The sequence below is a fragment of the Cuculus canorus genome, chromosome Z (assembly GCF_017976375.1).
Source record: "Cuculus canorus isolate bCucCan1 chromosome Z, bCucCan1.pri, whole genome shotgun sequence".
Classification (NCBI taxonomy): Eukaryota; Metazoa; Chordata; class Aves; order Cuculiformes; family Cuculidae; genus Cuculus; species Cuculus canorus.
The window spans coordinates 64296212-64540004 of NC_071441.1; the positions used below are offsets into that span (position 1 = coordinate 64296212).

Here is a 243793-nt window from a genome sequence, read left to right on the forward strand (position 1 = left end):
TTTAGCCCTTCCTGGCCACTGTGCCCTTCCGACCTCTGGCCCTCACTCTGACCTCATGGTACTGCTCCGAGGAGATACCCAGACCTCAGGAGGACACCGTCCTGGGCAGACTGCTCTCAGGGAACCTCATGGAGCCACCACATTGGATCAGATGGCCTTCACAGGTTCCTTCCCACCTCAGGCCTTCACCAGACGAGGAGGTCATGATCCAGATGCTGCAGGCCGTCCTCCGACTATACACACAAGAGCTGATCCATGGCCTCATCAACATCATTGTGTGCCAGTGCAGCAAGGAGGTCTGGAGGCTGTTGCAGTCTGATGCTGCTGGGGAGGAAGAGGACAGCCCTGAGGTCAGCTCCAACTCTAGAGAAGGAACTCCTAGCTCCAGCCTGGCCTCCTCCAGCAGCCCTGCAGGCTCCAGCATTGAGGAACAGCCCGGCATGTCGGAGGCCACCTTCCATGGGGGCCCAAGCTGTCCCCCATCCATGCCTGTCCCTGCAGAGCAGGACCAATCCCAGGAGCAGCCAGGGGAGATGGCAGCAACAGGTGACTCTTCCCAGGGCTGCTGCCACCACCCCTCCATTCCTGGTTGAGACGGGGGCCCTTTGCCCTGGCACACCCCAAAGAGGAGGGCTCCCAGCACCCAGGACTCTCCCTGCCAGAGAAAGCAGTGCTAGCAGGACTCCAGCTGACATTAACTAAAGATAAAGGAAATAAATTGCTATTTCCCTGACCCAGTCTCTGAGTGCTGCTTTCCTCCCCTTCTCCCAGTGCCTCTTCCTGTCTCCCATGTCCCATGATCAACGAAGGGTCACCAAAGCTCCAGGGCCAAACAACTACCTCCTTGCTGCAGTGCTCCAGCAACATCGAGGGAAATAATTACAGTCTGTAGAACAAAAGCTACTTTGCTACTCCTTCTGTCAGTCTGTACTATAAGCCTGTCAATCACAACCCCCAGGTCAGCTCATCTCGGTGGAGGCCAGGCTCCCATTCCCCAGCAGCTCACAGGGCGGCTGTGGGCAGGCAGAGACTGTCCCCACCTGAGGAGAGGGCTCTGCGGCCAGCATCCGTAGGCAGCCTCCTGTTTGAGGTCTGGGCAGAACTTTTCCAAAGATACCAGCACCTCCTCAATCCCATGCTGCCCCAACTATGCCAGGAGTGGGTGGCAATGTATGGGGCCCAGTGGTGGATGGCAAGGAATGTAGAAAGTACCATCCTGCATGACCTCTCTGTCCAGACAAGGAGGTCATAGTCTAGACACTGCAGGTCATCCTCCAGCCACACACAGAAGAGCTGATCGATGGCCTTATCAACAGCATTGTGTGCCAGTGCAGCGAGGCAGCCTGGAGGCTGAGAATTCTAAAAAGAGAGCAGGAAGAAGGGGAAAGGTACAGCAAATTAGGGGTAGGAAAAGGAGGTGATACCATGACCACTGTGCATGTCAGTGCTTGTAATACATACAGATCTTGCAGGTGTGCCTAACGTCAATGAATAAACAGCAGAACAGTCTGAAAACAACCAACTAACCCACTAAACCAAAGGCAAAACCCAGCTCATAATCCTGTAGGTGAGCTGGTGCTGCTGAGTTGTTTGTGATTGATTTCAGTCAGCAAAGACAACAGATGTGAGTCTGCATGTGCACAGGAAATCTCACATGAGTCAGAGCAGGCCATTTTGCTCAAAGACAATTTTCAGTGTTAACCTGCATTTTAGTGTGCTTCTAGGAGCAGAAGAGAAAAAACACTATAATGCTTAAATTGTTGCACATCAGCCCTGAAATGAACTCTTCCATGACAGTAAATGTGAGCCGAACTGTGTCTGTTACAAATCGGTGAGATTCCTTTGGAGTGAGGGTTGAATAAACATGACAGAACTAAGACCGAAAAATGCCACATGCTTTAAAAAGCTGCTTCAACAGTGTTGCATATTTACACAAGAAAGGTAGGCATAACTTCATTCTCCTCTTCCTGACTCATTAACCTCTGGTTACAAAGTGTAAGTATTTTGCATGAATACATTCCTAAAGAGGTGCAGGCCCAAGAATATTTGAACTCACAGGTAGGATAAGGTATGTTGGAGACCTTATTACTCTCTACAACTACCTAAAAGGAGGTTGTGGAGAGGAGGGAGCTGGCCTCTTCTCCCAAGTGACAGGGGACAGGAAAAGAGGGAATGGCCTGAAGCTCCGCCAGGGGAGGTTCAGGTTGGATATCAGAAAAAAATTCTCACAGAAAGAGTCATTGGGCACTGGAACAGGCTGCCCAGGGAGGTGGTCGAGTCGCCTTCCCTGGAGGTGTTTAAGGAACGGGTGGATGAAGTGCTTAGGGACATGGTTTAGGGAGTGTTAGGAATGGTTGGACTCGATGATCCAGTGGGTCCTTTCCAACCTGGTGATTCTGTGATGTCTTCTCCTCCTGACACAACTTTCATTTCCCACAGCACAGTAAAAAAAACACAGTAGTAAATGAGCACAAAATCATGCATAAATATGTGCAGCTAAATACTGAGCTGTAACGTTTTAGAGAGAAAGTTACAACATCTACCATGGGTCTAGTTCGACTCACATTAATGACAACCGACACGAACTGGACCAACAAGTGTTTCTGACAAAAATTATTCAATACATCACTTTAATGTTACTTGACTCTCTTGTTAACATGGATCCTGCACCAGAAGGATCCAGTAATTTCAAACATAAAAATCGGAGTCTTACGGCTTTAAAGAAATTAATCTCCTATTTAAGCGCAGAAGACCACTGACCCCTTTTCACCAGTAGTAAAATGGAAAGTAGCAAAATGTATGCAGGTTCCTTTCCCATTTTCAGGTAAAAATGTTGGTTTTTTCCAAAACTATATATTTCATCTTTCCTTCTTTGAATGCTCCTAAATCACTCCTGCCATTCCTATCTGAAGGGCAGCTCTCTTCTTTCCCCCACCTTATAATTGAGATAACATTGCTGAGGGAAGCAAAACAGGCTCTTTCCCTCCTTAGAGTAATAGGGTGGGCTGTAGTAGCCATGCATTCTTGTGTCTGCTTGCAGCCACACAAGCTTAACAGCTGTAAGCGCTTCCTTTTGGCTTACCTGGGGATTGACTTAATGTTAATTTGGCACCGGCTTTAATATGGTGCTCACTAGCACTTCAGTAATTTGCTACTTCCATCCTGTTCACATGTTGCATGCCCCTGCAATGCAAAGGCAAGAGCATAGACAATGGAGCTTAAGAGAACAATGCATATTTTTTGGTGGCGTTTTCACATGAAAGGGGTTTAAACAAATTACTATGAACATTATAGTTGACAGTGATGTTTCTACTATTAGAATTTATAATTAATCGTGTGAGTATTGAATACGGCCCTAGTAAGGGCAAGAGTAATGCAAAGTAGTTGATGTGAAAGTAACACTGTTATTACTATTATTACCTGACACTAGTGTAAGAAAAACTGAAAAGATGTGAAGAAGCAGCTTGGAGTTCTGCTTGGAAAGTAAAATTTAGTATTTCATGCCCTATTGCCATTTGCACTAGAGGTCCCCCCTCAGGAGTAAAGGAGGAGTCAGACAGCATTTCAGTGATGCGCAACTGTGGGAGATCCAAGCAAAGTGAGCTATCAATTCTGCTGATAAGGGGGTACCCGTCCAAAGCACCCTAGAGAGGAGGAAAGGTGTTAAGCCGCATTGAGAGCCACAAACACTTTGATTTTGCTCTAATAAGTACAGCTGTCACAGAATTTAAGAATTAATGGAGAAACTCCCCTCTTCAAAACTAAACAATAGCTATAAAGAGGAAGACTTAGTCCTGTCCCCTTGAGAAAGGAAAGAATTAACAGCAGCATTAATTCCAACCTTGTGGTAAATAAGCACATGTTTTCTTCTACTAAATTTTGGATGTAAGCAACACGGAAATGCAAACATACATTACACTTTCAAAGCTGTTTGGTTTTATGTTTTCCTTACCCCTGTGGTACCACTAACCCCAGCAAGTTGTTAGGTTGATTTGCATGAACCGAAACCAGATCAACGCTGAAACTAATATTAAACAGTCTATTCAGACAACCACACACCAGTATTCTTCCCCCATCAGAACTGCAATTTAAGGAGAAAAACTCACTAACCTCCTACAGAATACAAAGGACAAGAACTATGTATGCTTAATTGTTATATTTCCCCCTCCATAAATTATGAAAATATCTTTCCAAAAGAAAACCAAAATAGTCTGTTGTACAACAATGTTCAACTTAAAAATACATAAAAATCTGTGGCGGACCATAAGATAGTATTAATACAGTAGGAGTTTTATTTACATCATCAATATAGGATATCAAACTTTTTATGTGTACTCTTCAGTCTCTTCTTTCAGAAGGGCCAAGCTTTCAAACAGCTATTTTTCCGAAGGTATTAATTTTCATAAAACCTTCAAATGCTGACAATTTATCATTTGAACACTCAGGAAACAGACTGTACAATTGCAAAGTAAATTGAGTAAAACATAAAAATAACTTAAGAGTGACACTTTATTTAGAGTCTCTTTCAAACTAGTTTCAGTCATTATTTATTATCCCCTTTTTATCAATATAGATTATTTTGTGGCTCAGGAGAGGCAGAGAGTAGCTTCTAAGTTAGTATTCAGCTGAGGTCTGACCTTGCAAAGTTAAGAGGATGCTGAAGAAATCTGTCTTGACGCTGATGCAAAATGTTTAGAGTTGGCCACCTAACCCACCTAAGTAGCTAAAGCAGCACTTTTGCGCAGACCACATCCTTTTCAGCAAAGACCTTTATAGCATATTAATTTACTCAGACAGCTCAGTGGTTGATATTGTGTTGTACTCAGTCACTATCATACTCCTCTATTTTTAATTCATCTTCCTCCATGACTGCTTGAGCTGCAACAGGCTGAGGCTGACTGCAAGGCAGTTCACTCCCACTGCACTGGCTAGAAGACAGTGGGAATCCATCCAATTCATTCTCATTCGTTCTGGTTTTCTCCATAGCATGCACATCACCATGGTCCTCCTCAGAGTTAAGAAATAAGTCTGGTATCCCAGGATCTTTGTCAGTAAGTGTTTCAAGCTTTAACCTGTAAAATTATCATTGCAACAGTAAGTTACCATAAAAACTCACCTCCCGCTCTCTCACACCAAAGCTGCAATAGAAAAGACTACCTGTGCACCACACCGGTCACTCCACTGGTGCTTAAAGGCTTTTGTATTTTCATAGAATCATAGAATGGTTTCGGCTGGAAGGGACCTTAAAGATCATCCAGTTCCAACCCCCTGCCATAGGCATGGACACCTCCCACTGAATCAGGTTGCTCAAAGCCTCATCCAAACTGGCCTTGAACAGGGATCAGACAGCCACAGCTTCCCTGGGCAACCTGTGGCAGTGTCTCACCACCCTCACAGGAAAATATTTCTTCCTAATATTTAACCTAAATCTCCCCTCTTTCAGCTTAAAGCCATTCCCCCTCACCCTATCTCTGCACTCCCTCCTGAAGATCCCCTCCACAGCTTTCGTGTAAGCCCCCTTTAAGTAGTGGAGGCTGCTATATGGTCTCCCCAGAGCCTTCCCTTCTCCAGGCTGAACAAGCCCAACTCTTTTTCTGGCAGTTAATTCCAGCTATACACACTCTGTTCTTACATTACTACCTTCAGTACTGCGTTTTCAGAACTCTGCACACATCTTCCCAGTACAGACGCTTGTGCCCAGAACCCAACACTGTGCAGCTTCCATGACAGCCTTCAGAAGACACTGGAGCTCCTCTGGGGGAATGGACTGCTCCACACAGCCTCAAATCCCCAATACCCATTGCTGCCTGGAGATTCTTCCTTATCACGACAGTGTGTTTGCTCAGCTTTCTTCAAGTACCTGAACTGCTAACAGTTCACTGACAACAACCCATAGGACATAAGACCCTTTCCAAGCAATAATCAAGATCTTTAGGACAGGAAGCAATTTAACTTTAAACAGGAAAATTGGAAAGAAAAAAAAAATAGAGGGAGTGGGAGTAGAAAATCTTATGCTGTAATTTCTTTTACCATTTGGACTTATCAATCTTTCTAGTATCTCTATACCACTATGTTACAGTGTTCCTCAATTATTTTTTCCAGCTTTATATGGGAATAATAAAGCCTTACAGCTACTGACAAAAGCTCATTCTGACACGAATTCCAGCTGATCAAATACCATACACTCTTCTCAATGTACTACAGTACCATTCCATTAATAAATGTAACTGCAAATAAATAAAATACCCTTTGTTCAGCTGCACATCAATTATTTTAAGTACTGCTTCATAACACCAAATAAATTATTTTCAAATAGGATTCCTGAAGGAAGCAAAAACTTACTAAAACAGCTGTTTCTCTGTACTTCCTCTCCAAAATAGTGAACTTATGAAAAAGGATTACTGTGTTTCCAAAGGAAAGTTAGTCCTCAGGTAAAATTAAATGACATACACACACAACTTATTCATGCATATACAAAATATTTAAAGGTATGCTGCAGACAAAATTAATGGCATTAATTTGTAAAGTTGCAAACATTTTGACTTAGATGAGGGAAATTGCAGACAAATACGTCTATTACAGACACCTTCCTTTCCTCCCGACCAGCAAACAAAGCGGCTTTCAACACAACTGCTGGGCAATGGAGTGGTTCTTGAGTTATAAAGTCTTTAACTCACGGGCCAATACTTTATATTAAACTCAGGACAGCAATACCACACTGATAAATATACAGTGTTTTGTCATATGCCCTAACAAGCTCTATCCCTGGTTAAGAGATGAAAAAGTCTCATTCCAGCTGTGATCTTAATCCTTTATTAGAAAAGATCCTAAGACCATCACAATTAAGCCTCTTTTTTTGTTTCAGAGAAATCAAAGTTACAGAAATTTAACTGGAGCTCCAATAGTATAAGCAATGCCTACGATTCAGAAGGCTCACTAGAGTCACAATACAATACCTCTTCCCGTGTCACAGACAGTGTAGTGCTCCTGCATAAGTAGAACACTACAGGCTTGAATGTGAAATAAAAAAGTATCTTTTGCACTGTTTAACACCTAAAACAGAGAAACTGCAGATGCTATAGTTTGATTTTTAAAGAATGCATTCTAAATAAAGGTTTACTCAAGCAGTCCAGTGGGCAAAAATCCCACAAAATAAAACCCAGCGCTACTATCTAATTTCAATTAAGAGTATTTTGTAGTTCCAGAGATACACAACTGCTTCCAAAGAAAAAATTCCCCATATATTTTCTTCTATACCCCCAAAATACTTTCTTCATTACACCTCTAACACGTTCTATCAAAATTCCAGATTAATGTTTTCTGTAATGATAAACAAATGGCGAAGTACACTATACTCTTTGCATCTGTTCAGTTTTAGTCTCACAAATGTTTTCGATTGTAATAAAATATTTTATTCAGATAATGCACTGGAGAACTATAGATATGTCTAGGACAGAATTAATATTTGATACAAAAGAAAGCTAAACTAGGATCAAAAGAAAGACTATAGTTAAAGTGTTGCTACTAACATTGTAATCATACACAGATTTGAGCTGGAAAGCTTTAACAGGCAAATTATAACACTATCACGCTGCAAGTGAGGGAAAATGTCATCTCACAGATGAACACTAGAGATGTTTCTTTATGAAATGGTTCTTTTCCTCAATATATTAAACAAAGAAACTTTCTTTAAGAAAACACAGAAGTCAAGTTTACCTCCCAAAATGTCTTTTCAGTGGTAGCCTTCCAACGTCTTGGATAAAAGCAATCTGAGCTGAGAACAAAGAATCACCAATATCACATTGGGTAGATCACAATGAACACATAATTAAACATACTGGAAAATACGTAATTCATAAGTTTGGCCAAGTATTCCTGTATATATTTGCAATACTTCGTAGGTAAACAAAAGCAGTGCACCATTGTACGTACATTTTTTTTTCCAAACTGTTTACCAGATTACATACTTACAGACTGCCTACACCTAACCCCCCTCGACATTCATCACCTGTGTATTTATGATGTAATTACTCAATAGCCCACAAAATTAGTTCATCCTGACATCAATGTCTTATTCAAGACATGAAGCCTTTTATTAGAAGTAAATAGCACAGCATAAGCAACCTAGCTATCCATCAGTAATTTTTGGATTATGCACCAAAGTGGACTACCTCAGGTTACACATTCTTCCTCATACACTGCGACCTTGGATTTTGTTTACTTTATCTGGGAAAGCCTTTTTAAAGCCTTTTAAGTCAGTTGCTGTTACTGGAAAAGAATCACTAAGCAATGAAGATCTATGGCCTACTACGTTTCTAGAAGTCTTATCACCAAGTCCTCTAGTAGATTTTAAAGAAGTCCTAGGACTCAGAGAACAACCTAATTAGTAAAATTTGATAAACAATTATTGAAAACAGGGAAAGGTGTATGAGACTAACTGAGAAGGCAACATGATGAAATTCAAATGTACATAGATTTTTTTTTATTGCATGTAAAAAGGAAAAAATTATTTCTAATACTTCAACATGAGGAACCTATCTTACACATTTATAAAGCATCACATACGCCTCACTTCTGCCAAGAGAAACACTTATGTAACTGAAAGAATTAAAATAAGTTTTTAAAATGTTCTTGATGATGTTTTCTAACTTTACAGGGCAGCTTTAAGCTTGGCTATGTTACTAGAAACATTTTTTGGATTAACAGGCATATGCATTTACTGCAATCATTTTTCCTACTGAGGCAAAAGCACAGACAATATTGACATTTTGGGTTGCAAAATTTTTCAGTATGCTTAGTTACAAAAGCGGAGTCTAAGATGAAGAGTTACATCCGTCGTACCTTGGTTTCTCATTGGATTTGCTAACATAGCAAGATAAGGCAATAGCTCTGTCTGAAGACACTCGGGTGGTAAACAGAAGCTCGAAAAGAGAAATTTTGCAGCAAGGCAGTTTTCTTGATACTGTAAGAGTTGGAGGGGAAAGAAGCACAAATAAAAAATCTGGGAAATCATGATTCATGTAGATATTCCTGATCGTAAAAGATAAGACTTTATTCTTGCCCACTGAATGACTACACACAACTGAAATACAAGACTAGAAAAAAATTAATCATGTATATCATAAAAATGGTAAATTCCTTCATTTTTGCCTTTTAGTGGCATTAAAGTCCCCACAAAATATCCATCCCTTGATTATAGAATTTTCCACCCAACCAGCTCATTATTTTTTGCCAGATCCAGCAAAAGTAGTATTAGTTCAAATGCAAGAAAAAATATCAGGAGCTTTTGTGTCTCATGAACAAGCTCTTTCTGATAAACACATAAAACGTAACAGTAGAAATTCCATAAAACTTGCAGAACAGTATAATGTGATTTAAACTACACAAAAAGTAAACTTACTTTTAGGAATACTTTATAGAATTTCAACACTAATTGCACCTGCATTGACTTAGGATGGAGATTGCCAACTGTATGCCAACTTGGACACAGGAATAAGACTTTGTCAGAGGCTTCCAATTTATTTTTCCATTAAAGGAATCATACAAGAGGTAATTCTTCAAGGAAGTGCTATTTAGCTTATATCAAACTAGAATATTTGACAAGTTTAGCATTGTGAGCAAGTCTCACATATACTATTCAACTGTCATACAATACCAAAAAAATTTCTCGAAAAACCCAAACCAAAACAAAATAATCAAGCATTTACCTTTTTATTGATAAAGAACCACTGGGGTTTATGTAAAGGCCGGAATCCCATCCCTCCTTGGTGGTGGGCAAAGCCTCTGGATGTATTTGAATGTATCACCCCTCGGGTAGCCACAGATGCACTGTATTTTTCCATCACAAGACGTGTCTGAGAGAAATAATTTACTATATGAACTCCTGGTCTCTGTACTGTGTGTCTCACTTGAACTAAAACGCACTCTGTAATTGCAGTGATACAACACGCACAAAGTGGGTTTGGATTACTGTGAGACTTTTACTCAAAGCAGGTCAATGGAAAAGCTGGATCAACTACTTCAGGGAAAAGGCATACAGACTCCAATATATTTTTAGCATAAACGTGTTCTTCTTAAAAATACTTCATAGAATATTGTACAAACATCATAACCCACTATAACAAAACACTGACAGAGGCTGGACAAAAAGCTAGACTGGTACCTCTTCTATAGTTGATGTACTTTAGCATTAACAATTCACTGTTACCTATACAGTAAGTTTGAAGTGATACTGCTTCATTCTTATTGAATTGAAAGAAAAAATGCTTTCTGCCATTTATAAACACTTAGAGAAAAATTTAGAAGCTCAATGTCATAATATGTATGTAGAAAAGCATGACACTTACACTCCAGTTACTACATAAGACATCAGCGGTGCTCAAATATTCACTGGCTCTCACAACATCATCTATATCAGAAAAAAAGTCTACGTAGTTCTGGTGAAGGTATAAATTAAACATGCTTCCAGACATATGCGATTTTTCCACAATATCCTAAGGAAAAAACAGTTCCAGTTTTAGAGAGTGTTTACGGAAAAGCATCCCATAAAAGTTATGATATATTCGGATGGTTACGAAGCTGGCACACATGATCTACAAAGTGATGCTTGTATCTGTTTGCTCCCAGGGAAGGCTAATGGCAGGGATGGAGGGACAGAAGCCATTGCTGTCTTCAGCTCTTTTAATGGACGGTGACAGAAAAGTGAACTCTGATACATCCTGGCAATGCATAGTGAAAGGATGAGAGATGACAACCACAACACGCAGCATGTCCACCTTCCACTACAAGTCCATCAGTGGGATAAGAGAATCTCTGCCCCCGGAGACAGTCACAACTCCACAGATCAAGAGCCTAGGAATCTCATCTACCTTTAAAGTTATCCTCCAGATGTCTCTTGCACATTAATTATTCTGTGACTCACACAGATTGAGTACACTTACATTAAGATCAGTGATAAAACCAGTGTGCTCAAGAATTTGCATCAATCATTTAGGTTTGTTTTGATAATTTTTTTTTCAAACCAAAGTGGAATCAAGTAGTTATTGCAGATGTACCTCAGGCTGAATAAGCAAGGTGTCTCGACGATATGCTGATAAGTGAGCAGGCAGCGGAGGAAATTCTGATTCTGACACTGGTTCTCCTACAAAGGATTTTACAGTCTTTAGCCTTTTAGTATCAGAAATGTTGTTACATTTCTGCACATAATCAGAAAAGCCAGAAGAAAGACACACATTTCAGATTAAATATGCAAAATTAAAATAAAAACTAGATAGGAGCAAGAACAGTGAAGTGTAACTGCATGAGTAGTAGTTTTCACATATACTGAGCATAATTTCTTAGCAACTGTCAGCTACTAGATTACGTTATTTTCAGTTCCCAGGAAGCTCTTGGTGCAGGCATAAGTACTTAATTATGCAGTCAATATTATGTAGTTAAGTACACAGAATTCTTTCCATTACATTTCATAAAACAAAATTGATCTAATTATTTTCATATTCCCTCATCTCACCATTTCTCCTCAGATGATTTTGGAAATGATATTGTGACTCACTCCTGAAATGCATACAGATGATGGCATGGTGGATCTTGATTTAGGTGAATGCAGATAGTACAAGTTTAGTAAGTATCAAATGCATATGAATTATAGGTCTTAAATGTTAAAAAAAACAGTACTGTAACCACACACAGGGACCAGATAGATTCCATAAGTTTAGAGAAACCGAGTGTATAAAAACTATAACTTTCAGTAGAAGCAAAGCAGGAAGTATTTTGGAGAGGTGGAAGGCAGACAGGGTATGACAGATAAGCAGAAGAGGTTTTCAGGTCAGAAAGGAGAGAGTACATGTCTGCTAAAGGCAAGCAAACAGCTGAGGTAAGCAGTAGGGAGGACAAGACAGCCAGAAGGAACCAAATCCATACACAGAGAAATAAGGGAGACAGTAGCTATGAGGCTGCAGGGCTGTTCCTTAACTATTAGGAATACTGATGAGTACAGAATATAGTTATACGATGATGTGTAATTCTGCACAAAAGCAAAATTTGCTTTTGTACAAAGCAACAAATGTTCTAGCGGTCTATCTAGCTCCACATGCCCTATAGCACATACACCTAATACAACCAGAGTTACATAATTTTATTTCATACACGTAGAATGTCTTAATGAAAGGTTTATTTACCTAGCAGATACAGACAGCTGCAATCTCAGTTACCACAACTTTAATAACTGTTTTTATGCTGTTATTGATGACCAAACATGCAGATCAGAGGTCACATAAGCCTTTAGCAAACCTAGCTAATTAGCAGCTGACACGCTTTGCCCGCTGAAAGGAAGAGTAAATCAAAGTTTTCTTACTTTTGCAGTAAATTATTTTTCCCAGAGCATGGAAAAGAAAGATAGAAGCATCTTTGCCACCGATAGCTTGCATCTCCTGGTCTTCTGAACTATCAGTTTTATTTTTCTTCCTTACTGTAGATACTGCTGCTGCTCCACATTTTAGTGCGGAGCTACTTTTCTTCCTTGACCAAAACTCCTTCTCCAATTGGCAGTCTAACAATAAAACCAAAAATACAATCAAGATAAAGTACATGAACGTAAAAATTTCAGTTACATTGCTACTAATAATGTTTCAAACAAAAAACATATAAACATAGGCACTAAGAGAAAATCCATTTACTAGGAAGAAAACCCGGTCACCTAAACTAGCATGCTTCATTCCACTTCTATTCCTTAAGCTATAGCGCCAAGTCCTTTTTTGTATAATAAATGTCTGTATGTAATAAAAGTTAGCATTCTTGCTTATTCATTCTAGTTCTGATGCATTCCCGACTTGCTCTACTTAAAAATTTCTTTATAAAGTACGCAAATATATGTAAACTGTATTTCAATTACATTCTGCTCACTTATCAATTCATCTTCTATTTGCATTATCTGTATAACACCCTCACCTAAACGTAAGGCAAAGAAAACCTCTCGTTTAGGCGCTCGTTACAACAGCGTACTAATTTCCTCAATGTTTTGAGCTCCAAGGAATAAAACACTTCTCCAACTCTAACTTAAAACTTGAAAATTTTTACACAGTATTTGATTTAGGGACAGGTGAATGCTCTTCACTGAGATAAGAGGAATACTTTTAAATATTTAATCTTTCTTTTCTCCCACAATTACCATGGATCCATTTAATCTATTAATACTATTACAAAGTGAACATATCACTTATGCTTACACATATACACAAGCGATAAGAGAAATTATATCTATGCAAAAACTAATACTGCATACTCAGGAGATCAACAAGGAGGTGAGGTGTCTCCAACATTTACAAAGTATCACTGGCTGCCAATAATTTACCCAACTGAAATGCTTCTGAAAATTTCTATTCAACTTGAAGGCAGCTTTTCTCAGTCTGTTAGAGAAAGCAAGAGAGATGAATGTTCAGTGTGCTATGACAGGAGTACATGACTCAGATGTCACATCCGGAAGCTGTCAAGCCACATGCCTTCATTTTGTCCAAAGTTCTCGTTGTAACACTCACGTTTTTACATTTCTAAGGCAACTTATTAAAAACTACACAAACCAGTCATTTTAAGACCACGTGGATTTTCTACAGTATGTAGAAGCTACTTGGTACCCAGCAGTGTGCTGCTGCAAACTTTTCTCAGGTATCATCAACCTACTATTAATCAATTTAATGGCATTATCATCAAAAAGGTTTTAATGAGAGGAATTTTATATTTTTTCTGATTAACACAGAACAATACCAACTCAGTATACTAGAATACAACCTCAAGAATTTAGCTTCCACATTTGCAAGTTAAACCTAGAAACTTTACTCTCTCCTTCATGTAATTTAACAAACGTAACTTAATTTTAATATACTTTAAAATCCAAACTACAACATTCCTTCTTACAACAAGAACTTGAAAATACATTCAATCCTGCATTACGTGAGCATATTTTTTGTTTGCAAGGTGGATGAGAAAGAAAATTAGTAAAAATGACAAGATGATTGCTAGCTTTATGACATACAATAGAAGAAATCTGTTGAATTCACGTCCTTATTGACAGGTTAACTGTAACCGCTAGCGTCATCTAATGGTTCTTAGAGAGAATTACAGATGCCAGAATACTGCTTTCAAAATCACAGATTATATAAATCACGCACATTGGTTTCTTAACAATTAGTAAGCTCCAATGTTTATAAAAGACATGACAGTAAGTTTCCTACTTTCCTTCGATGTTGGAACATTTAAAACAATCCCAAACTAAGCCTGATCTGAGCACTGCCCAACCAAGTACTTTGAAGACTACTAAAGCACTGAATGCTTATGTTATTCTGCAACACACTCAATAACTTCACAGCAGGTCATGCCACCTCACAGCTCCCCAATTTAACAACAGCTCATAGGAACCCCAAAGCAAAACCAATCATGACAAAAATGTTGTATACAAAGTCAACAGGCTATTTCAGAAATAATTTAAGGGTAGAGGTAAGTGCATGTGGAAGTATAAAGAACTCAGCAATGAAAATATCCCTTTCAAATTAAGATTGTATCACAACCCTTTGATTGGAAAACACACACTAACAGCAAAGACATCACGAAAGTAAGGGATTTCATTAAACTGCATCAACACATACACTGCAGATGTTACTCAATTTTAAAGACTACAAAGAACAGCCATCATATGGAAAAATTTCTGCTAAAAAACCTCTAAACATCTCCCCTAGCTAAGCTGCAACAGTGAACAGAATACTTTTACAGCAGAATTGGTCAAAATGTCATTCACTCAACAAAACCATAGCAATTTACCTTTCATAGAAGAAAACTGAAGACTGTTTATTGCACTTCTTATATCCCCTGAACAACCTCTGCAAAGTAACTCCAAAGAAGTTCTATCAAGAGCATAATTCTTTTCTCTGTTCTACAAGGCAAAACAACAGTCAAAGTAATAAGCGAAAGTAGGAAAAGGAGCATTTTAATATTATTGTGGCTGTAGGGACACACCACAAGCACCCACCATGCAGCCAAACTACAAAACACTGCTAACTTTAAAACATTTAATCCATTTAAGCACATTGCCACATTTTATATAGCAATATTAAAGGCAACAATGCACATAATTCTTTGCATGGTGCCACTCAATATTAGACTTTGTTGCAATCAAAACAATTCAGGAACAATACCAGATTTAAGTCTGTGACCTCTTCTGGCCTTCCTAGACACAATGAAAAGTACTTCTATATATATAGTTTCTGTAAGAGGCAGAAGAATTTTCAGAAGTAACTGCAAAGACTTGGAAAAAGGATAAGTGGAATTAATCTTAAAAAAAAAAAAAATATATGTTTCCAGTTTGTTCCTTCTTTTCCGTTGTGGGAAGGGATTGGTGGTTTTTTGAGGGTCATGGAGGTCTGCTATCAAAGATCAAAAAAATACAGTAACAAACATAAAACACATTCCAGATATAAAAGTCTGGTCCCAGCACGGCACAGAAGTTATGGGTTTTGGAAACTTACCATATTAGCTTCTGTTGTAGCTATGCGATTAAGAACTTTCATCATATTTGTTGGTGCAATAGGCTTGAAACTGTTGAATTTCATTTAAAAAAAAAAAAAATTAGTTTCTGTCTTCTCATGTACTTCAATAAAGTTTAAATGAGACAAAAGATCTTACCTAATATTGGATATACACAACTCCTGTATAATTTCCACTGGGAACAGTAACCTCTGGTTGCCATCTCCACTGAAGTTATCCGAGATTATAAATATAAGGGGGCATCTACTTGTACGAACAAATCTCCTAAATCGAAGCAAGTAAGACAAGAATCAAGCTCCAGTTTACTGCAAGTGGCTAAAGCTAATAATTAGAACTTATTTTCCACTGACCTGAGAATTTCATGTAGACTGCCAGGGTCCCGATAGAATAGGTTAGGTATGTCCTATTCAAAAGTAATGAACTGCTGTCATTACACTCAGATGTAAATATTTTCTTCTACACACTGACTTTTAAGGCATCACTAACAGACTAGTTAGCTTGCTTTCAGCTAAATGTAAATGTCAATGTAAATGAGAAGAGAGTAAAATACACTGTTTGAAATATGAGAGGACCTACACATGCAAGTGATGTCACAGAAATCTATGCTTCCCAAATTCCACAGTGCATCACATTACCCAGTTAAAATTTCTCTGTATATTTTTTCTTGGAAGTTGACCATCATGACTTACAAATTCCTCTGTTAGAAAAAAATAAAAGCTGACAATGAAAATGCTATGGAAATGTGCTCCTGAATAAGCAAAAATAGTCTTCTCCTATACCTCCTGTTACAGCTTACAAACCCTTAGAGTTCATATCTCTGCCCTAAATACACATGCCCTAACACAAGGAAATGCTAAATTTCAAATGCCTTCTTAATTCTCACATATTTTCTATGCTTTCTTAAGTAAAAAGGTTACTGAATTCCCCCCAAGCTCCCCACCACCTGTTTATACACACACATATTTCTAGAAACCTCATCATACAGAAACAAGTGTATGACCTTCCAATATTGTTCTGATCTATGTTTTGATATCCTATTACTTATTTCTCTAAACAAGCTAGTCTTCCATTTCTGCCTGACTAGTAGCCTATATAGTTTAAGGAAAGGTAGAACTTGATTCCAACCTGTTGCAGAGACTCAAAAAAAATAACTAACTCATCTGCAGTAAAGCAGACTAACTTTGGCAACACCAATCCATGAGCTCAAGCTAGATAGTATGTCAATATTATAATAAAAGGTATTGTTTTCAAAACAAGATTTCACAAGTTTTCACTTACTTCAATAAGAATAAGCTTTTTTATCATTTTCTGAGGGATCCCCAAGCATCTGAAGTTTGTTATACTTATTTGCTCTTAACAGAAAATCTTGAAAGAGAGCTGCTTGGGCCTGACTCGGAAACGTATGAAAACTCGGGTCTGAAAAGAAAACTAATTAAAAATATGTATTCTATATTATACCAAGCAGAATACAAATATCCGCAAGAACTAATACCCACCACTCACACTATTTTTCTGACAGTAGCCATGGAACACTAACAGTCAAGCCCTTTGCCAAACACATCAAAAATACAAGCGAATTCTTCAAGGGTAGAATTCAGTTGAGGAGCAAGACAGAGTTACCCATTTTTATCTAACCTGCTCAAATTACATCCAGGCTATTACACTAGTACTCTATACTGATTTGAATTGCAAATTGTTTTGGAGTAAACACTGTGAAAAAAACCTGAACCCCATTTCAGAAAAAAACAAAAGGAAGATTCTCATTAAACAAAAAGTATATGACTTACGTACATGTGGATCTGACTTCATATGTGACAGACACAAAAGAATAAAAAAACACAAACACCCCGAAAGCAGCTGGGAGAAAAAAAAAAATAGGAGGAAAAAAAAATAGGAGAAAAAAATCAAAATACTTACCATGGTCAAACATATTTCTTATATCTTCTTTTGTAAAGTCTAAAGATATTGGATTGGTCCATTCTTGCACCTGAACGCCAAGATCTTTTGCTAATATTTGTATAGTTGCAGTCTTTCCACAACCAGGAGGACCAGTCAGCAGTAAAAACAGAGCCACCCTTTCATGAAAGCGAGAAAAAAATCCCAAACATGATAAATAATACTGAAAGCTGGCTGAAGATTAATATTGGCTTAATTTCTTCTATAGATTCTCTGGTAATGGTTCTCCTTTCCCTAATAAAAATTAGGTTAAATATTTTGTGTTATTAACTTAGCTGCTGAGTATTCAGATAGAAAGAGGTAGACTATAACCAAAAGCCTTGTTCTCAGTTCGTAATATATCTGTTCAGTTAAGTGCACTAATAGCATGACACACACTGAACTGGAGAACCAGGTAAAGAAAACTCTAGGCAAGGCTGCTAAGTGATGCAGAATGCCTCTTTTCAATCAAGACGTTAAACACATCCTATTACACCAAGTCAGTACAACTGGAACTTTGCTAAGGTACTTAAAATTAATCTGCAGGAGCTAAAATGCAGTTACAAGTGCACACCAAAGTATGAACTGACTGGATACTAAAAAATAGTATTTCTAAGCCAAGTCCGAAATGACTTCTTAGCAGCATAAGCTCTAAACTAATATACAAGCTCTAACCTATGTTCCTAATGGATTTCTTATAATGCAAAAGATATATAATCACTACCTGTAAATTAATGTTTTTTCTCTGAAGTAGAAATAAACTGAATCCAGCTCACTGTACAGTTTCATATGTCTAGCTGCTAATTTTAGCAAGATTACCTGCTTTGGTTGCCTCTGAAATATATGCGTTTTCAACCAGGTTTCAACTTCTTGAATTTTCTTCTTTTGCACAGCAAGGTCATTCTAAAACAAGATTAAAATGTATGAGTGCACATATACAGCTCTTGGATTCTAAGACTCTAATGATGACATTCAAGAACAGAACATATGCTAAACCATTAAAAGTCATGTAGGTATCTAATCCTGCTACATATGTTTATGCTATGTAGGTGTAAGCGCAATGGTTAAAGACAATTATTTCAGTCTCCTTCCTCAAACAGACGGTTTTCCATTGCTCACAGTTGGGAAATAATTATTTATTATTCCTAAAGTAACAACACTACAATCTTGCCTGTTCGTGTCAGCATGCTTTAGAGGTGTTGCTGGTACTTTTTAGGCTCTACCAACTCTAATATACAGAAATTAAAAAAAAAATATTTATGTAGATCTCATGCAGCTTACTTGCTTTCTCGCCTTGTAACTCGATTCCTCTACAAAGATGAGTGACTAAATATTTGAATATAAAATACAAGTATTACATATACTTGCATCAACAAGCTAGAAGACAGTTAACACACATGCTAATACCTTTAGAGTACAGAGCAAAAAAATTACTCCAGACCAGAACCAGTGAAGACAGCTTTACTACAGATATGAATCCTTCCTCCCTGCAGTTCTAAGGTACCACAGTACCTCCACCCACAAAGTCACATCTGGGATGCATCAAGCAAGAGACAGCATAAAGTGCCATTCGTCAGGTACCCTGAACATGCTAACAGACTAGCTGTCCAGTAGCAGGCAGTATCATCTCTGTTGTCTTTCTCACCATGAGTGCACTAACTCAATTCTCTCTCCTTTCTTTAGCCATCGATTTTCCTAGTACTCCGAGTTGTCAGATCTGGCTGAAACTCAGTAACAAGTTCAAAAGTTTGGCAGTGGATAGACATGAAACAACGTCTCATCAGTAGCTCCATCTCCGCAGGAAGCCTGGGGAAAAAATGTGACTCCTACACATAGCTAGCTCATTAAAACCTTAACTACAACTAGTAAATAAATTGAACTAGTATGTCACTGCCCTAAGAAAATAGGATGTACTTAGAACCTGATGAACGCAGATTAGGAATAGAAGCATATGTTAGACTACAACATTACTATAATGTTACTACATTAGCACTTAGAATAACTCTCGCACCTGAGTTTCAGGTTTGTATCTGTCTATCCATGGCTCATTCTGAGACTGGCTCCAGGTTTGTCTGGACTTGCTACAAGGCGGATCTAATGAAGTTGACTTGGCTTTTTTTTCTGGGCAAACCTTTGGGTTTGTTACTTTCTGGCACAGAAGACAGGTTGTTCTGATGCTGCTGCCGGTTTCTTCCACAGTTGCCTTTGAGAGACCTCACAGGAAGAGAACTAGAAGAAATATCTGTGTTTCCCAAGAAGTCATCAAATGAACACGCTGACCAATCTGTTTCCTGGTAAAACAGAAATTTTTTGCTATTAACATGGCACTCTCCTCCCCTTGTCTGGAAAATTGGAGATTATCAAGCATATACAAGGATATCTTATAAAGAACTTCATTGGCAATGAAAGGCATACTGCTACTTAGCAACAAACATGGGTACTAACATGTTTTGAACATGTCCATTACAGGTTCTTCAGCATTAAAAAAACTACGTTACATATTGTGATAGGATGTTTTGCAGTAAATTGGCAAATCAGAAAAAGTTGAAAATTCCACAAACACACATTCAAACTAAGGAATTAAAACAAGAGATAAGAATGAAGAAAGCATAAGCTTATTTATATCACTTTAACAGTGACATCACATTCATGTTGTCTTTGTACAGGTTTCAGTGTGTGGCTTTTTTTTCTTTTCTTGACATTTACAATGCAGCCACTTGTGTTTAAAATTAGAAACAGAATGACAGAGAAAAATTACTCAAGCAGCACAATAAAATCAAGTAGTATTCCCTGCTTGCTGCGTGAGGAAGCTTGAACAGGTCTAGAACCAGACTGTCACCAGAAATCTGACAGTGATAAGGAATAAAAACGCTGACAGTGGCAGTATTTAAAATTGGATTTCATAAATACTGCACTTGAGCAGGCATATAAAATCACACCCCAGAGCCACTTCTCAGCCTACCTATGGTCCCAAAATAATATCCCAGTGGTCATATGCTCTCCACTGCTAACAGTTGCAGGATAAGCATTTAGCACAGAAACTGTGGCAGGCTACACACTGGGGAACAGTTCTATGAAAACAGGAGTAATGGAATAGACATGTCACCTCCACAAAGGTCTATGACTACTGTTTACACATAAATTGATGCAAAAGAGCCTGACTGGACAAAAGATTATCTGAGATAAGAGGCATCAGCAATTCAGAAGGAGAATTTGTCTCTGCATGGCTGGCTTTTAACGCTTTTCTGACAAAAACTATTTTTAGCTGAATTTGCATATTTACCAGCAGGCAGGACACTACTGTGTGAGGGGCTTTCCTTTCTACACATGGCACTGTTAAGCAAGAAAACAAACATCAGGGGAAAAAAATAGTTGAACAGGAGCTGCCAACAGAGACAGACCACGGAGGAACTAACAGGTTTAAAGATCAAAGCCGCTGAGCTCTTCCCAGACGCTGCAGAAAGCTTCCTTGGGGCAGATGTACTCTCATCCCCAGTGAAGTACCTCAGGACAGACAGCTGCCCCCTCTTCCAGCCAGACCCCAGGTGCAGGCTACTCCCCTCCATCCAGCAAGACCCCAGGGGGTGGCAGGCTGCTAGGCTGCTCCCCTCCTTCCAGCGAGAGCCGGGGGGGGGGGGGGGGGGGGGGGGGGGGGGGGCAGGCTGCTCTCTTCCTTCCAGTGAGACCCCAGGGGGGTGTGCAGGCTACTCCTCTCCTTCCAGCGAGGCCCCAAAGAGTTGCAGACTGCTCCCCTCTTTCCAGCAAGACCCCAAAAGCAGGTTGCTCCTCTCCTTCCAGTGAGACCCCAGTGGGGTGCAAGCTGCTCCTCTCCTCCCAGTGAGACACCAGGGGGTGCAGGCTGCTCTTCTCCTCCCAGTGAGACACCAGAGGGATGCAGGCTTCTCCACTCCTTCCAGCGAGACCCCAGGGAGCAGGTGCCCCCATTCAAGGGAGACCCTAGGCGGGTGCAGACTGCTTCCTTCCTTCCATGGAGACCCCAGGGGCCGTGTAGGCTGTTCCCCTCTTCTCAGGGAGATCCCAGGGGGATGCAGGCTGCCCCCCTCCTTCCAGCGAGACCCCAGGAGCAGTGAAGGCTGTTCCCCTCTCACCAGCGACACCCTAGGACCAGGCTGCTTCCCTCCTCCCAGCGAAACCTCACGGGGATGCAGGCTACTCCCCTCCTTCCAGCCAGACCCTGGGGCCAGACTGCTCCTCTCCCCCGGGAGCCCCTCGGGGCAGAACGCCTCCAGTTCCAAGGAAACCCCTGGCCCTACCTGCGCTCCCGGGGCGCTCCTGGCCATCCCAGTCCCGGCCGGAGCCCATGCAGGGCGGGGCCGGGCCGGGCCGAGCCCCTCTCGCCGCGCCGCTCGCAGCAGCTCCCTCTCCCCCAGGGTGGTGCCGTCGCGCCGCTCTGCGACGTCATCGGTGTGCGTCGGATCGTGGCGTCATCGGAGTGCGCCGCGCACATGCGTCTTGCGCGCCGGGCGACGGCGATGAGGAGGCCGAACGTGCTGCTCACCGGTGCGGGGGGGGGGGCGGGGCGCTGTCGGTGTCCGTCCGTCCGTCCGTCCGTCCGTCCGTCCGTCCGTCCGTGTGTGTGTGTGTGTAGGACTGTGTGTCTGTAGGACTGTGTGTCTGTGACTGTGTGTCTCTGTTTGTGTCATCTGTTTGTGTTTCTGTCTGTCTGTGTCTGAGTGTCTGGGGCGGGGGGGGAGGTCTGCAGGTCTGTCTGTGTGTCTGCCTGTGTGCCTGGGAGGAAGGGTGTCGTTCTGTCTGCTTGTCTGTGTCTCTACGTGTCTGTGTCTCTGCCTGCCTCTGTGTCTGTGTGTCTGTGTGCCTGGGAGGAGGAGTGTGAGTCTGTGTGTCCGTGTCAGGCTCTGTGTGTGTGTCTGTGTGTTTCTGTTTGTCTTTGTGAGTCTGTCTGAGGGGGTGTTGGTCTGTGTGTGTTTCTGTGTGTGTCTGTGCATGTGTGAGTCTGTGTGTGTCACTGTACCTGTGCATCTGTGTCTATGGATCTGTGTATCTGTGGGTGTGTATGTGTCTCTGTTTCTGCATGTGTCTGTGTGGATGTTTGTGGATGTGTGTGTTTGTGTGTCCCTTTCTGTCTGGACATGTGTGTCTGTGTCTATGTGTCTCTGTCTGTCTGCCTGTGTCTGTCTGTGTGTATGTGCACACATGCGTGTGTGCGTGCATGTGTGCCAGGGCGCTGTGGAGCAGAGCCAGGGCTGCTCCACACTGACACTGGAGACTCCTCCCTGTTTCTTAGGGCTTTTAAATGCAGCACGTTTGTCCCAGTTAGACTAGAACTGCTGCACAAAGTGAGCGTTTTCTTCACAGTTTGGCTTTTTTAAATCTCTAGACATTACTTCAGTTTGTTTTTCCTTCTCACACAGCTTTTTGGCCTCTTTTTCTGGCAAAAAAAAAAAGCAGACTGATTGCATTTTGATTCCTGAGTTGAAGAGGACTCATGTGCTGTTCTCTTGGCGTGTTACATGGGTTTTTGTCTTCAGGTACTCCAGGTGTTGGAAAAACCACACTCGGAAAAGAACTTGCATCAAGAGCTGGATGACCTATATTAATGTGGGTGACATGGCCAAAGAAGGTAGGCTGTGTTCACAAAGGAATTCACCATCTTTGCTTTGTTTAACTATGTGCTTGTTGTGCAAGTACAACATATTAAGAGAAAATGCAATTAAGTGGCCTTAATGGGCTTATCTTTGGTGGTGTGAGTTAAAAAAGCATTCCTGTAACAGCAGCATATGCTGGATGAAGTAATACATAACATAAGTATGATTTTATACGGATTTGTAAACAAAGTGTTCTTTTGCTCTGCACGCTATGATTTTGTTTGCATGCTCCTCAGATAAATATAACAGTATGAATAATCTTAACTGCTGGTACTTCACAAACGTCACAGATTATTTTTGCTGCAGGAGAACTGTATGAAGGTTTTGATGAGGAATACGATTGTCCAGTTTTGGATGAGGACAGGGTAGGTCCAACTTCAAAACCCAGTGTTTTTGTGGCTTGACTCTGTCCAATTTCAAATAAACTTGCCTGTTTATGTTTCTTTTTTAGGTTATTGATGAACTAGAAGATAAAATGAGTGAGGGTGGAGTTATTGTCGATTATCACGGCTGCGATTTTTTCCCTGAACGGTGGTTTCATATAGTGTTCGTACTCCGTACAGAAAATTCATTTCTATATGACAGACTGGAAAGCAGGTGCGTCAGTGGAGTGAATAAGGAGTAAAGTATGGCTCTATGACTCCATCAGAGACTTTTCTAGAGTGTAAATTACCAATTCCCTATAAAATACTTTGTCATTCTGTGCATAAATAAGGTGTTGCTTGGTTTTGTTCTTGTTTTCTAGGGGCTACAAAGGGAAAAAGCTGCAAGACAACATTCAGTGTGAGATCTTTCAAACGCTTTACGAGGAAGCTCTGTCGTCGTACAGGGAGGAAATTGTACACCAGCTACCCAGCAACACACCAGAAGACCTAGAGAGAAACTTGGATCAGATTATGCAATGGATTGAGCAATGGATGAAGGACAACAACTGACATTTGGTGGGCAAAATAACTGCTGGATAACTTCCTGGCAGCGTTTAATAAATGATTACATGGAACTTTGGGAATCACAACGTGAGAGGACATCAGTTGTGTCTGCACTGGTGTGGAATATTAAGCAATAACTTTTCTTTCTCCTTTTTCCCTCATATTCTCCATCACCCATCCCAGTCATGGAACATGTATCACTGTACGTTTATCAGAAAGTGTATCATTTGGCAGGATAACAAACCTGCCATGATCCAAAACACGGTTACTCTTAAAACACTGTCAGCCGTCTGTTCTAATGGCTTGTGAAGCCGGGATCCCCAGAGAATGTGGCTATGAAAAGTGGAAATAATCATTCTTCTCTAAAACAGTGGCTTGTAAAGCCTTGCAAAAGAAAATAAACTTTTTATAGGCCTGAATTCATATCGTAAAACTATTTGCCTGAAAATTGCAGTGGTAAAGGGTATTGGAGTTACATATTTAAGATTCTTTTCATAAAATCATAGACTGGTTTGGGGCAGAAGGGGCCTTAAAGATCATGGAATCATAGAATAGTTTGAGTTGGAAGGGGCCTTAAAGCCCATCCAGTTCCAACCCCCCTGCCATGGGCAGGGACACCTCCCACTAGATCAGGCTGCCCAAGTCCCCATCCAGCCTGGCCTTGAACACTTCTAGGAATGAGGCAGTCACAGCTTTCCTGGGCAACCTGTGCCAGTATCTCACCACTCTCATCATGAAGAAATTCTTCTTTATGTCTAGTCTAAATTTACCCCTCTCCAGTTTATACCCATTTCCCCTTGTACTATTACCACAACCCTTTGTGAACAGTCTGTCCCCAGTTTTCTTGTAGCCCCTTTCAGTACTGGAACTGGATGATCTTTAAGGTCCCTTCCAACCCAAAGTATTCTATGACCCTATGATCTTCAATAAAAAAGCCAGTCATGTCCTGGGCTGCATCCAAAATAGTTGGGACCAGCAGCGCAAGAGTGGTGATTCTGCCCCTCTACTTCACTCTCATGAAACTAGAATATTGTGTCCAGTTCTGGAATCCTCACGAAGGAGATGGAGCTGTTGGAATGGGTCCAGAGGAGGGCTACAAAGATGATCAGAGAGCTGGAGCACCTCCTATACGAGAACAGGCTGAGAGAGTTGGGGCTGTTCAGCCTGGAGAAGAGAAGGCTCCAGGGAGACCTTATAGTGAAAGCTCCAAGTAGATCTTATAGAGACCTTCCAGTACCTGAAGGGGCTACAAGAAAGCTGGGGAGGGGCTGTTCACAAAGGCATGTAATGATAGGACCAGGGTTAACGGGTATAAACTGGAGAGTAGCAGATTTAGACATAAGGAGCGATTTCTTCATGATAAGTGGCGAGGCACTGGCACAGTTGCCCATGAAAGTTGTGGCTGCCCCATCCCTGGAGGTGTTCAAGGCCAGGTTGGATGGACCTTGGGCAACCTGATCTAGTGGGATGTCCCTGTCCATGGCAGGGGTTTGGAACTGGATGAGCTTTAAAGTCCTTTCCAATCCAGACAATTCTATGATTTTATGATTGTCTTTATTCTGAAATTGGATTAGGCTTTTGGGGAGGCTTACAGAAGAATACTGTGTCAGCAGTGTGACCCCTGTGTAAACTGAAATTGTGACAAAAGGCGTTTCACTGCAGAGTCCGGACAAGATGCAGAAACTCATGCATGCATGTATTGCCTTCAACAGCGGCTTTTGGGGTTGTTCTTGCTTAAACCGTGTGGACAGGACCTCTAGCTCGGAGCTGTCTGGAGCACAGCGACTCCTGGGAACCCGTCGGGTGGCAGCGTCTGACGACGAAACCTGCTCCTGCGGGTTTAGGGGCAGGAGGGTGGGGACACGGGGACACCCGGAGCTGCCCCGCGAGAGGCACCGGAGCTGTGGGGCTGTGCTCCGCCTCTGCCACCGCCTCTGCCACCGGCTGCGGGGCCACTCTCTGCCTCCGCCACCGCCTCTGCCACCGCAGTGGGGGTCCGGCCACTGGCAGACCCCGCTGCAGCCGCAGGTTTGCCCGCTCCCATGTTTCACCGTGCGACAGGAGCAAAGCTGTTGGCAGCCTGAACCCCTGTTGGAAGCATCCGCGCACGGGCCGCTACAGGGTTTTCACTTTAATATTGTTTTGCTGCTTTGATTGGGGAGCTTTTCTGTTTTTCTGTTGGGTTTGGTTTGTTTTTTGGTTTTTTTTTTTTTGCGAGAGGAGCTGCTTACGTTGCCAGCGCGTGAAGTGCCCTCGTATAAAGGCGGAGAAGATGGAGGAAGTAGAAGAGGATGACATGACGTGTGGAGACTTGGGAAACGGGCTTGGGAGAAGACCTGGAGCTGTTTATGAAGGGGAAAAATTACACGGCTATTCATTGAGATCTAGGAAGGGATCTGATAACGTTTGCAGTTCTCTCTTGTCAGCAAAGAGAATGGAAGAAAGTGATGCCGCAGCTCTTCCTGGATCAAAACGCAACAGCTTTTACAATGGATCATCCAAAAGGCCTTTTATGAATTCCACGCCACAAAACAGCTGTGGTAAGAGTACTTTGGAAGTTAATTATTGACCATGAGAAAAATCTATGTTGCAAAACTGAGCACTTCAGCTACTTCACAAGGTATCATCAAGTTTTAATTCGAAGTGGTTTCCAAAATGCTTGGAGAGATTGTCTCCAAAGCTTATGGCTAAATATTCAAAATTCTGTTTGCTGTGTTGTTTAAATTTATGAATTGGCATACTTTTGATATCAAGAGTCGCTTTTAGAATCTGCACATCTGTATTCTCCCCGTGTTAGCATTTTTTTTTTTCATGAAGACAACACTGCTGTGCATGGAATCAAATGCAGGCAATGTTGTTCATTACCCTTTAGCTGCTTTCCCTTGCATTTTTATCAATTTTTAATATTTTAACTGAGGTATTTTTGATTATTTCTCTCCCCACCGTCCCCTTCACACACCACAGTAAGCTAAGCCATGTAATGTTTTTCAGGATAGAATTATAGAATAGTTCGGGTTGGAAGGGATCTTAAAGCTCATCTAGTTTCAACCCCCCTGCCAGAGGCAGGGACACCTCCCACTAGATCCGGCTGCCCCAAGGCCTCATCCGACCTGGCCTGGAACACCTCCAGGGATGGGGCAGCCACCACTGCTTCTGGGCAACCTGTGCCAGGGCCTCACCACTCTTATCATGAAGAAATTCTTCCTTATGTCTAGTCTAAATCTAAATCTACCCTTCTCCAGTTTATACCCATTGTTCCGAGTCCTATTTGGTTGGACTTGATGATCCAGTAGGTCCTTTCCAACGTAGTGATTCGATGATTCTATCACCACAAGCCTTTGTAAACAGTCCTTCCCCAGCTTTCCTGTAGGCCCCTTTCAGGTAATGGAAGCTCACTATAGGATCTGCTCAGAGCCGTTTTTTCCTCCAGGCTGAACAAGCCCAACTCTCTTAGCCTGCCCTCGGACACGAGGTGCTCCAGCCCTCTGATCTTCCCTGTAGCCTCTTCTGGACCCGTTCCAACAGCTCCATCTCCTTATGTTGAGGATTCCAGAACTGGATGCAATAGTCCAGATGAGGTCTCAAAATGAAGTGTCTTCAGTGCAAAGATATTAGGAGAGCAGCATAATTCCTATGGGTTTCACTGTCCTGTTGATATCTCTGATGCTCCTCTTAGATCTAAGTCTTTCATACAGCAACATTCATGAAAGCATAACTGAAGTCCACATGACCTTGACCTTGATTAAGTAGGAGGCTGCATCTCAACATATCTCTGTGATGCCCGTTTAAGGAAAACAGTACCAGTAGTCATGCTTGTTTAGGGGAATATTGGATCTTGTGGGAGACTCCACTACTGTACTTCATCTTTGTCTCTTGAAAACTGACCCTATTTCTAAATAGTGCTTACTACTGCTGTATTGAATTTGGTTGTGAAAAGTTACAATCTGAAAGTAATCTAAAAAAATGGAATTTTTTTTTAATCAAGGTGGTAGTTTTCTTGTGGGTTTTTTAAGAAAATTCTAAAATAATTGTCCTTATTTTAAGTCTCTTTACAAATGACCTTTTTCCCATTTCAATACTTTAACTGTGAAAGAGTGTTTTTAATATTAGTTTTTACATATTTCTTGGAAATATTTATTAGCTGCAGAAGGAAAAAAAAAGACATAAATATGAAAATTCACCTCTGCGTGTTAAACTGTTTTCAGGGTGAAGCACATTCTCGTGTTTTCTTTTTTTAAATATCCTTGTATCTCGTTGTTTAGAATCTTCTATCAATCCTACAGAATCTAATACTGAAGTGTCAAATGAGGAACTAAAGCAACAACTTCAGGAGGCTCTAGAGGTTAGTAATGGTGCCAAGCATGTTGCTCTTGAAATCTGCACTTCCTTTTAACATAGCAAGTAAAGCACAACCTTACCTTTAGTTGGAGATCTTGGCACCTCCAGGGTCCTGGATGGATTCATGTTCCTGAAATGAGAGCAGTAGTTGGAAACCTCATTAAATTTTATGCCAGGAAATCGGAATGTGAGGTGCAGTTTATAGTCCGGATTTTTTTTTTTCTTTCTGAGTTTGGGGGGGGGGGGTTTGGGAAGAAGTATTTTTGAAGAAGTAGAAAATATTACAAGGACTGTACCCTCACAAATTTTCTGTGTTTATCAAGCTTTGGGCCTGAAAATATGCAGTGTAAACAGTCTTTGGGTTTTTAGTCTGCATTTCTGTTGAAAACTTGTAAAGTCCTACATTTTAATTTTACCTTGGTGTAATGTGGTGATGTGTTTGCATCAGTCCAGACAGAACAGGGTAAAAATACACTTCATCTGCATTGTGTTCTTTAACCTCAGGACAGCCTATGCTGGGTCATTTTCAGGCTGTCATAATGTGAAGAACCTTCAGTGCACAGCAAGTTAAAATGTCAAGGAACCTTAGTCATTTTCAGTTAGACAATAAATTATCAGTTAGACTGGCAGATTGCCACTGCTCCCAGATACAATTACAGTCGCGATCACTGAAGTAATAGAACTGGAACAACTATGCAAAAGGTTTTTGTATGAGGAGTGAACAATTGAATTGATCTACCAAGGGGTAAAGGAAAGAGAATTATAAAAAGCAGTAAATGTTCTTTTAATATCTGGAAATTGATAAATTGCTTTCTTCTGAAGGGGCAAATGTTGCATAAAGATGTGATTGGCATGTACCTGGAGCAGGAATCAGTTTTTTTCTTTCGTTCTGAACAGGCAGTGGGTTTGAACTAACAGTCCAACAGGATATCTGTACTACAGAGTGTGGATGTTTTGTGTAATATATACCACATTATATTGATGCAGCATTTATATTTTAGTACAGATTTGTAGTATTTACTATACTTCTTATTTGCTGGGATGTATATTCTGTTTTGCTTACTTATTTTAGAACTCCAGACCTGTGTTGGTATATACAACTTCTTTAGCAAGGAAGAACTGCAGTATTTAATGGTTTATTTTCCTAACACACTGGAAGAAAACAGAAAGAACAGTAATTCTAAGTATTCTCCTTTAAGGATTTTGTGCTAGAATGCGCGGTTAACATTTCTTCATCACAAGCAAACTATTAGTCAGAAAGGAGTCATCATATAGGGTAGAAACAGGAGAAGATTGTTTTTTGAAGAGGGCAGATTGATGTTGCTACAGTCCAGTTTACACAGGATTACCTTAGGCTTTTACTCAGTGTACCCATTTTGTTTTGCTTCAGGAAGTCGAAGTTTTGAAAGTTGAGCTTGAAGCATCTCAAAGACAGCTCGAAGGAAAAGATGAAGCCCTAAGAATTCTGCAGAGCATGGTAGGAGTTGCTGAGAAATCATTTAGGTACTTAGTGGTAAAGGAAGGAAAACAGAAGAAATCTTCCTACCACTCCTCATCAAAACCGCCCAACCCTTAAGTTCTTCGCAGGGCTATAATTTAAAGCATTCAGTCTGCAAGTGCCCACAGACTTGCTTCTACAATTGACTATTTTTCTGCATTGAACTATTGCAGTTATTTAAGAAGATTTTACTTATGTTGCAAATTCTCATAATTTTGGTTTGAGGATCCTTGAGGATTTATCTATTTAACTTAAAAGAATAAGGCCTTCTTTCCAGATAGATTTTGCTAGTGTTTGAAATTCTGCTGCAAAGCACAGATATTTTTAGTTGACTACTCCACCTGTTGACTTAGAGGACAGTATGCATTGAATGTTAGGTTAGTCTTTTGTTCACAGTCTGGAATATTGTTAATTGCTATCATAATGAATTATGTTGAAATCAGTTCCTGTGTTTTAGCCTACTTGCATAACCCATTTATAGTTCCGCACTTTCTACCCTCAGACGTTCACGCTCACAACTAGTATAAAGCATAAATATGTTGTAGCCAAGTTTTTTTAACTGCTGATTTTGTGAACTATACCTAAAGAAGAAATTATTCTCATTTTAAATGGTGCTACATTTTTCAATACAAAAGAGTATGGCTTTGAAACGTAAGTTGTTATGCAACATGGCTATTTAGTAACTTGAAATTAGAACCCACTGGGACTTACACGCAATTTGCTAGTGTTTGTAATTCTGCACGGTCCTGTTTAATTAAGAATGTGAGCTTCTCTTGATGTAAAACTGAAATTTCCACTAAAGCCAAATTAAGTAAACTTAGTGTCAGTATTTGACAGAGTTGTGCTTCTTTTTGCAGGCCATATTTAACAAAGCCACCAGTCATACAAAAGCAATGCTTGAAAAAAGTGAGGAAGAAAAGAGAACTTTGGAAAAGGTAAGGGTGCATATTTCCTTCACAACTGTGCAAAACCGTGTAACTCCATTGCTATTAATAAGGGGTTATCAGACAGCTTATTTAGATCAGTACAAATCTCCCAGTATTTCCAGTTTTTTTCCTTAAAAGTACTCTTGCTTCTTTTTAGTGGAAAGGGAAAATGTTACTATATTGGTCTTTTGATCTACATGTTTTCCTGCTATTGTGTGTACAAATAATACCTGGAAGGAACTAGAGCTCTTCTTGTACTTTCAGTTGGTCTTGTGAGTTTCACAGTCAGTCGTAGTGACTTCCAGTATTTCTTAGTTATTAAGCTGGAACTTCCCAACGAGTCTTAAGAAATGGGTGCCAAATTCTCATAGAGTAGATGGGAGGAAGGTGGCATAGAGCTACCTTGTTAAACTGAGTTTTATGCTTTCTCTTCCTGTGTGAACTCTCCACGGAACAGTAAGGGGACACGGATGTGTGACAACATGGGTTTGTTTTTGTTGTAAGCCACTACAAGCATGAGTTCATGCAGCATGGTCTGGAATTCATAGATCAGTGATGCTGAAACTTTTTGGTGTCTGACATTCTTAAACAAGTATCATAGACTGTCGTTATTGTCAGTCACCTAGACCTCCGCCAGTGCCAAACTCAGCACCAGCAGCTCCTCTTCTTCTTTTCAGCGGGATGCTTGTAATGAACTGCTGCAGGTTTGTTTTATTTCCACAGGAAATAAATATTTTACAATGGGAAATTGAATTTGATCAGGATAGATTTAAAAACATAGAAGACACATGGACAGAAAAATATGACAGGTATTTGACTTACACTGTGTATCCTTGTGCGTTTTTTTTTATTTGCATTGAATGTTAGATGTCATCTTTCTTGTGTTCCAAGTTTGCTTCATTGGGTTTTCTGGGGGTTTTGTGTTTTCCTAATTTCCTTCCAGATATACTTAATTTTCAGGCCTGTCACATTTGTATTTTTCAATTTAAACTACTAGAATTATTAATCTCTATTCTTTTAGCCTGTATACAGGGTGGCTTTGCTAGGCTGTGTTTTCACCTTAATGCTGTTACGTTATTATGTTAGCCAGCTGGGAGCCAGACTGTCTTTATTTGCTCTAAATGTAAATGAGACATGGAAAATAGTGCTATGTGCATGCATGTGGAACCATCATTTTCTGGTTAATCATTGCTTTATTTTCTTCCATTGTAGGTATGAGTGTACATAAGAACTACAATAGAATGCTTCTTAGAGAGGCTGATCAACTGGTTTCTTTGTTTAAATAAGAGTTACTCTGGCTGGACAGCAGTGTGGTAGCAAGCAGAAGATGCCAGAGGCACTAAATTTAATAATGCATTAACAGACCTTTGAAAATGTGACCAGCAGGCTCACTTATTTAGATATAGAAATAGTATCTCTGAAGTCTACCCATCATGATTTACAATTACTTCAGCAGAGATCTTATTAAAATTCTCAAATAAAGAATTAGCAAAATGTCCTACAAACTATTCACCTGTAAGGAGAGTTTTATTAAGATACCATATCTTGGTTTTAAGGGATACTTCTTGAAAAACACCTTGGCTTTCCTGACTTGAGGGATTTGGAAGAGTAGCCAGGTAGCTTGGGCAGCAGCGAATTAACTGTTGAAAGCCAAAGACGTAGCTTCAGAAAATTGCAAGCAAGGAGCTCAGTCCCCTTTGCAAAAAGGTTGTCTGATATATGCAAAAAGGTTGTCTTCTCATCAGCAACATAAGAATGTGTATTTCCCTTTGTGATTCAAGTGAAATCAATCAGGTTACTGTTCAGTTTTAAACAAAACTGTGAATTTACAGGTGTGCTGCATTTACTGACAGCTGAAGAGATGCACCAAAAAAATAGCATTGCTTTACCATTAGGACTTTAGATTACCACTTTTTTTTATTCAAGAGGGAAATACTTAAAGGAAAAATGCAGGAAGTACAAATGCAATATTGTGTGTTTTTGGGTTGCAGCGCTTGAACATACAGCTATTCTTGAGAACAGTATCAAGAATACAGGAAGTTTCCTTTCTATAATTAAACCAGAGCCATATGTTGTCAAATGTCCAGTAACAACTTTGTTCTTTCAAGGAAGTAAGAGATTTCTAGCAAGCGTTCCAGAACTTCATAATTACAAATTACAAATTTCTAATGGCAATGTGGTACTTAAATCTCACTTCTTATTAAACTCTGAAGTTGTTGGCACCATCTGCTTAGATGTGCAGTTTTTTTTAAATTTTCTTTATTAACCTTCCCTTAAACATACCCTGGACGCATTAGCAGGTTTGTGTGAGGGTGTAGCTTCATGAATAAGTTGAGCCTATTTTGAACAGCGCATGCCTATCTGGGTTGCAAAGAAACTTTTATATGAGTGCAGAGATTCTTGGGTTTTCTCCCTGTGGAGCCACGTGCAGCCTGGATACCAGGAGTGACTCCATAGAAGCCAGCATGGCGTAGCCTGCTTTCTTAGCTTTGGTTCTGTGCCAGTCAGACCAAGCCTACACACAGAACTTTATTTAGAGAGTTAATTAGGAGTGGGTTTAGGTTGCTTATTAGCCCCTGGCTAGCAGATTTGGACTGAAAAATATGCTGCGTATTATTGGTACAGATACGACCATGGAAAAATTTTGCAGTATTTCTCATTAAAAAAATTACAAGTGAGAAAAACTGCATGTATAATGTTGCATGGATAATGTCTTGACAAACCAAATACTCAACTCCTTTCAGTTTTGATTATTTTCTTCAGTCTTGCCACTAATCCTAATTTTAATTCACTGATATATTAGATACAATGTTTTAACAGGCGCTTTTTCCATTGGAATGCCTGTATAATTTTTTTTTAAAATAATACAGCCTTTTTGCAAACTCCTGCAGGATATATTGCGAAAATGCAGCTCTTAAGGAAGCATTGAAACTGAGAACAGAAGAAGTTAAAACTCTAAAAGCTGAAAATGCAAGTAAGCTACCAACACCTATCTCTCTTCACATACCATTTCTCAGGAATAATTCAGGATTTAGCAATGAAGGAAGGCTTTCTGTTGGGATAAATCTCCTGCTACTGGCTGCTGAAATTAGTGGATAAGCAGAAACCCTCTTTAAGCAGAGAAGTTGTGTTTATTTTTCCTCTCATGTTGTCACTTGGACTGAAAATACCCCCATGAAATGATAGAAGTCAGGTATTTCTAGCTTGAAGAGTAGATTGGGTGTGATAGAATTATACCTACCTTACCTCACTGTGTGGTGACACCCTAGGTGTGGAGCGAGACAACTGGTTCTCGCTCCCAGTCATGTCCTGGCAGGAGGCAACAGCAGTCAGAGAACCCACTGAGTGCTCCTGCTACAATGACAATCTGCATCAGAGATGTTTACTTTTAACACACTTACTTAAAGATTCCCGTAGCACAAACTTCAAGGTATTCAGTGTGTTTGCTTTATAGTGAAGGTTTCTGAACTGAGTTTTACAGGCATCTAGCTGGATCAGTTGGCTCAAGCCCCTTTCCCTTATTTTTTGTTTCAGAAAAAGTTTTACAGTAGCTGGCATACATCATTAATTTCCCAATATTGTGTGATTGTCAAAGAACAGCAGCCTCAGTCTTAAGTGTACAAAGAGATGAGCCCCTACTACTGAGGGAGAGTAATAGATGAGATGGTATCTCTGTAAGTGGGTCATTACCTGTAGGAAAACATAAAAGGAAAGACAACTCGGATCTGAGTTTCTAGATCTATATAATCTCACCACATTCCCAAGCTGATGCTTAAATTACAGATCTGCTTAATTTGACTGTAGAAATTTGACCCAGAAATTAAGAAATCAGAGCAGCAGACTTTTTAATCACTTTCCTTGTTCTATTTCATAGTCCTGAATCAGCAGAGCTTGGAAGTTCTTGCAATGCTAGATGTGAAACAGCGGAAGGTTCTTCAGGAGAACATGTCACTGAATAAAAGTGACATTACAGATTTTACAGGTCTTGAGGTAAGTATGGCTAACATGTTTTTCAAAATGTCTGGTTCAAAGCTATGTTTATATTAAAAATATAGAAATAAATTTTGCTTGCTGATTATTTGACTGTTGCTTTGAAACCGTTTTTAAGCTAATGACAATATATCCTTGCATGCCTGTTAATCAGTTTCCCAATTGGTGGTGTGTGGTGATTCCTGTATCATAGAGTCAGAAGGAGCATAAGGCTATCTTTCACAAGCCAGTGTGCTTATTTTTTTCTTCCTAATATCTTATTTATTAACTGCTATGCCTACTGCTTTACTCTATTGAGTGAACAAAATCTCTCATGAGGTCTGCAGGGAGTAGCATACACAGGCTGGCAACTTCTGCCTTTAGGTTATCCTGCAGAAAAATACATTCCATGCATATGGTTGTGAGTCAAAAGAAATCATGGCCTAAATGTCCTGTAGCTTGCTTCCCTTGACCCTTACACTACTATGGAATTTCAGGGTGGTGGTTTTTGCTAGTCATCTGGCATCTCTTGGATTACATTTGTGTACACAGCTAGATATTTAACTGGTGGTTTATTTTGGATTTTAAGCTGGCAATTCTTGGAGCCTGCACCTGCAATACTTCAGGGGGCAACCCTGTCCCTGTGCTAAAATGGCAGCTGTAACTCGAAAGCAAACTGCTGTCAACTCAAGCAGGAGGTAAGACCGCTTGGCTTTGATACAAACAAGCAGAGGGATGCTTGTGCTCACAACCAAATAAAGCCAGAAACACTCTACTGCAGCTTCCACACGCTAATGGGTCTTAAAAACAGAATGCGTCTCAGAAGCAATGCAAAGTTTGTTTGCAATCCTTGTAATGCCCTAACTTTTCCTGGTATAAAATTGTAATTATGATATCAATCAGATTTACTAGTTAAAAAAAATTAAGTCTCTCTCTCACATTCTTTTTCCGTTCCACCTATATTTTTTAATCCAAAAAAAAAGGAATTATACCACTGTAGGAGTATACACTCTGAAAATGTATACACAGTGAAAGTATGGACTACCACTGACAGGAAGAACTCCCTTCTCCCTTCCTTCCTCACAGTGCATTCTACCCTCTCCCTTGATGGACATCAGCACTCATAAGCCTGCTCACCCAGCTGGGCCAGGAAGCTGATTGTTTGCTGAAATGATATATTTATATCACACTTAAATCAATAACGTGATTTTCAAGTGTTTTGTTTTGTTTTAATTTAATTTAATGAAATGCTATAGTTTTAGATTTTTTTCTCCCAATTTGTATTTCACTCTGCAAATGTGGGACTTTCCTTTTCCCACTGCAGAAGTTCCAGATGACTTACTGGTTTTTGAAAATAAGTACTGTCATGTCCTTTTTGTACAAAAGTTCTTATCCCTGACATAGATACCATTCTTTTGCTGCTTTTGCTCCTGGCCCCACTGGCATGGGATATTAATGCCCTCCTCAGGCTCTCCTGCATGTGCAGAGATAGGCAGGAATTGCTGGCAGCTTGGGCTGTGTAGATGAGCGGTGGCATGTGCATGCAAAGAAGAGGATGGGCAAAGGCCTTCAATACACATATCAAACGTATTTCCTAACCTGGTAAGGTGGCACTTAGTTTGGTTTCTACTAATTCCTTGATTGTATTTATTCAAAAGTAGTCTGTGTTAGTGGCTTCAGTCTGTCTCAGCATACATTTGAAATCTGCTGTTGCTTCCAAATTTCTTGATGTGCTTTAAATTTTCTCTGAATTAAAACCAGATTGAAAATCTGAAGAAGAGTAAAGATGAAGCTTATATAATGGCAGATGCCTTCAGAATTGCATTCGAGCAGCAGCTAATGCAGAGGAAGGACCAAGCCCTGAGGCTTACAGAAGTGATAAAGATTAAGAAGGAAACAAAATTTATGAACTGGAGGACGTTTCAAAGACGATGGTAACTGGGCATGCTATGTATCTGTAATAGTTGACTAGAAAAGAAGTAGCTGATGTGTGGCACAAGGTGGCTTTCTTACTGTATTTAATGTATGGTTGTGGTTTAACTGCTAACTGTGGTTTTTGACGAGTGAGAAAAAGGAACAAAGTTATGTCAAACCGTAAATACATGAACTAGTGTGTCCTGTAGTTGAAGAATTCTAATGGAAGTTTTAATGCATGTTGAGTGTATATGTATACGTGCAATATATAAATACTACTGTAGGACATTGGAGCTTACCAGTCTAGCTTTTTAATGTAAGCTTTTTTGATTACACAATAATGAAATGTATTATATGAGTAAAAACATGCTAGAATAAATAAGCTGTGGTCCAAGATGACAATAACGTTGTGGCATATTAAAGATGTTTATGTGAAAACACCACAAGAAAGCTAACATTTTTACAAGTTTAGACTGGCCATTTTAGATGCTCTCAACAGTTTAATAATATGATGGATTTTTTCCAAATGAAATTTACCCTAAGAGTTAGGAAGGAGGATAAATGCAAGAAAATATATATTGAGCTTTCACTGACAGACTTTTCTTTTGAAAACTTTAACAGTTTTTTATTTTATATGTATAGCTACTCAGTATGTATTATTATTATGCTTAATATATTACAATTGGAGTTACAAAGCTCCCTCTATAAGAATAATTCTTATTATTCCTTTCTTCTTTAAGGAAAGAGACGAAGTATTTAAGTGCCTATGTCAGGCTGCTGTATTATGCACATACAATGGAAGAAGCTGTAGATTGCATTGCCATTTTAGAGGGAGACCATTCAGAACCCAATCTTACGCATGCCTATTTTATCCAAAGTAGTTTCTATCTTCGCAAGCAATTCCACAGTTTATGTACTTCAGTTTTCCTTAGGGCGTGTCAAGGTTCAAGGGAACAAGAACAATCTGGGACGAAAACTGTCAGGCCTGCTCTCATCAGATGGGGACTGCAGGAAAGTAGAAGAGCTAGACAGTCCTCATGAAATCCTGAAGCTGCTAATAGATTTGGTTAGTATTTTGTTAAAATACACATCGTGAGTCCTTATGGGAGCAAGAAACTGTTGCAGTACCTGAAGGGGCTACAAGAAGGCTGGGGAGGGACTGTTCACAAAGGCTTGTGGTGATAGGACCAGGGCAATGGCTATAAACTGGAGGGGGGCAGATCTAGGCTAGACATAAGGAGGAAATTTCTTCACCAAGAGAATGGTGAGGCACTGGAACAGGTTGCCCTGGGGAAGTTGTGGCTCTACCCCATCCCTCAAGGTGTTTGAGGCCAGGCTGGATGGGGCCTTGGGCAGCCTAATTTAGTGGGAGGTATCCCTGCGCCATGGCAGGGGTGGGATTGGATGGTCTTTAAGGTCCCTTCCAACCCAAACTATTCTATGATTTGATGATTCTATGATTCTATGATACTTATATATACTGCCTTGTTCTTAGCTTGTAGTCTACTTTATGTTCATTTTCTTCTAAATAAATAACCAGGTAAATGACAAAGAGGAGGCTCTGGCTCATCAGAGGAAGGTAGTTACATGCTGGCTCGTGCAATGGAGAGGGAAGAGGATGTTTTGGAACAGGACAGAGGAAACAGTTGTGATGACGAGCTGTCAGTACGCAGCCCAGGGGTCACCGCACCCTGCAGGCACCTGCTGCCAAAGTCTGTGCTCTCAGAACAGCGTGACTTCAGTTCCCAGTGCAGAAATATCAGATCTGGGAAAAACTGCTTCAGAGGTCACGCTCCTGGCCATCAGAGACCGCACATTGTGAAGAAAAAACAACCCATGTACAAAAGCAGAGGGCATGGTGACAATCTCTGTATAGCTGTCACTGAACACCATTTGTTTTTTAAAGAAAATATCTTTTGAAAACACCTGAAAATGTCCTGTGATTATGTCACTGGGGGCCAAACGCAGAGACTGCTTCAGCTGCACTTGAGTCACCAAACAACCCTGTGCAGTGCTACAGAGGGAAGAGTGACTAGAAAGCTGCCCAGAGGAGAAGGACCTGGGGTGTTGATTAACAATGACGGAATACGAGACAGCAGTGTGCCCAGGTAGCCAAGAGGGCCAATGGCATCTTGGCTTGTGTCAGAAACGGTGTGGCCAGCAGGGCCAGGGAGGTGATTCTGCCCTTGGGACTCAGCACTGGGGAGACCACACCTCAAATACTATGCTCCATTTCTGGGCCCCTCACTCCAAGAAGGATGTTGAGGCTCTGGAGCATGTCCAGAACAGAGCAATGAAGCTGGGGAAAGCTGGGAAAGGGGCTGGAAAGAAGGTGGCTGAGGGAACTGGGGCTGTTTAGCCTGGAGGAAGCTGAGGGGAGACCTTATTGCTCTCTACAACTACCTGAAAGGAGGTTGTGGAGAGGAGGGAGCTGGCCTCTTCGCCCAAGTGACAGGGGACAGGACAAGGGGGAACGGCCTCCAGCTCGCCAGGGGAGGTTCAGGCCAGGTATCAGGAAAAAATTTCACGTAAATTTTCACAGTGTCATGGGGCACTGGCAGAGGCTGCCCAGGGAGGGGAGGAGTGGAGTCACCATCCCTGGAGGGATTTAAAGGATGGGTAGCCGAGATGCTCAGCGACATGGTTTAGTGGCAGGTGGGAATGGTTGGACTCGATCCAAAAAGTCTTTTCCAACCTGAGTGATTCTATGATTCCATGAAATGTGCTGAAATAGCAATCCTCGCTGTGGCAGAACAGCGCCATTGCTTGCTCGAGCTGTAATTTCCACAAAGCAGGCTCAGCCTGCCCAAACCTGCCCTTCCCCCGTCCCCACGTGCTCTAGTGAGGGAACTGGAGGCGGGAGGGTGGCGAGCAGGCAGCACCGACCTCTGACCTCGGGGGTCCGGGGAACACCACGACCCCGTCCGCCGCCACCAGCGCCCGGGTCCCGTGGGCAGCTCCGCCCCCTTCATGGGCGCAGGCGCAGAGAGGGGTGGGCGGGTCTTCGCGTGCTCCCTGTGCGGGGACGCTGCTTCTGCGGCACGCGCGGGGCGGGGGTGGGCCAGTCCTCGCGTGCGCCGGATGCAGGAAGGGGAGCTACCTCTGCGCAGGCGCGAGGCGGGATAGGCGGAGCTTCGCAGGCCCGGAAAGGGGCTTTGCGCAGGCGCGGAGCGGGGTAGGCGGGGCCTCTCTTGCGCTAGCGTTGCCATGCTAATTCTGCGCATGGGCGGTGCGGTGCGTACGTCGGTGTTCATGCGGCCGTGGCCGGTGTGAGGCGCCGCCCCCCAGGTAAGGGGGGGCGCTCTGCCGGTCCTGGCCGCCGCCTGTAGGTGAGGGTGCGGGCGAGGGGCCGCCGGCAGCAGCAGCAGTGGGGACGAGCAGGCGCGGCCCGGCGGGCGTCAGGAGTGACCTGCGGCGGGGGAAGTGGGAAGGGGGGTTGTGCAGGGCTACTCGTGGGGGAGCGGGGGGGTGCGCTTGCTCGGGAGGGCAGCGCTGAACGCGGAGTTGTGGTGCCCGGGCCTATTGCGTGGGTCGTCCCGTAGTGGGTGCCGGGCTGTGCGGGAAGCAGGGACTGCGCGGCGGAGTGGGGGTGTGCAGGGGGGCAGCGCTGAACGAGGAATCGTGGTGCCCGGGATGTTGCGAGGCTGCCCGATTGTGGGGAGCTGCTCTGTGGCGGAGGAGTTGCAGGGGGCTGTGGGGCTACTCTCCCCATGCCACCCTGTCGTGTCGCGGTGGCGGAAAGTGTCTCGAACCGAGCTCTGAAGTTTATTCCCGGCCTGAGCGAGGGCTTGAGTGCTTCAGCAGCCGTGAGGCTGTCGTTCGCCGGATGAACTTTGTGCAGGAGAGATTTCACGGTCTCAGTAGCATCAGCGAATGTGCTCTTTGGAGAGGGAAGATGGAAATGAAACATAACCAAAACGCTTGTGGCTTTTTAGCGCTCGGTTTGCCACTGGCAGGGTGCATCAGCTCGCTGGGCAGTACTGTTGACAGCAGTTCATGCCGTGCATCGCGTATTAGACTGCTTAGGTGGATCAATCACCTGGTGAGATACGGAGATACTAGGGGTGGTTTTGCTTACTTGTGTTCATTTATGTTGGTAATAGGGTACAAAGTGTTATGGAACTACTTACTCCACACACTTAGAGGCATTCCATGGTTAAGATATGCCTCTGGATAAGGCGGGGAATCATTCTCTATCTGTATTTAAGTTACGAGCCTTGATGGCATAGAACTGTCATTAGTACATTCTGGAGAAACACCCAGTAAAAGGTCTGGTTGCCTCTGGTGCTAGATGCTGTTGCATATCATGCAGTGTGTGCTGAGGTCCTCTTATATGGATATCTGATGATTAATAACACAAATCACAGAAGTTGAAAATATTGAGCCCAACCCTGGGTTCCATGAAGGAAGATCTTTCAGGCCTAATGTAATAAGTTCCTACTTCTCGTGACTCATTTGCTAATGCCAAGTACTAAATGCTGATACAACTGAATGATGGTGACACTGTGGGCAGTATGTGAGAGATGCGTTTGTTCAGTTGAGCAAGTGGATTCTTCAGCTGTGGGCCTGGCTGCTGGTGTACTGCTGATGTGTTGGAGCATTGCTGAAAATTGGTAATGTGACAGTTTTTTCTGTGTGGTAGTGAATAAAACTATTTTTGTTCAGAAGAGCAGAAACAAATTTTTGTGGATCCACAGAAGGAAAATCTTCAGGGTGATGCCAGGGTAGAGTTCTCTGATGGTGTTGGTGATAATATAGTGCTGCTGATAGGGTTTTTGTCCTTCTGAAGAAATGTGTTAATAAACTAATAGAATGTCACTCATTAAGCAGGGCAGTTTTAGGTTTTTGTGGTGCTGTGTAAGCTTTTCTTATGTGCCTGAAAACTTGTGTAACTTTATCTCCAGCCCTGATTCAGCTAGTGAATTTGCAGTTGCAGCAGCTACTGCAGTTTTGGGTTTGGATAGTACATTGTCTTGCTCAGCAAGAATAATTTTAGTTTTTATTTGACAACATTTAAGGTTTTTTCATAAAGCATTTGATCAGTTGTAATGAACTTCCCTATTAAGATGATTGCTGATGAACTCCATGTGTGGTTGTTATATTTTTTGACTGATGCCTTAAGCCTGTGGGTAGGTGTGGGGACATTGCGGGGTGGGGGGGGGGCGAGGTGGAGGGGGAGAAACTGTAAAAGCAACTTGCAAAATTTGCAAAAGCAATTGCATCTGTAGCCACTGTGGGCTTAGCTCTTGATGGTTGTATTTCTATCAGAGGTTTTTTTCTTGATTATGGTAGTTGCTGTGTGTTAAGACTGAAAAAAAAATGCTTAAATCCTGTTGTGAGGATAAAGTTTCAGTATAGCTTTCAGCTCAGACTGAATGTAATGATTAAATACAGTGATGGAGTTGAAATAATTGTAACTCTGAGTGAGCAAAAAAGTACATTTCCTGAAACTTAATTTTAAGATGGCTTTGCTGTGGTCAGCTTTCTGAATAAAGACCTCTGTGCATATGTGTGTCTGTGTTCCCTTTTATCTCGAAACGTGATCTTGTGGTGTTTTGCCACTCTCCTTATAAAAGGATGCCTGATTCTGCTGCGCTGATGATTAGCTGTGACTAGCTGGAGATATGATAATGCCTGTATGTGAACACTACAGAGTGTTTTTTCAGGGATTCTCAAACATCAAAAGGAAGCTTGTCATTAGACATTAAACTGGTTAACTGGTAATAATTAACTTGTCCATTTTATCTTACAAGCTTCCACTGCTGAAACTACTACCTCCCTCCATTTTGAGAGACTGTAATTGAAAAAAAAAACAAAACCAAAACAGTCCGTCCTGTAACTTAGCCATTCTTTATCCTAGCAGGCTTGTGTTATCATCTCCTTTAAACAAGAGTATGTTGAGAAGTCCCTAAAGGGTTGCTGGTTTTGAACTCTGGAATATGTGCCTATTCTATTAGGAATTATTTATAAAGAGCACAAAAGAAGCGGCCTATGAAGTGCTTTTAAATGCACTGACACACTTGCACCCATTGCACAATCATCCAGATCACAGTATTTGCTTCCCTTAGGTAGCAGTTTTTATGTAGTAGAATTATTTGCTCTGTTTCTTAAGATACTGTCTTTATGCAGCTTAAAGTTCAGTATTAGGATTTTGCCAGAGACCAAAGCTGGTCTGACTTGTGCAAATAGTACAAGCAAACCTTTGCTGTTATTTCTTGTTCCATTTAAGCTCACCTGTTGGAGGTGTCTGAAGGTAAAGTAAGGTATTTGACCAAGTGTCTATAGGACCTAAATATTAACTGTTGAGAATCCTTCCCAGCATTGTGCAGAATAGCAGCTTGTTTCAGTACTGTTCATATCGGAGGTTCTAGGTACTGCTGGCTTCCTGGGTTCACCATGATGACTGTTGCCTGGTAGAGCAGTCCAGTGTCGTTTTTCACTTAAATAAGTTTAGGTGAGATAAGGAAGAATGCTAGTCTTGAAATCAGGGCATGGGTGAAAGCTTTGAAAGATAAGAGACTTAAAGCGAGCTCACTTAGAAGGGTACCAGATGTTTACCTAGAGAAGTGGCAGGTACTCTTAGTGTGCTAAGAGTAATGCATCAACAAAAAGTGTATTCTGCCTTGAAGCTGAAGGGTGCTCGGTTGTCGAAATGGTGAGTTGACTGTTAACTGGAAAAAGGATGGATGTACTTGGAAACCCTTGTGATGAGTGTGATCTGTTCTTCAACAGAGATTAGCTGCTGGTTGAGGAAGAGAGATTTACATAAGGACGAATGGTGTGATGAGAATTGATGACCAGTAATGGCATGAAATGTTCAGGATGTGACCTGTTTCTGTTTGTCATCTTCAGTGTTTTTCTGGCTGAAAAAGTAGGAAGTGAGCGCTTCAGCACTTCTCTAGACAACAGGCCTTATAGTTCACTCGAACAGCAGGCAGCTGTCTTGGGGAAATACATGCCTAATTTAGCTTGATTCAGCGCTGGAACCTGTGAAAGTAAATCTCAAAAACTATGGACCAAGTTACCCAGTTTAACCATAACTGCATTCGTTGATCTAAGTGTGACTTTCTGAAATAAAGCTTTCTTGCATCTTGCTCTTTAAACTGAATTTTACGATATTAGATATGTGCTATCACTGAACTGTAGTAATTTTATGCTTTGATTGGGTTTTTTTCCCCTTTTTGAGAAGGTGTGGTATTTTATCTTTAAGACTCCTTGCACATAAATAACTTAATATGAAAACATATGGTCCCTGACAGTGATTTAAAAGTTGTTTAAAAGTTAAAGCTTTCTACTTTGAAACAAATTATAAAATGGACCTGGAAAAAGACTCAAGTTTTATGTCTCACTGCATTGTTAAGGACTTAATGTCTCGGATGCAGTTATGAACATTGTGTTTTAATAGTTTATTTTAAAAGGAATATTAAACTGTGAGCCAACTTGAATTGAGTCTAGTTAGTCCATTCAGAGCTCTAGAAAACAAGTTCAGAAGACAGCGCTTAATTTTGTTTGGTAGACAGAAGGTCCATGCCTATAAATGCATAAGAGGTAACAGCAGCAGGGAAGGAATTGATTCAGGCCCTGAAGGTGTCTGCTAGACTTAAGGATTAAGCTTCCCTGTGCCTTTCATTCTGGTGGTGATTCCTCTGGGCTCATGCACTGCTCCTTCTGTTGTGTTGGCATGCTTCTTTGCATGTCTGTATGAGGGTCTTGTCTGGATGAAAAATAAACCAAGGAAAGGCTCTGTTTAACCTGGGTTGGTTTGTGCTCTGTGCAGAACATAACTAAACAAATGTTGAATTGGTGTGGTGTAAGAGACAGTAGAGGGACAAGCTGTTGACGTAACAGTTCCTCTGAAACCAGCAGTGGAAAGATCTGTGCTTGTAAGCAGCTGTGGTGTCCTTTTTCAGATCCAACACTTCTCCTGTGCATGCGCAAACTTCCTTGCCCATGCAAAATGAGCATTTCCCTCTCCCATCTCAGTTGTGCATTTTCTTAATGTTCTTTTCTTAGACTGAGTGTGGAAGAATGGTGGGGTTTTCTTCTCCCGAAACTTCCGTCTACTTAGAAAATAGTGATGGTGCTGCTGTTTCCACATTGTTAGAAGTACAGTTCTTAAAAGTATACGTTAAGAATGAATGTAGCTTGCTAAAGCAAATGGTTCATTCAGAGTTCTTTAGCTCAGGGAAACAAACAGCTGTTTAATAAACAACATGTCACTAGAACTTTTTCAGTTTCTAATCCTCTCCTTGTTTAATATAAATATTGGGATGGCTGTAGGCAAATCTAGGAGCCAAAAGGTAAAACTTGGTCTTATTGCTGAGAGGTGATTTGAAAACATAAGAAAGACAGAGGGCTTTTACAAGTCTTCCGTGGTGCAGACACCGGATTTAGGACCGAGCTGGGGGAGAGATAAAGTAAGGAGTTACTGTTTGTCTGCCCTGGTTTGGGGCTCTGAAGTTTTGCCTTTATTTGGGTTTTTTTTCTTGGAGACCTGTTTTGAGAAAAGTTAAAAACATTTCTTCGCCTGAAGAAATGGTAGTGAAATTACAGGAATGATTGTGCTAATTATTTAAAGTTATACTGGTTGTTCAGAATGCTTTATGAAACTCATATAGAACCGTTTTATTACAAACTGTATAGATCTAACTTATGTAACACCACTGGCTTTACAGACAGCAGTATTCGTGATAGATTATTATCGTGATAGATAATAGAAATTATTGGTCTGTATTAAACAGATCTCAGTTTTGCTGACCTTCCATTGAGCTGTTTCCTTTTTTCAGAGAGGTCAGTGGGTTAGCAGTGTACAGTGCAAGTGTATCTCTCTCATTTACCTATTCAGCATTGTAATTACTAACGCATGTGTGCGTAATTCAAAATCTGTCTTGTGCTACTTAAAAGTGAGAATAACAGATAATCTCTAAGTCTTTTTAAGCATAAGATCAAGATAGCTGAAAAGATTACCTGCTTCTCCTTGATATCTATTTTTGAATTATGGAAGACTTGTTTTTTTAAAAAAAGACTTTCTGGTGTCATTGAGATGCCAGAACAAAAATCATTTCAAAGGACATATTTAAGTCTAATTTATTGGTGAATAGACGTGGTTCCTCATCAGCATTAGGGGTGATTTTAAAAATACTCAGAATTATGATGGCAGTAATTTGGAACTAACTTGCAGGGGCTGTATCTCAGTGAACAGTGTTTCATGTAGATAATGAAACTTGTTTTCATGTTTGGGTGGAGCAAGCCAGATTTACAGATACTTGCTAGGACCTTGTGCTAGGCTGCTATTTGCTTCACTTTGGAGACCTGTTTTGGTGAACAGCAAGCGAAAAATTAATGTTGTTCTCCCCTCTAAGTATTGCACGTTACTTCTTGTCTTTTTGGCTCATGATCTGTCTTCCTGTGGGATAAAATGCGAAGTGGGTGCCAGTGCAAACAAAGCTCAGTGACTATGTGGCTGGAGAGTGGTGAGAAGCCTGTGACCACCCCTGTTTTGATCACAGCTGTTAGTCTGCACATCAGTTGTAACTTAAGTTTACCTGAGTTGTATAGAAATCCCTACAGAGAACAAAAATCAGCATATGAATTGCCTGATCATCAGTTTTCTCGAAATCCTTCAACATATCTAGTTTACATGATCTCTTTGACTAATTGTTGACCGTCAGTTTTGTTGCTGTCATTAAATACATGTTTTAAGAATGAGATCTGTACTTTAATGTCTCTTAATGAATCACCAAAGCTGTTAACCTTGTAAGGCTTTTAACTGAAGTAATTTTAATTTCAAGTTGTAATTTCCAACTTATCAGAAGGTCATGAAATGAGATGATCGTTACAGACGGGAATGGTATTCAAGTGAGTGTAAGAGAAAGGGCATTAAGTATGTACTTGTTGCTGCTTGATGCTGTTAGATAGCCATATGAGACTGGATGTAGAGTGCAGCATTATGAAGACTAATTCATGGCTAGAATATCATAAGTGGTTATGCTCAGATTGTGCCCATGTAAAAGCAAAATATAAAACAAAGTACGGCATTATATTGCAGTGCATCCTATTTGTTTCACCTTTCTTAAGCTTTGTAAGTATCTGTTTGAACTATTATTAGCTTAAAAATGCATTCTTGTCACATGTATATTGATGTGGTAGTAAGTGAATACGTCTGAATGGTCTGAACCATTCAGAAGAAATCTTACACTCAGTGGAGTGAGGAAGGTGGTAGAATCTAGATCTGCAGCTGAAGGGTGACAGAAGTGGTATGGGAGCTTTAAGTATTTCTTGGGCTCCAAGTTCGAGGAGAGACAGTGCTAGATGTTGCGGTACATTGAATGATGTAAGATGTGAAGTGAGGCACCGATAAAAGCAGAAGAAAAACGAGACAGACCCCGATAAGTCTCTTTTCCAGACATAAGATGAGAGGGATATGAATTCCTTCGATTTACTTGAGGGGAAGTGTAAATAACATCTTGATTGTATGCTACAGGTAGTTGTGCAGTACGGGTGTTCAGATATGAAAAAGATGTGGAATTGGAATACACTTCAGAGTGACCCAAAAAGACATAATAACATTGAGTGGCTGGAAGTCTTGTTAAACAGATGAAATGGGATGTTTTGCAATAGGGAATCTGGTTAATTAATAGCATTCTGGATGAGCTGGCAATTGTCTACGGAATTTAAAAAAAAAATATTGTTAGGATGCAAAAGTTAATGGGTTTTGTCTTTTTTGCACAGTATAGTTGGTGTGCTGAGTTACCATTCCTGGATATGCTTTTTTCCCCTGGACTTGGAGGAAGGTTTAAGAGGAAGATTTAAGAGACAGCTCGTTAATCCTTGTGGGGGAGGAATACTGATCTCTGGCTGATTACATGTGTGGCAGCTCTGCATTAAGACAACTGTCTTATATTTCAGTGCTTCTGCTGGTTAATCTCCTTTATAGTGCTTGATATATTTTAGGTTTTAACCTGGTTTAGTCTTATCTGAAACATTTGGTCGTTGCTGAAAGCACGTTAAGGTTGCTTGGTTGGATGGCTTGGAAACTACAAAAGTCTCACATGCTTGGTGTGGAACTGATTGTCCTGTTTGTACTCCTAAAGGACACTGTTTTTCTTGCTGGCACTCGTAGCCACAGAAGGGGTCCTTTCTTGTGTTTCCTACTGAAGTTGGAAAGGATGAAAATATCTGCAATTATGCGGGCATCATTTACTTAAACAATTCAATTGTGTTGCAAGGCTCATGATGGCCTATTTTGGTTTTTTAGCCTCGAAACTGTGTTGTGTAAAATGTATAGGTCAAACTAGAAGATCCTGGTATCCTTCTGGCTTTAAGCTTCCAGACCTATAATGCCATAGTTGTTCCTTCAGATGGATTTGGTTTTAATAAGTCAGCATCATTTCCTGATTAGAGGTGAATTTTTGAGTGCTTTGTGCATAGTGGACTGTGTATATTGTAATTTGTGGTACGTAGAGGCAGCCAGTCTGCTGCCCTGTTTGTACTTAGATTTTATTTGCATGGAGAGAGAAGAAAGGGTTTTTAAAAAGAAGGAAATACCCTCATAGGAGTCGTCTTCTAATAATACAACACTTTGACATTTTAAACATCAAAATTGCTGTGGTTTTGGTTTTAGGTTTAAGAGGCTAAAGCTTCACCAGAACTGTAACTAGAATGGACAGTTACTTTAAAGCTGCGGTCAGTGACCTGGACAAGCTACTGACGAATTTGAACAGAACACAGTTAGTTCCTGCACTGCTTTGTTCTCCAGCATAATAATATTGGTAAAATTACTGTTACTGTGGAATTTGAAAGTAACATATGCTAACTAAAAGCTTGTATTGATGAACAGATGGTATTTAGAAGGAGTGCATGGTGGAAAAGGTTTTATAAACATGGCTTTTGATCTCTCTTTGCTTAAAATAGATGAACATGAGTTCTACAGAACCACTCAAATCCATATGATTCAAAACGCCATTCTCGTTCTTCAGTTCTGGATTGCTTACAAGTATACCAGCACAAAAACTGCAGGAGGATGCTAACCGTTGTACATCACCAGAGGAAATCCCTCTAGCTAGCCACACTGGAACAAGTGAAGCACGTCTGAATTATTCACACACAAAGTGAGAAGAGTGTGCTGGACCTGATCTTTGTGTCCACTCTGGACAGTGGTTCCTCAAATGAAATTCAGTCTTCCAGCCTGTGGACAGGGTGATATACCTGTGTGTGATCTTGTTAATGACACACGTTAACTTAATCCATTCAGGGCTACTCATGAAGATACTCAAAAGTTGCAGCCAGATGACTTTCAGTACAGTGAAGATTGATTAAACTTGGCATATCTTGCATACCTGTCCCTCCATGTGTGTCATCAGCAGGTTGCAGCGGTGTTTCAAGTACAGAGCAAAGTGATGGTGACCCAATGCTACAAGATTCAGGACATCTTAAAACAGAGGAGATTAATCATTTGGCATTAAAATCAGACACTATGCTACAGCAAAGGTCTCGGATCCACGTGATGATCAACACAGAACAGAATCCATTAAATGCGGTGACGTATTTGATCCGCTTGAACAAACTGCTCACCTTAATAATGCTTTGTGTCTCTGTAGCATCACTGAACTCAAATGCATTCAGTCCCAAAGGTGAGAAAGCATATGAAAAATTGCCTTGTGAACCCACAAGATGAAGTGTATGCTCTGCAGTAAGCACAGAGATGTATGAAAGAAGCGCCATAGAGAAGGTAACTCGAAAAATGAGAGTAATGTTGAATCTATGCCTTCAGATCTGCCAAAGATGCCTCAGTTGCACAGAAGCCATGCAACATCACCGGAAATTTTTTTTATACAAGTGTCCTCATGTCAAACAGGAGCTGAAGTAGAAATAGAAAAAAAATCACAGAAGAGAATGTAGATAATGAAGAACTTAATAGCAGTGAAATACTAAACAGTATTTCAACTTCTGTGTGTAATTCAGTTGAGGATGTCAGATCTCACCGTCATGTTCATTAGTTGTAACAGAAGGAAAAGTTAGTCCTGTACCTCAAATGAATGAAATGCAGAAGTTATTAGTGATATTGTACCTGTTCGTTCTGAGAAGTCTACTGCTGATCTCTCGGGGAGCAAACCCTGCAAAACCATTGATTTGCATGAAACAGAAGGACCTGTAACTAAATCAGCGAAAGCGTTGTGGAAGAAAGTTCAGATGGAGGGGAGTATGATACTGAGAATTGTAATTGATGCCAGTGATTCTCAGCAAATCCAGGCTTTTTTTTCTGCTTTTTCTAGAAAATGAAGCAGAGACCTATGGTGTTTTGGTATAGACTCTTATTACGATGAAAGTATGAACCCAGCTATGCTTGACTTCACGGGTTAGAGGAGAATGTTATTAAAGTGATACTCTAATAAGCGATGCTGAGCTTGATGATTTCTTGTATCGGACAAAGTCTTCAGTCTGATGTGCTAAAGTCTTCAGACAATGATAGTAACATAATTGAAGCTGATGCGGATGAGGGGAATTTAACAAATGTGAACAACCTGTATTTTACAGAGGTCACCGAAGAATATATGCAAGCAGAACTGAGGAGCCAACCAGCATTGCTAGTAGTCTTAAAGTACCTCCTACTGCCAATGGATTGGAACCTGCAACAGAAGGGAGTATGTCTTATGTTCAGGGCATCATTAAGAGTGGTAGTGAAGCATTAGTTTCTAATATTTATAAGGAAGGTGCAAGACCAAAGCAGTTGCTTGGCCTTTCCCAAGGAAAGAGACCACTGAGTAGAACAGATGTACTTCAGAGAGAAAACCAGGAAGCCAGTTCTGTACCCAGAAGCTCTCCTCTCAGGCACCAGCATAAGTGCTGGTAAAAATTCTGACCCTGCACACTCCAGGGAAAATGACTCTGAAGCAGGAGGAAATCAAACATCTCGAAAATGTAGAATCACTTAAAATACCTGTGACTCTCTCATGGAAACAAACCATTGTGGGTTCCTGATTCAGAGGCACCCAACTGCATGAAACTGCCAAGTCAAGTTCACATTTACAAAAAGAAGACATCACTGTCGCGCGTGTGGAAAGGTAAGTTGTTGGGAGAGGGGTTCTATGTTACTGAGAGCAAATAAATTCTGATTTAGGCGTAACAAAATATAGAAGGGGGAGAGTATTGACAAAATTTTTTCTAGGTTGAAAATATTTTATTTTTCCTTAACAGAAACTTAAAAGGTGTTGGAAAAGACTGATGTTAATTAACAAATATGTGACTTTTTTTGTGAAAATAATTAAAGCGTGGAGAATGTTCTTGTGTATCTCTTCCTAGCTCAACTAGAATTAATTTGTTTGCTTAACAGCCTCACCTTCATCTCCTCTCCCTGTTGCAATACCTGCCTCTTAGTTTATCTTCACCTCTTGTCCCCTGTGCGTTCAGATTAGACTGCCTTCTCTTTTGTGGGTCCCAGTAGCACCAAGTGTAAAGGAGAATACCAGTTGTAAAGGATTGTAGTGCTTAGTATCTGAAGCTCCCACATGGATTGTAGCTGATTACCAATTAAATCTTCACCATTTACATTCCTAATGTCTTTACTGGCCATACGCTTTTTCAGTTGAGCTAAATTACCTGTGACACTAATTGCAGGAGCAATTGGAATAGTCTCTTTTATGAGATTACATTGCACTGATCCAGTATTACTGTTTTTGCAGTGACTTTTCCTTACTTAAGGAAGTTCAAACTTTTTTATTCTCTGTCACTACTGTTTGGGCATTTTTCTGCTTAATCCACTTTGTTTTCCTAATTATGAGTAGCAGAGAACTTCTAGTGTTCTTTCCACTAGCTTAACTCAAGTCAGTGGTATAAGGCTTCTCTCAGAACACGTTTTCAAATGACACCTTTTTTAGAGGCTAATACAGACTCTAAAGTCTGCGTATAGCTAAAAATGTGGGACTCTTTGAGGACTTTCAGGTCACCCTTGGAAGAAACGTAAGGAAAAGTAACACCAGATATTTATGGAAACTCTTGCAGAAATAGCTTTACTGGAGACTTAATTCCTTGAATGGGGTTGTGCAGTTGTAGTCCAGGCTAAAGAGATGTGCTTTTTTCCCCATCTCTGCTTAAAATAGACAGGATATATGTCCTGTTGGAGTAAAAAAGCATAATCTGTTCTTTCAAAGCAGTCTTCAGCGAGCTTTTACAATCCGTTGCTGAAGGGAGCTAGTAATGTGAAGGCAACTATGCTCACTCTTTTGAACAGAATGGGGAGCCTGTTTTGCCAATGTAGTTCCTGAACAAGTAGTAGTAAACAGCCTGAAAAACACCAGTTTTTCTCAGCCTTTCCTCAGTGACGGGGTGCTCCAGCGCTTCTCTGGACTTGCTCTGACAGGTCCATGTCCTTCTTGAGCTGAGGATCCTGGAACTGTGGTGGACTAAAAGCTTTTTTAATAAAAGCCTTTTTAGTCTCGGACTTTCTTCCTCCCTAAACAGAAATGGATTGTAAGATACATATCTAAAGCTCCTTTTCTCATCTTCTCTACTTTGAAAAATGTGTATGCATTATTTATATAATTGTTATCTGTTTTAGTAAAAGTAAGGAATAATAGTAAGAACTTACTTCAGGAAATACTGGGATTTTGTCTATAATAATTCAGTCTTCTTCTGGTTCAGGCTGTTTTGTGGTGGCTGTTGCAAACGAAAATGCAAACTACAGTACATGGAGAAGGAAGCAAGAGTCTGTAATAGGTGTTACGATGATATTAATAAAGGTAAAAAGTTTTTTTGAGTAATTGCAGTAATCATTAAAGAAGAATAGGTACAGCTAACATCCTCTAACCTTTGTTCTTTTGGTGAGCTTTACTTGTATATGTTGGTAATACATCAATATGTAATTGGTATATGTTTTCCTATTGCTGAGATGGAGGGAGGAGGAGAATTCATTGTACCTCTTTATTTGGATTACAGTTTTATTTTAAAATTTGAGTAGCAAGCTGGTTATTTTTTATCAAAACTAACAATAGGTTTGAACTCTGTAGGACTAAATATAAAGTTATTCTGTGGCAGCCAGTCTAGCAAAAGTGATCCTTCCTCCACAGTAAGCCGTCTATGGGTTTAAATTGCCATACCCTTGCTTGTTGTCACGTGTTATTTGCCTTTTTAATGTAGATTTCTGTCCTGATATTTTTAGAAGTCACTTAACAGTCCTACAGTAATGGAATTGTAAGATGACCTTTTAACTGCAAGCTAGCATGGGTGCTTATGGAACATTAGGAGAAAAGAATTGAGGTCCTGATTATTAATATTTAAAGGGACAAGTGAAAACATACAGGATTTTTAATATGCTACCTGAATGGAATTTAACTTGATAAATCTGATATATGTATTTGCTCTAAGGTACAGGGATCATATAGTTCAACGTAGTCACTGCAACAGCAGGAAGATGTACAGGGAGGCCTGTTTCTATGTTCGGAATGAATTAGGCAAACATGCACGTGGAAAATCAAGATACCTATGTTTTATTCAATACAGTAGCTCGAATGTTCATTTTTCATTATTAGCTTACAAATTTTTGCTCTTAAAAAAAAAAACATGGCAAACTAAATTTATCAATGGTTGAAATCTTAAAACTAACCACATTTTTTTAGCACGGGCATTTGAAAGGATGATGAGTCCAACAGTTCCTGTCCCGAATTCCAGTATCTCCTCACAGAGTTCTTCTGCTGTTCCACCTTTGGAGGAAGCCCACATGTCTGGTAGTACTAGCTGTCCTTTCACCTTGCATAGTTACCTGTCTTAGTACTTAAACAACCTGGTATTGATGGTATGCTAAAATGTAGTGTAATACATCTAAACACTCTCAGGATCTCTTGGAACGAGTTTTTTGATCACATCATGGATACATATTTAGTATAGTGGTATTTTTGTGGGAATGGTAACTCTGTGAACTGCGACACTGGAAAACTACTTTTGCTATGTAAAAAGACCAAGTCTGTCTTAAGCCTCCATTGATTAAATGGGATGTTCCCCTTTTTCATTGTTCTCCTGTTTTATGTGTAGTTTTTGTATGCATTGTATATAATACTTTCATCATTTTTATATAGCATAGATTATCTCTGGCTTCTGATGTCTTAGAGTGAAAAACAAGAAGTAGTTGTTATGGAAGAGTTCCTGGAGAGCAGTAGGAGTTCATTCTCTGTTTAATATGAATTTAAGTAGTGTCTTTGTTCACTTTTATTAAACATCTGACCTTCTTCAATGAAAATAGATTTTAAACAAAGTGATAAGTAAAATGTTTTAGAGTGTATTTTTCATCTTTAGCTGTGATATATCCTTCACTTCTTAGAGGAATTGTCGTGGAAATAGCCTTCCTTTTTATAGGAACTGGTAGATTTCACTGTAGTATGGCAGCTTCCTCTGCAAGTGTGAGGGTTTTTTGCATATATTTGCCAGACTGGAGATGGCTGATGTCAAAACTGTCTGCTTGTGCTTGGTTCCAGTGAACAGATTCGCTATAAATTTTGGGGGAGAAGATGCTTAGTTTTTATCCATTTCACCTGTTAGAACAGTACAATACTATGAAGTCAATGTTGTTTTCTCTAACCTGTCCTAGGGCTGTGCCCAAAGAACAGAGGAGAGTTTGGTTTGCAGACGGTATTTTGCCAAATTGGTGAAGTGGCAGATACAACAAAACTTTCATCTGGAGCAAAGAGGTCGTCACAGAACTTAGCTCCAGTAAACCCTGACGTGCCAGAGATGCATATGGTATGAATTAAGAAGTGCATGTAACTGCATGAATACCTTTTCAAAGTACCTGTGCTTCCCTTCTGATGAGGTCCCTTACATACCACAATATGACTTGCTTCACAGCTTTTGGAATCTGAGCCAATATTTGATTTCTTAGGGGTCAGGTGGGGGGTGCATGAAGTTCTTGGATTGAAATATTCTGTAGACAATACTTCAAAGGAAAACATATTTTTGAGGATGTATGTGAACTTTAAAACTGATATGGCAGAAAACCTTTGAAAACAAGGGGTTTTTTCTACACAACATTTGATTTAACTTCATTCATGAAGGTAACTTCAGACATAGTTCCTGCAACCTGTCATTAGAATAGAAGCTGAGGACATACCAAGGGACTATCACAGAACAGGCATAGAATGTTAAGTTTTTTCTTGCTGCAATGCAAAGTCTTCTCTATTGCAGTAGGATGAAAGTCTAACACTATTGGAAGATGATAGTGCACCCTCTCGAGTTTTTTGTTTGGTTTTGTTTTGGTTATAGCGCCTATATCCTCATCTGCTCATAGCTAGTCATATCAATTGCACTGGGGAAGCAGCATAGATTTGACTTAGAACTATATATTAATCAGACTGTAAAATGCTAGACTCATGTGTTACTACATATTGTAGAAGCAGAAATACACTTGCAGCTCTGAGCCACTGATCCAAGTGATGACAAATTACAGCGATGGCAATATTCAGTAGCTGTAGGTGGCGGAAACAGGAACACTAAACAGATCCCCTGCAGAGATACTTGGTTTTTTGTTGATTGTGTCATATCTGACTGTTGTATGCTAAAACAACTGATCTGCAAGTACTCTGATAAGGATTTCGTGTTACCAAACAAATTAATTAATGATGCATCTTCCCTAAAATGGGGACAAGTGTAACTTCTAAAGACAGGGGAGGAAGGGGAAGGAAGATCCAGGAGACTTTCTTCTTATTTAGAAGAATAGAAATGGAAATATCTCAATATTTCTGGTAGATTACTTTATCTTTTTGCTTCTAGAATGCTAGTAATGAAAATTTTAGCTTGTTGTAATCAAGAGTGTAGATTTTCTTCGGTTTTTTCCCACAGGTTTCAAACCCAGAGGAAATTGACATATTAACTGCTATACATCCAACACCTAAGGAAGAAATCAATATTAATAACAAGAATAGAAGAATTATGTCCTTCTGTTTCTTTCAGATGATGCTCAGCAGGCTGTTCAGGCCAGAGTGGGTGGTACATAGTTATGAATCTATAACTCTAGAAACTACAGAGAGTTCTCTTAATGCAGAAGCGAGAAGAGTAGTTCCAGTTCAGTTGATCAGACTACAGTGATATGCCTGCTAGCCCTTCAAGTTACAGAGCACTATGTGGTATTGAAAATTCTGTGCGTAAAGCAGTCAGCCTTGTTCCTGATGATGACAAACTGCCACCACTTTTGCTTGCAGTGGGTGAAAAAGGAAAAGGTAAAATTCATGAAAATTATGATTATTTAGTCACCTCACGCAATATTTCTCTATAGAAATATGTAATTTGTATTTTAATACGATTCTAATCTCTCATTTATTTACACATTGGAGTGTTGGATGATTGAATATGCGTTATTGACTATCAATATGTTACAAAAAGAATACTTCATCACTTAAATTCACAACAGTGACTGTGCTCACTGGTGGTAACTAACAGTACCAATATATGGATGAGGAGACACGATACACCTTTTGTCAGTAATTACCAAATCAGCTGTAGCCCAGGTTTACACCTTTGATACAAGTTACTGCTTTTTTTCATGTTTCTTGAATCTTAGGGTGATGTATACATTGATTGATCTGTAGGTGTTCTAAGCTTGAGACTAATTGCCACTCTCTGAAGATAGGAGAATGGGAGAGTCTTCATATGCAATAATCTATAATTCTTGTTTTAAGTAGTTGTTGGGACATATTGAACTAAATTGGGTGTTAATTTATGTAGATCCTCTAGTGGGAGAACAAACCATCTCACAGCAGGTCACCTCGCACCTTGTGGAAGGAGGGTCCTAATTCCATTAACCTTCATTCTAAATGCAAACTTGCTTGTGAATGTCAAGCAAATAACTGTAAGTAGTGCATTTTTTTCTCTCACATTAATCCAGCTTTCTTTTCATGACTGTAAATCAAGAATTACTGTGCTATCTTTCATTTTAATAAAGACTCCTTGGAAAAGTGCTGGTACTTCTCAACAAACGGACTGTGTGGTTGGGTCAGGCAGAGATTGTCATTCTGTTGCAGTGTTTGCCAGATGAAGATATCTTTCTGGTGAAATATTCAAGTTATTTATTGACATCTATAAGGATGCAATGAAAGGTGTAATGTTAATTTTGGTGTAACTTTTAAATTGATAATTATATTCTTGCTGATCTTTAAAGCTGGGAATTGATAAGTAATTTTTCTTCAAGTATTTGTAAGCATCTAATGATTCTGTTGAAAACCTTGCAGTGTTAGCTTTGTTTTCTAAATAAAACAACAGAAAGAAAAGAATTTAAGTTTCGTTGTTTCATATACTTTTGTAAACAGAAGGTTTGTGTGTATTTTTGTTATTATCCAGTCATGTTGTGTTTGAGATGCTGGTGATAAGTCCTGGATTCTGTGATGGTTTAGGATATCTGGAATGTCATCTGTAGAACAGTAATACTCTTATATATGTAAATATTGAGATCTCTTAATCTAAGACTGTTTCCTGGTGTGCTGGAAACATTGTGCACTTCAAGGTTTTTGATATTTGTTTGAAAAAACTAGTTTCATGTTCATGTTAATTTAGTTGTTACATAGAGAACACAATCTATGGATTTAGATGTCTGCCAGACTTTTGGAAAGATGTGAGATGCAGAATATGGCTTACAAATCTGTAGAAGACACTGCTTAGAGTAGTTTTCTTGACACAAACATATCACTTCTCCACATGTGCAAAGACTCTCTGTCTATCTTTTCTACAGGAAAGTTTAATAAGAAACATGGAAAACATTACTTTCACTGAAAACTTTCTTGGTAACAAAGCATGGAGGATTCCTGTTTGTTTCACCAACTTTCAGAACTCGATGATCAGATTCTACCAGACAACCCTTTTCTTTGTGGCATTCTCATCCATAAGCTGGAAATACCCTGGGCAAAGGTTTTTCCAATACGTTTAATGTTGAGATTGGAGCAGAATATGGGGGTAAGTTTTAACACTTTAAATAGCTGTATTGATGTGTAATTCCTTAGGAATATAAGGGGATTTAGACAAATATTTAAAATACTCACAATGTTTTATATTGCAGTTTTGTAAGGCTGAAGTTTCATGTGTGGGGAAGCACCTTTTGAGTACACTAAGGAATTTACATTGTGCTGGTTGACTGACTTGATTATTGTTCTCTTTCTTCAGTCATGAGAAAACTGACAATAAAACTACCAAAGAGTCTGACTTGTGTTGTCATAGGAGAAAGGAGAAAGGTTTTGAAGTTCACAAGCTGAATTTACAACTCTGACCAAATGGATTTTTTAATTAAATTTTAATATTTGAGTATATTGGCAAAATATTACTGCTTCATAAAATGGATAAAGGCATTTATTACTTATAAGGATAAAATGCTAATTAATACATTCGAGGCGCCTAGGGCTGTAAAAGTGCAGGAGGCATTTTTTCAAAGTGAGATGTGAGTAGAGCATGTGAATGGGCACCACCACAGGTTTGTAGTGACCCAGTCTCCGTGTGAGAATTATCTTCCAAAGTCTGTTGCACACTGCTGGAACATTTGCTGCTGTGGGCATTTTTCTGCTATGCCCATGAGATTTACATTGACTCTGTTCTAGACTCACCAAGGGAAGGTGTTTACGCAGATTTCCCATTGCAATTGAACAGATTAAGCTGGCTGAAGTGAGATCTGGAAGTAGGTATTGTCCTACATGATCTAGAGTGGTTTACTTGCTTGAAGAACACAAACATTTAATGTAGCAATATATGCATAGGTGCCCTTTTGTTTCCTGTTGCGCTTTTGCATGTCATTTAGAGAGCAGGAGTTCAGATAAGGTGCAGCATAAACATAAAGCAGTTGCTGAAGTGAAATGGATTTGAAAAAAAACATACACGACTTCCTGTCCCAAATGCACTTCTCATAGGTAAGCCTGCCATTGTTAGAAGATGGAAGTCCGTAAATACGTATCCTTTGCTTGTTTATGGATATTTTGAGTGAATAGCAGATTTCTACTTGCCAGGCTTCTGTCTGTGTGTTGACAAGAATAGTAGCTTTGTCATTCTTCTTTCTCTTACCAAACCTACCTTTGTTTGGAGTTTTTTTAAGCAATTTTGTATATTTGACCTAGCAATTCCATCTTTGCTGTCTGCTCATTCTGTTTTCAAAAGGCTTCGTGTTGTGCTCGGTGGTTTTCTACATCTCTTTGCCTTGTCTAATTGCTATCTGCATGTGTTTCCCATTGAAGCCATGGGGACTTCAAAGCATATATGAATATCCTCATTCACTCTATTCTTGCCTATAAACACTAAGTGGTACCTCACTTCATATTAGCTCAGTAATATAGAAGCAGATGTTAACCTGTGTGGTATTCTTTAGTCTTACTCGAGCAACTAACTAAGCTTTGCAGCCTCTCCCACAGTTTGTGACATAAAGACTGAAGCCAGGATGTTTCCTCCAGGTCACTGTTGCAAGAAATGTAGCTGACAAGGCATACAAAAGCAGCAACAAGTGTTCTGCCAGAAAATTATTTGCAACTAGGAGACGACTCTATGCAGTGATGTTGCAGTAGGGTTTAAACCCCGCATGGGAAACCATACAGCGTGCCCGAAGGACAGTCTGTGATGGAGAATCAGACAAGGGGCTCTAGTTCCTTTTGGCTGGTCAGATATTGGAGATTAGGATACACTGCCTGTCACTGAAAATCAAAATAAATACATGGATTAATGAGTCTTACAATTGTTGATAGGTAAACATGGACCTTTTTATTTTTATTCCCTACCCACCGTAGCATGTTCAACTCCTGTAATAAAGTGTCAGGCATCGGAAGCCACTCTTTGGAGAGGTAAGACACACTGTTATGAATCTACTCGTTGTGAGTAAATTTTCTATTCCTTTCCTTCCTGTTGTAATTTAGATTATGTAAAATAATCTCAAAACTCTGATTCTGAAAGCAGAGTTACTTTGGCAAAGCGCTAATGTTTTTTGTTATTTATACCTGACTTGAGAATTGTTACCGAAGAGTATTGTATGTAAGTAAGGAAACCCATCTTTCATGTTATATTGTTATTATTAGTCCTGGTAGTAAAAAATTGGCTTTAAATGAATGAAAATGAATTTAAATGAGAAAAACTTTAACATCTACAATGAAGCTGGAAGTAATTATTGTTCAGTTGCATTTTTCTCCTTCATGTCACTAGTGTGGTGCAGGAATTCTAATCTTCGACATTTGTGAATCTTGATTACAGAGTTTACAGGCAAATGGCTGCCGGTCAGACTGTAACTGTAATTACTTTGTCACACAAACATAACCTTACCACCATTTAACCAGTTCTTTGTCTTATGAGAAGACTTTAGGTTATGGCAAAATAATCACAGTAAGTCAAGTCTGAAATTAATGCTACAATGAGAAGTGTTGTACAGTCGTGTGGAGATTTGTCTGTGTTATTTAGATGATCACGGAATCCTCTCTTACGAGCTAGAGACTGTTTAAAGTTGGGATTGAAACTGCAGTCTTTTGGCCTCACTTTCCTTTTTGCCACTGTTGTTGTCATGTCATTACATAACTAGTCAATCAGAGTGCATCTTTTTTCTAATGGGGAACTCATTGCGTTTTAATTCGTGAGCCAGTTCCCCTGCCTGATTGGTGAAATGCCAGTGCCAATGTGGATTTGTGTTTTCAGACTTTGAGAAATCTTAATATTGTGCTGCTGCTGAAGGGAGCTCCTGTGGAGTTATTTCAGCTGGATATAGTTACTCTGATTTCCTTCATAGCTGTGTTTGTAGTATGAGCTGAAAGCAGGCAGTGGGAATACGTGCTCCTCAAGCTGCACTACCTTTTTTGATGCAGCAGGTGGTTTAATCATTGTAAACTTACTGCAGATATTCTCTTGCAGTTACATTTTTAAATACATGTTGGTGTAAATCCTCAATAAAGATCATGTAAAATCTCGTACCACACAAGTGACTGAAGTGGTAAATTATGAGATGAAGGGCATCTGTGATGTATATTCTTAACATTGATAAAACTGCCCGTTTAATTGAAGCTTGCAATGCAGTGAGATCTGTTCCCAAGTATGCTTCTTGCTCTATCTCTACTGATCATGAAGATACCAATTACCTGACTTAGCTGCTGACAAAAGCCTTCACTACCTTTCCTCAGCTGAGTTAGGTGATGGCAAATGAGACCATTTTACTCCTAATGTCTTCTGGAATAAAAAACAGAACAGGAAAACTTTGCAGAAGTAGCTGAGATGGTGTGATGGTAACTTCTCTCAGAGAAAGGTATAAAGAAACTGTCAGTATCCAAGCTATAACTCAGGAAGTTAGAGCTGTAGGGAACAGGATGTGAGCCTGGAAACGGACTGATCTAGGTGGTGGCTTCCATGCTTTTCTGTCAGAGAGGGAAGGTGTTGAAGTATTTCGTCACAAAAACTTAAGATCCCAGTGTGTATAAAGTAGCCCACAGTCTAAATAACTCACTGGTAAATGGTGAGACCTACCTTGTGCTATGAATTTGTTTATATATTCACTAAGGTACCTTTCACGTATATCACAGTAGGAAAAAAAACTTACCACTAAGTCTTTAACCACCTTTAATTTCATTACTTTCTAGAAGTCATAGGGATGTACATAAAGAACTTTATCTAGGTATTACTTCTTCCAAAAAGTAAGAAAATGATACTTAATTGTCTGCTAATGTATAACATTTGTCTGTTATAGGACCTTAGAAATTATCAGTATACTTTGCATACCATAGACAACTTGTTTGTTCATGTGGAAATGGGTAGGAGCTGTATTGAAATACCCTAAGCAAGTATAATGAGGTGAGTTTTGATTAGCTTACCTAATCCAAACTGCTTTAGTTTTTATCTTTCATATAATACCAGTCACATCTTTGACAGGAACCACCTCTTCTCCCTTTTTTGTTTTAGAGGCTGTAACGTTTCTGTTCTGTAATCAGTTTCCAGGCAGTTCTGAAAGTGAATTCTCCACTTGGTGGCAGCTCTCTAGATTGCTTTGCTATTTGCTCGGCATTAGACTCTATGAATTTAAAACTGGTACAAGGATGTGATGGGGGGGAGGGCATGAAAATTATCTGAACACACATTTCCTGGTTCCTGAATTGTTGGAAGGTGAGAAGTTGTGAGTGACCAAGTCGAGCTTGATGGTAACTTAAATGCTGAAAAATCAGCAATTTCTTCAAAAATTTTTAGCATCTATTTCAAGAATTTTTTTTACACATTTCCTGGTGGTGGTGTTTTGCTTAAAACTTAAACAAGAGCAACACAAATCTTTCTTACTAGTGTAGATTTTATTATAATTTGTTTACTTCAGCCTTAACGAAAGAAAAAACCTGAATAGTGAACTGCACAAAGGCTTAATCATAGAATCATAGAATCACCAGGTTGGAAAGGACCCACTGGATCATCGAGTCCAACCATTCCTATGCTCCCTTAACCATCCCTAAGGACTTCTTAACCGTTCCTTAAACACCTCCAGGGAAGGTGACTCGACCACCTCCCTGGGCAGACTGTTCCAGTGCCCAATGACTCCTTCTGTGAAGAATTTTTTTCTGATATCCAGCCTGAACCTCCCCTGGCAGAGCTTGAGCCATTCCCCCTTGTCCTGTCCCCTGTCACTTGGGAGAGGAGGCCAGCTCCCTCCTGTCCACAACTTCCTTTCGGGTAGTTGTAGAGAGTAATAAGGTCTCCCCTCAGCTTCCTCTTCTCCAGGCTAAACAACCCCAGATCTCTCAGCCGTTCCTCATAAGACTTGTTCTCCAGGCTACCTCACCAGCCTTCGTTGCTCTTCTCTGGACACGCTCCAGAGCCTCAACCATCTTTCTTTTGGTGAGGGGACCACAAATGAACACAGTACTCAAGGTGCAGTCTCACCATTGCCCAAGTACAGAGGGAGAATAACCTCCCTGGACCTGCTGGTCACACCGTTTCTGATACAAGCCAAGATGCCATTGGCCTTCTTGGCCACCTGGGCACACTTGCTGGCTCATGTTCAGACGTCGGCTGTCAACCATTACCCCCCAGGTCCTTCTCCTCCGGCAGCTCTCCAGCCACTCTTCCCCTAGTCTGTAGCACTGCATAGGGTTGTTATGCTCCAAGCGCAGGACCCGGCATTTGGCCTTGTTGAACCTCTGCCATGCCTCAGCCCAACGGTCCAGCCTGTTCAGGTCCTTTGCAGAGCCTCCCTACCCTCCAGGCAGATCCACACTTCCACCCAGCTTAGTGTCATCCGCAAACTTGCTGAGGGTGCACTCAATGCCTTCATCAGGTCATTGATAAAGACATTGAACAGGGCTGGACCCAGTACTGAGCCCTGAGGAACCCCACTTGTGACTGGCCTCCAGCTGGAGTTAACTCCATTGACCACCACTCTCTGGGCCCAGCCATCCAACCAGTTTTCGACCCAGGAGAGTGTGCGCCCCTCCAGGCCAGAGGCAGACAGTTTCTGAAGCAGAACGCTGTGAGAAACTGTGTCAAAGGCTTTACTGAAGTCCAAGAAGACTACAATCCACAGCCTTTCCCCCATCCAGTAGTCGAGGCATTTTGTCATAGAAGGCGATTCAGTAGTTTGGCAAAATCTGCCTTTCGTAAACCCATGTTGACTGGGCCTGATCACCGGATTCCCTTGCATGTGCTTCATGATAGCACTCAAGATTACCTGTTCCGTGAATGTTAATGCATGTTTTAGCCTTCAGACCAACAAAGCCCCCTACATTTTGATATTCTCTATGGTAGAGAGGTACTCGAAATTACTGATGCCTCTCTACTGAAGTAGTATTTTTGGCGGTGCTTAGTGTTCTTCCAGCTTGTGGCAAACTGTGATGTTCAAACTCTCTAGAACTGAGTACTTCTTGTATTTGTTCCTAGAGTTGGATTTTTCTAAAGTTCTGCATTTAAAATTGAGGTACAGCATGATCAGATTTGTCAATTTAATGACAAATTTTTGTATTGACAGGTATGAAGGTGACAATTCTTCTAATCAACACTGTGATTAGCATTGGAGCAAGTTTTAATACTAAAGCTGATTCTCACTTAGTTTGTGTGCAGATAAGCATGGCCTTTATGGAAAACACAGGTAATCAGTGCTACTGGACAGCCTAGGAAAGGTAAGATTGTCTAGTTTGGCTTGTTGAGAAAAATCCCATTCTAGAGCAGAAATGTAGGTTCACTATTTGACTGCAAGGAAACATATGTATTGCCAGTAAGTTGTTGAGACAGAGTTCAGCATTCAACCAGCAAAGTAATTTAAATGCAAGATAAAATGTTGCTGGTTTATACAATACTTAGGTACCTTTTGCAAATACTGTATTGAATAGAAAATTAATATTTTTTTCCTTTTTGCTTCCAGAATTTTATGAATATAGCTTACATTTTCAGATATAGTCAGATTGCTTACACATTTCAAAATCTAAATTTAAAATTAATGTGAATTTGGCAATATTTATGTGTATGTAAACAGTCTCAATAACTGAGCGTACAGAGATCAGGAGCAGTGAGTACTTCTGTGTAGCACCTAGCAAACTGGTACAACCACCTGTGCAGAGGAGTACAGAGGTACCTTTTAGGTTCTAGAAGTAACGTAAAGACACACTGCTGTGCAGTGTGGTGTTTGTTTCTGAGCTGACCACTCATGCTTTTCCGATGAGGCCTGCTAGGTGGGGAGGTATTCTGGGTTGATAGGCTTACTCTTGTCACCTCCAGTGTGAGCTTGAAATGTTCTGTGCTTCATTAAGTGCAGCTGCTTAGCATGTTCTTATTCGAGGCACGTATGTAGCTGACAAATTTTTGCAAAGGCTTATAGCATGGAACTCACTTAGGTCATCTTTTCTTCAGTTGCTTTTAGTATCACTGAAAATTACAGAAACTTCAGGAATATCCTCTGTAGTTAAATAGAATTAAAAAGCTGAGTGTGCCTGTTTTTAAAGGACTAAAAAAAAAAAAAAAAACAAAAAAAAAAAAAAAACCAAACCAAAACCAACAGGAAAAAAAACTACAAACCAAAACCAAACAAAAACTACAAACCAAAACCAAATAAAAACAACAACCCCCTGCCCCACACCGCTGTTTCTTCAACCATGTCTATTCTTTGTATATGGCTTTTTTGGCTTGCCTGCGTTGACTTGTCACAAGTGTCTGAAAGGATACTGTATGTACTCAAAAAATAAGTTACCAAAGCTGATGACTTTTTCCAAGGCGTGATTGGAAAAAAATCTGTCATCACAGTTACATTTCATATAATTGTGTCAGTAAGGGATTTCCTTTACACTCTCCGTATAGCAGTACCTTTTTTGCCTGTGTCTTTAAAAGGAATGCAATTTAAATTTTAATAATTACAAACTTGAGCAATGTGAGGTTGTACTCACTTTATTCCTGCTTTTTCTAGTTACAGGTGCAACTTTTGTGGGTGTTTAATGGAGCCTTAAAAACATCTTCAGGATTTTTTTAGCTAAATCTAGTATAGTTGAAGGTAAGAATTTTGTCCTATGTGGTTTTCTTCTTGAGAGAACCTAAAAAAAATGGAAATAGAAAAGCAACAGTCTTGTGCAAGATGTTTAGTCTTTCTTTATTCTTCAGGAAGCTAAACTTCTTTTCAGGAATTTTAAGTTTGTTGAAAACCTATTGCAAATAAATGCTGTATAAAAAATGCTAGTTCACCTACTTGTTTTAAGACATACTAAGTTTTAACTCTCTTGTTTTAGTCAGTGCAAGTAATGCCGTTTACAGCTGCCTATATCTGGAACTGTTTTTTCACTGCTGTATTGATGAAAACCATATATTGGCATATAAATGCGAAAAATTTCTGATTGATCTTTTAGTTCTGTTGAAAAGAAAGGTTTTCATTGGTGCCTCTGATGTAACATTTAATGCTGTAGTTGGAGGATGGAGTCCATTTGATGTGCACTTACAAAAAAGCCGTTGGAGAGGGTTGGTCTCAGTCAAAGCTAAGCCAAGATTCTACTAAAAAAGCTGTGCTACTGTTTCAGTAGATAAGCTGGAATTTTAACTGGTTTTCTTTAGGATGGATTAATGGTGCAAATAACGCCAGAAACGATGGAAAGCCTATGCCAGGCATTAAGAGACAAGAAGGACTTTAAAATAACTTGTGGCAGAACGGATACAGAAGACACAAAAGAATATGTAGACATTTGGCTGGGTAGAAGATGAAGAACAAACAAACAAGAGGTAAATGTATTACCAAAGCAAAACATCTTGGAGAATTCTTGTTCCAAAATTTTCAAATATCTACCTTTAGTTACTTGAAATTAATCTGTAGTATTTTTATTAAAAGAAATTACTTGATACTAAAACTGGAAGGGAATAGAATGGCAAACTACCTGCAGTCCTCTAGATGTCACCAGCAGAAGAGTTTTCCCTGTTAGTTCACCAAAATTAATATAGTTTTTCTGTGTTTGGGAAGTTGTCAGGGAAAAGTGTGTGAACCCTCCATTTCCTTTAAAGGTTCTCTCTCAAAATCGGTAATAAGTTTGTGTGGGTGCAATCCCTTGAAGCTTCCTAGGAGAAGGGGTCTTGGAAGTTCATAGAACTGCCTGTGGCCATTCAATATCAGAATGCCAGCATTCACCAAAGCAAAATAAGATGTAAAACTTCTTTATTTGATGTGATTTGAATGCTTGTTTACATAGCTTCAAACTTTAATCATACATAACTTAAGATAAGTTTTGTGTTAGTGTTGTTTCTCAGGCCACAGGCTTGAGTTGATATGCCTTTTTCCTGTGGCTTTTCTGACCAATTGGACAAACAGTGGCTTTCCTAAGATGGTTTATAGCTTCTTAAGCCTATAAAATTGGTTTTCTATAGAGTAAGCGTTGTCTGTTCCCTATTTAATATATTAAGTACCATTTGTATTTTCAGGATGCAAGTCCCCTGTTACATTTTTGGTAAGCTATTTAAATGTCCTTTAAGTATGGCTAAATGTTGCTTCATACAAGTACTCAATCTAAGTCATGAAATAATGTTTTTATTTATTAACCATACTGTTATCTTCCATAGAATTTAAGTCCAGTAGATGGAAAACCAATGGAAGGAACTCAGAGTGAAAGATTACCACAATGCAGAGACTTTCGAAAGAGAGGGAAAAGTTATGAAGTTGTACTGAAGTTAGTAAATCACATTGTTCTTGAACCTATTTGCTACTTTTTAGAATAGTTAAGTGGTAAAGCAATCATACTAAGTTGCTACTACTAAAGAAACTAACTTATTTGAGTATAGCCATGCTGATAGACAGAATCTTCTCTGTAGCTCTCTGGTAAGTTTACATACCTCTTTTGTTTTCTCTTCTCAAAGAAACTAAAAGTCTGTTAGGGTTGATAACTATAAGTACATAATCCAGATATTCTCGTGGTCACTTAACTACTTTGATTGAATAGATGAAATACTAGAATACTTTGCAGCAAACAAATATTGTAGCTTGCTTTGTTCTGCATTGTATCTATGTTGGATTACTCTCCCTTACTCTAATATAACCAGGCTGTTGACTGTCCTATCTTTTCTGTACTTCCAGGTGTACTATTTGTAAAGGACCGTGAAGCGTCTAGTCCTGTACCTCACTGGTTTGCTAAAGAGATTGCTATTGCCTGCAGTACTGCTCTTTGCCCACACCTTAAAACCTGAAAAATAATGGGATGAATAAGATAGGTCCTAAGAGTTTCTGTTGACTCAGATATGGTAATCTTTCAGCTTTTATTGTAGACACTCCATTTCAGCTGAAATGTCTTTCTTGTAAAGACCTTGGATCTCTTTCTGAAGGTTTTTAGTTTTTCACCCTACCATAGGCTCAGACTGAAGGTGAAATTTCATGAAGAAGCTGTCTTAATGACTAGTCTTTCTTGAAAGGAGTAGTCCTATTTCCTTATTCTGCCCAAAATCCCTAATAGCGGCTTGCAGTAAGCTGTCAGTCCTTCCCTAGTGCTAACTCTGGCACTCATCTGCCTCAAAGGTGAGTCAGTTTAGAGCTAGTTTTTCCATAGAGCTAATTTTTTGATGCTTCTCTTGAAGTATATAGTTTCCTGTTAGTTTTGCTCCCTAATGTTAGTTCAGTGAGGGGTATCTGCACAAAAGGCCTGTGCAGCAGAAAAGGACAGGTGTGTCCAGCTGAGGATGAAGAGAGGGAAGACAAGGCTATCCAGCATGTGATGCCACTCAAAAGATGATAAATTGTAGAACAGTTCAGTTTCTTGCCTCTCTGAAGGTGTTCCATGTTATGCTTCCATATTCATTTTGAGAGAAACTGGAAATACAGTCCTGAAATAGTTTTCAGTAGTATATTTTGAAAATAATTCAATAACTGTGATACTAGGGCATAATTTGATAACTCTTGGATGTCAGACTGAAGCAGTCTGGGACACAGAGTATATGTGGCCCTGTAAAATGCAGGGGGAATGTTGCCTGCTTCTCGGTGTCAAGCCTAATAGGTCATGATGGACCCTCAAAACCCATCCAGTTCCCAGTGTTATTTTGTCACTTCATGGTAGCTGAAGTAATCCTTTAACAAGATACTACACTTGTGGTGTCTTGTCAGTACAAGAAGTGTTAATATCAAACATTAATATGTTATCTTTCTAGGTTGAGTACATAGCTGGATCTGGAGGTCACCTTCTTCCACAGAACTATCTGAATGAACTGGACGGTGCACTGATTCCTGTGATTCATGGTGGAATGTTGGCTCCTACAAGTCTACCGTTGCGAATGGAATTAATATTTTTCATTATAGAACATCTGTTTTGATGAGGCTGATTACAGACAGTACAGTGACTTGCTAGAAATAAACACCAAAGTTACAAACACTAAATATGTTTAAAGTTTCTAAACCTGTGATGTTTTAATAGATTTTCAAGCTGTCTTTTAAAAATCCTCAAATCTTCTCTGTTCATTTACCACGGAGGAATTGTAGTTTGTAATGTTTCCTAAGGTTCTGAAAGTTTACATTTAATACAGGTGCAGAAGAGGGCGGATTTTGTTACCTCTTTACACAGCTGTAGCATTTACTATATGTAATGTCACTTTAAGCCATTACTATCTTGCCTCTTAACTTCAGATAAATGTGTTACTAAAAATTGTTATTGTTTAGATCCGTTCATAGAATCATAGAACAGTTTTGAGTTGGAAGGGACCTTAAAGATCATCTACTTCCAACCCCCCCTGCCATGGGCAGGGACAACCTCCCACTAGATCAGGCTGCTCCAAGGCCCCATCCAACCTGACCTTTAACACCTCCAGGGGTGGGGCAGCCACAACTTCCCTGGGCAACCTGTTCCAGAGCCTCACCCCACCCTGATCATGAAGAATTCCTCCTTTTGTGTAGTCTAAATCTGCCTCTCTCCAGTTTATACCCATTGCCCCTGGTCCTATCACTGCAAGCCTTTGTAAACAAGTACCTTTTTTTGCAATGTGTGCTTTCCGACTGCAAAGTCCCTAATATTAGGATATTATGCTGGTGCTTCAGGAACATACACTCTGAATTAGGTTTGGTTTGTTTTTTTTTTTTTTACAGGAAAAACGGCTTGAATTTTTTTGTATTTATAAGGATTTATCGAACTCCAAAATGGATGCTATTTTATAAAACTGGGTTTTTTTCCCCCTCTATTTGGAATTCCTGATACAATTTGACCTTTCAAGGATTAACAAAGAAACAGATTACCCTTGACGTAATCTACATTTAGCAATAAATCTGACAAGAATTCTGCAATATCTTTTCTGCTCCTGTTTACTGCTTTTGCCACTTGTAGTAGCCACCTTTACTTTCAGGGAGAATTGATGTATTGTGAATTTCACAAAGAGGCTGTTTTTTAGTACACCTGAGGTTCTTGTATAGTATGTATTTTGATATTGGGTCACTAAAGATCTATTTATGTATTTGTGATGCCTGTGATTTGTACTAAGGTTCAGTGAACTATAATTGGGGGTTTGGTGACTGTCACAACTGTTTATCCAGAACAGAACCAAAACTAAATATGTACAACATCTATATTGTTTTCGGTAAAAATGCTGGTACAGTTTTATGAGAGTATTAATACTTGATGCCTTCTTGGTGCTTATTGGGGATATTTCATGTTTTTGTATCAAAAACAATTTGTAACTCAGCCTTGTTTTTGCTGTTACCTCTGCTTTTAAAAGACTGTTTCTAGAAGGGTTCAGTCTCCAGGATCTTACCCTGGAGAGAACGGAGACTGCATTTGGGCAATTAATGTGATGTCTTCAGCGAAACTGCTCTTCTGAGGAAGAGTTGAAGGCTACATCATGCTCGTCATGACCAAAGCATGAGAAGCTACAGGCAGGTGGTTGGGGACACAGCAGCAAAGGCTGAAACAGATGATCAGGACTGTGGCAGGGCTGGAAGTGGCTGTTGCTCCACTCTGCGTTGCTGACAGGGCTCTGCCCAGTGGTCTGCAGGGGCAGTTGTGGGAGCAGCTGCCTCTGGCCACTGGCCTGTACTAACTCCTAAGTAATGATCCATAGAGCAACTTCAAATAACGCCTGATACCTGACTTGAGTATTTATTTAAGAGTAAGAACCACTTTCCTTTGCAGCTGCTGCGCAAGCTGAGCTGGGACCTCGCTGTATCCCCGGGGACGTGGCCTGCAGCCCTGACAGGGGGGACAGACAGACAGACACCTGCTCCCATGCTCCCACATCCTCCCCACGCGCACATCCTCCTCCAGGTACACCCTCTCCCCTACACACCTATACACACACACAAACACCAGCCCCATACACTCACACCTCCCTTACACCACCCTCATACACACACCCTTACTGCCTTACACACACCACCCCCATACAAACACTCACACCCTGTTCATGCATACATGTACGCCCCCACCCCACTCACACCCATACACACCGACGCTCTCATACACACACACCCATACACCCCACATGCCCCACACACACTCACCCCCCATATACACCCCAGCGCTCCACACACACTTGTATAGACACGCCCCATACACACACTCTGTACACACAGGCACCTGTATGCTTATGTAGGTTGCTACATAAGAGAGAACTTGGGGCCAGCTGAGTTAGGCCTAATTGCTGCAGCTGTGAGATTCTTAGAAGTGCAAATCACCAGAGTTGCTGCTAATGAAATGATAAGGGTATATAAAGCCTTGCTTGTGCTTGGTGGGGGATGTTAGAGCTCAATCGCTACACACTCACGTTCATACACACCCTCAGTCACGTACACCCCACGCACACCCCGTACACAGTCCCTATACACTCGCACACCCATACTCATCCCCACATATGCATATAGCCCCATACACAGGTTTAACAAGGCCAAGGCCGGGTCCTGCACTTGGGCACAACAGCCCTATGCAGTGCTACAGACTAGGAGAAGTCTGGCTAGAAAGCTGCCTGGAGGAGAAGGACCTGGGGGTAATGGTTGACAGCCAACTGAATATGAGCCAGCAGTGTGCCCAGGTGGCCAAGAAGGCCAATGGCATCTTGGCTTGTATCAGAAACGGTGTGACCAGCAGGTCCAGGGAGGTTATTCGCTGCCTCTGTACTCGGCAATGGTGAGACTGTACCTTGAATACTGTGTTCAGTTGTGGGCCCCTCACTGCAAGAAGGATGTTGAGGCTCTGGAGCGTGTCCAGAAAAGAGCAACGAAGCTGGTGAGGGGGCTGGAGAACAAGTCTTATAAGGAGCGGTTGAGGGAACTGGGGTTGTTTAGTCTGGAGAAGAGGAGGCTGAGGGGAGACCTTATTACTCTCTACAACTACCTGAAAGGAGGTTGCGGACAGGAGGGAGCTGGCCTCTTCTCCAGTGAGAGGGGACAGGACTAGGGGGAATGGCCTCAAGCTCTGCCAGGAGAGGTTTAGGCTGGATATCAGGAAAAAAATTCTTCACGGAAAGGGTCATTTGGCACTGGAACAGTCTGCCCAGGGAGGTGGTGGAGTCACCATCCCTGAAGGTGTTTAAGGCATGGGTGGATGCTGTGCTGAGGGTCATGGATTAGGGAGTGTTGGGAATGGTTGGACTTGATGATCCAATGGGTCCTTTCCAACCTCGTGATTCTATGATTCACACACAAGCACACCTCATACACGCACAGTCCTGTACACACCGCCCACACACAACACACATGCCATAAACACACCCATACACTCACCCCCACCTCATTCACACATCCCCCACCTCTCCCCACACTGGCCCACACTCGCTGCCCCTGTGCACACCACAGCCCCACCCCCCCCCCGCTCTCACACACCCACCTCCCACGCACACTCATACAGACACACACTCAGTCACTCACAGCCGCACACGCTCTCCTCACACTCCCACACACTCCCCTTTCCTCCCCTCACGCTCGCCCCTGCACACCCCTCCCCGCGCGCGGGGCGGGGTCAGCGCTGGGGGTGGGGTCAGCGCTGAGGGCGGGGCGAGGCCATGGCGGGCAATGCGAGGGGGGAGCGTGGCGGGTCGGGGTCGATGCGGGGCTCGGTGGGTGCGGCGGGGCTGCCCGGGGCCGGGGTGCCCCGGGTCGGAGCGGTCGCTGAGCGCCCCGGCAGGCCCCCAGGACGCCGCGTGCCCGTCCCCGCGGTGCCGCCGCCCCGCAGCGAGGGACGCGGCCGCCGTACGCTGGTTCCACGCCGCCAACAGCTTTGCCCCGAACCGTCCGAGCCGCCCGCAGTGAGTGCGGGGGGGACAGGGCGGACTGGGGACACCGTTCTGGGGAGCTCGAAGAAGGGAGGGTGAGGCGGTTTGGGGTGGGTGTCCCGTTTTCAGTACCGGCTGGGGGGTGGTGTGATTGAGAGCGGCCCTGCAGAGAAGGACTTGGGGGTGCTGGTCGATGAGAGGCTCGACATGAGCCAGCAGCGTGCGCTCATAGCCCAGGAGGCCAACAGTATCCTGGGCTGCATCAAAAGGAGCGTGGCCAGCAGGGTGAGGGAGGGGATTCTGCCTCTCTGTTCCTCTCTTGTGAGACCTCATCTGGAATATTGTGTCCAGTTCTGGAAACTTCAACATAAGAAGGATATGGAACTGTTGGAACAGGTCCAGAGGAGGCTACAAGGATGATCCGAGGGCTGGAGCACCTTGCGTACGAGAACAGGCAGAGAGAGTTTGGCTTAGTTCAGTCTGGAGAAGAGAAGACTCGGAGGAGATCTTATAGCGACCTTCCAGTACCTGAAGGGGCTACAAGAAAGTTGGGGAGGGACTGTTCCTTCCAAAGCGATTAAGTATTTAAGTGCCTATGTCAGGCTGCTGTATTATGCACATACAATGGAAGAAGCTGTAGATTGCGTTGCCATTTTAGAGGAGACCATTCAGAACCCAATCTTACACATGCTTATTTTATCCCAAAGTAGTTTCTATCTTCCCAAACAATTCCACAGTTTATGTACTTTAATTTTCCTTAGGGCGTGTCAAGGTTCAAGGGAACAAGAACAATCTGGGACGAAAACTGTCAGGCCTGCTCTCATCAGATGGGGACTGCAGGAAAGTAGAAGAGCTAGACAGTCCTCATGAAATCCTGAAGCTGCTAATAGATTTGGTTAGTATTTTGTTAAAATACACATCGTGAGTCCTTATGGGAGCAAGAAAACTGTTGCAGTACCTGAAGGGGCTACAAGAAGGCTGGGGAGGGGACTGTTCACAAAGGCTTGTGGTGATAGGACCAGGGGCAATGGCTATAAACTGGAGAGCGGCAGATTTAGACTGGACATAAGAAGGAATTTCTTCATGATGGGAGTGGTGAGGCACTGGCACAGTTGCCCAGAGCAGTGGTGGCTACCCCATTCCTGGAGATGTTCAAGGCCAGGTTGGATGGGCCTTGGGCAGCCTGATCTAGTGGGATGTCCCTGTCCACAGCAGGGGGGTTGGAAGTAGATGATCTTTAAGGTCCCTTCCAACCCAAACTATTCTATGATAACGGGATGTGGGGGACAAGAGATAGTCACCATTAAACTCCATGGAATATTTTTTATTTAAGCTAGAATTGACTTTCATCCTTAAGCTTTTTTATTTAATTTTTATTAATTTTAAAATTATCATCCATCCATCCATCCATCCATCCATCCATCCATCTCCACCTATCTCTGCACTCCTGGATAAAAAGTTTAATCCAAGTAACTGTATTTTTTGGCAGTTAGACAGAATATCCCTCTGGTAGCATATTCTCTTTCAGACAGTGTTTTTCCAGATACTGTTCATTCTTTGGAGGTGATAATGTCTTGCGTGAAGTGTTATCTGTGCTGAACAGATGTGTCGTCTTCTGGATCTTTGAGAGGATGCAGAAAACAATTGCCTGAATAAATCTTTAAGCCATGTAGGTGAAATATCACTGACTGGATGGGTGGCTTCCTTGTTACAAACTTGTTAATTACTGACATAATGGGGATCGTCTTTTTATATTAAGTTGTATAAAATGCATAATTTTGAAAAGGATTATATTTCTAGAATAGAGGTAAATGGACAATATTTGTGTTATTCTGCCTTGCTTGTTATCCAGCGGGAAGAAGGGTGGTGCGACTTTAGATGAGAATCAAAGGTCCAAAAAGAAAAGGAGGGATTTGATGCAAGAAATAGTTACTACTACAGAAAGTGGAATATTTTCAATTTAAGCTAAAGTAGAGTTAAATTTCAGCTAAGCAATTGTGGGTTTGAAAGACAGAAAGGCCCTCTGATACCATGTTTTCTTTCAGACAGTGTTTTTGCAGACACTGTTCATTCTTTGGAGATGAGAACATCTTGTGTGAAGTATGATCTGTGCTGAACAGATCTCTCTTCTTCTGCAGTCACCTCTGCTTGCAGCCTCTCCCCATCTCAAATGCAGGTTCAGACAGAGAGCAGCTCCAAAGCTCCCAATTAGCAAGAGATTTGACAGTTGTGTAGTTCATAATAACATTAAAATTAGTCCTTGGAAAGGAATGGATATGCATAAAGTTTCTGGGAGAATTTATCCAGGTGCTTGTAAGTGGGAAATCCATTCTGTCCCAGCTCTGCGCTGGCTGCACGTGTTGGATGGAGATCGCTCCCTCGTGTTGCCCAGGCCTTACAAAGGGTGCTTGCTTTCTAAAACTCCAAAATGAGCCTTAGGGAGTTTATTTGCCAGCATTTTTGGTATCGCATGGTTCTGTAGGCGGGGTGGTGTTGGGCTGACAGTTGCACCGAGTGATCTTAGAGGTCTTTTCCAACCTTTGTGATACTGTGATTCCATGATTCTGGTTTTACACACCCAAGCAAAACTTATCTGGAACATTGTTCAGTGGAACACAAAAGTGTCTGCCACAGGTAGAGCCAGTTTCTCTTCTGTTGTTGAACTGAGGTCAGACTGCGGGGTCCCGGCTGTGGCCAGGCTGCCTCTGTTCCCTACCCTCATGGTGGGTCACCCTTCCCAGACGGCTGGCACGTCTGCAGATCATAGAATCATAGAATGGTCTGGGTTGGAAGGAATCTTAAAGGTGATGCAGTTCCAACCCCCGCTGCGATAGGCAGGGACATGTCCCACCACACCAGGCTGCCCAAGGCCACATCCAGCCTGGCCTTGAACACCTCCAGGAATGGGGCAGCCACAACTTCCCTGGGCAACCTGTGCCAGTGTCACACCCTCATTGTGAAGAATTTATTCCTAATGTCTAATATAAATCTTCCCTGTTCCAATCTAAAGCCATTCCCCCTCATCCTGTCACTACAGGACCTTGTAAAAACTCCCCAACTTTCTTGCAGGCCCCCTTCAGGTACTGGAAGGTTGCTATAAGGTCTCCTTGGAGCCTTCTCTTCTCCAGTGCCAACTATCTCAGCCTGTCCTTATAGCAGTGGTGCTCCAGACCTCTGATCATCTTCATGGACGTCCTCTGGGCTCCTTCCAACAGTTCCGTATCTTTTTTAGGTTGAAGATGCCAGAAATGGACACAGGACTCTAGGTGGAGTCTCACAAGAGCAGAGCATAAGGGGAGAAGCTCCTGGGAAGCTGTCACAGGTCTGGAGCTGGCATTGCCACTGTGCCTGCCTGTTGAGCAGCATCCACAGTGCTGTGAGGGCAGGTGCTTGGGAAAGCTTTGCAGGGCTGTCCTCAAAAACCTGTGCAGTCCTTCTGAAACAGTGAAGGATTCCCATGTGGTTTTGAACCTACGGGGATGAATCATCTTCTGGGTCTTTTTAGGGTGGTTTGAAATTGTGTAAGGTTGTAGCATGCTGTGTAATATTTCTTGGATTCTGTGGGACAGTTTTGTTACTGCTTTTCCTCCTTGTTTTATGTAAGATCATTAAAGTATTTCACATTATTTATGAGCAATTTATTTCAGTGAATTTTAATTAAATTGATGTAAATATTGGGGAAATACGCAATTAATTTGTTTAATTTTATATGTAATTTACTTTTTACTGAGTGTGTAATTATTATTTTTTATTAGTTTATTTTTACATTAGTTTGAGTAACTTTATATTGAATTCTCTGCAAAATTGGTAGCAATGTGCAAGCTACTCTGAAGTGCCCCAAAAAGTGCTGTGTTGCTTCACAGACAGTAGCTCACACTGGGTGATCTTTGTGGAGTAACTGTTCACAGTCCAACATAGAAAGACTTGCTCTGTAATTTGACTTCGAAGCAGGTGCTGAGACTGTTGGATTTGCTTCTGTTAGAGAATTCATTTTCTGAATCAACAGGTGATGTTCACATGATAGAAGCAGATGTTCTTCTTCGTGGTGGCAAGGGAGGAAGTGAAGACCCTATCATGGCTCATCCACCTGAAACAGACAGTGACATCACATTGGAGGAATGGCTAAACGAGATCATCCACACAGATAAAGGCATCAAGCTGGATTTTAAGAGGTATCTCAAATCAAAAAGATTTTTATATTCTTTGCATTCTGACTAATTAACAGTTTTACTTGTAGTCTTAACTGTCTTTTGGTGATGGTAGACCAAAATTTTTCTTCTTGTGTGATTCAGTATGATGCATTCCTGCATAAACCAAAAATGCCATGAAATATAATCAGTGTTACTAAATGCATTGCGAAAGTGAATGTTGTGAAATTATTTTAAGCTACAAATAATGATTTCATATTCAGTCAGTTTGTTCCTGAGTTGCTATTGAGCACAGTTTTCCTACCAGGAAAACTGAAATCATAGTGCCAGAGAGACCTGGGCAGACTGGAGAAGTGGGGCTGTGAGAACCTCATGAGGTTCAACAAGGTCCTACACCTGGGTCGGGGCAGTCCCTGGTTTCGGTACACGATGGGGGATGATGTGATTGAGAGCTCCCCTACAGAGAAGGACTTGGGGGTGCTGGTCGATGAGAAGCTCAATGTGAGCCGGCAACATGCATTCGCAGCCCAGAAGGCCAACTGTATCCTGGGCTTCATCAAAAGAAACGTGGCCAGCAGGGCGTGGGAAGTGATTCTGCCCCTCTTTTCCTCTCTTGTGAGACCTCCTCTGGAGTATTGTGTCCAGTTCTAGAATCCTCGACGTAAGAAGGATATGGAACTGTTGGAATGGGTCTGGGGCAGGGCTACAAAGATGATCAGAGGGCTGGAGCACCTCCCATATGAGAACAGGCTGAGAGAGTTGGGCTTGTTCAGCCTGGAGAAGAGAAGGCTTCAAGGAGATCTTATAGAGACCTTCCAGTACCTGAAGGGGCTACAGGAAAGCTGGGGAGGGACTGTTCACAAAGGCTTGTGGTGATAGGACCAGGGGCAATGGTAAAGGGGTATTTCTAGACGTAAGGAGCAATTTCTTCACCCAGAGAGTGGTGAGGCCCTGGCACAGTTACCCAGGGAAGTTGTGGCTGCCCCATCCCTGGAGGTGTTAAAGGCCAGGTTGGATGGGGCCTTGGTCTAGGGGGATGTCCCTGTCCATGGCAGGGGGGTTGGAAGTAGATGATCTTTAGGGTCCCTTCCAAACTAATCTGTTCTATGATTCTATGAAAATGTGATTTGTACCTGTTGTTCAGTGCGATGCAGTCGCAGTTTTCCTGTGAAAGTTCATGAGAATACAAAAGCTGTGGGCCTTACCTCTTAAAAGTGCTGCTAAGGCTGAGAGAGATTACTTTCACTCTTTGAGTAGTATATAAACTTAAGGGACATGTGTAAATAGAATAAATATACTTAAATTCATTGTAGCGTTTGTGCCTTTTCAGCCCAGTAGTCTGAAATAAACAAAATCGTTGAAGCCTGCAGTGGCTTTCTTTATTAAAATCCTTCACAACCATTCAGTAACATCCAAGTCTTAGCAGTTCAGGAGTTAGCAAAGCCATGAGCTGAGAGCTGTGAAGCAGTTCATACTGGACAGCAGAGAGGCAAGAGGCGTACAGTACTTCACACCAACCATAATAATCACCTCATGGTAGAAAGGATTCTTGGCATTTGCTCTCTTGGCTTACAAGAACATTTTCATTAAGTAACCCGTCTGTAGATGTACTGTACATTTCCATCAGTAAGGTGTCTCATCTCACCCGTGTTGTTATTGGTACAGCCTAGAAGCTGTACGGCCTTCCATGGAGCTTCTTGAACGCATGAGGCAGCATTTGAGGCGACCTATTTGGATCAACGCAGATATCCTAGAAGGACCTAATGGAAGTAATGCAGTAGTGGATGCAAAAGGGTTTCTCGACACTGTCACTTCATTTTTCCCAGATGCAACCTTATCACTGGGATGGACAACTGGCTGGCATCCTGACAAACAGAATAAAGGTAAAGACAAAATTTTATGCTTTAGTGGCACAGTCTGTTTTCCTCAAATTCATTCTGCAATTGATTCAAAATAAGCTGTATGCTATCTTCTTACTTTCAAAATAATAGTGAATATAAAAAGAATTATTTCCTTTGCTCACATATATTTGATAGTATGTCATATAGCAATTAGGTCAGTGTTTCTTTTGCAACAGAACTGTATGAAAACCTGATAGCTTTTTTGTTAAAATAAGCTATTTTGTTGTTCAATTCATTCTGACATGCAGAGGAATTTTGGGGGACAAATGGCTTAAGCTTTGTTTCAGATAGTCTGCTCCCTGAATCCTAGGAGAACTGGTTTGGGAATCTGAATTCTGGCACGTTTCCTGAAAAAAATAGATGACCTGGAAATTTAAAACCCTATCCGTGTGCTTTCACAATAGACAATTGAAATAAAAGTGTAGGTCAACATTGTTTTTAACATTTCGTTTCTGTTCAATAATTGAATTTTTGCAACACGTTTTACAGTCAGCCATTATTTTAGGGTTCTTTTCATGGGCTTCCTCTCATAATCCTCTTAGCTGTTTGTTAAGGTGTTTTAATCCACTGCACATGCGTTTGTGTGCTGTCAATGTAGCCTCCACCGATATCGTCTGTGATAACAACAGCAAAATTATCCACTGTTCCAATTATTAATTATTAGTTAGCAAGTTTTAGTGTTGTGTTATGAGGGTTTTGTTGTATGTTATACAGTAATTTTATTAAACTGCATAGCACTTTCTCCGAAATGCTGTAAAAAGTTACGAAAACTTGTATTGGAAATACTGTACTGCATAACCTTTGTTAATAAAAGTATCTTATCTGCATTCTAAATTTCAGTTTATGGTGATGCCACTTAAATGTATACTGTTATACATCAGAAAAACAGCTTTTTTGACTCTTTACAATTAAAAGTTGCTGTCCAAGAAAACCATTTTTTTAAGATTAAGATTGTTAAGATTTGCTTTTGGTGCTTTTTCGGTCTTTCCAGTCACCACATTTCACATCAGTAATTGAGAAAAAAGTCATTACCTGTCGGTTCTGACCGATTTTCCTAGCCTGCAAGAAGTGTAAGAACAGTTAAATATCACTTAAAATAGCTCTAGCTCTTGTAAAAATCTCAATGACAGGCAGTTCAAGTGTTTGAGGTTGCCCAATTTTAGCATTTTTAAGCACAAAATATTTTTTTTGTCCTACTGGATTCATTCAGGTTTTTTTTCCTAAATTTTTCATAATATTTTTGTTTTTCAAGGGCCAGTGTCAAATTAAAACTAGGCAATATTGAAGTCATTAGTGGCAAGGTTAAAGGGCAGAGGTAAAGTTTCCTGGACATTAAAAAAAATCTCACAACTTATAGCTGTATTTGAAATAACTCTGCAGTTACTTGAAATAAAAATTTTCAAAGTAAGTTTATTTTCCACTTTAGTGTTGTTTTTCTTCTCTGAGGTAATGACATCTTTTGTTCATAATCATTGGATGAATCATGTGATGAATCATTTTAGAATCATGTGATTTTCACAGAATCTATATTTGCTCCAGTTTTGACTTGCAACCTAACCATTCTATAAATAATTGTGTCTTTTTTCTTGATAGAGATCGTATTTGTGAAGAATTCTTTTTAATAAAATGCTCTTTACTGTAGGCTATGATTGGACAATGGTGAAAGAAATGGCTCAGATATGCAGTACGCTTTCCCAGCCTGTAACTTTCCCCGTGAGAGCAGCATTAGTTCGACAGTCAATATCTGAGCTGTGTTGGTTAATGCAGCAGTCGGATAGGTGAGTTTGAGGGCCTCTTTTCTTAGCTGTCTTTACTATAAAAGCATGCATTTGTTTGTATTAAATATGACACGTTTGTGTGTACATTGGAAATGGTTTTTCTTTTAGTTTTATCCCTTCAATTCTTTAATTCCTTAAGCTCTTAAGTCCTTTTGTCATACAGAAGTGGTTACTATTCATTTCTTTAAAATAATAAAATTCTCAAAGCCTCTTTCATTATCTGCAATAACCAGTTTTAAGTCTTGCATAGGTTTGTAATCTAGTTCCATGCAAAAATTTTGTGAGCGTGATATAGTTAAATAGACTGAGTTTGAAGTTGCAATTCAGAATTAATTCAACTTAAATATTTATATCTTATTTAATTTTTAATTGGATTCAGTATTTATATTTTCAGTAGTAATATCACTTAAAAACATCAAAGGTGACTTTTAGGTTGAAAGTCAGTGAGTTTGCTATGAAGCTAATTAGTCTTGCTTAGGTACGTGAGTTTCAAGACACTGACTAAAATTTGCTTCTAAACATTTTTCTTATAAGCCTGTAACAATTTCATTAAAACATTTATATTTAGACATCATAGAATAAAACCTTCTTCATACATATTGCCATTTACTCCTCTTTTTCACCTACTCTGACTGCCTGCATTTTAATAAAGTTGTGCCTTTAAGTACCAACCAAGGTCAAAGCTCAAGACAGAAAATTTAAGACAGTCATCTGTCAGGAAAATTTCTGAGTAATTTGAGAGAAAGTGCTGCTATTCTCATTTACAGTGGAGAGTAGAATTTACAGTGAAATTAGAATTAAACATTTTTAACTGGGATTATTATTTCAAAATGTTGTTATGTTAAGAACATGCCTTGAGAATTGTGCCATTCTCTAATATATCTTATCAGATACAAGCATCAGTCCCACTGGCATATCAGGATTTTCTCTTTTACCTCAGAACAAAAATCCTGATTTTTGTAGTGGCATGGTTAGGAGACAGAAATTCCTGAGCCAGTTTTGCTGACGTGCAGCTAAATTCTGATTTACCTGTATTTTAGATGGATACATTTTTAATAAACAAAGTGCAATATGAAGTATTTGTCATGTAGAGATTGTGGAGGGTAGTGCTTTTAACTTTAAAGGACACTTCAAAATTTTTACTTTTTTAAGAAAAGTTATAATAAAGCCTGTGCAGTTAATGAGAAAAGTGTATGTGATACAGTACAGAAGTTACATTCAGTTAATCAGATGGCATCACTACACATCACTTACGTAACAAAACACAGAGTATAAAAATCAATTACAACTGTAATTGCCTCCTATTCTGTGTTATAGTTTGCTGCTTGTAACTATTTATCACTTTGTCAAACTTCAGCTGCTCAGCCTGGTAAACTTCTTTTGTGGATATCTGCCTATTTTTTTATTTTATTTCTTGTTAGGTTTGGCAGAACAATTTATGCAAGAACCAGGCTACAGATAAATTGTTCTGGGTGCTGTAGGATTGTCCATCTGAACAATTTTGCTCTTCTCCTTGGGAAGTTCTAGCAAGTTTAGCTTGATCAGCAAGAATTTGAAGATTTGATGAGCCATATTGTGTGACTTAACTCTATAATGAGGGAAAAAAAGTGCCAGAGAAATAAACCTCTGCAAATTTTAGTTTGGCCCCGGTCCTGCCCCCACAAGCCTTTATGAATTAGCCCCCCTCCAGCTTTCCTGTAGCCCCTTCAGGTACTGAAAGGTCTCTATAAGATCTCCTTGAAGCCTTCTCTTCTCCAGGCTGAACAAGCCCAACTCTCTCAGCCTGTTCTCATATGGGAGGTGCTCCAGCCCTCTGATCATCTTTGTAGCCCTGCCCCAGACCCATTCCAACAGTTCCATATCCTTCTTATGTTGAGGATTCCAGAACTGGACACAATACTCCAGAGGAGGTCTCACAAGAGAGGAAAAGAGGGGCAGAATCACTTCCCACGCCCTGCTGGCCACGTTTCTTTTGATGAAGCCCAGGATACAGTTGGCCTTCTGGGCTGCGAGTGCATGTTGCCGGCTCACATTGAGCTTCTCATCGACCAGCACCCCCAAGTCCTTCTCTGTAGGGGAGCTCTCAATCACATCATCCCCCATCGTGTACCGAAACCAGGGATGGCCCCGACCCAGGTGCAGGACCTTACAGTTAGCCTAGTTTAACCTCATGAGGTTCTCACAGCCCCATTTCTCTAGTCTGTCCAGGTCTCTCTGGATGACATCCTGTCCTTCCAGTGTGGCAACACCACCACTCAGCTTGGCGTCATCTGCAAACTCGCTGAGGGTGCACTCAATCTCGCTGTCAATATCATTGATAAAGGTATTGAACAGCACTGGTCCCAGTACAGACCCCTGAGGGACACCACTTGTCAGGGATATCTGTCTGGACTTTGAGCCATTGACCACTACTCTCTGAATACGACCATCCAACAGTTTCTGGGTAGAGGGTAATGACTTGGCTGGATGTGGAGGAGTGAGAAGGGCAGGGATGTGTAAAACTTCTAAATTCTGGTAGTTCATAAATTGTGGTTGCTGAACTTGGAAATGTAAAGGAGATTAGGGGGTTGGTATTTGACTTCATTCCTAGAATTAAGATATCATAGTCCTGAATATTTTCAGGAGCTTATTAGTACAATTTCTTTCTATCTTACATGCTTTATCGTAAGATAATAATATATTCTTTTTTTATCTTTTTATCTTTCTCTCCTTTTTTCCCTCCTTTTATATATAGATACAGCCTCACTGTTTGGACAGGAAATGAAGATCTATATTCTGTGGAAGATTTGCTTTACATCCGAGAAAGCTTTGATAAAAGTAGGGTTTATTATGACATCTTAGAGCCGCAAAATTCCGAATTCAAAAAAGCCATAGGACTAGAATCGTAAATACAAGGTAGGCAGTCTCTGGTCTTATAATACTTAGCCTCTTTAAATATGGAGATTTCTTGTTCAGGGAAATGTATTTTCTTTCCCGAAAGAATTGTATAGAACACAAATGTGTTTGTAGGAGGTTTGTATAGCACTTTATTGAAAGGCTTCTCAAATACAAATTTAATACCTTCATTAATGAGTCAGAATTGTTACTTAATCAGCTTATGTCTGTTCCTCTCATTCGCTTGAGTGTGTGTAGTAAAGGCTACTCTTGTTACCTAAATATTCTAGTACTTCCTGCCAGCAAATGGGAGAATGGTCGCAGTGGGTACTCGAGGACCAAGAAAATTTGCTACTAACTGCTTTTGTGTAAGCCAGAGTCTGTGGGACGCTCAGTCTCTGCGAAAGCCTGTTTTCGCTTTTTGTAGGGGAGGATGAGTCAAAACTGTGAAGTGCAGGGCCATGCAGTTCCAAAAGGGGTGAATTTGTAGCTCATCTCGATACATTCCATTTTTAATGCTTTTGCAATTGATAATGTTCTCACTCTTAGTCAACTAAAGATTCTGTTTGCTAGATGTGAAGAGCAGGGTCTGTGATGCTACACGTTCCAGGGAGAAGGAACAGTTATTTTTACTATTTTATTTTATTAAAACTAATCAGGTTCTCTGCAATGTGGTAGTTGTGCATTCCACACCGTGGTTTGCCTCTGTGCTTTCTGAGCTATCAGCAACATAGTCCTTGGATTGTGAGAAGGCAGAGTTGGAGTTCGAGCTGCACTGCATGAGGTGCTGGGGCACACAGAACCCCCAAAGTGAAAAACAGTCCTGTCCTGTCCACAGAGTACAAAGACGGATTACAGTGAGGTAGATGGAGACAACATCATATGAGCCACGGTTGGTAGCTCTGTCAAGAGTTTTAAACTACATTCTCAATCTAAGAGGAGGTGTATAAAATGTTCTGTCACAGTCTTTCTGAAAGCTAGAGACTCTGACAATGAAATACACATACAGTGATTAGTGCCTACAGCAAAAATCGCACATTTCTGAGATAGTAATTTCCCACATTCTCCTTGATTGTGCATCTTTTTAACTCTCACAATACAGTTTCAAAAATTTCCAAAAATTGAACATCCTTTTGAGAAAAACTAAAATCACTGCAACCTGCTTGCAGGAAGGGTCTGAGACTGACCTATTTCATTTCAGGCATATTTGGGTCTCTTGCTTCTGCAGCCCTTAAAATGAATGCAGGTACTGAAATCAGTGCAGATTGAGACACAAGCTGTGTATTGTTGTCTTTCGCCAAACATTACGATTTTTTTTTTTCACAATGACAGAGGACATTTTGATTTCCAATTCAAACCTAGTTCTGTGCAGAGACATTACTCTGGCATCTTCTTGCCCTCATTTTGCCATTCCTCTCACACCCATAACTGTCTTTAACTTTGATGTTTTACTCACGTTGGACAAGCTGTTGGTACTAAAGAGTTAATTACAGCAAATTTTTTTGTTCTTACAATTTTTTTTTTATGATAGTAGTACAGGTGGGTTAGAAAAGTTAGCTATATCTATTAATCCTAGATCTTGAAATATGGCAATTGCATGCAGTCATTAAAATCCGAGATGCCTGGTTATTACCTATGATCCTTTGCCAGGTTAGTCTAATAATTGGATTTACATTATTGAAGGGTAGAGCTTTCATTTTTGTCACCTACTAAAATGCAGTTGGGTAAAATTAGGAAGTATCTTCCCAAATAAGGAAAAAACCTATCTAATTGTACCTGGAATAGTTAAACAGAGTATTGAATTTGATTTGCACAGTCAGTTAGTATGAATGCTGATAATCACCAAAAGGTCAGGTTTGGCAGTGTGATTCCTTTTAATGAATTGGGAGAAACTTTGCTTTTCAGTTCACTGTGACAGCTTGTTCTGATTTGAACAGATTTAACCTCTCATTCTTTACTGCATCTCTTTCTCTGAGCTTTGTGCACACACTTTGTTATACATGGGAGGAGAGAATAACTGTTTCCTAACTGTTCATAACCATGGGGGATTTCTTAAATACTTCAAAGACCCTTTTCTAACCCAGATCATTTTAACTAAAACCGATTCAGGAGCTGTTGTGAACAGGCATGCTAGCAGATCTGATACCATTATATCCTTTTCTGCATGATGACCCTACCTCCCCTTCAGGGAATCACCAAAGCTCAGCCTAAACCAAAGTTATAGACATTGCTTTGAATCTACAGTACATACAATAAATCAGTAGGAGTCAGTATGGTTCAGCAGGTTTTATTTTCTGGGATATTCTGTTGAACAAGAAGTACTTAGGGGAAGTTGGGTAGCTTTTGGAATCAAATGCAGCATTAGCTTTCTTTTCACAATGACAGAAGATACTTTTATTTCCAATTCAAACCTAGTTCTGTGCAGAGACATTGCTCTGGCATCTTCTTGTCCTCATTTTGCCATTCCTCTCACACCTATAAATGTCTTTAACTTTGATGTTTTACTCAACATTGGCCAAGCTGTTGGTACTAAAGAGTTAATTACAGCAAATTGCAGCATAGCTGCCTTAGGCAAAACGAAAGGAGCAGGTGTCTGAATAACAGAATTTGCTTTTGAGGGTATGAATGAAAAGGCTTGAGGACACATCACTGTAGCCATGCTCGTTTATTGAATGAAAGGTGCCATTATGAGCACTGGCTTTTTCTAATTATTTCTATTGAACACATTACTAGTTCTAGACTTAGTCTAGATTTATTTTCAAGATATTATTGGTCATCCAGGAGCAGCAATACTTTCTGGCCATACATTTACTTCTAATAGATTTAAACACAAGAGTGTCTAGGTGTCTTTCTGTTCACAGTTTATATAAACTTTTATGACTGGAACAGTCTCCTCCATCTGTTTCATTTCCTTCTTGCAGGCAGTTATATTTATTGACTTAGAAGTTAGGCCTTTTTGCATCCACATCAACAAACTTTTTTGTTCTTTAGAAACCTTTTCCCACTTACCAATTTCCACCTGAAGTACTACGATTTGTTAAAACTGGTTAAACTATTAAGTGAAGAACATTATTAGCAATTGCCAGAAGCATTTTTAAGGGAGCAAACCATGGAAGAATTATCACTGAGTAATACATGTGGATATGAATAAACAGGGATATTCAGGTAAAATTAAAAGAAGACATGACCTGTCTTACCAAAAAAATTATTTCAGCTGACAAGACATGTAAAACCAGATTTTAAAAAGTGCTAGAAATGAGTTCTACATAGTATTCTTGCAGTGACAGAAGGGTTTGACTACGTGGTGGATTTGATTGTTCTGTATGGATTATTCTATGTATCTGAATTTCTGTATGTATTCCTTTTTACCCCCTGGTTCTCTGTTAATTTCCTGTGAAATAGTTTATGTTTTTTTATGTCGGTCTGGTCTGGCGTGCACATAAATACATTAGTTCAAATCAGTTTTTCTATTTTCATGCCATTGTACAAATTCTCTTCTTCTAAAATAAGATAGGTTAACTGTGGGGCTGGCAATAAGATAATGAAGGTGAGATGAATAACATTCTGTTGGAAACAGGGTACTGTGGCAGGTCTATGTTACTCTAGCTGTTGCTGCTTTATTGTTTTGGGGTTTTTTTACTTTCTGTCAGTGATCTATTCCTTCTGCTTAAGACTTTGTTTAGGAGGTGTGAATTCTGCCACCTCTTTGTGGAATCATTTTCTCTATCGGTGTTGCTTTGTGTCTGTTGACATTTTCGAGCCAGTTTTTGAGGCTTGATTGTCCTTGTTACATGATGAATCTGGTTGACTTTAGAGGTATTAAGTATTGTCCAGGATGTCCATGACAAGTCGTGTCCCTCAGGGGTCTGTCAGTGCTGCTTAATACCTGTATCAGTGATATAGAGAGCGAGATCGAGTGCACCCTCAGTGAGTTGACACCAAACTGAGTGGTGCGGTTGCCACACCAGAAGGACGGAGTGTTACAGAAGAGAATTGACGTCATTACTCCGGCAGTATGCTCAATGATATCCTGAAGTAACCTGTAAGTACACTGATGAAAGCAAAACAGAAGCTGATTTTCTGAGGTTTGTATTGTTTAAATGTGCTGTGGAAAAAAAGAAAGTGCTCCCAAAGACACTTTTTTTGAAAGCCCAATTTCATCTTCAGCATTCATTTGCAGAATTATTCAGTTTTGGCCTACTCTGACTGCAAACCTGCCCAGTCTTTTACTTCAGTTAAAATCTTCAAATTAATGCCTTTTATGTTTTCCTTATCAGCCACCTGCCATTTGCTAATATTACTACAGAATTATTTCTGCACTGTCCATTAAACCATATTTAATGTTAGAGTCTGTGCACTGTAAGGCTTTCACTTGTGATTTTTACTGTGTTTTGTGTAGATGCTGAAGAATTTGGTTCCAGCACCAGATGTGTGTTGTCTTTCTCACATCAGCAGTATCTCTGCAATTGCACCAGGAAGCTGTATTTGAACATTCCAAGTTCCCTTGTGCAGAGCGAAGTTTGTATAAACCTCAGCTTATGCAGCCCACTGTCAGGAATTTATGTTCTTGATGATGAAGAAGACAGAGCTAGGAGCCTAATTGTGATTCCTCTCATTGTTACCTTGTTCAATTGTTCAAATTAATTGTAGTAGCAGAAAAAAAATTTGCTTATGCAAATTCATAATCTCAATGGGGATCTGGTAGAATTAAAATGTGTTTTTAAAAGGTGTTTTCATTATTGTATTCTTAAAATGTATGCAAAGGTCAAGTTGGTATTTTAAAATTCACCAGCTTTTGAGAGAGAAGGCCGTAACTCCTGCTGTCTGTGGCTTGTGAAAGTGATCAAAATTGCTAAATGATTCCTTCGTGGGAAAACATACAGGAATTACAGTTCATCAGCATGCATCTGCATCTGGATTTCAGAAATTTGGGAATAAACTGGACTGTATGCGATTCTAAAGCAATGCCTTCACTGTTCAGTTTAAGATCATAGTATGTTGTTTAAATAGTATGTTGTTTAAATGTTTTGTCTTGCCTGGGACAATAGCTCTGGATTATTGTTAACGCCGCAGCGTGGTGCTGGCACAAGAGATGCTGTCTTTATGAATTAATTCAAAATAGTGGTTTTGACGTCGTGTTAATAACTCTGAGATCTCTGGTGCCTACTTCAGCGTTGAACTTTTAACACCTTGGCTTCCTGAACCCCCACTTAGATGAGCTGTGTGGCTAAGGCAAGGCCTGCGTTCTGCTGGGGGTTGGACGATACCTCCAGAGGTTGCTTTCTGCCCAGGTGTTCTTATGATTTAATGAGACATTTCACTTGCTGCATCGTACGTACTACCACAGAGGATTAGTACAGATGCAAAGGGAATTGTAAGTAACTCTTCTGTAATTCCTGTAGTTTGGTTATTGCAAGCTTAACTTTCATCTTTGTTGAGCTTTAACAGATACTTACAAGGAATTTTTTTAAGTAAAGAATTTCCACGAAGTAACTTGACTGCTCCTGTCCTTGGTTCTGTTGTCCATTCTGTACCAGCAAAAAGAAGCAGGCTTATGTTTTAATTGTGTGAAATGCTAAAGCCAGGGACATTCCTAGGGGGTCTGCACTTTCTTCCAACCAGCTTACAAGCATTGTCAACCAAGGAAATGCCTGTCTCAGGTAACAGGTCTCCTTCCTTGAAGGACAGGAGTTTTGCAGGAATTTTGCATACATTTTAAAATAAAGTCAACCTGTGCAAAGGGGTGTAAGACCAGTGGTCTGTTAAGAAGGATTAATAGCTGGGGGATTTATCAGGACAAATAGTAAAAAAAATTGGAATTTTATCGAGTGTTTATGTCCAGGTTGGGTGGGACTTTGAGCACCCTGATCCAGTGGGAGATGTCTCTGCCCATGGCAGGGGGTGGAACTGGGTGGGCTTTGAGGTATCTTCCAACCCAAACCGTTCTGGGATTCTATTATTCCTAAGATATATCGTTATCAAACCTGACCTTAGAGGTATTGCAGCGCCAGTAGTACTTCAAGGTGAAAATATGTGGCTGGGTAGTACTGGGAAATATTTCAAAACAAACATTCTTCCCTCTAATTATGTATACATTGTTAATGTTTTTAGTAGGATGGGTACTTGTGACACCTTTCTATAGCAAGCCAGTCTCATTACATGAGCAAAATAGCCAAGTAGTGGAATAATGTTTTACTTCTGTAAAAATCCATTTGTTTATAAACACCCAATTTTAGTTGGAAAGTTAATTAGTTGTACTGCATAACAGACGCAGAAAGAGGAAGATCTTGTTAAGTATTGTTGAAAAAAAAAAAAAGCAATTTAATGGCTTAGGTTACTGTTTTTCTTATGTAGCTGCATCAAGTTACGGCAATATCTTTTGGAAGTGCCACATAATTGTAAAAGACAAAAATCAAAGCAAAGAAACTCCAAGTGCCTTTCTTCGTAAAGCAAAAAGAAAAAGTGCAGGGAAGGATATTTTGAAAACTGTACTTCCAACAGCACAGCTTAGACACAACCTTGAAAACTTTTTATAGTGTTCCTGTGTAGCAGCAGCTTGCTGCCCTTAGAAGTCTTGAACCAAAAGTAAAGAAAAATGTTTTCACCTTTCTAAACTTATCACGTAGATGCAAAATCAGTAATCTTGGCAGCAGTGTGCTTTACTGAAAGCTGTCCAGCTGAAAATGGATCCATCTTGAACCTCGTGGACTGAAAGGCAGGCATCCCTCAGCCACCTGGCGTAGACATGCCTTAATAAAGTGACTTTGGTAGTGACTCAGCGTCTCCTAAGTGGTAAATAAAAAGATGTGTATTTCCATATTCCCTGAACACGGGGAAAAATAACTTTTATTTATGCATCATAACAACATCGAGAGAACAAAACTGAACTGTTTTTCCACTGAAGGTCACTTATAACACTGAAGCAACAATAAATGTTACTGTTAACCTTTCACATTTCTTCTGCATCCAAATTAAGCACAAAATACTGGCAACAGTACAGAATACATCACTTTTCGAGACATTTGCCATTTTCTTCTATTGTTTGCGCACTTTATAAAAAATTTATTTCAGTTGAGGGAGCAGTAATCCCATGTATGTCTGTAATTTTCAAATGAATGCCGCAGAAATCAGGCTTTATACCATGAGCAAAGGTACTAGTTAGAACACCTGATATGTTAGTTGATTTTTCTGAAAAAGAATTTGTACTTTTCTGAAAGATAATTTTTAACTTCAAATACTTAGCTTCATTATGAGGTCAGCAGACTACAAATTGCTGTTTTCACTTAAAATACCATAAAAACATTTGAAAGGTATATTGTTTCTGTATGTGATGTTTGTAGGGACCAATTTGTACCCAGTCAATAACTTAATAATGATATATGTTGTATCACATAACTTTCTGACATAAAAGTTGTCCATGTAATTGTTGTTCTACCTGGTATATCCAGATGCTGATCCAGCACTATCTCATGAAGTAAGAGGCAGAACCTGAATGGAGCCAAACACTACATCACATTCACTGTGTTTCCACCAGTATTTAATAGCTCTTAAAATGTACATAGCCTCACTTTTGGAACTTTCTTATTTTTTGATGTTTAATGTGCGAACTCATACATTGTGGGGTTTTTCTTGTTTGTGTATGTGCGGAGACTAGAGTTTGCCAGACAATCCGTAAATGACCGAGCATCTTTCCGTGGATGAACAGTCAATTTCTAATTCAAAAACCTAACATTTTTATGATCAGTACTGATTGCTTTGGATGGGTGAGAAACTGCACACGTTTGATGATCATTACCTGAGTAAATCACATTTGATGGCGCAGTGCATGCCATGGGCCTTCCTAGCTGTTTCCAGAATGTTGCACATCCCAGGCTAGCAGAGCTGTGACAGGAGGAGGGCAAAGAACACCACAGCTTTCAGGAACCTTATTTTGTGGTGAATTATTAATTTTGGCAATGGCAATACAGATTTGCATCTTTGCTTATTCTTGCTACCTTTCAGAGCCTGGACAGAGAATCAACAGTAACATCATCTTGCCTTCCAGCGGTTATCACTTGAGGCAGGAGAGATTTTGTTCAATATTGATTTCGAGATTTAAATTTGTGATTTCAGATCAGTGCTTGATGTACAGCCCTGTTGTATAAACATGCAAACCATTCTCCTTTACCTTCCAGTGTCAAACACACCCTTCCTCAAAATATTCATATTTTGAACTTTTGGACAGTTTTATGGTTTTAGATATAAAGGTATTTACAGAGACTGTGTGTTTATCATCCACTGGATATTGTCTTCTGCTAAGGGCAGAGATAAATAACATTACAGTTCTTTGTCAGGCAACATCAAACTGGGTGAATTTTGACTGAAGCTCAAGAAGACAGTACCCTCTGCATTTTCAGAAAAAGAAGTATTTCAATATACAGAAATTCACATTACACAGACATTATTTCAATACAACTGATTTCTGTAAATTATGACAAAACAGAACACAATTAAGCATTTCTCAGTCTTCAGAGGATGAGTTATAAAGTGCCAGAAATCAAGCATCTGTGGAATATGCACAAAGACAAGGTAGTTTTTTTATTGAATTGCAGAACACTAAATGGGAAGGAAAACCAGGCTCTAGATACAGATACTTAAAAATAGGCAACAGCACAGAGGCAAAGTCATGTTTCTCATCTGTAAGAAATTCAGTCCTCTGCTCTAAATTAGGCAAAAGGACTACCATCTTCCAGGTGAATAGTGTAGCTAAGAGATTTTTTTTTTATGTCTATCTGAGCTCTTCCTTGCTCCCAAGTGTGTGTGACAAGTATCCTCATTGAGCTAGACAGTGTTTAGATGTGTCTCACCATCTATATCCTGTCTTGAAAAGAAATCCAGGCCTGTGACTGAGGAGTTTGCGCGTGATCTGGCAGTCTAGATTTTGGGGAGTGTGGAACTACAGGAAGGAATGAACCCTGGTTTAGATACAGCCTCTGCCTCCCCCCCCCCCCCCCCTTCCTCTTTTTAAGAGTGTTCTGGAAATCGAATAGCTTGAGAAGCCCACTGACACTGCAAGCAGGCTTTTGGTTATTTCACATGAGATTCCTTGGAACTTCTTGCTCACTGTGCTGGCTTCTTGGCTCAGCTTCCAGGCATGGTGTGCTGAGCATGAGCTCTTCAGTGCTCTGCATATCATGTTGACTTCCAGTGGGCAGCAGGGCATCTAAAGCAGGTTCCCAGTCTTTAGCTGGAATTCCCAGGACATAGCTGTGCGTGCAACCCGGGTCTGCAACATGAGTACTATTGACTAGGTGTGTTGTCTGTTTACGTGCAGTAAAGCCAGTGGCGCCCAGTGACAGCTTGCTACTGACCGCCCATAGCGCACACTGCTTGTGCCTGGGATTGCTGGATATTGCAGTCCAGCTGATGTCCAGTATCACAACCAGGTTCCCAAATTCCACGTGTTCTGCCTTTCCAGGTGGAGAAAGTACACCTTTGGGGAAGCCTTGGAGGGCTAGTGGTCCCAAACTAACATGAAAACTGCAGTGCTTACCACCCTTTGCAGATTCACCCTGTCACAGGTGAAGCTTCAGTGCTGAAGCTGAAAACATGATGAAAAGAGTGTAAGACATATTCCTCAGTGTGCAGAGAGCAGCAGACACACAGAGTTAAGCATGTATCTTCATGTAGTCTCTAAGCTACTTAAATTAGCAGAGCGCCTTCCAAAGCAGAGCGCCTGATGTCACATCTCTCTTGTGGTGTGTATCATTACAATCGGATAGTGCAGTCCATATGTACATATTGTAAAGATTCTATAACCTATTAACCCCCTGTTAAAAATTCACTAATTGCTTTATCTGCTCCGTCTGTAGGGACTGCCTTCTTAGTAGTGTTTTTGTGGTTTTGATCTCTCTAGGGAAAGGAGGTGCTGCTGGTATTAAGTGGTTTTGACCACAAGAAATCATCCCAGAAACCCTGTTTATGAAAGTAATATCTGGAATTGAGGGGTGAGGATTCACATTCAGTGGTGGAAGAAAACCTGGTCTTGTCTGAGCAACATGATCCAACAATAAGGCTCCTGAACCCCGTCTTTGTAGAGAAGTTTGATTTCTCCTGCTCAAGGCAACTGGAGGCATGTTCTCCGGTATTTCTTTAGAACCTGATAACGAAGAGTGAGAGGGAGAAAGAATGTTTTTCTTTGCCATCACTGACTTGCTGTCTTCTGCAGTAGCAGGACTTACACTAGTAGTTAACTGAGAATCAGAGCTGTAGTGATTTGCTCCTGAATTTCTTTTCTGGCTAATGCTGCTGAGGTTTGAAATGAAGCCGATGTGTCCTGAACTGGCATCTTTACCCATGTGAATCCCACTGGGGTTATCTTTCTCTTCATCAAAAGGAGCCTGAAAGTTTATCTCATCATAGGATAATTTTCTTGATCCGGCTTGATCAAAGGTTTTCAGAAAATGAGCAGTGTCTTTTATGTCAATACTTTGGTGCCTGGTGATGAATCTCTTTGATAAGGCAAGGCCATTGATTTTAAAAGAGATTTCTTCTTCTGGACTAATGTCTTGAAGTTCTCCTTGCAAAGAGACAATTTTATTCTGGTGAAACAGAGATGGAGCGCTCTTTATCCAAGGCTCAGACTGTAACCACTGCGCTTGTGCTAGCTTGGTCCCTACTTTGGTTGAGCTGGATTTTCTTGTTGGTGAAACTGTTTGAGATGAGTTGTCCACGCTTCTTGGATGATCCATCTCTTTAAAGCTGAAGAGTGCTTTTCTAGTTTCACTTGAACTTGAAACAGAGGATAGAGACGTTTTCAGTTCTATTTCTGATGGGGAAGCGCATGCAGTTGGGGAATAGCATTCCTCGAGGTCTGCGGGAATCACGTTTAAGTACTGCTTTGTTTTGTGCCTCCCCGAGGGGGACTTGTCTGTTGTAATGATAATGACTTCTTTCCCTCGCGCCTTGCAGGCATTAAGAAGGACTTTGAGGGTCTGTTTGTCTTCAGAATTTATTGCATACACAAGTGCAGAGCAATTGGAGTGATCTTGCAGGCTTGGGTCAGCTCCGCTTTTCAGGAGCAGAGATACCACTTCTGGTCCTGCTTTTTCTAGACAAGCGTGCATCAAAGCTGTCTTTCCAGATTTGTCCTGTATGTTCGGATCGGCTTTGTTTTCCAGTAGGTATTTAACCATCTTTGTCTTGCTGACACTCTGGGAGTCCACGTGTTTTGTCCTACAAGCAATCATGAGAGGGGTTTCGCCTCTGTCATTGCTCTCGTTGATGTAGGCGCCACCCTCCAGTAGCAGTCTGGTGAGGCGAAGGCGGCTTTGGTAGACTGCTCTTATCAGGGAATTCCCCTCTGGTGACAACTCCACTGCTTCCGTCATCACACTTGTCTCACACCTTCCTGGTGGCTGGAAAGAACAACTGGTTTTCAGAGAAAGTAGAGAGCCTCACCCCTTGAAAAGAAAGGAAAAAAGAGGATTTAACTGTTTGAATAGCTCCTATGAATACCTCAGTACTTGATAAGGGAAAAAAAAGGTATTCCCACCTCCTAGACGTCAAGAAATGCATTAAAAATTAAAGCAATATATGTCTGTGATTATAACATTTCTAGATGCTTAAAGTGTGGCTGACAGGGGCGTTGGCTTTTGGGGATTTTATTCTGGGCTGCTCTCCGTTTTGTCACACTCTGCCAAACAAGCTGCAAGAAAAGCTTAATTGTCCACACTCTAATGGCTTTATACCGACTACACCCAAGTGGCTGTGCTCCAGTTGTACCAATCCTGATTTGCATCAGTGAGAAACAGGAACTGAAGGAATCCTGCAGCATTTGTTTCAGTGATGTGAGATACTGTGTCACATTCACTTATTCTTTCTCACAAAACAACAATGCTGAATGTCTAGAAATTAATGACAAAAAGAAAGTTCATTGGTCTTAGTAAATAAGAAAGGCAAACACAGTAAAATATTTTTTAGCTAAGAAAGTGGTAAATGGCTAGAAAATAAATATTCGTTTCTTTAATAGAAGTAATAACATTTGTGAAAGTACACTATCTTGCTTGTGCTGCTCTGAAAACCTACTAGTCTGGCAGAAACCGCATGAATGAAGTGATACACAACCTGTCCCAATCAGTGCAGGGATGGGGATCATTGGGCTGGAGGAGTCCAGTGCCTGGGCAGACAATATTGGCTCTAAACCAAAAGAAACATCTGATAGCATCAAAGAAAATCTAGAGATTTCACATTAAAAAAAAAAAAAAAAAAAGAAAAAAAAAGCTTAGTCTGGTGTAAGTAATGTAAGGTCTTCTATGGACACCTGCATGCATGCGAAAATAGAATTAAATTATTTTTATCTTTCATGTACTTGTTTACCCCTGTGTAGGGAAAACCTTTAGAGAAAAAAACACACCAATATTTAACAGCTGGCAGAGCAATAGAATTCCAAGACAAGATTAGACAGGGATATGAAAATTACGTTTGTTTCTTTACAGTATGCTGCTAGACAAATAAAAATGTTTAATTAGCTGAACTGCAGAGGAAATTAACAAAGACTTTTTTCTTTACCATTGAAAGCACTAGTAACATCCTGACAAATGGAAGAGAAGTAATTTTGTTCTGTTCTTCAGTAGTGAAGTTTAACTTTTAATTCCAAAATCCAAGGATGGTATCAATGTAGTTTTTTCCAAAAGTCCAAGAAACAAAAAAAGTTAGTTGAAGTACACATGACATTTTGTTATCACAGATCTCTCCTGCCCCCTTTTATTTCACTGCATAGCAGCATGCTCTGCAGCTACAGGCACTTTTAGTAAGCAGTGGCTTTCAGTGGCTTATCAGTCACCATGAGAACAGTTAGTTATGTGGCTCCATCCAGTGCAATGTGTTAATTACCTGTTTTAACAGCTACTCAATACAGTCATTGCTTAGTGAGGTGGTATAATGAAGATCACACATAGCATGTGTTTGGGTAAGATACCTCACAAGATTTTGTATGCCAGACAAACCTGTGGTAGCATCTACTTCTGGGCTTACTGCCCTCACAAAGTCTGTTCATTGTGTGTGCTTGACTGCAGCCCTTTTATGGGAAATGGCGGAGGATGAAAGAGGGCCAGAACTTCTCTCTCCATCCTTTTGAGGGTGAACATCCCAATTGTGATCACTGCTGACAACAGGGGCGCTGCTGTGGTATTATCACCTTCTTTTGACTGCTTGTTGAGGCTCTTTCCTCACACTGTCTTGATAAAACAGTTTTTGAACAGTAAATGCATTGAAATTGCTTTACGGATTCATTCTGTTATACTAAAAGTACATGGTGCAAATCATTGTTAAGAAATTCATATTTTTGACAATTAACACATTCAAGACTATTATAAGAATTTTTATAAAAGCATCCAATTATTTTGTGCATTTAGGTTTCCAGAAACAAAGTAAAGAGAAGTATCTTTTAGATAGCACACGTGCTGGAATACTGATTGTGTTCTCCCTTGGCTTTGACCTACCTGTCATTGAGGATTTTAGATTTCTTTCATATTTATTGAAAGCTCTTCCGATACTTATCTGCATGCTTTACTTAAATGACAGCATATAGCACTTCTTACACAGGTCTTTGCATCTCTAGAAATATGGCCAAAAGAACATTAAACAGGCTTAGAAAGAGAATAATGTTATTTGAAGTCATGCAGCAGGTCAGTGCTAAAAATGAGACTGTTTTTCCAACGTGTGGTCTAATGACTTCAATTGCTAGAATTCCTCTTCACCGTTGACTTTAGCAGGACTGTTAATGTGAGTCAGGACAGAGGAAGCCTTGTCTAGACCAGCACTTAAAGTTAGAAAGTTTAGATGAGATTGTGTTGCCAGAGGTGGCGTGAACCTGTCCTGGAGAAAACCCAGGGTATTTTTGTGCAGGCAAGTCAGCAGTTCCAGTGTGGCTGAGATCTCACTGGGTCTTGTAGGTACAAATACATTTCATTTCAGATACTCAACTAGTTATTATAGCCACAGGCTGGGACTGTCAGGTCTGCAAAGCAGGCTGGCTAATCCCTGAGAGGAGCACAGGCACTGGTGCTGTTAAAGTCCAGCCTCGTTAGTTACAGCTTGATCTACACTTTCACTGAAGGAAGGGGGGCAGGAAAAGTGGGCAGCATGGGAGCAAAGAAAAGTGGAGAAAGAAATACTAATTGGGGAATAAGAATCCACAAATACTTATGAGTCAGACACTGTATAATTAAAAGGAAGTGGTACAGATTTGCAAGCAGAACAGTACCATGCAGAATACATTCCTGAATGCTGGGTGAAGATAACCATAATTTCATCTGGTGAATCTGCTAATTATGGGAGAATACCCTTGGGTCTTTGTCATCCCAAAACTGCTGCTGTGGGTACAAAGGGCAGCTGGACTTTAGTAAGACCCACACTGACACCGGTGGAGTGGAAGTACACATGCTACACCTGGACTGGGTACAACCTGCACCAAGAAAACACAGCTACATATTTTGGAGTGAAAGGCCATGGTTCAGTCAGGTTCCCTAAAAGAGTAAATTACTTGATAATTCATCAGATTGATGCTGAAGAAATTGAGGTTATAAAGCATTCCTAAATATAACTAACTGCCATGTCAGACCCACTGTGTGTGTTACTAACGTGTCAGGACTGACACAGCTGCTTTTCAGCTGTGGCAGTAAGCTTGTGCCAAGATAGCAGTGAAAGAATGAGGAGCTGTGCAACCTGATGTGCGACACAGAGTCATGAACGGGACTTTCAGATCATCCACAAATTTCTGGTGTTCTTGTACAAATAGCATTCCTGGAACACTCTGTCTAGAAAGAGCTTAATTTTTATTTTGAAAAGGCAGTATTGTCCTGGAAAGTGCTCTGAGATGAAGTAGCACAAAGTACCTCGTACTAAGAAAATCAATTTTTGAAGCCTATGCTGATTTGTTTGCAAGAAGTAGACATGCAGCTGTGGATTTGTGCTGGCTCCTGTCCTGAGGTCAGACTGGGAAGTATAAGAGTGAGCACTCAGAGTCCTGTTCTGACACAGGTTGTGCTGCCATGGTAGTGGGAAAAAACACTGAAAGTTTTAGCATTTCTTACTCCCACTCTTGCTTCTTGGTTTGTAAATAGCATTTAATTCCTAGGAGAAGCTCTCACAGTGTTTGTTACATCTAACTGTGTAAATAATCACGAAATTGAGAGGGAAAAAGCTCTTCAATATTGTAATACGTATCTAACATTTTCACTAAGTAAAGGAGTGCTAGGAATAAGTGTTCTTGTAAGGTGTTCCTCGCTTTTTCAATGTGACAGCCAAATTTTCTGCTCTGTGCCTTGGCATTCTCAGAGTCACCGAGACAAGCTTTCACAGGAGTGTTCAGAGAGTCATTCCTGTAAAAGTCATCAATTCTTATCTCCCAAAAAAAAAAAAAAAAAAATATGTGCTTAGACACTTACAGAGCGTAAGCCTTTAAATATTTTAGTGATTCTTCATGCTCACATTAACCCTGCAAATCCTCTCAGCATTAACAAGAATTCCGGTTTCCTACACTGCCGTAAAGACCTTGAAATTTATCGCATACTTTTGAGTTAAAAAAAAAAAAAAATAAAATTACCGTTCTGTCACAGCCAGAACTTTCCCGTCTTCTCCAAAGTTGATGGCACCAAGTCCAGTTTTGGGAACCTTCCCTGTAAAGCTCCCCGGGGAGAAGATCCATCCACGCTGCTTTTCCAGCAAGAGCAGCGGGTTCTCACCCGCCTCCTCTCTCAGGGTCTCCCGTGTCTGCACCTCCAAAGGAAGTTTGGAGAGTTCCAGGTAGCTCGTTTCCCTGGAAGGGTGAATTTATGGCGTTCCCCAGAGCTCTTTCTGTTTCGGAGGCGTTTCCCTCAATAAGCGCAGCCCCCGCACCGCTCAGCATCCTCGCTGCTCGCCCCGCGGCTGTAAAGGGGGGCAAAAACAGGGAGAGGCGGCTTCCTTACGGAGAAATCACAGGGACTGCACCTGGAAAAGGAGGAGAGCGACGGCGCTGGGGGAACTCACCGGGCAGGAGGGTCCGGGAGCGCCGGGACGGAGCCATGGGGAGCGGGGACGGCGGAGGGCGGGGCGGGGCCAAACACACCCCCCTCACACCCCCAAAGCCCAGCACCCCCGATACACCCCCTCGCCAAACCCCAACACCCCTCACAAAACCCCCCACAACCCCTCACAAAAACCTCAGTCCCCCTTTACACCCCCTCAGCCCCCCCCCAAAACCCCCACACCCCTCACATCCCTCACACAAGCCAACACCCCCTTTACACCCCCTCACAAAAACCTCACCCTCCCTCACGCCCCCTCACTGCAACCCCACACCCCTTCACACCCTCCTTATACCCCTCACAAAACCTCCATATCCCTCACACAACCCAACGCACCTCCTAAAAACCCGATGACCGCCTTACACCCCCTCTCTGCAACCGTACACCCCCTCACACCCTCCTTACAGCCCTCACACCCTTCACAAAAACTCCACACCCCTCACATCCCCACACAACCCCCTCCCCAAAGTCCAACACTCCCTCTACACCCCTTCACAAAAACCTCACACCCCTCACACAACTTAACACCCCCAACACCCCTTTTACACCCATTCACAAAACCCTAGCACTCCCTCACACCCCCCTTATATCACCTCACAAAAAGCTCAGACCCACTCACAGCCCCCACTGCAATTCCAACACCTCCTCACAAAAACCTCACACTCCTCACAAAACCCCCACACCCCATCACAAAATACTCAGACCCTCCTTTACACCCCCACACAAAACCCCAGCACTCCCTTGCACCTCCCTTACACTCCCCTCACACCCCTCAATAAGCCCCCACGTCCCCTCAGAAAAACCTCACATCCTCTCACAGTGCCTCACTGCAACCCCACAGCCCCTCACACCCTCCTTACAGCCTCTCACAAAATCCCCATACTCCCCTCATAAAAATCTCAGACCCCCTTTACACTCCCTTTACACCCCTCAGACCCCCTTTGCATGCCCTCAGACCCCTCACAAAACCTCAACACCCTGTCCCACCCTCCTTACAGACCCTCACACCCCCTTTTTACTCCTCACACCCACTTTTCACCCCTCACACTCCCTCACAAGAGCTCATTACCCCCTAACACCCCCCTTGCACCCCCCTCACACCTCACACTCCTCACAGCAACCTCACAGCTCTCCCCTCCCCTCAGCCCTTCACCCTTCACAGCCCTTCACAAAATATTCACACACACCCCACACGCAAAAACCTCACTCCCTTCTTACCCCCTCACACCCCTTTACACCCACTTACAAACCCTTTACACCTCCTCATAGCCCCTCACGCCTCTTCACACCCCCTCACAACTCTCACAGCAACCCCCTCACACTCCTACACCCTTCACACCCTTACACATAAGCACAACCTTACCCTCTCCCACAGCCAGCATCACACCCTCACATCCCCCACAAACACCCTTACACATCCTCTCACCAAAACCCTGTCACCTCCACACCTATTGGACCGCCTCTACACCCCAACACCCTTTCCCCTTTCACACTTCCATCCCCTCACACCTATACACACGCCCATTCCAGGGCACCTCCAGCCATTTCCCCCCTGGCAAAGAGCTCGTCCATCACCCCTCAGGGCAGAGACATCACCAAGATGTGTTTGGGTGTAATCACTTCCTTTACAGACGGTGAACAGTAGAAACAACCCACTCTTCTTTACCGCCTCACTGCTTCCTACCGTCCGGGGGGCATGGATTTAAGGGTTTTAATACGAAATAGAGAAAGGTAAGCCTGAAGAGATGCTTCCTTTGGGTGTACTCAGGTCTTACTCTACAATAATCTCTGGCTGCTTTTGATGGCAAAACTGCCAAAAGGCAAGAAGGATTTGGATTCTATCTGCTTGTAGGACTAAGAAGTCCCAGTTCTTTCACAAGGCATCTTTATTATTAAACAATTCTAAATCCATCCAGCTGGCAAGATTTTCTCTTACAAAGTTTTTTTTTTCTGGAGCAGTGCTCATGGACCCCGTTGGAGATGAAGGGGTCCATGTCAATATCGGATTACTTGGTGTCATGGATTGCCTCTCTGCTGCTTGTTCCACGCTAGAAGAAATCTGGCCAAAACCTGCCAGGAAAGAAATTTCCTTTCTTCTAGGTACTGGATATTGCTCACCACCAAACAAACCTGTTAGCAAATACATCCCCATTCCTGGGATTTTCTTGCACAGTCGGTATGTGAAAAGTTTATCTGCAACTTCACTTCAATGCAACATTACTTTATATCTGATAAGTAGGTTATATTTTATGTTTTCCAGAGTGACTTCACTACTCTTCTGGTAAGAAAATTTTTCCTAATATCCAGTCTAAACGTCCCATGGCACAACATGAGGTGTTTTCCTCTCATCCTATTCCTTGCTGCTTGGGAGAAGAAACAAGCACCCACCTCACTACATCCTCCTTTCAGGCAGTTGTAGAGAGCAATGAGGTCTCCCCTCAGCCTCCTTTCCTTGACTAAGCAATTCCAGTTCCCTCAGCTATTCCCCATCACACTCGTGCTCCAGACCTTTTCCCAGCTCCTTTGCTCTCCTCTGGACACAATCCAGCTCCTCTGTGTCTTTCTTGTAGTGAGGGGCCCAGGATTGAACACTGGATTCAAGGTGTGGCCTCACCAGTGCCAACCACAGGTTTACGATCACTTCCCTAGTCCTGCTGGCCATTACCAGCCAGCCCTTCCAGTCTGGAAGGCCTTGTCATCGCCAGTTTCCTGAGGGAAACTGTCCCATCATCCAGATTGTTAATGACGATGTTTAACAGAATTGGACCCAGTATTGTCCACTGTTTGTGGGGTGACTGTTTGTTAGTGACCTTCACCTAGACTTTGTAGCATTGATCTCTACTCTCTGGGACTGGTCGTTCAGCTGGTTTTCAACTCACCACACTGTCTGCTTATCCAGCCTGTACACCAACAGCTTCTCCATCAGGACCTTCTGGGAGACAGTGTCAAAGGCCTTGCTGAAGTTCAGATAGTATCCGCTGCTCTCCCCTCATCTACCAGGCTAGTCATTTCGTTGTAGGTCATCGAGTTGGTCGAGCATAACCTCTCCTTGATGAAGCCAAGTTCACTACTCCCCAACATGTGACAGTGTACAGTCTCGTTTGGCTCCTTGGCACCTCTGATGGTACTTATGGACTATCCATAAGTACACCTGCTGATATCCCTGATATTCCAAGGCTATTGGATTACTGATTCCCATAAAAGAATGCTGTAACATTTTCACAAACATTTTGGAGAAATTTGGACTGCCTTTTTTCATGATAACTTTTTGTGGTGGTGACGCATGGATGATATAATAGATGATATATTGGGACTCACAGCGCCCGTGTTGACTCCCTCGCAAACACCATTAATTGCAGGGGTTGTGATGCTATTATTGTGCAAGGTCCTGTACTCATCTGCACTCATCTTTTAAAAAAGGCAGCTCCTCCCTCAAAGGCATTGTTGTCTCTGCATATAATAAAAGGCAGCAGGTGAATGCAGGCAACAAATGCAGGAGCTGAGGGCAAAGTAACATCAAAACAATCCATCATGTTGGGTATAATAAATAGCAGTCACAGGGCAACAGCATCCTTGGTGCTATGAAGAGCTTTTTTAGGCATCACAGGAAAGAGAAGTTTCCAGGAGGAATGTGAAGGAGGTTTGTGCTCTGCTTTTTAAAAGCACAACAGGTTCGCTTAGATACTGGCATGACTAAGAGCTGGACACATCATATGAATAAGCCACTAAGGCACACAACATCTCAAGGGCAGATTCTTCAGTTACTCTTTAACCTTGCCTTTCAAAAACTAAGTTGGGAGAACCTCTGCTGACTTTTTCCTTTCCTGCAGTGTCGTTCTAGTTATCTTTGTTTTCTTTTTCACTCCATACCTCACCCACATTGTTAATACTCAGTCTTTGCCGAACAGTCTCGGAAAGGCTTGTGTATTGAACACCCACTCTTCAGGAAGGTTATTGCTCTTCTCAGACCTGTTTTTGTGTGAATTATATAAGATGCGGAGGCGGTGTACACTTGATCAGTTTTGCTGCTGGAGCATCTTCACTTCTGTGATTTCTGCAGCTCTTATGTACGCTTTCATATTCTGCCTCCTGTCCTTGCCTGCATTGTCCTGTTGTGCTTACGATATCCAGCATAAATCTTTAAAAAAACCTCAATTTTGTATAGTGTCAGTTTTTAGCTGAGCACTTTAGGAAGATAATTAGATTTTTTTTTTATAAATGTCACAATATCCTCCCTTTTGGTTGCTTTTAATTGGATATAAAAACAACTGTTTGTATCAAGAAGTTTATTTTTGTGTTAACAGTGAAGGAAAACCAGAGTAGGGGATGCATCAATGTAGTGCAAAGTTTATTCCAAAATACAGAAGATGCTTGCATATGGACATAGTATATAGCATATTAGTTTATTGTCCTTCTTGGCATTCCTCTCATGATCTCTATCTATCTATCCAGCCCTCTCCTGTATATCACAGACAACTGGGCTAGCTAGAGGGAAGTTTTGTGGTCACTTCCCTACTGAGGGAAGTGTTATGGTTGCAGAATCCTAATATTAATTTTAATTGATTAAAATGTTCTACTGCACTGACTCTCGATAAATTTTTGTCCAAATACAGGCAGGCAGACAGTAAAACTAGAGAAGCACATTCAGTTTTCTGGTAGCTGCTCTAAGACCAGAGCTGGACTGCAGACCTTGAGCCTTGTTTTGGGAAGGCGGCTTCAGAGGTCAATCCCCAGGCTGTGCCGCTGGGAGTCCAGGCACATCAGAGAGCCCAATCTCTCCTGGTGCTGCCATGGTCCACAGCAGGGCAGTTTCCTGACTGTCAGCTGCCCTTTTTCTTTACAGGGAAAAAAAGAATGGCAATACTTCCATTCGATCTGAAACAACCCCCCCTTTTTTTTCTCCTTTCTATGGGAAACTGTAAACACTTTTGTTGTGTCTTCTGTTTGGTACTGACCAACTTTAGCCTACACGAGCAAAACCTGATTCAAATGGAGAAGGAGCCATGATTGCTTACTACAGATAATTGTTTACGTAGTAATGCACTAGCGTGTAACTGTTGAACAAAGAATAATGTAATATAAGTAATTCCAGTCATTCTGTTACTTTGTGATTATGTATTGGTGCATTGAATTTTCTTCAAAACTAAGAATAAAACACTAAAGCGTGATTAACTTGGTTTACTTGTGGTGACTGATACCTCCCTCCACCAGTTAATGTGATTATGTACTAATTTGGTACCTTAGAAATACATTTTTAAACATTATGTACAGAGAGAGATGTTTACTGTGCTAGAGCTGTTTTTTTTCTGAGAAGAATGCAATAACACATTGTAAACAATAACATTTCTTAAAAGCACTTTTATTACATGTAAAAGATACCGCTCTTGCTTGTTTAAAATAATGAGGTGAGATTATGCTGGTGATCTAGAGACACTGCCAGAGAGGTCTAAAAGAGAAGAGAGGAGACAGAAGCAGCAGGCAGAGCACAGAAAAGCCGTGTGTTTTGTTTCAAAAATAATGAGCAAAATTAGGGAAAAGAAATTAGGACTCCATTAAGAGTGTCGCAAAAAGCCACAACACTGCATACAGTATAACATGGAGAAGAACGCATTATCACCTTATTGATTTGTTTACTTGGATAATTCTGATTTTGAAGTATACCTGATGCTGTACTGTCTTTGTCTTTGCTAACACACTCTGCTGGGTCAACCGCGTCAGGTGGGAGCTCAGAGACACTCTGAGTTCATTTGACACTCAGCCTAGTATTGCCCCAGAGAGGTAATGCTGAAGTCAAGTTTTCTCTTGGTTTCTTTCAGGCATGTTTTAATTATCTAGTTATAGCACTAAGTCTTATTCTTGGAACAGTATGCTCTCTTAAGCGTTTGGTGCATTTTTGCTAATTATTTCAACTGAAAAATTGACTGTCCATGGGAATTGCTTTTCTGGTACTTGCAGGAATAATTATGGTTGATGAGGGAACGTGAGCCTTCAAATAATTTTAGAGAATATATCACACTAAAATGTCTTGTTCCATGGACACAACCATGTTTGAAAACACAAGCACTTAAGTGTTGTACACCAGCAGGCTCCTGGGATAACTCACTTCTGCCAGTTTTTTTTCCTCTCATGTGAATCAGCTATTATCACCACAGTATGTGAACGTCCATCACACCACTTCTTTCCAATAAATGCTTTCAGAAAAATGAAAAAGAGATTGTGAAAGGAGCTATTTTTGTATTATTCGACATTGAAGTTCTAAGCATACTGGCAAAGTCAGAGGGCAGCAAAGCATGCTTTTCGACACACAACAAGGACTCATGTCAATACGGTGGTTCTTGATCACAGTATTTGTTTTCTGATTAGTATGAAAAATGACACAGCAGTTCAAAACATCAGGTGATACTTTCTCTGCTTACGGGCTTGTTTGAAATTCATTTACTGTCGGTGCTCAACACTAGCTCAGTCTTTCATGCTACTGAGAAGAAAAATGTAATTTCTGTTACAAAGATTTTATTATTTTTTGAGCAGGCTAAACTGCTATTCTGCCATAAGTTGAAGGATACGGATTTCCCTCATATGAGGATAGATAACACAATGAATGAAAGCAATCATTATTTGAATTACAGCAGAAATTTGTCTGTACCCTCTAAGCACTGCATTAGTTTCTAAAGGAATCTGAATGTCCTCTGAGGAGGACATCCTCAACATAAGGAGGACATCCTCAACATAAGGAGGACACAAAACTGTTGGAATGGGTCCAGAGGAGGCTACAAAGATGATCAAAGGGCTGGAGCACCTCCCATACGAGAGCAGGCTGAGAGAGTTGGGCTTGTTCAGCCTGGAGAAGAGAAGGCTCCGAAGAGACCTTACAGCGACCTTCCAGTACCCGAAAGGGGCTACATGAAAGCTGGAGAGGGACTGTTCACAAAGGCTTGTAGTGACAGGATCAGGGCCAATGAGTATAAACTGGAGAGGGGCAGATTTAGACTGGACATAAGGGGGAATTTCTTCATGATGAAGGTGGTGAGACACTGGCACAGGTTGCCCAGGGAAGTTGTGGCTGCCCCGTCCCTGGAGGTGTTCAAGGCCAGGTTGGGTGAGGCCTTGGGCAGCCTGGTCTAGTGGGATGTCCCTGCCCATGGCAGGGGGGTTGGAACTGGAAGATCTTTAAGGTTGGCTTCCAACCCAAACTGTTCTATGACTCTATGTGTTACATACTAGAAAAAACCCACAGTGAATAGTGCAGTAAACAATGGTGTAACTGCTGTGGGACAAAAGGAAGAGCACCTACCTGATTTCATCTGAAAGAAAACTACAATTTGATGAAGGATGCTGAGGCTCAATACTCTGAAGAAATCAATTTTGACTGACTTGAAACAGCAATACCCACAAAAGTACTTAGAGAGTAAAGAACTCCAGAAGAATGGATTGCCTATACAGCAAACGTGAGAAAAATTGAATTCAAAATTAGAGAAATTAATTCTTTCTAAACTTAGGTAGGTTAAATTGATGAGTTTTTCCATCTACAGCTCTTGATGGGAACAGATAAAATTTTAACCTTTCTGAACAAAACCTAAGAAGATGAGGTACAGTGAAGTAGCGTTTGAGAATGCTCTCTTTCAAGCTCATTTAACAAGACATAGCTTTCAGGAGGTTTTTTTTACTGCATTTAAAAACCTGATACAGCACTGAAAAATTCAAAAGCTTCTGAAGTGCTCCTTAATACACCACACAAGCTTCAGTGGAATTTAGTTGTTGAGTTGAGCTAATCTATTTTAAGTTACTTTTACATGAGAGGTGTACTTAATATTTTTCTCTTTACTGCAAGGATGGGAACAGAATGTAGTAACCCAGTGAGATGTTCTGCTCTTGGTTTAGAGCAGGCATCCTTCAAGCACAGGTTCTGGGGTATGTGAGGTGTGCTCCTCTGTGGAGCATGTCCACAGACCACTGATGTCAAATTATTCCAGGTTTTAAAGCTGCTCAGTTAGGTCTAGCTGAAGTGAGTGACTCCGCTGTCCATCACTAGGTGTTCCTGGCCCCACTGCTGAAGGATTACTTTGTTTTCTTTTTCCTTTCATTTTGTTCAGTTGAAATCACTCTTCACTGGATATTTAAATGAACCCACCCGGCTCTGCTGGAAGTGCATTAGGCATAATCCCTTCAGCCAGCTAAGAGGTGGAGCAGGGATCTCCAGCAAGGACCAGTAATTCATCAACTAGTACAGCTCTCTGAAACACATGTGAGTGCTCCCAGGAGGGTTTTGTGTGGAAAAACAGTTTTTTTCAGAGGAGACATGAACATTAAAAGCATGTTATTTCTAAGGAGAAAGCACTCTGTTTTTTGTGCAAATGCCCTTCACAATTAAATCAATGACGCAATTTATAGCCAAAGTGACTTCTGTGTAATGGCTTGTTTACTAAAAAAGATTCTGTTTAGGAATTAGGAGTTCACTAAACTGAACTGTGAAGGAAAACGTCATTGATGGAGGCTTCCATGGGTAACAGTGTACCGTTCTCTTCCCCTCAAATTCTGTATTTTTTTTTTCCTGTCTGTTCTTTTCATAGCAGACATAATTTAGCAAAAATTTAATTTCATACCTGAAGCTTTCCTTAACCAGGCAAATACATGGCATGATTTCAGGAAAAACAATTACTGCTCCTTAATCAGACAAGCACATACTGAAGAGCACTGTTTGAAATATCTGCTTTTCTTGATCATAACAATTCTCTGAATTTCTGTAAATATCCAATCCAGGGAACAACTGAAGAGATAAGGCACAGAATTGAGAGGACTACAGTTTAATAGCGACTGAACATGATACACAAATGCTGAAGCCAGGACCATAAAAAAATAGAAGCGAACCAAGATATACACAGTGAGATAATCCAATTAAAACACTGAACTTAATTGGAGATAAACAGGCAAGTTCTGGCACATAAGCACTTATTCAAGTAATCTGAAAATAAGTTTTGAGAATGTAACCAGAAAAAGACTCTCCCTGAAAGCTCGTCTGTTCCAATCACAGCAATTAGCTTATTCAAAGACTTCTTGTAAAAATTTTGCCTTGATGTTATGTGAAAGGAGATGAAATGGTCTGCAGAAGGAAACAGAGAAAAGAATAAACCAGGGTCACCCCAGAGCCAGCAGAAAGCAAGTCTTTATATCTGAAGATCAAGAAAAATGGGCAGGTTTTCCATAAGCAGTCCCAGAAGTGAGAGTTCATCAACTACAGCACAGTGCTAACCTTGGGTTACTGGATGCACTGGAACAGAATCATAGAATCATTTGGGTTGGAAGGGACCTTAAAGATCATCTAGTTCCAACCCCCTGCCATGGACAGGGACACCTCCCACTAGACCAGGCTGCCCCAGGCCCCATCCAACCTGGCCTTGAACACCTCCAGGGATGGGGCAGCCACAGCTTCCCTGGGCAACCTATGCCAGTGTCTCACCACCCTCACAGTGAAGAAATCCTTCCTTACATCTAGTCTAAATCTGCCCCTCTCCAGTTTATACCCATTGTACCTAGTCCTATCACCACAAGCCTTTGTGAACAGCTTTATTGTGGCCCCTTCAGGTGCTGGAAGGTCACTGTAAGGTCTCTTCAGAGCCTTCTCTTCTCCAGGCTGAACAAGCCCAACTCTCTCAGCCTGCTCTCATATGGGAGGTGCTCCAGCCCTTTGATCATCTTTGTAGCCTCCTCTGGACCAGTTAGAACAGCTCCCTCTCCTTCATATATTGAAGATTCCAGAACTGAACACAGTACTCCAGAATAGGGCTCTTGCTTTTGGATGTAGTACAGACATTTCAGGATAGGAATTATTGCTATGGATTTTAGTGTAGCTCACAAAGCAGTCACACAGATATCCAAAGCCTGAAAATCCTCCACTAATGAAATTATTTGTCATGGCATCTTACAAGTGATAAGCCACTAAATGTGGCAGTTTGAAAGTGTTTCCTTAGTAATTACAGTTATAGATCAAAGTAGCACAAGAAACCATTTAATCCTTCTATGAAACATCAGTTTCCTCTTCTCACCTCTCCCCTTATCCAATGTTCTAGGACCAGCCTTTTGAGAAGATTTTTGTGATTTTTTCAAGTCACTACCCTGAGCTGGTAGACCTTCTTCCTACAGCCCTGGTGGGCAAGCAGAGACGGTTAATATGCAACCAAATAATGAGGGAAGCATCTTCCAGCTTCATACTTAAAGAAAATTTATCACCTCATTTTCTGTGCTGATTAATAAACAATGCTTCCCAGAGCTCCTCCTCTCTCTGAATCGGCCGCTGTCTACTCATATCTTCCTCATCTGTCAGCATAGCCTTTAAACTGCTCAGCACCAGTTCAGGGTAGGTTTAAGACTTCGGCAAATTAGCTATAATCTAATGAAGACAACATGCTTGTCTGGTCCCAATTAAGATCTCATGTCTAGTACTCCTGATGCTCTCCTTACATAACATGCTTAAGCTAATCACAGTTATTTTCCTCTTCATGTTTTTCCCCTGGTGTTCTGTATACATACTGATAATATTCCACTTGCTAAATTAGGAAACTCACATTATTTAAAATGTACCTTTCTTCTCCATGGATTGCTCTCCATGACAGAGATTTGTGGTTGGAACGTTCCCAGTTCTGTTCTTGAACACATTATGGCTGTAATGCTACTGAAAACATCAGCTTTCTACTGCCAAGTGGAAATTGCTATTCACTGTCAGGTAAGAGATAATGAGTATTAGTAAAGGAACAAAACCATTAATGGCTTGTTTTTCACCTCTTATCCAGACTCTCTGGATTTAACTAACTTGCTAAAACTAGTATTATCCTTAAAAATAATTTATCTATTTAGAATACTATGTTCCTGGGAAAGGATGAATGAGTGAGATTACATTATATCTCTACTATACTTTTCTTGATGATTGGCAATTATATTCACTCATTCATCGCACTTAGCTTCATGCAACTGAGGAAAAACATGACATTTCCCTCCATATTAGACATAATGGGAATCTATGTTTTTTCATGGAATCAGTGAGCTACAGGAGTAAATAAAATGTGGGAATTGGAACAAAGCATTTTTTTCTTCAACTCATAGTATAAAATATGCATATTTCCCTTGGGAAACCTAAATGGAGAGGTAACAAGTGTGATGCCCAATTCAGGTGAGCAACAAACACTTATTTTGTATCTGTTGCTTCCTCAGCCAACCTGCCGCCCAGTAGAGCACCACTTTTGAAAAAGGCACCACCCAAATTCCAGTTAGCAACTTCAGCCTTCAGAAGAAAGCAGCAACTATTTCTCTCATCTCGGTTTCTGGATGAACAATCTGAGGTACCTCTAAAAGGGCACAGACTTCACAAAATGCAGAAATAACCATCCTCTGGAAATAGCACACCTGCCAGCAAATCGCCTGTGTATGTGCTTCCTGAACACATGGACCTACACCCTGCTGCCTATGCGTCTTCTTGAAACAGTATGCATCAAATCTTGTAGTGGTTGGTACATCTGTTGTTAGGATGAACACATATCTTTTGGACCCAATCCAATGCATTTTCCTAATTCCTGATTGGAATCTGTACAGCATATTGAAAGGCTCTAATGCAAAAAGGTGCTGTCCAAATGCAGTGCTTTTAATAAAACAAAACCCAAACCAAAACGCATCCTTTTGGCAGAGCGGCATACTGAAGAAACCACATCATTAATATGATCTGAAAAGTTTTAAGTAGAAAACTGCTGTGTTATTTCCATGAATCACAAACTGACTTAATTTGTTGTACAATTTGACAAATGTAGTTAAATCTCAAGAGGATTAAGTCAGTCCACAAAGAGTCAGAGTAACTACTTAAGATTCCCACTAGGTTCGTTTGTACCCAAATAAAAGTTCTTTGCAACCAAAGTGGTTGTACAAAACGTTTTGGCCTCAGTGAACTGTGTCCCCTGCAATGTATGCTTAAGGGGAAATTTTTTAACATATAGTCACATCAGTATTGCAATGTACACTAACACTGCATGAAGTCCTTTCTTTGCTTCCACTTTAAACAAACATCAGTTGCCATAAGCACAGTACTTCGCAGATTAGCAATGCAGAGCTTTCAAGGGTGACCTGGCTTTTGATACTAAGTGGTACATATTAAACACTTTCATGAGGTCATTTTCTCTTGTAAGGGTCACTGTGACTTACATGGTTTAAAAAAGTAACATTCCCCTGGTAACAGTCTTTCCTTCCCTTTCACCATTTGCCAGCAAATTAAAACTGGGAGCCTTTTTGCTGTATTATGCAAGTGTATAACTTCGTTGTTTCAAACTTTATTAACTGATGTAAAGTCAGCACACATGGGGCAAGATCGACACAGGAAAGTACTCACATTTTTAAGAAGGCAAAAGGAACACAGTAAAACCTGAGATGACCCAGAACAGATGCTGCAGAAATTATCTTTTTACCACTAAATGTTGTAAATCACCATGGAAAATTCAAGAGGTGCTCAAAGCTGGTATTCCAAGTGTTTCTGTCCTATCAAAAAGGCTTATTTTTTCAAAACGAAGCAAAATCAGTGTTTAATGTTCTATGAGAAAACTGGGTGTTGTTATGCTCCTCTGTACCTGTGTAAACCTGTGTAAAGCCAGTGCTGCCCTCCCTGGTCTCAGTGTGACATTAAATGACAAGCATCTCTACTTGAATCTCCTGCATTCCTGCTTCATAAGGCAATGCTTTTAAAACGCTTTGGGGAAACTGTCAGCAGAGTTATTTTAAAACTTTTTTTCCCACTTATCTGGTCTCAGACTGATCCATAGTGACAGGAAAGCAGGACTCCCCTCCCTGTAGGTGGTTGCTCCCAGGGTGGCAGCTGCAGCACACAGAGATATTGATGGGCATGGTACACCCCAGCTCCAACTTGTATCACTTCATAAAGGGAGTCCTCTCCTGACAGACAAACTCTACTCAGTCAGAACAGAGCAACAGACTAAGATTACTGACAAGGTTGCAATAACACTGGCAATAACAAACTTTGGTCAACACTGGGCATTATACGCCACTAGAATCACTGTGTTACTACAGTACCAGTATATTGATTGCTACTTTTAGGGAACAGTAATGCAAAGCACTATTATACCAGCTATATGTAACGGAAGAAGAAACAGGAATTCCCTATCTGCTTATAATCCATATTTGTATGACACACAGAATATTCAAAACCATGCAAATTAACTAATACACTGCATCTGCACTGATAACCTTTAGAAAGGACATAAAAATACATCTACTGTTAAGAAAGCAATGTTTGTGTAACTGCAAAGTAGCCACAGCCAAACTGACATAGCAACTTTTTACAAGAGCAGCAATGGAACCATTAAAAATTCTCTACCAGAATAATTTGTAAGTCAGTGTTTTCAGCCAAAATTCTTGAAGTAGGCTGTGTACCCAAGATGGTTAAGATGACAAGAAAGGACTTCCATGAAGGATCAACGTTTCCCTCAAATGCTGCCTGAGACTTCCAGACTCAATTTTTCTTGCTATGCTTTCAAACTTCATTACCTTTTCCTCTATACTGGTATGTTTTAAGGATTGTTATAAATGTATATACCATCCCAGTCAAACTTAGGAATTTTTAGGCCTTCTCAATGCTAGACTTTTTGAATTAGGAAATACTCAAAACTGTTGTTCAGGTAGAAATGTTCTGACACACTCTAACACCTTTCATCGCTCATGGAATTGTTTGGGATGCTTTCACAGAATGTAAAAATCAATACAAGGTCTCATGCAAGTTTAGAGCTTGCTCTTTCATGCTGATGACCACCTTTGTATTTCCACTGCAGAGTGTATGCTCAGCTTGTGTGGTGTGTTTTTTGGAATCATTCACTACTGAGGTATTGTACTATCAAGCAGGACTTCCTCTGAGTAATTTAATATATATTTGTACTTAATAAGACATCATGATTTAAAATGCCTGCCCTTACAGAGAAGTAGAGAAAGTCTCATTTATTGTGCCAAGATAGCTTTTTCATACACTTCAAATTTGTACTGGATGCCATTCTCTTCTTGTATATCAGCAGGGACACCTGGGTACCTAGAGAGACGGGAGAAGAAAAAGCAAAAATCAAGTAGTAGATAAAAATATCATTATGAGTCACCTGTAATTTATCCAATCAATTAAAAAAGAGATAAGTTTGAAAAAGGAGATGAAAATACCATTCTCACAACAGGTATACTAAGGACAAACCTTTTTTAGGACTCATGCTAACTACTTTCAGAAACTTGTACAAGCACTTTTTTAAAAGAAGAAGGCATACTCTGATGCAAAAGAAAAACTCCACCTTTTTGGCTTAATGAAAATGACCCCAACATTTTTATTAAAGCCTCCAACATGTTATTTAAAATGTCTGCAAAAGTACAAGAGATATAGAACACTTCTGTGTTTTTTTTTCTTTGCTTTTCCTCAGATGGTTTAGAGGAGATGCTAAAATAAAGGTTTCTTACAAGTCTATGACAGCTTCTTAGGGCACCTGACTGCTGCCGTACAAAATGTTCCTCTAGATTCCAGATTTACTAAACCATTTTTTTTAACATACACTGTAAAAATTCTCTTCAGCTCTCTGTGACAGAACAAGGATTTTGCTCAAATAATGTTGACTTTGGGGGAGAAAGAAATTTTAAATTTTACTTGCTAGGTTTGATTCTATCAGGTTCCGACTTTACTCAGGGAATTATCTGCTATCTTACAAATTCATGTTTTAATGCCAAATTCTGATTTTGGTACACTGGCCAAAACCAATGTACACCTGAGAAACAGCCAAGGTGAGAGACAGGGTGTTGTCAGACACAGGGATACTAAAGTGGACTCATGATATGACACAGTGCAGATCAGAACATGTTAAGAGTTGAAAAAGGCAATTCATCCTCCTCACTCTCCTTGTTTTTCTCTCTTGCATCCTTCTTTCCCACCCCTACCTATTCTCTGCCACCTCAGCACTAATCCATTCCTGTGCTCCATGCAGAGAGGTTGACTTGCCATACTTTCTATTGCTTCCACTGCTGGTCTGTAACCAGCTGTGAACTGAAATGGGAGCATCAAGAAGAGGAAGAGGTCCTTTCCTTGCTGGTTATCAAGGCAGACATTTGAATTTTTTGCTGCCTCCTTGTTGCCTGTAGGATGTAACCTCATTGGAAAGGACATGAAAGCATGGCTGAATATGACATGGATAACATAGAAGAAACCAGAGCAATTGGCAAAAACTTACCATTTAATACTTGTTCCTACTAAATTTGTTAGGAAGAAATAATCTCAAGAAAAAGGAATAACCTTAGAAATCTATAAAGGCTCAATCCTCCCTGCTCAAACCCATTTCATTTGACACTGGCAACTTAACAGAGACATTCAGAGGCCAAGTACCACTGACTAACAATCTACTGAGACTTATGAGTAAATATCTAAGTAATTCTACAGTGAGAAACAATAAGAAAGTTACTTTTCAAACAAACTGACAAATTCAATTCTTTACTGCAAAGACAATGAGTTAGGTTGAAGAACACAAAAAATTCCAACAATCTCTGTGTAAAATACAAGTAAAATATGACTGTGAAAAAAATTCAGTGAAAGGCACCACCAACTCAAAACAGAACATGGCCTTAGTAAGACCCTTACACCTTCAAATTAGATTATTAAGTCCTCCATCTGAACAGAAGACCAGTATGTATCTTGATACTTACTCTGTGAGAAGTTTGTAGTCTTTGTAGTTAATTTCTGGAAAAAATGTGTCACTTTCAAATTCCTGCAAAATTCTTGTCACAAACAACCGATGATTAATTGGCTTCTCCATTGCTGCCTTTAAAAACAACAGAAATTAATGAATTGAGTTATTCCCTGTAAAACAGCTCAACCGTGCACAAGGTAAGTGTTGTAAAGAATTTTAATACTCATGTCTTTTAATACTCTTGTCTTTCTTGCAAAGAAAGCTGAACTTAGTGTGAAGGGGATCAATGTGTGATCTCTATTCTAGATAGATGGTTGCATTAGTTGAATGAACTAATCAGCTGTGTAACCGTTTGTCCACAGGGTAGGAAAAACGTGCAAACACTTCCTGGAGTTAGCCAGACCAGCTCTGGGAGTCTGCATGCGTATGGGGCCCATGAAAACTGAACAACATACAAAAAGAACTTAAGAAAGGAGCACCAGCCTTGAGCTGGTTCCAACCCACATATTTCTTCTCAGCAGCTGGGAATGCCCATCATCATGATAGGAAGCACACTACAGTGAAAGGCAAGGAGAAATGCAGAGTGATTTGACTTCATATTTCCATTGTTCTATTTGCATTTGCATTAGGATTTAAACACATAGCTGAATCAGGCCATGTCCTGGCATCCTGACCTAGCCTTGGCCTGTCCCCATGGCCCCATCTAGTCATCCTAGGGCTATGCCTGACTCCACTTACCTTCATGGGGCCTGATCCTATGCTATAGACCTGCCACATCACCATGAACCCTGGCTGCTGGTGAGGCCTGTGCCAGACAGGTCATTGCCTCTGAGTTCCCATTCCTTTGGGAACACCTGGTTCTCCCATGTTCCCTAACAGTAAGTTCAGAAAATTTCATGTAAATAAATTTTGTATCAAACATGAAACCTTCCACCTGCACAGTCTCTAAAGGAACCTGTTCAAAGAGGACTGGACTCTGACACCGTCTCTGCAAACTACTGCCACAGGCCTGGCAGGATGGGAAGGTGCTTTACCACAACCCTAGCATTTGCATGGAAATTAAGGTAGTTCCTCACCGACATCCAATTCGCTCTTGCCCTGTCCAGTCTACTTTATCAGTTCGACCACCATTTTTTTGGTACAGAAGAGAAGCTGGAGGATGCATAGTGCTGATTTGATAGAATATTGACATACTCACCCTGAACTTAATCAAGTAAATTACATTATGCATGTCTTTTCTCATAAACAGAACAGGGTGAATACAACTTTGTTTTAATGTAACAAATATATAATATGAGAGTGTGGATGTAAATAAACTTGAATACTTAAAAGAATGTGCAGTAACTAAATATATTTCTAGTAATCAGGAAATACTGTGGGAAGCTAGCACAATATTCAATAAATAAACCATTTCTAGTACGTATATAAGCGCTGCCTTTTTTTGCTTTTGCATATTCAGTAAATATGAAGATAATGTGTGTGATGGAAAAGACAGAGCGTATGGAAATAATTGTAGCAGGGTGTCAAGGTTTAGCCCCAGCCCAGCTCAATCAGCAGCTAAACGTGTGCAGCTGGGCTCCCAACTGAGAAATGAGAAAAAGACAGACCTGTGGGTTGGAAACTAAACTAGATTTAATGAAACAATAATGCGGAAAATACTGTTAATAAGAAAATAAAATGCATAGAAATATACAAAATTGCCCCCTCCTTGACAATTAAGCCACCACTGATGTTGTGGAACACGCACAGGGAAAAGGTCCCAGGGCGAACCCAGTGGCAGGAGGGAGCTGGGCTCAGGACTGAATTCAGGAATGCATGGATTCGGAATCAAGGGGCAAAAAGACAGACACTGGACGTTGACCATTGAAGAAGAGAGAGTGACCCTCATCATCTCTCATTTTTTTCCCCCAAGTATGACATCTATGGGATGGAATACTCTGTTGGTCAAATTGGGGTCACCTTTCTGTCTGCCCCTCCCTGCAGGTATGACTCTTTTCCTCCCCTTTCAGTTAAACTATTCCAACAGCTTGAGGATGGCCTCAGTTTCTATAGGATTAAGTGTAAGCAATAGTCTTTCTGCAGAGCACTGCCCTGTCTTACCACTCCTAGAGAGCAACACTGACCAAAAAAATGCAGTTAACTTTCAGAAAATGAAGTTACTTAAATGAGGCCTGGCTGAAAAGTCAGAAAACTCATTTTACTTCAGCTCAAACGCACAGCATGAGGAAAAACAATGATGATGTTTCAGAGCTCATGCTTCTGTAAATTTGAAAGATCTCCCTCCTCGCTCCATGGTCATCACATTCCTCCATTGCCATGATGGGTCTCAAAGTTGTTCTTGGTATGATTTTTACTGTGCTTTTCCCTCATAATTCACTCAGTTGTTCTTGGACTGTATTTGTACCTGCATTGTTTTCCCTTAGGAGTTGCCTCTGTGTTCGCTCTCCACACAGGCTCACCTGCTTGTGTAGTAGCGGCTGAATCTTGTAAGATATTACAGCCTAATGCAACAGGGAAAAATAATGCTTAACTTTGGTTCACATCAAAGCATAGCCTATTAAACTATGGCTGTTGAACACAAGAACCACCAGACCCACTCCTCAAGCAGAGATGACTTTCCACAAGAGAGGGAGGACAGGAGAACTGAGGTGTCAGGATCCCTCTTGTTGTCCCAGGTGCATCAACTCTACATGTGAACCAGAGTCCTTTATTATTCATATGTGTCTTCAATACCCTGTAAGAAGATTTTAGCATATCCTTGTCTTTTTGATCACTTCCACGAAATTCTGAGTAGGCCTGCCTCTGGAGCATAAATCAAAAAGGAGATGACTGAAGGATCATCTTCCCTGTAATCTCCAGCTGTATTGGACTGACACCCATACAAGATTAGATTATGCCTGCACAAGCAAGACCATTGCCTTGAATTAGTTTGTCTTTTTAGAATATAGGTTAAAACAGCACTGAAGCTATGCAACATAGAATAGTTGTGCATTACAAGTGGTTTCAGAAGTACCATATGGAAAATTAATCTTTTATAGATCTAATCACCAAACCACTGTAAACTAGCGAGCATAGCAACCCATTGCTGTAAAAGGAACCAATTATTTCTAGTAATTTAAAGATTCACACATACTGCTTCTGCTTTCTCATCTTCTACTGATCACACGAAATATGTAAAACAGCCAAAGTAACTATGTGAGTAACTTAGTTACCAAGCATTTTTCTAGGGCTAGACAACAACATTGCAAATCTAAACAGAATATGAAAATATTAAAACAGAAAAAAATTCAAAATAAACAGTATGTTTATTTGCACTCTGTTTTCCAACCCTTAAAATGAAGTGGGTCATACCCACAAGCTGCATTTGAAGCTGCAGGAATATTAAAATATATCTATTTTACACATTAAAAAAATCTCACAGCTGAAGATCTCACAAAGTTCTAGATCTTACTTAGGTAAAAGGACTTGTCTAAGCTAAACGCTGGCTATTTGGAGAGTCATGGTGCTAACCAGGAGAATGGACAGCTTTAGAAATCCTTCCCTCTGGGTTTCTGCTAGGGCTTAGCTTGCTGAGGCAGTAAATAGCCCTTCTTTCCGTAGCCACTGAGGCTAAGCCTAGTGAGGGAGGAGACACTGTGGTAGCTCCCACCACCAGTTCTCTGCCAAGGACAAAGGCAAGTGCATCAAAATTCTTCTAGGACCACTATGGAAAAGCCAGCCCATTTATACCTTGCAGAAACAGATACACCTTAATCACTAGATTTTGTGCAGCTGACTCATATATTAACCTTTTTTAGTCATTATTTTTTCTCAGAAGAATGTCAAATCAATCACAGAATCACAGAATCACAAGGTTGGAAAGGACCCATTGGATCATCGAGTCCAACCATTCCTAACACTCCCTAAACCATGTCCCTAAGCACTTCATCCACCCGTTCCTTAAACACCTCCAGGGAAGGCGACTCGACCACCTCCCTGGGCAGCCTGTTCCAGTACCCAATGACTCTTACTGTGAAGAATTTTTTTCTGATATCCAACCTGAACCTCCCCTGACGGAGCTTCAGGCCATTCCCTCTAGTCCTGTCCCCTGTCACTTGGGAGAAGAGGCCAGCTCCCTCCTCTCCACAACCTCCTTTCAGGTAGTTGTAGAGAGTAATAAGGTCTCCCCTCAGCCTCCTCTTCTCCAGGCTAAACAACCCCAGCTCTCTCAGCCGCTCCTCATAAGACTTGTTCTCCAGCCCCCTCACCAGCTTTGTTGCTCTTCTCTGGACACGCTCCAGAGCCTCAACATCCTTCTTGTGGTGAGGGGCCCAGAACTGAACACAGTACTCGAGGTGCGGTCTCACCAGTGCTGAGTACAGAGGGAGAATAACCTCCCTGGACCTGCTGGTGACCCCATTTCTGATACGAGCCAAGATGCCGTTGGCCTTCTTGGCCACCTGGGCACACTGCTGGCTCATGTTCAGTCGGCTGTCAACCAGCACCCCCAGGTCCTTCTCTTCCGTGCAGCAATGTGTTTGCGCACAAGAACCAGCACACAATAAGCTTGTTTAGGAGTAATAGCAATATTACACCTTTCTTTCGACATTAAAAATCCTCAGAGTTTATTTTGAAGATGGTACTGGTGTCCTAGATTAGCACATAGCTTGAAACCAAACAGTATGCAGCTACAGTGGGATGGCAAGGAGAATCAGAAAAGGAAGACTTGTGGGCTGATATACAGTTTTAACAGAACAATAAAAAGACGATTAGCCCATCCTGAACTGTGGAAGCTGGAGCACCTAGCCACACCCCAGCCAAATTCCCATTTTTATACTAAGCACAGTGTTGTGGTATGGAACATTCTGTTGGCGAGCTTGGGTTAGCTGTCCTAGCCCTGGACCTGTATGCTCGCAAAACATGGGAAACTGAAAAATGTCCTTGATTTCTTAGTAACAGCTGAAAAACCATCAAGGTATTTGCTACATTCTTCTAATACTAAATCTAAAACAAACAGCAGCTGCTGGGAAGAAAATATCCCAGTTATATCCCAGCCAAAACCACGATATGTCCCTCTCAAGTCTGTGAAAGCATAAAGATGCTAAATTAAATAAAAATCTTTAAGCTCTGAAAATAGTTAATCCAGTAGTCCATTGCTAATACTGTAGTTCTGTTTCCTCTAATTTTTTTTATAACTAGATAAGAGCAAGAAGTACTGGACACAGGATGCGTGACTGGAATAGTCATGGATATACCTTTACAAAACATAAATCTTTATGGGAGGACAGTGCTGTCAGCTGTGACACTGCCACTTTTAAATAGAATAGATATTATGGAATTGCACTAAGAGTGCTCCAACCCTTTCTCAAAAACCACCTAAAAGGTTATAGGAATACAGGAGAATTGTCTTCTCATTCCTAGCATTTTGTTCCAACAACTATGCAAAGCCACACAACTACACATGTGAAAATTTTCCTATAAAGAGGATTCTGTGACAATACAGTAATGAAGTAAGGGAGTTACAACTGCATATATGCTGGGGAGACAGTAAACTTCCTTGGAAGGAAGGACCATAAACTTGCATAATCGAAAAACATTATCATGAGCTTGGTGGGATGGGGAAAGAAGATATGGTCAGTGCAACCAAGATAACCTTCAGTCTTTACTTTACACAAGATAATGTTATCAGCTTTTAAAGATGCTAATATAATTAGGCCTTGACAATCAGTTCACTCTGGAACAAAACTAGCGGAGAAGCCAGTGCAGTGTTTAGTTTTTCTACTGGTTGCTCCCAGAGTAGAATAATACTTTGGACCTGCAGTGTGGTATCCTCCATGTCAACAGCATCGAACAGCTCAGAGGAGCCTGCTCTTGGCAGAAAGTTCTTTGAGAGCACTGTTCGAAGGGAGCAACAGGATTGCAACCTGCAATAGTGGAGCACTTGAGCACGGAAAAACCAGCTGTCTGTGTGGCTCCCTTGTAAGTGGATCTCAGTCCTCAGTCACATCTCTGATTGAATGGAACACCCCAAAAACATGGTAACATACACCTTAGTCTCTACTCCAATAGGTATGCAGCTTAAAACCATCCCAGTAGGAACACAGCTCAAACCCACTTCTGTCTTCCCTGTAAGGATGGTAGAAGAATTACTGTTATATATCTTATAGTTTACAGGAAATTAAGACATATTAAAATGTAATCTTTAAAACGTACATTTTTGTATATTAGTATTAGCTAGTAATGTTTTGGCAGGCTTGGAAAAAATCACTATAGTACTAGTGACTTAAATTGTTAACATTTTTCTCTTTTAAAGAAGTGATTCTTATGGTACTACAACGATCTGAATCTTAGCAAATGTTGCATTCAGAACCCACTGAGGGCATTCAGAATCCAGTGAAGCTTATACATTTAGTCAGGAAACTCTTTTTAAGGGGGTAATTAATCATCTGCAAGAGACTTGCTGCACTAAATATGAATAGCAACTTCATAATTCAATAATTTTGAAGAATGAAAGGGGGTAGATTACCAAACAATTTGTCACATACTGATACATACCAAGACACGCATGCATGAATATTAGATAAAACTTTCCATTCAGGTTTACTCCAGTTTAATTTTCCAGCTCAAGCCTCTTTGTTGAAAAATTTCCCCAACACTATTTATCACCAGCATCTATTTTCTGTTACAGTCAGCCACTAAACTAACTAAACAGTAAAACCAACAAAACTTCCTATGAAAGAACTTTTTGTTCTGTTACAAAATTACAAGTCCCTTCTCCAAATTAAATACATGAATACAATTCTGTTCTTCAGCAACATGACTTTGAGTGTCATTGTTAGCTTCTGTGGCACTGAAAAAGCAACAAGCCAAATAGGAACATATAAATCAGGTGAGACAATTTTAAGATGCTGTGGAAAAGAATGTTTTATCAAGGTGAAAAAACATTTGACATATAGCCTGTTTTGGTGTTACTAAAGAGGCTCGGTTACAAGGACCTGAATGATAAATTTTTCAATTGTTTTCTTTTCTGTTTTTTTCCTTAAAGTTTTGTTGCTAGGTTGGCTTTGTTTCCCTTTGCATCAGTAGGTTCACTGTTAGGGATTTGTGTTTCGTTACTTTTACAAAGCAAGATATATACCAAACACTCTACAAGCAACACATAAGACCATACCATCCACATAAGTAAATCTACACCTCTTTAGTTCGGCTTTTTTATTTCTTTTAAACTCCCTATTTCATATCTGGGGATGTGCTGGGCATACAGACCCTATTAATAGTAAAATATGAATGTCTTTACTAATCAGTTTAAAACACATGGTCTAAATCCAGTTAAAAGAGATTAATATACTTTACAGTGAGCTGACTCCCTTAGGATCTCCAGGTAGCACTATTTTTCAGAGTGAAAGCCAGCACCTGAACCTCTCAGTTAAGAGACCGTACCTCCACACACAGCACATCTACATTCGTGTTTTAACTCCGAACAAAACCCATGGTTTTGAAATGAATTTTACAACTGCCTCCACTCGCCACAGTTTAGTTGTATTGGGGAGCAATCTTGGCGAGCACGAATTAAATTTCCTCCGGATGAAACCTAGCCAGAAAATCTGCTCCAGGAACACATCTGACAAGCTCCAACAGCTACAGGGACTCAAGGGCCAGCACCATTAAGTCAGTCACCACCACAAGTTTTCCAGCACACATGAGCCAGCAGGTGGCTCTCAAAAATATGGTAGACTTCACCAAATGCAAAACTGATTATAAAACATAAATTAAAAAAAAAAAAGATAGAGCAAGAACAGTGTTCTACAAGTTACTTCCATGTGCATCTTAGTTTTTGAACAACTTTAGCAATAGCTAACTACGTTGCTCTTGTTACTGTAAATATGCATTCCCTAAGACACAGAGAAGAGGTTCATGAAAGGCACAGACTGCAAAGGCAAGAAATGTCAGAATATGTATTTTCCCACCTGGTATAAAAAGTGTATTATCAGCATGTGCTACCGAGAGCATGAAGGCATTTTTATCACACACCTGAAGTTCAAGTGCCAAACAAGCAGTGGAGTATGTTTCCCAGCATACCTGTAATGACTAAATGATAGTAGAACAGTTTTTCCTTTACTAGATACATAAAAAAATTGCTTTGCAATAATTAAGATTTTTTTATCAGATGAGAGAATGTGCTTATTACATATTATCCCGATCGATATGAAAGGAACTAGGATTGATGGCCATAATCTTTAGCATGGTGCTGATTGACAATAAATACGAACTGTAAGAGAAGTTAATGAAAAGTCAAAAATCAATGAGAGTTTAAAGGGCAGAACTGTGACCATGGTGGGGCTGAAAGGACGAGTATAGAGGTGTGGGTGGAGGCATGGAAAGCTGAATAAATGTACATTCCTCGTCTAAAAAGAAGATGAGAGGAAGGGCTTTGGGAAAAGGGAGAAAGATGTCTGAGGAAACATAAGGCAACAAGATGGGTTGTAGTCAAGATCTTCATGTTGCACAGCTAATATCTTAGTTAAGGACAGGAAGACAATTGCATTTGTGAGAAAACAGGACTACTTATGCAGAACTTTGCCTAAGCAACGACGGTCCTGAGAAGACATGCTGTCTTTTTGGAACACGAGCGGATACCTGAATACAGAGACACCCCTAATGACAAGAGATACTCGGGGAACGGGAACAGAAGGGATACCTGGTTGCTGGATGGGAAACAGTCAATTCCACATTGTGTTGCATGACTATTGCTGATGTGGTCACCTTTCAGCTCTCCAGCTCTCTCTAAATCCTCCTTTCTTACCTATATACCTCTATAAAGTGCCATACTAAAAATGCTGGATTGTTTGCCTTTTTTTTCACACATCCTCTGTAGAGTCAGTCTACTACCTCAAAGAAATATAACAATAAGGGTCTTGGTGTAAAAACCTAACAATTTAGGTATTTAAGAGAAGCTCTTAAAAGCACAATGACAATATGACACCGGACCATTAGCAAAATAAATGCTTGGTTACTTGGACAGATATTTAAAACTTGTGAGTTGCAATTTTACTCCCCAAGACTTGTTCTGTTGGAACCACTGGAATCTACTGAGTCATGCGAAGGAAAGGCACTTCCTAAAGCAGAAGTAATAGGAACATGGGCCATCCTGACCCACTGTAGAAAATGAGTAATTTAGAAGTACTCTAAATGTACCTTGTAAACTGAAGTGCCTCCAACGATCCAAACCATGTCTACTTTACTTTTTAACTCCGGCGAATCCAAAAGATCTAAAGCATCATCCAGACTTTTGGAAAGATAATGTGCTCCTTTTGGGGTTTCCCTAGAAAAAGCAAAGTATTATTACTAAACAATTAAAGCACCATTCATCATGATAATCAATTCAATACAGACATACAATGTGTTTTGCTGAATACACAAAGGACTAAAAATTTCACATCACTTATTTTGAAATGGCTATTATTGCTAAACTATGTTAGAATTTTCATCTGACTACAGGATTGTTTACTAAATCACAGTTTCATTTTAACTGCAACATTCTTTTTACATGATAATAAAAATAAACTTCAAAGGAGGAAATAAGAACTACCAATCTAACCAGGAACTGGAGAAATACAGTTAGAAATGAGTCGGAAAGACCATCAGTTGTCAGATGGCTTGTGTGTAGAGCTGAGACTAGTATTTATTATGCAAAGTAATGACAAATATCTTGTGAATTGATTAAAAAATAAAATAAAAAGAAAAATTAAAATGTTAAAAAAAATACTGATATCACTTGGATGATGCTTCTTAACCAGATATCAAAAATGTTACATTTATAACTACCTTAGGATGTATTGCTACACTTATTTTCAGGTGCAGACTCATCAGTTTTACAGGCACACTATTCATCATACATACTTGAGCTGTCTGCTGAGCACTATATTAATTCTGTCTTTCAAAGGACGATTCTTCTCAGGAATGGAGAACCAGGTTTTTTTACCCATTATCAGTGCATTCTGTTTACCTAAGTGAGAGAGAAAGTAGTTATTTGAAGGGTATTTTTGCTCTGCCCCAATTTGTTTTGGTTGTTTATTGACATTTGCTGGAATTCTCCTCCCCCTTCCAACTCCATGTCAGCAGGCACCAGACATACAAGCTTAGGCCCCAATTCTCAAATCAGTCTCATGGATAGAACATCTTTGTGGCCTCAGAGTCTCGACAAGCAGTTGACAACAATGCAGTCTCATACATACATACAAACTTATAATTGAAAGAAAATAAAAAAAAAAGGTATGCCACTACTGATTACATGCATTACACAGACACTGGCTCTGCTATAGTTATGGGGCCAAATTAATATCTGTGTGTGAGGCCAACTCACACCCTCAAGAGAGTTCTCTTAGTACGAAAAAACCCATCACTGTCCTCTTTATAAATGCTAGCAGAATACAGTAAATAACTTTGCTTTTGAATGCTCATTCCAGATGTACAACTAGGAATAGTTACTAGCTTTTAGTGTTATTCACGGGGAAAAAAAAAGCCAAGTAAAAGGGTAACTTCTAGGAGAAGGACCAGCCAAATTAAATCCAAAGCAGAAGTGCAACAGGTTCTCAATCATATTCTAGGATTCACCTCTAAGCATAACTTCTGTCCAAACCCAAACATTCATAGCCTGATTACCTCTTACATGCACCCTGCTAATAGGGTTTCTTATTATGAGCAAATGGAGTTGTCAGAGAAATAAAGATAGAGGCTGAGACTCACAAAAGGTAACAGGAAGTTTCTTACAGTGCTACATAGAGAAACTTTCGAGAAAAGCCATAGTATTTGTTCACACCTATCCTTCCTGCTTCTTGATCTCACAGAGGTTGGATCTACCAGATCACACCAGAGAACTGATGCTCCAACTGTTTATTAGCAGTGTCTAAAGACCCTTCTCCTACAGATGACCCAAGTTGCAAAGAGACACAGTGTCAGTTTAGACGCTGGCACCACTACTGAATGAAATGCACGAGTTCTGAAAATTATATGTATTTTCCTACTAAAGTTTCAGACCGGGATGCCTACAAGGTCAGAAGAAGGATTTATCCATAACAATTGCTAATTTACAGCAAGAGTCAGTGCCGGTATGCAAGCAGATGAAAAGCAAGAGTAGATGATGCTTCTCTATTGTATTTGTCCCACCTTCACAAATCAGTCACACTGACTTTTTCGAGCCAATGGTGACATCCCTGCTGTGAAGATTTATGTCAGCATAATGCAATAAGAGGTTGGCTTGTGAAACAACTTAACTGTCTAGCTTCTAAGGTCAGCTTATGAAAAGATAAAACCTCCACCTGCAGGCATGGTGGAGCAAAAGTTTTCTTTTTAATTACATTTAAATATCTTTTTTTTTTCTTTTTATTACACACTATTCGTGCCAAGTCAGATGCAAATTGCAGATATATAAAACTTATATTTGTGTTCTGCCTTTTTTGTACGTAAAATTGCAATGGGCTGAATCAGATCTCCAAAGCATAAGTAAAATCCTTCACCCAAGACCATTTGAAAATAAGATTAAACATTCCTTCTGGAATACGGAACAGAACTCCAAATCAGAATATGAACACGGTCACTCAAACAATCAAAACAAGGGCACATCTTAGGCTGCCCAGTTTTAGTAAACAAGTGAGTTTTGCTAGACAGCGGTTCTAACAGGAGCATGAAAAAAAAAAAAGCACAGTAAGGAGATTGACCACGTTGAATGCTGAGAGGCAGCAGAAATGTGAGAATAAACCTGTTGTCTCTCATGGCTTTGATTCCACCAAACACAGTGAGCCAGCTGCATGACTCAGGAAGGCATTATTCCTCCTCTCCCAATGCCTCCATTCCTACCACACACCTGGTACTAGCAGTCCCCACAGATACCCACTACCCTAGTCTATGGGGTTAGAGAGTTAAAACAGCCTAAGGAAATGTTAAACTAGCACTAAAGTCAGTGTGAAAGAGGAGTGTGGGCAAAGCAGAAAGACTTGTCTCTTCTGGCAGCAATAAGTACCCAGTCAGAACAAATTAGCTTTTTTTCATCTTTTGCGTCCCTATCACTGTTTGTTTGTGCTGATTTTCACAGACATCTTCACTCTGCAATAACTGGTTTTATCTCATTAAATCAACAGTCTATAACACTAATTTGCTGCAAAGCTGTCTCTGGGCCTGAACGTTATTGCTGCATATTACCCGTATGGTTGCATATGACTGCATACAGAAATATACCGCCTGTGGCTGCGGTGCTGTTGCTGCATATTATCAGTATGGTTAAGGGGTTCTGGCATATTGGGATGGCTCAGTACTCAGGAAACCAAGCAAATTTATTGTTACAACAGTCACAGGGGTGGAACAAATGGCCAAGGCTGAGCTACAGCAAACAAGTTAGATAAGCTAATACAGCCTGAAAAAAAAACATCGGGTAATTAATCATTATCAAAAAACGTCCCAATTTTTAATTTGTTCAGGGTTAGAGTTGCAGGTAAGATGGGTAGGTGAAGTCTTTTACTCTCTTGAGGAAACAGGACTTTGAAATTCTTTTTATTTACAAGTTACCCTCAGCACAGAAACACCTGACTCCCCTGCAGCGACTTTATCTAACTGAAACAATCCACATATGGTACATTTACAATAGGGTAAAGTATTTGTGATGTTTGAGATGGTGGGGAAGAGCAGGCTGTTGGCAGAAGCTGAGCTCTTGAGTCAGGAAAAATTAAAATCACCACCGTTTTCCATGACTGATGCCACACAAACTGATTTGCAGCAATGAGTGTGAAGGCAGAAACGACTTGCTATAAGTTGCTAACCTATTACGTATTTCAATATTATGTATAGTTTTTGTGATTTTAGAACTAAAAGGTAGGATCAGCTTGAATAATAAATTTTAGATTGTCTGTGCCTGGATACTTATGCTTAAATAAGGAATTTTAGCAAGGTTGCAGTTAGAAAGAAGAGGGAAGAATGTGACTGTATCTAATTAAGTCAAATAACAGAGACTAGTGCAATGATAAGAGGAAGAAGAACCAATTTGGACTGGATGCAACCTTGAAAGGGGCCCAAGAAGTCTAAAAGCATGTGCAAGAAGGGGAGTTGAAAAGTTCAGCTGTGAGGAAGATCTACAGCCTTCATCCAGAGATCCCTGAAGAAGACTCTCAGAGGGCAGAGCGTGTGTGCCGAGGGAAGGAAACTTATGTAAATAAATTCCGAGAACTGAATAGTCACACCTATTCCAAGAAAAATAATGAATATGTAGCATGTTTCCCAGAATCTATATGAATATCCTACACCTGGGTTGGGGCAATCCCTGGTTTCAGTACAGGATGGAGGATGATGTCATTGAGAGCTGCCCTGCAGAGAAGGACTTGGTGGTGCTGGTTGATGAGAAGCTTCACATGAGCCAGCAACGTGCGCTCGCAGCCCAGGCAGCCAACCATATACTGCTGGCCAAGAAATGTGGCCAAATGGAGATTCTGCCTCTCCCTTCCTCTCTTGTGAGACCTCATCTGGAGTATTGTGTTCAGTTCTGGAATCCTCAACATAAGAAGGAGATAGAGCTGTTGGAATGGGTCCAGAGGAAGCTACAAGGATGATCAGAGGGCTGGAGCACCTCTAACACGAGGACAGGCTGAGAGAGTTGGCTGTTCAGTCTGGAGAAGAGAAGGCTCCAAGGAGACTCTACAGTGACCTTCCAGTGCGTAAAGGGGCTACAAACAAGCTGGGGAAGGACTGTTCACAAAGGCTTGTGGTGATAATACGAGGGCAATGGGTATAGACTGGAGAGGGGCAGATTTAGACATAAGGAAGAATTTCTTCACCATGAGAGTGGTGAGGCATTGGAACAGGTTGCCCAGGAAGCTGTGGTTGCCCCAACCCTAGAGGTATTCAAGGTCAGGCTGGATGGGCCTTGGGCAGCCTGGTCTGGTGGGGGGTGTCCCTGCCCATGGCAGGGGAGTTGGAAGTGGATGGGCTCTAAGGTGCATTCCAACCCAAACCATTCTGATTCTATGTATATTTAACCATTACCAAAATCTTGTACCCAGCTTCAGTAGGGGCATGCACAGTGGGTCCTGCTGGACGTCGCATTAAAGAACACCTTACTTAATAACCAAATTGTCATTGATTATCGATTCTGGCTTTTCACAGCATGACGTGCAATGTTACCTTCCACGTGGGATGTGCTCGTCATCCTCTGGAAGTACTTGTACTCATTCCTGGTAAGAAAACACAAAGAGCGTTACAACAGTGGTTTAAGTTTTTCTCTAAATAGAAAAACAAAACAAATAAAACTTGTCCCTGCGCATGGCATAGGAGGTGGAACTGGATGGTCTTTAAGGTCCCTTCCAACACAAAACGTTCTATGATTGTATAATTCTATCATTCTATGATAAGGCAAGTGTTGGAACCAGGTGATCTGGGATTGGAACTAGATGATCTTTAAGGTCCCTTCCAACCCAAGCTATTCTATGAGGTGAGTGCGGCTACCCGGGGAGGGGTGGGCGGATGTGTCCGAGCCTGGAGCGGGAGCTTCAGCCCTGGCTCCGCTCATGTGAGGGAGAACCTGGGCCCAGCACCCCGCGGTGCCCCCATAACCCCGACTTTCCCGCCTTTTCTAGCATTGCCTTCTAGGACTACAACTCCCAGCATGCCATGCGCCGCACCGCGGAGCGCGCTAGCGAGGGCCGCGTCGCGTTACCACTGGGAGTTGTAGTCCGTCCGCTCCCCCTCATTCCCGCCGTGGCGGGAGGCCCGGCGGTCGCCCCTCGGTACCTGAGCGGCGGCCAGGGCAGGCTGCCGTCCTTCCCGATGCCCATGTTCTGGCACACGGCCACGATGGAGTTGAGCGAGCGCACCATACCGCTCCCACCTCACCTCCCCCTTTACACCGCCCCGGATCTGCGGCGGCGGGGTCGGGGGGCGGAGCGGGGCGGGTCTCTTCGCACCGCGCGGGGCTGTTCCCGATGTCGCGGGGGAGGCGGCAGCCGGTGCTCAGCAGGTTCTTCGGCAAGCGGCACACGGTGCGGGGCGGGCAAACGGGGTGGTTCGGGTTGGATGGGAGATTAAAGGGGTTCCAACTCCCCCTGCCCGGGGCGGTTTGTGTGGGAATGCACCGCGCACCGGTGGGACCGCACGGCGGATGCTGGGTTCGATGCGGGGCCCCTCTGTACGAGAGGGATGTTGAGGCTCTGGAGCGTGTCCAGAGAAGAGCAACGAAGCTGGTGAGGGGGCTGAAGAACAAGTCTTATGAGGAGCGGCTGAGAGAGCTGGGGTTGCTTAGCCTGGAGAAGAGGAGGCTGAGGGGCACCTTATTGCTCTCTACAACTACCTGAAAGGAGGTTGTGGAGAGAAGGGAGCTGGCCTCTTCTCCCAAGTGACAGGGCACAGGACAAGAGGGAATGGCTTCAAGCTCTGCCAGGGGAGGTTCAGGCTGGATATTAGGAAAGAATTTTTCACAAAAAGGGTCATCGGGCCCTGGCAGAGGCTGTGCAGGGCGGTAGTGGAGTCCCTATTCCTGGAGGAACTTAAAAGATGGGTAGTCGAGGTGCTCAGGGACATGGTTTAGTGGCAGATGGGAATGGCTGGACTCGATGATCCAAGAGGTTTTTTCCAACCCGGTGTTTCCATGATTCTATGACTCTGTTGGCACAGGGTTGGGATGGGAGAAAATGGCCTCAAGTTGCAGCAGGATGTTCAGTTTGGACGTTAGGAAAATCCTCCTAGAAGACACGCTAAAGGACATGGAGGTGATTAATGGCAGCCAGTGTGGCTTCACCAGGGGCAAGTCCTCTATGACCGCCTTAGTAGCTTCCTGTGATGGGGTAGCCACAGCAGTGGAATGGCCAAGTTGGGTGGAGCCTTGGGCAGCCTGATCTAGTGGCAGACAGTTGGAACTGGATGATCCTTAAGGTCCCTTCCAACCGAAACTATTCTGTGATTCTGTGATGTTAGGAAAAATTTCTTCACCAATAAGGTTATTGGGCACTGGAACAGGGTGCCCAGGGATGTGGTGGAGTCCCCATACCTGGAGGGATTTAAGTGACAGGAAGATGAAGAGCTCAGGTTTAGTATTGGACAGGTATGGTTGGACTTGTGAGAATTAATTGATAAAGTTTTTCTGCAGCTGTTTTGTATGTTTAGTTATCTTGTCATATAAATCTGTCTTGTAAGATATAGCTGTTTTAGGTCAAGAGGTAACCTGAAGGGAGTCTCCAGGCATGGTTGGATAATCTAAAAGGAATTAAATTGCTCTGAGCATTTACGCAGTTCTTTGTCTAAAACTAGTATATATGCCCACTGCTTTTGTAAAATGTTATGCTTTTTTTTTTTTTAGAAGGGCATCCGATTGTAAAATAAAACTATTATTGTCTTTGCCTTGAAGACTTTGTCCTTTTCGATATTTTACCAGTGAATAAGTGTTTCTCACAGACTCTATGATCTGAAAGGTCTTTTCCATCCAAAAGATTCTACGAGTCTAGGTTCTGCCTCCTGGCCTGCAGAGGGTTGATCTTGTGGGTCAGATCATGGAGCTTGGACAAGTCTTGGCCTGCTCTTGCATGCAATGCTGAGAGAGCCTGCAGTGATCCAGCAGCCTCCTCATGTCACCACTGGGAGAAAACTGGTGCCTCTCAGCAATTATATTTCATTCTGAGTTTGTATTTTCCAGCCACCCTGTGGCTCATGATTCCACTCCTTTCTGACCCTGGAAAGCTGCATGCTTTTTTTCACTTTTGTCTCAAGCCAGTCTGTTGTCTAAATGTATTTTGAAAGGTGTGTGCTATCTGTCCATGCAGAAGAATGGCTCCCTAATTAGTGTTAGTCTGGTAGTGGCCTACAGTGAACTTGGAAGGGAAACTCCCAGTCATGTGGGCTGTGTGTATGGATACGTTTTGTGGAGGTTATGGGCTTAGTTACTGAGGGTGGCGTTCCTGCTTGGTTAGAAGGAGACTGAATTTCCCCACCTTAAACCATCTGAGATTACCATATGAAATGTGGATGCAAACTGCTAGAAGCACCTCTTCTGCAGTTGTCTGCAGAGCGAGATGGCAGCTTGCTTATATGTTGTTGCAGTTGCGAGTTGCTTCTTTACACTTGCTTATACTTGCATTTTGACAAGCAGAATATGTGAATAATGAAACAATGTAAATCAATGAATTTTCTGTTTATGAAGTGTTAAAAGAGAGTATGTCAAAAGCCATCTAGGGAATCTAAGGAGTAGTACTTGAAAGTGCTCTATTCTGCTGAAACCCACAGTGACGCTAGCTAGGTGTTTACAAGTCCTTTCAAAGTTTGTAATAATACTTCCAGAGTGGAACATATACTTTTCCATCGTTTGGATGTAGGCCATGGGAAGTAGTGGCTCTCAGTGGTGAATAGCTTGTATCTAGCAAGAAGAGGACTCTGAACTGTGGAAACAACTATTTGCAGAAGAGATTTGATTCAGAGACAGGGCCGTAGAGTGTGGTATGATGGGAAAATCTATTACGTCTGGTTCAGTTCTCTGCCACAGAATTAGCTCTGAGCTGCCTTTTCAAGCCATAGTAGATGCAGATGTTTCTTTTCTTGCACAACAGCCAGCTTGTTCACAGAATGCAGTATTTCTCTCCCTCTTGTAGCCTTGAATATCAGACAAGCTATTTTCTAGACAATAACTGCAAATAGTTAAAATAGTTAAGGATTTCATATACTGTAACTTAATTTTTCATTTTGCGGTATCTCTGTGAAATCCTTGGGTGCTTTATTGTATTTCATAGAGGATAACAAAGAGAAAAAAGAGCTGAAATTCTTCATTTAATTTGTGTCTCAGGCTTCTGAATTTGGCATGAAAAGGAGAACATCAAATGAAAGCGATGAATCCTGTGAAAAAAAGACCAAGTTACGACAACTCACTCTTGAAGACATCTGTAACCCCCTGAAGACTCAAGACAAAAGTGAGTTAACTGTAAACAAACTTTCAAGCATTTATACCAAATAAATAGTTTTTCATTGTCCACTGTAAAAAAAATTGGTGGATATTTTAGGAACTATCTGTTGAGTGTAAGATACATCTCTGAAGAGCTACTATACGCCTACTAGCTGTAGTGTTAAAGCACCTTTCTGTGCCTTGGAAGCTAGGTATTTCAGCCTTACTCCAGAATTACTCTGCAAATCCCCTTCAGCTGACACAGCTTTAACAGGTTGTTCAGCTAGTGAAGCACAGATGTCCAGGCAGAAATACTGCAGCTTCACTTCCTGTCTTGGTTTAACAGCTTGTCTTTTAGACTTAGGCTGCAGCTTGACCAACACCTGACAGCTTTGTGGAGTCTGGCCTGTGACTGAATTACTTCAAAGTAAATCGTTCCAATGCAGTGTTTTGAACCAAGAATTTAACAAATTAGTGGTGCTAGTAGAAAAACAAATCAGTGAATGTAAGGGTCATTGCACTTCATTGAAACGACATAGCCTTTGCATTTTTTTAAAAAGGGAATTATATACACCTTTGTGGATGGGGTGGTTTGACATGTCATTGAGACACCATCACCTTGTAATACTGTCTGCTTAAAAACTGTCCTGAAAACGTACCACTTATTTTTCCAATATTTTTGGCTAATATTGTCACTTTGCAGTTATTAGTCCAGAAAATAATTGTGCTTCTTCTCCAATGTATCATGAAGCATACAAGTGAGGAGTATTGATTTTCCAGGGAATTTGGGCAAGCTGATTACATACATGATTCTATCAGACTGGCAGAAATACTGCAGTGGGAGAGGAGAAGGAATGTGGGGAAGAGAGAGACAGAGGAAAATGATTGCTTTCTCTGCTTACTGATAACATTCTAATAGATGTCCTGCTTTAGATAATAAGTTGCTAATATGTTTTTGTTGTATATTTTTGCTGAAGACGAACCTCAGAAGTGTGAAAAGCGCCGTGTATGTCTGCAAACCCTAGACAGACTGAGAGAATTCTGCAGTGACTCAGACCAGCAGTGTAACAGAATCCGGGAGGATAGTTTTCGGGAGAAAGAATCTCTGATTTTGGAAAAATGTCCCAGTGCTATTGGGAGAAATTCAGAATTGAAAAACTGTCTTCAGTCTGGGGACACTAGCCCAAAGGTTGCTCAAAAGGTATGTAGAGCTTTAGTTCAGTGCTATGTGGATCATTTTTTATGGTTTAAAAACGCAGACTTTGGCACAATATTCCTTTTGTGGTTTTGTGTTCTGTCATGAAATAGTGTGGCAGTACCCAGTAAACTAGTGTTTGTGTACGTATGTTTTCCTGGAACTCTTACTATCATGAACAGAATGCCTCAGAGTTCTTCACTGAAAAAATAAGTAATGGGAGCGCATAAACACTGTCCACGTATCTTGTGATTGTGAAGGAACCTGTAATATTGTAATGACAAATGTTCAGTGTGGCCTTTTGCTCAGCTTCCTTTCAGTTCTGTCAGTTTTGACGTGGGCTGTAAAATCCTAACAGGCTTTCTTTGCAAAAATATGCTCTAGAATTAGTACTGAGATGTGTCTTAATCCAATTTCTAATAAATACTATAGGTATCACTGTTTTGTTCATCTGCAGAAGATATGGATAGCTTCCATGAAAAATTATCATTATAATACCTATGATACAAGTTGATAAAAGTATAACTCTACCTTGCCTCCCCTTTTATTATGGGGCTAATTGACATGAGTTGATTGATTGGGTTTTGTGCTCACTTTGCTCCGTTTGAGGTATTCAGGTCCTAAAAGGCATCTCATGGCTTTCTGTGGTGGTGTTGCATTGGGACTCAGCTGCTGCTTAACAAAGCTCTACAGCTGCCTTTTTGAAGGAGAAAGGTTTTGTGAAGAGTCTTATCATTTATTTGACCTTCTTTGTCTGAAGCTTGTGACCTCAAACTGTAGGTCTTGAATGTGTGAACAAGAGATCAAAATGAGAATAGTGAAGTGAACAGCTCATGGCAAGAGATTTCTGTGGTGATAAGGGACTGAGATTATGCAAGTGTGGTCAGTTTGACACTATAGAAACCCAATTCTTTCTCAGTCACTCTGTTTCAAACCCCTGTCTGTCTTGATCTTGTTAGTTTCTGACCCTTTATTGTCCAGTTACATTGATGCCGGATGTCTTCCTGCTAGTTTAATCTATAAATCATACTTTGGCATGTCTCACAGACATTTGAGAACCAATTATAGATACAGAAAGTATAAAATGTGTGTTTTACACATGCATGTATATGAAATGTGCGTAGGGAAGTTTTTTTCCTTCTGAGTTCTAAGCACAATTTGGCTTTGTTTGGGCTGGGCCATGTTGTCTGCTTGTCGAGTAGTTCATCCCTTGATCCTGTGCAGTTCTGGGAATTTTGCAGTTCACAACTAACAGTACAGTGAAGTGTCCATCTTTTGTATTGTTTTCTGACTGCCTTCTTTATACTTTCCCATGACATAGAGTATATGATTTTTAGTGTAACTGTGTTTCTTCTGACTTCTAAATGGTTTGCTGACTGTTCCTTGTAATCCAGATGAGACAGTTATTAGAAGTGGAAGTACACTGGATTTATTTGAGAATGCAGAAATATACTGCACAACTTGGTCAGTGGTGTTCTTACAGTCCTTACTTCAAAACTTGCGGAAAGCGTTGTCTTTGAATTTTTTTTTATCTGTACTTGCTATCGTGTTACAAGTGCAATGCATCTTAGCAGTGTTGTTCACTGTGCTTCTAAAAGACTGGACCCATCACCTTGCTTACAATACAGAACATAACACAGTTGTAGAGCTGAAGTTGCTTGGCTAGCATAGGCTACATAATGTTGTTGTAAATGATAAGCCCTGCTAAGAGTTTTAGGAACCGTAATATAGATTTTCTGTGTTTATAATACAGATTTGTAATATAGATTTTCTGTGTTTAAGAATTAATTATTCTATGAGGTCTGCTGAGCCTATGTAGGAAGGGCAGACTGGAGAAATGTTTTTGGTGCTTGAGACTGTAAACTGAGGCTCATTTTGAATTGGTTTATTTCTTGATTTACTTGGGGTTTTTGGGATATCATTAATCTCTCTGTGCTGCAGTTTGTCATCTGTAAATTGGAGTGATAATTCATCCATATTTTTATTTCTGGCCAGTTTAGACTCCTGAGTCTTTGCAGCCTGAGTGTCTCTTGATCTCTGCTTTGAGAGATCATGATACAATAGGAATCTGATCTCAGCTGAGATGTCTAAGGACTGCTGTAAAACACATCAACTAGTTGATGCAAAATCTTCAACTTTCATGACTTTTTAATTCCTTTTAATTCCAAACAAACTGTATTCTATATATCCTTCTTTAATAATTTTGATGCAGTTCCTGGGGCTGTTTGCTGCAAGAATAATCTTTAGCTCTGTGGTCAATCTCAGTCAAGGTCTGCATAGGCGATTGATTTCTTTGATGATTCGTAACTATAGTTTTCCGTCTTTTGTTTACAGGAGGAGTTGCGCTGTGATCTTAATCAATTTTCTGCATCTCTTAAGTCTTACGAAAGTACTCAAAATACTTCAGATATAAATCTTAATAAGAGAACCAAAAGCATTTACACTCCTCTAGAACTTCAATTCATAGAAATGAAGAAGCAATATAAAGATGCTGTTTTGTGCGTGGAATGTGGATACAAATATCGCTTCTTTGGAGAAGATGCAGAGGTAATTTTTGCCAAGGTTAAGGAGAGATACTTGCATTATGTAAGGGTCATATTAGGTCTGTGGCCACTTCCAGAAGGAAAGATATTTGGAGGCATACATTCCCTGGTATTTTTTAATACTTGAAATCAAAATGAAGATTCTTTGTGTGCTTCGATTGAAGATGATCCATTATAGATGATCCACTTTTTACCAAAGTAGCATTTATTATTTTGTAATTGTATGGTAACACTTGCTGTCTTGCCTGTTGACAACTTAAGATGAGGTCCTAGAATTACTTGTCAGAGTTAAAGTTGAAACGTTTTCAGAGATGAGATTCAGTTCAGATCATGGCCCAAAGCTCTATTAGGAGTATTTCAGTTTGGAATAAGTGGTGTAAAAGTGGATGCATATAGCTTGCGTAGTCTGGGTGCAGAGAGCATCTTGGATGCATATTTGGATCCTGTACCTACACATGACGAGTCTGTAGGAACTGGAGAGTAATTTGCAAAAAACCATAGTTTTAAAGTAATTGATTATAAATAGTTCATAAGAAGTTTTTTCATGATCTGTCCCAAAATCATTGCTACCAATTTAACCTCAAATCTGTGCTATTTCCACACTTGAGACCAGTGAGAAACTTTGCTTAGTTACTGGACATTAATTTTCCTGACCAACTTCATACTATGTAATTTGTCTACTCATTTGCTGGAACACTCGCAGTCCAGAAATAAAAATATATGATCTAGGTGCACAGTTCAGTATTTGACTGCAGATCCTGCTTCAGATTGCTTTCGCCAGTGAGCACCTATCTTTTTGCCAATGACAAAAAAAAAGCAAATAAAATCATACTTTACAATGTTTCCTTTCAGCAAGTGTTGTTACTCTTTTGCTATAAAGTATTAAATTCCCACTGCTGCTTGATACTGATTTTTCAATATTTTAATTGATTAACTACTTTAGTACCAGCTTTAGAAGCGCAATTAAAATAACTCCATTCTTTCAGAATTTTTTTGTGAAAATTATTTGACACTTTGAGCTGTGTTGCAGAATCCATGTGCTCATGGTGTAGGTGGTTTACCTCACAATAGTAGAAGTCAGGATGCAGCATATTAATCTGAAGTCTGTAATACTGAAGCCCCTGTTTGTGACAGTGTGCTGGGACAGAAAAGTGGAGAAGCCCACCTCCCCGGGCTTTATCCTGTAATCTTTGCCTTCTGACACTGTAGTTTTAATTGTAGTTGTGCTTCACTGTTGTCATAGAGATGAGTTCCTAAGTTGCATTTTGAACTGTCAGCTGACATTTCTTCTTCTACTTTGCAGATTGCAGCTAAAGAACTGAACATTTATTGTCATCAGGATCATAATTTTATGACTGCCAGTATACCGACTCATAGGCTGTTTGTCCATGTGCGGCGACTTGTAGCAAAAGGATACAAGGTTATCCCTGGCTTTTATTAAGTGATGTTAAGTATAGAATTGCACTGAAACAACTTGCGCTTATTGTACCAGAGTCTTATTTCAACTAAATAGTGTGAAACTCATTATCAGCTGTTTTTGCAATTTACGTGGCTAACTTCCCTTTGTTTCAGTTTCTTTGTTCTGGTGAGTGTCATGAAACTTAAGTAAATTCCAACTTTCTCTGTTTTACAGAAAAGTATCTTAATGTTTTATTAATTTTTTCATGTTTTATAGAGAAGTTCTAGAAGAATGCTTTCAGTTTTTATCAAGCCTTTGCTATTGCTAGAGAGATTTATATACTTGCTCTCTCTTCCATTATTCTTCGCAACCTTGTTTTTCTTATCCCAGCCCATATTTTTTTCTCTTTTTCTCCCTGTTGTTGATCCTTGTAGTTCTATGGCTTTCTGGCAATACTCCTTCTTTTGTACTGCTTATGAGAAAAGAATTAATTGAATTTAAATTTATTGCAGGAACCATTTTATAGCATGTGCTGAACTCTAGCTAAATTGTTTCAAAATAGGACAAGAAGTGCAGGGGCAGACGTTGAGAGGGCAGTTAGGTGGGTAGAGCATAAGGAAAAGCAATGCCTTAATGCCTCATTAGAAGGATTGATGCTAGCCTCTGTTCTTCCTGTTGATCTTTAATGATGCACTTGCTGTTTGCCCATCTTAAAAGAGCACCAAATTTACAAAATAATTTAAAAAACAACTGTTATCGAAGAGATAACTTTGTTTTTTGTCTCTGTGCCTGTAGGTAGGAGTGGTAAAACAAATGGAAACTGCTGCACTCAAAGCTGCTGGAGAAAATAAAAGCTCTCTCTTCAGCCGGAAACTGACTGCTCTCTACACAAAGTCTACGCTTATCGGAGAAGATATCCTTTTTTAAAAAAAAAGTGGTTTCACACTTTCATCTTTGTCATAGGAGAGGCCATCATTCTAGTATTATCACCTAAATGGAACACGAGTAGCTTGTGGCTGGGCATAAGAGTGGCAACAGGAAATAAAGTTCCTTTAATTTTAAGTTGTGGTAAAACATCGTGCTGGCTTTATAAACAACTTAATCTTTTCAGGGCTTTAGGTCTGTTGGGAAACAGCAGAGCTTGTGTTTACTGTAGTTGCTTTCTGAAGTCAGAGAGAGCTTCCTGATACAAGAAGTAGTTACTACCATAAAAAGTGGAATATTTTTGGTTTAAGCTAAAGTAAAGTTTCACCTAAGTAATTGTGTTTTTTGGAAGTTTGACAGAATGTCGCTCCGATAGCATGTTTTCTTTCAGACAGTGTTTTTTCCAGACATTGTTCATTCTTTGTTGATGATAACGTCTCGTGTGAAGTATGATCTGTGCTGCACAGATGTCTCTTCTTCTGTAATCACCTCTGTTTGCAAGTTTTTCCCATCTCAAATGCAAGGTCAAGCAGAGAGCTAGTGACAGCTCCAAATTCCAAGAGTTTTGACTGCTGTGAAGTTCATAATAACATTAGATTTAGTCCTTGTAGAGTAACAGAATATACTTAAGATTTCTGGGAGAATTTATCCATATGCATGCGAGTGGGAAATCCATTCTGTCCCAGCTCTTGTCTGGCTGTACACGATTGATGGAGATCGCTCCCTCATGTTGACCAGGCCTGATTAAGGATGCTTGCTTTCTAAAATTCCAATACAAGACTCAGAGAGTTTTATTTGCCGGCATTTTCAGTATCATTCCCATGTCTGCAGTGTTCTGTAAATTGTTTTCAACTAGATGTTTCACCAGATTGAGAATGCATAGTGTTAGTGATTCAGAAGGGTTTGAGGGAAGAATGACTGACTGTTTGGTCACTTTGCATTGAGTGATGAGAAGGTGATAAAATCAAATGGTTAAAAACCTGGCAACATAATTACCTCTTGATTGCTGTAACAAATGCCTTTGCATGAGGTGCATGTGCATCCTGTAGCTGCCTATCTTGTGAAGACAACTTCTGACTTCAGTCCTCCTGCTTTCAGTTGTCTGAAGTTCACCAAAATCATATTAGGAGTCAAACTAATAAAAACCTTTAGTCTAGAAGGCCTGTCATAAAATCTAGTTGAGAAGAACTTGCATCTAGAAGGACCTAAGAATAATCCACAAAAATATGTGTACTATTTTATTTATTTTTTAACATTTGTCACATGTGAACCCTTTGCTGAAGCTAGATGATTCTGTAGATGTTGAAGAGGTAACAACTGATGTCCCTGATAACTACCTCCTTTGTATCTGTGAAAATGGAGAAAACTTCAAAGACAGGAAGAAAGGTGACATTGTTATAGGTATTATGGTAAGTTAATTTAACAAGGGGAGTCGGTGTTTTAGGGTTCATGTGGGGGCTTTTAAGGGGTTGTTTTGTTGGGTTTTTTGAGAGGTGGGTGGTTACCTTCTTAAATTCATGGTTGTTCTGTCTTTTAGTTTTTTGGTTTGATTTTTTTTTTTTTTTTTTGTAACAAGTTGCAGTTTAGTTAAGTTATCATCTGTATGTGAATTGTAGTGGCTTTGTATTTGAAAACTGATGGAAAGGTCTGGAACTGATAGTTGAATATTCCTGATACTGCTTTTGCTGTTGCATCACTGGAAATCATAGCTGTGTTTTAACCAAAACAGGGAAATTGTTAGTTTAGATGCTTTACTAATGTTAAAGTTTCACCGTTTTCAGAGTTAGTGTTTTAAAGCTTGTGAGCACTTTTGTCCTCTACAAAATAGTGCTCTTTAGAGAAAGAGAATTACGTTTTTTAGAGTTTACACTTAAGGTTTGTGTTTTCTTTTATGGTGAATTTTAAACCCAGGATTATTTAACTAGCAAAACATAGTGATAAATGAAGCCCAGTCTGCTGCTAATTCGTTGATTTCAAAGTGTCTTTATTATGCCTGTATTTGAATGTCAGACTGCAGCTGGTAGAGAACAACAAAAACGTGCTAGGATGACAGTTTCCAGGCTGAATTGCATGTACCTTCCATAGACTTAAAATTATGTAGATTTCTGTAGTAATAAAAGCTGAGCAGTGATAGACTAATTTACATTTTTAAGGTATTGTTATTATTTACCAAGAAAAAAATTGTAGTCTTTTGAAGTTATCACCATATCATAGATTTGAAAAACACAATTACAGTTTTTGATTTGCCACTTTCACCAACTGTGTGAGTGCTATATAATTTTGTGTTATACACCATAAATTTTCCTTCTGGCTTAGTAGTTTTAATCAGTGAAACACTCCTTGAATACTTGAATATTCAACGCTTCATTTTCTTCTGTGTTTGACAGGCAATCCAACCAACTACTGGAGAAGTAATTTTTGACAGTTTTCGTGACTGTGCATCTCGCTTAGAATTAGAGAGTCGAGTTTTGCGTCTGCAACCGGTTGAAATTATACTTCCATCTAGCTTGTCAGATCAATCTGAAAAGCTCATCAACAGTATAACCTCCATGAGGTATGTTCTGGGGGATGTTTGTTGTTTGGTTTTTTTGCCCTTTTTTTTAAACTACAGCATACCTATTGATAGGGTTTAGATCTAGAAGCAAGTAGGCATGCGTATATAATTCTGTAAAGGCCTGTTTCAGAATGGCTGTAGTTTGCTGCCTGGTTGAAAATTGCCCAAATCCCATGGATTTCTGGGCACTTATTCTTAAATTGCTTTTAGACTAAAATTCATGGCTTTTGCTTCAGGTCTGTGGAAGATTTGTATGCCTAACTATTTGTTGCTTTTATTTACATCGCGTTGCTCCCACACTTCCAGTCTTGTGATCTGTTGGATTTATTTCAGAACTCATGCATTTACCCTTGCGAACGGAAAATGGTGTTAAATGACTGTTCTTCTTGTTTTTCATTGCCTTAAGACCTCTAAAAGGCATTCTTTTTTCTATTAATATAGATAGGTATAGAAAAACTTTGCAACTGTTGCTTCATTCTGTTTGTCGTATTATAGTATCCTGAACTTGAATTCGGACTTGGAAATATTCAGCCTGATCATTTGTTTATATTTTGAGTTCTCTTTATGTGTTTCCAAAGTAAACTTGTTACATGTTTTCTGTATCAGTGTTACTGTGGAATAAAGGCAGAATAGGATGTAAGCTGTAGGGTGATAGATGAAGGAAGCGATCCTCTGAACATACGTGTTGAACTTGCAAAGTCCTGCAGATGCTGTTTTTGTAGGTTTTCACTTTTTTTTTTTGTTTTTTTTTTAATGCAACTGGGCTGTAGAAAACTATCTTAGAGCTTGGCATTTCTGTTTTGAATGAACTAGCCAGAAAGGACAAAATTTTTAATTTATGTGTTAACAAAAATGGACTAAAGAAAGCCATAAAAAACCCAGAATGTATTGCATAGGCAAAGTTTTATGTTGAGGGTAAGGTACAAATATCTCTCTCCCGTATTGTAAGGACAGACAAATGCATTAGTGACGTGGATGGGAGCCATCTGACAGACAGTCAACACTGCACTTAGTCTGCCTCACTTAAACTCTGTTCAAGTCATCATCTTGTAGCTTCCCCTAATGCTTCAGATGGCTGAGCTGCTTAATCAGTCTGTTCCACAGGCATTCTTTTCCCCACTTGCCAGTGCCATCCTTCTTCAGTCCCCTTTTATTTAAAAAAACCCCTGATATTGTGGCATGTGATAGCAACTTGCACAGATGTTGCTGTGCTCAGCTGTCAAGCTTTCAAGGACACCTGCATTTGAGAGGCAAGAGTGATAGGAGGGTCTGAAAATGTCCGATGTGGTGTCAGGCATCTTAAGAAAATGTGGCTTGTGAAAGCGGTGTATTCATCATCATTCAGTTGTGTTGTGATGGTTCAGCTTGTAGTGAGCTCATGTATGAACTGCAAAGCTATAAGGAGTTGAAAAGGTAAACTCTAATTACATGTACTAAGCAAGCAATATCAGTGCATTTCATTGCATTAAAATGACTTGTTAAAAGAGATAAAATAGCAGATTAGGAGGTAACAAACCTTTTCCAGTTGCCAACAGATATACATTTTGCCTTGCTAATCCTTTTTATTTTGATAACTTTCTCTTTTGCAAATCAATTCTATAGGAGTATGCCCAAAATATTTGTGAATGTACTGTGATGAAGATTAACAATTCTTATTTTTGTTTGGTTTTTTGGTTTGTTTTTTTTTGTTGCTGGTGTATCGCACTGACAGTTTTGTGGAGGTCACAGAAAGCTAAAATGATGTTATAAATGGACAAAGCAGGTGGATTTTTCTGAAACAAGTATTTAAGTTGTGCATTAAACTAATTCTTATGTAGGCTTGAGGTCACAATTGGTTTTGGGTTTTGCTTTTTTGGTGTATTTTTGGTTATGGATAGCTGAAAATGTGAGTAACCAACTTATCATTTCTATTAAGGACAAAAAATACCACCCACTAGCTGATTTTGAGATATCAGTTTCTAGAGTTTTTCCCCTCTCTAGTAAATTTACTAGGCAGCTCTTCAGCATAAATGTCCTATAAATGGGAGTGGTAAAAAGAAAACAGTTTACTTTGGTATACTTCAGTAGTGTTGTTTCAAAACCACTTCTTTATAGATTTTTTGTATCAAAGATTTAATCACTAGAGGGCCCTGAAGTATTTAGTATTCATTTAGGTGGTTTCAATATGCTGCTTTCTTGTGCTTTTAACTAGGCTTCAGATTTTATATAATTGCTTCTGTACAGGCGGTAATTTTATTTTTATGCATAATGGGTGATCTAAAGTATTCAGTTTTGGTAATTGTCCCTTAGCTGGTAATTTCACTCTTTGCTCTTCCTAATAACTCCTGGTGAGAATTATCCATTACGTAGGAAAGGCTTAATTTCTATAATTCTTTGTAAAATTTTCTGGATAAAACCATGGGAACTATGTTTTGTTTCAAGAAGGCTCCTCATGTCCTTCTGTATTTATAATGCAGCAGAAAACCACTGAATTTATAAATCCAGGGTACAGATGGGAGAGAAAAATAGTCCCAGGAGATGCGCAGCTTAGGGTGGTTGAAAGCAGAGACGAGAAGGATCTTTCGGGTCACTGTCTGTCCATGTCATGTACAAACTGGACCAGGTCAAGTGACTCAGGGGATGATTTGGTTTTGAATGTTCCACATTAGAACTTCACACTGAGTGACCAAAGTGATGTGGCCTAGGTCTTCTCCAGCACAGAGTGTGCTGATGATTGTTAAAGAGCAATGAGATGTTTAGTCTAGCTAAACTACTGCAGCTTTATGATATCAGTCAGAATCGGGTTCACTGACTAGTTATACTGACAGAGTTGAAAGTATCTGTGTGCTTTCCTTCAATTTGTATATATAAATATACAAAACTCAAATGTAAATATTACATACTACTCTACATGTATGTCTGCCTTCATTCTGAAAAATAAAACATAGTGTATGTATTTCTTCCTTAAAGAATGCTATGCTTCCCTCTTTCTATTCTTTCTTGTTGCCACCACAGTTAATGTCCAGGCTCAGCAGTGTCATTCACACTGTTTACTGGCACTTCTGTTTTGGTATTGTGTACATTTTCACAGTCATATTTACATCAAAGGAATATACATCAAGAAGGAAAAAACAGTTGAGTAGCAAGGTAATGGTGTTCTAAATTTGTTTTTGCCGGAAACAAGAGCTGAGTAAGTCACCAGAAAGGCTTCAGTGTTTTAATCTGGTTGACAATCACCAAGGACTGCTGCTTAAGCCTCAGGAGTACTTCAGTGTGGTAGAAATTATTTCTGTGGATTAATGTAAAATAATTGTGAAGATTTTTGAGTCTGAAGTGAAAATACAAGTAAAATACACAGTGGGAAGTGACCTCATCACTTTTTCAGTTTTATGCGGTACACTAATGTTGAAAAGTTTGCTTGTCCTGCAGATCAGTGGAGAAAATTGTTTCATGTCTTTATATGTGGCTGTAAACAGGGCCTTGCAATAGGAAGAATGAAGCAAATTTTAAAGTAAATAAATGACTGAAGTAGCAGCAAAGCTTATTTAAATGTTCAAGAGCAACAGTTTGAGCTGTGCCCAAGTAGCAGCTTGCAGTGTAAGTGTAAGTACTGATTTTGAAGTTCTCCATGTCTAAATTAGGTGTGGACATTAATATAATGAGCAGTAAGCAAGGCTAAATTCTACTGCAGTGAGATTACTTAGCTGTTGTTATGATTTGCTCATAGGATGAAGTTTTAATTCAGTTAGTATGAAGCCAGTTTAGTTGCATTGTAGGGGAATCTTGGGGGAATCAAACAACAGGTGTTTTACCACTGATTTAAATTAAATCAGAATCACCCATCTTTTACCAAAAGACTTCCTTAATCATTTGGGTTAAACTCTGATGTTTCCTAGCCTGAGTAAGCTTTAAAAAAAAATTTAACTTTTGGTGTAAATTTGTGTTACAAGCTACAAACTTTCCCCTTTGGTAATTTAAAACTCATGGACACAAACATATTGAAATGTGTGGCATAGTTTCATGTCCGTTTTGTTCTAGCCTGATGCTGGTTCAGTTGGTAAGTAAAATGGTCCTGTTGCTGGTGCTGTGAGAGACATGGTCCTTAAAAATTAATAACTAGAAAAAAATGTTCAAGGACAGATTTAATGACTAGAAAGTGCTATTCAAGGACACTGAACTGGAGGTCAGTTTTGCTGGAGAGCCTTCCTTCCAAAGCAAAGTGTAAGTTAAAAGTAGGTTACAGAAACTGGTTCAGAACAAATTGTTCTGGTAGGTAGTGTTCTGTGGCCAAATCTCCAGTAACATCTGTTTGCAAGTGCTGGCTTGCATAGAAGAGAATCTTTTAACATATTTAGTTTGTTCTTCCTAGAAAACCAAGAAAACATTCTTGCTTTCACAAAATATATGTGTTTTTTATTAGAGAACACTGTGTTTTGTACTTCAAGCTCTTCCTAGTCATGGGGCATCCTCCTTAACATATCGACTGCTTTAAAAGTTGGTGTGTGCTGGTTTTCCTGAAATTGTTTTTGAGGCTCCCTTCCCTTGTGGTTGTTCTTGCTCTTCTCATGTGCCCCTTTTTTGTTTCATTGACAAATCCAGTTAGGAAGAAAATTTTTCCTGTGAGGATGGTGAGGCACAGGTCGCCCAGAGAAGTCATGGAAGCCTCATCACTGGAGGTGTTCAAGGCCAGGTTGAATGGGGGTTTGAGCAACCTGATCCAATGAGAGGGAGTGATCCAAGGCAGGGGAATGGAACTAAATGATCTTTAAAGTCCCTTCCATTCTATGATTCTATGATCTTAAAACTGCCCTAGTGCTTCTCTTTATACTTTTTCTGTTTACTCTTTTTTAATGTAATGCTTTATTCTGTAGCATTCTTTGACACCCTGTGAAAACACACGGATCACAAGCATTTCACCTTCAATCCAAAGCATCGTTTCACCCAAGTCTGCACTGTTTTGGGGTTTTTTTTTTCCATGTGTTGTTTGGTGTCTGGCCAAAAGCCAAAATCAGGATGATGCGGTAACTATGAACTCTTGTCTCTGCCCACAGATTTTTCACTATACTCTGTTGCAGAGCATAATTCCTTCCTCCTATTAGTTTGGGCTTGTAATCTGGGAGGCAGTTATGACACAACCTCCATCATATACTGCTGTATTTAGGCTGCACGTGGGTCTGCTACTTGCTCCCTGCTACTGTGTCTTTTTCCTTTTCTGATTATGGCATTCAAATTTCTGTTTTCCCTCAAGTACTGCAATATTGTCTTTGTCTTGGAGCTTTGTCCCTGGAATTCCCTACTCTGTCAAATCCATTGAGAACTAAAACAATCCTGCCTGTTCACTGGTATGATGGAATTACTCTTGGCCTGAATTCCTCAAGAAGCTGATCCTCCATCATAACAGGCAGGCTTTTTCTCTTGGTGTTCAACGACCTTTATAAATAACATTTCAAGCTCTTTTGGGTAAGTCGGTGTGATGCCAATACCTCTCTGCTTCCCCAGTGATTTTGACTTTGTATCAGTTGTGTTTTCTCAGGTATCTGCATTGCTCCACAGGTGCATTACTCTCTGGCCTCAGCCCTGCCGTGATCTCTTACCAGCACAGACGATTAGCTGTGGCATAGCTGGTGGAGATATTTGACTGAAAGGTTGTTTCATGTCATCCTTCCTCCTGACTGTGGTTCATCAGAAATCAAGACTAAGAGATAACCTTTCGGGTTTTTTTTGTTGTTTCAGTATGTGTGATGCCATAATAGAATACATCTGTATTTTGGATTCCTTTAAACGAGAAGTACAACTGTCTTTATAAGTTAACTTTTAAAGGGGGTAGGAGTGAGGTGTAGCCAATTACATTCATTGATCAGCAGTGCTGTTTGTTGCTAATTACTCTCATGGCTAGAGTTAAGGACTTACATCATCAGTCAAGGAGTAGAAACTTGCTTGGAATTAATTCAATGAAGTCTTATAAATTAATATAAAACATTTTCAATTTTGTGGATCTTTATATGAGGCTGATGGTTGCTCATATCTGAGGATGTACATATATTTATGTAGCCCATTTCATAACGTTTGTGGGTAAGCAAGAACAGGAAGGCATGTAGAGGCAAATATAAGGCACCAAATGGTTACACTATCTAAAAGGTTGGTAATAATAAAAACTAATAGTTTCATGATTTCTATAGCTTTTAATGTTCTCATAGATTTTTAAGTGAAAAGCAAGCTGTGACAAAAATCTTGAGAATGTTTTGTATAAATGGAAGATAAAAGCAGTTGAATTTGCAGCAGGAAGAAAGCAAGTAAAGTACAAAACCAGCATGTGAGCTATTTTCTGTAAATACAAAATCCAAATGCAACATTGAACAGATGTTTACTGACTAAAGAGGCTTTTTGCACTGCTAATAATCCAATTCATGGGTTGGGCAACACAGCTGTGTGGATTGCTGCTTGAAAAATAGTGGTCATGTCATAGATCACTTGTTTTGAATAGACAGGGAGAAAAAACCCACAACAGTAATATCAAATAATGTAATGACCTGAGAGAACTGTTGGACAGCTTTTTTTTTTTTTTTATTTAATCTTGTTACAGTCTTGAAACATGCTGTTCTCAATATTGTAGTTCATTATTGTCCTTTATGATATTGCAAGTGAGGGAAGCGTGGGGCTTACATCTCTTTTGACAAATAACTTATATGTAAAGACTATTTCTTCACTGTATCCATCCCTACTGCCCTTCACAGTTTGGGACACAACACAGGTATATGTCATCCTTTAGATGAAATTACTGTTCCATTATGCGTGCAGAGTTGTCACTAGTTGAACATGGGAAAGCAGTTGCAAAGCTCTGTGTCCAGCACTCTCCTTAACCTGGATGATACCTTAGATAAAATATGTTGTCATTGCTTGTTACAGTAACAGCTGGCCTTGACAAGCCTCCAGCAGCCTGTGGTGTCTGTAAGTTCCTCTAAGCAATAGTGAAGATGTGTGCCCAGAGAAGCTTCCTGAGCAGTTTGTACCTGGCTCAAAGGTACATTATTTTTCATGGGATTGCAAGCAGCATGAAAAACCATGATGTGTTCAGGAGCTGTTTTTGTGGCATTTTTACAGTGATGAGTGATATTCCTGGTTTTGGCCGTCGCCTTTTTTTTTTTTGCCCCCCCAGGAGTTTGAGCTAGAAATTATTGATGGAAGAATGATGAAATTGATCTTGATGCTTTTGTAGTTTCTTACTATCAAAAAATTAACTTTTTAATTAGGAAAACCCCACCTTATTGAAAGAAGCAGGAAAATTAATACTTTAAAGCATTTGTTTTCGTGTTTTGGCATCTATTTGTTTTCTTATTATAGGATAGACCAGAAGTGACATGTAAATTATTCTACTTTTGTTGTCCTCTCTGCTGGTGATGATGTTACTTTCTTATTTCCCTCAGTATTTGTAAACTGTTGACTCCTCACAGCAGCTGTCAAGGTTTTTTATCCAGGGAGGGGTGCTGAAGCTCACAATTACAAACCCAAATGGGAGCCTGGAGATCTACACCTCTGTCCTCCGGGAGGTGGCACCACCATGCTGGAGCACTGCAGGTCCTGCTCCTAGAGAGGGAGAGGGTGCAAGCGTCCAAGGAGTAACAACTCATTTTCGCTAGGTATTTGTGCAGAGGGTAATTGTGGTGCTTTAGGTGACTTGGTAGAGAATTTTAATAAATTCACAAGTTCAATAACCCTAATTTGAAGGAAAAATTCTAATGTACATTTGAAATCTTTTTTAACTTGAGATAGAGGTCGTTGCTCTGATAAAAAAATGTCAGATAACCAAATGCCATTGCTATTCTGATGTGATTCCCATCAGTAATTTAATTTCCAATTTTCAGACCATGCAGTTGCTGGTGAAAGAAATGATTATTAGTGAACGTTTACTAATGGGTGTTTGCTTTCCTGATAAGCTATTAAAGATGTTATACATGTTGGAGATTTTTGTGATAGAGGGGGCGATTGTATCTAACAGGCTTGTGTAAATTGGAGGGTTGTAGAATTGTCAGTGTAGCAACTGCATGCTGTACTGAGGTGAGGGGAGGTCGGGCATACACACATGTTCACACTTAAAACTGGAAGTTCTCTTACCTGTAGTAAAGTGCACATATGGGTGTTGAATGTTGCAGTAACTCGTAACTGTACTGATAAGAGGGAGGGCTCAGATCTCTGTGGCAAACCAGCTGTTTTTTTATGTGCTTTGAGGTGACCAGAAAAAAACGTAAGCAGCTTTTCATCTTAAAACTAGCCAAGCCCCAAATACAACTGGCAACTATGTTTGGACTGAAGGTGAGCTTTAAAGAAAGTAAAATCCTTTTTAAAAGGTCCAGTTACATCAGTACTTTGCTATTGTAACTCCATGCTCTAGGCTGTCCCACCTGTTGGATGGTCCATGGTGACTTCCAGTGTGCTGTTCTGTGTTGTAAATGTAAAAGTGGCTTGCCTGTTTTCATGCAGAGGTAATATAACTGGACTTTTGTAAGGGTAAATGCATGTGTGCAGTTTGATCTGTTATGGACAAGCTAACGTACTGTGGAAGCAGCATGTTGATGTCTGAGACCAACTTGCTCTTAGAACCAGATCAGTTACACTTTTTCTTTTTTTCCAGATATCACTAAAATTGTTGCATAAACCTGCAGCTAAGGTGCTGGTATTTGAGTGGAGGAGAACTGTTAAAGCTGTAGCGCAATCTTAAAAAAAAAAACCCAGCAGCCTATGAATATTTTTTGGTATATTCATTAAAGTCCTAGCTTTTTTTCTTACGTAATAATTACTTCTTTTCCATAATCTGTTCTTCTTTGAAGTTGACTTGGGACTGTGAAATACTGTCATCGTGGACACCTTGGATGTGTTAATTTCTCAGACATTACTTCTTCCCGTATTTCCTGCTGTCATTGTTAGTTCTAGAAGTTAGAAATTCAGCAATTTTAATCAAAATAATGTAGCGATCTAAGTGAGAAAAGTATGGGTGGGAGAAGGTCTGAAATTATGTGTTTGACATGCAGATAGCAGTGTTACTAAAATGAGAAGAAGAATAATTTTATTATAATGGTTATTCCAAACCCTGCCTGAGATAGGGAAAAGGGAAGGGCCCTGAATATATTTATTTTTCATAAAACCAGAATATATTTTCTTAATTTTGGAAAAAGTGAAACTGAAATGCTTTTTTATGTGCTATCAGTATTGTGAACTGAAAAAGAGAACATCCTTTATCTTTCAGGCTATCTTTAACAGTTTAATTTTGTGCTTTACTGGCTTACAACATTTGTCTGTCTTAACAGATGTTCTTTTTGATGTATGGTATAAGTAAGATGCTTTCAGTAAATTAGAGCTGTGAAGTGTACTTTAAGCATGGGTTCTTCCTCTGGGAATTTGGAATCATAAAAATGATTGCTAGAAATACATATTTAAGTCTGCTTCTAAATTTACATGGGTATTGTCTGAAATCTTAATACAGAATTTCAAATCATTGCTACAGTAATTAACTCTTCCCATGCAAAGCTTAGTAATAGGGGTTTTTAAGGTAAAATATTTAGTGTACGTATATTTGCTTTCCATTTACGTGAAAGAATCTTTTTGCAGGGGCAAATAGGTGTAGTTAAAAACAATTTCTAGCAAATATACTTGAACATATTGCTCTTACTATTTTATGTTGTGCCTGCCTCTGGCTTCTTGTCAAGTGGAAGATAACTTCCCCTCCATGCCTTCTGCCTATTCTCGTATGGTTATGTTTTCTTGAGTCTTTGCTACCTCTCCACGGCTCTGCTCTTTTGTTTCTGATAGGTAGGATGCCCTTGTCCCAATCTCCTGCAAAATTTCAGGCACTTCTTGCAACAGACTGCTTGGCACTACTCTTTTCCTCTACATACTCGTATACGAAGTTGTGGCTGACGGGAATTTTAAGATGGAGAGAGAAGCAGCAGGTCCCCAGATAGCATCCTAGGGAGGCAGTAAGTCAGACCCTTCTACATTTCTTCATCCTTCACATATGCTGGTGAAGTGCAGGGCTCTGAGAAGGAAGGATAGCTTTCCTGGACGGCTTCGCTGAGTTTTTTGTACTTCATACCATATACTATTTTTAGGCTATGCATTTCGCTTTTTACTAAACATCTCTTGTTAGGGCTTGAGGAAGAACCAAGAGAACACTGTGAAAATCAAAGTAGTATTTATAGAATCATAGAATGGTTTGGGTTGGAAAGAACCATTCTATGGTATGCACACTATCCAGTTCTCTGTCATCAATGAAAAGATTCAACAGCACTGGTGCCAGTACAGACTGCTGAGGGACTCCACTTGTCACTTATCCCCATCTGGTCATTGAGCCATTGACCACTACTCTCTGGATGTAACCATCCAACCAGTTCCTTATCAACCGAACAGTCCATCCATCAAATCCATTTGCAATGTTGCATTTGCTATACAAAAAAATAAATAAATTCCTGATGCATCTGAGAGAATGGTAAGTAGGAAGAGGGAAAGGCTGAAAAAAGAAGCCTTTAATTTATGGGCAACAGCTGTGTAGCTGTCAAAAATCCTTACAGTATTAATCGATGTGTTAAACTTTTAATTTTCTGAAAAGATAGCACATGGATTTACATTTCAAAGTGGAGAAGTTAAGCATTACCATAAAGCACTCTATAAATTGCAAAGAGAATATACTTGTTCCTCATGGCCTTGAAAAAGAAATACTTCATTTTTTTCTGAAATTCAATTAAACGATTTGTTCTTTGAGTTAATCTCGGTGAAAGTATACATGTGTAATATAGCAGTTGTCCATGTACGGATGAGCTGTTCAGGTTTTTGTAAACTCCTTGCCCATAAGAAGGAGTCTTTGTTTTATGAAGTATTCTTAGTAATAAAGAAGATTGGCTTGACTATTTTTGTTTTTGACTTACATATAGCTTAAAATAAAAACTATAACTAAGGAAAACTGTAAACTGATGACTGGACTTCGCTTTTTAAAACTGAATTTGAAGGAGTATCTGTTTTCCTAGATGAGCTTTTTAATGCATTTTTTTTAAGTTTAATGTCTAAATCAAAGCTCATACAGGGACTAGTTCTGTGTGCAGCAGTAGTGCCAGGGCAGTGGAGAAAATTTGCCTTTAAACTGGGCTGAAGTAAATCGTCAATCAACCTAGAAGATGCTATAGACCACCTACTTATTCCTCTTTTGACTGAGTATTTTACAACCAGATTCACCTAATGACTGTTTAGGCCAGCCTTAGAGTGTACAACACAAATTGAACTTAGCATGGGGAGATGTGTAGCCAAGGCAAAGCAAGGACATTGCTCCTTTCTCCTGGGTTTCTCACACAGGTTTGCAGAGTGAAGATTGAGAGAAAGCATCCTTCTTGGCTGCTAGGGAACATATAATGCTCACTTAAAGTGCACAGAGGCATCAAGATATAGAAAATGTTCTTGAAGCTAAGCTTAAAAAGACTGAAAATAGAGAACACAGTAGTAAACATTTAGTTATCCAATCTGGATTTGAGAAATTACATGTGGCCCAGGTTTCACACACAGCCAGGTTCAGACCAGACTCCATCTGGCAGAAGAATTTGAATGCTAAAGTCTTTGGGTTGCCTATGTAAAGAAATGCTTTCATAACTACCATAATCAAAAGCAGTTATGACCAATTTGAACTATATTTTTTGGAATGAATATTTTGGCTTCTGTTTGCTGTTTATTACTCAAAATCATAATGTAATTTTGTGAGCCCTGGCTGAGTGGAAATTACTAACTCAATCAAATGAAAAAAAGAAAACTGTGATCCTGAGGAGTGGAGACAGCTGTTGGTTAAGATCCCTGCTTTTATGCTCTGTTATATAGCACAGGTTTCTTGAGTGAATATAATAAATACATCTTTCTCTCTTGGTCCAGACATGTTGTGCCTTAGTATGCCCATAACACAGGGATCTGGATCTAAATTGTCTGAGCCTTGCATTTTGTACAGTCCATTAGACAGGTTGTCATGATTTGAAGTCGTGACTTTGGTGATAATATGGAAATGGAAAAGAGCTCTCTAACTAAGTGTAAGTGTAGGGCCTTTGAAATATGATGGGTCATCTTGAACACAAAAGTGCTATAAAAAGCATAGATAAAGACTATGAGGAGACAAACCACCTCTGGTCTAATGTAAAAGGACTAATCGTTATATTTCTAATATCACTGCATGTTTTCCAGAATTGTTTTAGCCTGTTGTTATTGTGGATACTAAGATGCTGTATGTATAGTGTCAGCGTTATTTTTCCCTTCAAAATGAAGGGGAGAGCAAGAATTGTAAGAGAAGGATCCGATGGCTACCTGTGAGTGTACATCTGTTCTAGGAGCCCACCAGGCAAATACAGTGGTACTAATAGCAGAGGAGTTATATTTGACTCTTGGTATTATGTTAGCTATCTATGAAAGTGTTTAAAGGAAAAGCTGGGGATTCAGCCAAACTGTCAAATAGTTGTTGTGTAGCTTTTTGGTGTTACAAAAAGTGAACTGAAATTTGCATGGCAGTTTAATCAGCTTGTGATAGATAAAGAGTGTATTAGCAAATGTTATTAATTAACAAGTAATATATTTGATTTTTTTAAATACCCTAAAAAGGAACCTCAGGATGGTGTTTTATTAATAATTTTTTCAGTGGTGTTGGCGGGTTAAGCAATTGTTTCTGCTTTCTCACAGCCCCTTTCATGTATTCAGTACAAAAGTTCTGTGACTTTATGGTGAACTGCAACAGGTAACTGGGACAAGTGAAGAACTGCTGTGGTCATCTGTTCTTTCTGGTAAATGTTTGACTGGTTAGGATCCCCATCTCAGTACATTAAATAGTTTCCCAGCTTTTAGCCAGTTCAAAAGGGAAGAGGTAAGAATGAAGATGTTGAGAATGGGAAGACTGTTGTGGTTGGTGGCTGTGTTCATATATGTAAATTTTAATTGACTGTCAGGCTGTACTCTTGGTTGTGTGAGTGCGCTCTAAACAGGATATGTGATGTGACAAATAAAAAGAAAAAAGAAAAAAAACCACCAAGCCTCTTTCTCTTGACATAATTCCTTTTATAAAAAATAGAAAATTTATCTTGAGGCATGGTAGTGTTGACAGTTGTACAATTTCAGGTTGGCTGTTGAGAGAGGACTTGGCATGAAGTACCTTTATTGCAGTCCATATTGATGTAATATTTCAGATGCAAATCACATTAAGAAATGGACGTGTGTTAATAGAGATGTCTTTTCAGATGCTTTTCAGATGCTTCTGTCTCAACACTTACAGTGAGTGGAATCAGTGAGTCTACTTACAGTAGACTGGTACATCGTACCTTTTATATTAATGGGTGAAGGGAATTCTTGTGGTTTTGTTAGGAACATTCTTTATAGACAGGTTTCAATATGTTATGTCAGTAACTTTGTGTACTTTAAAATACTAGAATAACAAGAAGGTTGTGTGTCTTGTGTCTGAAAGTTCTTTATCTGACAAAAATAAACAGTTTTGCTTCGTAGGTTTATCCCTCTGTTCCGTCTAACATGGTAAGCATTTAATTTATTGGCAATAATAGGAGTTGTGTTCTTCTGTTTCCTTAAATCTTGACTTACAAAATCTAATGAGTAAATGTCAAATGCCAGTAGAATTACAATGCTGCTTTTTTCTCTTCAAGTTTTGTCTTATTTAAAAAAAAAAAAACAAAACTCTGCTGCTTGTGTTTATAGTTCAGTACTACGGAGATAGAGTGCAGGCTTGTGGTATTGAAAATTATTTTTGGGGGCTGAACCCTTTCTAGAGAGAGCATTCACTTAAATCCAGGCCTCCAAAGTGTAAACCTGAGAAACTGAGTTTTAGTTTGAATTCTGATCTGCTTTTTCTTTCTTTCTTTTTTTTTTTTTTCTTAAAAAGTACAGCATTAAGCCTGCACTGCCTTCATCTGTTTCCTTCCAATGCATTTGCCACTTGTAAAGCAATTTAACTAGCTTTTCGCTGTTGGCTCATTGATCATAAATCCTAGGAAAACATTAGTATGAAAAATACGTAGTGTACAGCATCTGTAACTTAGATACTAGGTTAAGCCAAGGGAACAATAACTTCCCTACTTTTCCACTTAAACTAACTTTTTGTAGAATTTGAAATCAAGGTAAGTGGCCATTTATGGTTAGAATGTACCATTCTTACTTACAGGAATATGGCAGTGAAAAGAAAATTTTTACGTAGAGGGCATAATTATTAATGGTCTTCATATTTATTTTATTAGAACTGTCAGTATATTTAAACATCTTTTTTGCATCTCACAGAAAAGCTTGAAATAATTTGTTGAAAAATTAACAAGTTCATTTCATCACATTAAAGGGATTCTTAAATCTGTATCGGCTTATCAAAAGAAATATTAATTAAAAGTGTAATTGACTAGCCACCTGTTTCCTGTTTTCTGTCCAGCAGCCTCTACTAAAAACATTACAAAACATGTAAAGCTTCTTATCTGAGACAGATGAGAAGTTCCCCATGCCAAATTCTGCTCAAGCAGTGAGATTTAAATGGTAGTTTCTTAGTTCAGTGCATGTTGAGTGACCAGTGTCTGCAGGCATGTGGCTATGGAGGCAGGCTACATTACCAGTTGGCAGAGAAACCCCTTTTAAAACATGATTTACATGGCTAGCATAGCAGAGTGATTTGTTCTCAGATCGGAGTGCTACATGACTAAAGCTGAACATGTGGTCGCCTTTTCTTCACACCAGAAGTCCTCTAATAGCAGAGCAGTTCTCAGATGAGGCTTGTGTATTGAGAGCAGTAAATAGGCATATATCGAAGACATGTTCTATCTTGTTAAATTGGTGTGCTTTAACAACGTAAAATTTATGAGTCTTTTCTGCGCAGGTAGAATATGGTTTCTCTGTTAGGTTTGCAGTGTTCATTCACGATTTTCGAACTTATGAGGCACAAGAAGGGCCTCATGGAACTGTTCGGTATTTCAGGTTTTTTTTCTGAGATGATTAGAACTACAGAGGTCCCTTGCTAATGGAGAATCTCTTTTGCTTCTTGGAATGTATCCAGTTAACAGTGGGGTTGTAACTAGCCTGCTTTTGTATAGATACTACAGTTTCCATTGGGCCAATGCAAGTAAAATCATGACCAAATTCAGCAGCTGTCTTTCCAGAAAACCAGAGTTTGGCCTTCCAGGGGATTAACACAGAACTGCCAGAGTCTGAGGACTTCTTTGAACCCCTGTCTACATCTGCAGGTCTTTTTTAATGCATGAGGGCCAAATTTCTTATTGAGTTAGTAGTCTTAAAATACCATTTGCTATTAGTGCACATGACCAAAACTCTGCAGCCCCTTGTGGTTTTGTTGTGGAGAATGGATACGATATACATTCTTAAATTAAGACCTGTAGCAGAAGTTCCTGCTCCTTTTTTTGCTTTCATTCAGATTACTTCTTCAGGGACTTCTTGCTCGTTCCAATATAATAACAAATCTAAATTCTTCTGGAGTGGAGGACGAGTGTTGGTCACACTGGGAGAGAAACTGCAGCAGAAACCAGGCTGCTGTCGTGGCTTGGCAGTAATGGCAGAGAATATCTCCAGGAACAGCAGAGAACAAAGGAGTGGGGATAGAGCAGAACTTTGCCTGTTGTGTTAGATTTGAAGGTAGTATCTCACTGCATATCTCTGAGTTTGGAATTGGAGTCTCTTCATTTTAGTTGTAACTGGAGAGCTCAGATGGAGTCACTTTTTGGAAGAAAATCAGGTTTAATACAGTTTTCCAGCTCTATGAAGTTGTATGACCATTATAAAAAAGGCACTGTAGCAACACACAGCTGGATCTTCCTTGGAAAAGGATAAAAAGGCTTGCAAGTTATGGGCTACATGCAAAGGCAGTTTTGCTCAGTCTGGAAAATCCTCAAGGATGGGAATTCACCACCCTCTATATAGCACCTGCCTGATTATGTGCTTAATTGGTCTTGCAGGAAAGACAGTTTTTCTCGTCAAGGCCGTACAGAATTTTGAACAAGTTGCAGATTGTGACTACTGGTTTTGTCCTTCTGTTGTGCGCCTTTGACAAGAATCTACTTCAGGCTTTTCTAAATACACTTTAGATAGTAGCACATGCCCCCTTAGCCTTCTCCACACCAAATAAGTTTAGTTTCCTTAGTCTGTCCTCATTTGTCGTATTGTCTGAAAAGCTCCCCCGGATTCCCTCTAGTTTGTTGATAGGTGTCTTGTATTGGAGGCCCAGACTGGACTCAGTGTGGTTCAGATAGATTTTTAGGATTACCAAGCGGAGTGGGATCACTTCTTTTGATCTCTCACCATCCTTGTGCTACTGTGGCCCAGTACAGTTTAGCTTGCACTTCCACAGGAATAATTTGCCTTCATGGAATTCAAATGACTTTATCCTGGTATATCTCTCTGCTTTTTCTTTGCACAAAATTCGTACCAATATCTCTTAGTGTTCTGCCTGAATGGAAGAATCAAATTTAAGTGACAAGAGTAATTGAGATGTGATTGTAAAGGAAATGGAAAACGAGCAACAGGTTGTTAGTATGGATACCAGTAGCTGTGAAGCTTTGTTCTCCGTGTTATTCTCCACCTCTGCTAGCGGAATTACACATATTACGGTGTAGCCTAGGTGTGTTGTTCCTCCAGGTAGGTCATGTAGACCTATTTAGTAAGACTCGGACTTTGGAGCCTTGTGTGGTATATAAGAATCAAGCTCTTCGTTTTCTTTTCTTCTGCAGCTTAAATATATTTCCTTCCTCTTTTTAATGATGGGTAATACCTGGGGAATGGCTATTCAGAAGTTTCAGGTCTGGATATAGGTCAGATACTTATTTTTCAGAGAGTTAATTGAAAAAAAAAAATTAAGTAAATCTTATGCAAAAATATCTGGGTAAAATTATCCAGATCCTCAAGACGTGTTTTGAATTTCTCCTTTTATTTTTCTTATAACTTATTGGAATAATGCAATGTTTTAAGCAAAGAATTCAAGAACAATCGCAGGTTTTCTGCCTGAGTGCCAGGTGTAGTGACATGTCAGCATATCAGCATAGTTTGAAAACACAGTAATGTGAGTAATGTGTATACTGTTCTTTCAAGTTTAATTTTGAGTGAGATACTATGGGCTGAATTTTTCTTTTCTTTCCCTCCCCCCCTCCCCGTGTATTTTTTTTTTAGTTGGTCTGTAATCCATAGTGTTTATCAAGAGGATTTAGCTTTTCTATTTTTTTTTATGGGAGATTTTTTCACATATGTGTTGCTAGTTGACATCTGCGACTTTGAGAACTTTGAGTGAGTTTCTTCTGGCAGGACTTGGCTGAGGAAGGTATAGGAGAAATGTTAGGCCATTGTCTCTGCTCTGAACAGTTATCTGCATTTCTAGTGAACTGAAATAAGAAATTTTCCAGTTTTGACTAGTTTCTTTGGAGTATCAGAGGTTCTCCAGCTGTGAACGCAAATCTATGGGTCAGAGGGCAGAATTAGTTACATGTAGCTAATTTTGACTGTTGATCAGTTTCCAGACAGGGGTCAGAATATTACTTTTTGTAATACAGACAAGGCATAGATAGATTCTTCCTGGAGGCCTTTCAGCTCTTCCATTCCCACATGACATCTGTGTGGAAAGTACAACCATCTGCTCCCTGGCTTTCTCCCTCCTTCAGTCTGTCCCCAGGGGATCTCCACATTTTCTCTCTGCTAGTACAGCAATCCAGCCCAATAAAACAGCTAGATTGTCTTCTCTTAAGAGTTTCCTTTTGCTTTTTTTTGCTAGTGCATATGCAAGTATTTATTAGGAAAGGTTCTGAGCTTTCCTTACACAAAGCTTAAAACCAAGTGAGGGGCATACTGTGTCTTTGCAGATGACAGGAAGTGTAAGAGCCCTGTAGAGAACAGTAGCTGTAGAGAACAGTAGCTAGAGCCCTTCTTCAGGGCTGTTAACTTAGATGGTTGCAATGCAGTGATGGGTAGAAAATCCAGATATGGCCTTTTTGATTGCAGAAGCAGTATACTTTCTTTGTGTGATCTGTGTTGGATATTCAGTGCATCTAGTAAATTTCCACAGCAATTCTCATGCTGATTAAAGAACAGGATTTATGTTTTTGACAGTTCTTGGCAGGTAGAGTTGTGGTGGTAGTGTGGGAGGTTAGTTCAAATTGATTTATAGCAGATACACGGATGGACTTGCTCTGTCACCATCTCCATTATTTCTTATATAATCATTGGAAACAGTGTTTCATAAGCAGATGATGTCTTCCATTCAACTTTGTATTTATGCTGTCAATCTGTGCTAGTAGAATATCTTTTTAGCTGTCACTTGGGCAGATGCACAGTTCATGCTTTAGCAGCACTCCTCAGAACCACTGTGAATTTTCTGTCTCATACATTCTGCAATATTCAGCTTTGATTTGGGATTTTCTTTAATCTAAGTCACTAACTTGAATTCAAGATTCTTTCCAGAAATATGTTGTGTTGTAGCCATCTGCTTTTAATTTTTACTTATTTTAACAGCCTTACCTAGCAAATGCTTTCGTTTCTTGGACAAAGCACTAGATGTTTTGCCAAAATGTGTATAGGTTCCAGATAATTTTGAATGTTTTGAGGGCCAGTGGTATTTCAACTGTACTAAAATAAAACTGCCGAAGCGATTTTTACTCAGGCACAGCATAAGCGAAAGGGAAATAATTAAAATGGGTTGGAAACATTTTGAAGCACTGAGCTTGACATTGTTCAAACTGGATTTGGGCCCTAACTTCTGCTACTAGGGAAGATGTGTCTTTGAATAAGTTATGCTGTACTGAATTTTTCTCCATCAGCTTGATCCTGGAATGGGATTGTAATGGTGAATTTTAATGACAGTAGGCAGCAATTTGACAGTAGCACAATGGTTATAACTTTACTGCAAGATCTGGTGGGTGGGAAGCCTTTCCAGAAAAGCTTAGAAGAGAAACAGAGGAAAATGCTTTGTGCTTGAAAGTTTTTGCTGTTCAGAATGGAAAATTTTGATGTTCCTGTTGGTCATCACAAGTATGATGAGACAAAATATGATCTTGTGAAGCAAAGAGCAGTATGCTCACCTTTGGAAGATGTATAACACAGTGAAGGACGTGATGGGGGTAGCAGAAAAGCTGCCATTTAGAACAAGGTGGTAGACTAAAATTCACAATTCACATTTATATTGGAGTTTCAAGAGTCTGTTTTATTTCAAGGTTGTTCTGTCATCACCTGTCCAGAAGTTTTTGGTGTATTTTAGCTATAGTCACTTTCTTCCTGTGATTTAATTAATTGCTAAAAATTATGAAGCACTTGAATGTTTGTTTTAATGATGCAAGATAAAGTTGTAATATTTCTAGTTATAGAATATGTAATGCAGAGCTCAATTTTTCTGTGTGCCACCCAATAGTCTGGTGGTGTAGACATTCTTTTGCAAGTACTTTGTAGTTAAAAAGCATGATAGTTTAGAGGGAGTTTTCAGAGTCAATTATCACTCTGTTAGGATGATTTTAAATGGTATTAAGTGATTGATGTAGGTCTTATGGTCAAATATGGAATTATCTGAAGTGTTTCTTTACATGAGCAAATGCAACAGTATTTTGCAGTAGGGCATCATCTGTGAAAATAAATATTTCAAGGTAGAGTATAGCTGGCTTCTGAGGGAAATATGTAATTATTTTAATCTGCTTTTGATATAATTCCTGGGTTATATTTCTGCTTTCTTTTCCAAGTAGTTGTATAGATGGCACTCTTAATTTTGACCCTGATATTGCTTCTCTATGTTACATCTCTTTTCCCTAAACATGACTTTTGTTATACTTTCCAGAGAACAGCAGTTTTCTACGTGCATGTCACGTACTGGAAAACTTTGGCGCTTAGCTCGTCATCATGGTTTCAGTAAGGAGCAGTTAAAACTGTTTTGCTTTTCATGCTGCAGTATTTCCTTTTAGCGTGTGACTGCATTAGCAGATAAATGTGCCGTTGTCCTGTGCTGTTCTCTGTGGGAGTTCAGGGTGTAGTTCATGCAGCTGTGGCTGCTCCATCCACAGGCCTTTCTTTTTTGCTACATTTTTAAATTCACTTTGGTCTGACCTTGGACTTGCTCTTGCAACCGGCTTCTCATTTCTGTCAGTTCCTTTGTTATACCGGTGACAGACACTTATAGAGTTTAGTGAAATGATTGGATGTAGGCGATGGTCCTGCTTCAAGTGGAAGGCTGGACAGCATGACCTCAAGAGGTATCTCAGAAATTTCTGCAGTTTTAAAGATAGAATATGTGGTTCTACTTTGCTCACTTTATCGTTGCTGACATTCAAAATCAAGTTGTTAAGCAGTGAAAACAGGAAAACTTGGAGATGGAGAGGGCATAGGGGTCAGGCAGTGAAAGTCTCTAAGGGATGAGTCCTCTTGTTGACTTAGGAGACTCCTAATAGTGAAAAAAGGCTTTTGGCCCCAGGGAAGATTGGAAAAGGGCTGTGATACAAGCCTGAGACAGTAGACTGTAGTCTTAAAGCTTTCTGGTTAAAATCTTTTGCTGTAGTTTCCCTTAGAAACAGTGATCAGAGCTAAATGTCACCATTGCCATTGTTTTCACTTTATTGTTGCTATGCACTTCACCACTTAAACCAGCAAAAGTTTTTTTTTTTTTTCTCTCTCCACCATGATTTTTTTCTGTCATAGCATGCTCCAAGTGCTTGGTGTAGGGTCAGAGAAGCTCTACAGCCAATGTATAACTAACGTCAGAAGATTCAGGGCAGGAATAGCCACAGGTTACAAAATACAATCTGCTGTGAGAGACTTGGTGGAGTCCAGAAAAGAGAAGCAAGCCACAGGAGCAATCCAAAGCTATCACAAGCAAATGATTGGATCTATGTCTTAGCTCTCAATTTGCTCACACTTTGATTCAGAAAGAGGTGTCTCCATGATGGTGTATAACTGGGGAAGCATTGTTTCATTGGTGTTGATGTAGTGTGGCTGATATTAGGCGATGTGTTTCTATATTTTGTTCTGTGTTGTTGATTTGGGTTTTTTTAGTTTAATTTATTTGAAGCCTTGTATGAAGGGAGATTTTTGCTGGTTTGGATAATCCTGAGTGGAGGAATTGCAGTGGCAGTGGTGATTCTGGGGACAAATGTACACAGTGGTTTACAAAGCTGTCTCTAGCACATCAGGCCAAGCAAAAACTAGCACATGGCAGATTAATCCAATGTACTCTCAGTCTCCTGATAAAACCAAATCAGAGTGAGCTGCATCCTCCCAGTGTCATGTTCTATAGTACCTGTAAAACACAGAGGGAAATATTGCAGGAAGCGTGGAGAAGATGCTGTGCTGACTCTGAAGAGCAGTTATGTGAGCTGAATACACAAAGCACTAAAGATCACTTTAAATAATGCTGTTCATTGGACATGAACTGCTGTCTGTCATTTCACAAGTAAACTAAATGCACTTTGGATATTTAATGGGAAGAGCTATTACATTACAAGTATAGAGCTTCTACTCATCTGCTGTTCTGCTTGTGCATGTGTTTACTCAGAGGTGTGCTTTGTATAGTTTAGGTAATTTCTCCACCATGCCAGATTGTTTTGAGTTTAAATCTGGTTTTCTAACATTCTCTGCAGTCACTTCAACTTCATGCCCTTTGAAGGTTGACTGGAGTTGTCCTCTGTTTTCTTATCTGAGTGATAACTGACGATATGGTATTGAGCTTGATGGAACTTTCCGAAACAAATTCTTCTGTTTTGACAGTGAACCCCAATACAATTCTCAGTACTGTTCTCCAGCCAGTTTTGTACCCTTTTTGTAATAAGTACTTTCGTGTAAACTGTGCTTCCATAGATCAGTTATGAGAACATTGTTTGAAACAATATAAAATAACCTCACTAAAATCAAACAGATAAGAAATCATCTGCTTCCTATCTGTCCATAGAATCTGTTCCTCCACTGTTAATGGAAATTAACTTGATTTGAATGGATTTTCTTTTTCTTGACACATCCATGCTAGCTATTTACTCATTCTGCATTAATCTAAGTGCTTAGAAATAGTTTTCTAGCAGTTCTTGATCTTTTCTGTTAGGTTTCCATGACATGAGTGTCTACTTTGTATTTATTTCTGGATGCAGTAGCTGCTGGATCACAACTGTTTGTTTTGTCCAGTTTGATTCTCACAGAAGGCTTAAAGTGTCATACAGTGCCTACACGACTCTCCGCCCTTTGCTTTCCTGATAGCTTCTTTGCTTTACTTCCTTGACAGTTCCTGTCTCTGGATTCCTAAAGCTAAAGAATGTTTTCTTCATATTTCTTGAATCCTTATTCTTGGCTTGTCGGTATGGTTCAAGTTCTTTTGAGCTGTAGTTTTGCTAAAGTGACTAGAAGGAAATCAGGATTCCCACGTTGAGAAGTGTTGATAGTTTGGATTGTAAAAGGCAAGCAAGGAGTTTTCCCCAAGTTTTTGTGTGTGTCTATAGATGCAGAGTATACATGTGTGTGCATATATATGTGTATGTATGTATGTGTCTGTCTAATAAAGTGTGTCAGGTAGTTGCTTGCAGCCTTTTCAGCAGCTTCTAGCAAAAATGAGGGGATTGGAATGGGATGTTTGAAGAGCTGGAGGTCTTATAGGATAATGTGTTGTATATAGTATATTGGTAGCTTATGTGTGGTAATTACTGTTAGGTTATTACAGGCAGTAGTGATTTATATCATTCTGAGAGTGGCAGATACTCAAAGAAGGTGACCGTGCTGCCATTTTCCTTGCAACAACATTTTTGTCCATTTCTGGTATCTGAAAGTTCTTGAGGGCAAATGTGGAAAAGCACTTTACTGTGGTAGGAGAAAAAAAAACCCCTGTGCTTATAAAAATGTATGCACTCAGTGCCAAAAGAATAGCTGTTTGGAAATGTCATTGAGGCTTTGCCAGAGAACCTACTGGAGTGCTGTGCCAAGATTTACCAAAAAAATGAAGGATAGTTTTTCTCCAGTTCTCACAGACAAGTTCAAACCTAGAGCCCTTGAACTGGAAGCAAGTATAGCAAAGGTAACACAATGGTGATAAATAAAACACTCTCTATACAAAGCATATCAATAAGGGAAGATGATACAGTATACTTGGATTTCTGAAAGGACTAATGCATTCAAGTTGCCATGCTCTGTTAGGCAGTGTACACATTTTCTTATTATAGTGACAAACTGGTCATCTTACTGGCTTGCATTGTGAGAAGTGTGGAGAAAATAGCAGTTAGAATAAAGTGTTTTGGAGAAATTAAATAGCAATTATTTGCACTTTATAAATCTATGCTTAGTATCGGAAATAAAATGTTCATACCAAATTTTAGGAACAGAGATCTTGCTTCCCAAATTCTGTATTGTTTACAAATTTGTGTTGTGATATGTGGATGTACATGTAAAGTATTGGTGCCTGCACCACTGTATTTGTCTAGTCCTAAAGTGGAATGAGCGGGGCAAAAAAGTAGCTGGAAGGTAAAATTATGGACCTATTTGCTTTCTGTAGGCAGGCTTCCTGAGCTTTAATTAAACTTAATTTGAATGTGTTTGTTTTTCAGGAAATCTTTATGCACTTTATGCCTGTTTACTGCTCTGCCATTCACAATTAATGAAGTGACTCCAGTTTTATTCAGCACACTGCAGTAAGCTCTTGTGCTTATATGCAAGGTCATTTGTACAATAAAAGATTTTATTGTTTTTTAAATATCTTGAGTCAGTCCCTGTAAATTAGTTTTATTTATGTTGTTTCACATTCTTCTAGCATTTTTTTTTTTTGTTTTTTTTTCTTAAGAGGTGTCCCCCTGCCCACAAATTTTAGTGCAGTGCTTGGTAAGCGGAGATTCTTTAAGTGAATGCATTGAGTTGTCAGATGAATAGAGAGATAAACCTCAGCAGTGTTTGTCCTTTTTCGTTTTCCCAGTAAGGTGACGTATAATTTTATCCCTGTAGTAACAAAATCATAGAACACTATAGGTTGGAATAAACTTATGTATTATATTATAAGTGCAAAAGTGTGTGTGTGTGTATGTGTAAATGTGTGGGTTTTAGAATCCCATCTTTTATGCATCTATTTATGGACACATTGATTTCATATTGTTAACTGTGACTGATGATTATTTCTCCAAGCAACTTCCATAACTCATCTTGTGAGGAAAGACAATTCTACATCAAATCCTAGTGTATTTAGTGAGCAGAGGATTTTAATAGGGGGCACTGTAGGTTTATTTGTATCACCAGTTGGCAGTTTGAAACCCTGAAACATCTCTGGTAGCAGGACTTGTGCAAGGAAAGTAAAAAAGGCTTTGAAAAGTTGAGTTTCATCATTGACTGACCTTATCAGTATGATGGGACTATTAGGAGTGCTTGTTTTCAAGGGTACTGGGAAGGATATCAGTAAAATACTAGATGAGTTGCACAGCAGTTCATTGTAGATATTCTGACAAGAATGATGTTTACAAAAGTTGATAGCGAATTGACTTATGATTTAAATCAGCATTGGTAGCTGGAAAGATAAAGCATCAACATAACTATCAACATATTATTCTGGCTATAATCAGAAAAATGGCCTATGGGTGATCATGTGACTAAACAAAGCAAGACATACAAACCTGCAGCAAATTTAGTTTTCGTATGTCTTGATAAAAATCCAGATTTTTGTGTATGTTGAATGGATATCTGTAATTTTCAATTTTTTTACTTTCTCTAAACTATCAGATGCTTACTTTCAGAAAGACAGTATCAGATATTTGTTTGATGCAATATCTAGAATATAAATATTAAAATACGTTAAGATCTTTACAAAACACTGCACAGTAATTCTAATTTGAAGTATTTCCTATCAATATAGTTGATGGAAAAAGTACTACTATAATAAGTCACTCGAGTTATATTGATTGTAACCATCATTTGCCAAAGTTTTTGCTCAAGAGATGGATAAATTTGCTTGTTAAATGAAAGAAAATCACAAATACCTCACAGAAAATGACAATTTTTAACTATTACTTTAAAAACAAGCAGGAGGTGCATGCATAATCCAATGAATTACCCCTCAAAATCTCCTATTTTGACTTTTGTTCCAAAAATTACCTTTGCAAACCTTGCTAAGGTTTGCTTTTCTGAAGGCAGTGTTCTGAAAACGTAAGAAGTAGAAGTGAATAATAAAACCCTGGTTTTAAAAGGTCTGTATAGGACCCTACACACATGGTAAACAGAAGAACCCTTGTGCTTTGCTAACCTCCAGGTATCATACAACACGTTTGAAGTTAAAGGCTATGTGGTATTCTTGCAAAAGGCTGTAGTATGTATACGTACTAATTTAGAAAAATGGATGGATGTGTTAGAGCACAGTATTAGTGAAGGTTAGGGCAAGTGAAAAATGCATGGAAGAAAGTAGCTGATTGCGATCCGAGGTTGAGGAATACAAACTAATTGTCTCTTACAGAAATCCATTTGCTTTAAAAATGTTTGCTCATTCGGTGTAGGAGTGGGGCAGAGGGGAATCCCAGAGTGTCTAAAGACTGAGAGCTTAATTGGATCAGTGAGTTAAATCTAAGGCACTCGAAGTAAGCTAGAGATCATCTAGGATGTGCTGAGAAAAGTCAAACCTTCAAGATTCAGTTAGTTTGACATGTAGTAGAGGAAAATAACTCTTGTTTCTAAGAGTTGAGCCCCAGAGGCATATTGATCCTTTCAGACAGAAATGTGTATAATACAATGTAAGGCAGAAAACCTGTTTTTTCCTGTGAAGTCAAAAAGCCCTGCAAAAAGGGTATTGATTAATTTCCTTCCTGCGCTACCTACACAATCACTGTCATTGGCATAATTCCTGTGTGCTACAAGTATTCTGTTAATTGATGTCCCATGGTAGTATGAAGCTGGGTACTCTGAGGCCAAGTTGGTTTTATATAAATCTTTTACTGGCAGATATCTAGTGGACACTTCTTCAGTGCTTATTCTGTAGCTGTGTGATTATGCTGAAAGATTGCAGCGGGCAGTGTGTGTGACTTTGTTTTTTAACTAGCACATCTGTTTAATGCTGCATTAACAATTGTACAAATTGATAATGCAGCATCTGATTTTAATTTCGGTGAGCAGTTAGGGAAAGCAACCGGTGTAGAAAGGCTGTATCTTTTAAGGAACATGCATATGCTATCCTCTGAGTCAGGTTTTGATGTCTCAGGTATACTGCTTGACACTCAAGCGCAGGTGCCAAGCAACTTTGATCTTGGGCACATTGCGATGAGTAAAGGATTTTGCCACTGTCTTACATAAGCAGCTATGGAAACAGGGGTCACTGGACACAGGCTAGATTACTTCCTAATGGGTTGCAAAACTAGCTGAAATCCTGTACTGCTACAAAACTCGATTACTTGCTTACAGTAGAGAAGGATTCGTGGAAGAGATATCATTTGGCTTAACGGTGGAACAGAGTAAGTTTGCTACATTTGCTCAACTTGTTCAACTGTATTGTTCAACTGGGAGGAACTGCTGGCTTGTTGGGAGGACTGGGTTATCATTTATAACATCCTTGACAACCTGGACTGCAAAAAAGACCAAAAGAAATGACGTCCTTTAGCACAAGGAAAAGAAAAGTATTCAGATACTTATCAAACTAAGGACAGTACACTTTGGTTGAGGTGCATCTAGGAAAAGATGCAATAGGTAAATATTGCAACAAGTTGTACAGCATAGAACAAAGCCTTTTAAGATTAAGGATAATTAATCTATTCACATCTACCAAACTAGACAATCTCTTGCAAGTTTCTTTTGGGCTTGCTTGCTGTTTGGTTTTATTTGTTTGCACTTTTACAATGGAAAGAAAAAGAGTTTAAAAAAACCAAACACCACACTCTTAGAAATGTTTCCAACCCACCTGAGGGGCACATCCCTTCATTCTTTACCCCTTTGATCCTTAACAAAGGAAAGAAGAAAGTACCCCTTTGTAACTTACTTAAGTGTTCTCCATGAAGGGAGCATAAATACTGGAAGTCAATTATTTTTGCATTGCAGGTTACGGGATGACAGAATTAGGATAGAAAGGATGGAAAACTTCCATTTTGAATACAGCCATGCTTTCCAGCTGATCACTGATTTCTATGCAAAGGAAGTGCCTGGTACTACAGGTATGTCATTTAGAATGTGTTTGAAGCATGCATCCTGGTAGCTTTTACATAGATAAAGGAGTACACGTGGATGCATCCCATCAGGTCTCATTAAGCATTCCCTAACTTGATCTTGCTCTGTTAAGGAGAGATCTTCATTGCTCTAAAATTTCCTGCTGGTCTGAGAGGCCTCAGATTCCTCAAGGCACATCTTACCAGTAAAAACCAAGACAAAAAAGGCATTGAGTTCTCAGTATCTTCCATGTCACCAGATCTGCTGCCCCTTTCAGCCGTGCGTTTACATTTTCCCTTGTCTAACTTTTTCTGATGGTGTACTGGTAGAAGGTCTTGTTTCACTTCATGTACCTTGTCAGTCTCTGTTCCAGATGAGCTCTGTTTTTCCTGACCACATGCCTGCAAGCTCGAACAATGTCTCTATATTTTTCCTGGGTCACCCTGTTTCCACCCCTCATACTCCTCCTTTTTAATGTTTGAGTTAATCAGAAGCATCTTGTTCATCCATGCAGGTTTGCTATCACCTTTGCTTAATTTTCTGCACATTGGAATCTTTTTTGAGCTTGGAGGAGGTGAATCTTGAAAGTGAACATTATTTAAATAGAAATGAGTACAGGGCTAGCATCCCTTTTTTATAGCTTGAAGATGTGTGTTTAGACAGAATTAAATTCACACATATATAGCAACTGAGGGAAATTATTTAACATCTGAAATCTTTCTTCAAGTTCTTATGTGTGTTAACATTTTAAGAACAGAAGAACAGCTTAAAAACATCTCTGAAAACATTATACAGGATTTAAAAAAAATAATGTTTTCTGTTGAAATATCATGGACTAAATTCTCCAGTTGTTTCAGCTGGAACACAGACTGTAGTAGAGCACTGTTTAGAAACACCATCAAATACAAGTAGCTCTCTTACAAAGATGAAACTATATTTTGCCAGCTCGCCAAGGCAGATAAATCATCTGTACACGTTCATTCTTTCTAACTTGCATGGATGTTGCCTACAGTAATGGAGATTTCAGAATTCAGTTCTTATGCCAACATTTAGTAATTTTTGTGAAGGAAAGCTGGTGGAGTCAAACGTTTTATGTTTCATAACATATTTATTTTATTGTAATGTTCTACATTCTTTGGAATTATGTTATTTTGGAACCTCGCATAGAATCATAGAATCACTAGGTTGGAAAGGACCCACTGGATCATCGAGTCCAACCATTCCTGTGATTCCACCACCTCCCTGGGCAGCCTCTGCCAGTGCCCAATGACCATTTCCGTGAAAAATTTTTTCCTGATGTCCAGCCTGAACCTCTCCTGGCGGAGCTTGAGGCCATTCCCCCTTGTCCTGTCCCCTGTCCCTTGGGAGAAGAGGCCAGCTCCCTCCTCTCCACAACCTCCTTTCAGGTAGTTGTAGAGAGCAATAAGATCTCCCTACAGCCTCCTCTTCTCCAGGCTAAACAACCCCAGCTCTCTCAGCCACTCCTCATAAGACTTGTTCTCCAGCCCCCTCACCAGCTTTGTTGCTCTTCTCTGGACACACTCCAGAGCCTCAACATCCTTCTTGCAGTGAGGGGCCCAGAACTGAACACAGTATTTAAGGTGCGGTCTCACCAGTGCCGAGTACAGAGGCAGAGAATAACCTCCCTGGACCTGCTGGTCACACCGTTTCTGATACAAGCCAAAATGCCATTGGCCTTCTTGGCCACCTGGGCACACTGCTGGCTCCTGTTCAGTCAGCTGTCAATCAACACCCCCAGGTCCTTCTCCTCCGTGCAGCTCTCCAGCCACTCTTCCCCCAGTCTGTAGCACTGCATAGGGTTGTTGTGCCCCAAGTGCAGGACCCGGCATTTGGCCTTGTTAAACCTCATGCCATTGGTCTCAGCGCATTGGCCCAGCCTGTTCAGGTCCCTTTGCAGAGTCTCCCTACCCTCCAGCAGATCCACGCTTCCACCCAGCTTAGTGTCATCCGCAAACTTGCTAAGGGTGCACTCAATGCCTTCATCCAGGTCATTGATAAAGACATTGAACAGGACTGGACCCAGTACCGAGCCCTGTAAATGTTGATGTATGGGTATTGTAGAACACTGAACATATATTACAGATTTCTATTTGATGAAATTGAAAAGTAGATCATGCTTTTTTTTAAACACATAAATAGTAAGCAATGAATTAACAAGAAAAATAACTTTTTTTTTTTTTTTAGGTCCTCAAAAACTCTCCGTAATACTAAGCTTGGATAAGCCTGTTATTTGCTCCCTGGCAGCAGTAATTGCATACCTCAGAGAATTTAATTTGGAAAGGATGCTTTACTATCCAAGGTAAGTTGCCTTATATAAACTTCCAGTTCAAAGCACCGAGACATGTACCGGTGTTAGATTTTTCAGTTTTAGCAGACAACTTTCTTGCAATGTAATGAACCCACCTGCCAGGGTGGTAAATATAGTCTCTGTAAAAATTATGTCTTACATTTGACCTCTTAATCGGAAACTAAAGACTCTAGTGATTTTTTTTTTAAGTGGTGTTTCACGAAAATCTTTATGAAGTATGTTTGTCTAGACGTTAATAGCAATGATGTAAATGGACACGTACTGCTGCCAAGTGCAACTGAAAAGAAACAAGGTGAAAAAACTGGTAGATACTAGGAGGGAAATTGTAACGTTTGTTAATCAATATCGGCCATCGTATCTCTATCTCTGTTTTACTTTGTGAAAAGAATTTGGGGCTTTTTTGGTGGCTATGTTTCAAAAAAAAAAATCTATTTATTTTGCCAGAGGTGTGTAAATAATTTTCTCTTTTGATAGCTGTGGAAACAGGCATAAATGCTAATGTGCTAATGTTTAACATTATTTAACATGTATGTTTGGGTTGGCGAATCTAGTTATCAGAAAGAAAACAGGTGTTCAAAATATCTTGGCTCTCTGAAAATTCCTTTGAGTTGACTCAATGGTAACAGAGGAGTAATCATGAAGAAGATAGACTGTCACCTTTTTTACAAAGTTACTGTGAAAACACACGGACATGGAAGTAGTCTTGTCTTCCCTTAAGTAGTCGCAATTCTTAGGTTTATTAGATATGCTCAAATGACTACTCAAAATTTGTAAAAGGATTACGCAAGTGGAAGCTAATGAAAATAGAAAGATATTGTCAGTCAAGCATCTTTTTATACTGACTTTCACAAATATAAGAAATTGCTATCCTACCTGGCTTAGGTTTGAAAATGTCATTGAGACTTATTAAATGCTTTAATAAAACAGCTTTATCTGTCATGGATCCTGTGCAAAATATTCTCTTGCTTGTCTCAGTATTCCTCTGTCCTGTAAGCAGGCAGGATGTAACAAAGTAAGTTAGGCTGTAAACTGGTAATTTCAAAATAAGACATTTTTAAATGCAGCTGCATTTAACAAATAGACTGCAGATGTTGCTTTAAACAGTTTTTTGGGTATCTACTAAAATATTTGGAAATTATACATACCTGGGGTTTCTGGGTTTTGGAATGGATTGTCTTCCTTAAGTTGCCCTTCCCTCTCCAAATATTGTTAAGACGTTAACAAGAGGTTTCTGGATCTAATGAGACCTAATGAGGTTGGGAAGAATATTCATCCTCTTTGGCTGGCTTTTTATCGGCCATTCAATGGTCAGGCTTATACATCATTTTTGTCACAGTGCCCTGTGTGCGCATAAGGTGAATGTTCTTTTAGATGTGGGAAATACGGAATCTGTCATCTATGTAGAAGTAATTTAGTAGAAGTAACATCATTGCTTGAAGGGTTATTTAGCAGCAGTCAGTCACATTTCTAATAGCTGCATCTTAAAATCAAGTATAATTACAGACTGGGAAGGAAAAGCACTAAATCTTTGAGGTGACACTTGCCTGCTTTAATGGATTTTATGTGGATGTATAAGTATCTGAGTGGAAAGGCAATGAAATATTTGATATCATAATGATACATTTTGAAGAAATAGAATACATTCCTTGAGATAACTTTGTTTCTGTGCTCAGAAGCTTGGATTCTACTGTTTGGTTGGGTTTTTTTCCTAAATCTCATACTGTTTTGACTACCCAATACTGAATTTTACTTGCTGGTTTTAGTGTGTCATATATATGTGAATAGTGGACCAAATACTGAGGCAAACACAACTTCAATATTTTTAATAATGCCAGCAAAATACTATGTAAATACTGAAAAGGGAAAGCCTTTTTAAGCGAAAGGTGTCAGGCTTATTGATATCCTGTAGCTCTGCAGGAAATAAAAGAGAAATACCTCCGTTGCACTGTCAAGCAACTTAGAATTCCTACGGGAATTCAGGTCAGTGAGCATTTACCCATGAGTCAGTGAGTATGAAGTTGGAATTGTGAGATAGTTTTCAGTTTATTAATGTAAGTGACACAGATCTGGATGAAAAGAACCTACTTGATAGGAAGAATGACAAAAATAATTCCTTGTACCTCTGTACCTTCTTCAGATAAACATTCTCCCAGCTGAAAAAAAAATCCAGTTCAATTTAATAGTAAATGTTATGAAACGTCACATAAGTTGTGAGGGATCCTCATTAGCTGGGGGGAAACAAGTTTTGTTGTAATATTTAGATGAAGCTTTTAAATCCGCTTTTAAAACTCTGAATAAAATAAGGTATTCAAAAGACAGAAAGATTTCTGCCACAGCAGAACCTTGGAATATGGTTAGACTGCATTAGAGCTCTAGCTAGCAGCAAGTGAAAATAGATTTAACAATGAATGATACAAGGTTTTTAAAATCAATGTGTTACAATACCTTTACATGCTGAGATACCTTTATTGGCTTTTGACAAGAAGTTGATACATATCTAGGAGAGGTTTTAAAATACAATTAAGTACTGAGTTTTGCTTGAAAAATCATCAGTTGCATAGCTGTTGCAGGGGAGATGTCTCAGTGCGTTTTAGTGTGGCCTACGTATTTTCCAGCGTGGTGGAGATGGAAGAGAGAGACTGTAGTTCTTTGATTTGAACAGTAATAGATGAATGTCAAGAAATGCAGGGAATGGAAGAGCTAGGTATCTTTCTGAAGGTGGAGGGTAGTAGCTTGGAGACTGGAAAACTTAACTGGCAGCAAAGATAGAATACAGAGTCAGAACTGAAAGAGATATTTAAAATGGTTTTGAAGGAGAAGGGGAAAGAAAGAAAGAAAGCGTTCAAGAAGAGGAGAAATATTTGTTTGTACCTTATAGAAGGGGTAAAAGGGAGTTGGCAAGATGAAATTAAGAGAGAATCCAGAATGTAAGACCTTCAGCTTAAATTGGTGGACATCCTTGAATTTTCGGGGGAAATGCCATAGAAATTGAGGGAATGGTGTTCCTAAAGCTTTCATATCTCCTGGATGCTGACAATATCAGGAATATCATGTATACAAGGCAATACATATGTTTATTTACCCACTCTTTCTATGAGAAAAGGAGTACTGAAATTATTTTGGGATGTTCTAAAGTGAGCTCATGAGCAAGACGGACTGAAAAAGGACAGGCAAGGTTTTCAGACACCAAGAAAAGAAGTGCTTAGCAAAGGATTTACAATCTCTTTTGTGACCACAGCAGAATGGCAGCAGGTAGGAGCTTTTGTACCCTTGACATTTGAAGCTTGTAGGAGTACTGAGGCTGTGTGCAAGGAAAGCAGGCTGAGAGAGTCCAGACATCTGGGTGGAATAAGGTTGCAGTCTCACTCCTTGGTGTGAGCTCAGTGGAGAAAAAGAAGATAAATTCAGGATAAAAAATATGGGCATGTTTTTGCTTCTTGTAAATCTTTGCAGGTCCTCTCATTTATATCTTTGTTCTCTGTTTTGTATATCTCAGCTTTAGTTTTGTGTATGTGTCTGTTTTGTTTTTGTTACTGGTTTTAGGCAGAAGTTTCTGGACTCTGTCACATCAGGGACTCAAATCAGAAGTTCTAGCCCCGTGGCAGTTTTGCTAATGAATTTAAAACTGGTTAGTTAAATACAAAACATGGTCTGGGCTTGATGTTCTTAGCTGCTTAGACTGTGGTACGTGTCTTTCATGCCTAAAGAAACCTAGTGCTTCTGAGAAATATAGAGAATTGGTTTTGCTCTTTAAAGTTGAATAGGGATTCGTGCAACTCTTGTCTAAATAAATAAGTTTGTTTTATGGTTTATTCACCCTTAGAAATCTTAAAGACCTGGACTCCAGAGGTCTGTAAAAGGCAATTGAGCAAAGAAAACCTGCTGCTTAGTAGGCTTTCAATACAGTGCCTTGCAGCTTTGCTGGAAAGTTTTGACAGATTTGCAAAATTTAAGTAGTTGAGAACTACTCATCTGAATAACATGCATTCACTTAGGCTGCATTGCTGAGCATGAACTTATTTGTAATATCTCCCATGGAGAGAATAATGAATAAAGCATGAAAAGTGCCCTTTGCTGCAAGCTCCTCAGGAGGCAGAATGACCAAAACGATGCAATTTTGGAAGTAACATGTAAGAATAAAAGTCTTAGTGTTCAATTTACTGTCCTAAAGCAACCATAGTAACCCTTTAATACTCATCATTAACTGTGGTTCTAATCTGAAAAGTTATTTCATGAATAAGAAATGCTTTCTTATGTATTCCCCAAAAGTTTCCTAAATCTTACTAGAAGCTTGTGTTTCTTTTTGCTTCCTCTTTTCATTTCTCTCAGCCCAGATGGCACGATCCTACCTTGCCTTGCTTCTCAATTGAGGAATTGCCAGCGGTTTCCATCCTTTCTGTTTTATGGTGTTTAAGTACTTTAGACAGTTGCAGTCAGCTCTTTGAAACTTGGGTCACACTGTCACTTAACAGAAGGAATTATGGTATTGTGATCCTCATAGAATGGATTTTGAAGGGTTATTTTCACTGATGCAGGAAATGGCTGTTTCACACAATCACAGAATCATTGGGTTGGAAAAGACCTCCTGGATCATCGAGCCCAACCATTCCTATCAACCACTATACCATGCCACTGAGCATCTCATCCACCCGTCTTTTAAATACCTCCAGGGATGGTGACTCCACCACCTCCCTGGGCAGCCTCTGCCAGTGCCCAATGACCATTTCCGTGAAAATTTTTTTTTCTCATGTCCAGCCTGAACCTCCCCTGGCACAGCTTGAGCCATTCCCCCTTGTCCTGTCCCCTGTCCCTTGGGAGAAGAGGCCAGCTCCCTCCTCTCCACAACCTCCTTTCAGGTAGTTGTAGAGAGCAATAAGATCTCCCTACAGCCTCCTCTTCTCCAGGCTAAACAACCCCAGCTCTCTCAGCCACTCCTCATAAGACTTGTTCTCCAGCCCCCTCACCAGCTTTGTTGCTCTTCTCTGGACACACTCCAGAGCCTCAACATCCTTCTTGCAGTGAGGGGCCCAGAACTGAACACAGTATTTAAGGTGCGGTCTCACCAGTGCCGAGTACAGAGGCAGAGAATAACCTCCCTGGACCTGCTGGTCACACCGTTTCTGATACAAGCCAAAATGCCATTGGCCTTCTTGGCCACCTGGGCACACTGCTGGCTCCTGTTCAGTCGGCTGTCAACCAACACCCCCAGGTCCTTCTCCTCCGTGCAGCTCTCCAGCCACTCTTCCCCCAGTCTGTAGCACTGCATAGGGTTGTTGTGTCCCAAGTGCAGGACCCGGCATTTGGCCTTGTTAAACCTCATGCCATTGGTCTCAGCGCATTGGCCCAGCCTGTTCAGGTCCCTTTGCAGAGTCTCCCTACCCTCCAGCAGATCCACGCTTCCACCCAGCTTAGTGTCAGCTGCAGACTTGCTAAGGGTGCACTCAATGCCTTCATCCAGGTCATTGATAAAGACATTGAACAGGACTGGACCCATCACGGACCCCTGGGGGACACCACTTGTGACTGGCCTCCAGCTGGAGTTAACTCCGTTGACCACCACTCTTTGGGCCCGGCTATCCAACCAGTTTTCCACTCAGGAGAGTGTGTGTCTGTCCAGGCCAGTGGCAGACAGTTGCACATCAGAATTTCTCACACACTTCTGCCACACTGACTTAATATTTGTTTACAACCATCTTCTTATGTCATTTGGTCTCTAAATTCCCTACAAAGAGTCTGTCTTTGTTCATGTTTTTATCAAGTTCTGATCCCAAGCTGAAGGAAGATGAGGGGGTGGAAGCAAAACGCGTTTTAAGCTATGACATCTGGAATTGTTGGTTTGGTATATAGCGCAGTTGATCTTGGCTATTATTCATATACTCTAAGCTCTCAGTTACTAGGGTTAATAGTAGGGTGGAGTAACTCAGATAAAGCAATGGGTTATATAAAACACACATAATTTATGCTGTGAGAACAATTTTAACATACCTGATCCTGAAAGAGTAGTAAATGTACTCTGCAGTGGAACAGTTAATTGTCTTTGAACAGTACCAGAGAACAAGCTTGCTCTGAGAAGAATACACTCCATGTTAAGTGGTCTGAAGCCAAGTGACGCAGAGGAATGCTAGAACCACTAAATCCACAGTCCTGAAACTCACCTGTTGGTGGTTGAGGCTTGATAGAAATAGCCAAAAGTAACCTTTTGGCTTTGAAGTAGTGGAATGGCATGGTTCTTACCTAGCTGGGTTTAAGAGATCATAGGCTTGAGTAGTGGCAAACTGAAATGCAGGAAGTGTGTGAAGCTGCAGTTTGGATGAGTTTGAGATGGAGAAGTCATGTTTTTGGAAGAGTGGGTAGGATTCATTGTTATTCATAGGAACTGAGCCAAGCAGAAGTAATTCCTATTTAATTTTTGCTAGCATCCGGAGTTGTGACTGAAGATAATAAAAGGAAGTTTTGTTTGGTTGCTTATAATATTGTGTACTCTGGAAAGTGCTATTGCTTTTGCCTCCAAGGTTTTGTTTTGCTGGTTAGCTTTGTTGGTTGCTGGATAGCACAGTAGCACAGAGTAATTGACTGTGGGTACAGTTCTGCGTCTGCTGTACTTCCAGTCATTGAACATCTTGAGGGACTCAGTTGAATCTACTTTTTAACAACAACAGCAAAAAAAATTCCACGGAAAGTACTTCTAATTTGACCCATTATTTTGGAACAAATTTGCCAGCAGATCCAAACACCTGCACACACCATAAATATATAACATTAGTATGAATATTTCATGTTTCTCAAAGTTCTAGTGCTGTTCTTAGTTTTAATATAGCAATAATTCAGCTGTGTGCATCTAACAGAAAAGTTTGAGTGTTTGAGTGTTCCCCAAGAGACTTTGAAATTTACTGCACTGAAAAGTCAAGAAAGCAGTTTTAAATCTGACCCAGCAAGTCGTTCTGTTTAGTCTAAGACAATAGTGTCCTAGATTTTGTTTGAAGGGCAGTCAGCAGTATGATTAACCTAGACAATCTTGACTTGGTTTGTCAGAAGCATTTAATGAGGACCTTGCACTTCACTTCGTGGTCCCAACCACCACATGCATGTGTGTCTAAGACTGAAATAATTTTCCTGTCTAATATAATAACACTTCTAATACAATTATTTTATACATGTTGATTCTAAACCAGTGCAACCTTTAGATTGGTCTCATCTTCTGTTAGGAAGTGTCAAAAAGTCAGGTAATTTTGGTCATGTTTATTTCATATTAAAAATTAAATCAGATATTTAAAATATACTTTATTTTCCCAAATAATTGCACTAACAGCCTGTTTAAATATGTTGTAAAAAAATAAGAATATGTGTTCTTGATATGCTGGTTTGCTGATAAGTTGTGTTAAAAGCCTGTTCCACTCTTGAAGCATTATTTCTTAGCCCTATCTCTGCTTCTAATCCTACTATGATTGCAACAGAACAAAAGCAGGTACTTTTTCAACTTCATCATAGGCTGAAGAAGGAGAACTTCCTTAACTATCTAATAGATCAGGATTAGTTAATAGGAGGCCTGGATTTTACTCTGAGGTTTGCCAGAGTCATTGTAGGGAACTGGGAAGAGAGTCATAAATCTTACTTTCCAGGCAGTAAATTAAAAAAGATTCTTAGTGTTCAGTTCTTTTATTTATTTGAATAGATTTTGATTTCTTACTTGATTTTTTTTATTTTACTTTGCCTAACGCATTAATTCTCTAATGTGAGAATCTTGACAGTGTTTTACCATTATGTCTGTGCGCAAATTTAAAATATAATATATGAAATTCCTCTCCCCAGCAATTTCAAACGGTTGTCAAGTGAAACTGAATACATGACAATTAATGGGACAACAATGAAAAATCTTGAAATTTTACAGAATCAGGTAAGCACAAATGTAGTTTTTCTTAATAAATGTTGAGATCTTCCCAGCTCTTTGACATACTGTTCCCAATAAAGTTAGTTAATTTAGTTTGTCAATCTCACCCAGAAGCTTTAAATTATTTTAAATGGGATCAGACTGAAGGAGGATTACATTTTCAGAGACGTGAATGAAAGCTAATCTGTACTTACTTTTAGTGTGGGTTAGGAACATTATTGCATGTTTAACTAGCAAAGAACTTTCCTAAAGTTTGAGTTCTTGAGCAACTGCACTCAAGTTATATGATTGCAGTAGGGGTTGTTTTTCTTTTGTGCTACTGCACAGACCTTTAAGCATAAACTTGATTGTTTAATTTATTCCAGTAATTTTCTAAAAAGATATTCTGGCTAGTGGAAAAACGTACTTAAGTATCTTTCGACTGTTGGAGGTACTTTATTTAAAGTGTTGCTGGTGAACAAGATCAATAAACAAACATGCAGTTGTCATATCGTAAAACGTAAATGGTGTGTTTAGGTAGTGTGGTGAAGGTCCTTTCACTACATCATTGGTTGTTCAGTTAAAAGTAATTCTGCTATTTTTATTATTTTAGACTGATATGAAAACAAAAGGAAGCCTACTCTGGGTCTTGGATCATACTAAAACTTCCTTTGGACGTCGGAGATTGAAGAAGTGGGTAACCCAGCCCCTCATGAAATCCAGGCAAGACAGCTCTTTATCTTGAGCTAAAGTTGCATTTTAAAATTATGATGTTGAGCGTGCCCAGTGTATTTATTTTTCTGAAGACCTGAGATCCATAGTAGGGGTTACAAAGGAAATCATGTCATTGAAGATAGGGATGTTATGCATAGGTTCAAAAGAGTTAAACTGCTCTTTTTGGGCACAGAGCGTCTTCAGTAGTTCAGAGGTGTAGGTTTGGGGCAAGTTAGAAATTCCTATGCTGAAATGAGATTGAGTACCAATCAAGTTCACTATACTTTTTCAGACAATGGATGAGGATTGCATACTGTTGGAGGATGTTTTATTCCTAAACTTGCCAATTAACATATGATGTCTGCCTTGCTTCACAAGTATTTGCGTTCTTAATGTATTTAATTTGTTCTAAAGTATCTGTGGACGTTTCTGCTGTCCTTGTGTACAATATATTGCATGTGAAAGTTTTTATTCGTTCTGAAATGTGATTGTTTGGTCACTCTTGTATTTTGAAATATCCTTCATTAATGCTTTATTTTGTGATACTATCATGCTTGGGTTTAATCATCTCTGTCTTGAAATGGACTCTTTATCTTTTTTGATTTCTCTTTGCAGGCTTTATTTGACTGTTGTACTTGGATATGTAGTAAATAACAGTGTTAAGTATATGCAATATTTGTTGCCTACGTTTTAAGTTTTTTTTATCTATTCCTCAGAATGTGCTTTCCCTGCACATTGTCAGTGTAGAGTTTACTCAATTGTCACTTTGTTCACTTCAGCTATACCATACAGTAAATCCTTTTAGTGTGGTTCTCTAGTAAGTTTTTCCTCTGTTTTCCTCTTGTAACTATATTAGCAGTTTTACTTTCTATTGATCTTTAACAGTTTTAAATAGTGAGGTATACCATTTTTTTCTCATTTTGCTTTTGTTGGTAATATAGAATATGTTGGTAATTTATGAATATCTTAGAGCACTAAAATTCTGAAGCATTGCTACTCAATTTTCTTGCTAGCCTTTTGTAATGATCTTTTCTCAATAGTGTAAGAGAAGCACATAACTATATTTTCAGTTCTGTTTTGTTGATTTAGAATATTAGAGAACTTTTTCATTCACAGGAGCCATGCTGGTCAGTCTCTTTCATGCTGCAGTTTCTGACTCATATTTAATAAGTTGATTTCATTATGTCTAATATTTTAAAATTCTTCTGATAATAGCTTTCCTATATCTTACCCACTTCAGAAAGGCTTTTGATGTAACCATCCTAAATAGTAATAGACTTTGTGGAAGCTGAATATGTGTCTGGTGTTCACCTTAAAAGCATATAGATAGAATTTCCAGGCCACTTTACAGGAATAAATTGACATAAATTAGTTTCTTTTTTCCTGCTCTTGAGGTACCTTATGACTATCTGGGAATTGTTTGCATAGTTGTCAGCGGTGGGAGCCAGAGCCCAGGCTCTGGTGTGGCTTGCGGGCAGCTCTGAGGATGGGGCCATGGAAAAGAGTGCCTTTAACCATATTACTTCCAAATGGTCACATGCATGATGCAGCAGGTACCATTCAACAGTCAAATAAGAGTTCTTATCCAAAAGGAGAAGATAGAAATCTGCTTGCTTGGGTGCTTAAGGCCTTCTTTCTTATGTAGTAAATTTAGTTTAAATTCTCCCTTGCCTCAGTGCAGAAGCAGCCTTACAGTTTGCAGGGTTTTTTTCTCTTTTTCCTCCGCTCTTTGCTACTTCTAGAGGTTGCTACTTCCCCTTTTCAGCAATACTTCTCAGATGAAGCAAAAAAAGCTATTTTGTTTCTAAGTATTTCTCCCCTTCTAACTGAGTTGTAATTTCAGGCACTAAGTGCATCAGACATTCAGTAGTATTGTTTCCTGTAATACACCCAAGTGCACTTATAGAACATTCTGTGATTGTAATTCACCTGTGCCTCCTGGAGCAACATTTTCAGAAGTAAGATTTCTATACTGCACCTTTTCCAGTCGGTGAGAAGGTGCATTCTCCTTGGTGTATCAAAAACCAAGAGGTTGTAGTTAGTGCTCTGTGTCTTACAGTTGGAAATCACTTGGGATGATGACTGAATTTCCAGGGGATAAACCACACAGTAGATTGAATAAACTTGAAGATACCCATTGGATCATTGGAGATATGTAATACATTTAGAAGAAAAGATTGTAGGCATAAATCATATGCTATTGGGTAAAAAAAAAGGCTTAACCAGGAAAGGTGTTGTCTTCGCTTATTCATCTAGTTATGCAAACATAGTGAGATAAGAAAGTATGAGTCATTGGGGATTGAGCTTTTTAGGAGAAATCAGGAAAGTCTTTGGTTTTTTTTGTAAGAGTCATCTTTTTGGATTACGGGAGTGTTATCTTGCCTTGCTGTCTTGCCTTTGAAATATAAGTTCCATCCAGTGCCTCTCTCCCTAACTTCTGTAAGGGCGAGCAGAGAGCAAAGGCAGTAGAAAGCTGAGCTGGTTGGAACAATTTTGGACTGAATCAAATGTGTTGTTTCCCTGTTGGGCTATGGAGTTTGAGGAGAAGTAGAGCTGTGTTATTGTACTCAACAGCAGAAGGTCTAAGGACTTGTGTCAGGATACATTGTGGGTTTTGTGTCTTTGTACGTGTGCAACATGTAAAAATAATTTCTTTCCTAATGCAAAATTACTCTACGAACCTCTGAAGATGATGTGAAAGTTATTGCTTTTTGGATAGCTACAGGAAGAGGAGAAAGATAAGCTTAATATAGGCCTGGTTAAGCAAACTTGGGTCTAATTTGTATCCTTGTTGTTTTATTGTTGTATGTAATGGATATATTATAAACAATATATAATATATATTTATTAACAATAAAACAACAAGGATACAAATTCTGTGGTGGTGGTATAAAAGAAATTTCAGGGAAGCTGTTGCCCTGCATGGCGAAGCCTCATCTCTGCAAAATGTGTCTTTGCTTCTGCCTATGTCCTTGGCTACTTTTTCCCACTCCCACCTTTGCATCTCCCTTCCCTGTTCCTGAAGTGTTGTGACTGGCTTCAAGCTATAGAGGTGCTGCTTGCCCAGTCTGGAGTCTAAACAGAATAGGCAAATGTGGAACAAATATTGCATCTTTTTCCCCGTTGAGGAATAATTTGTCTGTGCCTTGCTCAGCTGTTGATTCTTGCACAATTTTCAGGAAATGTGTTTTCTTGACCTCAAACGCACACCTTCGTTGACTGTGTTAAGGCTGGCTAGAATTGAACAAAGAGTTCGAAACTGCAAAAGGCTGATGAGTAGCACATTCACATACAGATTTATTATTTCTGTATTAGGCCAGGCTGGGCTGTAAAGCCAATAAAGCTGTGACTAGGTGCTTAAAGTAGCAGTTGGGGTAAATGATGATCGTATCATACTGAGCAATTTATAGCTACTGTAAGGGAATGTGTAGAATTGCATTCCTGTGCAGGGAACTCTGTAGCCCATAGGTATAGAAAGCATCACATAAGAAACATTGTTTTCCCCCACCCTGGTCTGTTCCTAGAGGGGTAGAATATCTTTTAAATATCAGTGGGTGGACATAGTAGCATCATTTCTAGTACCATAGCAAGGGAGAAGGTAGAGACTTTGCTATCTGAGTGGTAGTCAACCTGGAAAAATGCTGGTGTTTGACTTTGTTGCAAAAGTGCTTGGTTGATTAGTTAGAAAACTATGTCCTGCAATATTTTAAAAGCTTAGGTGTGGTGGGTGGATAAATTTAAGTGATAAAATGTTGTGTGTGACAAGAGCATGTTAGTTTGCACAAAGCTCTCTCTCTCTTTGGGGTCATATCTCCTGGTTTTTTTTGAGGGTATTCATAGTTTAAAGTAGATTAAATGGACTGAATAATCCACATGTATACTGTATTTCTTTAATAATACTGTTGACTTTCCTAGTTTTTTAATAGGTTGTGTATGATGTACAGAAGCTAATGCACTGGGGCTAATGACAAGATTATGGAGAGCAGAATGCCCTACACATGGAGTTCAGAAATCACACAACTACTAGCACAGAAAGCCTGTTTGGTGCTTTGGCGTGAATAGGCTTTGCCCTTGTTAGCCTATGTTGAAACAGGGAAAAAAAAACCCATCCCCCTCACCTACGCACATAACTTCCTGTCTATAAAGAAAACAAGTGATGATCAAAGATTTCATCAATGTCTTGGGACTCTGCTGTAATAGAGAACTTGTGAGATGGGAGGTCACTGCCCACCCCAGCAGGAGGCCTATCAATATACTTCAGCTTTACTGTGGTGCATGGTTCATTTTCTTGTCTCCCAGACACACTGACAGAAGTGAACGTGGGACTTTAATGCCTGAAACTCTCTGTGTAACACAGTTTCTTGCCTGTCATTATTTGTACTCAATCTGTACTCATTAGGTCTTTTTTCAGACCAGATAGTTAAAACTGATGTTTAAGTCTCAAGGAAGGAGAAAGTTTGTAGGTATTTAGAGAGTTACAAAAAACATTTAACCTTTGCTTTGCAGGCTAGACAAACCAAATGTTTAATTACCCCTCAAAACCAGAATTTCCGTTTTTTTCCTGTTATCCTAGTAGCCTTTGCCGTGCCCCATTTCTTCTAGTTCTGGATGAGATGATGCTTTTATTGAGGCTGAACTGAAGCATTATTGTATTAATAATTTCTATTAGTCTGAATATACTTTGCCTGCAGCTTAGCAAATTCCAAACTGCAGACAGGTCGTTATCTACTGCTGAAGAAAAGAGTGTATATTTCTTATTACTAATGCAACATGACTTTTGTTTTGAGGAAATGTATGGTAAAACTGGGAAGAATAGTATCCCTTTATAGTGATCTTTGCAACAACATATGTTTCCTAATATAAAAATGGCTTGTGCTAAATTTTCTAACACTGAATGTATTGAATGCTGTTTTATTTATACTTCTACACACAAAGTACAGTTTAAAGGAAAGTCTTTCAGGTTTGACTTCGTGTTTGTTCCCATAATTAAGAGATCTGAGCAGTGAAACAAACTACCTAAAGGTAAAGAAACCCATCTTAATTGAGAGTTAAATTTGCCATTTGATACTATCATCATCCAGAACTGAATTAGGATCTTCTTTTGCAGCAGTGATTTAGGAATAAAGTCCATCCATTCTACATCAGAATTCGACAGGCTAAAATTTACTCCGAAGAATAAAGATTTTATAGCATCAGTGCTGATATAAAATGCACAAATGCAGGTTACAGCATATGCCTGAGATCTCAAAATTGTTGTAGTAAAGGAAAAGATTGCAGCATCATCACATGTATTTATTCATTTTTGCTAGCTGTGTTTTGGTACCAATGAATGCTGTGTCTAACTCCTTATAAATGTAGTAATCAGGCATTCTTTCATGTGCGCTGAAATGGCTAATGGTTGCCATGTTTAGCACAGTAGATGAAATACATTGTGTATGAACATAGACAAAAGTGTTTGATTATCATTTGCATATTTTATATATTCTTTTGACAGATGTGAAGACAAAGTTAGTAGTACTTGTATATTGCTGTTAAGTATTCGAAATCCATTCGGGAATATTGTCTTCTCCTGGCTGTGTTTTATTTAGGGGAATGTTGGACCTCTGTGGAGAGGTACGAGACATTAGGAGTTTCAAGAGTAAATAACTTTCTTCTGCAATAGAAAAACAAGTGAACAGATCCAGAAGGACATTACATTTTTTTAGGTTTTACTTAAATCTCACCACAGTAATTATCATACGATTAATCTTGTTTGTACTTTTTCATTCTTGCTAGTGCCTAACATTGCAGTGGCCGCAGCACAATTTTACAGTGTGACTAGCTTTGTGGGATAAATCCCAGATTCTAACTTAGCCAGTTACCTTAAAAAGTCAGAGGCAGACTGGATTTTGGGGTTTTTTTTGTTTGCTTGTTCTTTAAAAAGACAAATGCAGTTCATTGATTGTATAGTGGTGATTCTACCAGGGCTTTGAGTTCTGATGGCATTAATTACTTGTTACGAAAGAGAGTGATCTAAAGCAGAAAGCACTCTATACTATTTAACGTGGTCCTTAACTTAACCAACTCGTATAAAGTGTTTGTAAACTGTGTTCTGAAGGAAGGTCAAGCAGAAAAGCAAAATGTATAAGTGGGACAAAATATAAAGCCATAAAAGCCAGAATAGCCTTCACCTTGTCCGGTGTTTGAAAGGAGCCAGTATCAGCAAAGAGTAGAAGAACAGGGCAACTGGGTAATATTATATAGCCAGCACTCTTTCCCAGCTTCTACCAGTTTGCAGTTCAGAGACATCCTCAGGCACAACTGATACCCATGTGTATCTTGCATTTTCCCAATGTTTACGTAATACCTTTTGTCTTTTTGAAATCCTGTGCTTAGGCAGGAGGCTGCTAGGCTTTGATCTAGATAATATAGATCATGGAAGGCAATGTTTGTTTTTTCATACTGTTTATTATGCTTTTTCAGATGGTGAGTTTATGTGACTGGTAGTTTCACGTATCACTGTGTTCTCTAAACAGATTTAATAAGATGAATTCAGTTCTATACATTCACTGTACTTGAGCTGCCTCCTTACCATGATGAATGAACTCATACTTTGTACATTTAGTGGAAGTTAAGAGATTAAGAGACTTATGATAAGTTCATACTTATTTACCTTGTATAAAAATAAAACTATTTATGACTGAAACTTTTCTGCGGTTCTTATATAGCAGTTACATTGTCAGTTCCAGATATATTATTGCATCCAAAAATGTTGTTTGCTTTGTTGTGAGAGAGATCAGCAGATCTGTTAGCACATTAGTAACCAGCAATCGTGTTTTGATTGTTAGGATGTTCAGATGTTAATTCAGTGCAGTGCAGTCATATCTGAAGTGTTGTGACTTGTCAAAATAATTTTTAGTTCAGGACTCATTTTTTTTTATGTGCTAATTTTCTGTAATATTCACATATCTCACGTAGAATAGTACAGGGGAGTATCTCATTATTTAATTTTAAATGACTAGAATAAAAACTCTGCAGTTAGATTTTGTTATGTTTAAATACATTGCAAAATGATTTTAGTATTGTGTTAAGTATGCTATTCTTGGATAGTATGGCAGAAGTATGTGTATTGCTTTTCATCAACTGACTTATGTTACATTACTTCACAGAAGGTTGTTTGGGAAATTGGATAGAACTCTGACTTAATACAGTTTGTACAGATGGGAAAAAATAGGCTAACGTTGCATCTAAATAAAGACTGAAGTAGTACCCCATTTATAAAATGTGAAACAGTTTCTTAGCATAAGCTGCTGAGCTTCTTTGTATAATGTTAGATTCAAATTTTCTAGTGATGGAATTTTTTTCCAGATAACACAGAGCTTAAAAAACCCCAAACTGTACATCAAATATCCTGAGTAAATGTGCAGAAAAAAATTCTTTTCAGAAAATACAACTGATCAGTATAATATATTGGTGCTCAACAAAAAAAGTATTTATTAGTTTACGTATAAATATTTAAAATTTAAGAGCACACTTTGAAATTCATGGTCTGGCTGTTTTTATAATTTCTTTTCCCTGTACTTCCTTCCTGATACACATGTAGTTTTACATGATTCTTCACAGAACTTCCTGGCTTTTGAGATAGGAATCCAAATATGTATTGTTTATGGGTGGAAAAAATGGGTCATTTGATACTGGATGCTGTTTTCCTGACCCTTTCTTAGTTGTAGGATTAAAGCAGAAAGAGTGTGTGGATGCTTAGTTCTAGATTACTGGAGCTACAGTAACATAGCCATATGTGAGGGTGATTAAAGTGCAGATTAAGCTTTGAAGGGAGGTTTGTTTTTCTTTTCAATATCTGCATCTATTTTACATATGACTTTGTTTTCAATTGCCCACATATAATCATGCTGTTTAAATTAAGCAACAGTATTCTGGAACAGAATTCTGCTGCTTACATGTGTGTTTTGTAATAAAAATACAGATTATTTTTTTCTTTAAGGTACATGTGTTTCTAATTTCACAGTTCAGCTCTCAGGAGTGTGCCAGGGTCTGAAGTACACAAATCTTAATATTTCTCCATGAAAATGTAATTGTGGCTGATGACACTAACCTTTCAGAATTTAGGTGTAACTGTCCACTAGCTTCAGAGCTGCATACTTGGGATATTTTATTACTTTGTCACTGATATTAACACTTCTTAATTTCCTTGCCATTATCCAGCTGTGGTTTAGAGCAGCTCACTAATTGATGTACAAAGCTTAAATCTCTGCTCTTTGAATATGCTGCATGGATGCCAACAGCTTGCTCTTCGGTTATTTGGTTGCCTAGCTTTTAGTAACCCTGCCAGACTACACCAGATACATGATTGTGGCTCTTGAGGATCAAATTTAAAGCTCAGATGTGTTCTATGCTGAAAGCAGCTGCTATAAGTCTGTGCGCTTCCAGTGACAGTTGCTGCTGTCTACTGTCACGATTTACAATAATGCCCTCCACTCTCAAAAAAACCCCTGGAGTAAGTGTATAATCAATGCCTATAAATGTATAAAAATGTTTAGTTTTATGCATTAGGCATAAAAGAGTGGAACAGTGGTAGGGAAGAAGTTGGTATTCTTATGACCTGCAACAGGCATGCTAAGCAGAGCCTACAAAGTCTGTTTTCCTCAGGGCTGGGAAAAGGCAGTCTTTTGGTATAGTGGGATATTTTGGATACTTTGGCATAAGTGGACAGTCTGCTGTCCAGAGATAACAGAGTGAGTTCTCAAGGTGGCCAAGGAACTGGAAAAAAAGGAAACAAGTCCCCCCTCACCTCACTTTAACAAGGGAAAAAAAGACCTGAGGAAATACGGGCTTGTCAGTCTCACATCTGTGCCCAGCAGTATCAGGGAGCAGATCCTCCTGGAAACAGTTCTAAGGCACAAAAGAATTAAGGATGTGATTACTGACAGCCAACATGGCTTCACTAAGGGCAGGTTATTCCTGACAAACTTGGTGATCTTCCACAGAGGGGCTACAGCATTGGTGGATAAGGGAAGAGTCAATGACATCATCTTCCTGGACTTGTGCAAAGGATTTGCCACTGACTCGCACAACATCCCTGTCTCTGAATTGAAGAGACGTGGATTTGGTGGATGGAACACTTGGTGGATAAGGAATTGAAAGGCTGGTTGCACTCCAAGAGTTGTGATTAGTGACTCAATATCCAAGTGGAGGCCTGTGCTAAGTGGTGTTCCTCAGGGGCTGGCATTGGGACTAGTGTTGTTTGACATCTTTGTCACAGACATGGACAGTGGGATTGAGGGCACGCTTAGCAAGTCTGCTGATGACATCAAGCTGTTAGGTGCAGTCAGCAGGCTGGAGGGAAGGAAGGAATGCCATCCAGAGGGACCTAAATAGGCTTGAGAGGTGGGCCTGTGTGTACCTCATGAAGTTCAGGAAGGCCAAGTGTGAGGCCTTGCACCTGGGCTGAGGCAATTCCAAGCACAATAACAGGCTGAGCAGAGAAGGGATTGAGAGCAGCCCTGAGGAGAAGTTCTTGGGGTTGTTTGTTGATGAGAAGCTCAACTTGAGCCACGAATACTGAAAGATGGAGAGGGACTTTTTATAAGGGCATGTAGTGATAGGACAAGGGGCAATGGCTTTAAACTGCAAGAGGGTAGATTTCAATTAGCTATAAAGAAGTAATTCTTCACTATGAGGGTGGTGAGGCACTGGAACACGTTATCTGGAGAGGTTGTGGATGTCCCATCCCTGTAGGTGTTCAAGGCCAGGTTGACTGTGACTTTGAGGAACCTGATCCAGTGGAAGGTGTCCCTGCCTGTGATCCTGTGGTTGGAACAGGATCAGCTTTAAGGTCCCTTCCAACCCAAATAATTCTGTGAAGAGAGAGCAGAGTCTTTCCCCAGTTCCTACAGTGGCTATGGAAGAGTGCATCGATTATACTTGTGCTCCAGGATTTTTTTGTTTGTTTTTTTTTTTTTTTTTTTGGTGGGGGGCATTCTGTGCAGATGAGGGGATGGCTTACTGTTCTAGTAGAAAACAGTATGTCACTGAAAAAATTCTGGCACTTAAATGCTGCTGGATTTATATGTATCCGAGTGCACGTCTTGTCATCATGATGTCTCTTTCACATGCTGTGTAATAAAATTTTAAGCATTCTTAGATTTAGCTGCCTTCAGGGCCAGAGACCTCTGATTGCCAATCTGTTGTAATGTCTGAAACCGGTGGAACTGCCAGATTTTGTTGATTTCCTCATGGATAGTATTTGTTAGCAACTACAGAGGCAAGTGGCATGGCAGTTCTGCAACAAAAGCCATGGGCAAGACAAGCAGTCTTTCCCAGGATGTTACATTATTATTGCATCGTTGCTTTTCATCCCTCTGTGCTGGCTGACCTCTAAACATCTTGCTGGTCCATGAGAACAGGCATGAGCTGGGCTGTTATTTGCCTTGTGCACACTTGGCTGGTATACAAAGTGTTGGTCTTAATCTGCAAGTGTGGATGGACTCACACGTAGCAGCATGCGAATTTTTGAAGTTTCTTGTCTCTGGAGGAGAATGTTGTGATAAAGCGTACTTGACATTCTGAGAGAAAACACAAGGATTTTAAAATGAATGCTGAAATATTTTGCGGATTTTTAAAGTTTATTGGAACATCATGTTTCAGATTCAGCCTCACTTGCCAGAAACTTTCTGAATGCCAGCTAAAGCCTTCCAGTGCACTGCTACCTGCAGAGCATGCCCAGTGGCACATTGTTGGGAGACTCTGAGGGAAGGTGTCATCTGGAGGAGATGTTTTTGTTGTGAAATCTCAGCACAGCTTAGCACAGCTTTCTCCTTGTTGACTTGGTTTTGTGGTGCACAAAGTTACCTCAGAGACAAAGCCTGAACATGGAAAAGCTATATTCAGAGGAATCATGTTATTCAGCTTTGACATATCTCTCACTGCTGTCTTACAAGTGAGCTTGCTACTTTTCACTCTGTTTCATTTGGGCTTCATGCACTGGTGGTACTTTGGTTCACTAGTTCCCAAAGAAGCTCCTAACCTGTATGTTTTAGATGTACTTGTACCTTAAAAATCAGTCTTTTCCTAGAAAGCAGCATTGAGGTAGTTTTGTGGTGCAGAAAGCATAAATGAAGTTTATCTTAGCTCTGCCATCCACAGCCAGTTCATGGATATATTCTTGGAAGTTTTAGCTGTGCCATTAGCAGCAATGTAAACCATAGAATCATAGAATAGTTTGGGTTGGAAGGGATCTTAAAGATCATCTAGTTCCAACCCCCCTGCCATGGGCAGGGACATCCCCCTAGATCAGGCCGCCCCAGGCCCCATCCAACCTGGCTTTTAACACCTCCTGGGATGGGGCATCCACAACTTCTCTGGGCAACCAGTTCCAATATCTCACCACTCTCATAGTGAAGAAGTTCTTCCTTATGTCTAGTCTATTTTAACTATTTTTCTATCAGTGGCTGTAAGAATATGATTGTAAAGCAGGTACAAATAACTATAGAATTGTTTCTTCACATAAAAAAATGTTTGCTCATTGATTGACATAAGCCCTGAAATATGGACATTAATGTTACAGGTTATTGGAAGAATAAAACAAACCATAAACCCGGTATGGTTTTGACTCATGTAGTTACTTTTGATCCAGACGAGCAATTGGTAAAGGGGCAAAATGATAACCAAAGTATGCTACATAAAGTTCAAGCGTAAACTCCCCCTGCCTTTCCACCTGGTACTTGTGAGCAAATTTAGCGTTGGATATTCAATGTTGATGGTATTACATAGTGCTACAAGAACATCTAAACATGGACGCTGTAATGTATATTTGGGTGTTCTGGGAATAGAGAGCGGATATTGAGCTTATATCCAGGATCTGGCTAGCATCTTGAATGAAAGCCCAAGCTCCTCTGCATTTCTGAATTCTTCTACTTACCTAGTCATGAGAATGTAGCCTTAGTCAAAGTTTAAAAAAAAACCAACAAACCCAAAACAAGGCAAAAGGAAATGTTCACCAGTTATATGCCTTCCCCCCAGGGAAATACAAGTTTTATTTATTTATCTTATGATTGTTCTTTTACAGTGATATAAATGCCCGACTTGATGCTGTGTCTGAAATTCTACTGTCAGAATCCAGTGTATTGGGTCAGATTCGAAATCTTCTTTGTAAGCTGCCAGATATAGAGAGAGGCCTCTGCAGTGTTTTTCACAAAAAGGTATACCCATAATTACCATAATTTATTATTTACTAAATGGTGTAATTCTGTCTTAAAGTACTTCCATAGTTTTTGCATGTTTGTTTAAAAATTTTTCTTCTTGGCAACACTGAAGCTGACATAATAAAAAGATGCAAGTTTATAAAAAGCATTCACGTTTATAAAAATTACTTTTGTCTTATGATAGAATCTTATTTGTTTTCAGTGAGTTGCTGGTAGAAGAAGTGTCTGAGTAAGGTTCTAGAATACATACATTGTATTGCTAATGCTGACAGGAAAAGCATCTAGAATACTCATGCTTTAGTGGCTGTGGTCAGTGAGATGGGATAATGCAATAGGTCTTTGTGCCATATACTATTTCCCTTTAAAAGAAAGCATTGCATTCTGTGTGCTTACCTAAATTACACTTGCAAGTGAAACCACTTGGCTGTACTTAGCTGTTTCCAAATTAATGTTAATTTGTGTATAAATTCTGTTATTTGGATCTCGCTTGCACATTTTATTAAGAATTACTTATGATGAGACACTAACAATTCTTAGTTGAAGCAGATTAATGTGCTAATAGCACCTGTGCAGTACTTCATGTTCTTTTATTTCACTGTTATATTTAGAGGTTTTGACAGTTCGTTTTAGGTAAGGGAATATGTGGGTAGAAGAAGAGCAAAGCTGTAATTTCTTTCTGGATGGTACAGCACAAAGATTTCCTCTCTTTGAAAATCTGAAACTTATTTCTTGTGTAGTTTTTTAAAGCCCTGATATGTTGCAGTGTTACGCACATGCAAAGACTCATGCTTCAATGAATGGATACAGAGATCCAGCCATAATGAAGTTTATGAAAAGAGGGAATGTGCACCAAGTTCCCATCCTTTAAAATGTACTGTATCCACGATACAATTGGTCACTCATAACAACTGTCCAGGAATTAAATAAATAACTTTTTAATGGTTTAACATTTCAGGTTGAGTGATATGTGGTAAGGTTTGTAAGGATACAGCTGTATTTTACAGCATCCTGGCAATTCTCCACTCCTATCTGCTATCCTACATTTCTGTCCTCTCCCCCCCTCCTCCCCCCTTTTTTTTGTAGTTTGTCTTGACAACAGCCACCATAGCATGAAGATGCATGTTTAGTGAATCAGATGTTGGAAAGAAGTTGCAGGAGAAAAGTGCTCCAGCAGAATCCATTGGAAGGGTAAATGCAGAGGCAAAGATCCAAGCACATACTTTTCCTTTAATGAACTAGCTTCCCTTGGTAAAAAATCTTGTTTGTCATCCATTGCAGAATACTGTGGAGAATGCACAAAACAGTGAAGATCTTTGGGACTTTGAGGAGATGACATTGTCCCTGAAAGACAGGGTCTAGTTTGAATAAAGAATCAAAAGCAGACTCTGGGAAACAAATTCTGCAGTCTAGACAGACATTGAATATGAAGCCTGGAGAAAGGTCCCTTCAAAGCAGATACAGGGTAACTGGCTTTCATGATTTTTTTTTTTTCCAGAATATCCAGTAGATGCTGCCATTTCAGTTCCCACTAGGAGCCTTTCCAAGTCTGTTAATCCCAGACGTCAATCTTCCACAATGAGGTTGCCTTCAATTTCATTCCCATTAAGGCTTCCTAAACTGAGTGGAACACACTGATGGCTTAACTAAAAGAATATGCTTTAATGCAGGCTTGTTATTTCAGTGTTAACTGCAGGAGACATACTTGATCCTTCACCCCTTTAGACTTCAATGATGTTAGTATTTGAGGAGGTATAGTTTCACAAAGGGAGACTTCTGAAGGGTACAGAGGTAGCTGGATTGTCTCAGTTGTTCCAAACATTTTTCATTCAGATCAGCCCGTGCGTAACTTTTATTTTGCAATGCACTTTGCACCAATAAACTCTAGAGGAGGGAGAAAAAAAGATCAGGCAAAATAGTGCTCTGTTTTGGAACTGACTTTTCAAGGCAAAGCATCCTTATGGGAGCTCTCCTGGTAGATAAACATCACTGTAAATTTTCGTGGTATAATTTTTTTAGCACATCTGCTAATGAGACTTGTCTGGTGGCATCATTCAAACTGGCAATTGTTAATCTGACCCTGCAAAAATTCCCCTTACCACCAACCCAAACCACCAAAACCCACTGCTGATCTACCCCCAGGTACGAGCAATCTCGAATTAGAACAGCATTCTTGAAGTGGGAATTAGATATTGCCTTGGAAGTCATATTATCAGCTCCAAGTTTGCCCCAGCCTGGAGAGGACTATGAGAATGATTAAGGAGATAAAAACCATGTTACTGTTGCTGTGGAGAGTGGAATTAATACAAGGACTGATTGTTCTCAGTTCCTACAGCTCCAACACCTGACATCTTGCTGGACAGAAACACTGTCAGCATCAGAATGGCGTCATCCTTCTCTGTGTCAAGAGAAGGATAACTGGAGATAAACTGTATGAAGTCTTCTTGGTAGCATTCAGAAGCTGACTTCAAAAGGAAACTGAGAAATGGGGAATCGTTAAGATTTTTGTCATAAGTAGTGCCTGGAGCTGATGCAGAATTAGGTCTTACTGGAAGACATAGTTGCTCAATGCGATCCATAACGAGTTCAGCCCCTGGAGAGAGACATTAAACAGTAGAACAAAATTTAGGCCACATACATTTATTTTGTGATCTGCATCTCAGGACAGTGGGAAATAAAGAATGTCAAGAGAGCAGAGATCTGTGCTTGAATTGGTCTAAAAACCAGTACAGAGTAAACATGCCATCAGTACTTTCAGAAATGTGTCCTACAGAGGGGCATCCTGATGTTGCCTGCTGATTTCACACCTGGTTTCATGCAGTGTGTTTCTGAAGATAAATATATATATTTTTATATATATATATATATATATATTTATACAGGCTCAGTCCCTAAATGTGTGTTTGTTTGTACCCTTTGCTCAATAAACATTATTTTTTTGACTAAAGCTCAGTCACTGAAGTGGGCGGGAATCATCACAACAAGTGGTCATTGAATTTAAAGAACACATTACAGTAAAGCTGTTTTGCTGAACTCTTACACAAGGAGGGTGATCAATAAGCAGACCTTAGCAAGGTGTGTAGCAAAATGTCATTGTAGTTTGTTCTGCCTCTTACTTCAAATATAGTCTCTCCCCTGTCTGGAGTTCCTCACAAGCTGCTGCACTTCATAAAACCTGTTCATATCTGAGTCAGTCTCTAAAACTTTGCTGTGTACTTGTTAGGCTGCTCACCTGTGCAAAATAAAGCAGGCAATTGCTACAAGGGGGGATATTTGCTGCTTGGCTACCTACAGCCTACTTGTGGCATTTGATAATCAGTTTTCCAGTGTATATTTCACTACCACATTGTCACACTTGGACCTCTCTGAGGAGTAAGCAGCTTAGATTAGTGCTAATTGTTTAAAATCTTTCACGTAAGATTGTCAACCAGAATGATGCTGAAAATGTGCCGTTCCCTGGAAGGCAGGTATGATACCTCAGAAGATTCAGAGAACAATGTTATATTTCTGATCTTTTTTATCTTATGAAGTCAATACTTGTTATATGCGCTCAGAAAATTAGTTACTTTTTGTATAGAATGTTTAAAATAAATTCTCCCCATAGCATAATATATTGTTGAATTCAGCTAACACATACCTTAATTTTTTTACATTTTTGCTTCTATGATAGAAGTATGTACGACTTGCATACACTACACTTTAATATTTTAAAGAATTTGCATCACAGATATTTTTAGATTTGCAATACAAAATGCTGAATTGAACAAATTGTTCCTCATTAAGCTGATTGACATAAATAGTGTCACAACAAGGGGACATATAATCTTAGAATGAAATTCCTCACTTCTCCTAAACCAAAAATAGTATGTTTACTATACTAACAATGTAAAGGTACTTTATTACCGTTTGAAAGGAATAATAAACATATGCTGCATTTCAACTCCCTGTTATTTTTCTTTAAAATGCTTTTAACTTGAAGTGGTCAATAGCTGTCAGCTCTCTGTGGCTCCCTTTTAGATTTGTTGGAAACAATTTCACTAATGCAAACAAGGCTACATTGCTTTTGGTGGTGTTGTTGAAAGGGTATTAGACCTGGAATACTGCTGTGCATTTTTCGTGCTTTCTTCTCAGTGGCAGCCATACCATTTTCAGTACAGCCTGATGAATCTAGTTGAAAGTATTGTTTGGCATTGCTGTCAACTCTGAGTTTATTTTTCTAGTGCCAGAGAAGATGTAGCTATCATTGACAGCATTTTGAAATTAGGCTTCAGAAATAGCATTGAGTAAATTTCTGAAAGTCTTCTGTGAATGCAAGACTATTAATCCTGCTTTATGGAAAGCATTTTTACGGTATTTTAAACACTTATAGTCTCTAATGTAGTTATAGGTCTTTTGTAAGGTTACTTAGGATTGAAACAGAATCAGTCACACTTTAATGGAGCCCAGCTTTTTGGAGTTCTTTTTATGCCTCTGTTCCAAGTTTCCTTAGTAAATAATTTCTGCAGTGGAGCCATTAAATCTTAGATGCAAAAGTCCTGCAGTGTTACTAAACTCAAGCCAGGGGAAACAGTAATACACTGAATAAGCACAAAAGGGGTATAGTCACCCTCTTTCTTAGGAATGCTGTGTTTAACAAAGGTTTTTATGGCAAAGCATGCTGAATTTTTCTTATTCTTCAAAGATATTGTAGACAGCTCACAGTAGGATATCAAAAAGACCGATAGATGACTGTTATGGTGTGTAGGTTATCAGAGCGGCTGTGAGAAGCTTTCATTAAGCATAGTTTGAGAAATCTCATAATAACTTTCAGAATTGTTTATGTTGTCTTTTATACATGACTAAGTTTGAAGTTTTTTCCCTGCTGATTATTTTGTAGGTGGCATTGCCTTGAAATCTAGCTTCTTCCTCATACTGAAGCCTTGCTTTCACCAGCCTTACCACCTTTGTTGAAGAATGCCTCAGACAGGTGTTCTTATGTAGTCCTAAAATATTTTTTCCCCACCCTTGTGTAGGTACTGAACTAATGAAGTCCCTGTTTGTTGTTTTTTTTTTTAAAGAAAAAATTGACAAAAGACCTCAAACAAACACTACCTGTTCAACTGATATATTTCTTACTGTCCGTATTTGCTCATTCTTCTTTTCTGGGCTTTGTTCTCCCATGAATCAGTTAATGCTATCTGTCAGGGACCTACTTTGCAATTTCATGTGGCAGGGCTTCAGCCTTTGCTTCCTTGAGTACATTTTGTAGTCAAGGGAAGTCTTGCAGAATTTTATGTTTTATCTTTATCAAGGATGATGATGATGCAGTCAGTCATACTACATTTTGGTTTGACTTTGAGTCAAAGCCTGGATTTAGCATTTGTTTAGTCTTTCAGACCTTTTCTTTGTGCATTGTCTTTAAACGTGTTTTCTGCTTTATTTTGTGTTCTTTTGTTGTCAGAGCTTTTACAAAATGGAGTAAGTAAGTTCCTGATAAGCAGAAAGACGTTGATAAATAGCAGTGAGTGCAGAACCAAAGTTTTCATGAGGCTAGGTAATAGATTGTTTATGATGAAAGATTAAATGATTATAGTTTGGTTAAATTCATGATTAAAGGAGAACAGAAGGTTTAGAGATATTTGAAGGATGTTAACAGCAGAGAGGGAGTTGAGTTAGAGTAATATAAAAAATAAAACTAGAGATATTGGGATTAATTTAATGGAAAGGAAATTTAGGCTGTCAGATAGAAATATTATGTGATGATAATTACTGTTCTATAAATTAGTTTCTGAAAGAAAGTGGTAAGCACTTAGTATCTTGGAATATAGGGGCCTGAGAGTAGAGAAAAAGAAAATGCAGAAAAATTGAGCAGTTGCAGGTCTCTTCTATCCATAAATTTCCATGGATCTGAAACAAAGATGAACATAGATTTTCCAGAAACACTCAATGTAATCTCTCTGGCCTTTCCACATGTCATGAAACGTTGTGGTTAAATTGCACATTCCTTTAATGGAGTATCTACCAACCTTGCCTGTTTGCTGTGACGAGTTCAGTTTTTCAGCACGCAGCTGTGCTTTGGGTTAGTTTGAGAGTATTTAACAAATACTGGCTTTATGGTATCTTCAATTACGTTTACTTACTCATGTGATTGAATACCCTTTAAGTGGCCAGGGATGATTTTACTTTGATTCTTGTTTAATGTAGCCTTTATGATGAAGCAAATCGGTGAATGCAGCAGTTAACGTTATAAATTATTTTCTTTCAAGCCTTATTGTTAGCAATGCCTTACGACTTCCAGTGTCCATTGTAGATTGCCAAGGTTTAGATGTGTCTTTATTCTGTATTTATACAGCATGGAGGCCACTCGTCCATCACCAGTCACAGTAGTGATAGATGTTTAATGCAAAGAGATCTAAGGCTGTAACTGGGATTTACCTTCATTTATTTTTTATGGTTTTAAGAACATAGCATTTAGACAGCCTTCATGTTCTGTAAGGCTAGTAGGTGTTACAGAGCAAACTTATTTTAGGGTTTACATGTGTGAGGAGAGAGAAATAACATTCCTTTCCAGCCTAGCATTTTTGTTAATACTTCCTTCTGTGTTTGTGTACAGAAGCTATTTGGGAGAAATTACTGCAGAGTAATAGGTGGGGGAGTTGTCTTAGTTCTTCCATGGGCAGTAAAGAGAAACAGAAGTCTACCTCTGTGGAGGAACTGAAAGAGAAGGGATGACAAAATGAAAATAGAAGTGTGCCTGGGTAGGACAGAAGAATGTAGGAAGAGAAGAATGCAAGAAAATGTGGCATAGAACAAATATTGTAATAGAAGCATATCCTACCCCATCCATTGCATCCTCAGGTGAGGAAAAGAAAGTGTTGTCAGTCAACTGATGGGAGAAATTCCATAAGGCAGAAGAAGCAGTGTTTCTACGGATCAGTAAAATATGAAAAAATATCACCGTAATTATTAATGGGCAATTTTTTCAGACTTTGTGAATTGAAAATGTTCTGGAGTGCCACTGCACTTGGTAGGGTTTGAAGGCACCAAGTGTCTGCTAAGAAGTGGTTTCCATTTGGTATGCAAATTGTGATGTCAAACAAATGCAGCCTTAATTCTGTAAAGACCACTTCAGATTCTGTAGTACCTAATTTATAAGTGAGGCATGAGTACTATAGGTAACTGAGAGCTGAATGGGAACGCTGAGTGGGGGAATTAGGAGCATGGCAGGAGGTGGGGTGTTTTGTTAGAGTTGTGAAGGGCTTGCAAAATCCTGACCCTGACTGCTAATTCCTGAAAATCGTGTAAAGATAACAAATTGTGCTGATGCTGAAGACCATCTAGGATCCAACAGCAAAATAATTCAGCCGCATCAGAAGTAATATTAATGGTTAAAAAAGAAAGAGGCAGAGTTTGCCTTTCACAAGTGACTGCTTTTGGTAAGAAGCGGCTTGAAAGGAACCGATATGCTCCTACTCTGTGAATATGATGAAGCCAACTCTGAAAACACTGTGTGCTGTTGGCTCCAATCTGGGAGATTCCCTTTAGATGAAATCCTGGCTACCTGCCTGAAAAAGATAGAAAAATCTCTTTCATAGCTCTGTAGAGAGGAGAAAATGAAAGACAATGTGTGTTTTTAGTCTTTTCATCACATAGACCTGGGAGTAACCATCCAGTAGGTGAAGCTGGCAACAGCTACAAGCACTCTAAGCAGTGACTGCTGGGTTTCTGTTTCTTCCCTCCTCCCTCTTCTGCTTTTTTTGCTATTTACACATTATTAGCCCACTTTTTCTGCTATTTGTGTACTCCATCTGGAGATGTCACACATCTCCATCTAGCAATAGGAATAATGGAGATCAGCTCTCGACTGATTCGTAGCAACAATGATTAAAACAATAAGTATATGTGAATGTGATAAGATTATGCAGTTGTGTTGCAGTCCATACTTTTTAACAGTATTTTGTCTCATTTTCAAAAAGCAAAATAACACTATAGGCTTTAATGAAAATATAGTATATTGTAATGATTAAGACATTGCTTCCCTTTGCAGTGCTCAACCCAAGAGTTTTTCTTGATAGTCAGCACTCTATCTCGTCTGGAAGTGGAAATTCAAGCTCTTCTTCCACTCATACATTCTCATGTGAGAAGTCCTGTGTTACAAAATGCCCTGTTGGAAATCCCACAACTTCTTTCCCCAGTAAAGCATTATTTAAAGATCCTTAACGAAGACGCAGCCAAGTAAGTAGAGAAAAGAGCTAAATCTTCTGTGCCTCATAGGCATTCTGACTGAATTTATTCAGTTATGCAAATGATCTTGTTTTAGTACGCCTTAATTTTGTATTTTTGGTTTTATATTTATGTATGTACAGGTTGCTTATAGCTAAAGCAGAGGTGGTTGTTTTCTATGGCATATATCCTTTCTTTTAAAGTTAAATTAGGCAAGCAAGTATTTTGCCTGGTGGGTGTCTGCCTCAGGCTGAATAATTTTTTGAAAGATTTTTCAGCTGTTTTGGGGAATTAATTTAAGGCAGAATGTGTTTTGCTCATGTTAATTTGTTTAACAACTTTTAAATTATGTTTTTAAATAAAGAAGCTATTTGTTTTGAAGAAAGACTTGACCTTTAGCAAAGTGGCTGCTTTGCTGTCAGGAATATGCCTTTTGCGGTTTTTGGTGAAAATTCATCAAAGCTTTGAGTGCCCCCTGCTCTTTTTAAAAAATCTCTTTACGTACTCAATAATGACAGAGAACGTAAAGTTTAATAGCTCTGAAGATTCCATGCAGCCTGTGTGCTTTGTACCCCCTTAGAGGATTTCTGGGGTTAGTGTCTTTTTCACGGACTCTCTCTGGAAAATGAGTAAAGAAGCACCTACCTCAGGCACTGGGTGCACTCTGGCTTTTCCCTGCAATTGCTTTCATGCAGTCTTGGAGAAGTGACGTGAAAGTATGGAAGCTGTCTGCTCTTTTTTGTCTTAATTCTTCATTTGTCCAAGAAAACAAATGTAGACAAAGGAAGAAGATGTTAAATTGGAAGGAATATGCATTATAAAGGAGAATGTCTTTAAATAATTTGTTGTGTATTATTTCTTCTGAAGAACTGCTGTCCCCTAGATCATAATTTTGACCACAGGAAGAAGATAGCAGGAGCCTTAAGATGCAGAACAGTAAGGCAAGCACATGAGTTCAGTGAGGGAGGGATGTGTAAAAACTCTCAGGGACAGGATTTAGGAGGAAAATATTTGTGGCCAGCAAAAGACACTGTCATTCAGGAAAAAAAAAAAAAAGCAGTATAAAATCATCTAAAAACATTTCTCTCACAATGCTCAGCACAGAGGCAGTCTCCTTTCAGTGTAATTTTTGCATTTTGAACACAAAAAGTATCATTCAGCTTTATGTCCTGGTCATCCTAAACTTCTCTGCTGTGAGCATGTTTCCTTTAACTTTGAACATTTCCTAATGTAATATTGTGAGATATAATTGACCTAGAGATTCCTTGATGAAGATGTGCTGGGAACAACTGTGACAAAGGATGAGGACAAGGCTGAGGTACTTAATGCCTTCTTTGCCTCAGTCTTTAGTAGTAAGGAAAGTTGTTCCCTGTGTGTACATACCCAGGAGTTAGAGGAGCAGAACAAAGCTCCTATGTTCCAAGAGGAGGTAGTTAGAGACTTACTTGCCCAATTAGACACTCAGAAGTCTATGGTGCCAGGTGGGATCCATCCAAGAGTATTGAAGGAGCTGGCGGACGTGCTTGCCAAACACCTTTCCATCATCTTTCAGTGGTCCTGGCTGACTGGGGAAGTTCCGCTTGACTGGAGGCTGGCTTCCACAACAAGGGTCGGAGGGAGGACCCAGGAAACTACAGGCCTGTCAGTCTGACCTCAGTGCTGGGGAAAGTCATGGAACAGGTGATCTTGAGTGCTATCATGAAGCACATGCAAGAGAACCGGGTGATCAGGCCCAGTCAAAACGGGTTCATAAAGGGCAGGTCCTGACAGACTAACCTGATCTTCTATGACAAAGTGACCCGCTTATTGAATAAGGGAAAGGCTGTGGATGTAGTCTTCTTGGACTTCAGTAAAGCCTTTGACACAGTTTCTCACAGAATTCTGCCTAGGAAACTGTCTGCCTCTGGCCTGGATGGGCGCACACTCTCCTGAGTGGAAAACTGGTTGGATGGCTGGGCCCAAAGAGTGGTGGTAAATGGAGTTAACTCCAGCTAGAGGCTGGTCACAAGAGGTATCCCCAGGGCTCAGTGCTGAGTTCAGTCCTGTTAAGTGTCTTCATCAATGACCTGATTGAGGGGATTGAATGCACCCTAAGTAAGTTTGCGGATGACACTAAGGTGGGAAGAAGTGTTGATCTGCTAGAGGGTCGGGAGGCTCTTCAAAGGGATCTTAACAGGCTGGACTGCTGGGCTGAGACCAATGGCATGAGGTTTAACAAGGCCAAATGCCGGATCATGCACTTGGGGCACACCAACCCTATGCGGTGCTACGGACTTGAGAAGAGTGGCTGGAAATCTGCCTGGAGGAGAAGGACCTGGGGGTGTTGGTTGACAGCCGACTGAACAGGAGCCAGCAGTGTGCCCAGGTAGCCAAGAAGGCCAACGGCATCTTGGCTTATATCAGAAACAGCGTGGTCAGCAGATTCAGGGAGGTGATTCTTCCCCTGTACTCAGCAGTGGAGAGACTGCACCTTGAATACTGTGTTCAATTCTGGGCCCCTCACTGCAAGAAGGATGTTGAGGCTCTGGAGTGTGTCCAGAGAAGAGCAATGAAGCTGGTGAAGGGGCTGGAGAACAAGTCTTATGGGGAGTGGCTGAGAGAGCTGGGGTTGTTTAGCCTGGAGGAGACTGAGAGGAGACCTAATTTCTCTCTACAGCTACCTGAAAGGAGGTTGTGGAGAGGAGGGAGCTGGCCTCTTCTCCCAAGGGACAGGGGACAGGACAAGGGGGAATGGCTCAAGCTGTGCCAGGGGAGGTTCAGGCTGGACATGAGAAAAAAAAATTTTCACGGAAATGGTCATTGGGCACTGGCAGAGGCTGCCCAGGGAGGTGGTGGAGTCACCATCCCTGGAGGTATTTAAAAGACGGGTGGATGAGATGCTCAGTGGCATGGTATAGTGGTTGATAGGAATGGTTGGGCTCGATGATCCAGGAGGTCTTTTCCAACCCAATGATTCTGTGATTCTGTAGATTAATGTGTGCTTATACTGGGGCTACGTAATCTTGCTGTTTTATTTCCAAGACATTTTATTTATAAAATATTTTTTATCTTTCTCCAGCTGAGATTTGACATTAAAGGTTTAAGAATCAAAGCCTAGAACTTACTTTGCTTCTGAATTACAGACAAATGCAAGATGTAGAAAGTTAGAAGTTGAGAAGGGTAGAAATATTTGCTATGCCTGTTGGACAGGTGGGATTTTTACTGATGATATCAAATAGTTGTGGCACATTATGACAAAATGGAGTGTATCTTAATTATATCAGCTTTCCTGTAGGTAGGTTTTAAAATATGACTGCTTTCTGGCACTGTTCTGATGATGGCTAGAATAGTATGTTAAAATAAGACACAATAGTATAAGTAGAAGATACCGTCATTGATGAGCATAATGGATGTATTTTGTTTGCATTTATTCAAGATGACTAAAATAACTTAACTTTTGGTCTTTATGTGTTTCAGACTTGAGTGGCAAAATTATTTGTACTGATAAACCTTTCTTTCATCAACATTATGATGATTAATCATATACATGCATGCACGCACATGCTTGTGCACAATTATATATACTGCATCATATGTTAATTCTGTCATGTGGTGTGAATAAAATTCTGTGATGGTTGTCAAAAGTATCCCTTTGCTCTAAGTTTTTTTAGGGGGAGCTGGAGATTTTGGTGTTTGGGGGGGTTTAAATTGTCAACTTTCAGATTTTTGGTAGGCATCACAGAGCAGTGACAATCTTCACAATCAGCTGCTGGCTACTAGTGATCTTTTTTCCTTGCATTCCCATGGAAACAGGTCTAATTAGCACGAATTCGTTTCTAAAAATTAGTATTGTGTTTTAAAATGGCATTTTTACTGTCACTTATATAATAATTATGTCCATGTAATGCAAAACCAAAGCACAGCTTTGTTAACCTGTCTACTCACTGGCTCCGGTTGTATCATAGTTCCATTCTTAAGTAAAGGGTTTCTGAGTAAGTAAGTAAGACTTTTTATTTCTTTCATGTTTTATTATTTTCAGTTTGCTAATTAGTCTCTCTCCGAATATTAGATTTCAGGGTAATTATGTAATTAACTAGTACAGTTGTGTAGTTGCTCTAAAATATGAATGTATATTCCAATAAAATTAGGACTGATTGAACTACTTTTAAGTGCTTGCCCGATACTAACAAAGATAAGTTAAATTTTTGTTATTTTTGATGACAACCATATTTTTAATATCTTGTTCGGCTTCCCAGTTTTAAACATTTGAATGGCATTGTCTGTTTCAGGTTTCATATCCTGAGCTGAGATAGTGCAGTCAAAACAGTTCTGTCATTTTCTGACATTGAGACTAGAAAAGAGCATTGCTTTGCATGTATTAAAAAAATACTCTGATTAATCTTTTCTTCAAAAAAGAAGGAAGCTACTCTGAAACTCCTGATGATATTCTGCTTTGAAGAAGGCCTTGTGGGAGGGATTTTACTTTGCATTTTGCATTGCTCATGAGAATCTGCCCAGATATAGCCAGATTGTAAATGTGTAAAAAAAAAAAGTGTTCATGTTATGCAGAAATTATCTAGATCTGCACATTTAATTATGATAGAGATGTTGTTGGTAGTTGGGATGCTCCAGGTTAGGGCAGCAATTCCAGAATTATGGATTGAGACACAAGGGAATGATCTTTCTTGTGCTTTCTTTTCATGATCTGCCAAACTGAGGGAGAACAAACAGAAATCAATGCACGTTCAGACATAACAAAAGTCCTGAGTCAGCAGGAGTTTGGGGTGAAAGGATGAGCATACTGTGACCAGAAACAGATAGGTTTTGAAGACATTGGGTGGAAGGTATCCTGTTGAAGCCTCTTAGATTGTATACAAAAGTGCTTTTGTATTTATGTGGTGTGAATAACAGCTGTCTTTAGATGTGCTGTGCTGTGCTGTGACCAAGAAACAGAAAAGCTGTATTTAGAGGGGAATAAAGTTAAACAAATGCTAAACCAAATGAAAATAGCAAATAAAAATATGGACTCAGCCAGTAGAATCAGGGAACCTATCTTTGGTTTTACTGTTATTTTTTTCTTATGGCTTTTCTGGATAGGACTGGAGATAAAACCCAGTTGTTCAAGGACCTTACAGACTTCCCTGTCATCAGAAAGAAAAAGGAGGAGATCCTGGATGTGCTTTCTAAAATCCAATTGCATCTGCCGGACATTCGTAAACAGATTAAGAATACCTCTGCGGAGTATGTCACAGTTTCTGGTCAAGAGGTAATGTAGTATCTATGCTATACCCTTGCTTGTCTAGAAAATATCTTAAAAGTTAGGCTTAACTAGAAGCCTCTTCATTTAGTATGATAATCGATGAGGTAATTTGAACAGTTTTCTGGCAGTGTCACTTTATTTAAGTCAATTACTTCAATGTTTTAAATAATAGAAACACATTACTGTGGTTGAATTTGGTTCAGTAATGCTTTGCTTTTCTCTAGATGTAAAAACACTTCTGAGGTTAATTATGTGGCTATGAAGTGCTGAAATATTCTCAGAAAACCAGGAAGGAAAAAAATTATTTTAATTTGAAGAATGGTAAAATTATTTGTAAGTACTGATTAAGACTAATTGGAAAGACAGGAGAGAAGAGGAGCACTATTAAAGAATGATAAATGTTATTTTACTTTTAATTCTTAGAAACAGTGGTTGCAGACTCGAACCTTTGTTTGCTAGATGCTGTGCAAGAGTGGGCAGGCCATGCTGCATTAAGCTGAGAAGTTTGGTGCAAAGGAAAAAAAAAAGGAGCTAACAGGTGCTGCCAGATTTGTGGGGGAAGTTAAAGGGGCAGTGAGATAGTACTGTTCAACATTGTCACTTGGGAACAGAGAGTAAGGAGGCTAGGGAAAACTCCACAGAGAACTGGGAAAAGAAAGGAGAGTTCGGAGTAGAAGGGATGAATGAGTGAGGACAGGGAGAGAAGGAGCTGGTGGCAGGTCTCCATCACTTTGAGGACCTGGGAAGCTGAGAATGACCAGAGAGACAGCAGGAAGCAGGCAGGCAGTGCTGAAGATGAGAGAGAATGTGGGAAGGGATGAATTAGAGTAGCATCTGATAAAGATCTAGGATGGATATTTCTTTTGATGGTGAGAAAGGAAGTGTGGCTGAAGAGTTGGGTAGGCTGTTAGCATGGATGCTGATGTCCAAGAGGAAATGTGGAAGACTGTGTTTGAGTGTCATGTAAGGAAGGGAACAGTCAGGATTTGAAAGGTTTCTCATGGAGACTGAGTTTTAGAGGTGGATGATGAAGGAAAGGAGACGAGACAAACTGATCAAAGAGAATAGAGAATTTGAGGAAGCAGTCAGATGTGAATTAGACAGGAGAGTTTAAGAAACTGCCAGTCACTTCACACAGACAGGAGGCCTTCGTAGCAGGGACAGCTCAGAAGCCATTGCATACAAGGAGAGCTATCTTGGTAAATTCATGAAAGGAGCTACAGAGGTTGTGGTTGTCTAATATTTAATTGCATCTGATACAAGTGTTTCAGAGGCATCAAAAGAGGCAGTGGAGGAAGGATTAGAGAAGATGGTTAGTGAGGAGAGACGCCAAAGGAGCAGAAGTGATGGAAAGGGAATTGTCTGGGTGCGGCAGAGCATAGGCTTGACATGAGTTAAGCTCAATCTTCCTCAGATCTGTATGGTGTGTTCTCATGTCGTAACAGTGATAAATGTAGTATTCAAACACTTACTTACTACAGGCCTGGGCAGAAACAGGTTTGTGGTTTGCTGGTTCTGGAGGAGAGAGAAAGCACCAGGAAACATTTTTTAATCTACTCTGAAAGTCCATTCAGGAAACAGCCCTTCTTAAGAGAAACAAACAAACAAACCCCCAAACCAACCAAACAAACCCCCCCCTGTTTTCTTCTTCATATGTGCCCCTAAACCCATGATTATGAATACATTGTTAGATATTCAGTCAGCCCACAGTTTATGAACTTACACTTGTTGCATTCCTGTTAAGAGTTCTGATGAAGATCCGGTTGACACATAACTTTCCTGAAATATGAAGTTACACCGTCATCTGTCTTGTCTTTTGTTTCTGGACCTCTAATGCAATTCGTAGTGTGCACTAAACAGGACAGAAAGCTGTCCAGGTAGTGATAGTATTGTATTGCTGTTCATTTCAGGCAGGATTTTGAAAGAAATTGATAGTATCATAGAATTGTAGAATCATAGTGTAGTTAGGGTTGGAAGGTACCTTAAAGATCATCTAATTCCAACCCCCCTGCCATGGGCAGAGACATCCCACTAAATCAGGCTGCCCAAAGTCCCATCCAACCTGGCCTTTAACACCTCCAGGGATGGGGCATCCACAGCCTCCCTGGGCAACCTGTTCCAGTCCCTCACCAGTCTCATAGTGAAGAAATTCTTCCTTATGTCTAGTCTAAATCTGCCCCTCTCCAGTTTGCACCTGAATCGCTACATTTGGCAAAAGTTTGCATGCTACATTGCTTAAATAGTGCTTTGCACACAGTTATTTAATTCTGCGATTATTTATCTAATATGGTTGAGAATTAAAGGATACAAAAGCAAATGCTATTTTTTGTTTTGAAGTTTGCAACCTCTCTGTGTGTTTCTCTCTAGTCACACAAATAACCAGGCAATTAAACAGGCTGTGTTAATACAGACAATTTTGAGTTTAGTTAGTTATCCATCATAGACAAAAACGTGGTCTTACTTTCTGTCTTCCTTATGTAAACACAGCATATTTAGTTGTTTTAAGATGAAATTCAGGAAAAACTGGTTTTGGCTTGTAAGTGGAAGGTGAGAAGAGTTTGTTAGTGGCTGGAGGAATAGAAAGGCAGAGATGGGGCAGCAACATGGTAGCACACAAGAACAGCTCAGGATAGGAGTTGATTTTTTGGCAGAAAATGTGCAAGTCATAACCCTTATTTCAGAGGGAAAAAGAACAATATCTCCTGGCTTGCTTAGTCTCTTCAGGCTGAACATGGTTTTCCTCTGATGCACGGAGATTTCTTGATACCTTGATGATGATTATGGATCTGTAGTCTTCCTAACTTCCCACTATGTGTAATACCACATTTCTGTTTATTTTAGTTTCTGATAGAAGTCAAGAATTCCCAGAAATCATCTGTGCCGTCTGATTGGGTTATGATTAGTAGGTATGGAAAATGTCTTTGAAGTTTTTCTGTTTTAATATATACGGAAAAAATGTGGGAATTTTGGTATAACAATTAATTATGTGCATTCTCATAGGTCCGTGTGTGTTTGTGTTTTTTTTTAAACTGAAAACCAACTAACCAAAATTGTTATATTACTTTATTGCTATAATTAGTTTTGCTTAACAGCTAACAAAACCAACTGAAAAACTGGAGTTTTTAAGATATTTGTTTTTAGAGGGTAGATCCTTAGCACACTATATTACTCACTTAATCTTTCAAAGTGCATGTGCTCGTGTCAAAACTGTGTTCGTCATTCAGTTCTGCAAGTAGTTGGCAGATACAAGTATTTAATGAAATTTTGATCATTCTTGTTTTTTATTCAGAAAATGTAATGATAGCTGTGAAAATGTGCATCTCAATAAACTGTATTTAAAATGTCATTTTACTTATTCATACAGACAAGTTTTGCTTGCTTTGATACTTAGTGTTATTTAAGTGTGGTTGTAAATACTTTTGGGTACTTTTCCAGTAGGTCAAACAGATGGACTGAATTATGTCATCCTTTTTTTTTTATTTTTAGTCATTTGTTTTATTATTTAAACAGGTTGAAAACCTTAATGTTATAATGTATGAGCACAGACATCTCACAGTAGAAAAAGACATAACGCAGGTGAACTCTGAAGTGATGTTCTATTCACGTATGCAAGAATTCAGTATTTTAAGTGCACAGATTAGACAGATTTAAGATGATGAAGAAGAAATTACAGCTAAACTGGAATTTGTAAAATGGGATGCCAAATGCCTGGGAATGCCAAAGGGAGTCCTTAATGAAAATACATAGATAAATAGCAGGTGTATCAAATGGAAACTAGTATCCATGCAAGGCATTCTGTATTTACTAAGTTTATTTTATGCTTGTCAAGAAGTTTTCCCCTTTAAAGGGAATTTTTTTCTTGAAGTTCATTGTATATGCTTTCAGTCACAGAAAATTCCATTTGCGCAGCTTACTGCTGAACAGAATTTTGTGAAATGTATTAACTTCAGTGTTATATGCTACATTGTGTAAAACAATTTAAAAGCTTTTTGAATGGGCAGTGGTGCAGTAACTGATCACTTTATTCACAGTAATGATCATTGGAATCAGTGGAGTTTGGTACTACAATAAACCCCCATTTTTTTTAGATATCCATTTTTAAGACTCACAAAGAGTAAGAAAACTAGTCCAATTTTGCATGTAGACGGTGTAACTGATTGCTTTGTAACCTTGATTTCCTATTTGTCTCTTCCTTCTTTCAGCACAAAAGCTGTTAGCCGTTTCCACTCTCCTTTTATTATAGAAAATTACAGACATCTGAATCAGCTCCGGGAGCAGCTAGTCCTTGACTGCAGTGCTGAATGGCTAAAGTTTTTAGAGTGAGTTTACAAAACCGAATTGGGCTTTGTTTTGTTTTGTTTTGTTTTGTTTTATTTTATTTTATTTTACTTTGGTTTTGCTATAAGAACTTAAAAAAGACTTTTACCTCAAAAAAAGTTTGATAATTCAGTTATGTGGCCAACAACTTTAAAGTAGTCAAATAAAATATTGTTCTTCACTTTAAAGCATTTGAAGGCAACACCTCTGCAGACTGAATTCTGAGACCATCAGTTACGTCTCCAAATTTTAAAATTGTGATGAAAATACACTATTAAATATGTAAAATGGCTCTCAAAATTTGAAAACTAATGCCACAGCATTAAGAACCTGAAAGTAGGACTGACTGTGAGTGAAACCAAATTTAGTAGTTTTATTATTAAAACACAATGTAAATGAGATGAAAAAAAGATTTGTTTTACAAGCTAAGCAAATTAACTTTCAGTATAAATTGAACTAGAATATGACCTCACTAGTATGTGTGACATTACTGAAAAAAAATTAACTACAATTGTAGTGTTACTTATAGTTTTTGAGTTAGGGATGTTCAGGGCATTTGAGGAACTCAGGTGGGTGAATGTGATTCTTCATAGCCCTATGTTTGGTATGCTAACCCTGTGAGTGACTGTGAGAAAGTAGTGGCAGCATTGTGTCCCTCACACTGGCATGGAAGACATGTTTGTCTCAAATCAGAGTTTTGAATTAAGGTATTTGTCTATTTAGTCAAAGCATCTTCAAAACAGTAGTTCAGATTTCTCAAACATTTGAATACCTTTGATTTTTCAGTTGTCTGGTTATCAATTATTTTTTACTTCCATGAGTTACAATGCCACTAAAATTGTTCCTTATGTCATGCAATAACAATTGGCTCACTTTGGGTTGTAGTTTTTTCCTCACTGCACAAACTTAAGAAGTTCCCTCAGATGTTGTCTCACTGGACATAACTGATGCTAAGATTTGCCTCCTAGCAGGAGCCCAGCAATTCTATAAATTTTGTAGGAACTAGAAAAACATTCCACTTCGCTCTTCTGCAGATGTTTGGCCTTTGCAATACTATAAAAATTATGTTAAATAATTTTTGTCACTGTATTAACCATGTAAGTTTGAATAGACCTTTAACCTTTTTTTATTTTAACCTTTCTTCACTTAGATATTCAGCTTTGCATGTTCACTTTTCTCTTGGCAGTAGTGTTGTATGATGGCAGCATACCACGGGAAAAGAACTGTGTTCTTCCCCCCCGCCTTTAGTTATTTATTTACTATTTTTTGCTCCCTGATGGTTTTATATTCCATGTTATATCTTTGAGACTAGGAGAGGGAAAAAAGAGATTCTCAATGAGAGAGAACCCTACTGAAAACTGTGCTCTTCTCTTGGTAATGTCACTAATGTACTGGATTTATTTACTTTTTTTTTGTAGATATGGTATTTTATTGAAATTGTAGGCAACTCTTGTGTTCAGGCACTTCTATTATTTGAAGTTACAGGCACTGCAAGTTATGGTTGAAGTGAATTGGCAGTTGGGATTCAGATGCCACTGTGATAAATAGTGGCATTTTTACAGACCTCATTTAAGCAGCAGAGGTCAACTGCAGACCTCCTATGTGGTATCTAATGAATTTAATTTTGCCTGCTTTTTTTGTGCTATAAAGTAGTTCATTGTTATAACAAGAGAGTGAAGTTGTCTTTATTAAGATTATGTCCTCATAGTGTAACTTAATATACTACTGGGAAATTTGAATTCAGAATAAGTTAAAGATGATAGGGACCCTGTGAGAAGCATGCATGGGGAATATTTTGACAATACATTTGTATCTGCATGAAATTATTTTTTCCTGGTTTTTTTCCTCCCATTATTTTTCTCTGTTTTGGTATAGCCATTTTAGTGAACATTATCACCCTGTGTCTAAAGCGATTGGTCACCTAGCAACTATCGACTGTCTGTTCTCATTGGCCCAGGTGGCTAAACAGGGAGACTACTGCAGGTAATCAATTGTTAATTTTTTTTTTAGAATTTCATAGAGAATTATAAGAGAATGTTTAAAAATATTGATTTTACTATGTGTACTATTATAAAATGCATTATTAAAATTTTTTAGAGTGGTTTCAACTTTGTCTGATTTTGCAAAGCAACAGTTTTAGGTTTAATTCATATCTCTAAACAGTGCTGTTCAAATTTGACATCTTATATTTGTCTGTCTGTGTGGTTTTTTTTTTTTTTTTTTTTTTTTTTCCCCTCAGCCAGTCTGAATTTATAACGTCTTTCTAATACCTAAGATTCTAAGGCGTATGAGGTATGTTTTGAAGAAGAATTTTGGGTAAATAATAGGTAAATACTAGTCCCCGCCTCTAGAGCACTGATGATGCCTGACCTTGTTAGACCTGATGAGCTGTGCTCCTGCCTCTACCTGAGACTCATGCATGCACATAGGGCACCATAGCGTGGGACTCTGGTGGTGCTGGCGCTGACCCCTCTGCTCTCTGCAGTGATGAGACATGAACCCTTGAGGTCCTGCTTTACCAGAGGTTGTCCCAGATTTGGCTCCTGGGCATGTATACCTACAATTCGAGTCTTCCACGCCCTCACAAGCCCATATCTCCTGCACCCACACAGAAACAGTTAATCCCACTGGGGTACCTTTGTCCCGGTGGTGAGGTCTCTGTCCCCAGAAGTGCTGGACACTCAGTCATTGCTTCAGCTTGCTGAGTGCTGCTGGTGAGGCCAGCACTTACTGTTTCTGAGGTTTGCATAGACACTCCTGCAAAGACTAGGGGTTTCCAGTCCTCAGCCATTCCCTCTGCCAGACAGTCCACCTATTCTCTTATGAAACATACTGTGTGTAGCTCTTTGAATGTTGTCATTGTGGGGCTGTGTTGCAAGTGGTTGGTCAATTGCTTAGGAACAACCATATGACTTAGTTACATTTGAGACCTGTGGAAAAACAGCAAATCGTGTATTAAATGTATGTGGATGAAGGGAAGTCAACTTACGTATGCTTCTGCTTTTATACAGCATAAAGATAATATTGATCACTTCTGGACCCTTGGGAACTTGTGTGCCTTTATCAAAATCTCTTTGATAGCGATTGCTCACTTGTTTCTGTTGTACTTAGATGAGGAAACAAAACTATGATTTGTTCACTATGTGGACTTTAAATAATTCACTGAATTTTTAAAAGTGGCTCTTTGCATATAGACTGTCATGATGGAGACTTCTCAGCGAGACCTCACCTGTGAGGGAGGTGTCAATAATTAAATTTGAGATGGTGGCTAAAGGAAAGATGGGACTTTCATATTATCTGCTTTAAGTATTTCAAAGGAATGAGTTTTGATTAAGTGAGGGTTGTTTCCTGTCACCTTATCTGAGACATGTAAATGAGTCATGAAGTCAGGAGCACCGGTGCACCACACAGTTGTTGGAGAGAGGTAAGCACATCTTCCGGTTTCAAAGTGTCTCAGGACTCCTGTATTGGGAAATTTGTCCTTTTTATGGACGATGTACAACATCAGACCTCTCAGGTAATTAGGGCTCTCAGCAAAATTAGATACCTAAAGATGACGGTGTAGGTAACCCAGAGATCATCATCTGATGTTAGAGTATCCACTCTGCAAAGTGTGAATTCATTTAGCTTTAAGGAATGAAAATGTAGTACAGGACTAATGAACACGTTATGCATTCCAGAGTAATTAACTTTTTTTCCTCACTGGATGATGCACATAACTGTCTGATTGTGGGAACACAGGGGAGGAAAGAGCATATGAATGATTGTGACTGAGACCATGCTTCTGTGGGCCCACTGTCTGAAATGAGAATGGGCAGTCAGCAGGGCTTATGGCATCCTGTCACAGTTACATGGAAGGAGGCTTGAGCATTGAAAAGAAGGGGATTGTTTCCAAAGACAAGTGCAGAATTATAAAATGGCAAAGGGATCATGTCATGTCTCTCTCTCTTGAATGCGAAGTGGAGAGGTGCAAGAGGAAGTGCTTCTAGGTATGTTCTCCTCCTTTTTCAGACCATTATGTTACAGCTCCAAACAACTTACCCATCCAGCAAATGGAGGATGAAATTTCCTTTCTCCATCCCCAAATCCAAAGCATCTGTCTGTATTGGTTTTATCTCAGCTATACAAATGCAAGAAATATCTTTATACTTAAAAAAGGACATTGTTATCCACTTGCACCTCTTTTCCCAGTGCTTTGTGTTCCTAACAAGACATCTATTTTATCTTTTGTTTCCTTTCAAATTCTATCATTCTTCAGCCCAACAAAAGTCACACTCCCCACATCTTGTCTTCCCTCTGAAGTCCACCTAAATTATTAGTTGATTTCCGGTAAAAAAAATTCTATGGCTTTATTCCAGTATTCTCTTTTCTGCACTGCTGCCACTTTCCTGTTATTTCAGAGTGATTGTACTTTGAGCATAGGAAAATGTTGTTGAGACGTTAAACCACATTTACTTCTCCAATGAGTTATGCGCTTCAGTTTACAATGAAAAAGTTGTTGCAGAGAACAAAAAGAAATCATGGTTGTAATTCAGTGGAACACACTTCTTTTCCTTTGTTTGTTCTGTGAAGAGCACACAGGTCTGAGAGATGGAGCTTTTCAGACATGGAGATACCTATTTGTATTGAAGGTGGAAGCATTTAAGACAAATTCTTTTTACATGTTTTGGAGATGACAGAAAAAAGTATTTATCTGGTTTGCGTATTGATTTCTGAAAAAGCACTGTCATTTCAGTATTTTAACTTTTCAACTTAGGTAGTAAGCTCTTTCTGTAGGCAGTTATTGTTTGACTCTTGTACATGTTCAGGAATTACTGTTAGGTTATGAGACCTGCTAATGTATATAAGAGAGTTACTGTTCTGTCATACTCTAATCTTGTGCGTTATCAGTTGTAATATACATAGTTGGATGATTTTTTTTACTCAGCACGCTCCAGTTAGGACTTACGCAGTAACAGGCTCGACCAGTTCATCAGCAAGTTCATTCTGAGAATTTGAAATATATGTGAAAAGGTAGCATTTTGCAGAAGCTGGTGAAGTGGTGGGAAGAAGGCAGACTGTCCTCCAGTTTGGGCAGTTTTCTGTTGTTTGTTCATTTTGTAGTTCTAAATAATTCTTTAGAATGCACAGAAATGACTGAAAACATTCCCTAGGTAATGAAAAAATGAAGAAAATGTTCTAAAACTTCTTTTTTTTTTTCAGAAATATTTGATAGCAATAGTTAATTTTGTAATTTTTTTTTTCCCCACAAAAATTTCATCAAAGATGACTCTCCTCCGGAATTTAGTTATCGTGGTTCTAATTAATCAGTTACAACTTTGAAATTAGTATCTCTTCTTTTTTGCAGACCAACTGTACAAGATAATCATCGAGAAATAATTATAAAAAATGGAAGGCATCCTGTGATTGATGTACTACTGGGAGAACAGGATCAGTATGTTCCAAATACCACTAACCTTTCAGTAAGTATTGTTTGAGCTTCAAAATCATTCAAGGGACGGAATCTGGGATATGCTTCTTGGCCAGGAAGTTAAAATAATTTAATCATACAACTGTCTGCTTGGTAGCGTTTCAGATAGATATTATTGCTAGATGTAATCACATTTGTTTTGTCCTTTTTCTGGTATGTTGCAGCCAGACACTCTTTATGATCTTGTTCAACCTTCATGGCATAAAGAAAATTGATCTCAAAAGTAGGCAGATGAAAGTTTTAAATAGTTATTTTTGAAAAATAAATGAATAGTTACAGGAGTTTTTTAAGCGTCACCAGGAGGAGCCTGTATTTTGTCATAAGTTTATTTCAAATTTTTTAATATACAAGCAACAACTTCAGTTTTTGTGTAATGTGTTGCAGCCTTAGTTTTCCGAATTAATTCTAAAATAGCTCAGATATTATTTTTAGGTCTTTCTCTAGTATGTGTTTTCCTTTTTTTCTGGAAGTACTAATTTCATACAGCCTTTCCTAATCTGACAATGCCTACTTGGAGGTCTGTCTCTTCATTGTGCAGTATCAAGTATATGCTCTATATAATCTGTGCATTAGTTGTAAGAAGCCTTTCATATTAACATATGATGAAGACTCCCCATGTGCTGGTTGCAGACTGTGTGTTACCATTAAGTCCATGTCAGTCTGTTTCCTGCAATGGAGAATGATATTGGGAAGTAATAAGTAATTACTTGTCTGGTAAACAAAATGTGTGTGGGCAACTTAACATTTTCTATGCTATGTTACCTAAATTGTATGACCTAGATTACCTAATTTTGCTGTGAATATGCAATTATCACAGGTAGGAAATTTTGCCATATTTTATTTCACATATCTGTTTCTTTTAGCATCTTTTAGTTTGTTTCCTTCTCTTTTTTTTCTGAAAAACTGAAATCTGTCTTTTAAATAACATATTCTTTTGACTTTTTTTTAGTAAATATTTACCTGACTATATCTTCTTAAATACTACATTTCTGTTTGTAATGAATATAAAAAATATGCTTGCAACTTAACTCTGAATACATAACTGATGATTTTTCATGATTTTCATACAGTAAATATAGAAAAGGTATGAAACAGATGTCAGTTTGGAGCATTGCTGGAATAAACATCATACAAATTTGTATGTATTTCTCTGGAAATATTTTTAAATGCTCTTCTGTACTGAACAATGATACAGATATTACGCAGTACTTCAGGGAGTGTTTTTAAAATTATTTTTCAAATCCGAACAAGCGACAGATGGCATTTACAAAAAATTCAACATTTCATTTAGTATTCATCATGCACTTTCCCTTGTTAGTATGATTCTTTTATTTGCTTTCTAATACTGAATATTACAAAATCAAGTGGTCATGGTAGAATAATTTTTGCCTCTACTGTCGGTCTGAGTTGTCTCTTTTTTGAGAGAAGTGAGTGGGAACCAAGTTTATTAAAACACCTCTAGTTTTAAACTGGTGTGTTTGAATCAGCAGGAAAATGCTTCTGCTTTCATGTTTTCGACTGAAATGTTGTCAAATATCTAACTATAGGAAAAGCGTTCTCGTAGTGCCTTGAAATAAACATATTGTTCTGTTCCCTGTGTCCTAAAATATCCATGGATTTTTTAGTACTTTTAACTTGTACTGTAAATTCCAAAAAGATGGTAGCTTATGGTTTCATACAGTTGGAAGGGTAGATGTATTCTTTGGTCGGATGTTATGGCACATGTTCTTCCTGAAAGTTGGCTTTGCAGGCCAGCTTCCAGTCTCACAACATGGTTGAAGGGACTCTGGAGGAATACCAAACCATGTGCAAGAAATTTTTGGATTTTAACAGATGAACTCATTCTGCTTGAAAGTATCTATAAATTCTATTATGTTGAGCCAAATGGTGGCTCAGAGAAAGTTTTAGTAGCAGTATTGAAACTATACCTTGGAGACTAGAATATTATGAATTTTGTTCCTGTATAGTCATACAAATTTTATTACATCCATCCTGATAATGGCATTTTCTGGGGTTTGACTTTATTGTGACTTCCTATTCTGGGATTTTCTTAGGAAAAACTAACCAGATTTTTGCATATAGTAAATACTGATTATATGTATCTTCTGTATGATCTGAATTATGATATAAAAGTGACAGTCCGATATGAATTTTATTTGCCTCTCTCTACTAACTGGCTGAAAGCCTGACAAAAAAATGAATCAGTAAAGGTAGTGAAGTTTATTCTGTGGAGATTTCTATTTTCTTGTCACAATGACTGATCAATTCTAAGCTTCCTAAATAGCATGGCTAATATTCATTATGCACAGCTTGCCCTTTCTTGCCTGCCCCTTCCATCCGGCAGTGGAGTATGCTCCTTTTTGCATACTAATACTATTTGCATGCTAATTTTGATTACTTTGTCAGTTGTATGCACCCATTAGAAAGGAAAAGTATAGTTGCCTAAATTCCATGCATAGTTTCTGTCCGTTTTAATCATGAGTAGTGAAAGTTGGTTGTGATCCTCCTCTCTCAACAGCCTGAAGAGGTCTTAGGAAAATCTATTGATCTGAGACTTCATGATATCTTGAAAAGTGAATGTGATGAACTTGAAGAATGAAGGAAGCTGTTCACCTAGAAACAGAATGTTCAATCTTGACTACTTTTCCTTTATCCCGCTAAGCAGATACACACATACTAAACTTTCTTATAAAAGCACCATATGCAGGACAATGTATTTGACGACTGTTTTGTATTTCCAGGGAAATGGTGAAAGGGTCATGATAATAACTGGACCCAACATGGGAGGAAAGAGCTCCTATATAAAGCAAGTTGCATTGATCACAGTCATGGCGCAGATTGGTTCTTATGTTCCTGCAGAGGAGTCAACAATTGGTGTTGTGGATGGTATTTTTACCAGGTAATGTTTCAAAACTTGCTGTAAGTTTATGAAAATGTTATTGTGGCAGGGGATGTGTGTGTATATCCAAGAATAATTACATAGTTCATTTAAAACTTCGCAATTTAAACTTGAAATTTCCTTTTTTGCTTTAAATGCATGCTTTGATTGTTAGATTTTGATTATGGTTTTCTGGTAAGCTGTAGTACTTTTTTTGTAATCTTTGAATCTTTAAAGGATAAGAATGTTAGTAAGTCTCTCTTGACTTGTCTTACTTACCTTGATTAAAGTCCAGGTGTCTAAATTCATCTGTCTGAATGAACATCTCAGCCAAATTTATTTTGCTGGGTGATAGCCGAATGATGTTTCCGCTAAGATGAATGTTGTCACCTCTAAAAATGATGTCATGGTTTCTGCTGTGCTGCATGGTTGTACATATTTGCAATGTTTCAGACTGAGAATTTTGGGCTATGTATATTCTATGCTTACCGTCTTTCCTGTAATACTAGTCTTGAACACACTTTGTGTGATGTCTTTTAAAGAATGAGTAATGGCAGTTCATTTCACACAGTCTCATTTTTAAGATTGTGCTCAGTAATTTTTGAAGATTATCAATAAAGACAAAATTTTTGTATTTTATAAACTAATATTACCAAGTGTTATCCAACTGTTTTTTCCCCTTTTTCTTTATTGTATTTTTCATGAGCCAAAGTTCTGTGTAACTGATGGTATTTGCAATAGATTTTTTTTTTTATAGTTGTAAGTTTAAAAATAATCATTTATCTGTGCTGAAATTATCTTTCCTTTAACACTAGTTCTGTGATGGCAGTGTGCACTTCAGAGTTAACTTCTAACAGTGATTCTGAGATACTACTCATCCGGGATTACTTCATCTTGTGAAGTTATTGTGCTCTTATGCCTCACTGTATCATGACAAAAATGAATGAAATCATGCTTTGATGCACTTCAGTGCTAAGCAGTTGAACAAATTAGAAAACCATTTGTATTATCTTTCAAAAAAATTAATCAGAGCTGAAAATTCGAAATAGTTAACTTCTCTCCTTACCCTGTGTTGAAAGTAGTTGACTGGTTGATTGGATGAGCGTTTCTCGAGGGGACATGGAGATATACAAGATCTGATTTACTTTACAGAAAGAACATTACAACTTTACTAATAATTTGAAGATTGGTTTTGTCTTCCTCTGTGTTTTGTTCGGTAATTTAGAATACTTGTGTTCACACTGTCTTAATTTCTAGCGACATAAACCTAAGTCTGTTATTCTTAAGTTTAATATCCCTTTTTTTTCTATCTGTCACTGCAACAGGATTATTTCTGCAGAAAAATTAAGAAATATGACATAGATACTGGGAGTATCAGTAGATACTGTTTTGTTTTATGCCCACTAGGAAGTGTCCTCTACAATGTAAAAACCTTGAAATGAATATATCTGTGTTCAACCTGTTCCCTAGTGTATTTCTCTGATTCCACTTTTCTCTACGTTATAGGTATTTTCACATCTGGTAAGTTAGTATTGTTTGAAGGTAAAACTTACGCTTTTAGACTCTGAGCCAAGCAGACCTGGAATGTATTACTTATTGGCTGTAAGGTTTCAGAGCATTTAATTTGGAGCCCAGTCAGATTCTAACACTAGGAATTGTGTTTTTTTCCCTGTCTAAATTAGCTCTGGAAGCTCAACTGGATATGCTTTTCTTCACTTAACACAAAATCTGTCAAACACTAGATGAATATATTAGAATGACTTAAATTCTTGTCATTGCACTGGCAATTAAGAGTAAACTAATGGGTTCAGTATTAAGAAGAAATTGAAAATATATTACTGAGGTAGAAATCGTGATGCATTAGTTAGAAGGTTAGCGGGAAGCAAAAAAGCTGAGTTTATGCATTGCATTCCTTCGGGAATCCAGGATGCTCACTTCAATTTGTGAAAGATTACCAGTGGAACTGCTTGTCTGTTCATCTGTTTAAACTTTTGTACAGTGTAATTAGAGGGGATTGATTGTACTGTTGGGACAGGTATTAGCCACTTCCAGTGTACCTATAGGATATTAGATCTTGACCCAGTTGTAGCTTTCCTTGCAGCACAAATGTTTAGGAGAATACTTGCATTGTGATTTTGCTTCAGCCTTCCAGGGGCTTTCCCTGCTCTATAGATCAAAGTAATGACATCATGCTACCCAAGTAAAGTTGACAATGCTCTTTTCTGTCCCACTATATTTGATTGTCAGTAGACAGAAAATGGTTTTAGTGCCCAGACTGATCTTTACCTAACTCCTGCTTCACTTTCAACACTCCAAGTCATGAACTTCACCTTCTACAATGAAAAAAAGAAGTAATTTACTAGATTCTGTAATCAGAGTCTGAAGGTGTACAGAGGCTGTCCAGGAAGTAGGCACCTCTATTTTGGTTCGTTTGGGTATTTTTTGGGTTCATTTTTTTTTTTTTATTCGGGGTTCTGGGAAAGGTCTTAAAGTGCATAGGTCTGTCAGGTCACGTTAATGTGGTGTTATATTCCAGGTATTTCTTAGACCTAGGAAGTTATCCTTCTAGTAGTTTTTAATACCTGGTTAGAGAAACAATAAATTCAGCTGCAACATGATATATCATACATTGTTTCTTTAGTACTCTGTCTGGCTCAATACAATTTCTAAAGCCTCAGCTTTTGCCAAGAATTCTCCTTTGGTAGGGAATGAGCTTGAAGAGATCAGAGATGTTCTGTTGTTTTGCCTCCAATTTTGACTTTTTGTTTTGTTTTCTTGTCTGTTTTTGTTTTGGGAGTTGTTTTTGTTTATTTGAATAGAATACACCTATGCAGGTCTCCCTTATGCACTGCCACCTAAGGCCACAAGTGTCTTACTGGGAAATGTTTTGTTTGTTTGTTTGTCTTGATAAATATGGTATATTTTTAATCTTTTAAAAACATTGAATGGGAAGATGTCAGTTTCCAAGTTATTTTCAGCACTGCCGTAGTGTGTTGTTTTCTAGATGTTGCTGTTAGCATAGCAGCCCTGCTATAAGCGATGCTTTGCAGGCTGGCTCCCTATTCTGTGCATCAGGAGCACCAACAACTCTGCTGCTTCCTGATATTTTGGGGAATATTGGTACCTTACACTGTAGTCTGTTATGCTTGTAGGTTACATCTTTGAAATATGAATTTATATAGGTGTAAGAGATTTACATTCGTCTAGAATTTGTATCTTGTGTTCTAAGCAGAGTTTCCATGGAAATTGAAAGGTTGCTACTATGTTTATTCCTTTGGATATATTTAGTATTTACGTATTATAGCTTCTTTAAATTGATTTTAAATACTGCATTATATGAAACAGTCTTAAAGGTGCAAAAGGAATACAGTGAAAACAGGAAAGGTTCTTCACAATACAGTGCTAAGGCTAGTCCATACATTTCAGAGTAGTGTTGATAATTTCATCCTAGAGAGGGGGAAAGGGAGAGAATCTTCCACTGCATAATGCCTCTAAGCCCGGGTGATATGCTGTTATAAGTTTGTAAATTGAAAACTTGGAGCTGGGGGAGGGTTCTTCCCTACACTACCCTGCTTACGTTGTTGACTTCTTAAGGAACTGTGAGTGCTCCTATGGACTCCCAAATCTTACTATTTATGTGTAAGAACAGCCTCATTATTTCCGTTGCTACGCTTTGTTCCTTATCCTGGGAAAGGAGTGCTAAGGATTGTAAAATAAGCAAAAAACTGCTATATTGCTAGGGAGCTCCTGCTTTATAACATCAAGCGAAAAAGACACTAAATACTTCTCCATATTTCTGTATTTTTACTAAAGGTATTTTTAGAATAGATTTTATATTGTATTGTTAAATTGTTTGTATGAATTGCTCACTTGAAATTCCATACTTACATTTTTTTCATGAGTGAATGTATGTGTAAACTATTTTTGTACAAAAAAAGTTACTGCTTTTAGACCATATGCCATGCCTGTAATTTAAAGAATAGCTATGTGATATGGAGGGTGTGTAGAATATTTTGAGGATGTTTTGCTGGTTGATATTATCTTCTTTTTTTTTTCCTTTTCCTATAAGAGATAAAGTTTTCATGCAACCTTTGCTTATGGAATTTAGCTTAATCGGTGCCATTATAGTTAAGAATTTTAGAAGAGTTATGGAGAAGTCAACACCCAATCTATTTTGACTTTCAGTAGGATTTGAGTATGTAATTCTCTGATGTTTGAAAATTTCCACCTGAGTTTCTTCTTGCAGTAACTGTGTTCAGTTTTTTATTTAAATTTGTGTTAGTTCTAATATAGATACTCAGACATTGGAGTGAATGTAATGTTTCTCTGTGTGATTGTGTAGAAAGACAAAGCGAGTGTGGCCACACACATATGGAGGAACTAATGAAAGAAATTCTATCAACCTAATCATACTTTCAGAAGAGGTGATGTTTAGCTGTTGAAGAGAGCTGACTTTCAAAGAGGTCCCACTTAGAATAAATTATTGATATGATTTCTATACAGCTACAAAATTTCAGCCTACTACCTCTAGGTCACCAGTAGCTTTTCCTGAGGATCAATATTCAAAACTAAGAGAGTGAGTATTCTAACAATTTGAAGGTAATATATGCTCAAACAGACAAACTAATTAATAGTTCTAATTACCATATGCCTTGTATTCAAGATTTTAAGAGTCAATTTATTTAAATCGCAGTCTACTGTTAGAAAGAATACTGTCGATGACATCACTTTCTACCAACTCTAGATAAGGTAAAGGGACAGAGAAGAATTTCCTTGCTAGAGTGCTCACCTGCCTGGCTTTTTTTCTTATGCTGAAATAAAAGCTATTTCACTTATTTTGGTGATAAGATGTAAGTATGTGTAGTTGCACTATGATGACATACGTCTTCCAGTGAGGTTTTATACCATCAGCCAAAGTTAAAGATGCAGCTTCAGTTGTCTGAATGAATAGGTTGCTCTGTCTTTTAGTTGTATTCAGAAACTGCCTCTTACAGGTTGTGTCATATGCTTAAAGGTTAAAGGAATAAATAGAAGCATCAGTAAGGTGCATGTAGTTTATCCTCTCATGCACTTTATCTCAAAAGAGTTATCTTGTTGTTTACTGATTCTCAGTATGGCTTTAATCCTCATGATGACAAATAAATAGAGTTTGAATGGAAGAAGGTATATTAAGAAAATGGAGGGATGGTGGAGGTTTGCATTTGAGTTTACTAGGTGGTAGTGGTAGGTTGCCTAGGTAAGCAGCAGCTGAATTCTTTCACCTTATGTAAGGCATGCAGTCACCTGCACTTCAAGGCAATTGTCTTGGTGTATAGGCTTTGTGCATCACATGATCTGTATTTAAGAGTACAGAATTTTGTCCTACATTTTAGCCTTTTAACAGATTATTTAGATATATTTTTAACATGGAGGGCACTCTTCATGGCTGTCTACAGATAAGAGATAATAAATTCAAATATTATATCAGATATATAAACTATATATCTGAAAATGTTGTGAAGACAGATAGTCTTGGCTCACCTCAGCAAGGAAAGGACAGTTTTGTTCCTCTAGCTTGTATTATGTGTCTCTGTAGAGTGTTTCAGATAGACATGGCTACAAGTGGAATCCTGAATCTATCTGTTCTAGAGTATGTTATAGCCATTTTTTAATTTTCTTGTCTTTCTTCCTTCTATATTGATTTTGAACATGGTTAATAGTTGGTTAATAGTTTCTCATTCTAAGCAAAACTAATGTGCAGAAATCTTCAGGCTGCTTATCCTAACAGGCCTGTTTGGCATGACAAAGTTGCAGAGACATATAAATTAGGCCCTCTGACTTTAAGCTGTTGCCATCATTCAGTGACTTGATGCTTCTGACTGATTGAGAAGAAGATGTGTCCTGGTGAGGTACTTGCACGTACTCCTGGCTCTCATGCAGTCTGCTTGATTCCAGATACAGGAGCTGAGAGAGAGAGCGAGCATCAGTCTGGGGCTTTGTGCTTCTTGAATGTGTCTTTGAAGGCAGTCTTCAGAGCCCTGCACAGAGACCTACCTCATTGTCCTGCATATGCAGAAGTGTGCTCTCAGCTTTTGTGATCTTTGGATCTGTAAGGAGAGGGAGGAGGCAAAGGAAAAGAAAAGGATGTTTTCTGAATTGGTTGATAATTATCCAACACTGAAATAATGAGGGAGTTGTAACCCCTCGCCAGTGTCCTTAAGTTGGATCATTTTATTTCGAGTCCATAGCCAAGATCCAGTTCTAGCCACATACCTTGCCAAGGAGTGGTGATTATGAGGTGATCAATCAGGTCAATATAAGGAAGGAGTTTTGAGGACTACAAGTGACAACAGTGCTAATGAGAGACATGCCAAGTGAAGATCACTCTTGCTGTTGAAGGTAGCATTTGAGGACATACCCATGTGAGTATCAGCTATGTCCTCACAGCTGTTGTATGTGGTTACACAGATCAGCAGAGCCTGCTCATCCCTTTTTGCTGCCCACTTTTTCTTGAGGCTAGCAAAATATCTATGCTTGAGAAGACATCCCAAATGCATGCATTACTCAGTTTGCCATAGCAGTGTCGATGAGCAAGGTACCACCAACTAGTCCTAGACCAACACATCACTCCAGCCTGCCTTTTTTATCCAAGCTGAGACTGCTTTCATGTGACAGAGTGGCACTCTGTCCTTGAGGCAACTTAGTACTGCCCACCAGATAATCCTTCTTTCTCTTCTAAGAAACAGAATAGGTGCAAGGAAAGCAAGCTCATTCTGTCTTCTCAGTTCTTTGGATGAAGTGACCATTTCATGTTTTCAACCTTTTGTACAGTCAACCTGGCAACATACTCATAGGGTTTTAAAGAAGAAATGGCATTATTTATACCTATATCTGGCTTAACATGGTGATAACTGATTATTAAGTCTCTTTTTGTCAGTAGGAAGCTGCTTTAAAGGCCAAGACATTTCATCACAGAGTCTCTCTGAGTGGGTAACTTAATGTGTTGTGCTGTTCTGCCAGCTGGTGGCTGTACTTCCCTTGCTCTGCTACTGCTTGGGTGGTATCTTCAATTGATCCTGAAGTCCGCAAAGCCAAGATGTGGCCCATTCCACTTAAATTTGTGAGCATTGCCTACTCATATAGAACAGAGTTTGATGTTATATCAGAAAAACCACAGTGTTTGAGTGCCTGCTTCCATCATCCTGTGAGTCAGTCATGTGCAATTGGATATGAGACATTGTATGTCTTACTACAGCCGTCGTGGATGCTTTCATCCGTATTATTTCTCTGTCTTGATTGTTGGCACCTAACAGAGAATTTTTGGGCCAGAAAACAGAGGAATGTTTGTGGCTGCACCTCTGTAGGCTTGTGCAAGAATCCAGGATGCATAGAGCTTTTGGCCTGTTTCCCATTGGAAAATGGCTGTAAGAGGTCTTTTCTCATTGGTATATGCTACTTTGTCTTTTATTTTTTCCTTTCCTTGTGCCAGGAAGATTTCATATATTGTCAATGGCATGATCATCAGCTGAAGAGCACAAGCTTTAGAGGCAGAGGACTTGGCAGAGTGTACGTTATAGGGTCTTCTTATGGTCAACAGCAGAGTGTGGCTATTCCTCTGCCAAGGTGAAAAACCCAATGTGGAGTCTTGCTTCTTACTGGCATATTGTTCTCCCTTGTAGAAGAATTACAAGTTTATTCCACCTACAAGTGTGTATTGCGAAGGCACAGCTATGACCAAGTGTAGCAAATTCTTGCATTTAATGCAAGGGACGTTTAGGAACACCTGAAGTTGTTTTTAAAGTCTTTAATGCTTACCTTGTTTTGGCATGGTCAAGAAGATAAGAGATGATAATCTGGAAAGAAATGCTGTTAAAGCTTAGAGGACATTTTAGGGATGAAGGATTTCTTTGAAGTAAACTAAGAATCCCAAGAGAACTCAACCCTTGTTAATTAATGTTTCTTTAGAGGTGATGCGTCAAACTTGCCATAATGCTTTCTTCTGTATATTTTATTCAAAATCTGTGTTCATCGGACCTCTAAATGTTGGAATTGACTTCCAAAAAGGTCTGGTTATAGTACAGACACATTTTGAATGTTATCTCCCTAAATACTTTTTCACCTCTTTAATTCTGACAGATTGACAAATTCATATTACTACTTTGTCAAGAGTGTGTGTAGCTGAAGGAAACTAGTAGGCAAAGCTCACTATTTTCTCTCTAGACAAATATGTATTTTTAACTGGATAAAATGTACATATTTATGGCATCATTGCAAATTTTAGTGTGATGAAAAATCATGATGGAAAGCAAATATTGTCATAACATCTGCAAACATTTGGGCAATCAATTTTAGATATTTGTGTTTATTTTTTCTTTGCTTCATGGGAATGTCACCGTTATTAAAATTTTAAATATATTTAAAATTGCATTATTTACTTGAACAGATCAAAATGCTCCAGGGCTTGTTAAAAGTACATTTTATAAGAAATCTTGAGAAAACCAGGAAGCACAGGATGAGGTGATGTGTGAAGCAGGAAAAAGAAAATGATTTTATCAGAATGGAAATTCAGTAGATGTTTTCCAAATGCTTTTCACAATAAATTTAAATCTGAGGTAAATCACATAAGAATGAAAAATGAAATAATGTTTGTAAATATTAACAGAAATGACTTTTCAGTTGATCAAACTGCTTTTGACAAAAAAAAATCCCAGCTTTTTGTAACTAGGCAAATAATGTTGCACTTAGTTTCATTCCCGTTTTAGTAGTCGATCAGTAGGAGGGAGCTGCACAGCAGTGGGACACAGGGGGAAAATGTCTGTATTTAAAAAAATAAATAAGTAACAGGCTCCATTATTTCAGAGCTTCACTGCAGAAATGGTGCTATTTGCACAGCAATAGGCAAAAACTAGGTTTGAAAAAGAGAACGGTTTATGACTAGAATGCAGCTTGTTGTATTCTTTGCTATTTATGTATTTTTTCACAAAAGGCTGTATTTGCAGAGACACTGTCCAGGAACTCACTTGTTTGAAAATGCTGTAGAAGCATTCTTCATTAGAGGTCTTTTCCTACATAGTGATTTCACTAAACACAGCAAACAAACGGACATCTTCCATCCAAAGCTACCCTGTGTACTTAATGTTGATTGCTGAGGGGGCAGCATGCTGGTGATGTTTTAAAATGGCTACTACTGTGCAGGAAAGACTTGGGGAGATTTTCTGTCTTAAATGGGCCTGTCTCTTATTGTTAGTCCTTTATTCTGTGAGTGGAGTATGATATTGCTTTTTACCCCTTGAAGGGGTTTGCATTGATTTGATTTTGTTATAAATCTTAAGCAAAATATACTATACATACATAAGAGATTACATAATCATGGCATTTTAGTATCTGCTGAAGAATCTTTCTCTGAACTTTGTGCTTCATTACCATTTCAGGGTTTCTGTGTCTTTTTTTGGAATTCTTGTGCTGACCACCACCTCTAAAATGAGCCAGAATGTTGGGCTGGCCTAGCATAGGTTTTGTGCATTCACATACTTAACAATAATAAGTTTGTCATAAAGAACAAGAACGTCGGTATTTTGCCAGTTCAGTATATAGCCTTTAATTTTCATATCCCATGCAGGCTTTGTTATTCTCAAAAGACCAGTTACCAAACTAAAAAAGTCCTTGCTTCCATTTATTGCTTTATTAAGCTTTATTGATTTCTTTGAGGCTTACAGCGTAGGATTATAAAGATTAGTCTTCCTGCCTGGCCTAGAAATATCGTTTAAATCACAAAACGTGGCATCAAGATTCAGCTAGTCAGCTTCTTCACACCTTTATAAAAAACGTAGGCTATAAAATTCTAGGCTTCAGGTGACAGCAGTGTTGGCAGGGCAGTCTGCAGGTGTCCTGTGAAATACAGAAATCACCAGGAGATTGAGTGCTGAATAGAAAATGTAGAAGAGTTTATCTCAGCAGAGCAACTTGTCTGTATCTTACCTGGTTTTGGCCAAAACTTTGGTTAAAGACTTGTTAGATTTTTTGGTTAGGGTTTTTTTTTTTTGTTGTTGTTGGGGTGTGTGTGTTTTGGTTTGTTTTAGGTGTGTTTTTTTGTTTTGTTTTGTTTTTACACCTGAAAACAAACAAATAAATAAATAAATTTTAAGTAATTAAGACTTTCCTTTGGAAAAAGAATTCTCTCATTTTGCATGTGTGGTTAGACTCTTGAAGGATTAGGGTCAGAAAATTTAAAAGCAAAGGAACTTTTCACATCTGTGTTTATTCCATATATATATCTATATAGTAGTGCTTACTATATAGTAGTACTTGCCATACATATTAATTTATTGTGCAGACAAGTAAGGAACTGCTCATACAAAGCAATCATAAATGACTAGCAAATCCAGGCGAGAATTCTAGATATGATGTGCTAAAAAAGTATTTTTTACATTACTCTAGAAAGCTACTATGACATATAAACAGAACTTGTTAGTTCTCAAGAACCCAAAAGTAATTTACAGGAATGTTGCTTCTTTATGGCACAATAATTTGTTTCATTTTGTTCTTGCTTAATTGTATTTGTGCTTATTGTCAGAATTTCATTTATGCTTACAGTAATATAATTACACCTGTGTGGTAAATTATTCCCAGCTTTCAAGGTGGTGTATTTTCTGTCATGTGAAGATGTTCTTTTTGAAAAACAAGAGAATAAGTAAAATTTCTAGTTGTTGTTGTTAAATTGAAACTTATGTCCTGTTTTTCTAGGAAAGTTGTCGTGGACATATCAGAATACATTTGGACTGTAACTATTTCTGACAGCGTTCTGTACCTCTATAGAAATAAATTAAGATATGCTATGCATATATTTGTAGCTAATTCAGTTTCATGTCTTTGTTTTGCACTATCATGTACCTACATTTAATGATGTAATATTTAACAAAACAGTTCGGTTTACATGCATGGCATTTAATAAAACCTGGTTTGTTTGCAGGGGTTTAAATGAGACTTGAAAATTATTTTTGTTAAATGAAAGACAGTTGTTTATATATACAATGAGATTTATAAAACAATTTGTGCTGTGTTTTGCAGTATTCATGCAAGGGATTGAAAGGCTTTCCCCAGAAGGGGGGGAGGAGGGGGAAGAGTGTGACGGGTGAATTTGACTGTGAAGCTGACCCGCTGTCTTACAGTGAATTGGACACTCTTGCACTGAATGGTGTTATTTACCTTTCTAAAACTCTTCCATGCTATGATTTAACCTAGTCACAATTTGAATTGGATTTTCTGTAGAGTCCACAGGTTTAAAGGGGAAAAGTTCACTTGCGCTGAATACTTCAGCTATTGTCCCTAGTCTGTTGCTATAGTTTCTGCTTTTTAATCCCCCCTTGGCCTCAATCCTTCAGCTACATATGCACATTAACTTAATTACCTTGAGTTCCTTCACTGGAATCCCAGAGTAATAAGTGTAAACCTGTGCATATTTTAGGGTTGTGTTCTTTGTCATTTTTTCAGCTTCTTCAGGCTGATATTGATGGCTTGCAAATAAACACCCTAATTTGAATATATGTTTATAATTTTGCTTCAGCAAAATGATTGTTCTCTTAATCTGTTCTTTCTGTTGACCATCAGTAACATTTATACAGTGTTTCCTACAGAGAAATCAGGGTAAAATCATGTTTGCAGATTCAGTGGCTTAATGAAGACTTCATAAACTTCATCTAGTGTTGGCCTTCTGATGCGCCCTGCCTGCACTGGCAGAACAGGAAAATCTGCAGTAGAAACCTCAGTTTGTACCTGTGCACGGGAACAAAGCATAACTTTTTCACTGATGACAAGAAACGCTTAGTTCTGTGTTTAGCTAAACATGAAGCTTATGGACTTGTGGAAAGCAATCCATTGATACCTTAGGTATAAAATCCTTTGCATGTTTGAACACAGAATTTGAGCTATTGCTGTTGTGTCCTTGTTCTGCTGCTGGACACCCCATTCCTCTGAGGGCTTGGCCCTCATGCCCTGACAGCCAGCTGTTGTAGGGCTGTGGGTATCGTGAGATTGAGAAGGTAAAACTAGTGCTCAAAGTGGTTGAGTTTTAAAATACAGTGGGAAATCTTTAATTCACCAGACATTGCTGGGTTATTTTAACACTGAGCAATGTGTTTGGCCTAGGTGACATAACAAGTTTTTTTAAGAAGTTCCCCTGTTATTGAGAGTATGGTTGCTGAATTTCAGAGAAGAACTTTCTCAAGTGTTCTTCACTAGTGAACGTAACATAAGCTTTTAGAAGAAAAACTGAATTTCTGTTGCCTTTTAAAGCAGTAAGAATGAGAGGATATTGGTAGCTTCTTTCCAGTCAGTGACTGTATTGACTAGACTGGTATTCTGTCATCTGAACTCAGTCCTACTTATGCTGTCAGTTGAGGTGAAGCTTTTAAAATATTGAATGTTCACTGCAATCCGTGGATGTTTTCCTTTCCTCTGGCTCTCAGCAAAAAAATCAATGTAGCTCCCATTGTGAAAGCTAATCCTGTTACATACATTTCTTCTAATATACTGGGGTACAGGTGTGCAGCATGCCTCTGTTGGCCGTGTCTGTGAGGTAATGAGGATTTAAGCAATTACTTGTTCTCACTATTTCAATTACCTAACTGTATGGAAAAGGAGAAAAAGAAGAGTTAAAAACCATGATGAAACAGAGTATTAAAATAATTTTTGATTTGCTTTTCTTTCCAGGGTAATGTAAAGTATGTATCCCTCGTGGTCTTAGGTTTTACTAGTTTAATTGATTTCTCAGTGACTGAGAATATCATATGTCTACAGTAATTTATAAAATAAAAATTTATTTTACATTAACTATGTAATGCATTCTGTCAGGCTTTTCAACAACTGTTTTTCTAATTTGGGTAGCATACTATTGGTATTTCTTTATTGAAAATTTGCAAATAAGTAGTTCTGGAAATAGTTGAGCACCTGTGTGCATGTCAAATCTATATAGGTTAGTATCATGAGTATACTCACTGCGTCATCCTCATAACTTTGCAAACACTTCTTAGAAGTTGTGTAAGAATAATGCAAAAATAATAACTATCCTGATAACGATGCTTTCTGTCATACTTGGGATAAGAGTTATTTTTGAAATTCTGTAATTGCAGTTTCCATAAATTATTTTTCTTATTGTCAGATATTTGTTTGAATCAGAAAGAGCTTGATGGAAGTGAAGTAAGCGATTTACTAATACTTCGGAGAGGGGGGTGGGGGGGAGGGAGTGTGAAGCATTAGTTTCTTACCAGTAAACTGTTACAAATTTGCAGATGCTATCTTTAAAGGATTACTTGATAAATTTCCATTGTATATGGAAAGTAGCCAGAAATTGCAGTATCGAAGTTGGACTATTGATATTACAGAATAAGGAAATCTGTATCTTTTTGTTTGAATGATCATATACAGGTTAAGCATATAGTGCTAGCTGGTTTACATAAAGCTAGTTACTGATGCATCTTATCAAATTTTCCTCCAAAAATAAATTAGTGAAAACTTTGCCTCCCTGTTGTTTTGTTTTTTTTATTCCTGAGGCTATAAACAGGATTCTTCACCACTTGAAACCTACCAGTGAAAAGATATAATGCCTCCTGATCTGTTTTTTTCTTTACATCATAAATGTGTTGGACGTTATAAGAGGAAGAGCTTTTAATTTTTTGAAATTTGGTTGGTTGTGAAAGAGACATTACAACAAGTGGTTCCCAGCCATTGCAGATTCCCAGATTGCATTTGCTGAGGAGTGATAAAGCGCTAAAGAGGCACTCTTCACATTGGATGTCTGCATGCTTCTTGTGGGCAGAATGCTGTCATCTTTCTGAAGGTAGACATTAGAAATTCCATACCAGAAGTAGAAGTTTTTCTATTAATTGTGTCACTACTTCCAGCAGCTGATGTTTTAACAAACAGAGAAGTAGAGCTGTTGAACTTGGGTGGCACTGTTCTTGCTTTAATTGTTTGCTTTTGTGGCTATTGTATTCTATTGTAACCCTTTTTTTTCTGGCATTCTTTTTTGTTTAAGTTAAGAGAGGGAAGAAAAGAAAATGTGGGTAGTGCATAACATGCCTGTATCATTCAGGGACAACTCACACCTCTTTGTATATTTCACCCTTCTGTCATGTTGTGATAAATGCACCATTAAAATGTAATCAATTCTGTCGCCTATTTTAGGAAGAAGTTTAATATTTTGATGTATAAAAACGTGTAGGAGGCAAGGTGCATTAAAATGTGAATTCAAAGTAACTGAATCTGGTAGAAGCTTAGTGGGATTTCTTACTGCTGATTTAAACTTGAAGAATTGTTTAAGGAATAGGTATTTTGACTCAAATACTTTATTTTAGAGTAATATAGCATACACTTAGGGAGCAATGCCTTTCTACATATGAACTGTTAGTGTTATAGATGCAATTACCAACATTAAACCAGTTATTCTTAATTGTTTCTGGGCTAATATTGCTTATCACCTAAGTTTAAAAAACTAGTGTGGTAATTCTGGTGTCTAGGGCAGAGGCAGAAAGAACTATTTTATCCATTTTCAAAGGACAACATTTAAGAGTTATGTCATTTAAAAATACATCTTTTTTTTAAAGTCTGTAAGTAAGTCTGAGTCAGATTTGAACATTTTAAGATGCTGAAAAGAAAGGCTTCTTTTCCAGCTGTTGTTAACAACAGCAGAAGGATAATACTAATTTCTGTTTGTATCTTGAATGAGGAAGTTTTAAAAATTATTTTAGTGAACACAGACTGGATAGATAATGACTGATTTTGAGGGCTCTATAGAAATACTGCAATCCAACTGGAAAAATAGAATGCAGAACTCTCAATGTAATCATTATAGATGCAGAACTGACAGCCTGGTTATATAGAAGCTGTCTCTGTAATGAAATGCCCAATAAAAATGATGATAAAATAATAAGACTAATAATCCTAATCTTGCAAACTAAGATTAAAGTTGCCCATTATGGAGCTAGAGATTGGTTGCACCTAAAAATATTTCTTGTTTTCATGAACTTATTTGTAGTTAATAGTGTTAAAAGGAGATCTAATTTATATTGTTCTCTGTAGATCAGTGTGATATTGCAATAAAGGGGGATTATTTCATTTTACAGTAGTACATGATGACTGAACCAAACTAGGGAGGGGTCTGGGGGATGTTGGAGGCACTGTGAGAAATTCAGTAATATGTTCATGGTTCTTAACCCAGCGTTTGAAAAGATTGCAGCAGTAAATGGATTAATAAAATGTAATTTCATAATGCCTCAATATGCTGAGTTATGTATTCAATTCAGTGAAGTTAATGTAAAGTTTAATTAGCATATGTGCAAAACACTTTTAATCCAGAGTATACCTACTGTGCGTGTACATAAACACATACTCAATGAACTAAAAAAACCCCTCAGATAGTCATTGTAAGGCCCATATGCAACCAAAATTAGTTTATTATTGAAGATGTGCATATTATGAAGTTATGCACACCACCATACCAAATCTCCAGGGTGGGAACCAGAGAATATGTGGAAATCATGATAGTACTATGCCTAGCCTGCTAGTTTTTGTTACTGGTAGTCAATTACTCTTGACAATCAAAAGATCCTCATAATATGATTAGTGTCTTGCTAGTGATTCTTTAGGCAACAGAAGCAATTATATTGGAGAGAGGTGCAACAGAAGACTGAGAGAAAAAAGCTATATTGGGATTTTCTTGAACAGTCTTGATTAGTTTTAAATACTGTTGTGGCCAGCTGTTATATCTGAAAATGTAATATGCTAAGCCCATGAGTCAGTTCTCCTTAAATCATTGTGGCTTGTATGTAACTATATTATTGGCTGATGAGAGTGAACAAATCCATTCTTATAGCCCTACTCAGTATCTTGCTAATCATAAACTATCTCGGAAGTGTTATTATAATGTCATTAGTGTAAGTGAAAAGCATGTATGGAAAAAGAGAATTTTCTTTTTTCCAAGTGAAAGCATATTAAGTGAATAGGTCAGGAAAGTTGCAGAAAAAGAGAAAAACAGGGTGAATTACCAATAAATTTCTCAGATGAAAACTGCAGTTTCACAACCTGAGATAGAGTTTGGTGATTGAAGGTTGTATGAATCTGGACCATAGCCATGGAAAACTTGTATGAGACATGAAGGAATTTGTGTGTGTGCGCGCACGCGCATATATGGGTGGAGCAGAGGAGAAGCTCACCTGCACGGAGACCAAGTTCAAGGACAGTTGTGTAAAAGGGTAATAAGAGAAATCTTTCTTTTACAGTCACACTTAAGCATGCTAAGTGTACCTTTGAGTATAAGATTGTGTACCTTTGTAATTAGGGGAGGTCATTGGTATTTTGTTACTGCCTGAAGGAACTAACTGCTGCATCTGTTTGGATGCACAAATACCTGGACACATGAGTGTCCACTCTATCTCTACATGGAAATACTACTATTTATACTTTCAGGTGTTGCGAGCATTTAAAAAGTGTACAAGTGATATAGTCAAACTAAACCAAAAAAAGCTAAATTAATTTTCATAGCTACATTTGCTGGAATCCTTGTGATCTGGCTGATATGAATTCCGTTTGAGAGAAGAGCTGGCTGCCTCATACTGTTTGTCAAGGTGGAAGAATTGCATGCAAGGAAATACTACCTTGGCTACCTCCTCTTTTTCCCCAATTCCTGTAGTTGACATGGGATGCTGAAATTTCTGTCTGTGGATTTACAGTGGAACTAGATTACTGATGTACAGCCTAACCTCCCTCAGATGCCCATAGGGTCAGTACACCCTGTTGTTTTGGGGAATGCATGCATGCTCTTATTTAATGGTACATAAGTAGCTCTCTCTGGACCTTTCAATTTTAGAGTACCCTTGCATCCATGTCATGTGATGTTGTTGCTTTTTTCCTAAGTAGTAGCTTATTCTGGAAGATGGATGTTCCTCCTGGGTTTTGCTGCTCTGCTTGGATTAGCCACAAGAGATTTATAGCAAAATTGTTTCATTATCATAATTATTTTTTTGTCAGCATTATGTGGCATTTGTTTGGACTTAATAAATTGATCTGGTTTGTATCCTGATGCAGAATGGGTGCAGCAGACAATATTTACAAAGGCCGAAGTACCTTTATGGAAGAACTGACAGATACTGCAGAGATAATAAGAAAAGCAACTTCAAGATCACTAGTAATTTTGGATGAATTAGGAAGAGGAACTAGCACTCACGATGGAATCGCTATTGCTTATGCTACACTTGAGCATTTTATTAGAGATGTAAGTGTTCAGTCTGACACATGCTTGTGAATGCTATTTCAATCTCTACTACAACAGGCTGGCATTGACATGGTGTGTATTTCTTTGTAGAAATGTGGGATGTCTAAACTTGGAGCAAAGGTATATGGATAAAGAATACCAGTTCTGTGTTACTCTGTTTAAAGAAAAATACGAAGGAAAACCTTGTTATGTGTCTGGTTTTTTGGTTGTAGGTGGAGTCACTGACACTGTTTGTCACTCACTATCCCTTGGTTTGTGAGCTAGAGAAGATGTATCCAGAAAAAGTTGCTAATTACCACATGGCTTTCTTGGTGAATGAAGAAGAAAATGCTGAACAAAAAGGTACAGTGTATATCCGTCTGAGATTCTGGCACTGTAGGTATAGGCTTAAATTGTAAAATTGTTATGGTAATTTAAACCTCAACATGAAGCATCCAGAACATCTTCATCCAGACTCATTAGAGTATCAGCCTATACACACATTTTGGGAGAGCTTGAAAACTGAACAACCATTTTCATTTAATGTTTAATGTAAGGATGGCTGAGCTACATCAGATTGACTCAGCCCAGTATCCCGCTTTTCGCAGCAGGCAAATATAAAGGATTAGGGAAGAAAGATTAGGAATCAAACATATGGCAACTCTTTCTCTAGAAGATCTCACTGTTTGCAAACATTTGCTGTTTAGGGGGCTTCAAAAGCTAGCTATGTTTCCTGTTTTTTAGTATCTGCAGTGGATGTAATTTCAACAAGGTTTTCTAGCTTCTCTCAGTATCCTTGTGTACGTTTAGGATTTTCAACCTACTGTGTCAGGGAGCTCTAAAATTTAATACTGTATTGTAGAAGAACCACATCATCTTGTTTGCTGTGAACCTCCTCCGAAACAACTTGTAGCTTCACCTGATAGTCCTGGTTCTTGAATTAGAAGAGGTAGAGGAATACTCTCTGTTCATCCTTTCTGTGCCATGCATAGTATTGTACATTGATTATCATAAATTCCATTCAGTTCTGGTCTTACCAAGCAGAAGAGTTACAGCATTCCTTCTTCTTCCTGTCAATGTTGTTCTGAAATAGTGAGTATTTTCAGTAAAGTTTTGTCACCTTACTGCTTAGATGTTTTGTTGTTTGATAATGGGTATGTTGAGGAGCTCTGTCTAACTGCAGTGATGATCTACCTTCATGGAAAACTGTCTGCTTCCTGTCTTTAAGTGATTACTTACAAATGCAAAGGCTTTTAGTTTATAGCTGCTTAGTTTACAGAAGAGCATTTGATGCAGGACTCCTGTCAAAATCGTTTTGGAAATCTGCATAAAGTTTATCCACTAGATCTCTCTTATTCACATGGTTTCCAAATGTACAACAGATTTGTGATGAAGGATTTCCCTCCATACAAACTGCTTTGATTTTTTTTTTTATTGAGACAGGTTTAATCAGGTGCTTAACAACTCTGCCTTTATTCTGGGTTTCCTGTTTGCATAGTAATGGCCTGTTCCCTGAATTTTTAAAGATTTTAGAGGTTTTTTAAAGTTGGCATGGTATTTGCCATTAACCTTCTTAATAATCTGCTGACATTGTAAACTAATCAGAACAGGGCACTTTATTTGCCACTAAGTAATATGTTTAAACATATAATCTCTCACTTTTAAAGTGGTTTTTTGAGAGTTGTTTAAAAATTTAGGGTTTGACTAGAGGGAAATTTTGGCTTTTATATGATGTTTAATGTTAGAAGCAGGGATACCAGAAATATGTGTTAACTTTGAAGAATATGTTTTGAGAACATATATTTCAAAGTAATGTTTTGTTTAGGTGATCACCGTCTAGCCATACTGGCATTCCCTACTAAGAGCATCGTTCTCCTGAGCGTCAGCATGTCCTTTTATCACAGAGTTCAGTAATTGAACTGTTGATTTCTGATACTCTCAGGCAGTTGAGATGCAAAAATCACTACTTACTATTCCTTAATTATCGTGTCCATGAAACCCTATACTTTTTGTTTCAGTGTGTTGCTTCAGTTGATGTGAACCTTCAGGTCATATGTAGTCTTTACTGTTTGGTTACAGAAAGCATAATAGGTATAGTACCATAGCCTGCAAGCAACAACACACCTAAATGTCTTACTCTGCCTGTATCTTTAGCTCCTTATATCTTAACATTTTAATTGTTTTATTTGGGTGAGTTTTATTGCATGCTTTTTTCCAATGTTTGCTTTGGATTACTCAGATCAAGTCAGCTTGAATCATCAGTATTTATGGAAATATCCATTGTTTCTAAACCCCTGCATTTTTAAGGCAGAAGGATTAATGACAGTGAATGACTCCATAGTTTTTCTGCTCTTTACGTGAGCCCTGGATTGTGCAGAGATGCAACAAGAATATCTAAAGAGGAAGAGGAAAAAGTAATCAAATTTATAATGATGGCTCTTACGTTCCAATTTTATTGTCATGGAATAGAAAGAATCCCTGGCTGAAAATAGACCGTCTTAACCTTGGGTTTTTCCAAAGCATTTTCTATGGCTTCTAGTTTCCTGGTAGGCAGCAAACTATTTGTTGTACTGTTGTTACAAACTTCTTAATTGTGAGAGTACTGATGCTTCCTTTATTTGGTCGTTACTCAGCAAGTGTGAGATACAATATCCCAATTATAGCAAAATTAATCAATTTGACTATAAAGATTATCAGTTTTACAGTCATAAGCCTGCTTGATGAGCACCAGGTAAAAGTATTGTAAAGAGTTTTTTAAGTCTCATAATGGGAAGGTAAAATGCATGGTCTCAAGGCAGTGGAATAAGTACATAGGAAGCATGAATGATAATGAGACCGCAGTATCTGACATTTTGGTCTTTGGTCTACTGCATTCTATTAACATAATAGAGGAGTTTTTAATTTTGGTTTTATTTTTTTAGGATCTGAAGATGAAGTGAATCCTGAATTTATCACTTTTCTTTATCAAATAACTAAAGGAGTCTCTGCAAGGAGTTATGGGCTAAATGTTGCCAAGCTGGCAAATATTCCTGAAGAAGTCTTGAAGAAGGCAGCTCACAAATCAAAGGAGTTGGAGACAACAGTGACTATTAAAAGGTCAGAACAACTGTGATTTTTTTTTTTCCCCTGCTTTTCCCCAGTGAAACTTCAGTTATGAAGCAAGGAGCATTTCACACAATGTACATTAAAACAAACAGCAAGACCTACTTCAGGTATCCTCTTACCCTTCAGGGAAGAGACAGTGAAGCAAAACAGAAAAAAATGTTAAGGAAATTGTACTATCCATTTCAATCAAACCTTCAGATTTTATAGTTATCTATTATGTCAGAGGTTAATTGCTACCCTCTGAAACAAGATTGGAAAAAAATAAATGCACGTGGAGCTAACATTATGGATAAACTTTTTAGTTATTTTCTTATGGCACATACTATCAAATTTATTCTTTCAGCTATGTATTTTCACTGTTTTCAGGAATTTGAAATATAATTGTCCTCTAATACCTATTTCTGTTCTCACCAGTGATAGTGAAAATATTAATGGATTTAATTTAGAAAGTATATTTTTCATTTTGGAACCTGAAATATTATTTGTATACTATAATCTAGAAGGGAATGAGGATATTCTTCTTCTGATTTAACTTAAAAATAAATATAATATATCTTGTTTGCCCTCCAGAGACACAAAATTTTCCTGAACATCCAGGGATTTTAATCCTTTTCAGATAACCAATTTTATGTTCCTTATATATTAGACTAGCTATAAAAGTTCCCATATATATCAAATAGCATCATCTTTATAAAACCTGTAATATTATTTACACAGTTTAGATATAAATGTGTGCTGGTGTTGATACTAATTTCCATTGATTTTCTTGTTGTCATTATTTTCAGTGGCAAATACTGTTGGCAAAATTGAAATCACTCTTAGAAATATAATAAATCAAGATCTTTGTGTCTGATGACCATAACTAACCATGACAGAATAATTGGTTGTGAGAAAATTTGACATACTAATGTAGGTGCAAGCAGTCATTTTGAAACTTAGCAGGGCTTAGTGCTTAACGCTAGTTTTTATCTCCTTTTAGAAATGCAAAATAACATCATTCTATTGAGGATACATGACAGTTTACAGGAAAGATAATGCAGTAGCTATTGTTAGTTGGAAATAAGAGTCTATAATTGACAAAAGTAAAGCCACTGATTACCAGCAGTAATCTAGTATCTTAACTCTGTTATAGGATGTGTAAGGTTCCAAAATGAAGGAGAAGTTGTTTTTCAGAAAGGTGAGAGTATGAGCTGGAAGGCCGGAGTTACTGTGTAGTAAAATTAAGGTGTGTGAAATTTCCTTTGGTTTGTCTTCATTTATTTCTGTGAAATTCATGGTAGCGTGTTTGCTGGGACAGGGACTTCTAGCATGTTCTTCCATTGCTGAAAAGAGAGTTAATTACATACAAAACAAATTATCAGTAAAAATAGAATGTGATGATATAGTTAGACTGATTTACAGTGCCCACAAAGTGACAGAATGAGGGCTGACTGGGCAATCTTACTTGTGGGACTTAACTGATACCATTTATCAGCTTTTGAATATGTAAGATACCATCTGTGTTTTAGCTTTCAGTATGTAATTTGCTTGTATTCTTAAAGTGAAAAAGAATAAATGCGTAATCTAGAGCAATGATGAGTAGTGTATCCTGACTGACCACTAGGGCTGGAAGCCCCCGCATCCCACACTTCACAGCAGATGGCTGCTGCCTAAGCTGCCCAGAGTGTGTTCCACATGCAGCTGCTGGAGGGACTGCTTCCTACCCTTTTCTCTGCGGTGCCAGGGCTGGTTTTTGCATGATCATAGAGCAGGCCAAGTCAGGGATCCGATCAGGCGAAGAGTCATTCTTTCTCCAGTTGATATCACAGAAGTTCCTGATGTTCCGCGTGACTTTACAGGGCAATAGAGCTGGGGAGGAGTCTGGAGCACAAGTCTTAAAAGGAGCAGCTGAGGGAACTGGGGTTGTTTAGCTTGGAGAACAGCAGGCTGAGGGGAGACCTTATCACTCTCTATGACTGCCTGAAAGGAGGTACTAGTGAGGTGGATGTTGGTCTCTTCTCCCAAGTAAAAAGTGGTAGGATGAGAGGAAATGGCCTCATGATGCATCAAAGGAGGTTTAGATGAGTGGTGAAGCATTGGAAGAGGCTGTCCAGGGAAGTGGTGGAGTCCCCATCCCTGGAGGTGTTAAAAAACGTGAAAATGTTGCGCTTTGGGTCATAGTTTAGTAGGCAGGGTGGTATTGGGCTAATGGTTGGACTTGATCTTAGAGCTGTCTTTTGCAACCTTAATGATTCTAAGAATGCCATTACTTCCTAAAGAAGGAAAAGGTGGAAGTGAGACAAGGAGGAGGCCCTTGATTCTGGCAGCAGTGGTAGAGTAAAGGTAACGTTGAGGCTGCAGCCCTGCCTGCCAGACCAGGCAACCCCATGTGTAGCTTGACACTTTTGCCTTCCCCTTCCATGAGAGACAGTGCTGTGTAGGGAGTCAAGGACAAGAGACATCCACCACACGGCAGCTGCTGATTTGTCAAGTTTGACCTGCACGAGGTTATTCCTTCATTATAGAACTCTCATATGCTCTTTGGAGGGAAGTTCATGCATCTGGAGCTCAAGTCAGTGAAAAATAAAGGAAAAAAATCAAATGTGTTCTGATGATTTCACAGTGCATAAATTATTGTATTAAGTAATTCTTATTTTTTCCAAATCTCCTATGTAGGTCATTATGGAAGTATTTTTTTTTTATATTCCTGTTCATTTTCACTTGCCATGATATCATCTAAATGTCAAAGTATTCTTTTATACCTTCTCTCCTAGAAAATGGTTAAGAAATTTAAAAATGCATATGATATATCTGTGGTAGGAAATAAAAATGATAATAAACTTCAGAATCAAACTCAGACCTGTTCCTAGCACTGTACTTGTGCTGTCACAGTACTCACAGGCCAGCTGCCTTGTCATTTTTTTTTAAAAAATTTTCATATTATTTATGAAAATCCACTGGGTAATTCTATCCAGTCTTGACATCTTTGTTGTCAGGAATGTGTATTATCCCATTCTAAATGTCTGGTTATTAGTCACAGCTCTTATGAGTCCTTAAATCAGAAAATATTGAAACTAGGAAGGATGTGTACTCATTTAGTTTGAAAATGCATTATATCTCTATGATTCTAAAAGTGTAAATTTGTAGTAATGCTGAAAGTTACATGGTGCAAACTACGACATTATTTATTTCCTTTAGTGGTTTACTCTTGCTCTGTGTTCTATTTCAACTTGTCAGTGATTCTAGTACTGTAAATTAGTTATAAAATTAAATTGTTGATTATTGTGCTAGAGCAGTAATGCATATATTGGAAAATATTAAGTGATTGTTTAAAGGTCACATAGCATTTTGAACTCTGCGAACTTCTGTTTTTATGGTGTATAAAATTTTGCAGATGACTGTAGGGCACTCAAGGATTGATGTACATAATTTAAAAATGTGTCCTTGTTTTGATTGAATTTTTTTTTCCTCCCCAGAAAAAAGCAAAAGTCTTTTGCTGAAGTATGGAAGATAAATGATTCTCAGGAACTACAGAAGTGGAAAAGTATGTGTGAACCTGAAGATGAAAGAAAGGACAGTTTTTAATCCTCAAATCATGCTTAAAGATGGAAAAATTGGAGATGCAAAGTATAGGTCTGGAGACTAATAGATTCTATCAGGGTGTAGTTCTAGTTGTGTTGACTTTTCTGCCTTCTGAGAGATAAGAGATGCCACATTATGATATGATGCACCACATCCACTTTCTGACAGTGTGCAATTTTCTCACTCCACGTTGGTTCCCTAAAGTGTTTTCTACCCTTTTTTTAATTGCAAAATGTCTACTGGCATTGGATTTAGTTTCTGATATGTTTAGAGAACATGGAAAATTATGTTGGTAAATTATTAGGTAAATCTTTTATTTATAAAATAATGTCTTTTAACATTATTGGACTTAAGTTTCTAACAAAAAACTCCTCTCTGTTGGGAAAATGTAGCTGTGTCTTGACTATGCTTTATTGCTTTAAGAATGCCATAAAGAGACTTTTGTTGTTGTTCTAGTATTAATGCATTTAAAATTCACTGGTTTTGTAGAGCACTCCCTAAATTTTTTGTACTCAAGAAATTTAAGAAAGTGTCTGTTATGTGGCTGAACAGGAGAGTTTAATTGCCAGTGATGAGATTAATAGTGTGACTCGTATTTTTTCAAAGCAGCAGCACAAAACGTGGATTGACTGTGTTTTGTTTTCCCACTTCATTCTCACACATGCCTGCTTCATCATCTTGGCCTCTCCTCATTTTGGCACTTTCTGGCACAGTGTGGAGAAAGACTTACTGTAAACAATATTGGAGTATTTTAAGGGGAGGTGAAAGAGGCTATTTGAACTAGACAATTGGTATCCCCAGTACTCTGTCAAATGCAGAGTAAGTCTGGAAAAAAACAGAACTTATTTTTTAAATTTTTTTAGTTGCAGTTATCAAATATAAATTTCAAATGAGAATGTGATTTCCGAATTGGTTTACCTTTTAGAGGCATAACCAGGTGAAATATCTTGGTGTGAAAACAGGCAGTGATGTTACTTAAGCAGTGGCAAATAGTTTGCTGTATTAAGAAGATATATTTTAAGTGGAAAGAAGTGAAATAAAATATAATTTTGATTTTGCTATATGATGAATAAAATGAGGTTTTGTGGTCTTTGAGAGCTGAGCGTTTTTTTTTTCCAGTAAATGAGGGACTTTTATTCAAAATAATGCATGTCAGATGAATATGAAATAATGTCATTGTAAGTGATTGAATTAGCCTTTCCAATATGAAGAACTTCAGGCAGACAGGGTTGTATTTGTTTTTACGTGTGATAAACAGTTGCTAAGCTTCACCAATGACTTTTTCCAGGTTCTTCAGATGGCAAAGCATCATTTTAAACAAATAAGTTTCTCTGCTGCTCAAATAGCAGCAATCAATATGAGCATCTCTTTCTGGTGTGTGCAGTATATTTATCTAAACTGGAAAAGCAGAAGAAAACTTGTCTGTCAAGGTGTGGTTAACCATGTATGTTTATCTGTGCTACCCATTGTGAAGCCCAGTGAATGTAATACTCTGTTATTAATGTACACTGGATCTAAGGACCTCTCATCTTAGTCTTCAAAGAGAATTAATAAGCCATTCCTAAATTCCTATACGTGCTAAGAGTGCTTTTAGGAAGAGTCTGCCCTCAGGGGAGCATTCAGACTGTGCTCTGACAAGAAAAAAACACCTGGATGCAATCTGAAAACAGTGAAGAAATATAGTTAAGAATGGGGAAATGGTCATAGTATTGCTGGCCTGCTCATATGATCAAGTACAAAGCAATTGCAGCAGGCTTTTCTGTTAATGTCTCTGATCATGTTGGAAATAACTTGATTTTATCCCTTCTCAGTTCAACAGTAGTGGTTGTCTTGCTATCCTAATAGGGTTTCTTCTAGATTCACAAGGTAGTTGTTAAATGCTACTGGGTTTTTTTTTGGTGCTAGTTTTTGCAATTCCTAGCAGATAAGTCAAAAGTGATGACCATTTGAGAATGCACTGTAAGGTGGTGCATACTACTATTAGATTTGTTTACTGCTGTTTTTAGGATACATTTGTAGTGAACTGCACAGTAGACTTATCTCGGCCTTGTTCTGCTGACATGGGACAGCCACACTGGTTAACAGAGTGAGCGCCATGTGAGGGTGTGATGAGTTCAGAGCTCACTTGGGTACATTTGGGGAGCATGAGATGAAACATAGTCTAGACAGGCAGCCATACAGACATTCCTTGGCTTTTGGTAGCATAGAGTGCAAAAGGGATATAAAGAAACAAAGAGTTGTTGGAAAACATGAAAAGGCATTAATTTTGTTGGAGCTTTTTTTTCCATTTCTTTTGCTGTGGTAAGCTGGCACTTCTCTGTCAGAGCAGGACTCTTCCTCAGACACGGTAAGACGAGAAGCTGCTCTTGTGTTTGTTTGGAGTTTGGTTTTTTTCCTTTTCTCTTAAAGTACTGCATAATAAGCTTT

At 39.4% G+C, this 243793-nt stretch overlaps 8 protein-coding genes across 12 annotated transcripts; 5 read left to right on the forward strand and 3 right to left on the reverse strand.

The window, feature by feature from the left end:
- Nucleotides 1-778: 778 nt before the first annotated feature.
- Nucleotides 779-21902, reverse strand: RAD17 (RAD17 checkpoint clamp loader component). Its single transcript, XM_054054317.1, is given in 18 exon segments — nt 779-5072; nt 7717-7774; nt 8842-8962; nt 9708-9854; nt 10347-10493; nt 11055-11140; nt 12353-12547; nt 14809-14920; nt 15513-15582; nt 15670-15795; nt 15882-15952; nt 16826-16947; nt 17449-17593; nt 17595-17606; nt 18286-18369; nt 19478-19585; nt 19587-19757; nt 21741-21902. Coding segments are annotated over 18 exon segments (2052 nt in total). The 5' UTR covers nt 21768-21902; the 3' UTR covers nt 779-4822.
- A 57-nt stretch (nt 21903-21959) lies between these two features.
- Nucleotides 21960-24587, forward strand: AK6 (adenylate kinase 6). The gene is given in 6 exon segments (XM_054054316.1): nt 21960-21987; nt 22977-23030; nt 23033-23068; nt 23400-23458; nt 23545-23690; nt 23839-24587. Coding segments are annotated over 6 exon segments (513 nt in total). The 3' UTR covers nt 24029-24587.
- A 1305-nt stretch (nt 24588-25892) lies between these two features.
- CCDC125 (coiled-coil domain containing 125) lies at nt 25893-38543 on the forward strand. The gene is given in 18 exon segments (XM_054055011.1): nt 25893-26562; nt 28306-28364; nt 29751-29837; nt 30716-30793; nt 31508-31593; nt 33676-33758; nt 34659-34774; nt 35343-35382; nt 35385-35428; nt 35431-35451; nt 36515-36670; nt 36672-36687; nt 37600-37733; nt 38208-38244; nt 38247-38287; nt 38334-38422; nt 38424-38493; nt 38496-38543. Coding segments are annotated over 18 exon segments (1473 nt in total). The 5' UTR covers nt 25893-26294.
- A 9306-nt stretch (nt 38544-47849) lies between these two features.
- On the forward strand, nt 47850-70131 carry ZFYVE16 (zinc finger FYVE-type containing 16). The gene is given in 54 exon segments (XM_054054382.1): nt 47850-48371; nt 48374-48400; nt 48581-48604; nt 48607-48660; nt 48663-48805; nt 48807-48857; nt 48859-48973; nt 48976-49134; nt 49137-49249; nt 49251-49398; nt 49401-49547; nt 49550-49642; nt 49645-49710; nt 49713-49826; nt 49829-49884; nt 49886-50023; nt 50025-50090; nt 50092-50230; nt 50233-50476; nt 50478-50580; nt 50582-50629; nt 50631-50669; nt 50671-50731; nt 52309-52404; nt 53281-53409; nt 53412-53460; nt 54246-54300; nt 54302-54397; nt 55493-55558; nt 55560-55632; nt 55635-55694; nt 55697-55729; nt 55732-55869; nt 56375-56439; nt 56442-56502; nt 56592-56636; nt 56639-56692; nt 56695-56747; nt 57375-57433; nt 57435-57467; nt 57469-57630; nt 59424-59484; nt 61332-61425; nt 63588-63691; nt 63693-63738; nt 65016-65035; nt 65037-65069; nt 65072-65110; nt 65651-65782; nt 65784-65815; nt 66652-66712; nt 66714-66750; nt 67155-67318; nt 68216-70131. Coding segments are annotated over 54 exon segments (4503 nt in total). The 5' UTR covers nt 47850-48328; the 3' UTR covers nt 68378-70131.
- Nucleotides 70132-72035: 1904 nt separating this feature from the next.
- On the forward strand, nt 72036-88687 carry FAM151B (family with sequence similarity 151 member B). The gene is given in 7 exon segments (XM_009560304.2): nt 72036-72263; nt 72265-72286; nt 76260-76425; nt 78067-78284; nt 79945-80080; nt 82815-82975; nt 87354-88687. Coding segments are annotated over 6 exon segments (906 nt in total). The 5' UTR covers nt 72036-72053; the 3' UTR covers nt 82969-82975; nt 87354-88687.
- A 217-nt stretch (nt 88688-88904) lies between these two features.
- Nucleotides 88905-99013, reverse strand: ANKRD34B (ankyrin repeat domain 34B). Of its 3 annotated transcripts, none has more exons than XM_054054619.1 (2): nt 98966-99013; nt 88905-94395 (listed from the first exon to the last, which is right to left on the reverse strand). In XM_054054619.1, the coding sequence occupies exon 2, from the start codon at nt 94321-94323 to the stop codon at nt 92767-92769; it is 1557 nt and encodes a 518-aa protein (XP_053910594.1). In that variant the 5' UTR covers nt 94324-94395; nt 98966-99013; the 3' UTR covers nt 88905-92766. The 3 variants fall into 3 exon arrangements, with proteins under 3 accessions (XP_053910594.1, XP_053910592.1, XP_053910593.1); XM_054054617.1 differs by lacking the exon at nt 98966-99013 and adding an exon at nt 98541-98959; XM_054054618.1 differs by lacking the exon at nt 98966-99013 and adding an exon at nt 95941-98332.
- A 7089-nt stretch (nt 99014-106102) lies between these two features.
- DHFR (dihydrofolate reductase) lies at nt 106103-129583 on the reverse strand. Of its 2 annotated transcripts, XR_008447679.1 has the most exons (7): nt 129444-129583; nt 128838-128887; nt 124572-124677; nt 123867-123993; nt 114709-114824; nt 109579-113068; nt 106103-108100 (listed from the first exon to the last, which is right to left on the reverse strand). XR_008447679.1 is itself a non-coding variant. In XM_054053715.1 (6 exons), the coding sequence occupies exons 1-6, from the start codon at nt 129527-129529 to the stop codon at nt 112981-112983; spliced, it is 573 nt and encodes a 190-aa protein (XP_053909690.1). In that variant the 5' UTR covers nt 129530-129583; the 3' UTR covers nt 108107-112980. The 2 variants fall into 2 exon arrangements, 1 of the variants encoding a protein (XP_053909690.1); XM_054053715.1 differs by lacking the exon at nt 106103-108100 and having other exon boundaries at nt 108107-113068.
- A 19-nt stretch (nt 129584-129602) lies between these two features.
- On the forward strand, nt 129603-242450 carry MSH3 (mutS homolog 3). 2 transcript variants are annotated; one of them, XM_054053713.1, is made up of 24 exons: nt 129603-129691; nt 132478-132601; nt 133551-133774; nt 136103-136315; nt 137615-137731; nt 138506-138623; nt 139898-140043; nt 141022-141188; nt 168159-168271; nt 170469-170583; nt 178402-178486; nt 179073-179182; nt 191238-191370; nt 199397-199584; nt 204649-204817; nt 207653-207717; nt 209014-209130; nt 211004-211111; nt 214476-214590; nt 217340-217497; nt 234535-234721; nt 234934-235063; nt 237622-237796; nt 241261-242450. In XM_054053713.1, the coding sequence occupies exons 1-24, from the start codon at nt 129635-129637 to the stop codon at nt 241367-241369; spliced, it is 3243 nt and encodes a 1080-aa protein (XP_053909688.1). In that variant the 5' UTR covers nt 129603-129634; the 3' UTR covers nt 241370-242450. The 2 variants fall into 2 exon arrangements, with proteins under 2 accessions (XP_053909688.1, XP_053909687.1); XM_054053712.1 differs by having other exon boundaries at nt 129612-129669.
- The last annotated feature ends 1343 nt before the right edge of the window (nt 242451-243793 follow it).

Excerpts from the sequence above, each read along its gene's own strand:
- ANKRD34B (XM_054054619.1), bottom strand. The coding sequence starts at position 94,323 with ATGACGGAAGCAGTGGAGTTGTCACCAGAGGGGAATTCCCTGATAAGA.
- DHFR (XM_054053715.1), bottom strand. The coding sequence starts at position 129,529 with ATGGTGCGCTCGCTCAACTCCATCGTGGCCGTGTGCCAGAACATGGGC. Across the intron at positions 123,994-124,571 it reads GTGCTCAGCAGACAGCTCAA|GGAAACCCCAAAAGGAGCAC; the intron begins GTATGTATGATG and ends TGCTTTTTCTAG. Across the intron at positions 114,825-123,866 it reads GAGGCACTTCAGTTTACAAG|GCAGCAATGGAGAAGCCAAT; the intron begins GTACATTTAGAG and ends TTGTTTTTAAAG.
- MSH3 (XM_054053713.1), top strand. The coding sequence starts at position 129,635 with ATGTCGCGGGGGAGGCGGCAGCCGGTGCTCAGCAGGTTCTTCGGCAAG. Across the intron at positions 141,189-168,158 it reads AACAGTATAACCTCCATGAG|GTTACGGGATGACAGAATTA; the intron begins GTATGTTCTGGG and ends TTTGCATTGCAG. Across the intron at positions 237,797-241,260 it reads ACAACAGTGACTATTAAAAG|AAAAAAGCAAAAGTCTTTTG; the intron begins GTCAGAACAACT and ends TTTCCTCCCCAG.